The sequence below is a fragment of the Nyctibius grandis genome, chromosome 6, assembly GCF_013368605.1.
Source record: "Nyctibius grandis isolate bNycGra1 chromosome 6, bNycGra1.pri, whole genome shotgun sequence".
NCBI lineage: Eukaryota > Metazoa > Chordata > Aves > Nyctibiiformes > Nyctibiidae > Nyctibius > Nyctibius grandis.
Window position 1 is genome coordinate 86,319,088 of NC_090663.1, and position 223,106 is coordinate 86,542,193.

The window sequence follows — 223,106 nt, forward strand, 5'->3', positions numbered from 1 at the left end:
CCCTGCCAAGCTGGCCTCTCCTGAAATACATCCACTTCAAAACGCCTCAATAGTCTCCCCGGGCTGATGCAAACTCAAGCCCCTTCAGTTGTCTTTACTGCCATAAAGCTTTCCATGCTCACTGCCCTTTCCTGACAATCCCAAAGACCACCCCTGGTCCTGCTTTGCATTAACACTCCATTTTCTTGCATTAGAGGAGGCTTCTTGTCATTCAACAGATCCTGCAGCAGACTTTGAACCCATCTGTTCTCCCTTTTTTTGGCTTACTGTAAAAGCAAGAAGTTGCTTAAGCAGATCACCAAGGATACATAAGACTTATTACTACTGTCTTTTGTTTGGTTCGCTATGGTTACTGTAGGTTCAGAGAATGCTGTCTAACTGAGATCCTTTCTTCATTATTTTACAGAAGTTTTCTTCATTTATTCCTCTTTTCCGTTTCTTTGAGGAGCTTTTGTAACAACAAATTCTCTGTAGCTTTGAAGATGGATTATTCCATCTTTGTGTCCTTTATATTATGAATTGTGCACGTCATTTCTGAACTGTAAACTTACTTGCTGAAGTTTCTCAATAAAAAAAAAAGCAGCCAGCAAGCAAATATGTATGCACACTGTATGCTGTTACACAGTGAGAGCTGTGCCACGCAGCAGGTTAGTGCAACTGCTGAGTGACACCAGGAGATGCTCTGGAAAGAACAGTAAGCCAGCAGAGCTGGGTGTTGACAGAAGCATCAGCAATTGCAATGACAAACTACTGCCCTTTTCATGTCAGATATTATAATGATGGGAAGGGAAGCATCACAAATGAACTGCTGGAGATGGCTGTCCAGAATTCCTGAGCTGCCAAAAAAGATTTTATAGGAACCGACAGGGTGAGAGAGGAAGAAATTTTGCTCCACAAAGGAATTGAGAGGTACCTTCCTCTGCTGCAAGGAGTCTGTGACCCACCCAGGAGGAGCATTACAGAAAAATGTTCTCTGCTTTAGCCTTCTTGTTTTCAAATATTTTACTGGCACCATTTTCATTCTCTCCAGTGGGACGATGCATTTCCAGTGAATCTGGGGTTCATCTCCTCCTTGTCCCTCATGAGGTCATTAGCACTGGTGCAACGTGAGGGAAAGGGCTAAACCAGCTGTGTGTTTGAGAGAAAACACAGGAAAACTGCCTGTATCCGTTCCCAAACTCAACAGTCGAGGTTTTAACCACTTCTCAGTGCCCAGACTGGAACACCAAACAGGTAAGACTGGGGCCTTTCATTTACCTGTCCATTATTAGCTGTAATACAGTTGCATATTGCACCCAGTACAGAGCAGTGCACACAGAGGCCCACTGGGCCAAGTTTGTCTTGCCTGGTAAACTCGTTGAGTAGCTGATGGATTCAGGCTTCACGTTTGAGACCGAGATTTTTAAGCCCCTGTGGAGTTCAGAGATGGTTCTCAAACCTAAAATCAAAGTTGCAGAGCTGCTGAATGACTCCAGAGAATACGCTGCTCCCCTCATTCAGGCTTAATGCCGTGTCGCAACTTGGGGGCAGGGAGCGTTTCCCATGCAGCAGACAGAAATTCTTCCCCATTGTCCCCAACCTCTGTGTCAGCGTGACAGAGCAGTTAAGACAATTCAATCAAAAAATAGTTAAGTCAAAGGTCTCCCCCTGGAGCCGTGTCTCTGCTGGATTTCCCCATCCCTGATGCAGACATGCACCTCGAGAGAATTTAGCTATTGACATTTACTCCAAGCCAAATGAAGTGTTTCCAAATTAGTCATTGTTTTATTCTGCAGGGAAGCAAGGAAGGGATTTTTTCTCATAGTGCTCTGGATTGTTCTACAGTAACATTTCTGCTCCCAAGTACAAAGCATAGTGGTGGAGAGATTGATTTCTTCCAGGTAGTCATACAAGGTTCACATAGAATGAATGCACCTTGAGAGGCTGAACATTATTCAGCAGAACAAGTTGCTGCTTTCCTGTAGTCTCTGAACCTGGATGATCTGGAAACCAGGAGTGCAGGCAACATACTGGAGTGCCCCTGCCCCAGTGCAGACAGAGACTCCATGAAGGACCAAGATCTTTTCCAGCATAACTTACCAAGGGCAGGCACCAAAGCAAAGTGGCTGTGAGCACCAAAGCAGCAATCCAGCTGCAGAAATGCCACCGTGATCCTTGCAGGGTGGATGCAAGTTACTGACAAGTGGCGAGGATTCAAGGTCGTTCCTACGACTACCCTGCAGGCTCCAACACTTCCACACCTTTCCATTTCCTTCGTGATTGTTTCCTGTCCTGGGAGTAAGGTTAATCTCAGCAGTCAGCCCCTCAGCAAAAAGTGGCAAGAAGTGCATGGAAAACAGATTGCTGGCTTCAGCTCCAAGAGATAAGAAGACATGCTTGGATGAGTTTGCATCTGACTCCTCTTGGTGACTCTAAATTCCTAAGCCAGCAGAGGAAAGAAGGCTTAGCTCTTAAGATAATTTTCCACCTTCTTAAGCACAGAACTGTTAGGCTCCCACAGAGATTTTTACATTTAAAAGTGGAAGGGGCAGGGAAAATCAAGTCTTCTTTCAGCTAATGCACAAAGAAAGGTGGACCTATGCTACAGCTTTGGTTCAGACCTTCAAGAAGCCTTCACGTTCTTTTCCGTAACAAGAGGCAAAACTAACAATAAATTGTCTCCACCCCTCTTCATATATACAGGACAAGGAACTAATCTGTGTTTGATCTACGGTAACGCCTAGAGCTGTATCAGGTCCCTCTTTTAGAGGCCCGGTACAAACACGTCATCACGGACAGTTCCTGCCCCAAGCCCTACAGTATGAACGGACAGGTTAGACAGAGGGACAGGAAACAGAGACGTGGAAAAGCTGTGACAACAGCAAGCAGAAAGGCAGCGGCAAAGCCTGCTCTCAGCTACACGGTGGCATTTGCAACATATGGACTGAAGCTAGAGGCAAGGAGAAGCAAGAGCACCTGTAGGACGGGGGGAAAAGCAGCTTGTTTTCAGCCAGCTGTGACGTGCCAGGGACCAACTGCAAAACAACATTCTGACACGCTTTACAGTGGCAGCAAACAGTCCTTCCCCTGCTAGCCCAGAGAGACAGGATAACGGTGACTAAAGGACAGGAGATGGCTTCTTTCCTGGCTCTCCCAGCACTCGGCTGCCTGCTGCTCCGTGTCAGGGTGTCTGGGGAGCCAATATCTCAAATGTCACTAATGCTTCTTCCTACCTTTCCCTCCTGTTGTTCACAGCACACAGCAACCGCTGTGCACCTGAGTCACAGACACAGCACCTACAGAAACGAGACGCCTGTGCAGGTGCAGAGTAATGCTCACCCTTCTGCAGTGTCAAAACTTGAGGGATCGCTTTCTCCTGCTCTTTCTCCAGCTTCTATCCCAGTGGAGTCTTGCCTGCAGAACACACCCTGCCCGAGCACGTGGGAATCAGAGAGCCTTACTTCTTTGTTCGCTGCTTGGTTTTTGCAAACAATCCATTCCTTGCATGCCACAGAGGGTATATTACCAGGTGATACAAACACTGGGGCCTGGAGCACGTTAACTTGATCCTGTTTGGTCTGTAGCGATTATCGGGGCGGTATCAGCTCGAGGGGCTACAAGAACTCATTCCCTGTTACTCTGTTGTATCTGATACAGTTCGCCCCTCTCCAGAGCACACAAAGCCAGCGACTGCACATGTCTCAGAGTTAATATTTGCTTTGCAATGTGAGAGTTAAAAATAGCTGTTTGTCAAAGAGTCTGCTGGAAAGGTCTTCTGCTCTGCCCCAAACACACCCAAGGTTTCCACACTCAGGACTCCTTTTTTCACTCTGCTTTGCCATCCTGCCCTCAATTTCACAGTCCTTTCTCACATTTCTCACAAGGTTTCAATAATTAAAAACCCAGTTCCTATGACATTCAGACAGTGAGCCCATGACAGTCTAGGCAGGGGGCTGTCAAACATGTGGCCATCCAACACATGAGAGAGCACTGCCTCAAAGCTGCTGCACGGCTATCGAGGATCTTCAGTCAATGACATCAGGTGCTCCCTAATCCTAATTTGTTTTGCTTTCCAAACTCTCTTCTCACAGCATGATCTTACGTACCCTCCCTCCTCCTGTCCTTGCCATCTAGGAAAACAAACCAGTTGGAGATGCATCTGCAAAATTATATTTGTTACCCACTCCAAGGACACGTTTTCAAGCCTTGGGAAAGCCCAAGCTAGCATCACAGGAACTGCCACAGTAGGAAATCTAGTTATTTCTTTAATCTCCCTCCTGGCTGTTCTAAAAACAAGAAGCAAATGACAACATTTGGAGCTCGCCTTTCAATCCTTGTTCCCTAGCACTGCCTTGTGCCCTTTTTTACAGGATGCTTTACACGTCTTCCCAGACTTCTGTATTACATTTCTGTACTTGCTGTTATGACCTATATAGCAATCAGGTCATTCCATAAATTAAGTAAACCTAAAACTATGGGATTTTCTGGCTCCTGGAACAGGTAGTACTTATCTCTCCTGGAGACAGATCCTTGGCCCCAGCACGGCCAGTTACTGCTTCTGACGTTTGCAACTTCTCTTCCCCTTATTTCCCTTTCCCAATATTAACACTTCCATTATACCTGTTATAAACAGAAATAATAATAGTAACGACAACAGTAGTAATGATCCTCAAGAACTTTCCTTCCATTAGCTAATTCGACCTTTCAAAACCATGGGAAGACAGCAGGAAGTATTGTTCCTAAATTAGAGAGGAATAAAACCAGAAGCAATGTTTGTGTAACTTTTCCAGGGTCACAGAAAGAATCACACATTAGTGCTGGAGTTGCACTCTCCACCCTGACTGCCAGGTCACGCTGTACTGATGCCAAATGAGACTCCCTACCCTTTAATATCTCTGCCATGTCCCCAGCATTGAGCCATTTTCTCTCACAGCAGTTTTCCCTTTTCTCCAAGCAAGAGGAACTGCTCTTGGATGTCCTTCTGTCCATATTGCTGGTTCCCCACTTGTCTCCATAGTTTTCATTTCTCTGTTTGCTGTGGTTGTGCTCCCTCCCATTGTGCTATCATTTCTTTTGCCCTATATTCCCCTCTTCATCACGCTCCTCCTTCCTCCCTGAGCCTACTAATACAAACTAATAACCACTAAATGGTCTATACCTGAGAGGCAAAAAAAACAGATGATGCAGCAGAGCCATGTGTGATGAACCCACTGGAGCATTCAACAGCTGCCTAAGGGATTTAGGTATCCACTTCTCATTTTAATGAGAATCAGACATCAGCATTTTTAGGGGCTCTTTGAAGATTGAAGCTTAGAGCAGCCAACAGCAATTAAAACACAGCTCAACATCAAGAGACGTGTCCTTAAGGGCAGGAGAGTACTGCTGGCATCCGTAGGTAATGAGAAGGGAATGCTAACGGACTCTCCAGCAGTAGCTGGGCCGGTTCCTCCCAGCACGGCGGCTGGATGCTCTTTGACTCGCTGCCAGGTCACACACACTCCACAATAACGCAGCGAGAACTCCCCTCGGACCAGATAATGCCAACAGCGCGCGGCTCAGAGCGACGGTGCCAGGACAAAAGAGGAATTTTACGGTCCAAGCCATTGTCATCACATCACACTTGGCAAACCCTTTCTTTATTCCCCCAGCCTTCTATAATTATTAAAAAGTCTTCTCAAGTGAATTTAGTGCCCATGAAAGATGCCAGGCTCACGGCCCTGGAGATTCATTTTCCTTGCCTACAGATCAGCTTGTCACCCTTCCTCCCTGCCCCCTTCTCCCCACTGCACCTTCAGTGAAAGACGAGCCTCTTGGAGACAACAGGCAGACTTTTTCTCTGAGATCCTCAGTGCTGCTGCTGCGATGGTCAGCTCCACAGAGCCAAGTGCAGCAGCTGCTTTTTAAACACGGGCATTTGTGCAGCAGAATGCATTGGTCCCCCATGAAGCATGGGAGCACACTGTACAGAGGCATGGCTATCTGCAGGACCAGTGAAGAGCACTTCATGGCACCTTCTATAAGAGTCTTCTTGCCCCAAATTGACCCATGAAAAGAGTTCCCTGGCAGCATTTTCTGTGACACTACAGTAAAGAATCACAACCAAACACTCAGAAATGATCGAAAGCACAGGAGGGAGTGGAGCAATCAGTTTCAATTTCATACAGGAAGAATGAACTAGATCTTAAAGATCAAAGTGTCCATGGACTTTCTGACCACCATCCACCTACTGCTGTGCACACACACACGATCCCGTGACTCTGTGCCAGGACAGGCTGGCTGAGCATTTGAGAACTTACTCACCACGAGCCCACATGAAAGCGTGCAGTCTTAGCTGTGCACGAGCGTTTTCCTAAACAGGGTCCCACCAGGCTAGCCAGAGGGACAAGAGCACGGGAACTGAAAAGCCTGCTCTTGCTCAGGCCTTGTGGATGTCCTTACAGGGAGCAGCACGGAGATGGAGCAATAAACTCTGCGAGGGAGATGCAGAGTTTTAGTCGCTTTATTCAAACCCCTCACCCTGCAGCCACTATCCTTGTCCCTTGCTGCCACCCTGCGGCAGTTGGAAATTCAAGGGACAACTGCTTTTCTCTGCGCTGCTATCTCGTTTGTAGCTGGTGGGACCCAACCGTGAGGGATGCTTTTCTAATGATGGGCTAAAAGAGCAGCTCCTGCAGCGTTAATGAGAAGAGGAATGAAACCCTGTCAGCTCAATCCTGAGTCTGAATTTCACCCTTCAAACCTATGGGTAGCTCTGTTTTCAGTAACGTGAGTTATGCACGAGCGGCAAATTAATCAGAAAGGCCGTTCAATTATTACTGTTGTTGTGAAAACAGAGCAGTTGCTGCACTTAAGCCAGAGTGATATCTCAGAGGTTCAAAGGCAGATGCATGAATAAATTTTATGGTGTGAAAAAACAAGAATAAACTGTTAAACAATGGCATTTATTTCTTAATTTAGATATGGAAAACACAGTCAGACTCACCAGGGAATGCTGCAGTCCTCTGTCTAATTACAAAACGAGAGAAAAGGGGTCCTGACCTCTTCACCTGTCTGGCTGACATCTTTCAATCCTTCCCACTCTGCCAGCCATGATCTCTGTGGTCTCTTTGCTCTGCAGCTCTCTGACATTTTTGCTGATAGTACCCTTAACCTTGTGGTTCAGAGCATGCTCCCTACTAGTTTGTCCTGAAAGCACCTTACGCTACTAAACATGGGACAACATTCAGAATATGCCTCAAAAAATCAAGTTATCAGCTCAGGCAGGCAGGCTCTGCTCTGTTTTGTCCTGTCTCAGCTGTACTATCAGCACTGAAGTTCATCAAGATACTTGCACGGCACCTATCCTTCTCCCTGAGTGAATCCTCTGCAGTAGCCACATCTTGCTCAGAACTGTCTTATCAAGCCCTTCTTTTAGGGAAGGGGATTTATAGCTGCGTTTCCAAGCTTATTCATTCATGAAGCCAAACACTTTTTGGCAAAACTGTTTTTAGCTGCAGCAGGCAGAAATGAATTTAGCTGCAGCTCAGGCTGAGGCGGGTCCAAGTTTTCAGAGCCAGTGCTGCTGTCAGGTGCCACGGAGATGGACGAGGTAAACCTACCTGTAAAAACATCAGTCACACTGTCCACTGTCTTCCTCCTTCCTGCAGGCCAGAGAGCTCTTGCTCTTCAGCCTGTCTTTTGAAACTGTTTTCTGCGTGAAGACAAACCTCAATATTCAGTCCAGATGGCTGGTAACTTCGTGGAAGCTTATATTTACTCCTTGTTCTGCAGCTAAAGTGTAGGGCTTAGACCCACCAGTCTGACATGTAAATTCCTTTCTAGAGTAAGGATTTCAAGTTCTTATTCTGATGTATGTGCCAGGGAAAAGTCCACTGCAAGCATCTCAAATACAAACTGAAAATGTGCATTCCCTTCCTGCCTTCTCCTCCACTTGCTACCATTTCCTGGTTTCTCACAGTTCTCTCAATTTTTTTTGCTGTTCTTCTGTTTCCAAAAATGTCACTGAAAATAAACTGACAGGACAAACAACTACGAGATTCTCACTAACAAGGGCAATGTGGAATGACCTGTTTGGCTATCGGCAGTGAAAGGCCCTTGATCTCAGGAAAGAATTGGATGACAAAGGCATGTTTTCCATGCTAGGCTTACGCCAGTTTTATATCTAACCTAGGGCAGCACACAAAAAGTGACCTAATCCTGCATCATGAGAAGGCCCATTTGACCTGCTGGTCTCCTCTCTTCTTGCACGTAGTGCTGGGTCCCGGAGGTACCAGCATTAAAGACACAAGGTGATGTATGCATGAGTGTGGGCTTAGCTGGACAGGGTACAAGGAGCACTTTGTATCCAAATATTGCACAACCTTTTCCATTTTCTTTGAAAAATCATATTCCTACTTCACGCATGATGGGAGCAGTCAAGAGCATCCACGGGGCCTCATTCCCTGGCAGAAGGGAAGCCAGTCTGATCTGACAGCCAGGATCAGGCCTTCTCAGAGATGGTTCCTCTCTGACACCCATTTGACTGATTTTACAGAGCATGCTTTTGTGACCACGCAGCTACGTGAAGACTCCATCTAGAATGCCACCTGAATGCCACACTGGAAACTTTACTCTCACATCTTGGGGACAGCGAGGAGAAAGAAGGGGAGGGGAGCAGAAATAACTCGAAAAGAAGGGAATGTGTCTGCCAAAGCCAGTCGTTAAACATTGGCTAAAGAGCATTTCTTTAATTGCCGTAGCTCCAGGGGCTAGGGCAGCAGGCACATGTTTTTATAAGCTGAATCATACATTAATGAAAATCCCAGGACATTCCTGTAAGAGCAGAGGCATTAGTGGTAGCTGGGACGCTGGCCAAATTCCAGTGAAGGTAACTACATTCTGTTTCCCTATGGTCTCCCTGCCACTTCAATGAATACGGCCAATTGTTTCAGCTCCAAGTCGCTCCGCAGCGTCCCTGAGATCAGCTGCCATACCCCCAGCATCCTGTGCAGTTGTCTGGGGTATCATTCTCACTTAAGGCATCTTTGCAGAATTTAAAAATAGGGCCTGTGAATGATGGAAACGTCCCTCCTGGCAAACAAATTTGCAACAACAGCTTTGAGACAAACAAGCCACAGAAAACTTTTAAGATTGCGTAAAAGTTCTGAGAGGAAAGAACAAAAAGTACACTCAAAACCTCAAGGCAGAAATATTGTGGCAGACATTGCTCGGGCTGTTTGGAATTAGTTTAACTAATATCCTTCTGGGGACTCGAGCAAGCATTGCTAAATTCAGTATATGTCTTTTCCATTTAATGGGGTTTGGATGAAGCCTGAAGTATTTTTCAGAGAAAAACTCCCCCCCTGTAAGAGGGCTTGGCATGGGCATTTCACTCTGCTGGGACTAAAGATGGCCAGTCACAACCCTTCCTTAAGGCTTCCAAATCCAAAGCAAATCCACACTTTGAACCCTGAACTTTGCAGCCTGCTCTCCACCTCAGAGGTGGTGGAGTCGCCATCTCTGGAGGGGTTTAAGAAAAGTCTGGACATGGCACTTAGTGCCATGGTCTAGTTGCCATGGTGGTGTCAGGGCAATGGTTGGACTCGATGATCCCAGAGGGCTCTTCCAACCTGGTTGATTCTGGGATTCTGTGATTCTGTGATTCTGTAACAGCTAGATCCAGTACCTCAGAAAGCAACCCCTGTCCGTGCCAGGCCTGGCTTAATCCGAGAAGCACTGAGCAGTGATTCACAAGACTAACTCTGTTGCTGCCAGCTGTGCCACTGACCCCATGCATTAAAAACCTCCAGAACCTAAATTATGATCTAAACCTTGGGCAAGTTTTTTCCCAGCCTTCTTCACACCAAGCACCACCCCAGCCCTTCAATGGTTCCTCCACCAGCACGATGCAGAGGGCAAAGTATTGAGCAGAGTGAGAGCAGCAAGGGCTGTGACGTGACCCCGGACCCTCATCCACTAGGTTCATGGCAGAGTATCTCATGGAGGGGATAATTTTTAAAGATACCCTCTCTCTCAGAGGGAGCGTCTTTAACCTGGTCTGTATCGAAGCAGACTGTTGAACGTGTGAAAAGCTTGGATGAGCTTTAAAGACTTCAGATCACGTTCAAAGGGCCTGGCAGGAGAAGAGCAAAACCACAGGGAAATGGGAAAGCAAACCTTAGGGCTGCAAGTCTGACTTCCCAGCTGTCCCAGCAGACACTTTTGTGAACGCTAATACTGAACTGCTGCTGTTCACTCTCACCCTTGCCAACATAATAATTAAAAATGTACAGTGCTGGGCCTTTGAAGAGCTGCACAGAGCAACAGTTACAGTAAAAATCCCAGCATCTGTTCCTCAAGCTGAATTAGGACCAGAGCCAGCTGACCCTCTTTTTGTTGAATCTCCCTTTTGCTGACAGGACAGACCTCCAGATTTGAACAGAGGCTTAGCAGTTTTATTCTCTCCTGCATTTTGGCCCTTCCTGGGGCAAGGATTAATGCCTTAATCACACGGATAACCAAAATACTGAGTTTCTCACTATGTATCAAAACAGTACAGTGATGGTGATGGCCTCTTGACCTGTTGGCACAACTGTGGATCCTAGAGATCCCTACCGAAATTACAGCTGCAACAGTATGCTCGTGGATGTCTGCACAGAGCTAAAAACCATGCAAAGCATAGTCAGGGATGGACACCACAACCCAGACATGGCTTTCAGAGGAGCCCAGGTGATTCTGGCCAGTGTATGATCTCAGCCTGCCTAGCAGAGGAAGAGATGTTTTTCACTCAGCCATCTGCCTGAAATACGTGTTGTCACTCAGTGTCCTGACTGATTAACTAAGTGGGGGCTGAAGGACCAGCATGTAGTACTTAGCTAATTACACTGGCTGAGATCTTTTGTTCTGCTACCGCTGGATCACCTCAATTGATTCTTTCAGTCCCTAAACAGCTTCGTGGGCTGTATGCCTGGGCAGAATAAGGTCTTTTGTCATACTTTAATGAACAAAAATGTTTTAAATCCTCTCCTTCTCCCTCCACTCCAAGTGGCAGCAAGGGTAGCCTTGGTACAAGGAGAGCTGTATGTGACTGATCAGTATCTGTCAACTGCTTTCTTGCAGTTGATTGCAAACCCACTCCTCTCCCCACATGAACACACTCAGGATTGCCTCTTGCTGTGTGCTTTGGTTATGCCTAGAGGAAGATGCTCCTGAGAGCAAATCACGCTCCTTTCTGCTCGCCTGAGAGCAAATGTTCTCTTAGCACTAACCATCATCCCACTAAATACAGTCACTTGACATCACACTGATAGTTCTATAAATTAAATGTGAGTGTGCAATAAGAATTTGTTTAAACGTTTCTGATCTCACCTCTCAAACAGATTAACACTTTGATTCCTGATCTTACCTTCCCTTCTCTGCAAGATACTGAGAGCAGACATTATCAATCCCAAGATGGTAGGAAGCCAGAAAAGAATCATACTCAGTTGCTATGAACAAATACCTTACAACTCTTAGAAAATCTTGCAAGCATAAATCACTTGTGAGCGCAAATCACTTGAAAATTTGTCCACAGAAAGTCTTTGAAGTGTCGCCTTTCTAAGATTTTAAGATCTGTGACCCTCATAAAGTAGTTCTAGGCTTATCTTATTTGCTTTGTGAGCTTGTAACAACTTCTGCAAGGACGTAAATGACTCCTGCAACTTTCCTGCAGTTTGTTAGTCACGTTTGTAAACCCCATAAACTCCATGAGATAAATTTCTAGGTTATGCTGCCAAAAAAAGCAGTTGTGAACATTCAGCATAATAACACAGGTTTGTGAGTAATTAATTCCTGCATAAACCAATCTGAAACTTTTTTTTTGAGGAAAAAAAAAAATCCCACCTTCAGTTAAAAATTTCAAAGGATTAAGAAGCTGCTGTGGTAGATGCCTGGTAAATTGTTCCACTGATAAATGGCCCTTCACAAATAAAAAGCTACTCCTTGTTTCTAATCACATCTCTTAGCCTCAGCATCTGCCCACTGGTGATATATTTTTTGTAGTTAACTGAAAACACTTAATATGCAATTTAAAGCATGAACTATCAGGACTGGCAGTGTCTCACCGAAGTTCTCCACAGAATGTCTCCTAGTCAGTAAATCTAATAAACTTCCACATATAATGAACATTTTCTCAGCATTGTCTGGAGTCATTAAACCTGGCACATCCTCCTAAAGTACAAGTAGTAAAATCTAGATGTCATGACCAAGCTATGAGCTGATCGTGTTCTGCTCTATGTGCCCGTTCTCTCGAACTGATTATTTTTCATCTGGCTGAGTTTCAGATGTGAACTGAAGTGATTAATAATTGAAAAGGCCCTTATCATCCATTCCTGTGCTCACAGTCCCTAAACAATTTTGCCCTGACACTTGCCAATAAAATTGTAATAACTCATAATACATGCTTCATCACTTACTGAGATTCATGATCAAAACCTCTTAATTGGAGTAATAAGGGCAAAACCCATTTCTTTTCGAAAGTAATGGACTTGGGGAAGGAGAAAACACCTTGGGACTAACAAGCAGTTGGTAACCTACCGTGATCAGAAAATAAAGGCATACTGCTCTTTTGTAGCTGCCATTTACACTGAATGGTCTCCACGTCAGATTTGTTCCCTTTGAGTTAGAGAAAGTTGGTTCGAGTGCCAGCTTGGCGTGTCTGAAACGCTAATTGTCTTGTTTCCATTTCACACATCATCATCACAATAACATTTCTGGAACTGGAAGACAAATGCCAGTTGGACTGATAAGGCAGACTGAAATACAGCCAGATAACCTGCAGGTTTATTACACTTCAAATATGGCCTTTCCCTGGCCCAATAAAGCATTAAGACTCTGGCAAAACTGCAACCCTAGTGCTTTGGTTTAAAAACTATTGTTTAAAACAATGGCTTTTGCCCAAATGCTCACAATATGTTTAGGTGTCTACTGCCTTTTGAGATACTCCAGTATCTCGTATTCTCACAGTCTCAGAAATGCTTCTTTCGTTCAGGAAGTACAGAGAAGAAATCAATGCAGCACAGTATAAAGGCCCAGGTCCCCAAATCCACGCAGGTTAAATCTGTTCAGTTAGGCACCAAAATACTACATGTATATATAATTCCTTGCAGATTTTAAAGTACTACAAGAACAAAACATATTTCTAAAATCAGAATTTGACTATCATCTACCTGATCGACAAGGAGGAAATAAATGCATCCAGATCACCTAATGTGATAGGAAAGTGGATTAAAACCAGTTAACACAACATTTTCCTTATCAACATTGACTTTAGTTTAATTACCACATTTCATTATACACACCAGAATCTCAGCCCATTCAATAGCACTGGATCTTACACAATATTCTTGTCTAATACCATTCATTACAGCAGCTTTTCGTATTGTACAGACACGCCATCCACAGCACAGTCTAAGAAACCTTCAGAAGAAATATAACAGGGCACCCTACTCTGGTCTTGCTGGCATCCTTCCTCAAAGAGCAGGGCAAGGCAGGAAAATCCCACTGCAACTATTGCAAGGGAATTTTCCAAAAGACTTAGTCTCAAAGACAGCTGGAAAATTATTTTCTCTCAAAATTTTGCTGAACATTGCACCTGAGCTTTATGCCTAACACTGCCTACCTGAATTCCTGAGTCCTTCCTTTGTGAGGGAGCGATATGCCTCCAGTAATTCGTTTTGTACCTTAAGGACACATTATTCACTCCAGTGAAAGAAAGGGTGAAAGAAAAACACAGGCCAATTTCTCAGCTGAGATCCTGGTGTCATTCCAGTAGGATGAATGTGTTGATTTAGATCAGCTAGAGCACTGGAGATCATTCCTACATGCATTGTATTTGATGAATTTGATCATTCAGGTGGCTTTCGTGGGACTGACGGAGGAGGTGAAATTGATCCTGGATCTAAGAAAAAGGTCACGTGGCTATTCAGCAGCACACACGTTTTTCTTCAGAACTCAAAGGAAAAGGCCATCATATTTTATTTCTGTAGCAGTAATGAGTTCTAGCTCATTCCCACAAGTCCTCTCAGTCCTCTCTCTTTCTTTCATTTTTCCCCAGATAGCATGATCCTCTGAGCATGCCTTTTTACGGCTGTGAACCAGCCCAGCCCAGCTGACAGCAGTACTCCATACGTTTCCCTGTTTCCAGCCCTAATCGTTTTGCTCAAGTTCCTATCTGCCCATTCAGGGCTCAGTCACTGTCTTTACCTGGGGAAAGAGAAGTCTCAGCGTGCTGAAATAAGCTCAAACCAGCTCCTTTTAACTTAAAGAGGGAGCAGGGTCATTTAAATCCCATCCCAGAGTGAGAGAGACCTTTTCCCAAGGTCTGGCCTCTCCATCCCATGAAGGGTCCCAACTTCACAGCTCAGGCACAGCTCCCACGTCTCCTTCTCCCATCAACATCTGATTCAAAGTCCAGTTGTGACCTGGAAATGACAGGGGAGGCATGAAGCAAAGGCGTATCAGACAGGAAAGAGGTTATTTCCCCTGCTGCTGGGAGAGAAGCAGCTCAGATGAAGAATTTTGATGCCATAGCGCAGATTTGGGATATTGGCCAACTCCCAGGGGCTGTCCTTGGATGACTGATGTCTCTCTGTTTCTCCAGGCAGATAATAATGCTCATCCATCACACTTAAACAGCTAGAACCAAATTCTGCTTCGGTTACGTCAGTGTGCAGCAGAAGAAATACTACTGACATTTCCCTGACTCTTTCCAGGTTTAGCACAGGACAATTTCAAGAGCAAATTTCCATCCCGAGGGCTCACTGTGCCCCTCACAGATGCACTCAGCAGTAATTTAAAAGTAACTTTAAAGCCCTCATTGTGCAACACTTCAAAACGTCCTCTGTGTCCATTTTAGTCTCATCACCTACAATGATTACTTTGTCACCTGCTACCACTGAAAGTGTCTGCTCTTGTCATGCATCTCCCATGTGTCAGAGGGTAGAGCTCAAGCATGAATATTTTCCTACTGCATTTCTGTCTTGAACTGGTAATATACCTGTTGCTGATCCAAAGCCTCAGCCTGAAAACTGTGGGCTAACCCACAGAAGGCTGCTCTGGAGGTGGAATGTTTGGGGAGGGTTCAGCAGTGTTTTGCATCACCAAAAATGACTCTCTATAAACCAAGGATTATTGAAAAATCACACCTTACTGCTGCAGGCACTGTACAAAGCCATTGTTAAACACAGAAAGTTTGTCATGGCAGAGCTGAAAATTTTATTTCACCCTCAACAGCCTGCTCAGTCTCTTCTGGCCCCAAAACAAAAGCGAGACAAGAGATGGTGTGAGCGGGGATCAGAGGTGGAATCAGATTGTACGCAGAAGCTCCTTGGTCCTCCCGCAGGGCCCCTTCTCTTGAACCACACTGCTTTCCTCACTGCCCAGGAATTAAACTGCACAAAACCACAGCGGAGGAAGGATCAGGCCTGTAATCTGGTTTCACTTTTATTATTTGTTCCTAATCTCCCTTCATTTCCCACGCAGTTTTTGAAGTATCGATCACCCCATAGAAAAAGTTTAAAGTGAACAATGGATTCACGGTTAATGAGTTTCAGTAACACCGTTCACCTCACTTGAGCCCTTGGGGTGAGAAAGTTAAGTGCTACTGTACAAGCTCAAGTGACTGCTCACCATTTCCTTCATATTTCATCTCTTTGTATTTTGTAGTTTGCCTTCTTCTGAGCTAATGTTTATTTTTCCAGAGAGCGGTTATTGTGGTAAACTGATATCAGAGCAGCAGTGTGGGAAATGAGATTTCAGTGCACTCACCTCCTGTACTTCAACACTTCATTCAGGAAGGCAACGTGGACAAAAAAAGAGTCCATCTAAGAGTTTTTTTCTCTTTAAGAAGGATGACACCTTGTTGCTTGTGCTATGATGAAGTCCCCAGAATCAGGGAACTGCTTAACCCCAGCAGCATTTCTGTTTAAACTAAGGAATGGACAGTACTGAGAGGCAATGTGAGTTGTAAGATGGTCTTAAAGAGTAGGATGAGGTGATGTACTTGAGGGTGAGCCTCCTGACGTCAGTGAAATGATACTGATTCACACCAGCTCAACCTGACACAGCCTGTTCAACCCATGAGTGGCATGGAAGTCTGAGCAGTTTTGCTTTTTGTTTTCTCTTCTTTTTTAGCATCATCCTGATCCCTGTTCTCTCTTCATTCCCAGGCCCCATTTCTTTCTGTTGTCCCTCCTCACTGCTTACTGAGTTTCTCTCACCAGTGATTTTCTACAGCAGGAATGATTTAGATCCCAGCATTTTTTTCTAATGGAGAAAATATCGCATTCCCCTCATTTCAACGGGAGCATCCCTTGGGTGCTCATCAGCATCTTCTGGTGTTGTCTGGGTACTTGGACACCAAGATCTCTAGGAACATGATTCTTTTCTGTTTGCTCATCTTATTCATCTTAAGCACGTTTTACTTTACCCACATAAATAATGTTAGAGAAAATACTGGGATTTCTGAGCTGAGAATGGACTAGGCCCCATTTGTGTGTTTGTAGAACTCTACCATCCAAAACCGTGGAAGAAAAATCTCCTTTTACTTTGCAGTTGTGGAGAGCAGATGGTTCTTTACGGTTAATATAACTCTCTAGGAACGTTTTCTATTCTAATCTTGCTGACTAATCTTTCTTCTTCTAAAGTTTTAATCTTGCTTAAGGAATAAATGTGTGATATTGTGTTAGAAAAGCCAATCAACTGCTCAGGCTCTAGCTGGGAAGCAATGTGAGCTCCCCTTTGTACAAGCTCTTCTCAAATGTGATTGTTTCCCCACTGTCAAATTCCATGGATTTTAGCAGCTGAATGGGTACAAAATCTGACATGGTCAGAAACGTGTGCTTATAAAAACTTCTTATTGTTGAATAGCTGGTGCATTCTTGGTGCACTCATGTGCAAACTACACTTGGAGATAGCTGGCTGGCATCACCTCTGGGCCTCATTAGCGCACACACGCACGGATCCCAGAGGTCTGGCTCACGCTCCCCTCCCTCTCAAATACCGTTCTGACTGTTCCCATGTTTCACGTGGGGAGGAGATGCATGAGGCCAGCGCAGAGCGAGCCGGCATCCTGCATACAGCAGCTGTCCTCAGTTAACCTGAGAGCTGGCCGAGTCAGTTAAACACCATGACTTGTCAGCCAAGGCAGGCCCCGGGGAGTTGCACAGCCCTTGAGGGTGGTAACTCATGTGCCATCTCAATATTTAACTGAGAACAAGGCTGGGCAGAAACACCAAGTCTCATGACCTGCCAGCTGACATTGCTGTGGGCTGCTCAGGGGTTATGCTAAGCACCAGCACCCAGCTAGCTCCCACTCCCACAGCGTGCCCCACCAGGCTGATAAAAACCAGCAACGTGTAGTTAAATGCCAGAGACAGGGCTAAGTGGCTGAGGTGCGGGTCATGCAGAACCGAGCAAAGAATGGTGAAACACGTGACAAAGTGGCTGCTCTACTGACAAGGCCTTACACTACTAAAACCTCTTTCCCTGGGTTAGTGCTACCCCTAGATTTAGAGACAATTCGCAGAAGTTATTTGGAATAGTTGAAACAACAAGATTTTGGCAGCTGGGGCTGTGGGGGGGAGGTTAAGCACTAATGTTGAGCACACAGTGTCTCCTTCTTGGCCCTATCTAGTTCTTCACAACCTTCTGCTTAGAGCTGAGCTTTTTAACTCAGGCAGCAGGAACTTCTGTTCTCTCGTGGAGGTCCCCTCACTAGTCCTGGGGATGATGGTCAGCACAGCACAGTAACTCCATAGTACTCTTTCTCCCTGCCTCTCTCCACTGCAGTATTTGTGGGCAAAGGGCCACAGAATCCCCTCTGGGTGGAAAGACACCATGGGTGAGAGCTTCTGAGTAAGAATAAATAAAAGTAGTAGCCAACAAGGAACTTGAGTAAGAAAGTCAGATTTTTTAAGAATACTCAATCCTACAACTAAGGACCAGGGGAACGTCCCTGGACACTAAGTGTTCCTCCAAATCCAGTTCTCATCTACTTTGCTTTAAAGAATGCTCATCGACTTTTCTAATGCCTACGTGACTTAGGTGATTAAGTCCAACTGGTGACATGTTAGTAGTGGGAACATTTTCCAAACACATACTGATTCTGATAAGATATTCATTAAAAAGAAAACAGCCTGAAGTTCACTATTTTTAAAACAAAAAGTTTCAATTTTTCAGTTTAGATTAAAATTTCATTATTTGATTTGATTTTAGTAGTTGAAGTTATTGCTCGGAACTGCCAAAATGAAAACTGTTATTGAAACAAACCATCTGGATCAAGTGCAAATATTTTTTTAACATCCAGTGACCTGAAAATCCATTTTTCACTCAGCTCCAGTTACCAATAATAATAAAGAAAGAGAAATAACTTTCTCCCCTACCTTCCCTGCAGATTTTTGGCAGTGCTATTTACTGGCAGTGCAATATAGGGACAAGACAGGCATGTGCCATTGCTCAGTATTATTTTCGGAGACCTTTTTCCTGGGTACGCTTGAAGGGAAAATTGCAAGCCACTGGTGCTTAGTAAAAGACAAAAATAAATATATCTCCTGCGTTAAGTGCTGAGACTCTAAACAGAGGTTTGGTGCATGGATCTCTACCAGCAGGTATTCAATTGCAAACTTGTCTAAGGATTAGAGAAGGTGACATTAAACAAGCCATTTCCAGTCCTTGGCTTGCAATGTGTACATCAACCAGACAGGATAATGGTTACCAGTGTAGAATGTTTTTCTAAGCAGCACACAGCATATACAGCCGAATGTAATAATATTAATAAATATTTATCCTGTGAATAGTATTATTTATCAATAACTTCTGTTCACCAGGCCAGTACTCATGTGGAGATGCCTTTTCTTTCAAGTAATGGCCACGCAGAAGAGCTCAGACTGCCTTCTTCTGAATCACTGGTAATTGAAAAATATTAAAAATTAGTTTCTCCTTAACGTGAGTGGTACCTCAGCTTCACAGGTGCAAGAATAACAAAGGATTCATTTGCCTGCATCCCTGACCTGCTGACCAACCCTTGCTTCATTCATATTACTCCATAGGCTGCAGTGGATCAAGGGGCCCATAAAACATTTTTTGTTATCATCCATTGTAAAACTGAGAACTGCTGATCTGAGACACACTCCCTCTAGTTCCTGTCTCAGCAACTACTATTGCTCAAACTATAGAGCACAGGGTGATTCCAATCCATCCTTATTGCTCATATACACAACAGGAAGAAGAGTAGCAGTGCAAATTGGTGGATATCATTGCATACCCTATAAAAGATGTGTTTTGAAGCATCACAATTGCATTAGAAATATGTAATGCACAGGAATAATATCCAGAGATATTACCACATCCATTCCTTCATGAAAATCCTGCCTCACTACCTGAATTTTCCTAGGAGCTTAATGCATCCCTTGGACTAGTAAGAAAAGGTCTTAATGGAGGATTCTGGCAAGTTTCAGCTCTATTTCACCAGAAGAGAAAAGGTCAAAATAAGCCACAAAGATAACAAGGAATGTCATTAATAGGTTGTATAAAGTCTAAATCGCTTCACGTTCAAGCACAGCTTTATTTTGAACGACATGTTTTGACAAGAGCAGGGCGTCATTATTTAGCTGTAGTGTGATTCTGAGTGGCAAGAACAAGGCTGTTTCCACATGCAGTTTAAGTGGTGTGGATCCCTAAAAGGCAGGGAAGAAAGAATAATTTAAAAGAGTTGACACTTCTAACTTTGACATTTTAAGGCAGAATATTTTGGTTTTGCTTTCGGTTATTATTTTCATTTCAAAGTTCACCTGCATTTATTTTACAGGGTCGAACAAAACTTCTCAGTTCAACACAAACCCTTAATTGTTTTCTGTTCTTTTTATCTTGCAGCAATTTTGGTTCAGGGTCTACCAAAACTAGTCTCTTTAAACAGGCCACCAAACCAAGAATATTTCATAGTTCTATGTTCTTTAAGCTTTCCACGTATTAAAAAATAGTTTTCACGCCATGGTCAATGTGCTGCAACTAAATAAAACCTGTAAATCCACGTGAACAACCAAACTCCTGACACCACCTGCTCTAAATGCATGTCTCCTCCTACACTCCCCTCAGCCGAGCAACACACGTATATACAGATATACAAAAAAGATAAAAGGAATTTCAAAGTCCCCCGGCCATCAGAATTCTTCCTCTGGTCTCCTCCTGACCAGGGCCTTTGGGTTTCCAGCGTTTTTCTTCCTGGCTGCTGTTGGTTTTGGCAAGAGCAGTAATACCACTAAGAACTTACAGACCCTCTGTTCTACTCCAAAACTGATTTAGTTAACTTAAACCAGGAAAAAAAAGCCACCTCCTTGTCAGCTGGAATTTCCACTAGTGCCGAAGGGCAGAGGAAATCAGAAAGCATACTACAACCCAGCAGGAAATATTTCTGACCATGATTAATGCTTCCTTTAGCAGTGCACAGAATCTTTGCAGATCTTTGTGGACCCTTGGAAGAGCTCCATTTACTACTCTCCAGGCCATATTTTGCTGTGAAAACCTTATTACATAACAGAAGCATTAACAGATTCAGAGTAAAATAAGAAAAGATGTATTATGCTAAGGATTTGGAGAATGGGGGGAAAAAGTTAAGAAAGGCACACATGGTCTTTCTTTCATTCCATGTGATTATGCTGTGATAATGCCCTCTACAGACCTGTCCATCACTCGTGGGCTCAGGTCAGAGAAGCTCTCTGACCCGACCGGCTGGGTGACACAAGCCAAACAATGACAAATTCAACTTCAGTTGATCTTGCCAGAAGGATCTGAGTTGCCTGTTGAGCAGCCATGAGACAACGACACTTTCCTTTTGTCCATCTTCTTTTTTTTTTTCTTTCCTTGTTTTTGGTTTTGAGTTTGTTTTTTGCAGACATTTGACTGAGTATTCTGCTTGGTCTACAATCGGTCACCAAAAGTACAAGGGCAGACTACAAGCCCCTGCGAATTATAAAGAGGGCTTAAAATTGAGATGACTGGATGCACAGATCAGACCTCTTAACTAGCACCAATTCTGGTACTTTATGGGATTACAAACTACAAGCACCCTCAGCTGACACACACACACACACATACATATACACATATGTGTACATACATATATATATAAAAATACAACCATTTCACTGCAGGCACTGCCAGTTGCTACCAAACCATCTCACAACAGCTACCCACAACCCTTCGCTGCTCTAGAACAAGAAAAAACTAAGATGATGGTGCTGGTGTTCATATGCAATTTATCCCAAACAGAATTTGGCTCATGGGATCACATTTTTTTTTTCTAGTAAAATATGCCACCAACTGACCTTCTGTAATATCTCATCGCCAAAGCCAGAATGTCTCATAGAGCAGCACTATCATACCCTCCCCACCTCAGACGCTGATGGGTCAGTGGTTCAGAGGGAGTAGGGCTACGGACTGAACCATTTTGTGTCACTTCTCATTGCATTTCAAAGTCTCCCATCCAAGAAGTGACACAGTCCAACCTGTTAAGCTAACGAGAGCTGACAAGATCGCAGCCCGAGAACAATAAAACATATAGAACAATAGCTGCTCACCCTGGTTCTCTTCAGCTCCAACCAGCACAGGAACCTTTTGTTTTAGCAGCTGATGAGATACACAAGAAGCCGTAGAGACAGAGTCACTCAAGCGTGCTTACTTTTGTTTCTGTTTTGTCCTTTGTCCTAACCTCCAACTTCTATGATGTGCTAGTGGCTCACTATCAATCTCCACTAAACATTAAAATAAGCCATAGAAAGATCATGTCATTGGTAGGCCAGGAAACCTCTAAAGGCAGTTTGTTATTAACATCTGACGATTGGTTAAATAACAGCCAGTCTTAAGGAAAGCACAGATTAAGGTTCCCCCTAGACTTTTTTTCTGTATACCACCAGTTTCTTAAAAAAAACTTTAAAAAGTTCTCTGGCAAGCAGCATTGGGGAGGTATATTGCTGTGAGTGGGTCCTGCAGAACAGCACAGGGAGGTCCGTGGGCCCCTGGGCCAAACCCAATTGTCACTGACTAAACAGAGGTGGGAAGAGGGCCTTGGGCTAGCAAAAGTGGCTGCTTTGCACTTTTGAGCAAGGATAGGTGGGGATACCTGCCCTGTCTCTGTGTCTGTCTTTCTGGGCTGATAAAAAGGGTAAGTTGCCCCTGCTGAAGCTGTGATGGAAACCTAATCCTCCACAAGAACAGCCCAGTGCTAAGAAACATCCACGGGTCCTGGCATGAGAGAAAGCGAGGACCCCTTCTAAAGGCATTTGTTTCTAAATCAGCCTTTTGCTGTGTCTTTCCCCCTCACCCACCTCCTTCCCTGCTTGGTTATTCCAGCATTAGTTTGCACAGGCTGTTTATGGAGACAGAACAACAGAGGTCTACTTGGAAAGCCAGCAGAAACCTCTTAGGTTGAAATCAGAAATGTGCAGAATCCCAAAAGAACAAAAATGTTTGAACTTGCCTCCCCAAAAGTGTTGTATTCATTGACTTGCAAGCAGGGGGAAGAGTAGTAGTAATTTAAGCTAGGGAAGAGTGCCAACAACTTCTTTAATTGCGGAGTTTGTGCCAACACCACCACAATACAACTATTAATACAAGTCTGCAGTACAAGACTAATTCTACTAACCTTTCGCTGTTGCCTTACAGTCAGGTCAGTGGCTGCATCCCTTCTGTGCTGACACTATGCAACAAACACTGGCAAGTGCCTTTAAGCAAACATGAAATGGAGCAGGGCAGGAGGGAGGGGAGTGGGATCATTGATAAAATGAAGATTCCCCCCACGACCCCACCCCTCTCTGTCCAAATGTTTTGCATTTCTTTCTCCATTTCAAGCCTCTCTCTTGAAACTGGAAATGCATCTTGCCATGTATTTGCTCCTGGAAAACAGCCAGATCTTCCGTCTGAATTCCATCAGCTCATTCCCCAGTTTCTATGAGACTGCATTTGAGAAATGTGGATCTCTCTCAGTCCACTGGCAAGATTGGTTATCAATCAATGTATGAAAACATGAGGTCGGACATTAGGGACCAATCCACTTTTCTAGATGAAGCGTTCATTTAAATAATGAATATTTTTACAAGAAAAAAAATAGTAATAATTGATCCAGCACTACTGCAAGTTTTCAAGGACACGATTATTCCAGTGATTATGTGCCATTGTAAACATCTTAAAACCCAACATTAAATAATGCATAAACTCCAAGCAACACCATTATTATATCAGGTAGTAAATTCACCTGTGCATTTGCAGACTGACCCTTACTTCACTTTTCATCCATTGCCATATTTTTTTTTTTGTATTTACATCTCGTGACTGTATCACAACTATAAATTCTGAATGCCTGGAAGTAGATTTTTTTTATTACACACATAAACGGCAAAAGTTTTTGACTGTCACCTGCTGGCACTACCATGATAGAAAAAATAAATACTGATTACAAGCTGAACAGAAAACCAAGAAAAATACTTCTGCATGACTATAGTTAACACTCTTTGTCAGGAAGTCAGCAGTTCTCTGCAGGTGTAGGGAAATTTTCTGCACCATGTAGTGGACTGTATGCTCTTTCAGTTCTTCTCAAATAAATACCTCTTGCCACAAGATGTATCTTCTTCAGGGATCCCAGAGACCCTTCTGGCCTCCTTCTGCCCCATTAAACTGTTTCCGCTTTTTGCAATGGATCTGTTTGCCATTTCTCTGGCAAATATTTCCATAATACTTTTATCTCCGTTTTAATGTGAATTAACATTTGACATTTATCCATGCCTTTAAAAGGAAAAAAGTCATAAAAACTCTTATAACTAATGGCAAATGTGAATATTTGGCATATTTTCAAAAACTCCCACAGTGCTAATAAAAACTGACCCCACTGACAATACAAACCGATTCCCTGAAGACTTCAGCATCACAAATTGTACCTCTATATGTCAAGTCATGTTCAGAAAATGATCCACTGCTGATAATGGATATTAAAAACTGGTATCTCTTCTATCTCTGTTGGCTGGTCTTTAAAACATTTTAACTGCTGATATGGACAGGACAAAACTGCTTACAGCATCAGTGCAGAATGTGTGACCGAATCCCAGCAGAACACGGAGCTATGACATTTGTCAGCCAAACTCGTTATTCATCCGTGTGTTGGAAAATCCCCATTCTTGAGTGAGAATAGGGGATGGCTTTCAGGCTGGCAGATTATCTGGAGAGGTCTGTGGGAACTGCAAAACATTGCACCTGCCTGAAAAGTGGCACTAACTCAGCACAAGACGTTTCCAGAGGGGAAAGTTAATATATGGGAGGAATGCACATAAATCCTGTTATTTCTTAATGGGATTTGGGAGCTTATTTCTCATCCCGTGCTTTGAAATGTATCCCACAGCCTATTCGTTAATGAATTTAAGCACAGTGATTTTCTTATCAACAGGAATCATTCTTCAATCATTCTTGAATTTTTTTTTGGTGGTATTTTTTAATGCAAGTGTGAAAAATTAATATTATGCTTGAATACCAGTTAGGATGTTAACAAGCTGTGTCCTGGATAAGCTGGTCTTTTCTGTTCCTGTTGTCCTTTTCCTAATTTCAACTGACCAACAAACCTGGAATCATTTATTTGTTTGGGTTTTTTTAAGTTCATGGCAAAGTAACAAGAGTTGTGGAAATAGACTTAGGCAGCATCTGGCTGAAAATGGGAAGACCAGAACTCTATTTCCAGCTCAGCCATGTGAATGAACCTACACAAGCCCTCTCTTAAAACAAACTTACATCATTTAGGAAGATGTTTTTTCACTTGGAGTGCTAGGTGTGACACACAGACACAGACTGTGTTTCCACAGGGGAAAGATGTGGAATTAAAGATGTGGATTAAAAGCTTCCTGGCATTTAATAACTTCTGACCTGGGCCTCTTTAAAGAGCTAAGGGTTCTGGCAAGTCCAGCTGAAGTGTACAGTCCAGATCTCCCCCAAAAACAAGGATCTAGTTAAGTGAGCCAAAGCTGGGGGTTTTTAGTGGACCTACAAAGAAGGCAGGAACCCTCTGCACGAGACACAAACACAGACATGGCAGCCTGCGTGAGATGAGCTCATAAGGAAAAGGAGAAACATATTTAATGCACTTCAAATCTACACTTCCTAAATTATATTCATCTGACACCCAGCAATGACCAATATCCTGGGTTTGCCTCCTGGGCTGATGGATACCAACACGTTTCAAGGTTTTCTGACGCTGGTCTGGGATGCTCTCTGCTGCCAGCAGATGGTGATCCACTCAAGGCTTCAGAAATACACAAGTGACAAAGATTTTGTGGTTTAGCAGTCTATTTTCAAAGGCCTCTGGACATTTTTTCTTTGATTACCAATGTTTGTTGGCACGCAAATTAGAGTTCATCTCATTTTCACTTTCAAAGATCCCTCCCAAAGTCTGAGTAGTTCATGCACAATAGATCCATGCTGGATTCATGCTCCACAGTTTTGAGCTTCATCAAAAGATCATGAAGGCAAACACTGGTGAAATTTGAGATGAGATTAGCTCAGCTCCAGCTCTATTATCGATGATGGTTTTTCTTCCTACGTCTTGGGCTCCCAAGAAGCGTGGGAAAGGCTGAATGTAGCAGAGCCTTTCACAAGCAATCATCTATTCTGCACAAACACTGATTTAAAGAGTGCATTCTCTGGTTCTCATTCTAGGATCAGTGTAAATCTTAACTCTGGTGATACCTGCTACAGCCAAGCAAAAAAGGATACATGGCATTTTTCAGTCTAATCTCTTGCATGTAAGTTAAAGCCAGGGCAGGATTTACGAAGGCTCCATTTATTGACCTTAAGGATTACATGTTGTGTTTAATCGCACAGGATTCCTCCCTGTCCAAGAATCTGAGAAGAAAATATTTCTTCTCTTACACCTTTTTGTGACTTTGAAGGACATGACACTGCATATGGTCCTCTGTAACTCATGTGGCTGCAACACAGTGGTGGAGACCTGGTCTTTCAGACCAGCATGTCTCTGGATTAGGACCAAAACTTCGCAGCCTGGGTTGATCTCTGGTAAGGAGGTAACTCTAAAGCATGACTGGTCAACTGGAGACAGACACCTGCCAGTTGTCATCCCCACCCCATGCCAGCATAGAGGTATGACTTTTTTCAAAGGTAATTTCCTTCCACATGCACGTTCATAAATGTTGCCATCATTGAGTTGTCTGTGCACCTGGGGATTCATCTGTGCTGATCTTTGTTGACAAGGATAACCAAGGATTCCCGATAGATGGGCTCATCACGATGCATCACAGACCTACTGGCACTACCCTTTCCGACAGCCTATCTGCAGTCTGAAAAGCTCCTACTGACTTTGCTGGTGCAGCAGCAATGCCCAGCAAGCCACTGCTCATGTCGGCCAGTCAGTTTGTCTGCAATTGCTAATTCAGTGCTGTGGAAGCGAACAGAAGTCTTTTTGTGCTAGAGAACGATCGGCAGCCTAATGGAGGGGGCTGACAATAGAAGCCTTTTCATCAAGCCACTCCTAGCTTTAAGAAAAGGTAGACGATCCTGTCCCTTGTGCTGGCATCAGCAGCCTTTCGTGAGGCCCTAATCTGAGCCCTGAGAAACAAGGAAGGGTGGTGAAGAACTGCCCCTTTGCTTTCTGAAACAATTACAGCATCAGTTCCCTTCTGTTTCTCTGAAAGCAAAGGTCTGCATCATCCAGATTTCCATGCTGTCTGGGATCAGGCATCTGCCTTGGGTGTTGCCACAGTCTAGCAACAGGAGTCAGGTGTACAGGCAGATGAATTTGCACAGTGAACCTCTTAGATCATCAGCAGACAGAGCACACCCTTCTCCAGTGCCAAACCTACAAGAAGTACTGGGGGGCAGCGAAGAAATAATTTCTGTTGACCAGGCTGATTTGGTCCTTGATCTTTTTACTACAACTCAGACAGGATGCTGGCCATGCATATCTATGGCCCTAAATGCATAACCAGTGCAGGAAATGCTCTGCAAGAAGGCAGGAGCATAACAATGGCTTTGAAATGGAAAACTTCATCAGCCCACTCGCAGTGTGTTGGAAGATAAATAGTGAAAAGGGGTATTTTTTGTAAACATTAACAACACAGAGGCCCCAAGCTATTCTTCAGCAGTGAGGAGAAAAATAAAGTCCATATCTAACCAAGAACAAGTGTGGAAACTTTCAAAGAAAAAATAATTTAAAAAAATGTAATAATCACAGAACAAGTCACCATGCCTCTGGCTCAGCTTCATGCCCTCATGCCCAGGTGAATAAGTCTATCATGACTCTGCCAACTTCAGACAAGCCTCTCTAATGTGAGCGTTGGCCATCTTTTTTGTGCTTGCAGCCCTACAAAACGGGTAACAGTTTCTAAATTGCCATTTGTCACACACGGGGATACAGGGAATGGATGCAAAGAAACTTTGCCTGTCAGTGTGTAAGCTAATTTAATTTTGTTTATGCGGACTCTGGGCATTCGAGTGGGGAAAACAACAGGCTCCTGGTACTGACCTAAGGGGAGCACACTGACTCCAAGTGTTTTGATCAGAGGCAGAGATAGGGATAAGTGTCTGTGGGCCACTTGGGGTCCAGAATGGCTTTTTGGGTTTTGTTTTGTCAAGAGTGGTGGAATGATTCTCATTACCTGTCACTAACTGCTCTATGAGTTCACTCAGGTGAGGTGAACCAGGCATGATAACCAAAAAGAGAAGTAGCCCAGGCACAGGAGCCTCATGGAAGACAACCTGATCCAGCTCCTCTCAGAACCAATTGCCAGAGGGCTATTCATTTCATCAGAAGTTGGATCAGGCTCCTAATAAGTTTTAAACACCTTACAAGAATTCAGGATTATTTCTCGGGCTCTGTCCCAAGCTATTCCTATTATTATTAAACTTTTATTGCTTCCTATATCCCTGCTGAGAGGTAAACCTCTGAGTTTGTGTCATGCTTCTGGCATGAGGTCCCTGTAAATGACCTACCCTTTTGAGTTAAGGGAACCGATGAACTACAGCCCAGCACATGAAAAGTGTTCCCACATAGCTGCTGAGAAAGAACGCTTTAGATGCTTTAATTCCTAGGCAAGGGAAACAACTCTTTTGTTCATATCATCAACATGGAGCTCAAAATAAAAAGGCATTTCAGAGGCCTTCAACAGCTAAAACTATTCCAAAGATTTGTGTGTAGCAATGACCAACAGACTGCAGAAATTGTCTGTCTCCAAACCAGTTGAGACTGAATAATGTTAATTACCTTAAACTACAAATTCTAGCAGGAAATCGAGAGGGAATTAACACGTCTGTTACCAGTTTGCCTTTACTGCCTAGAATAGTCAGGGCTTTCATTTTTGCAATATTGATCTTACGACTCAGGATGAGCCAAAAAAGTAATATCCAAAGGAAAATATGGGTTTGCTTCTGGGTATGATCATGGTTTTGAGGCCAAAGGAAATGAGGTTCCAATTAAACATACAGTATCACCTGCAATCACTTTGGCATTTCTCATGAAATTTCTAGTTTCAGCTGAAGAAACCACTTGTTTAATGAGATTTCCACTGTGAGCAAATCTCCCCAAATCTAGGCCAAAATTACATGGTTCTAAATTACTAAACAGATATAATAAAAAATTGGAAGTTGACCTGTATGAACCAAGATCTGAAAACAGAGAAGCACAGGTCACTACAGGGGATTTGACTTCTACTGTTTCTGAAGTATTAATGACACATTTATGATACTAAGTTACCTTTTAAACACTAATGGATGGAAGAAGAAAACTGTGATGTTTAAAAAAAGGAAAATAAAAACTTGAGAACCTTCTTGCCAAAGGAGTATTTGATAAGCATGGGTGGCACATTTCTGGAGGTGTAGGCTGCATCCTTTGAGGTCTACAAGCTGGGAAAAAAATAGCATAACATGCTCATTCTAGAAAGATGGTTTAATCCTGCCACCAACCTCTTTTTCCTCTTCACCTCCAGAAGACATTTATTTATTTAAAAACATGGGGAGAAACTGTGAACAGTTCTAAGTAAAGAATTTGATTGACAACTATTCTCTAAGCTCATATAAATGAGATATTCTTCCCCAGGAAGAATGTTAAGACTACAGCTCCCTTTCAAACTCTCACCTGCAGTCCTCACTGACAACATTTTATACCACAGAAGCAATACAACAGGGAAAATACATTTTGTTAATTTGCAGCCTATGATTCATCTTTTTGGACACTGTCCCACTGCTAACCAGGGACATTCTGGTGCTAATTTAGGTACTGATTTTTGGATGTTCCCTTGAGGTGCAGCTGGCCAAATTTATTTTCACTGAAAATCAGTATGTTCTTTTAAATTCTACAGCCTTCATGTGATGAGTTGTATACAGACAGTCCAGAAACAAGACAGAAAAAAGTTGCTTAGGGGGAATGTCAAAGCAGCTTCCTTTGTGGAGAGGGGAAAATGTTGATGGTCTGCCCTCACCTCCAGCAAAACACATTACGAAGAGACCTGTGTTGAGGACTTTGAATTAGCTGTCATGAAAATGCTTCAGTATAGGTTTGTCCTTCCACAGGGAAAAAAGAACAGCGTTAGCATGAAAAGGTCGTCTGTCTTAACTACCTAAATTCATGTTAGCTGCACAACCAACACTTCTGACAAGTTGATTTAGACTTGGTTGCATGATGTGCTGAGCATCATGGCTGATTCAGCAAAGCATTTACTACTGTGTTTAACTGTAAGTACGCCTGTCTGTGCACCCAACCACACACACTGAGAAATCTGGGCCTTTTGTAAATTCACTCATCTTGGGTTTTAACTTCTATCACAGCCTTTGGTCTGAAGCTGAGACAGGCCAATACTTGTGGGTCCCAAATGAGCATCAGTTCCTGATGGCTAGAAAGTACTATGGCACCCAAACAGATTTGCTATCTGTCTAGTATTCTATAACAATACATATGTAACTTTGTTTTGAGTCATGTTGGAAGCTTTCATGGGTACCAGCTTAAATATTTGCTGAAATCTACATTTTTATTTACACTCAGGCCATTTAACACCACTCTGTCAAAACTAACAGACAGTTATGTGGACATAATGTATTTGCCAAAACAAGATAGGGAGCCAAAACAGAAACAAAACTCCTACCTTAATTATGAATAACCAGAAATGAAAAACTGACATCCACATTTTCTGATATACATAAGCAATATTATTTGGAACTGTTACTGGATCATTCCTAGCGCATACCTGCATGACTAGTGTGATCTTTATGGTCCCTTCCAACCCAAATCATTCTATGATTCTATAAGTACTCTTGTGCAAGTACAGAATTTAACCTGTAACACAATTCAATTTATCATTTCCCCACAGTTCCTCATTACTTCACAGTATAATCACAAGAAGAATGCTGAATTAGCTAAATGACTAATATGCAATTAATTCTGAAGAGCACATAGTGAATTCAAACACAATAGGAATTTCTCAGCTGAAACTGGAAACCAGGAAACAAGCTATAGGTGCTGCATGAATTCCAGAAAGCACAGCTTCCACACACAAGCCGTTCTCCAGCTCTGTACCACTGACACACGAGCAAAACAACGCAATGCTAACATTGATAGCACAAACCAAGCAGTAGCTACGAGTCAAAAAAAACCCCAAACACCCAACCAAAAAAAACCCACCACATTTTTGCAGTGTTGCTTCACAGAAGGCAGGCACAAGTCATACAGCTCCCAGCGGCGCTCTGCACACTCCAGGCATGTTTGACATTAAGGGGCCTGGTTGTTGTGGAAACCAAATCCCATAGATTAATTAACGTTCAGCAGCCAGAGCCATCTCTCTTCCTCTCTGCCTCCCTGCCCCCAATTAAAAAAAAAAAAAAAAAAGGGGGTGGCGCTTTTTCCATTGCAGAAGAACGTCAAAGCAAAAAGAAACTTTTTCCTCACAAATGCAGAACACTACCAGTACAAGTGAACAACCTGACTGAAGTGTTAGTCCCTCATGTTTGTGAAATGAAAAAATATAACACCATTTCAGTAAGGCTAGTTTTGCTTCATGTGGCTATGCCAAACTATCTCCAAGAAGGTCCTGCAAGAAAGATGATTATGTGAAATTTCTAAAATCCCTTTATGATGAAAGAACTTTTAGGGAAGTCCCTCTTTTTTACTTTCAACATGTAGATGCATTAATTACAAATAATTTATTTCAAGTGAACTGTTCAAGTGACTGACAGTCTTCATGTGAATGTGTTTGCACAGAGAGCTGCAGGATTTGAATAACATTGATTCTGAGTATCAGCTTTTTCTTTTAGCCAACATTGGTTCTGATCCTTTGAATTCCCCACACACATCCCAGTTTACACGAGGGAGTAAGATTACACATAAGCACATACATGCACCTAGCAGCTCATTATATAAATGCATACTATAAACAAGCAGAAATACACCAAGCATGACACAGAAGAGAAATATGGTTAAGAGCCACTACAGGTAAAATTTCAGAATTATCTAAATCCTATTTTCAAATCCATTTTAGGGCCGTAGGTCAAACATATTTTAGATATTCATAGATTAAATTGGATGCTTTTGAAAATCCGTTGTCTTCAGTATCTGCATTTGAGGTACCTGGGTACTTTTAATAGCCTAGTTCTGATGAGAATGAGGCACTCTTTCTCCCATTTTTTCCCCTCAAAATATCCTTGTGAGCTATGCTACTAGTTGCCTGTTGACCATACTCAATCATGAATAATTAAAATAACAAAAACCTTGAAGGTGTACCATATTTAACAGATATTTAGTGAGTAGAGAGTACGTAGGGTGAGAAAACTGCTAACAGAGCACAATATATATACATACCAAAGAGGTACAAGCATTTATTATTCTGTTTCCCCACACACACGTCTAATTAGCCAACATCACGTGACTTAAGCACTTACTTTTCTCTTCAGAAGAGGTCGTGATGGATTACTCAATATGCTCAGATACGCTATGACTTCATGACACAAGATCACCTCATGAGAGTCCCCTACTCACTCCCATTCATAGTAGGGAAATAAACAGAGCCAATTTTTGCAAGCCACGATACTTCCTGTGGGACAAAACCTGCACTTTGATAGTTAAACAATGCCGAGAGCTCTCGTGTTGCTCAAATACGTAGCTCCCGAGCAAACCTACTGACTTGAATAGGTGCTCAACAGTTTTCAAAACCAAGCCAAATACAGTGTCAAATATAACATTTCAGTGCCATTTTACAACTCTTGCCCTTTACATTGGGCACCACTCCTAACCTGTCTGCACTTCATGTAAAACAAGAAAAATACCTTTGAGATGATTAATGGCTCCCCGTGCTCCAGTCCGCCTTTCAGGGTGAATCCCCATGGAGCGCCTCCTTGAAGCAGTGCCTCCAGGTAGATATATCTTCCTTTAGGGGTAATGCTGGTCTCTGAAGATGATATGCTGGTGCTAATATTGTCTAACATCCTCATCTGTCCTACCACATACTCAGACAAATACAAAACTGACTCAGGCAGTCACAGAACAATGAAGTTGCAAATTAAACTCCCCAGAAGCCCACCACAAGTCATCCCTGAACATGTGCAACAAGAACAGTCTGAGATGGAAAATTTTTCTTCAGAGCTCGAGTCCAAGGTGATGGGTTAAAACCATTTCCCACCAACATTTCAGCATGCTGTTTCTCCTTCAGAACTGCGAGGTTTTACTGGTGTTTCAGCACCGTGCTTTCCCCATTCCCAGGTACTCTGGGCATGATAGCTTTGTAAAGATTTCTCTTCCCGTCTTCGGTATATCAAACTTGTGCTTTTAAAGATGTTGGGGGAGAAAAAAAATAGTTTATAGATTTAAAAGCCCCTGGCCAGCAAATTGCCAAAATCCAAAGGAATGCTTCATTTGTGATTGATTATCAGCCTTTTCTTCCTTTCTGCGTGCGATTTACCATTACAATGGCCTTTTTGCCTCAGCCCACTGCACCAAAAGAATGGAAGCGTCTTCTCCCTCTCACGCTCTCAGTAACTCTGTCCGCTTACTTCACAATTTTCTAACTTGTCAAAAAAAAAAAAAAAGGCTGGGGGAGGAGGAGAGAGAAAGTCCACTCCTAAAACTATCCAGAGAGGTTTAAAATGTTCAACAATTCCATACTTATTGGATTAAAAAGTGCAAAAAAGTCTATCAGGAAAACCGAAGAAGCAGGTGAAATTAATCCTTTGGGAAAAATGTTAAGGCGATAGCTGAGCTCTCTTCATTCCCTGTGCTCCCTCCGATGATCTGCCAAAGCTGCAGCAGCTACTGCTGCTACGAGGGAGGGTGAGGAAGCGTGTGAGAGAGAGAGAGAGAGAAAGAGAGAGATGGATTAAGGCAAGCAAGGCAGTGCTGCCCAACTGTGCACATCAAGCGTGCAATTATAAAATGCAGTGTCCAAAAGCTGGGGCTCACCCTTTGATTATGTCCCCGGAAACCACCATCTTTCTATTGTACTTGCCAAGGAATGGTAACAATCCAAACTGCCAGTTGCTGAAAATACAATGGACCTGTTCCAAAGCAGCACAGTGGAACACTGCTAATAATTTTGCTCTCACAAAGTGCTTTTCCTCTGCATGGAGCCTACCAGCTTCCCTGGACAGATTTCTTTCCCCAATTTACATTGTCATAAAAGGTCAATGCTATGCCAACACACAGAATAAGGAATAACACAAAGAACTTAGGATGCTTTTATTAATGTAGGCAGCCACCAATGACTACTGAAGAACTTATATGTTCTTCAGTAAAAATGTCTGTTTTTACCAGCCCTTGAACAGCACAATAGAGGACGTAGCCCACAGACCACTCCCTCTCCTGCTGGCGTAGCTGAGTAGACAAATAGCAGTGCCCACACCTCTAAGGTGCCCACACTTTTGATCTTATAGTGCCTGGGATGTGCATTATTCCTCCTTCAGGCTTTGAAAGTTGTGAAGATCTTGTGTTAACAAACCCATTAACGAACTGTGAGGGAAAAGCTTTGGAGCTGCATCTCTAAAACCAGAAATCTTTGCATTTGTTCATGCCCTTCATGGTGCCCCATTCCTATTCCCTTTAAGATGTTACAGTTTCCCCAGAGCCTTCTCTTTGCCCCATGTGTCCCAGATCTCATTCCCAATAGCCAAGAAGAGGAATGCAGAAAAGAGGCCGCTCCCTTGATTTTTCATCGTAGATGATCCTCAGTCCTTGCTTATATTGAGCTTTGTCCCCTCTGCTTTCCTCCCAAGGGCTGAGTTTTCATTACCTTCACATCCTGGTCAGGCTCACAGATTGCTTTCATCCAGAACTCACCCTTTAGCCTGACTCAAATCAGATTTCTGTAGTTTTACACTCCTAGTGTTTCACTGCAAAAACCCTCATTCCAAGTCACCACAAAGAGCAATTCATTTCTGTCCCCCCACAGGCCTACTAGAGACAGGCTAAGGCTCCAGGAGCTCTCTCTTGGGGTCATACATCCCCCTATCCACAGCCATCAGAACTATTTAAGAATGTATAAAGACATGCCAGTCTGTTAAGAAGCTAAAGGTACTTCCTCAGATAACATCAATTTCCAATACAAAACGTTGGTCACTATACTTAATGTCTGCAGGCACCAGAGTTTCAATAAGAGCTATTCATTTCAGGTGCTGAAGCCAAGATAATTTTTGCCAATAACTCCATCAAATTTGTCACCATTGCAAGCACATCATTTCTTCCCTCTACGACCTCCAGATTTGCTAGTCCTTCATACTGTTAATCCAGCTCTGAAAAGGTCACATACGGGTGCTTGCATATATCAGAGAGCCATGAGCAGCAAAGGAAAAAGGATTGATCAATCACCCAAAAAAGGCTGCCAGATACTGTGCTGCTTTCTCAGCAGGCTCTCAGTCCACACAGGAATTAAGAATCTGTCAGATGCTCATAGAACCTAGTTCCCATCTGTGTTCCTCATACATTTCTCATCGAGAAAACTGTCTGGGCCATCTTCACAATGCCCAAAGACACCAAAGGATGTTTGGAACGCGAGATAGCAGCAACTCCAGCCCACACACATGGGATTTAACTTCCTGCCAGATGCAACGCAAACAAAACCAGTGTAAAATAACCTAATAACCTACAGCAACTAGTGATGAAGAAAGTGAAATTAACAGCATGCAGGTGAGCATTGCTGTGCTTTAGCTCAAAACTAATTCTTCCAAGAAACATATTTCAGTGCTGAATACAATTACAGCAATATTCGCCATTCACCTACATATAAACATTTCAAAGTATCAAATACAAACTTTTTTTTTCTCATTTTGCTCCTGGCAAGAACCTCAAATAGCACAAGTATCTCAGCACTGTTTGGTACAAGAAAGGAACTCTTCTATGAGGATTTCCTCTCAGGACAGAGCTGAGATACTCTCTGTTGGGATGTAACAGAAGGGACTTGGGTTTGGAAAAGCGCTCTCCGCACAGAATAATATATTGGAATTGAAATTTTGCACAGTTTTAGTGTAAGAGAAAATAAATTCAGAATAGGGTTATGTCAGAATGCTTTCCCTCAATTGTCAAGTACTACACTGCTAAAGCAGGAGAAATTACCATTGATTTCACTTTTCAGAGTTCACAATCAAACCCTACCTGTATCATCAATAAAGGCACTGCCTCCTTGCTGGTGGCTGCTCTGACTTTTCCTGAATGCCTTCAAATATTCCAAGTTTCTTTTGCAAACGAAGTTCATCAGAGCAATACTGCCCCCGTCTGCTGGCAGTATCAGTTGTCACAGTTTAAGTTGGCTTGATTGATTTAAATGCAAACATTTCATAGTTTAGTTAACAGGCATTTACTATGCTCTTCCCTTTCAGAAAGCAAGCAGAATCTTTACTAAGTACTCAGAGTGGTGTTACTGATCTTACGTGGGTCCCTGAGCTGTCCCAGCTTCTTCCTCTCCCCCTGAGTCCTGAAACCATTCACCTAAATGTGCAGTAGGACGGAACAAAACACAAGTGTCAAAAGAATTTTCTTTGGTTAACATAAAAAAGCCTCTCCATATAATATCGCCTCTGGCACAAAATAGCTCCGGATCCCTCAGTTACTCAAAGCAAACTGAAAAGCAACAAGTCAAGGTTAGGGATAGATCCGTACCCCTAAGGAGAGCACAAGTGAGGTCACAACTGAAGGAGGTGAACTCAGGATATCTGAATTCAGAATTGCAGATTTCCTGCATCTGAATTTTCACCTATCTGATGTAACGCACAGTGAATCACCCTGCTGAAACGAGAGTTCGAACCAGGAACCAGGAATCAAAAGAGTCACCACAGCACAACACCAAAACCTTACATCATATAGGTTGTTGTTACACAAGCATTGTAACTGTAACAACATCGAGGCCACTTCAGCAACAACAATCCTTGATTTTCTATATATTACTGTAAGCCCTTCCAGAGAAATGGCCATTTTGTACTCTGAATGGAATAACTTATCAAGATGTACAAAAGCAGGGACATCAAAGATAAATCCTCATTCTAACACTAAATTAATAAAAGATTCCATGATTACCCAGGATTATCCCGTATTATTACGCAATAGCTGAAGAGAATTCCCTTGCTGGAACTGTTACACACTTTAAAAAAAGAGAAAAGCCATCACCTCATTTAATTGAACAGTTGTGCAGTATTTATCTCTATCTTAGCAGGCTGTGCACATGACTGGACAGCTTCTAGATATACCCATCTGCTGAGATCAGAGGTTTCTGTGCCGAGCTATTTCTTGCAATTGTTTCTTGCAAGATGGATTACAGCTAAAGTCACCTGAGCCACCATGGCCAGATGCTCTTATTATTTTCTTCCCAGAGATATTCCTAAAATAGGATAAAAGTTATTCAGGAATTACAACCTAAAAAGAATCATGAATGTCCCTCAAGTGTAACTGGTGTTTCTGGAGTGGCAGGGGGAAGCAGCAAAGAGGCTGGGGTGCTCAGGACCTGGGCTCCCACTAACCACCAGACAAAAAAAGCACCTGCTGCCAGGAGAGGTAAAGCTCTGCAGAAAGCCCCCACCACGGCCCTGATGGGGAAAAGCTATCAAGTTTCCCGCTGAAGCCGGACTTTGAATGACACTTTGTGGAGAAATCAAACACTGGATGCGGCTTTTATTGGCTCCCTCTCATGCACATGATCAGTTCCAGAGGAGGAGTTTGTTCCCAAGGCTACCGAGTCAGGCAAAGGGGCTGGGGTAAGGGGCAGGTGGCTCCCAACGGCTCCAGAGGGGTTTGGGAGCTGAATGTGCAGCCCGCAGCACGGCAAAAGCAGGAGAGAATGCGAGATGATCAGTGCCCCCCTCCTCTCCCAGCTCCACAGCAAGGAGCAAAACCTCAGTGCACCATCCAAAATACAGAAGGAACAAACCTCACCAGTGGTGTCTGTCAGAGGTAGGTGCCAGCTGCCTCCCGGATGAGTTTTCATGCTTTGTTAACACCTGAGGCTGTTTGAACATTGAAATCTAGCTTCATGATATTGTATAGTGTATTTCCCTATAAACTCCTTTGCCTCTTTTCTCTGTAGATAGAAGAAAAATATATCTTTGTGGTGCTGCCTCTTTTTCCGTGTGGCGCAATAGAAAGTCCTGCTTTCCTCGAGCTGTTTTCCATCCTCTGCGTGTGTTTTTTGCTGCTGATGCACTGACAAGTCTGGAGCATGGTGCAGCAGAGGGAGTGGAAACCAGAGATATATTTTCAGCTGGTTAATTCTTACTTTTTGTTCCTTAGTCTAAAGTAGTCCACATAAAATCACTTTTCTTCCTTTGTCTTAAGTTTGTCTTTTAGCACTAGGTGATTTGTTTTTTTCTCTTGTAAATTAAAATGGTGTGTTCTCCGTTGAGGAATGGTTATGTTTTTCTTCTTAGTCAGGTATTTAAATATATAAACATATACGTCTGTCTCCTGAGTTTGCTCCGACTCAAGTCCTCCAGCTCCCTGATGATTTAGTTTTGGGCCCAGTTCATACACCTGTTCCTGGAAACTTGTAACATGGGACGTCTGGTACAAGCTGTTAGCTGTTATCTTGAATAACTTGAAAAGAGGGACAGCCTGTTGAGGTCTGCGTGTTCACTCCTGAAATCAAGATCCAAAATGGGACAGTCAGCCACACCATTTTCTTCGCTGAAGTAAAGCGATCGTCTTGACTCTGCACGCACTCCCTCACAGAGGATTGAAAATACCAGCCAGGCAATCACCTCTGAGAATTCAAAAACATATAATCTCTGAAGAAAGTGGTGTAAAAATAAAGATATTTTAATTTTTATTTCTGAACTGGATTTTGGGGAAGATGCTTTTGGCCCTCTGGCCTTTCCTCGAGCGGGAGGAAGGCCTCCTCACCCCAACTTCTGCCTTCAGTCACCTCATGGTCACCCCCCAAATGTGCCACCTTGCTGGCCAGATACCATGAGGCAGATGACTCAGACCCTCCCCTACCCTCCAATGAGAGGATTTTTACCTCGAGCCTCAAGCTCGGCATCATTAATCACCCGCCATCACAGCGCCGTGAGGCCGCCGTAACTCCTCCGGTGCCGCCGCCTGAGGGGGGCACGCGCGAGCCGCCATTTTGGGGCTGGGCGGGAAAAGAGCGGGGCCGGCGCGCGGGCTGCGCGGCACCTGCCCGCCACCCCACAGCGCGAGATGGCGGCTCCCGGGGGATCGGGCCGCAGCCGCGGGAGGGCCCCGTCCCGGGGAGGAGGCCGGAGAAGGGGCGAGGGGATTCACCTCACCGTGAGGGTGCGCGCCCTGGTGAGGTAAAAAGCCCCTTGGTGTGGAGGTTTATAGAAGGAGGTTTGTAGAGGGACGTCGGGACTGACCTGCGCAGGCGGGAGAGCCCGGTCGGGGCGCTCAGGCCTCCCTTGTTTCTTGCCGAGGAAAGGCAGGTGGCCGCCGCCGCTGGGCCGGGCCGGCGCCGCTGTCGCCGTCAGGGAGACCCGCCGCCGGCCTCGCCCTCCGTCGCCGCACGGAAAGGGCGGGCAGGGGAGCGCCAGGGCCCTTCCCGCCTGAGGGGAAATGGCCGCGGCGTCGTGGCTGTGTGGGGGTTGGAGGCAAAGTTTTCACGTTGAGGAAGCGTTTCAGGTGCTCGGGATCCAGGTGTGGGGTAAAGGGCTCCGCTTTTCTCCCTTATGTGCTCTTAGGAAGCACTCGCGGCACTCTTTTTTAGTCAAATAAGATATATTGAAGGTGTCAAATTATCCGTTATACGGAAACTGCAGCTACCTCTTGACTTGGTCCCATGTCTTCCAGAGGACCAGTCACCCAGGAAGATCCAAATAATGTGAATAAAACCACACTGAATACCATGCGGCTCAAAGTTACCCCAGAGTAATAATTTTTTCTTCATTTTTCCTTTTTTTTTTTCCTCCCCTTGAGGAATAGGTTCACAGCCTTGTCACCCAAGGGCAATTAATAGCAATTATGCCCCCAAAACTCATGATGTACAAGCCTAGATTTGCCCACCTTGGGCTTGCCTCAGACTTCAGGGTTTCTTTTCTTTTGGGCGTACCTCCAAAAGCACTTTATTGAGGAAAAAGTCCATTTGGCTTTAATCAAGCAGATGGGGATAGACAACATTTGTAGATGGGATCAGGGCAGATGTTTATAGAAATCTTGTCTTCAGTGTTTCTTGTAGAAAAATTCTGTATCTGGAAGCATCATGGGGAAGTGACAGTGTATATTATATATATGATTTGCCACTTAATTGTCGCAAAATTTAACAGGCAATGCTAATAAGTACTTATAAAAGCCTGCGTCTGTGTTCATTGTGACAAAACAAAGCATAAGACTTTAAAAAGGAAAGAAACTGTCTATCTCAATATCCTTTAATGCCTCCTACAGTATTAAAATTAGATAGGAAAAATTAATTTTTTATTACATAAAGTTGATTCTTATATTAGAAAATACAGACAGATCTTTTTCTTCACAGGTGCTGCTACAATGAGTGAGAATATCCAGGAATTAAGGTAGTTATTAGAGAAACTCCTGTACCTGCTATCTGTCATTACAGTAAACACCACACTCACTGAAAATAGAAGCCAGCAGATTCCTAAGGTGTAGTCTGTTATACTGATGTGACAGAAAAGATGTGAACACAAAATTGAAGGGTATGGGTGCCCAAGGCACTCTACAGGGCAGGATGAATTATACTGATCATTGTAATTTATGTGCCAGGGTAATAGCTTAATTTCTGGCCATGGTGGAATGAGTTCTTCCTGCTGGCAATGGGATTTCTGTACAAACAGCAGGAAATAGTACTGCCCTTTGATAATGAATTTGCAGGGATGCAGGATTCTATCTACTGTTAGATTCAGCATCATTCAGCATTGGAAAAGTGATACTTGTGAAATTCAGTGATTTTACTGGTTTGGGCAATTCCCCTCCCTCGCCCTGAAAGTGGTGCTTGGATTTACTGATCTTTATATACAGCTGTGTATCTAATATTTAAAAGTTTCTCCCAAAGAAGGATCATTAATGAGTTTGAAAATTAATGGCCAACTGAGGAGAATGGGGATGGTGTTTTTCTTTCTAAAGCTTTCATTTACTGATTCACCCAGACTCTGTTGGCTCAAACCGAAGTGTCATCTCACCACTGTGCTTATTGCAACAATGTTGAATTGTGAAAAAAAAAAAGTGCTGCGTGGACAGAAATCAACTGTGCATGTCCTAATTGGGTCATTTGTGAATGTCACCGTCCTGCTGTGCATACACAACAGGACTGACGCTAAATGACAGGGAGCTGCTCTCCTTGCTGATCTCATATTCCTCCCTCACCTGTAGACTTGCCACTTAAAATATTTTTCCATAATTTCAAATTCCTCTTTGTACCTCAACTACTTCTTCTTCATGTTTCCTCTTAGCTTTCATCTATTTACAGCTTGTAAGTTAACTGCAAAATCTTACCTATTACTCTCACTTAGACTGGATTTCCTCGCTTTTCATCAGAAAAATTTGTTTTGTCTTTTTTTTCCCCTTACCCCTCTGTTTTCTTTGCACACACATTTCCCACCCCACCCCTGGAATGCAGGAAATTATCTGTTGCCTGATCAATTCCAGTAAGATAAGATGGTGTGAATCTGCACAGGTTTCCTTTCTTCTGTGCTTGAGGTTTTATATAACCCAACACCTCTCTGAATCTGCATGTTTTCTGAGTTGTTTCTTATTATACCTGGAAATTAACTGTTTGACATATTTCTGTGAGTTTGATTGACCGTACAGTTACAGTTTTGTGTCAGTAAGGTAGCATTTTACTGGCCAGCTAGGAGACAGAAATTGTGGAAATAAAAAGAAATCCCTTTTTTGAAGATAAACCAATTTATTTCTGTTGGTTTGATGAAGTGTTATTTTACTTGTTTGGACTTTAATACATTATGCCTGCTAGTGGCAAAACACTAGCCACTACGGTGGACTAGGGGCTACAGTGGAGCTGCAGCAGTTGAAGATGTGGGACTGTGTTGCCAAATAAAAGTACGAACCAGGAAAATACAGCAGCATTACCAAATAAATTCTTTGGTTTCACTTATCTTTTCAGTTACTATCAGTTACTCATTTCAGGTTGCATTTGTGATGCAAATTGAGGTTGGATACTCTTCTCTATTTGGTCCTGCCTGTTCAGCAAATGTTTCTATGTGCTATTCTGCAGGGAAGCGCTGGAAAGACAAACAAAAGAGGCTCTGAAACACCCCGAAGCAGCCACCAAATTCCCAGTGGAATCCATACATTCTTTAAGTCATGAGGAATCTTCACCAAGTGGCAATATGCCTAGCGTGGGCAAGTATTAAACAGATTTCAGAACAAGATTTGGCAGTAAGTAGCTATAAACATTGCAGACTGCTGTGTGATTTAGAAGGGCGCTCATAAGTTCGTGTTTCAAGTTGAATCCTCTTTAGGCCCTGCGTCTTGAACAGCTCTTGTTGATGCAAGCCCAAGGTAAAGGCAGAGCAGTTTTGAAGTGTTCTCCTGTGAACACTGTGGCATTCCCCACCCAGTGTGCAACCCTGGAATTGTCTGGGTTTGTTGTCCTTAGAAAGACAATTCCTAGGTTTGACTGTCCATAGATAGGCACTGAGAGGCACTAATGCCCAGTTTGTACTGAAGACTTCATTCTCGTGCAACGACTCTTGTTTCAACACTTAAATTTATCTGCCTTTCAGGTGCTACTAGCCGATCTCTCGGCAACCAGAATGTTTTAGCTTCTTCCATTCTCAGCACAGTGATGGAAAACTCAGCTGCTTCTAGAACTGGTAGCAGTCCACCCAATACCATCTTCTGTTCCAAATATGAAATACACACTGATTCTGAGAAAAAAAAGAGCGGTGCTGGCAAAGAACACATGGAAAACATTCTGGACGAATACTCACGGGAAGGTAGAGATGTGCAGAAGAAACTGAATGAAGTGAGTTGAAAATTTGGGGCAGCTGCTTAAGTATAGATGAGCTTTTGTTGTTTTTGTCATTGCTGAGTCTTTGGACAGTTTCACCAGAGCTATTTTGAGCAGCTGCTTGGCCGTTGTGAATTGTGCTTGGCCATCATGATTCCCACATGTCATTTGACAGATAGAAATAGGCAAGGGATAATAATGTTGTTGGCACGATCCCTGTAACAGTGTTCTATGCATAGTCAGTCCACTGCAGCACAGAGTGACTAGTTGATTAACTAAGAAATACTAAAAACAAAACCAAAACAAAAATAACCTCTTAATTCCCATACCCATGCTGCTCTTGGCCTCATTTTTTAGGTTATGTATTCAGTATTTTGGTTGGTTTACCTTGGTGGTTTGTTTTTTTTCCTCCTTTAGACCACTGAACTACATGAGCAACAGAAAATCAATTTAAGACTGATCATTGCTGATTTGCAGACCAAACTGATGGAAGTGCAATTGGAAAGAGATATACTTCATGATACCAGGTATGAAGGCCAAGACCAATCCATTACTGAGAGATTATATAGGCTTTGAGAGGCACTCCACATCTCCTAAAAGTGAGAAGCTTGCCCTCAGGAATGAAGAGAATGACACTGGCACCTTGGTTTAGAAAATGGCTTATTATGTAGTTGTAAAAAAACAGTCAATCAATGTAAGTGTTACACCTGTTAGGATAAAAATGTTGTGAACAGTTTTTTAAGTTATTTCTTTGGTTTCCAAATTCAGACAAAAGGAATCCCAGAGCCAAGAGAATGTAAAAACACAGCTAAAAAATACTATTCAAGAGCTGGAAGCTGCCAACCAGCTGCAGGAAGAGATGCTGAGGGAGGCTGGCAGCCAAACTGAGCATCTGAAAAAGATGGTACACAGCCACGAAGAAGTAATTCTGGAGCTACGTGGCATCCTAATGGGCTGTGAAGAAAGCACAGGCAAGAAACTCTATGAGCGTGCGAATATTACTAGCCTCCACATCTCCAACCTGAGCACAGCATTTGCTGACATCCTGCGAGATTTAGACTCAGAGGTGTCCTACCTCAAAGAAAGGGTTGTCCTGGTATGTGAAGAAAGTGCTACTTTTCCTTCCAACACTCTTAACACTCTGTGTTCTGTTTTTTAGAAAATAATTTTTGAAAACTCCACGAGCTCCCATCTAAACTGGCCTAAGGAAATGGTTATAGCATAGAGGTATAAGTGCTACGTGACAGTTAAGATGTCAGGTGCTGGTATGCCAGCCTTCTGCACTGTCCACAACTTCAGATTGGGTTTATTGCTGGAATTTAACCTGTATTGTGAACATTTTCACAGTTTGAGGTGGAAGCAAAAGGAAGGAAATTAGACTTTGAGAACTACTGTTTAAACTGTCTTGTCTTTAAGGGTTAGCATTGTCATCTGTTTACAACAGGTGGAAGAAGAACTTGAGTCATTGAAAAAAGATTCAGAGACCCAAAAACAACTTCTGCTTCAGCAACATCAAAATAGGTACCTGTTCTCCATTTATTTACTCTTAAAACATAAACAGACGTTTTTTCACATTGCACAGATAATTCTTTTATGATGATGATGACATTGTCGGGGGGGTGAGGAGTGGCTAGGGGGCAACAAGCAGTGTTTTTGAGGACTTAATAATTGTTCCATTGCAGATGTTTATTTGCTCTTGACTTTCTGCTGCTTTTTCCTTCCGTGCTGACAATGTCCTGGTTTATTCACCACCTCAAAAAGTAGTATTTTGGAAGAATCTGTACACCTTCCTTTTGTAAGTGTGATTGGTCACTTAGGTGGACATGTATAATTTGTTGGGAGACTAGTTCTACTGTTAAAAGATTGAAAGTAATCACTTTGGTGATGACATCAGCTTTTTCTTACTGATTTCACTGACAGCTTTGTCCTTCCTTGTTCAAGAAGTCCTAATTTCCCTAGCTATCCACCTGAATTATACAGTAACCTGTTCAAAATAAAAGGGTCAATAACTCAATATTTAATATTTCATTCACAATAGAACATCAAAATCATTACGTTTTTGACTACTGAAAAATATCATTACCTCTTAAGTGGAGAAGTTATTATTCTAAAATTATAACCAGTATTTTCTTTTTGGAACAGGATTGAGCAGCTAATAAGTGAGCATGAACAGGAGGTGGCAGCACTGACTGATAAAGCTAACAGTGCACGCAGCTATGCAAATAGTATCCAAAGCCAGATGGAGATCATGCAGTATGTTTTTTTATTATAGTATAGAAAGTGTTAAGAGTAACCTTAATTTGAGAGAAAGCTTATGCTGGTAGTATACTCTGCTCTCAGCCCTACGCTTTTGGTTTCTTAGTGTCTTTGTTTAAAGAGTCCTTGCATAAGAAATGAAGAAAAAAGGGAAAAAAAACATGAAACCATGCTATACAGAAGAGAGGCAAAATAGCCATGCACTAGGCAAACTCTGGGAGACTCAGGCTGGTTGTCTTCTCAGACTGCTGTGGTTCAGAAGCAGCATAAGGCCAGCAAAGTCAGTGGAAGTTCAGACTGGCTCAAGCTGTCAGCTCTGTTCTTGCCACCAGCTTTTGGAGTGATCTGAGTTGTGAACACTCTGCAGTGGCTAGAGTTAAGGGATGAAAGGGTGTGTCAGCTAAGAGCTGTGGCTGAGTTCAGTTTTAGGTGGCTGCATTGCACCATGGCCTTTGCCTTCTAAATATTCTGTGGAATAGGATACAAAATAAATTTCCAACAGCATTATCAGCTGAATCACAAACAAGAATGGGTAAGCAGTTGGGTTGTTTGCATACATGTGCAAATAGTAATGAACAGTAATTTTAAAGAAAGGGTAATTTTCTTTTGGGATAAATAGATACGTTGGAACCGTTGATTTTGGTAACAATTGAGAGAGAATAAAAAGACACTAATTCCCACCGGCCACTTGATAATTCAGAAATCAGTGCTCAATATATTAGTCAAGAAAATGAGGACATGCCATGCAGCGTTGCAAACTTAAGATGAGATTTAAGTATCAGTATGCATTAATATCTGACTTGCGTAGTTGAGACTGAATAGCTGATAGCAAAATGCTTCTCAGTTCTGCTTGTACAATAGTTGGGGTGCGTTTGAAAGCAGACTTAGCTTTCTTAGAACTTGCTTGAGAATGAATAAGTTATCAGGAATAAAAAGCATCAAGATTTCAATTTATGTAATTTTATGTGAGATATCAGCAAATCTAACCAGTAGGAAGGTGCAATTTTTATGTGATCCCACTGTGAATGATAATCATACTTCAAAGGAGTACGTTTCAGTGGTCATACTGATTGCAAAGAAAACAACCACAACTGTTTCACACTTCCATGGTTCTTAAAGTTTCTAATTTCTCCACCTACAACTTTTCTTAAGAGAACAAGCAAGAAACCAAAATTCAGTGCACACACGTCAAGTCAGCCACCTGGAATCTACGGTTTCTCAGCTGCGTTCTGAATTGCATGAAGCTAAGAGGGTGTATGAAGACAAGGTGTGTATGGACTTGGGTGTTAGCATTAGTGCCAGTGAAACTGGTTATGTGGATATCTGAAATGTTCTGAATACGTAAGGAAAGTCTTTTGATAAGGGATTGCTTCAGAAAAACTGTGTGGACAATGAGATTAACTCTATTTGTTTATATTATTTTCAAGAACAAGTTATCTTTGTCTAACACAAAATGGCTTTGCAAAACTTACTGAACACAAAATAGTTTTGCCGAATGTATTGAGAGCATACCATAAGTGATGCCTTCTAGAAATTGTGGATTCCAGTTTTATAAACAATTTGTATATCTTTAAATTCTTTCTTACTTTTGGTGAAAGATAATTCATGTTTTCCTTAGAAAATGACCTGAAAACAGTTGCTCTCCACTCCCTTCAAAAATCAGTGGAGCTGAGCCATGCAGAAATGCTTGATGGATCCAAATCCAGCTTAGATTACAAGTGGTGAGGGTTTAGGTATCCTTCTCCTACATACTATTGGAAAGGGAAAGTTCAGGGCACAGGAGTGCCGTGAAGTTTGGCAGAGCTGATAGTCTCTGATCCAGAAAGATCTGAGAATGGAATGGCAGGGATGTGCAGGTCAAGCCTGTGGAGCCATGGCGTACGTGTGCTTGTGCTATAAAGCACACAGGGAGGATGTTGTGTTTTATAATTTATGTAGGTTTCCACTTTTATCAATCCCTTTGATTCACATGTATCAAAAAACACTGGTCAGTTCCAGAAGAGACTTTTCACAGCATCGTAACTGAACTATGGAGAATTTGTAGATTAATCTCCATCACTGTATTTCATCCTCAAGGAAGAGTACAATATACAGTATGCTTTTCATGTTAGGTCTATTTACCTGAATTCTTTTGATTTAAATCATGCAGTGCACAGCATAAGGTCATATCACCTATATAGCTGTAACTGTAGTGTATAGTCCTTAGGCATGTTCCCTTTCATAATGTTTGCCTCGTAACAGATGCAAAACTGGAAACTGGGAATCAATTTCAGGCTACTTTTCACAGTCTGCCAACTCCAGGAAATGTTGGGTTTGTGTATCTATAAAAGAATATACTACTTGGTCCAGTAAAAATTGCTTTTGAATAGGAAGTGTAATACACTGAATTGCTAAGGTAGACTTTGGTGAGAGACAAGTTGATAGCTGGAGATCATTTGATCTCAGGCTGTCATTCCTGGAGTCATTCCTGGGAAGGTGTGAGAGAGAATCTAAATAAAGCTTTTACAACTGTCTGTCTCTCTTTTACAACAAGCATGGAATGAATCCATATAAATTGTGTTTTATTTATACTTGAATTTGCAAGGAGCTTGAACTTTTTTTCTAAAGTGGCTCTTTTCCCATTCTATTCAATGTTGATGGTGTAGGTAAGAAGTTTTTGAAGAGGTATGGATCGAGGTGAAATCAAATTCATTCTCAGGAACCTCAGTTAATGCTGTAAGGCAATGGAGCTTAATCACTAAAAGAAGACAACACAATTCTGAATACACCTAAGGAATAACTCTGCTGAGCCAAAAATTGACATTTGGACTTCTTTTGAGTAGAACGTAGAAGAAAACTGCAAGAAATCAAATGTACTGTTTAAAATAGAATACATTAAGATAGTTCTTACTGAATATTTGTCTTTATTCTAGGTCAAAGATCTTGAGAAGCAGTTGCACCTAGCTCATTCTGAGATAGCAGAAGCTCGGGCAGAACAGGATCAACACAGCCAAGAATCTGGAAATCTAAATGACAGGATTCATCAATTGTTGGTAAAAACAAGTGATAGTATTGAAAAACATCTTGCTTTCTAAAAGCCTCTCCTTACTGCTGGTGTTTAAGTTGAGGATTATTTTTTACTAGAAATTTGAGTTAGCTGTGAAGAAAGTTTCACAAAGGCCTTTGCTATTAGTGATGCAGGACATTCAGAATTAAGATTAACTTTGTCATAAATTCAAAATCCTTGAATCCTATGCAAATCATATTAAAGTTGCTGAGCCACCTTCACTTTAACCTCCCATTTTAGTTGCCTCTGTTAAGGAACCTTGGTCCCTTAACACATATTTTGCAAGACATATCAGGGATTTCCCTAACAGCACTAAGCATTCCTTTGTAACCGACTGAGAATATTCACAAATTGAACATACAGTATAAAAAAATGTTGCCATATAGGGGTGGTTTAATCACAACTGGCTTCATGTACTATAATCAGCCTTGCTTTTCATCTTACATCAGATTATTCCTTAATGACTGAGTTTTAGGATATTAGATTATGTGGTTTCATTAGGTTTGTTCGCCCAGTTAGTGTCACAGTGCTTCTGAAGGAGATGTTGAAATTATTTCATTCTGTATGGTGTTTCCATACACAAGAATATGTTAGTGTAAAACTTTTTCTAGATTGTACATAGCTGTAGAGAAGACTGGAGTCAGGATAATCATTGCATAATTGAAGGTTAGGAGTCTAATTTTAGGATTCCTTTTGATTCTGTGTCTTCAGCTCATGTTTTCATTCTGCCATTCTCTGAGCTTCCTACTTAGTTCTCTACTTCAGCTTTAACAATATGCAGGTAGTTAACAATAGCAAAAGTTACGATTAGCAGAAATGCCTATTGATAATTCAGTTTGGGCACATTTTAAATGCATATTTTTGAAATTGGTAGCTCTGAAATGTGTATGTCAGTTTTTTTAATATTATTTACATTTTAAATTATCTTTTATAATTTGAATTATATACTATTAGGATTATGTCTGAGGTGGAAAAGATTTAAGCTCTGGAGAATGCATGACAAATTACTGCATGAAATGAAACGAGCAATGAGCAGTTCTTACTAGTGGTAAAGATGGGTATTTATCAAGAGCAGCCTTCCATGGCATGTAATATGTTTTTCATTTGATGCTGACACAATATGATCTTTTTTTCATTTTGTAGCTTATACAGATTTTGGGATAGATATAAACGACAGGAAGGACTTCAGCGTTGAGGTGTTACATGCTTCAAAATAATTATAGCAGCAATTATTAAAGCTGAAAGTTACTGTTTTGTTGGAAGAAAACGTGTAGGAGATGTCAGACTAGTTTAGCCAATATTCCTGTCTTCTGCTAAGTGTAAATCCATGCAGTAGTCCCTATTCAGATACGTAATTGTGTCATTGAATGTTGCTAACGTTAAGAGAAAGAACAAAAAAGGTTCCTAAATGTGATTCAAGGTGGGAGATGACTTTAATTTCTTGTAGACTGAACTTCATAAAAAAGAGGTAGAACTAAGTGTAGAAAAAGAGCAGAACAAGCGATTTTGGGATCGGAACACGGACAACAGCATCACCATTGACCATCTAAGGAGAGAACTAGACAACAAAAATGTACAATTGGAGCTCATGGAAAGCACAGTGAAGGAAATGAGGACTGAATGTCACAGACACACGGAGTGCCAGGTTGGTGAGCAGCTGCAGCGTGATAGTGGGCTGAGCTTCAGACACAAATACTGTAACTCTGGTTGCCATGGTTGGGAGGCCTCTGGGGCTCATGTGCCAAAATTTTTCTTCCAAAGATGCAGATACATGCCAGACAGAATTTGCATTTTTTTTCTATTAATCTGACCTGTCCAGCCTTCATTTCTCTGTACTGATGAGGAAGTAGAAGCATTATTTTTAACTTTGATTTTTGACTTATAAACCTTAGGAGCAAATGAATGTTCTGCTGATTTTGTGTTTGGTTTTGACTGTAAATATCCAAAACAACATTTTGTAAATTTCCAGAAAGTTTGGTAACTTCTGGTAACAGATGTAACAAACAAACTGTTGAAGGTAATATTTCCTGTAGTGAGCACTTCTGTAAGAATAATTAGTAAATTAAAGGCCTTCATAATGCCTTTATGTAGTGCTTAATGAAAACATACTGAAGTTTGTGGTTATGACCCTAAGCTGAATGCAGTGCTATGTCAGAAGAATTACTTCTGACAAAGTAGATTCCTAGACACTGACTTTGGTAGTACAGTCCCCTTTCTTCAAGACTTCAGCCCCTCAAAACTGAACTGTAATTAAGTGACCCACTTTGCATTATGAATGAAGATCAAGTTAATTCCTTCATTTTCTAGCAACCACAGGCTTGTGCTACCTCACACATGGTTCCTACATTTTCTCAGTCATTACTGTCCCTTTAAAATCTTCCCATCAGGAAGTTCATCTTTTCTTCTGTTTCTATTTTGGACTATTAGCAATTCCTGAGTCACAGTAGTTTGTGCTTTCAGTGGCACACATTGCTGCCTGCAGGAATAAAATCAGTAATAAATTATTCATGTACATACATTTTTTTTCCCAACTTACAGTGCAGTCAGTTGCTTTAACACTTGGAAGTTCTTTAGATCCAACTACTCCAAATTTTATACTAACGTTGCCAGTTTATTGATTTTTTTTTTTACATCAGTTTACCATTTTTCATTTTCTGTAATTAAAAAACGGTGTTCTAAGCAGTACTTCTTTTATTAAAATTGAGAAAGAGGAAAGAAAACCACAAGAATCACATAGTCATTGTAGACCAGACCTCATTTTCCTGTAAAACTTAAGATATTTAAGATGAACTGTAGAAAACCAGAAATGTGACAGGAAATTCTAAAGGTAGAAATAAACATTTCTGTTGGTCAATCCTTGTATTGCTATTATTCAGACGTCTGCAATTAAGGAAAAAAATGAAAGCATTGGAAGAATCTCCTCTTTGACTGCCCAGCTGGAGTCAACCAAGGAAACGCTCCGTAAAGTTAAAGAAGATCTTGCAGCCAAACAGATCGATTTGGAGACCGCTGAGAAAACGGTGTCAGATCTCACGGCCCGTCTGCAAGAGAAAGAGAGAGCCCTTGAGGTTACCAACAAGGAAATCAAGGCTCTACATTCACAACTTGGCAGTAGGATGCAGGAGCTTCAGCATCTAAAGAATGAAGAGGACTGTTTGCACGATGTGCAGTTAGAGTGTGAAACACTGAGACTGCAGCTGTTGGAGAAGGAAAGGATTATTGAGATCTTCCAAAACCAAATGGATAACATGACCCAGATCGTGGGGCAGCACAGTCGAACTGCTGGAGCGATGGAAGTTGAGAAGTGTCAGCTTATAAAAGAAATAAATGACTGGAAACGTAAAGTAGAAGAACTTAAGGTGTGCAAATGATGCTGTATTTGTGTCTCTGTCAGACAGTAAATGTTTTCTGGTTTTAAATGTGCTTTACTGTGGTTTAATGTGCTAATGCTGCTGTTTAAAAGCAGGTCAGACAATGCACCTCGAATCCCAACAGCACTAGTAGAGTTAGTGGGCAGAGAAGAACAATATTATCACATTACCACCAAAAATGACTAATTCACTGGTGCAAAACAGTTGCCAAAAGGTTTGTGAAAGCTGGAATATAACATGCTGTCCTCAGTGATACAGTTGTCCACACCAGTAACAGAATCAGAAATACAAAGTGTTACTGAGAAATAACAAGACAGCGAGCACTCAGAATTCCAAACTGAGGACACTGTTTATAGCTGGTTATTTCTCAGACAGGAATTCCAGGATACGGTGGTCTTAGGCAGGTCAGCATCTTCAGGAAAAAATCACTCCAGAGAGGGAATTTCATCCTCTCTGTGAGAAGACAGTTGAGCATTAGGAGTGAATATGGAGGTGGTGCTACCAGAAGATGGGAATAATTTTCATATACACTTGGTAAGGTTAAACATGCTGTGAAGCCATCATATCAGAGGTGGTGCCCTTTTTGCCTGGATTAGCAATTTTCACAAAAGTAATTTGTCTATTTTACTCTGTTTTTCTTTCTTGCCCCAACTGACAGCTGAGAATTAGAGTAATGATGATGTCTGCACATCTTTGTGGTTATTTTATATTATTATGTATATTACACATAATTACTATTTTTTTTTAATGTAAGTAGATTGCAAAGGATGAGAAAGAAGCCAGAATACATGAAATGGAAGCCAGGCTGAGTGAGCTGGAACTGGAAAAGGTTGAACTGATAAACAAATGCAGTGAGAGGCTCTGTGCACTTAATGATATGAAACTGGAAAAAGACCAGCTAATGAATGAGCTCCAGGCCGGTCGGAGCGAGCTAGCTGGCCTTGCAGGTAGGGAGCCTCGACTTAGCTCAGCTCTGATAGCTGCTAAATTGGGCTGATGTTTAAAATAGAAGAGCAGCTTGCTTGCTGAATCCAATTATGGCTGCTGGTACAGCAGAAGGTTCCCTGCCAGCACAGGATGGTCAGATTGCTTCAGAGAGCTGGGTCATGGTTTGGGATACTGGTGCGGAACGGTGGTAATACAATCTTTATGTCAGTCTCTCACTACTCTGAGCAAAATTACATCGCCTTGACTCTGGAGACCGAAGAAACAGATCTAGTAAATCACAGAATAGGAACTTGCCCACTTTTTCCTCAGTGTATTGAAGAGCACTAGTGGATCCAATTAACCATCTATGGTCAAATTGCAGTGGAACTTTGTTTCTGTTTCGTTGTAGTTTTGCTACAATGTTATTTAAAAGTTTATGTTCTAACTCCAAGAACTGTTTTCACAACTAACGTGTGTGGAAGCTGATCAAGATAATAAAAAAAAATAGGGGCTGGACCCAAGACAACCACCAAAATTCAAGAGATCCTCTGTTAAATCTGTGCTGCAGCCAGACAGATGATTTCCCATGGTTTGCTCTCTACATGGCCCTGTACTCATACCCATTGGTAACAGTTATTTCTTCACAACTCAGCTATACTTTTAAACACGTTAAGTTTTGTAAGAATGAAACAGATGCTGTGATGTTACATGGAAAGTTTCCTGTAGGTTTGTATAGTACTATCAGGGTGAATTAGGTAGAAGAAAGGCTTATCATAGTGAATGATTGGTTCTAGCAGCAGGAACTCAGAAATGTGGATTTATATCACTTTCTTCAGCTGTTGCTTTGGCAAGCAACCAAAGAATACACTTGTTTCTAGTGAAACAGAAGCTTTTGCTGCCGTGTGGGACAATGAACTATTAGTTGTGTGTTTGTTAGCAGTGGATATTATTTGCTTTATGTCTTAGCTATCTGCATATCTAATATTCCTTTAAAGAGAGTAGGCGACAGATCAGTAATCTTAGTTTAGAAGAATGATAAATTTTGTCACTATAATTTGAATCTTTACTTACTCTCACCAGAGGGATTTGAAAATTTGAAGCGGGATTACCAGGATAAAATCAAGGAGATGGAAAATACTGCAAACAGACTGAAAATGCAGTTGAAATCTGCCCAAGCTGAACTGGAACAGACCAGAACTGCTCTAAAGACTATGGAGGCATCTGATGGCCATGGTAATTACGGATGAATTTACCAAAAATCCCACACATTTATCTTTTTAACAAGAGGATTTTGATAAGTATTGATCCCTCAGTAGATGTTGTAATAGTATTCCAGGTATTTTGTGAAATAAATGAACGATACTGCAGATGACAACATATTTTTATTTTACCATTCACTACATATTGTAAAATTTAGACCATGAGTTGAGTTGAGTTTTCTCAGGTGATCTTTATGCAGGGAATTTCCAGGGAATGCTGTCGTCTTGTCTCGTGTGTGTGATGGGTCTGGCACCACTACCTTGGACAAAACTCCAGCTGGTTGTAATGGGTGGTTTGCCCACATAAGTGGCTATAGGATCCTGGTTCAACTTACTTATTCTAACATATTGCTGATAACTGACTTCTAGAGCCTTCTGTCAGAACTCAGAATGCATAATCCATGTTGTTCAATGAGAATTACCCTTGTCTTTCACAGCTATGAAAGTTGCAGTGGGAATGCAGAAGCGGATCACAGCCAAGAGAGGACAGATAGATGCGTTACAGAGCAAGATTAAATTCCTGGAAGAGGCAATGACAATTGCAGCTAAGGTCACAAGAGCTCCATGTAAAAGTATCTAACTGTATCTAGGGAAATTTTTCTCTGAGAAATGCATGGCCAAAAGCACAGTTGGCCCAAGAAGGACCAGAGAGAATTTTACTTCATGTAATGGGCACCTTCCCTGTCCTCCTAGCATATATCAGGGAATATTTCCACCACATAAATTAGCCTTCTGCACAGATACAGGTTTTAATTTATATTTGTTCTCTGTGAAAGAACAGTACTAGGTTCAGTGAGAATCAAGCTCTTGCATATCAATTGTTTTTAAAAATGTCAGCTAACGCATTCTGTAGCCTTCTGAATTTGGCCCACAGTGCTTCCCCTCTTTGTTTCCTGAGCCTGTTCTTTGCAGTTCTGGTTGTAAACTCAAAGTCTGTCTAGTATATTGAGGTCTTTCTAGCATGTTCTGTGGCAAAGAAGTCATTCAGTTACCAATAGCTGAAGTTTACTGAATGATCATTTATATCTGTTCACTGTAACCTGTTCTCCTTCTTTATTGGCTTTGAATCTTATGGATCCTGAAGCTTAAAATTCCAATTTCAAAATGGATCTAAAAACTGAGATGTTAATTCATCAGGACTGGTCCAATTGTACTTTTCTTTATAAGACCTATCTTGTTGGAAAACCTCATCTTTCTGCAAGATGCAGTAGCTAAGCTGCTGAAAGAATTAAATCAGATCTTTCAAAAAGAAAAAAATTTGCAGTAAATAGTATGTATAACGTAGGTAGTTACAAATTCTTGTCTTGAACTTTGTTGTCCGTATCTTAAATTCAGGAGAAGCATTACCTCAGAGAGGAAAATAGTAAACTAAGTCAAAAACTGAGCTATATTACAGCAGAAAATACCAAGATTGCTGGGGAACTGAAGATCCTGAGATCACAAGACAAACGTGTGAAAGAAAAAATATCTAAGATGGAGACAGCCCTTGATAAGGTAATTTTAGGTAGCTTCCAGCTCAGTGAGACTTCTGGGTGCTTTTCCTCTCCAGTCACTTGGGAAGAGAAAATGCCTGACCTCTTACCTAGGTTGTATTTAGTATGTACTATTCACATGTACTGTAAGATACTTACCTGAAGAGATGTCTATAGTTAAGACCATCTTCTGTTTTTTTTAATGGTAAAAAGCTTCTATTTTCATTAAGAGATTTCTAGATTTACTCCTTACTACCTCAGGGTAATATAAACTGCAGGGAATTTAAAGCAGATTGACCTTCCAGGCAGTAGATTGACCTTCCAGACCTTCCACTGGCTCTTGGCACTGGCTCTTTCCCTGGCGAGAGAGACTGTTATTCAATACAACAGGGACTCCACTTGAACCAAGTGAGGCCACACACTGAACACGCTTGTCTGCTGAGCCCTTTCTGGGACATTGTTAGCCAGCTGTGGGTTTTCAGGGTGAGGGAAATGTTTAAGAAGGCTGTGTTGTTTCATTTGCCTTTTTTAGTTGAGGTTTCTGTTGCTGACATAGCTGACTCTTAAGGCCAGGTTCTACACTTTGGTCTGACTAGCACATAAATCCCAAGCGCCCTACAGGTAAGCTGCAGCCACTCCGAATTCTAGCTTTTCAGGATGTAAATTTCCATGTAAGTGTCATTCTCAAATTGCTTTATCACTTTAAAAAAATAATAAAAGTAATTGTGATACCTCCTCCTGTCTTGCTTATTGTTAATGATTCAGAGTTAAATGTTCAAAAAGCTGCTGCCTGTCACCTTGCATGCACAGTGCCTCAGGGAGCCTGCCCATGCCTCAGTGGCACAGAAAGAGAGCCAGGTTTTATTTTAAAACTGAAGAGGGAACTCTGCTAGAGTGATAAAAGCAGTCTGGGTCATAAAGATCTCTCTCTCTCTTTTTGTGCTTTGGCTAGAGCTTCCTCTCTTCCTCTTGCTATCCTGACAAGTACTCAACGAAAAATAGCTGTGTTATTAAATGTTCTCACACCTCTTCAGAGTAAAGTTTTTAAAGAAGAAAGAGTATATAACAACTTAACAAAGACAGGTCAACAAAGTTATCATCAGCCATCCATTTTAAAACCTTGAGTATAGTTTTGCCTCACTAGCACAGTTGAATTTTCTAATCCCAGAGGCATTCAGTAGGTCTAGGACTGTCCCTGACAGGATTAGCTCCCTTCTGTGATATTATGATGTGCATACTATGGCTACTAGGATCATATAACCAGTCAGTTGCTTTTGTAAGCCTATTAAGAAAGGCATCTGGTCATCTTGCAGCATTGCTGTACCGACAGCAGTAGATAAATACAGCATCTGTATGTGTAACTTGTTTCTTTATTGGAAAGAAAACACAAAAGAGTGTAATCCACAGCAAGTTAGCAAAATTAATTTATGCCTCTCCTATCCTCTCTTACAGGCATCCATGCAGTTTGCAGAATGTCAGTGCATAATCCAGTGTCAGGAACAAGAAGCTATGCGCTTCAGACTGCAGCATACTTTAGATGTAAAGGTAAGGACATTACTGAGAAGCACGCAGATAAAGTTAAATGCATTTACTTTGTGTCCTAAGTTTAGATTTCATCTTAAAGCTACACACAGGCTGGCAACAAGGGCTCTGAGTTTAATTCGATTGTGCTAATTTATTAGGCAGAACAAAAAAAACCCCATCAATTTTTAAGAAGCAAAGAGAGATGTTATCAAGGGGAAAGGAAATAAGGTCGTGAGGCATCTGGGACAGAAAAAGGAAGACGTGTAATACATCTGTGGAGCTATATGGCATTAGTGAAAGGGTATAGGGAAAATGATGCAGTAATGTAAAGCCAGTATCTCTGTTGTGGGGCGCAGAATTTTTATTGCCCAATAGATTTAGTCCCATCTCTATCTTTACTAATGAGTTTGTTAGGTAATATTATTTACCTTTGCCTTATTTAACCATAGACTATTAAGGCTGCAGTGAAACTAGTACTGTAAACACATGGTACACTTGGGACAGTAGTTATTGTAAGAAATTATTCTTAAATTTATTGACTAATCCCAGTTGCTAGTTTTGAGTGTGGAAGGAAATGTTATATTCAACATACAAATCTATGTAAGCGATACAAAAAGTACTTCGTGTGAACAATGGCAAAGGTGGGGAATCTCCTATTCCAGTGAAAGAAATTCTCACCCAAGTGGGGAAAAAGAGGTACAAGAACTGTGGGACAGTTTAATTTTGTGGTGGCCTTGAGATGTCCTCCACTTGAACAGTTCCAGAGTATATGTTAAAATTCTGAAATTAAATGAAACTGCCACTCTTGCACCCAGTTCAGTCACTAAAAGGGTTATGTCTGAGCACACCTAATAAATAGTAGGAAGTGTTTTGAGAATTGAGTGCTGCATATTATAAAAGATTTGACTATAAAAGAGATGTGCTGTTATAGAGGGCATGCTGTCTATACTTGTTTATTCTCCTTAGCTATACTTGCTTATTCTGTTTGGCTCATGTTTTTCTGCAGGAGCTGCAGGGCCCAGGCTACTTGTCAGCTTCTGCTTCAGGCAAGCTGCGACACATAGTGCCTCTTTCCCACCTGCACTCTGCTGTCGTGCCACCCTCCCTGATCTTGGCCAGCTGTGTCACTCCTGTGAGTACCTGCCTCAAAGTGGGAAACAGCACGGGAAACGAGGGTGGTTCCAAAGATTAAAAATAACATGGAACTTCTAAATTATTTTCACCCATTTTATCCTAAAAGACACATCATTGCCCTTCCTTCCTTTTGTTTTTGTACATCTACATTTAGATTTAAGTTAGATGCTACTGGTGTTCTAATTTTTCATCACAGAAAACATCAACTCAAATCTCTCGTGCAAAAAAAAAAAATCTCTTTTGGTCTTTTCTGTATAGATTTTGTATAATTCTCCAAAAGGGACCTGATGTATCTCCCACAGAAATTGGGAGAGGTCTTTTCATTAATTTTTACCTGAAAATCTGTAGGAGACTACAAGTTAGTGCAGATATTTTTCGATAATATTTTCTGGTTTACTTTCTGACGTGGTGACAAACATTTACATCAAGGAACAATGGGAAGTTAATTCTGTGAAGTCCCTGCAGCGTCAGGCACTCCCATTCTCTTTTCTTTGAGTTAATCAATTTATACTTCTGAGGGTAGAGAAGGAAAAAGGAGCGATTTTTGATGTAATACCATGGTGAGGACCTAACAGGTTGTAGGAGAACTTGATTCAAGGTTTACTTGAATCTTCTTGGTTCCTGCATGATTAGTTACTGTACCAAATGAAGCAGCTCCAGCATTGAGCCTGAGACCCTACCTGGTCAACAGCCTGGTTTCTTAGCCAGAATGTGGGATAGAAGGATTTGGTCTGACTCAGTATCATGTTGACCCATTATGAAGCTGAATATTTGTTCTCCATGTAAACTCTGCTGGAACTAGTGTGTCCCCATTGGAAATGACTTTTTTTTCAATGAAAACATGTTAGCAAAATGTTTCTAGCCAGTTCCATCCACAGATGAAGCCAGTGGGAGCAGTGCTTTGAACATGTGAAGTGCTGAGTAGTCTGAAAAATCCAGTTCTTCACAGAAAGAATGGTTCTTTGAACCAGGTCTTTGCCTCAAGTCCTGATCAGTAAAATGAGAATAATATTGCGTTTCATCTCAGAGTAAGGCTGTGACAATAAAGCGGTTTATATTAGCAGACAACGCAGCTGTTAGAGAACTGAGTGCCTAGAAATGACCCTGATATACTAGTATTTCTGTCTTCAGAGCTGTGCTTTTGTACTGTACAGTAATACCTGGGATCACAGGTTAAAAAGGAGAAAACAGAGTTGTCACATAAGCAGAGATTATTGGTTCAAAATACTGAAAAAGGTAATGGTTGTATTGGGTGGAGGGGAAGCTTTCATAATTAAAGCTGAGATTCATAAATTTCAAAACGAAAATTTAATGTTTTCAACCTTGAAACAATAGTCGTAACCTTTTTACAACATTTATTCAAAGTGCAGGTGTTAGCTCTGTTCTCCCTCAATCGTATTTAGTTGCTTTACACATTTCTGTCAGATAACTTCACAGATCAGAGTGCAATCATATTCAGAGAGTATTTTGACAGTCTTCAAGTTATCGTGATCTAGCCCTCCACCACTTCTTAACTAAAATTACAAAAAAACCTGTCCTGTTTCTGACTGGTAAGACAAGAGTAGAGGAGAGAAAAACATGTGACTTAGGTAAGAACTGAAAAAGAGAGTGCCTTTATAAATACTTTGTAACTGCATGATTTTATTTCAGATGCCTTCCAAGCCAAGCATTTTGAAGGAGGAACCATTGCAGGATCTAAAGAGGATCCTTCAAGAATTAACAAGCTCAGACAATGACATTCCCTCTGTGGATCTTGGCAAGCAGGACAGCAATGGTGGGAGAAAATCACCTTTAGCAACCATGAGGAATACAGTGTAAGAGTAATACACTGTTACTTCTATCGTGTGCTGTGTACTTGTATTGCCTTTTAAAACTAGGATCTGGCCATTCATGTGCTTCAGGAGCAGTATAGGATGCCTTTTTACAAGAAAGCTGGGTTTACGTGTAATTAATTAATCCTTTTCCATTCTCTCATCAAATACCACTCTTAAGAATTTACAATGCCTAAGGAAAGACATAGGTCCAAACGTGGAAAAGGCAGGAATTTATGTTATGCTATTAGGTGGAATAGGGGCTGAAAAGCACCTAATAACCAGAAGCTGATCTGAAGAAGCTAAATAGAAGCACTGTTGTGTCAGTAACCAGATGGAAGATTGCAGTGGCGTTAGTTGTCTAAAGCAGAAGTTTGTCTCTTTTTTTCATCTTTATGTCTACCTGGTATTCATAACAAATCTAGTCCTTTATTTCCCAAAGATACTCATTACTTCTGTAGTCTAAATTCACTCCAACTCTAATAGACTTCTTTTAGTGAACTCTTATAACAATTTTACAATGCCTTTTCTTCACTATTAGAGTGTGGCTGCCATTGTACTCTGCTAAAAAAGAAGCTTGTCCTGTGAAAATGTGAAATGTAGCAATCCTGCTGGCATGGCTTTTGCTGTGATGTTGACAGTGGTGTTTTTCCATGCAGGGAGACTGCAGCTAGAGACTCTGCTGCTGAAAGCATTGTGGAAAAGGATGCTTTTGGACGGTGAGAAGGCTTCCATTTAGCTGAGTAACCTGCTTCTTCAAGTACTCATTTGAGATTCAGTTTCTAAGGCTTTTTTAATACAGCCTCAGCCCTGAGCTTGTTTGTATTGTTTTATTCATAATGCTAAAAGCTTCCTGGGAATTGGAAAACAAAGCTGCGATGTTACTTTCATCCCTCTAAGAGCAAGCTCTGGAACTTATTTGCATTGTTTGCTTTTACATGTATGAGATCTGGAGATTATGTATGAGAGCTTCACATTTTCACTGTGGAGGCCAACTAGCATCACCAAAACTTAGCATAATACTTCCAGACTGTGAGTTTTGCCTTTGTTTTGCTTGCAGGGATCCTTCCTGCTTACATACTGCAGATCTTCAGTCCAAAGACGTTACCCTGCCCTTTACATCCCGTGGTAAGTTTTCACTGGCCACGTTTGAGGATTAATGTGCCATATTGATGTTAAACTGGAACATTACAGAATATTACAAAAATTGCATTTACTGCAAGATCTGTATCTTGTTGCAAACCAGCTCCATGGAGGCTGATACCAGCACACCTAAAATGGATCTCTTCCATGGTAGTTATTCACTAATAGTGATAGTCTTGTGTAATTAGCATGGATAATATTGTCATATTTTTGATGCCTGTATTTAGGCTCTTGAATTCTGTATTCAGGTACCTAAATAAGGATGTGATTTTGAGAGGAATCGTCATTGCAGATTCTGTTAATTGCCTTCCAAGTACTGGGTGGCCAGTGCCTTTTAAAATGTGGCGACAGGAATTTAGTAACCTAAGCAGAAATACAAGGATATGGCTTTGAGCATCAGGGTTTTAAGATACTACTCTTAGCCGCCTTCTGTTTTCTTGCCCATAGATTATCCATTCTGTGAATTTTCTGTGAAAATTGCCTGCAGATGCTGATACATTTAATTGTTCTCTATTAATATTTAAGCCACTGTGCTTCAGAGGTAGGCTAGAACTCCTTTGTTTGTCCTGAGGAGTAACTACTCTGGGTCCTCTTTTTATATTTCTGAATATTAAAGAAAATCTGGGTAGTTACTGCCAGCCTTCTAGCAAAACTACTGCAGCATCCAGGGGATTTTCCTAGCTTCCAAAATAGCTGCAAGTAGTTTTTTTTACATAGAAGACTCGAGAAGTAGTTGAACAAGGGGTGTCAGAAACACCTCGAATTATTTTCAAGACGTCCCAGGAGGGGTGTTAGGAGTAAGGAAACAGACTATGGGAAGAAAAAGAGAAGAATTGTAGTAAATCTTCCCTTCATTAGTCACATGCAACCTTTTTTTTTTACACACACACCATGCGCCATACATATGAAAATAACTTACATAATCTGTTGATTGCATATTTTCATGCATATCTTGTCTCTTTTCCTTAACCAAGATAATGTCAAAGCTGGTATGGGGGTTTCTCTTCAGGTGTGTGCTCACTGCTCTTTGCTTGGATATTTCCTAGGAGGTGCATCCATCATCTCAGCAGCTCCTTGCTACACATCCTCCCCCAAGAAGGTCTCTCGGGAGGAGAGACACAGAGAAAAGTCTCCAGTACACTTGCTGTTAACTGCTCCACCCAGTGACCTCGCAGCTGGCCCCAGCACCTCACCAGAGCACAGACTGTCCTCAAGGAAGGCTGGCTCTCCAGAGGGTGCAGCCACAGTCCCCCAGAGAAGTAAGTCTGGTCCCATTTACTGATCCAAAGAGCTTGGCTGGATCTCTTCCCAGCCAGTACAGTGAGTGAGTTACAATCTGTAGGTGAAATTCAGCTGTTCAGGAGTTCTGTAGAAACCAGTGGAGTCCCAACATTCACTGATACAGTCTTTTAGAGTTTATGATTGTGGTACCTGCACTTCATACTGCATTTATTTTTCTGTACAACTTTGTAATACATCACTTACAGAATCCATTCGTGTTGCTGAATGTCATCATTAGCAGTTCTCAAATGTACAGGGTTGACACGGGATTCATCTTCCATTTGTGGTTCCAGCAAGTGCAATTACAGTATGCAAATGTACTGAAGCATAATTTACTTGATGATAGTTCATTTTAAAGCATTGTTCTAGTGGTTCTGGCTGTGTCTGTGTAGCTCTTAAGTGATAAAAATAAGCTTTCCTGCATCACAAAATATGTGTGAGGATGATGAACGTTTTTAAGGTAGTCTATTGTTACTTGCCAGTGAGCCAGGCTGTCAGGACTGTGCTACCATCCAGGTAATAGTCTGTCATATGTAAGTTTGTTGTGTGAAATAGTTTATAAAGCATAGGAAGAATTGCAAACTAAAGTTGTGTTTGTAAGGGCTTGGTAAGTACAGTGTAACATGTGGGAGGATATTACAAAGCTTCAGGTGGCTGCACCTGAGGCCTCAATCATTTTAACATATGGTCAGATAATCCATTCTTGCTGCTGTTTTCAGCCGTGTCATCAAGGATCAGCACTCGGGAAATGAAGATGAGGAAAGCAAAGGATAAGGAGAAAAAACTGTCGAAGTGAAGACGCTGTGTACAGTAGTGATTACTTTCACGTATGTATATTGTGTTTACAATACGTCACATTTTTAAAGATCAATAATAAAAGTTCTTACAGTTTTGTAGTTCTTGCCTTGAACCAGGACAGTTTTTACTTTTAAATGAGTGGGAAGTACAGAGGGGTAGAAATACATCTAAATACAGACTCTTTCACTGGCACACATTTTCCATAGCTGTGTGCTGTGAGGAACGCTGGCCACAGGGCACTGCTGACTGCTTCAAGTTCCAGTATTTCTTCCCTGTGTTCTGGATCTTGCACACCATTTCAGGTCCTCTTTGTTAGAAAGTTAGTTTTGAAATAGCTTGTTGGGCTTTTTTGTTTCTTTTTTAATTCTAAACTAAATTGGTTTCCCCTCCTTCCGTGCTTCCTGCTATTAGTTCAGTAAATTCTGATTCACTTGGATGTCCCAGAACCACCAAGTATTTCCCAAAAAAGCAGGAAACCTACCCGTGGCTCCATAAAGTGTTGAACCACATACCTACAGCTGCAAGACTGCACAGATTTCATCCTATACCATTACTCTAAGCAGAAGGGACTCATCAAGTGGTATTTTTAATGTAATTTTTACTGCTTGTTGGGATATTTGGCTCGATTCCTAGCACAAATGGAGAGTCCACAGTTTGCCTTGGGATTAACTTTGTAAGCACAGTACTCATATTTTGACTTAACAGCTGAGGGTGTCTTGGGACTTTTTGTCCTTCAATCTGTGTCCCTCTATAAAAACTAAAATAGGTGAAGTTTAGGCAGAAAAAAAAAGCATTTTGAATCTGTACTGACTTTTTTTTCTTGTAACAGTCTAGTATGACTTAAATACCAGGCTCCTCCACCCATATTAAGAAGTTTGCTAAAATAGCTGGGCATATTAGTTCCAGTTGGTCTCCAAAATGCTCTTCAGTTGAGTCACCAATACAGACAACCTTCCCTTAATATGAGTGCCTAAGAAGAATGTTTTCAAAGGCCATTTAGTAATAAACAGGGAGGCATGGTGAGCACACCTGGCATACATGAATTTATTTTAAAACCTCCTATGTCTTGTGACCTCTGAGGATTTTGCAGCAGTGGGCGAATGACTTGTGGGCGGATTTGTGGCAGCATGGAATGCCATGCTTGAATTCAAGGGGCTTACCTGGTGATTTTGTCCAAACCAAATGATTTGTAGCCACGGCTCAGCAAAAGTAGCTTCGTGAGCACAAGCCATGCAGCTACAAGCTTGGTTTTGTTGGCTTCAAAGCTACACAACTATATTCAGAGGAGATCAAATCTCTGAGCTTTTTTTAGTTTGAGGTCATCTTGTGTGGGAAGAAGAGATTAGTGAGTTGTTCCTAAGCTGTCCTCGGTTATTGTCAACAGTCTTTTCATTTAATTTAGGTAAGTTTCTGTGTTTCCTAATAACTTTTTTCCACTGATTCTGTCACTTCTTGCAACAGTGTTGCAAGCTTAGTCAAAATGGTAATAAAGCCATCTTCCCTTTCCAAGGGATCAGTTACATTGGAAATGAAAAGACCATTTTAAATGGCTTGTGTATCACAGTTTGGACTTGTTACACCTATTTGACAGATCTGCCAGTTTTCCTAAGGAAAGGGTGAGGTGTAGAGAATGAGAGCATGCATTCACCCCATAGCCCAGCAGGCTGGAAAAGGCCAATGAGAAGTGCACTCTCAGTTTTGTTCAAGGTGCCAAGCTAAAAAGAATTTCAAAAGACTGCAGCCCTGTGAGAATGGAAGGGAGCAGGTGGAGAGGTACAAATAGCGAGAGAGAAGGGAGATCTGCCAAGCAAAAAGGCAGCTTAACATCCTTGGGCTGGAATCCAGCGGGTTTGGGCTTCCTGCCTGCCACCAGCAGAATGAATTGGCCTGGGGAGGTGAAAGAGTCATAGACTCGTGGGCCCCAGAGCAGCTATGTACAGCCTAGAGTTGGCAGCACAAATAGCACTTTGTTATTCCATGTCATACAGGTGGATGGCAGGAGGACTGTTAGGCAAATCTTGACCACAGCAGGATACCACAGATGGCAACCAACCCCCTAGAGAGAAAAGCCAATGCCAGTCTAATATTTTTGAACGGACCATTTGGAGAGACTCCAAACAGTAAGTTGAACTCCCAGAGGGAACGTGGGATGGGCAGGGTTTTTGCAAAGGCCCCTGCAAAGTGCATAGGAAGCAAACAAGTTGCAGTGCGAGTTCCTGTATGTGACTTCAAACTGGTTTATGCCCAGTGCCCTTTCCAGCCACAGGCTGTCTGCTCAGCTCACCATCCAGGTGCAGCATTGAGCGTTTGTACACCAAGCTACTTCACAAACAGGAGTAGATTGCATTTCACCTAAAAGTCATCAAACTGTCTAACTGGTGAGAAGTTTGTGGTCAGCAGTATGAGCAGGTGACCTTAAAAGGTAGGTCTTTGCAGTCTTTCTGGTTTGCCAGGCTGTGACTGAGACAGTTTATTATTTGCTTTTTGATATCCTGAGCTGCTGGCTGCTAGGCTGTTACATCCACGTAGGAATGTCAACAAGAACTTGTTTCTCACATGGAGCTTCACTAGTCTCACAGCCAGGACATTGTGTTAGACAGATACCACCCTGTTCTAGCATAACCATTTTTATGCAGCAAAATAACTTTGTTTAAATCTACCTTCATGCTTGAGTGAATAGGTTGTTCAATAATAGGAAATCTATCACCTCTGTAAACTTGGAGAACATATTAATCAGCTATTAATACTGCAATCCAGAGTTCTTTCTTTCACCATACAAATAACATTTAATTTACATAGCCTAGGCCCTGCTGAGCAAGGAGTGATGTGAATGGCATCATAATTTCAAGGTTATAATAAAAGTGCAGTGCAGATCTTTGTAGAAACATTGCTTGATCATTCAGCAAGATGATGCAACCATGAGGACTATATGCATGCTCTGTGGGATCAAAGTGCAGGGTGTTTAATTAAAAAAATTGTTCTCAGTTTGAGAGACTTCTCAGGGTTAGTCTTCATGATTGCATTGGAGAATCTATTCTAGTGTGGGTTAAGTGGCTTTATAGTGAGTATCTTCATCTCATACCACAGTTTATCTTCTCAGACAAACCTCCAACCTATGTATAAATACACTCAGATGGGAGTGGCTGTTAACAAGTGCTTTTTAAGTTGACAATATCTCACTATTTGACAAGCTTGCATTAAGGGGAAAAGGAATTGTCAACAGCTTGAAGTAACATGTTTTGCTTTGACTTCAGTGATTTCTGAAGATCAACTTCTATTTCAGCTGTACCTCTGTATATTAGATATACTGTTCACTTAAATTTATTGTTAGAAAAGTGAAGTGCACAAAATGCAATTAAGGTACTAAGCCATTAGTTCCAGCCCAATTTTACCTGTTCAGTTAAAGCTGTAAGTTACTGACCGAAACCCACAGAAATGTTTGTGTACAGAGTGGTGGTGCACATGGACACAACTTAAAGAGCTCTCTGTTTATACACAGAAAATGCATAGTCCTAATTAAACAGCAGAATTATTTGTTACAGTGAAGCAGTAGCCCCTAAAATGAAATGAGCCTCATGTTCATATATATTTTCCAACCCAGGGCATGCTAACTATGTCCTGTTCCTTTTAAGTTCACGTAGTAACCAACTTAAGTTCTATATGAATTTCCTGTTGAGTTGAGGACTACCGTGTGCACATGCTCATGTGTTTAAGACCACTGAAGCAGCATCAGCCATCTGCTGAATCATCAGCTCCATCCTCTCCCTTTCGAGTCAGTTGCCAGAAATTATACCACGTTCCTTCCAGACCTGCAATACTTCCCACACAGAAGTTGTTATAGGGGCACTTTTCATCCAGGACAAAGAGTTAACAAAAAGCTTACAGTCAGTCTTGAGTTTAGCTCCCACCCACATTTCCTACCTTGTTCTCTTCTATGAAAGGGCTCCTGAAGGAAAGGAAACTTACTCACCTGAATCTTCAGGTTGCTCAAGACAACCAGAAAGCAAAGCTAATATCTGCAGCCTCTGAAGCTGAACTTCCAGTCTATCACCAAAATCCATTCTATTTCACATACTCAGACTGCTCCACCATGCAAAGCAGGGAAGAATTAACAGAGGCAATTAGATGAGCGATGTGCTTTTGAAGTAAGTGTTCCAAACCCAAGTGCTAATTTATGCACCTCCAGAACGCCTACAAAACTATGCTCTTCAGACCAAGTTCACTCTAGGGCAGTGACTTAGGCAAGCCAGAGCTAGGTTCCTCATTATGGGAGGAAGAGCTTGCTCAAGTGGCATCATGTATTAGTAACCAACAATAGGAAAAGCAGGCAAGCAGAGCAGCTTTCTGCTGCTGTCATATAAAAAATATGAACTGGTTGAAGCTGGAAGTATTCTACGATTTTACTTAAAATAAATTTGTGTTGAAAAGCCTAGTCTTGAAAAAAAAATAGCAGTTGAAGTTAAGTAGTTGCTAACAGTACTGTTGTATTGTTCCTAGGTAGGCAGAATAGGACACCTAACTCTGTTTCAGAAAGAATCCTAATCCCATCACAGCAGTCCAGGTTTTTTTAAAGCCTGCTCCCACCCTGACAAAGTAATTCATTAAGCCCAGACAGTCCTGTCTGACCTTTGCTCTCCTCTCAGCAGGATGATCTGACTAAAAGGGACCTACCTGCCAAGTCTTCTTTTGAGCTGGAGTAGAGAATGAAGTACTTTGGGGTTAAACCTTTGTTATTCCACAGTGTGCCAGCCACTTTTCAGGAATTCTTTAGCACTTTCAGCTCTAGTAACTCACTAATATCAAAGTTATTAAAATGAGTCAGTTCACTGGTCAAGTTGTAACCAACTGTCAGTCTGAAAGTGTTTATTGTTTACTTACTACATTACATAAGTTAAAACACTTAAGTTCCTGTTACAGTGGAGGTAACCACACTTGCTATTATGCTCCAAAAGCCCCAAGCAGTCAGTACAAAGATGCATCCCATAACCCCGCTCAAAGCGACACAAACTAAAGTCCAGGGCCCAGATTTACCCAGCCAGGCAGCTGCTTGGAATGCTGCTCCTGCCTTCTCAGCCTACCTTGCACATCTTCAGAACACGTTTGAAGCTGATTTTTCAGGCTGCCAAATGATTTCGTTAAGGGAGTGGCAGAGATCTGCTGCTCACGCAGCCGAACCAGGTTTGATACAGGATTTACAGAGCTCGGCACTTGAGAAGGTCTCCTGAAGAAAGGGTGAAGTTTAGGGGCTCTCTGATGAATGTAAGCGGGTTTGCCATTCGATAAGCAGCTTCCAAAACCCCATCAATGGTATCCCCACCACTGATGAACAATTTGATCTTCATGTTCGGTCACTAGGGTCCTATTACCGCATTCTTCCCAACGCGTGACCTTCCCGTTCTCCACCAAGATAAACTTCCACTCTACTTTGGTGTCTACTGGCAGTATAATGGACTCAGACCAGAAGCCATCCTTGTCGTACTTGAGGGGAACGTAGCTGTGCCACTGGCCAAGAGACTCGTGGTCACCAGTAACACCTATCAGCTGAGCATCAGAGTGTGTGACGTAATGTACGCGGAACGTCACATGGATGTTCTGAAACATGGGGGGCACAGCTGCAACTCGCTTGGCTTTCGGGTCCCCATCAGGGCAGTCTCCTTGTTCCCATTCCTTGCTGTCAGGGTCTTCCACGCTGCCATTCTTGCCAGCATCCCCCCAGGCCAGGTGCTCAGAAACAACTTCCCACTCTTCGTGGTCCCAGTCCCTGCTTTCAGCTGGCTGCTCCTCACTTCTGGCCTTACTAACATCCTCGGAGGCTCCCGCCAGGTTCATCACACACCATCCATCACTCGCCTCTCCCATCTGGGGTCTCACATCTGCCTGGCTGCCGTGCGGATCGGCTGGATGCTCCCTGGAGCCGGTGGTACCCTGCTTCGGGAGCAGCTGCTCCATCTCCAGAGGTTCGCCTGAAACTCCACCGCTTTCAACATGGTTAAGCTCTTCCCTTGGCACAGCCACCACATCCTCTCCTGGCTGCCGAGGGCTGGTCAGGGCAGCAGCCTTGGCCTCCAGCAGCACTCGCTCACCGCTCGCCAGGAGATCCTCTGACAGCGACATGGAATGGAAACAGGAACGGTTTGAGCAACGCAGTGAAGCTCCGCAGCAGCAAACCCCCGTCCCCGCCGGCAGGCCGGGGCAGCCCGACCCGCACCGCTCCCCGCACACCCCGCCCGGTACCTGTGGCCGCCGCCTCGCCCCTGGCCTGCGGGGGCCCCTCGCCTCCCCGCACCGGGGCCGCCGCCTCGCCGCCCTCCTCGCCTCGCCCGTCGCGGCCGCCGTACCACAGCCAGGCGACCAGGGCGGCCAGCAGCCCCACCACCAGCGCCGGCCACAGCCCCGCGCCCAGCCAGCCCCAGCCGCGGGCCTCGGCGGGCAGCGCGGCGGCGGGGGCAGCGGGCTGCCGCAGCACGGGCGGGCCGCGGTCGCGGGCCATGGCCGGGCGCGGACAGCGGGGCCGTCGCCAACCCTCCGGCGCCGCTTTAAGCCGGGCCCCGGCCCCGGGGAGGAGCCGCCGCCGGGGCGGGAGGTGGCTCCGCCGGGCGGGGGCGGCTGCGGGGAGGGAGGAGGCAGGGCAGAATAAAAAAGCCCCAAGTTAGGGGAGAAAAAGTCGAAAGGCTCCATTTCTCTTCCCCCACCTCTTTTTTTTTGTCATCTCTCTCTTTTTTTTCCTTCTCTTTCCTCATTTTGTCTTTACAGCTAAGCACTGTGCGCAAAGTAACCACCCCACAAGGGTTTTGAACCGTAGGTAACACAAAAATGAAGGGAGATGACACACTGAAGCTGAGGACTGAGTGCTTGAGCTTCTGTCCTGTTTTTGTATGAAAGAAATCATTGGAGCTGCAGTAACTGCAGAGGTTTATGAAGTTTAATTCTAGCAGTACCAGGGGGCTTAGGTTTCTATGCTCTAACAGGGGTGACTGATTTGGTTGTGCTTTTAATGCTTGTATTGATGAAAATCCAGGTTTTTTTCTGGTATCTGAGAAGTGAGATGAATTCACTACTAATTTTGTAACTTCTGTTAAACTCTAATGACTACAATTGGATTTCTTAACATTGTCCTGCTCTCCTGTCTTCTGTATTATTCAGCAAGGGTCATTAGCCATTGGAAGGGGCTGCCCAGGGAGGTGGTGGAGTCACCGTCTCTGGAGGGGTTTAAGAAAAGACTGGACATGGCACTTAGTGCCCTGGTCTAGTTGACATGGTGGTGTCAGGGCAATGGTTGGACTCGATGAGCCCAGAGGTCTCTTCCAACCTGATTGATTCTGTGATTCTATGCTCAGGAAGCTTTTTTGGACTACCAGGACTTCAGAATCCATTAGTGCAGAAGATATTTGATATTTATTTTAATTTACCTTCATTTTACTACCCAGTTTTCCTCTTGAAGTGATGATGTCAAATTTTATTTCAAAATTAAAAGATTGTACAGCTAAATCTTACTAGGAACCCAAGAAATTTAGTCAAGGCAACTTACGGCTTTGTATTTTGAATTGGTAATTGTGGAGTGACAAACTGTAAAAATGTTTATCAGTGTAGACTATTAACACCAAAGATTAACACCAGAGGAGGAGTTAGGGTAGGCAGTTCCATTCAGTGTTGACTGCTGTCTTTTTAAATTCATTCTCTTTATCTGAACAAAGGTGGCATCATTACTTGATTTCTAAAGCCCACTGATGAGATTTTATCCGCTGTCTCATTAGAAAAGAGAATGGCTAAGGTCTATTTCCAGTGTGTGAACTTCTTAGTGTCATTTAGAGCAGTGCTACCTCAGCTTCACAGGACAGTAAATGTCATCTGAATTTATAGAAGCACAAGTGTGCAGTCTTGGCGGTGAAGTCCCCTGGCTGATATGGTGTGTGGTGGCCTGTGTGAATACACAGAATTCATGATCTAAATATTTTTCCTTTCTTTGCTTACCGAAGTAGCCAAGACATCTTCTCTGAAGCCCTCCTCCAACAAAGTGCTGAGCTTGTGCTTAAGTACAGATATCTATTTTGGTACTTTGATGTGTGGGATGCGTTCAGGCATGTGCTAAACATGCCCTGCTCAGATCTTCTGCTCAGTAACACAGTGAAAGCAAAGAGCTGAGAAGCCAGGACCTGCCTGGGTGCACTCTTCTACTGCTGTTGATGCTTCAAGGTGCATCTTTGCCTTGCTACTTACAACAGACACTTGACTGTAAGGAGTTAACTACTGAAACTCTTTGCGTAGTAGATGATATTTTCACAGTTTACTTATATTCCTTTTTTCTAGCCTTCAAAACAGAGACAGTCCCATGCTCTGTATTTGTATACCACCTTGCTCAGCTGGCATCATCAGTTAGGGCACCTACATACTACTGTTCTTTAGGTATTTTGTGTGTACTGCAATGTCAAATTCCTAGTCATCTCCCTGAAGCAGAGCAGACAAAAATCATTCATTATTGTATCATTACACTAAAAGAGCATCCTTCTGCCAGCCCTCAGCACAGATGAAGAAATGGTGTTTGGAGCTGCTAACTCCAGTATTTCTTTTCTTAAATATATTTGATAAAACAGCTGAGGAAGGAAGAGACACCAAACCAACACTCAAAAGCTTAGAAGTTACTATGACAGCAATCCTTAAGGAACAGTTTATTTTGAAGACACAGAAATGCACGTGATGAAAAGCAGGGTGCTGCTTTAATGAGCAAGAAAAGAAGGAAGGTCTCTTCTGGTTCTGTTCATCTTCCATGCTTATACATGTCCCTCTGTTGCCAGACTTTTTCATCCAGTATCTACAGAAGAAACTAAAGCAAAGCCCACAGATTGCTTTGAGTGACATCTGTGCGCTTTGCTTTAGTAGCATGAATCCACACTGTTGCAGAAAAGTTGTCTGACCCTTCGGCTCCCCTGTCCTCACTGCCTGTTTTGTGCAGGCCTTTGCTTTCATTTGACTGTTGAAGTCGGTCAGATTAGGAAACTGATCCAGCTGAAAATTAATGCAGAAAATTGAAAAAGTGTTTCTTTTCATCCACACAAATACTTTCTGGTTGCAGAAAACGAGGATGGGTGGATAAAGGAAAGGCAGACCTTTCCCTTTCAGAGGCGATGTGGATTTATGCTGGATATAACTAGTTTTAGGTGGTTCAGTCATAGTTGTAACAATGATACCCTGTCCAGGTAGCAGTGAATTTCTGCTTTGGAACTCCTCTTAGGATGTCTGTAGTTTATTTTCTATTTCCTTTTTTTACAACAGGGTTCTCGGTGAATACTAAGGCTGAAATTCCTGAGTCACTGATGACTTGTCAAGTGTTAGAAGCAGAGATGCTGGACAGAAGAGAAGTGAGAAGGAGCACGGCCCAAGAGCTCACAGGATGCTGAGGACTGAGGTTCGTGTTCTGAAGCAAACACACAGATCATTGCAGACCATAACTGTTTTTTGGTGGCCTTTTGGTGGCCACCTGTTTTTTGGTGGCCTTTCCTCTCTAGGAATTCTTGAAACGCTCACATCCCGTAGCACATGGAGACCTCTGCCTCCTAAGAGAATTTCTAAAGCAGATGAACAGAAATGCTCCAAAATGTATCTTGTATTTTTTTAAAAGCTTTCATTGGAACCAAACAAAGCGACACTACAGTAAAGGGGCAAGGGAACAGTTTCCTCAAGTCTCAGGGACGCTGTTTCTAGTTAATTCAAGATGTTAGTTTGTTCATGCAATCATTTCTGATGTGGCATTCATTTGGAAGTTAGTGTTCTGTGAACACCGAGGCTTCATTGCACCATTGTTTATTCAGTAAATGTGATGATAGCAGTTGCTGGACCATATTTTGAAAAGCTACATGTGACTTTGCAGAATTTACCAGCCAGCTGACTGGCCTGAGGTCAGGAGCCTCAAACCTGCCGCCTTTTCACATTTCAAAACCAAAAGAGTAGGGCGGATATTTACTATTACACCTCTATAAACAACCCCCCCAGCCATAGCTGTGCAAGTCCTGGCCCACATGCACCGTCTCAAATGAACTTTCTGAATTTTCTTTGGTAAACTGTGACATCTAGTGTCGTGACAGGGAATCTCAGCTGTAGCTTAAGAGTGAGAAGTGCCCTGCTGAATCAGACCCGTCGTGCATCTATCCCCTTGCTCTGGCTCTGACAATGGCAGGAGGGGATGCTGTTTAGAGAGCACTTTTAAGGCTGGCTGGTGTCTGAACCTGTGGTATCCACAGATGTTGTATAAAGGATGTTGGAGAGCACTGCTCTTAAGCCTTGTGTGTGTGCAATGCTTCTTCCAGGTTTATAAAGAACAAAACAGACACATTTGTGTGTACAAAAGAAATACAAATTAAGGAGCCCTGTTATTCCCTGTGGCTGTACTATCAGGGCAAGATTCTGCCGCCCTGGAGGTTTTCTTGGCAGTTGCTTGACACTTTCTGCATTGGGTCCCCAGCCAACCAGGTGGAAAAATGGGAAGGGCAAAGTATTCATATACTTTGGGCCCATGTCACACTCTGGGAAGAAACTGTAACCCTGACTGTCTTTCTGTAGTGTTCTTTTCCCTTATTAATTGCGAGTATCTCGGCTATGAACACTGGACACGCTTCTCTCTGCAGCATTTCACAGTAGCCAGCAGGTGGCACGTGAGGACTATGTCTGACAGTAAAAGCTCTTCGTTTCCAGAAAGTGAAGAGATGGTTTCTCTCCGTTGCTATTAGCTTTTGAAGAGCAAGTTCTCCATACCTTCTGTCCTAGATTGCTGACCAAGAAGTTGCTTTCTGCAGTTAAGAATGTAGGGAGAGCAGAGAAGCAGGCAGATTAGAACTGGTGGGAGTGCTGTCATCAGAACTGGCCTTCAGAGTGGTTAGTAATGAGGATACCCCAGATCCAGGTCTGCTTGACATTATCAGTCGTTACAATCTGGAAGGCAGCCAGTGAAGAGCAAGGAAAAGCTGTTTCTTGTAATGAATCAGCATGTCTATACAGCTTATGATCATGGTGAAGGAAAGTCAGGCACCATCAGATTCTTTCCTTGTGCCCAAAGGATCAAAGGCAATAGGCTGAAAGGGACCTCAGGAGTCCAGTTTAGGGCTGGTGTCTGCACGCTGCTGGTGGCCTGGAGGTCATCCATGAATGTATTTATTTTTAACCTCCTCCGCTCCAACACATGCACATGGCTGGCAAATATGTTTCTGCCTGTCAGCGGGCACAGGTTCCCAACTACTGCCAGTTACAAAATCAAATTATCATAATTCTAATAGTAAAATCACAGTATTGTAAGGCAGTAAAGCTCAGCTACAGCTTAAGAGCTCTGTTCTTCATAGCCACCAAAATAATTGTAAAATACAAGAGGGTCTGTGGATTCTCTTCAAAAAAACTTCTCATCTTAACAATCAAGAAGTGCTGGTCCATTTTACCCTTCTGCTGATGATTATGTAAGTTGACCTTGAAAGAGGGATAAACCAGAGCCTTCAGGATGATGTATTTCATTATTTAACTGTCCTTTCTCTTAGGAAAACATTGCTAGTTTTTAACCTAAATCTGTCTGCTCTCCCTGAGCTCACTTACCCTGTCCCAAAGAAACATGGGAAGCAAAGTATCTCCAGTTTCTTTTTATCACCCTTGTACTTAATTAGAGCTTCTTATCCATGTTCTCAGTTATCTCTTACCTGTATTAGTAGCTCAGTGTGCTCCATCTTGGCATGTTGGTCGGAGGTGTGTAATCATTCCTGTAGCTTTCCCCATTTTCTTCTGAATTTTTTTATATCCTTAAAGAACAGGAACCAAACCTGGACACAGACATCACCCCCAGAGGTAACTCCTGCCTGGCCAGTTGTTCCTCATCTGGTACTTGTGCAGCTGAGAAGTTCTGCTTGGGAGAAGTCATTCAGCCCAGTTTCTGCACTCCCTTATTTTCCAGGTTTCGTCCAACATGTCGGGATCATTTTGAATCCATTTGAAGCCCTTCAGTATCTTTGTAGTGTTTTCCAGCTGGGTGTCATCTGCAAATTGAACAGATTCTTTAGAATTACACCGGTTTTCCATGAGTTTTCAAGGAAACAGCTTGTGATTTTCAGTGTGTTCTACTGTTTTTCCATATTATAATGCATTTCATCCTCACTTAGCTACATCTAACAAGTCTAATGCCATTCTTTCCTACTTAGCCATAGTAATCTGACTTCGAATTCCTTCTTGGGTTTGAGGTAGAGCTTATTGCTTGCCCAGGCCAGTCTGTTACTGCATTTCCTGTGCTTTCTCTGAACCAGTAACATCAAGGAATGACAGCTTTCCCTAAATCCCTTTTCCTCACAGATTTGTTTCCTATGAGCCATTATGTGCCATTTTTTTGTCAGTTTATTAGTCACTCTCTTTGAAAGTCATGCTTTCTGTTTTGCTGTTCTCCATTCTCCTTTTCCCTAGCTGGCACAGTTACATATCATATGCCATTTCATGATTGCTGCCTGATGCTCTTTACCTCCTCCTAGGTTAGAACCAAATCCCTTCTAAGGATCTGAAGGAGGAGGGAGATAATATAAGACACTGCAAGGCAGAGAAAAATAAACACGGAACCAGTGCAAATCTCCTCTTGGAGCCCGGTAGAAAGGGATCAAAGTTGCAGATCTATAGATCTTGCTCAATTAAGTATTTCCATGTACACAGTATTTTAATCTCTGTGCTTTTTAGAAACATGAGATATGCCCCAAAAATGCCTTTGTTCTTCAGTGGAAGTTGTGCATGCAGCAGAGTGGCAGGGTCAGTATAACCTACAGGAATAGACTGAAACAATAATAAGACATTCTGTTATATTCTGTTATTTTGCCAGTGATGGAGACCAGCAGATACCCCAAAGCATAACACATAGTATACTATATTTGGCTAAATTCTGTGAAATGTTAAGTGTCTCAAGCTCATCTCAGAGTTCACTGAAGTTGTGGTACCCAATAGCTCTTAGAAAACGAATCATAAATAAAATGGTCCAGCAAATTCATGCTGATAGGCTCTCATGGTTGTCTAACATCCTAGAGACATCGACTTCCGTGTAGATTCGTTACATTGTCAGACCCATCAAAAAATGCAGCATAAAAGACATCCAAATATTTATTTGGATAATCATAATTGAAGGGGGCTTTAGAGCCACGTCACTGGTGTCATCACCATGCTCATAGAAATATGGCTTTTACACCATCTTAAATATTCCCCTGGATTCAGTGCCAGGCATAACAACCTGCCTTTCTGAGTATGGATTTTGCTGAGCTTTGAAGTTAATCTAAATGAATTATCACATGAGCCAAGGACATGTAGAGGAGTAGAGCAGAAATAAGTCATAGAGGGCTCTAGGTGAGCTTGCTTTCTTTTGACAAGCACTTTTCTCACCCCCAGCCTGGCTATATATTCTTTTACACGTCTTCATCTATCACTGAGTGCAAGTGCTTCGTTCTCAGGTTAAGATACTGATAATTTTCAGCAGAGTACTTAGGCCAAACCTTTGTAGAAGTCCTGAATATGGGTGTTCATTCCCCCTTTGTTTAGGTGATGCTTTCCTGAAAGCTGCAAGCAGTTAGATTGTTTTATAAATCACATGATGGAATTTAAAATGAAGCTCTCAGTTCCCTGAATTTGCCTTTTTTTCTGGGTTGCCTGGCTGCTTACCATATGAGGACTCTTTTACAACTCTCTCAGCAAAGGATTCCCCCAAATGGTCTATAAGCTCTGGTGACAGAGTGTTTATCTTCACAACCCAGACAGGCTTGATTCAGGATCTGGTATCAGAGTTGCATGGGGGTATCTTCACTGATGTTACGTATTTCTCCTCCCTGAAATAAGAAGCCAGGGGTATAAATCAGGCAGCAACAGGAATCTTTAATGTGCCTTGAAATACAGTTTTGCTGACATAAATCTGCATGCCCTGTTCTGAAACTGTTCCCACAGGTTCCTCTTTCCTGAGTTAAATGTTTGAAGGAGGATGTCATTGGTCACTTAGTCATGTGCTGCTTTGGTCTGATGACAGGAGAAAGCATAAAGCCCTTTCCACGCAGTCATGTTAGAGGAAGAGGCAAGACATGAGCCAGTAATTTGTGCTTAACAAGCCAGCACTTGATGCAGCGACTCCATCCTGAGACCCAGGTCACATGCTAGAACCAACCAGGGGGGTGATTTCTTTTGCTTCCCCAAAGTATTCCCTGCTTTGCCTCGACTGCTGTGTCAAGCTAACCTGTTCAAAGAACTGCAGACTGCACTGAAGGTCTACTTTAACGTTCTCATCCTAGGGACCAGCGCTGCTTTGGGCCACAAGATATTAAATACTCAAAATTGAGGCCAGCGGGCACAACAACGTGCCATGTTGCACTGGGGCTGGTGCCCAGGGTCTCACAAGGAGTGGGGACAGATGAGCTCGATTCTGCAAGATGCGTGGGCCTAGAAATGGCAAAAGTGTGCTGGGTTGTTTGTCTTCCTGAGGAAGGTGGAGGTGGACAGGCAGGGCAGTAGGTTCTCGGGCAGCGTTCGCCCTCCCCTTCCCCCTCAGTGTTTTTTTCTCAGTGCCACTTTTCTGCTGAAAAAACGGTGCAAAGAATTGAACACAGCGTTGCCTTCAACAGCTGTGAACAGTTGTGCTCCTAGAGGGAGGCTGGCGACCTGCCCACCCAGACAGGTGGTGAACTTTGTTTACTGGACTAGAATAAAATCCTGCTAAGCGCGGGTGCATCGTGGTGCCAAAGCTTTGCCTTCAGCAGGCGGGCTGCGGGCCAGTGATTCTGAGCCACCGACCTCCTGCAGCACGTCTCTGCACCTCCTCAGGTGGGGCTGGGAGAGGACTACATCCACTGAAGGGGACCTTTGTTCTAAGGGAACCACAGGAAGGAGGTGCCATAGGCTTCCTACCAGGATTAGACCCCTAGGAGCTCCCACGTATCTTTTAACTCCCCAGTCTGGGCTCTTTGAGCAGAGTTTCCTCCATCCTTCTCCTGCACTGGTCACTTAAGACCTCCACCATCCGGCACATTTCCAGGGAAGCAAGTGCCTGTCATGCCTTTAGCCAGTGTCACCCTGCCACAGGACAGGAGCTGAGGGCTGTCACACACACAGCCTCACTGTGTAAGCTGGGAGACACAAGCTATTTGTATCAAGGCTGACACATAAAGTGTTTGTTTACTAACAGCTGCCACCGACGAGACGGGAGTAGGGCGAGGGGCTACGAGTGGCTCATTCTGGCCTTATTTCTGGGCCTACCAAGTTCAGTAGTCACTGGGAATCAGGAAGAGACTCCCAGTGTGAGCCATTTCAGTCTGTTTCCTCATCTGTGCAGTAAGTACGGACTGAGACTGCAGGATTTGTGCGTGCTACGACTCCGCTGCGCTGCTTTCGCTCCGCTGATGCTGCCTGCTGAAAGATACATGTCAGAGTTTTAATTAGAGTTAGTTGATTACCTGAGTAAATAATAACGTCATGCAGGCTAGCAAAATGATCTAATTGCAGCCTTCAATGCCTATGTGTATTTTAGGAACGAGGGAAGATGCCAGCCTGTAACATGACAGGCTCAAAACAAAGCAGACACTGATTGCAGGTCTGCAGTCTCGCTCGAATTCACAGGCACAGGCAGCTGCAGTCAGCAGAGACTGTAAAAATCCCTCGCTTACTACACAAACCTCCACTTTTCCTCAATCAAATAGTGTGTAGAGGTAGTGTGCATCTCTGCAGCAGCATACATTTTGAGCTCCAGAATCTGCTCTTGAATTCTTTCAGATCAATAAGAAGTTGAGCACAGGCTAACAACAGAAAAAAATGAGACTGCTAGAGCATTGCAGTGGGGTTTTCAAAAGTACTGAGTCACCTGGTCCCTCAGAGGTATACAGAAAGTTTGACTTCAAAAGAAGAATGATGTGGAGCTGTTACGACCTGGTCACAACTAGTTCATGAATCCCTTGGAGTAAATTAAGGTGAAACAACACCAAATAACTGGTATGTGACTAAGAACAATTTATTAGTACAGGGAAAGCGGCATGGCCATGAGTGTCTTAGGTTTCTTACACAAGATACCGTCCTGCCTCTGCAGCCCTGAGCGTGGATGTAGCAACAAGAAATTCCAAACCTGCTTCCCCAGAGTCTGTCCTGTCATATTCCAGTGGAGCATCCTTCACCTTTGTAACGTGGAGCAGCATTCATGTGGAATATGACCCACAGGTCAGGGAAACGTGTGCCATTGCTTTGCTAATTTGAAATGTGCCCTCTGTAGGACAGTTCACTTAAAGCTGGGTAGGGATTGTTGAAACTGTGCTCAGGCTGCTTCCAAAATGAGGCAAATAAACATCACAGGTCTCTCTCTCTGTCCCCTCCTTCATGCCAGCAAACACCAAAGTTTGCACTTGGCAGCACTGCAGAATAAACTGACTTGTGATTTGCTTTGCACTCTGGCACTCTCCGTGTACAAAGCTCCTGTCAAATCAGAGGGCTTGGGTCAGGGACGAGAGTTTTCATCCACTGCTGTGAGATTTGGGCCCTGAAGTCCCACTGACAGTTGTAGGCTGTAATCCTCACTTTTTTAGGAGGTGTATGTGTCATAATGTAGGAAAAAGTATATGATCACCATTTCTTCTGTTTGAATGAGAGATTATTTATTATTTCTGGCATGTTCAGGGTTATCACGAGACGTTTTCAAGGCTGGAGGGTAAAGCCTCTGCTCTCTAGTGTCTTATATTGATGGGAAAGCATGGGACTGGTTCAGTAACTGTCCTTGTGACTGATCTGACCATGTTAGCAAGGTGTCTCAGAAACTGCCAGCTCCTTATAGCTTTTCCTATAATAAGATCAGAGATATATTTTAAAATGATGATTCAGACTCAATTGGCTTCCTGTTTGTAAGTAATAATGAGGGGCAGGGGGTTTGTAAGGCAAGAGGGAACACAATCCTGGACTGGTTTTGCATTTTATGTGCTGGATGGATGCTCACTTCAAGGAAGAACAGCAACAACTATTTAGTCTTTACCTCTGGAAAGATGCCATCTTTCAAATGAGGGCGAAATAACTGAGTGTGGTGGCTTAGGGAGTGGTCCATCTCCTTCCTGAAATCCTTCCTGGCTTCCTACTTTGACCTGAGCTTGCAGTTGGGTTTAGCAGATGTTTTCCATGCCTTTTGTTGAGCCAGGTGGGATCTACTCTGTAGCAGGATGGGAGAAAGCCCCTTTGGGCTAGGGATGATGACAGTTTAGCTCTGCTGTTTGCCCAGTGTGAAACTGGTGTGTGGCAGGGGAGTTCACTGGTTGGTGTCAAAGCTGAGGAGCAAACATGCAGGACCACTCAGGCTCCAAGGTCTCAGGGTGTCAGAAAGCAGCTGTGCTAGATGCTGATGTTCAGAAGCCAGGCAAAGGACTAGGTTACAAGCCAGGGGCTGAGAAAAGTGACTTGCTTTTTTTGCCTGTTTTCCCACTAACACATTTAAGAGGGAAAAACTCAGGTCCAAACCCTGCTCACTCTGATGGGTGTGGGTCTACTCCAGCTGGAGCTTCAGAAGGGAAGAGTGAACATGCCAGGAGGCAGATGAACACAGAATCACAGAATCAACCAGGTTGGAAGAGACCTCTGGGATCATCGAGTCCAAGCATTGCCCTGACACCACCATGGCAACTAGACCGTGGCACTAAGTGCCATGTCCAGGCTTTTCAACAAAGGAGAGCAAGGTCCTCACCAGACCTCCCTGAGTCCCTTGCTCCCACTCGCCACGGGGCTGCACTCATCGTGACAGCTCCGCTCCACGAGGCCCTGGCTGCCCGGCGCAGAGGGCAGAGCGTGGGACTCCGTGTCACTAGGAGATGGCATCCAGAACCACCTGCAGGGCCAGGAGAGGCTCTTGGTCACATAACTGGTCCGCTGGCTCTCTCTGTTGTCTCTGCCCTGTCCTTGGGACACATGACCCATGCGCTCTTCTTGCCTGTCCCCATGCTCGCCAGGTCTGCCAGGAGCCCTGCCAGGTGACGCATTGCCTTCGCTGCTGTTGCAGATAAGAAAGCTGGCCTGAATTATGGCTACCCTCTTCCTGTGGCAGCACAGCCAGGCTCTCTTCTGCTCTACTGCTGTGAACAGCACGGGCACATCTCACCTGTGCTCTCGGTTCCTCCCTTGTGCTTGTCTCTTGGCGTGCAGAGCATGTTCCCAGTAGTCCAGGGCTGTTTGCAGTGCTCATGATCAGCAGAAACAATCAAATCTGGTTGGTCCTGGAGGCACTTCAGGACTGGATAGAAGACTGAGGGCTTGGAGAAGTTCTGTCAGTCTCCCTGGGCTCTAGCTGTCTGACCCATAATGGCTTCTCCCATGACCTGAGGCGTCCTTGGGGAAGAAAGCGGGTGGAGAGCAGGACTTAATGCACAAGAGTATAAGATCAAGCACTTGGTGGTTGACTGTTGCAATCTGCATTGGAGGAATATGTAGTCTAGCAGCTCTAACTTGATTTGAGGTAGTAAAACTTGGGCAGTAGGATATTTACTGATTAGCTGGGCTTGGCACTGCAAGCCAGGTCCTCAGCAAACTTGTTATGCTGTTTAGGTTATCCAGACAGTGCCACATGCCAGAGTCTCCCATACATCCCAGTGCATGCCCTGCAGCTCCCTCTCCTTCCTTTCCTAGCAAGGTCTCTGTGAAACATCCCCTAGCATGGTTCCTTCTTCTCCCCATCCCCTACCATGGTTCCTTGGCCACATTCAGCTTGAGAGTGCCCTCATTCAGCGGTGAGGGCTCCAGCATTGCTCTGTGGCAGTGATGAAAAGAATATGTACACCTGAGTAAAGAGGACATAGCATGGGTCAGTGGTTGATGCGGTGGGAAGAAGAGGATGGGGTCTGATTAGGTTTAAGGTGAAGTTTAGAAAAGAGCAGAGTTGAGGGAGGAGAGAAATCTGGGTGAAAAGAATAGTAAGGAAAAGGTGGCCTGAAGCAATGCTCTGCCCTCCCAAGCGGGTGGCATAGTTTGCCACCTCTGAGTCATGAGGCTCTGTGGATGAGTCAGGGAAGCAGCAAACCCAACCAGAAGTAGCTGATGGGTGTGAGTCACTGCACTTGCTGATCTCGGTATAGCTCAGATTATGAGGAATATGGCTGTGTATGTGTAATTTTAAAATGTACTACACAATCTATATCACAACTACGACATACTACAGTACTAGAAACATACTTGGTATGTGTAAATTCATTGATGACAAGTATGTGTATTAGCTGTGCATGAAAGGCAGAGGAGCAAAGTCTCTGAAAACATTTTCCTTGTATATTACTGATGCACGTGGGTGTTTCCCAAGAGCTGCTCCTCCAAGACCAGGAGTGTACTGCATGTAAGTACACCTTCATAAAAGCACCATTTGTGATAACTAGAAGATGTCAGTCCCTATAATATTTCCCTCTGAATTTCTTCTGTTGTATATCCCAGAGGAAAATACAGGTAGGATTCAGAAACATGGTGATGGAGACGGAAGTAAACGGAGCACCACAAGTACATAGATGAAAGAAGACTGCAAACATCATGGAGCAGAAGATGAGTGGACAAGTCGACCAAAATTTTAGGTAAGAGAGAAACTGGTACAGTATTTATTAAGTAAAACACTCTTCTAGTTACAATTGCACTCTCACTGTTGAGATGAAACTACACTTGGTTCTGGAAAGGCTGTTTCATGTCTCTGTATGCCTTCGGGTCACAGCTCCTAAAGGAAGCAGTGCAAGATTTGGATCCAGTTAGACCTGGTGTGAACAGGTCTGTCAGCAGTGACAGATGATTGTAGCACCGAAGTGGGAAGTAAGGACAAGCATGATTGCTATCTTGGGTGGCAAAGACCAAAGAGATCCATGAAGTGACATGGATGCACACAAAGAGACAATGAAAAGTATCCTACCCCTCCTATCTGCTGTTTCTACCCCTCTGCTGTCACCAACATACAACATTCACTACAGAAAGGTCTAATAGTTACTAAATCACAGGAGCAGGATTAAGGATTTCTGGAATCTGTTCTGATTTGGCTGATACTGTGCTGTATGATTTCCTAATTCCTTCCTTGACAAGCCTTTTCCTTCCTTACGTAGACCCCAAGGAGCCAAGTAACTGGTGTTACACAAAGTGAAGAAACCACGCTGGCCACCTCAATAAGTAAGGACTTTTAATATTTCTTAAAGATCTTCCTTACTTATCAAGCAATTGTCAGGGAGGCCCCAGCATGGGAGCTGGCACCTGGTATGTTTTATAGAGTAGGGTTTGCCTATTATTTTCACCTTATTTATGGTGTTAGTGCAAGGTGCCCACCGCAGCTGGGATCCCAGTTGTCATGGGTTCTGTACAACAACAGAAAAAAAAACCTGCTCCAAGAGTTTACAATGGAGATAAGACAAGGGTGTAGCACATGAGCAGAGTAACTGTCATGAGCTTCTGTAAATACTGTCATTTTACGTGGCAGAGATTCTTGGGAATCGCAAATTAAATAGTAAAAAGTGCAAGTGGGGAGAGGGAAGATTAATGGAAGGGGGTAAGAAAGGAAAAAGACTGAGGAGATGAAGACTTCTTTGGGTAAGCACGTTTCCCTGCTGTCCTGAATGTGGGCCTTATCTGCCTTTTCTCCATGTAATATCACTGAGATTTTGCAATGGGAAGACACACCTCTGCTTGTTTGGGAGTTGTAATCATGATACAGTGTTGTGCTTTGAGCCAGCAGGGCACCCACTGCATTCCCATGCTGCACTTCAGAGGTGGAGCCACTCTTCACGGGAATGTTCTAAATATGGCATTGCTAGGAAGCACTTTCTTGATCTCTAAAGGTAAAATAATTTGTCAAAAAAGAAAATAATTCACTCTGGGAATCTAGAAAACCTGTATGGAGAAACGATGGGGTTCTGTGCATCCCGTGGGTAGATTTTTTTGAAAAAACAAAACACTGAATGAAGCAAAACCAAAATCATTTCTTGATCTATAAATATTCATGCCAGGGTTCAGCTACAAGAATTTCCATGGTCCCATGGGCTGCAGGAATCCTTTATCCGTTGCTGTAGCAAACCAAATTTAGCCTTTGAAAAAAAAAATCCTATCTCCCATTTAAGATATCTCAGATTGCTGGAATCCCTTAAATATTCCTGCCTTTGTTTTGATTTTCCAGGGTTTCAGTGCTCATATAAAACAGCGTGTTCTTTAACATCATTAATAAAAAATGCCTCATGGCTGTGAGAGGTAGTTATGATAAAAATGGCTTTACATAACTAGAGAATTGCTGTCTATTTGTGGTCTTCTGTATTTATCTCTGATTTAGAGACAAGGGACCTGGTCAGCTTCTTCCTTCCAAGGGAGTGCATGCGTGGGGGTATCCTCACTAAGAGCAGAAGTCACAGAGCAGTTAAATTACTTCAGGTGAGACGAGAAGGAAGTCTCCCTTCCACCGCTTCAGTAGCCGTGGAAAATATGTTTAATGTGCTGCAGGAGGAGGCATCTGCTTATAAAATTTGTCCCCACCAAAGGTCAATATTTTACGGTGTAAGGGAAGGTTTATGGTTTCAGAGAGGGAATTCCCATGGAAGATTTTTTCCAGGGGGAGAATTCTATTGCTGTAGTTAAATTAGCCTTCAAAATGATTCTAATTATTTACTTTGTTGCTTGATTTTTGGAGGGATGATGATGAAACAGAGCTAAGAACACCATTTTGGAGTGGGAATCTAAATGAAAACAAGCTGCCAGAACAATCCTTTTTATTTTGCTGCATGTGTGGAACCACAAAAATTCTAGTTTTCCAAACAAATGTGCCTCATAACCTTTCATAAGGGAAAAAAAAGGCACGTAGTAACATAACACTGTTACTGCAATGACAATTACAGGAAGTAGTAGTTGTAAAGGAAAATGCTTCAGTCCATCTTCGCAGGAAATGCACCTGATGGAAGGGAGATTCGCTTAGGGAAGGCGTTGTTTGGATCAGGCAGATGATGGCAAGCTGCCAGCCTCATGGTTTGGAAGGGCAAGAGGAGAAGGAACTGACTCATGACTTTGGAAGCGCTGGTGCTGCTGGCAGGTTGGTTATGGTTCCGGGACAGGAGCCCTGTGTGGCAGGGGCTTCCCTTCCTTTGTGCAATATGAAGGCCGTGATGGAAAGCAATTAGCACCACATCCAGGGCTGGGAAGGCCCCTCTTGAAGGTGTCATTCCGTCCTGCTAGCAGTGATTATGGTGGAAGGTGGAGCCATAGTGCCTTTTGAAGCAGAAACAGGTACATCAGTTTGTTTCTTAGGAGCGGCTTAACTGTGTTGGACATTAGGAAGAATTTCTTTTCAGAAAGGATTATTAGACACTGGAAGGGGCTGTCCAGGGAGGTGGTGGAGTCACCATCTCTGGAGGGGTTTAAGAAAAGCCTGGACATGGCACTTAGTGCCATGGTCTAGTTGCCATGGTGGTGTCAGGGCAATGGTTGGACTCGGTGATCCCAGAGGGCTCTTCCAACCTGGTTGATTCGGTGATTCTGTGTTAGAGGAAACTGAACTGTATAGAACTATGGTAGAACCCGATCCCTGTGGGGCTTAATTCAGTGCAGGGGCAGTTCGTGTTCCCTGCAAGTGTTTCCCTCATCATCTTGCTGAAGAATAGCTGCTTTCTGCTTGTTTTCCAGAAAAACATCTCTGCATCGAGAGACACACTACGCAGCAGACAGGAAGATTTCGTTCGCACCAGCATCTCCTCTCGCAAGCAGGAGCCAAACCGACTCACTGCGGGAGCCGTTTTCCCTCTCCCGGTAAGCAGGGCACGGCCATTCCGGTGCGTGGGGCCGGGGCCTGCCAGAGCTGGGTCATAAACCCTACCCTGGCAGAGCTGCGCTCCGCCCGGCCGCGGAGAAGCGGCTCCCGGGGCGGGCGGCTCGGCGGCGGCTCCTCCCGGCCCGGCGGCAGGCGGGGCACGGCGGCCGCCCGCCCCCTGCGCCCGGCCCGGAGCCTGGCGGCGGCGGCGGTGGCGGTGGCTGTGTCCCTGCTCGGCAGCAGCCATGAAGTCGCTGTGCCTCGTCACCGTGGGGGTCCTGGCCATGACGCTGCTCATCGCCAGCGTCTCCTTGCTGGTGGCACACGTCTTCCAGACAGTGGTGGACCTGCAGGTGAAGCAGGTGAGAGCACGGCTCGATCCCCACCCCAATCCCTCCTCACTGGTTTATTCCTTCTCAAAATAACCCTGGGAGGAGAGGGAGGGGGCTGGCGGGGGGTATTTTCTGGCTCCCTCCTTGCACCAGCTGTGGTTGGGTGAGGGCAGGAGCATCCCTGGGCAGTGAAGCCCCCCTGCCCTGCACCACCCGGCTAGGCTGGGACTCGGGATGGAGCTCAGGCTGTGCTGGGCCTGGGCTGGATAAACATCGAGTAAATATGAGTAAAAATCAGTTCTCTTGAGGCAGCTTTAGTGGCTGTGGGGCAGCAGCTGTAGTTAGGAGCCCCCTCCAGAGCAGCAACATGTGAGGTGAGCAGGGAGCACCTAAAGCACCCCTCCTGTTTTGTCATCCCTGTCATAGATTTCTTGCAGGTTCCATACAGCAGCGTGTTCTGCTGCTCCATTTACGGCTGCCTCTGGAGCACGGCCAGAGGTGCTGTGGGCTGAAACACATGGTAGTTTCCCAGGCTGGGTGGTGACAGCGAGGCGTTTCACCCTGTTGTTAAAGGCTGCTTCTAGCACCCCTCAGGGACACCCATCCTAGCGTTGTTACGAATGCAGAACCCTTCGCTGTTGGTGCTCTGCCAAAGCTTTTGTTCCTCTCTCATACTGGCTCTTTGCATCTATCCAGTGGGCCACTGAGAAGGGTGAACTGCATTAGCGTTAGTAACTCCCCACACTTAGGCAATGAGCAGTGTTTCTCTTGTTGTTTCCCTTAAAATATCTGTGAAGCATGTAAATGAATAATTATTTATCTACCTAGTCTGAGGAATACCATCTCCTCTGTTATTCTGACAGAGGAACCAAGAGTGCTAACAAATGAAGTGATTTGACCAGTGCTTTGTCTAACTGGTGACCAAAGTCTGCTGATCCCCCGTGATGTTCTAACCCACGTACTGTTCTTTTCTTTGGGGTGTTGACAGGGAGCATTTCCTAACATCCTAACACTGTCTTAACTTCAATCAGTTTGGTTTAGCGAGTGAAATTTTAGGGTGGCAGCTAGCTGAAAGCACGTTGTGAGTCTAAACTTCAGGGGACAGCCAAAATAAAAGGCTACCATAGGGTAAGCTGTCATGCAACCTGCCAGCACGTCAGCTGCTCGTCCAGCTCCTGCTGCAGTGTTTGTTCTCAGGTATGTGCCTCTGCCGTGCTGGAGCAGCATGGGTGATGGATGGTTTATCCTGAAGTCATTTGATCGTCAGCCCGTACCTTTTCTAAGCTGTCTGAAAGCCCGGTGTGAAGTGATATGTTAATGTATGCAAAGTTGTATGCAAACCAAGCCAAATCAGTACAGCGTTGCCTAGGCATGTGCAGTTCCATCTCCCAGATCTCAGGTCTCTTTGGAAAGGAGTCTTGTCATCCTCTGCCTCACAGCAGAAGTTCTGGTTTCAAGTCTGTTTTATGCTCTTATCAAAAGAGCAGTAGGGTAAAAAAAATGGCTTGGTGGGAGAGCGTAGGGCTGTCAGGAATTAGGTGTGATCCTCCTTACACGCATTATCTCTTAGCTACATGCTCCTTCCCGTTAATGGTTGATTATGTAAGTTGGTATTCACTCAGCAGGGCTCTCTCAGGCAGGATAAAGTTCCCAGAGCTCGGTCTTTTCCTGCTTACTGCTCTTCGGCTCGTTCTGGCGTGCATCTGGATTGCACATCCTAAGGCAGCCGGCTCCCTGCGCTAGCCACTGGCTCCCTGCTGGCTCTCTCCAGGAGCCACACACACACAGACTGCAGAAGTAAGCTCTCAGCCCCAAAGCAGCGTGCTCCCACTCACTCTGCTGATTGGTCTGCTTTCCACACGTGCTTTATCCCACGTGAGCTTTTTCTCATTTGTGTGTAGTCTAGAAAGTTGCTGTCTCTTGTGCAACCCTGTATGCAGCTTAGAAAATCTTGTGCAAACAGACAAATCTCGATTTGCCTTTGAAATGTGGCAAGGCTTGAGCTTTTCCAGCTCTCTGCAGTCCAGGGCATTGGACGTGAAATGTTATCTCTGTGCTCTGGCCATTCCTAACCTCCTCAGCCTCTCTGTCACTGGAGGAGTTACAGAAGGAGAAAGAGGTTGCCCTTATGACAGGTAGTTTCATGTTCCTTTGAGGGCTTTCCAGCAGTCCTGAAACTGAGCTGACTGGCTCAACTTTTGTTGCCAGCCATCTCTAGAGCTGGATTATCTGGAGTGTTTAGGACCCAAAAGGTCAGGGAAGACATTTTGTCCCTTGATTTAGTTTATGTATTGATCTTTTGTTGTTGTTGCTGTTGTTTGATGTGAAATACTAGAGCCCTCAGCACAGTTTAGTGTGGAGGCTTAGATGAAGGACCAGTTGAGATGCTCCTTTTGAGCAGACTGTTCCCAAGGTGCAGGGTCAGAGAAGTCTGCTCATGTTGGTCTGAAAGCTTACCCTACCATTTGTCTTAAAAGTTGCAATTAAATTCCATCATAGATGAATGCATAAAACTATGTCTTGGAGTTAGACCATTTTGCAGTTCTAGGGAAAAAAAATGAAATCTTAATTTTCCATGTAGGCTTCAAAAATGTTCAGTACCATTTCCTACCCCCACTATCACTGCCAGTGATGTTACATTTGGGAGGGGAAGCTCGTTGCTCATTGCCTTTGAGTGAAGCGTGTTCAAGACAAGGAAACACCAAAGAATGAGACAGCTGCAAATTCAGGACTGGCATGGTAAAGGCAGTGGGAAGGATGCTTCGGTACACTTGAAATGAGTGTGGACTCCACTTGGAAAGGAGAACCCCTGCTGTGCTTCTGCGTGAAGGCAGGAGATTGTGTTGTCCACTGGTTTTAGGCTGTGATGTTGCAGTAGGTACATCCTTGCATCTCTCCGAGACAGGATCTCCGAGTCTGAGGCCTCTATAGGCTACTGCCTGCAGAACTAGTGTCTGACCTGAGGTTTCTGAATATTTTGTGTCTCTTCTTCTTGCATACAAATGTTACCAAGCGGAAAGGTCTGATTCTCTGGCCTTACACAGTACAGCAGCAATAACTACAGTGGAGCTGTATCTTTTATATCTTTTAGTTTGAAGAGCAGTCCTGTGATCTAATATCTCACAGCCTGCCTAACCTAGTAGTGAACACAAGCTCTGACAAAAAAAACAAGCAACACCAGTCACATAACATCAGATCTGCTCTGGTGTGGAGGACAATCAGCAGAGCTAAACCTGAATGCCATCAGCTGAGAGAATGGACATATGTTTTGCTTAAAAATCCGTGCTCATCTTTTTCTCTCGGGTCCAGGCTGTGTAGTGTCATGTGATAGATCCAAATATCCCTTGAAACATTTGGTGAAAAATAGAAGAGAGCTTACCTTATATTATTATTTGAGAGTTTCATGGGAGCCTGTCTGAATCCAGCTCAGAAGTTTGTGAATCTGTGTATGTACAGAGAGCGTGGTAGAAACCCATGCTACATTTAGCAACGCTACATCGAGTTGGGGAGCTTCTTGTTTTCGGTGTAGCTCAGGAGAGGGGGACGTGGCCTCCCTGCACATCATAAATGTGTTACCTCTGTCATAAAGGATAGACTGGAGCCTAAAACTGGAGTGAATATGACCAGGGTGCACTTGGTTTTTTTAAGCATTGCACATTTAAACTGAGTAGTAATCTCTCATGTTAGTTGCCTCGTGTGAGAGACATTTGAGCAATAGACAGGCCTCCTGAATAGGCTTAGTAGTTGTTGGGGAACAGTTCAGACTCCTGGATGTAAATGGTTAAGGTCAAGACAGGCAACAGTTACTCTGTTTATCAGTGTCAAGCTTATACTCATTGTATTTCATGCACATGAGAGGTGTGAGCTGTATAGAACTTAGCAAGGGAGCTAGTTCATCAGTAGTTCCCTACACTACCACCTCTGAGATAATTTACTTTGTGCCGTGGTTATTTGCATATCAAATGGTACATATGAGGTGCTGGTAGTTCCAAAGAAATGCACAAAGCTCCTGAAGCATGTCTAAAATATATTATTTTTTGTGGTGTGCACAGAATACGTGCTTTGAAATCCTCAGAGGGAAGCAGTCTGCGACTGTGAAGTGCTACCAGCCGCGCTGGCTTTCATTGCTATTCAGCAATACTGCTGCCGTTCCCAGCTCCTGCCAATAAGTTGTTCTTTGAAACAGTTTTCTCTTTATCTAGTCATTCAAAATTAAAATCTACGTTGAGAGAAAACAGCTCCTGAAGTGGGAAGGCCAAGAATGCGTCCTGAGGCGACTGTGGCTGATCAAGACCCCATAAACAATAACCAAGAAATGGCAGCTGTCCAGTCTGCCTTGCTTTTGAGCTTGCACTTACAATATTTGACTTGTTTTCTCAGAATAAAACGAGCAAGTGTTGATGAGACCTATTTAATTGCAAATTATCTCCCCCCTCCCTTCTTCCGCCTCCAGGTGATATGGTTTTCAAAAATACAGTTTTCTTTGTGCATATTCCTGAAAATTCCACTCTGCAAACCAAATTTCTATTTACTACCACAGTAGCAGTGTTATAACTCTATGAAAAGCCCTGATTGTGGTGGTGGTGGAGGTGATGCTTTTATAGTGGGGCTGAATTTTATCTAGAATGGAATGGTAATAAAATGAGGAGTGGAGACCTGTGTTGTATGTTTCTAATGGAGCTACGTACAGGTACGGTTGTGACTTTCCTTATAACGTGTATGTGCTGGTAGGTAATGGAATCACTAATTAATTACTTCAGTGCTTCTGTCATAAAATAATGATTTATAGCTTTTCTTTTGTAGGGCCACGTTTTATTGGTTACAAAATAGACTGACAGTCTATGGGTCCTCATTGCTGTAGGAAAGTAATTAAAGACAGAGGGTGAAGACTCTCTGCCTTATTCAGAGACCTCAGAAAGGCACAAATCCCAGGAAGAAATGTCTGTCACTTGCAGGTTTTCCTCACAGGCCACTGAAAAACAAAGTGTCATTGCTTTGGAGACAGAATCTCACAGCTGTACTGGAATCTGACATTCTTAGGCATAGAAATCATCAACACAAGGAACCTAAGCTGCTTTTTGGCCTTGTTACTCCTGAGAGGTCTCTCGTAGGACCTCTTGGCCTGTCACTGTTGAGTTGCACTTTTATCTCTAATATTGGCATGTTTTGTGGTATCTGACACCGGGGTAGGTTTGTGCTGACACAGGATTGCTGTGTAATAGCTGATAAGTCTTCACTCTGAAAAACATCAGGCCGAAGTGTTTGTGGGAAGAAGTGGAACAACAAACCCGACAGACGTATGCCCCTGGCCTGTGGGCCATTGTAGCATGTGTCTGATCTTGTTGATATTTAGTGAGATGCTTCAAAGTAAAACATACCTATAAACATTTGTAGAATTGGGGTCTCGAATCCTATTGCCTGTGTTTGTTCCGAGGGCGTAGAATTCCTCTCTTTCCTACAACTATCATACAGCATCTGTCATTAACAGCTAATCTCTCTTTCTCTTTTTTCAGGGAACAGTATTGAAAAACGGCACGGAAACCTTTGAAGCCTGGGAGGATCCTCCTCCACCCGTCTACATGCAGTTCTACTTTTTTAATGTGACAAATCCTTTAGAAGTGCTTCAAGGCGATACTCCTCTTGTAGAGGAAATAGGGCCGTACACCTACAGGTAGGACCATTTCGCTGTTTGCTCATCTCACTAAACCTGTTGTGTATGAGGAAGCCAAAAAGTGTGATCCAGAACGCTTGGGATCCCATTCTAGGAGAAAACCTAGCTGTTAATGTGTGAGTAAAAGTTTATTCAAGGGAGTACGGTCATACACCACCCAGACAGCACAACTAGACTGACACTTGGGAACCTGCAATCAGTTGCAGATTAAGTCAGTGACTTCTGTCAGATTTTGGGCAAGATTTTGCTTGTGTGCTGCTGTTCCTCAGTTGCTGAACACAGAGGGAGTTGTTTGCATTCTGGCCTGCTGTCTTATGAGAGAAAAAACAGTGGTTGGGTGATGTTTGAGAGTCTGGGGAGAGGAGTGTTGCATAAAAGCGTGATTCATCTGTTCACTCAGAAGTTGCACAATTCACATCAGTAAAAATGTGGCCAGAAAGACAGTTAGAGAGTGGTACTACAGGGAGCTTCCTCAGCCAACCCTCACTGTAAAACCTATGTAGATTCAGATATATCTACCATTTTTACAGACAGCCAGACTTACTAAGGCCACGTGCAGTGTTGGAGCTTATCCAGCCTCTTGAACTCTCCTTCTCTATGGTATGGTTACACACTGAACAGTCTGAGTCTGCTGCACGTGGAGAGATTTTAAAGTCACCTTACAAATGAGTTTTCCTTTAGAGCTTCATTCTGCTCTGCTACATGCAGCAATATAAATCAAGAGCAGTCCCGTGGCAGGAAGCATTACGGTCTTTGAAGTCATGGAGGTATGAAAACCACAGCAAAAAGGTTGATTTCTCATTGTCAGTCTCACTTCTGGTTACACACACTCATTCAGACCGGGCAGTGGCTCAGTGCCAGGAGTTGTCTTTACCTAAACTGCAAAATTATCAGTATCTGGTTATTAGTGTTTGAAAAAAATACTATAGAATAAAAGGGAGAGCCTTTGTGGTAGCCTTGGTCCCTGCAGTATGTCCTGCCTTTCTGCTTCGTTCCTCCCACACCTCAGCTTTGCTTCACCCTCTGCCATCAGTCTTTTCCCCTGTCTCCTCTGCATTTCACTACTGTCTGTTTAGCCTTGGCAAATCACATGTGGTACTTGGCAAAATACCTTGTATTAGATAAATCAGCAGAGCTGGAGAAAAGATACATAAGCTTTCAAGTTCCCAAGCTTTTCTTCAGGTCTCTGCAGTGTAATGCTGATAATTAGTCAGCAGTGCATTCTCTCTGCCAGGAAGATAAATAGGGCCAGCTCTAGGTGTAGTAGAGCTACACGAAACCACATAGGCCCATGCTTTTCTGCACCATGGTACTCAGTCCCTTTTCCTGGCTTCTTTTTTCCCTTTCCTGGCTTCTTTTTTCCCTTTCCTTGGCTCCGAGTGTCTTCTGGGTGTCACACACAGCCTGGTTTGTGAAGCTGCACCTTCTCCATGGCAGAGTTGGGTGGCATGGATGGGGCTGGTGCTGGGGTTGGCTGGGTTGGTCTGTGCCCGAGGGGAGGCCCAGCCTGAGCTGCTGGTTTGTGGCTTGCTGGGAGAGCCTTCCCCTGGCTGCGGGTTGGGCAATGCAGACGCTCCCCGAGTTGTTTACTGTGGTGCGAGGGAGGGAGGGAGCCTGCGCGTTCAGTTGCTTCTGGCTCGTTGGGTTCGCCTGGTTTTTGACATGTCTGAACAGGATTTGATTGTGCTGTGCTCTGCCTGGTAGAAGAAAGAGGAAAGTTAGGAAGTGGAGTGCTCTTTTCCAGCAGGTTCTGTACTCCTTGCCTAGCTGTCACTGCTGACTGTGTCAGACTGTCAGCAGTGGGTGGGGGAAGAGAGGAGGCGTGTGGGAGGAGAGGGAGAAGGGAGGGAGGTTGCATACTCGAGCCAGAGAATAAATACCAAATTTGTCTCACAGGCTCCAAGTAGCAAAGCATTAAAGACTTGTTTAGGTTTGTGGCAGAACACCTAAAATGCCCTAACATGGAGTGCGTGGCTCAGCGTTTTTATAAAACAGGGTATTGGGGAGAAAGGCTGGAAGTGAACTGGCCCAGACAAGCAGAGGGAAAAAACCTAATGAGTGACAGAGAGGAGGTGGGATGGCTACACAGAATCTCCTGCTGCATGTTTTTCCTGCAATTCGTAGTTTTGACAAACATAAATTGTAAATCCAGCTAGTGCAGAGGCAGACTGTAACAAAAACCTAGTAGTGTTGGTGTTTTTAAATGCTGGAAGTTGAATTTGCAGCATATAAATTAATTAATTATAAAGTACAAGCTGCTTATCTGCCCAAGCCTGCTGAGCCCCAAAGAAAACTTGGAACTTTGTCTGGTCCTGCACACATTTACAGCTTTTTCTTTAACATCTGAGATCCTCCTACTCGTATCCCTCATCAGGGAGTATTATTTTCCTCTCTGGCCCTAGAGTTGGAGAGGCTTCTCAGGTTAACTCTGGCCTATTTTAGGAAGGGCACTTCACAACTGTCTGTTCCATCCCCTCAGCTGAAGCCTTAGGGCATAAGATAGATTGCTGTACAAGAGACTCTCGCCAAATCAAGCTGGAAGTGAATGAATGAATGAAAAACATCATAGCACAGGGTCTTGCAGAGCAGCTCACCTTCACATCTTGGCACTTAAAATTTACACAGGAAGCAAAGCAATCTAAAAGTCAACAAACTCTTGGGGGAACGTAGACTGATGAAATACTGTGCATTTCACTTCATGTGTACGTTGAAAGGATCATGCTGCGAGCAGACAACCTGCCATTTCCCTTTTTGGGTTTGCTGAAGACACATGTATAGCTCATTTTGAGCATGAGCCAGCCAGTTCTGCAGAATTTTGTTTAATCTTTGTAAAATGGTAGTGGCAACTGACTGCATTATTGTTATGACATGTGTTTCAGGGTAATTAAGACCTGACTCCCACATCAGGCCAGCAGGTAGCATTTCATGTTTCTTGCCAATTGCACTTGTTTGTCAGCAGTCCTGAGTTTTATGCTGCTTGTCTGAGTGCTTAGTAAGAGAAGCAACCTCCCAGGCCACGAGTAGTTCGTGGCAAAAATTCAGTTGAATTTCTGTCGTGTCCAGGTTTCCTGTCTGAGTATTAAAGAAGAGCTAAAATGAGGCTTGTTATGTGGTCTTGTCACATATAGGCCCAGAAGACCTAGTGCAAGGTACTTTGAAGCCAGCAGAAAGATTCTGGTAGGTTCTTAGGTCAGGTTAATGAGACTTACATGAAGCCTACATCTTCTTCTGCCTGGGAGTGAATTTTACCTGCAGCAAAGAGGCAAAAGTTTCATTTTCAAATTGTACTTCAAGGGCAGTCCCATATATAGTGCCTCTAAATCCTTCTGTACTGTCTGAAATTGTTCTCTTTCCTTGGAGGTTTTTAAAAACGAGGCAAAAATACAAAGTGCAATTAACATGTGGGGTGGCATTTTTGGAAGCACCCTGTGAGGTCCAATTCAGCTTACACTGACATAAAGGGGAGTTCTGTTTCTGACAGCAGCAGTAGCAAAAATGAATCTACTCCTAATGAACTGAAAAACCCACCCTTTATGTGCTTAAAGTGGTAGAATAGCCGTATGTTAATTGCAATTAATGTTATGTGTACTTGTTTAACTTGATTAGAGATCGAACTCTCTTGTTTTTCAGGGAATACAGGCCAAGAGTAGACGTTCAGTTTTTGGACAACGGTACCAAAGTATCTGCTCTGAATCCAAAGACGTATGTACTTGAACGTCAGAAGTCAGTTGGAGACCCTCAAGTGGACCTGATTAGAACAGTTAATATTCCTGCAGTGGTGAGTTCTCTTTTATTTCTGCTTGGAAATCATCCTAAGACACTTTTTATAACTAGCTTGTTGCTTCATACTGTCTCTCCCTTTGTGGTAGATAATTGTGGTTGAAGAATGAGAGAGGCAGCTTATGTCCACAGCAGATAGTGCATTCAGTTTTGGTTTGGACTGTTGTGGGTTGTTTTATGATGTTCCTCCCTCGCCATACGCCTCTGTAGTGTTAGTGCCTCACTCTGGGGCTGAGAGCTGGCACACGCTTCAGAGATGAGCAGAAATCAGGCTTGTTGGGTTCCTATGAGTAAGTAAAACTGGGGAATTAGTGATGTCAAATGCACAGGAGGAACTCTGACTTTTAAATGAGAAAGTTTGGAGTGCTTTGAAAAAAAAATAATAGCAGAGTTTCAGATATAGCTGAATGAAGAGGTGCTCTCAGAATCAAACTGAAGTTAAAACGTGCACCCCCAGACTGTGTTAGGTGCAAGTGCTCTGCAAAGAAAGTCTCAGTTGGGTGATCAGAGGCAGACCATTATTTTTGGTCTCATACAGGGACAGTGTGAGAACAAGCAGATCTAAAGCTGTCACACCTTCCAAAGGAAATTAGACTGTACTAAAAGACTCGTTGGTTGTGCAACTAAGCCTTTACACCCCATACTAGTTTAATTGACTTCAGTTACAGGGTACATTCATTTCTACTCTTCCCTCAGCGTTTCCAAAAATGTCTTGTCTGATTTTATGAACGAGTACATAAATAGTAGTAGATAGGGCTCAGCTTACTAAAAGTTGCCAACAATACAGTCACTGTATTTACAATTCCTCCCAGGCATTTGAGTGGTGCTAAGTATCGTGTCTTGTTCAGATTTGTGACTGGGATGTACTGTAACTAGAAGAACTACAGGTTCGTTCACCTAAGGAAATAAATTTTTCTATTTTTTGCATTTTGGAAAAATGGTTGTCTTTTAAAAATGGCTTTTAAAAATGTAAACCGTGACTTCCGAGGGGTGAAACTCAAAGCTCGTCTTCAGCTATAATGTACTTGTGACATTCAGGCTGTTCAGAAAGTGGTTTTCCACATTTCACTTAAAATCCATTCTGAAGACTATGGCAGTTAATGTATGGAAGGGAGCTGGTTGTGTGCCAGTGCCAGGCTGAACGGGAATCCGCAAAGGCACATCCCTGTGGGAGGAAAGCTGAAGAACCTGTTAGCCAGCACATTGCTTGCTGTGAGTGGAAACTGAAAATGCAGTTGAAACGTGTAGTGCTGAAATGTGTCTGTGTTTGTGTGCAGCTGGAAGTACTTATTCTGCAATAAATCTGACCATTGCTCCCTTATTCCACTCCCCTGGCAGACTGCGATGGAGTGGACCAGGTCAACCTCTCTTCAGTTTGCCACAGAGGTGCTGCTGCTTCTGTACCAAGAATCCCTGTTTACAGTTCACACCGTTCACGAATTGCTGTGGGGCTACAAAGACAGGCTCCTGTCAACCATTCATCTTCTGCGTCCTGAGATCGATCCAGTGTTTGGTCTCTTTAATAAGGTAACTGGTGTGCAAGACTTTCTGGTGCTTTAGATGGGGAATGATGTCATTGCTACAGAGTTTGGACTGTCATCACCAGCCAGTTGAGAAGGATGTGCTGGGACTGAGACCAGGAGGTAGGCTGCAGGGATAGCAAAAGGATGTTCCCTCTTCAGTTTGGCTCTGGTAGCAGAGCTGTGCGTGTTTTATCTGACTTGCCTGTGCTCACTTGAATGAAGTGGGCTTTGTGGGGCCGGTTGTGCAAACTACTAGAAAAATTTCCTGACCAATTTCCTTAGCAATTGATTAAAATTGCATGTTATTTCTGTGCTGGAGCCATTATTGGCTTCCACGGTGTTTCTGGTTGCACATCATTTTGGGCTGTGGGAACTCCTTGTTTCTTGGAGATCATCTGCAGTGCTCAGGTTATTTTCTGTGGGTTTATTTCTTTGTTAAGGGTTGTTTTTTGAGTCGCAAATTTCAAAGGAGAGAAAAAGACTAATGTTACATTTCCTTCACTTGGGAGGTGTAAGAATCCAGCCCAGTCACTTCCACCTTGAATGAATTGCACTTACTTCAGGGGGAGTCTGTCACGCCTAGGGCAGATTTGAAGTGATGTCAGCTTAAACTCCTGCCACCCCGTTGTAGTTTAGCAGCCACGTGCTACAGAATGAGTGGAGTGATTTAAAAATTCATGTATCTGTTTGCAGATGAATGGAACCGATGATGGAGAATATGTTTTCCTAAGTGGGGAAAGGAACTACCTTAACTTTTCAAGGATTGTGGAATGGAACGGAAAAGAGTAAGTTTTTCATTGTGGTGTGGCCTCTGTCAACATCTGCCCCTTGTCACAGTTTTGGATGAGCATAAGCAGTGTTTACCAACAGAAGAGCCCTTTTATTCTGATGGTGGCAGAAGCTTTTAGCAGCTGTAGCTTCAGACCAGCCCCCCAGGATGTTGGTATGTGTCATGTAACTATGAAAGGCAGACAGCCCCGGCCCTGAGAGAGCAGCCTGCTGTGAAGACTCATCGCCTGACTGCCACTCAAAGATCTTTTACTCTCTTTGCTTCCTTTTCTTCAGGTCATTGACCTGGTGGACAACAGAGACATGCAACATGATCAATGGAACAGATGGGACATCCTTTCACCCACTGATTAGCAAAGACGAGAACGTTTATATCTTTTCTTCTGATTTCTGCAGGTAAGGAGAAGAAAATGTCACTCAGACTTTAAAGCGGAGCATTCACGTCCATTCCTCTTGAGATTTCATGTTAGGCTGGGGTTTTTCCTCCCGTGATTTTATTTAACAGTATAAGTGTTCTGCATTTATTCGTGGTATGAAGGGTGAGAGAATAACCCCAATCTGCATCAAGTTAAGGATGTGCTATTTCAAAATAAAGTGAAAATTTGGAAGATGAGTAGAAATACTGCCTGCTCTCCCCTAGTAATGAGGGGAATGGAAGGATTTATATGAACCTTGCCCAAAGTTTCCTTCCTCCAAAATCTTCCTCTGTGCCCTGCTTTTTAAGAGAACCCTTCAGAGATTCATGACTTGGCATAATGCTGTTTGAAATACAACAAGATGCAGAAAATCTTAGTGTTTCCTTCCTTGTGCTCCACCTTGTCTCCTCCCTTGCCCATTTCCCTGTCTGTGAAGAACAAAACCGATCTGAAATTCTCTATATAAATTGATACAGATGTGTTATGCTAAACTCAGGACTTGCCAAATTGTTCTGTCTTCCACGACTGTGTTCCTTTCCTCGTCCCTCTCGGTAGCATGTACCAGCACTGTCTCACACAACACCCAATAGCAACATGGGGACCAGAGTGACACCCTGACATGCTGAAGGCAGGCATCAGTGTCCCTGCAGCAGCACAGCTGGCACAGGACCATCTATTTCGTGCAGCAGCAGAATGATGAGATGTGTATTTGCTGGTGCAAAGCCTCTTAAATTGAATACAGAAGATCATTGGAATGGGCTTAAACCAAACCTCTAGCTTACTGTAAACTTAAGTTGATACAGGTGTCACTGTGTGCTCCAGACTAACAAATCCGGGTCTGGCTTTTCTTCCTTGCAGATCTCTTTACCTGGTGTACGACAGCTCAGGGACTGTTGCAGGCATCCCAGCCTACCGCTTCGTGCCCTCTGCCATGGTATTTGCCAACACAACGGTTAACCCAGACAATGCTGGGTTCTGTGTGCCGCCAGGAAACTGCCCTGGCACTGGCGTCCTCAACGTCAGCGTCTGCAAGCAAGGTATGTTGCATTCCAGGCAGTGGAAACACTGGAAGGACATCAGTGGGGAACATATTTCTATCAGAAATATAGGAGGACAGTTTGGTGAGGCCTGTAGGGTTATTTCACTGTGCTCAGTGAAATCAGCCACCAACAAGAGATCGTTTGGTTGTAAAATGCAGCAGTAATCTGAGGGGATGTTTGTGTCAGATGCTGTCTGCTCCAGCAATTATTTAAATCAAGGGATCAGAAGGAAGTACCAGGATCTGGACTGAACAGCTTGGGCGTTTATCCTCTGCTCTTATCCAGGTAGCTGTCACATCTGAGTAGCTGAATGAAAACAGTGCAAAAGACCAGCATGCAAGCTTGAGCCATGAAGGTGTGCTGATGCTGCACAAGGGAAGATTTTCTTATTCTGAAGACAGAGAGTCAGTGTGGTTGATTCTGTAGCTCCAGAATGGACTTTTCCTTTCACTGTAAATGGCACAGTGGGAAGAGTGTTCAGGTTGGGGAGGTTCAGGTTGGACATTAGGAAGAATTTCTTCTCAGAAAGGGTTATTAGCCATTGGAATGGGCTGCCCAGGGAGGTGGTGGAGTCACCATCTCTGGAGGTGTTTAAGAAAAGCCTGGACATGGCACTTAGTGCCATGGTCTAGTTGCCATGGTGGTGTCAGGGCAATGATTGGACTCGATGATCCCTGAGGTCTCTTCTAACCTGGTTGATTCTGTGATTCTATTCTGAGTTTCGAGGTCCTCAAAGACTTCCTCAAATCCTGCTTTGCCTTTTTTAGGTGGTGACTTTCTATGTTTTCACATTCCAGGTGCTCCAATATTCCTATCAGCTCCACATTTTTACCAAGCAGATCAAAAGTTTGTAGAGGACATACAGGGCATGCATCCAAAAAAGGAATATCATGAGACATTTCTGGACATCAATCCTGTAAGTGCAGCCTTTTTTAAAGGGTTCTAGAGGTGAATCCAAGCACACGGGTTTAGGTCACCTTCATGGATGGTGTGTATTGACCTCAGGGAAGCTGTACTACTTGATCTATTTGTATTTGCTTGTATAGAGCAAACTTTGCTGGATAGCAAGAATTAAAATACTTTTCCCATTGTGCCTGTGCCATTGGAGATGACCTCAGACTGGTAATGATGAGATGAAGTGGTTGAAATATTTCTTAGAAGCAGATGAGGCTACTTTTCCTGTTCACCCTGCCATCCCAGCCATTTGGGTATTATCTTGGCTGTGTTTTCCCCCAGTTGAAGAAGCTAGGTATGTGGAACAAGAAAGCAAATCAATATTTGAAGTGGCATTACACTTGTGGCTTAACCCCGGTGGGCAGCTAAGCACCACACAGCTGCTCACTCACTGCGCCCCGAGCAGGATGGAGGAGATCATCAGAAGGGTAAAAGTGATAAAACTCAGGTTGAGAGAAAGATGTTTTAATAAGTAAAAAAAGAAAAAGAAAGAGAAACAAAACCAAGAAAAACAAGTAATGCAAAAAAAATCCCAGTTGGTGATGGCTGTGTAAGCACTGTTCAGCCATAACTAAAACATCCATGTGTTATCAACGCTTTTTTCATCACAATTCCAAAACACAGCCTGATACCAGCTACTGTGAAGAAAATTAATTCCATCCCAGCTAAAACCAGTACAACACTTATCTCTACATCCACACGTACGAATGTAGGTCAAGGGAAGGAGCAAAATCATGACCTGCCTAGTTTACAGGAACAGAGTATTCTGACTCCTCAAGCTGTTATGTGTAGCTAAAGCAGGAGGAAATGGCATGGCTCCTCTCCAGAGGTCTAGTGTAGATGCTGCTTGGTATCTGGTTTGGTGCCAGGTTCTTCCTGTTACCCTGCTCCTACTTATCATAAAATGAGCTCTGCACCTCCCCACTCCCACCCACTCTCCACACTAAATTTTGCTGCTTGAGTGAGGAAAATATTGCTGTGCATCCAACTGCAGCTCTGTAGGGGTGGCATTACTGTGAGAAATGTTTCACCCTCATTATCTCTGTGGCCATACACTCCCACTGACTGGTCAGTATCTGGTTTTCCCCCTTTAGAAGGAAAGGTTTGTCTTGTGGCTGAGATTGCAGAGTCCCTGCAACAGTACTCAGAAACCAGCAGACACAGCTGTAGGTGGTGGCTTTTTCCAAAACTACAGCTGGATCTGGAAGAAAAGGGGATCTCTCTCTGTAGCCCAAGTGTAAGTTTACAGAGCACAGCACAATGGCACCCTTATCTCTGTTGCAGCCTCTTCACATCTCCTTAATTAAGAGGCAGACTGGAATGTAGGTGTATGAGTTCCAAGAGTATCTTGGTGAAGGAAAACAAATAATAACACTAAGCGGGTCTTGTCTTGCCTTGTGAAGTGCACACCAGTGTAAATGTTAGGTTGTATTCTCCCAGTTACTATTATTTCACATTTACTCCTTTTTTTTTTTTTTGACACTGATTTCTTTTATTCTCTAGCTGACAGGGCTTCTCCTGCGAGCAGCCAAGCGGATGCAAGTCAATGTTCATGTCAGAAAAATACCTGAATTTTTGTAAGTGTTCTCTGCTGCTGGGTGAATATCTCAGATCTGATTTGATATTCAAAATTAAATTCTTCCTACTCAGCTTCTGAGCTGATATTTATTGGCACAGCTTTGCTATATAAATATATATATATAAAAAACTAAAAAAGAAGTATTTTATCTGCCTGATCCTCTTGGGAAAGTCGGTGGTGTTTCTTTAGAACAGCAGCACCTTGTTTTCTGGTGCCCAAGACATGTTACATGAACACAACTCTTGAGTAAGCTGTTATTTAATGTGTGCCAAATGTTGGGAGTTTGCTGCTGCTCTGCACATGTTGCTTGGACAATAGTTTCTGTGTCTTACAAATATGAGTAACTTTCAACATCAGCTCAGCTTAGCATTCCTGCTGACTGCCACGAAGCTGTCATTCAGTCAGTTATTAATGAGTCTCTTAAGGATCCCTCTCTTTCTCTGCCCACCAAGTCCCAAAATATGCCATCGCTCCCAAACCAGAATTTATTATTCATCTTGGAGACTGTTCTATTCTGGTAGGGAGGTGAAAATTGACAATAAAAAGGAACAGCCCAGAGGTTTTTAGGGACAGTTTCCTCCTTCATTGTTCCATTATAATCTGTCTTCAAAACCCTCAGGTTGAAAGTTGCAAAACCATAATTTTTAATTGTGTTTTTTTTTTTTACACAGTGAAACAGGCAACATCCGAACACTAATTTTCCCAGTGATGTATATAAACGAGGTAAAGATTTTTGTTATTTCTTTGTAGCACTGTGGTATGTTTATGCCAGCAAAAATACTGTATTTAAGCTAATCAGAGAAGAAAATGCTGTTTTTCTTGTTGTTCTAGAACAGTGATAGGTAGGAAGCTGTTGCTGTTTCTTAACTAACATCCTCCTGCTACTTGTTGACCATAGCACTAAGTTCAGCCCTGCAAAACACTCTCAGTCAGACAGTCCTTTTAATTTCAAAGGTATTGGCCATGAGGAAAAGGGCTGCTCAGATGAGGAGGCGAAGAGTTCACAAGATCATATTTTTTTTCAGTAGTCTTTTGTGAATATTCCTGGGCTGTAGTTGGATCACTGAATTCGCTGGATTCAGGGAGGACTCCAGGGGACTAGTTTTGATGATGTCCACTATTATTCCAGGCCTATATTATTCCATTCCTAAACTGAGAGTTAAAAATCACTACTTTCTTTGGAAATGCAGAGTAGATGATCCCTCTGGCCACACAAGGAGAGCAAAGAATTCTCAGAGGGAAAGTATATCAAGAAGCAATGAAGCAGAGGTGGAGAGTTGTGGGAGGGTTGTTTCCCTACCCTTCACAAAAGTAAAGCAGTCTAATAGAAAGGAAGAACAGAAATCAATCTTCTTTTTCCTCTTCATGTCTCTCTGCTCCAGAGTGTTCTGATTGATGAAGCATCTGCCAGCAAACTCAAGCACGTCCTGCTGGAAGCCAGGGTTGTAACTGGAATCCCCTTTGTAATCATGGCTCTAGGGATTGTTTTTGGGATTGTTTTTGTTGTGCTTGTGTGCAGGTCCCGGGGAATCAGTCAAGAGGTAAGTAGCATTTGAATTGGGCCTTGCTTACTGTACATCTGCCTGCATTTGATTTTCTTTTCTTTGATTTTACCTGTTCAGTGTCTTTCTGCACACAAACATTTTTATATGTTGTTTTTTGTTTAAAATGACCTTTCTAGGGAAGGGAAGTTTTAATAGACTCAGAATAAATGCACCAAAACAAAGGAATGGAGCTAATATAAGAAACGTGGTAAGGCAGGTCATGTCTTCTGTGCCTAATTCCCTTGCCAACAGTAGTAAAATAAAAAAAATCAGCCTGTCTAGAGGACCCTGAAGGGTGAGATGCAAAAGTCCAGCATATTTGATGGACAGATTGAGTCAGCAACAATCTATCAGTGTTCTCAGTAGAAACAATTGTGTTGTGCCAGCTAATTATTTGTCAGAATCATAATGCAAATTTATGACCAAAGAACAGGTGAATTTTACAGACAACGCCACGCAGAAGTTTTATCCAGCCAGTACTAGTTTCTACATCTATTTATGAAAAGTTCTGTCGCAAAATGACATGCTGGCATTAAGGTTGCTAGTCACATTGGAAGCTGATGCCAAAATTTCACCCTAATAGGCAAAGCAGGTGGGTTCAGACGAGACAAACTCTGGATCCTTTGGTTACAGAAATAGACTGGGTACTCTAGTAGGCTGTTTTCTCCTTGTAGTTGCTGTGGTCTTAGTGTAGTCTGGCTTGTATGATGTCCCTAAGTACTTTCTAACAGTGTGAGAAAGCATGCTCACGTCTACCTCCAGGGCACCCAGCCACACCGTGGGTATGGTTTGTCTTAGTGGGTCCCACGACCATCACTTCTCCAGTGGGACTAGAGATGTGATGGTAGTGGCAGCAGTGGCGGCGCTTTGGTGGTGAGGTCTGCAGCCTCCTTTCCTCGAGCAGTGGCTTGGAGCAGCTGATCTTTGGCTCTCTTGGCTTCATTCTTTTCTCTCTGAGTAGAAGCAGCGTTTCATGAGCAGGTGCTCTCAGGACTGTACTTCAGGTTCCTTTACAAGGGCGACTGGTACTTCTTCCTTTGAGCTTTTGAGCTTGCCTGCGTTACTGGCAGGCTCAGCTAGAGAGAACTGTCGCATTGCCTGAGGCCCCTGTCCCAGGCCTTCCTGCCCCACCCTACATGTATAGCTCCATACCAGCTCTCCTAGATGTTCTTGAACACCACCCAGGGATTAAAATGCGAAGGGACACCTAAATTCCATGTTTTCTCTACATTGCTTGTGTTGCTTTCCCTGCAAACATAAGTCAGCTAGTTATAGCTGTGCTTGTGACCCTCCTCCCAGCAGGGTGGGTATGGCCTTCCCTTACCTGTGAGGTACAACAGCGAGCCCAAGGTCCCTGCCCAAGCTGCCATCCACCCTCTGGCTCTTTTTTAGTGCAGTGCTGGTTCTCTTACAGGAAACTGTACTTAGAAGTAGGAGCCAAGAGCTTTGTCCTTTCCTGCTGGGAGTCTCTGCAGTCCAGCTTCCCCACCGCGACAGCTCTCTGAAGTGCCACATTTAACTTTGCTGTGTTGTGACTTTTGTTTGTTTTCTTTCAGAGTACTGAAGATGAAAGGTCCCCACTCATCAGGACGTCTTAGTAGATTTTCTTTAACATATGAGCTTGGAGAATAAACTATTAGAGCTGACCTAATACCCACTACCACTACCCAGCATTGTCCACTGTGGAGAAACGATAGTGTCAAGTGTAACTTTTTGTGGTATAGAGATGGAAGAGAATCTGCACTGTTACCAAGGGAGGAGACTTTTCTTACCAGCTAAGTTACGACTTCAAAACAACATCTTAAAACTGCTTGAGATCCTGCTTTTTTCAGCCCTGCACTCTGTACCTGCACTGACAGCCATAGACGATCGTAACCACTGTATCAGCGAAGATAAAATGGCCTGATTCACTACAAGAACAACACGGGTAAAATTTGAAGATGGCCTTAGGAGTGTGGGCTGCGAAGAACCCTTCTAGAAACACAGCAGGCTCCTGTATCGCCCAGGAACAACGGACAATTGTGCTGCAGGCCTAGTATTGTCTTTTCTGTAAAGTGTTGCGCGCTGCTTATTACCAGTATGCACTGACTGTTTGTTATTAATGCCGTTGGTCCTTTCACAAACTGATTTGTACAACTAATGCAAAACACTGAGTGAAACTTGGGTTAAGCATCTGTGGTTACCAGGTAAAAAGAAGGCAATGATTTGAACTGCTTTTCCGTCCAGGCCTCTAACTGTCCTAACTCTGCACAGGATCCCATTGCATGCTAGCGATGCACTTAGCCTTAAAAGGTGTTTGGGTTTTTTCTTCAACTTAAAACATAACACATGTTCTTGATGGTGGAGGGCACAAAAATGGTGTTCTTTTTTCTCTGGTATTTGTGGCACAGTTACCAGCTGTGTGGTTTAATGTGAATGCAGACTTGGCAGATACTTTTACTGTTTAGGATAAAAGCACACCTCCGTATTAAGGTATGTTTAGGGCCTTGAGAAGTCATAACACTTTTTTTTTAATCACGAAAGTATTTTTTCTCCCATTAAAAGAATATTCTCATTGAGCAGTATTGCCATTAGATAGTGAAACGTATTTTAAAAATGTATTACTGTCTTCTAAATAGAAGCATTGGTTTTTGCATTGTTTTGGTTTGGGTTTTTTTTTCCTAGCTGGCCATTTGTTCAACAGTTCTGTTCAGCTGGAGCCAGTTCCACCCAGGAAGTTTCATGGTGACTGCAATGATTTATTTTACCCAGATTTTACTCTTTTTGCCACGGTCTGGATGCCAGATGTGAGGTACAGCCACCTCACCGCTTTTGTGCTATGTGTGTCTTTCCCCGGCTGATTGCTGGAAAGAACCTGTAGCGCAGGGAAAGCCTGGTGGATTTTATTTCCCAGCTGCGTGCCAAGCCCTACAGGGGCAAAGCCTGACCCCGAATTACTGGTGTCAGGAAGGGGAGAGGGGAAAACTGCTGGGGCTGACGAGGCTCAGCCAGGGCCGGAGCTCCCGGAGCTGCAGGCCTCTCCCGGCAGCGCTGGCCGCGGTGCCACCCGCCCACCGCGCCCTTGCCGTGGGGGTGCTCTGCCCCCTTACCCCTGCCGGGGGCTCTGCCCTTCACAGCTGTTGGTTTGCGGAAGCTTTTCCGCTCTCTCAGTCAGCTCTTGCTGTTTATATTTCTCTTAACGTGATGCTGCGCTTTTATTTTCCTTCCTAAATCGCTGCAATGCGCTCGCCCCCCCCCCCGCCCACCATAGTGGTACAGCCCGCGGCGCTCGCCGTTTGCGACACTGCTGGGCGCCTCCCTGGCGGCCGCGTCACCCGGAAGCGCTTGGCGGCAGCGGCCGGAAGCGGCAGCGGTTTGTTTCTGGCCGGACCCGCCGGGGCTGCACGCGCCTCGCCGCGGCCCCGCCAACCAGCAACTCATGGCCTTTAACTTCGGGGCGACGGCGGGCGCCGGTGCCGCCAACCCGACCGGTGAGCGCGGAGGGTCCCGGGCAGCGGCCGGAGCCGGGCGGGAGGGGGGAGGAGGAGGAGCCCTAACGGTCCTGTGCGCGCAGCCCTCAGCGCTCGCGGGGCGCGCGTGCCCCCCCTCAGCGCGATCCGCGGCCCCTCAGCAGTGGCGGGACGCGCGTGGCCCCCTCAGTGCCGTGCGCAGCCCCTCAGCGGTGGCGGGGCGCGCGCTCCCCCCTCAGCGCCGTGCGCAGCCCCTCAGCGGTGGCGGGGCGCGCGTGCCCCCCTCAGCGCCGTGCGCAACCCCTCAGCGGCGGCGGGACGCGCGTGCCCCCCTCAGCGCCGTGCGCAGCCCCTCAGCGGCGGCGGGACGCGCGTCCCCCCCTCAGCGCCGTGCGCAGCCCCTCAGCGGCGGCGGGACGCGCGTGCCCCCCTCAGCGCCATTGGCGGCCCCTCAGCGGCGGCGGGACGCGCGTGCCCCCCTCAGTGCCCTCCGCGGCCCCTCAGCGGTGGCGGCCAGGTCCCCGCCGGTCCCCGTTGAGTCCGGAGCGCGGTGGACACGGCCGTGCGGAGCTGTCCTCGGCGGGGCTTTGACAGGGCCGGGTGTGGCCGTCTCCTGTCGCCTCTTCTCGGCGGAGCCGGTGAGATGCGAGCGAGCTCCCCCGCGTCTTTCTCCCGCCCGCTCTCTGTCAAACGCTGTCCCCACCGTACCGGCCGCGTTTTGTTCGGGTTTTTTCTTCCTCCTGCGCAGTGGTGGCGGGTCCGTGTCGGGAGGCGTCCAGGGCCTGATCCTGGCGAAGGAAGAGTCGGTCGCTCTTAGGGCGCTTGTGATGTGGTGGTGCGCGGTGGTACCTGGTTAATGCTGTCAGGTCGGTCGGATCAGCGCTTTTGATTTCAGTAGTGTTCCTTTGTGGATGAGATGCTCTTAAAAGTTAATTTTTGAGCAGTGTAAAAGACAGTCTTACTTGTAAAGGAAGAAAGACTTTTTCCCTCTTGTTGTTGTGCTGCTGTCAATTGACTGTCAGTCTTGGTGAAATGTAAGCCAGAGCCTTCCTCACTTTTACTTAGTAAAATAATTCTTTGTTGGCTCTTAGAGTAGACACTGAATAAGTCCTTTGGGCAGGGCTCATCTTCACTGCAGTTAGCCTGGGCTATACTGTGTGGGCTTTCACTCTGACGCTGGCTGTTTTAGACACAGACTTTCTGGCCCCATCTTAAAGTAAAAGATAATCTTGTAGTGCTTGTGCACTGTTACAAGGTTTATTGTCCTCGCAGACCAGTATTAGAGGGAATTCTGGGATCGTACCCCAGGACTTCCCGTTGTCTGCCTGTCTGTCTAGCATGAACCCATTCCCAGCTACTCCTGGGGAGGGAATTGGGGAGCCGCTGTATTAGCCCGCTTTTCTTAGCGCTGAAAAGCCTGGATGCATCAGGTAAGGCACCAGTCAAGCACTGGAGTGGACAGATTTTGTGAATATGACTTGAATAAGTCCTCCTGGGAGTATTTGAGGCACACATGGTGCCTCAGCTGCTGGAGTTGTCTTTTGTGGGTATGATATTAGCATGAAGATGGTTTGTTCTTGCCTTCCGGATAGCTTATGAAATAATTATGCTACTGTCAGTTATGCTAGTACAGATGCAGCTCTATCGAGCAGTCTTAGGCAGTTAAAAAATATTCTTAACGGGAATGTGTAATCACATGGATATTTTCATGTATAGCTTTGAAGTAAGATGGGGAAAATGTTAGCTGCTTTATATGCTGTGTACTTGAAAAATAACATGCTTACAGCAGTGATGTAGGGAGAGTGTGTTAAACAGAAAGCTTTTAACTATCCTCCTTGTGTTCAATAAATGTTTAATGCCAGTTAGTGTCTTACTCTTGTTTTTAACTATGCCTGTCTTGTCCGTGGTGATGGAAAAACATTTTAGCTTTTCTTTCCTGAACCTACCTTTTACTTAGAACTAATGTTACCTTGCTCTTTTTCTGCTTCCCGCTTGTCAGGATTTGGTGGGCTTGAAACTACAAACTCCACTGCCAGTGGGTTTAATTTTGGGGGTTTCGGATTAACTGCTAATCCTGCAGTGAATTTTAATATTGGGAATTTCGGTGTTTCCACTACCTCAACTCCACCATTCAATTTTGGTAACAGTCTGGCAAGTGCAGGTAGATAATGCATAAATACTTGTTCTCTAATAAATGTTAATAGCAGGGGTCCAAGAATTAAATTCCTAACTGAGAATGTGTATTTAGTCCTAATGTTCCTACCCAGTGAAGACTGGAGATAAAAGCTCTGATCCAGGCGATCATGAATAATTGTAGAGCGGGTCCCTAACGCCACGTTTCCCAACATGAGATTCTTGGACTGCTGCAGTCATGTTTTTCATCTTCCCCTGTGTCTCCTCATCGGCCTTCCGTTAGCTGTCATGAACGCACTACACCTCAGTAGTTTCTGTGGAGAAACAAATTTTATACGACCAGCACAAAATGAACAGCCCTCGCTGTGATCTGTTTCCGAAACGCCGTTCTGCACCCCGAAATAGCACACATCCCAGCTCTCGTTAGGAGATTCTCTGCACTTGTGGGAGGATCTTCTCCATGATGTGTGCGCTGGGTATCGATTAATAAAACCATTCACAGCCCCGTGTAGATCCATCGGTTCTGAGCGATTAGCTGATATAATTTCAAGTTAAATCTTTTCCATTTCACATAAAAACGCTTAACTCTGTGGATTTCTAATGCTTTTACTCATGTAGAATTAGCCCACGGGGTCTCGTTGCCGCTGCTCGTATAGGAATTACATTCATTCCACGGTGTCATTGCTCCCTGTATTAGCATACTCTTACCTGTTTTGTGCACTCGAGGGATCTGATGTTTTTATTTGGTATGAACGCTATTGGGCTGTATTTCTTTAGCTGAATTCAAACCACTCGGAGGGGAACTGGGATACTTAATTTTGTTTAGCAGTTTGCACTCTTAGACCCTTTTTCAAGACAGGACGACTAAATTGCTGTGAGTACAAATCTGCCTAAAAATCGTGTCATCTGCTGGTACTCCCGCTTGCTGGTAGGACTGAAACTTGAGTGTTACAGGGAACAACTTCTTGTATCCACTCGCATTAAGATGTTTGTTGAATGAAAATAAAACGTGATTGCATGTCAGCTCTGGTTTAAGCTTTTTATTTTGTATGTATACTAGAGGACAGTAAGCGTAGTAGATCTAAAGAGACTTTTTTTTTTGCTGTTGGCATGTGAGTTAGCAGTGGCAGCATCTTTTTGACAAGTCCTTTGTAGCAGACTGTCTTTCTTCATTTGAATGCACGTAAAACCAGTTTGAAACAGAGACTCTTGGTTCTCCAGGGCTAGTCAGGTGTCCGCAGGCTGCACCTTGGGCCAGTGGTGCACTGGGACCACCGTAGCAAAGAGATGGTGCGGTGATGCCCAGCCCCTGGGCAGCCTCACGCGCTGGGAGGCTCTCTGGGCCGGTAGCACTTGGCTTGGCTCAGCCATCCTGTATCGGGGCACCTCTTCTAAGGGGGCACATGGGTTTCTTGGGGCTTTCTCTGGCACGGTGGAGCTCAGGCCATTGCTTAGGTCTTTGCTTGCTAGCCAGTGACTGGTTTTCCTGAAAATCTGTGGAATGCTGATTGCTTTTGCATCCTTCTTCCTCTGACAGTGGTTGAACCTCAAAATGAGATTTAATGGGGAGAACGATAGGGAAACTAGGCTTAAAGAAAAATACCTTGTAGAATTTTACCTGTCTGTGGAAAGAAATCATTGTTATGAAAGCATTCCCATGTAGGCACAGCAGTTGTGTGCACCCAGGCCTCAGGCTTTGCTTGATTTGTTTCTATTTTTGCTCTTAAGAGGTTAGGACTGTTGAAAAAGCTCACAAGACATCAGATCGTTTATTAAACGCTTAGCAACAACATTGGCTAGAAGTATTCCTGAGAGTGAATCTAAGAAATACTGTTATTAGTTGTGTCTGTCGCTAGGGAAAGCACATCCTGCTGGTAAAGGAACAGGATATTAGTTAGCTGCTGCTTTTTTATTTGCTTTCTTGACACACCATAGATGTATTGGCTTCCTGGTTCATGTTTTCTCTCTCATTTCCTCGGACAATGAACTCAAGACCCATGATCAGTGTGAACTACATGCTTGTAACATAATACATCCATCTGTCAACATCTCATAACACCCGTTGAAGCGTGCAGTTTATTGTCATGTTATGCACAGCTGCCACTCACTCACAATGTGCCCTCTGCCTGACTTGCAAACTTTGTTCATTAGGTGCATTTGGAGGATTTGGGACAACTACCACCACTGCGGCACCAGCATTTAGTTTTTCTGCTCCCACCAATACAGGCACCAGCGGTAAGAGAGCACAAGTCTGAAAGTATTTGCTTTAGAATGAACAGTGGGGCTTCAGCCCTTCGCAGTCATGTTTTGCATTTCACAGGTACTATTCTCTTTTTCTCAGTAATTCTTTGCCTGTTTCCCCAGGACTCTTTGGTGCTACCCAGAACAAAGGCTTTGGATTTGGTACTAGTTTTGGCACAGGAACTGGAACTGGCTTGGGTAGTGGACTGGGAACCGGGCTAGGCTTTGGAGGCTTTGGTACCCAGCAGCAACAGACCAGTAAGTATGGCATTCTCCTGATTTACCCCTTCCTTAGCAACAAAAGCATAAGGCTGCAACAGACGCACAGGTAGTGGGGCAGAATTGTATTATAAAAGGAGGCTGTTAGAGTTAATCTCTTGATTGATGGAGACTTCTCAGAAATTTGGCTTTTGAAATGCCCTTTTGCAGCCCTTGCCTTTTTCTTAAACCAGAGCTCAAGCAAGTTTCTGAGCTTCACCCTTGAGTTTCTGAGCTTCACCCTTGAGTTTCTGACAACAATATTCACCCCTTTGGTTTGGCAGTGGTAGAAATAGCAGTTACAGCAATGATGTTGGCGGTCATAGCATTACTAGAAAGGGGAGGAAAAGAGTGTTGAGTTTAGTTTAAATGTGAGTTGCATAACGACCAGCTGCAGGCTCTGAGTCCGCTGAATTTATAATAACAAATCTGCCCTTCAGATTTAGGTATTGAAGGTGCCGGGTGATGACATGGGTCAATAGAGATGTCTCATTTAAAGAAAAAAGTAAAAATCTTTTCTTCTAACTTAGCATTCAGGAACTTCTGTTGCTGATGAAGATTGGGTGTAAAAAGACACATCTAAAAAACATTATCTGATATTGATTTATTCTGTGCATTTATTTTGCTTCTCAAAATGTGAAAAGACATGATATAATGATATGCGGATGGTACGTGTTAGCAAGCAAGTCTGTCTTGGTTGCTAAAGGAGTTCCTTTGTTTTTCTTCATCCAACCCAGCATTGGGAGGCGGCTTGTTCAGCCAGCCTGCTCAGACCCCTGCCCAGTCGAACCAGCTCATCAATACAGCCAGTGCCCTCTCGGCTCCGACACTCTTAGGAGATGAGAGAGATGCTATTTTGGCGAAATGGAACCAGCTTCAGGCCTTCTGGGGAACAGGCAAAGGTTACTTCAACAATAACATCGCTCCGGTGGAGTTCACGCAGGAAAACCCCTTTTGCAGGTTTAAGGTATGGAATTGTTCAGCTGCCCACAAACAGTTCTGCAGCAGTTACTCTGCTTGCTGAGTGTCTGAGTGTCTTGTGAGTGTTAAATCAGATTTTGTGGCTGTTAAGAGTGTTCTGAAACAGTATTTTTCCAGGTAGTGTACACAGTTCTGATGCCTGTTAACATCTGGAATAGGAACTTCAGGGTCTTTCTTCATCACTTTGCCTACGTTAGAAAAACCCTCTATGAACCTGGCCCGTGCATAGCATTTTAATTACACCAGCCTTCAGCTTTCTTCTGCCTTTATCCTTGCAGTGCTAAAGCTGACACCATTCCTTGTATGATACCATCAGCAGTTCCAGGTCTTGCTTCTCATGTCGACAAAGAACATGTAGCTCTTCATCCTCCACAAATCTTGAGCATGCTGACTTTCTTGCTAAGCTTCAGACTTGAAAGTGGATTTGGGTCAGGCACGGTGATACGCTCCTTTCCCAAGCTGATTCTTTGAAGTGCAAACTTTCTAACCTGAATGTAGGTTAATACCTAATTAAGACTCGTTCTGATTATGCACATCATGACATTTTTAAAAAATCTTGGCAGCAACTGAGTGCCTGCATAACAAATGTTGGGCTTCAGCTGCGTTACCTTTTTAGGTGTTGCCTTGAATATTTTGTTGATAATGCACCTGAAAGCTTACTTTCTTGTAAGTTGTTGCCTGAAATGGCTTTAGAGTTTTCTGGGCTGTGAAAAATTGCAAAGTATAAGATGGGTGATGCAAAATTAGTTATTTTAGAGTTTCATTTACCAAGAGGATAAGTTTTCCTTTCAAGTTAGCCAATGCCACGTACTGGGTTTACTTTTGTCCCTGTGACTTGATTATTAGTAATGCTATTATGAATTAACATACTCTAAGTGAATTACTGAGAAGTTTGATGTATGCTAGCAGTGGTGGGTGCCTAAGAAAACTAGTGGAGAAGTTGGTAGCACAGGTATCGGAGCAAAGCATCATTATTGCCTCTGTAAGCATCAGACATCTGATAAGAATGAAGCGTTACCCCGAGGGTTTCACAGGTGTTCAAGGAATGCCCTTGTACACACTTCCAGCTCTAGAACAAATGGGAAGCACGCAGAACCAAGAAAAGTGTGCTTCTAAGGTATGTGAAGTAAACAAAGTACAAAATCTATGTTTGAAAATACTTCATTTCATTAAAAAATTGTGAAATATTATTTATTTTTTTAAAACACAATTGCCAGAGGAGTCATGTATATGTGGTCTTAGTACTTCTTTGCACATAATGACATTTAGTCTTCCATGGACTGGCAAGTCTTTCCCCGCAGTGTGGGCCTCTTTCACAACTATGAGGGTGAAAGGGATGCGCTTAAAAAGCAGTAGGTGATTGTTTGGAGGTTCGTTTGGGGTTTTTTGATGTGTGTTTTCCCTTTGAGGCCTCAGAAGGAACAGAGTAGCTTAAGTCAAAGACAGGTGTAATACCAGTAACTTAGAAGTCTCGTTCCTTAAAAAGATGAGGTTTCCCTCAGACTCTGTCCTTACAGAGCCGAATTCTTCCCTAGCTGTCACTGTTGTGCTCCATGACAGCATGGCCCAGCCGAAGAAGGCTGATTCTGCGGGGCTCACCATCGCGGGGATTTACCCTCTGCTGACAAAGACCAGGCTCTTGGGCACATCCCCAACTCGTTTCTCTCTTCAGCTGAACTTGCACAAGGAGAAAGGTGCAAGTCACCCACATGCAGTGTCAGGGCCTCAAAAAGCACCTGATTTTTAAGTCCAGCATGTCACTAGTGGTATGTTGGTGCGACAGTTCATCGACAAGATGAGGCAAAAACTGCCGCTCTGCTTTTGCTTACAGTGAGTTAACAGTTTAGGTCTTTCTTACCGGTCATGTGGAGTTTACACTGGATCTACAGTAGGAAACGCTTAGAAATCCGTAAGGATTTATGGTTGGCTTATCTTTCAATTGGGTTGTGTCAGTAACTGGTTTTCATTCAGACATTTGGAAATGTAGTGTTGTAAAACTCTTCTGGAACTCTAGTAATTTTTCTGTATTAAAGTCTAGTCCTCTGGTTCCTTTTGCAACTTAGAAAAAGTGTCGATTTGTAAAATGTTCCTGATGGTTATCAGCTCTGAAGTAGCATAAATACCCTGCTGAGCTGGCATCTCGCAATCCATAGCTTTTTATTTTTCAGGTGGGGAACAGATACTTAAAAACTTTTTGTAAAAATCTGAACTGTTTCAAAAGCTACTCTACTGGTTGCCTTGTGAGAGAACATTTTAAAGGGGGATTGATTTTGTGTTTCTGCGTCTCTGAGTATGTTGTAACTTGAATTTTGAACCAATTGCTCTAAAAATTGAGGGGTTTAGCCCCTCCCCTTCATGCCCCATAGAAAGGCTTTACTAAGTAATATATCCTCAGTTTTTGTTTGCTCGTTTGCAGGCTGTGGGTTACAGTTTAATGCCCAACAACAAAGATGAAGATGGCCTCGTGGTCTTGGTCTTTAACAGAAAAGAAATAGATATTCGAAGCCAGCAGCAGCAGCTCGTGGAATCACTACACAAAATTCTGGGAGGAAACCAGACCCTCACTGTCAACGTAGAAGGTGTTAAAACGATGCCGGATGACCAGTATGTGAACTTTATGCAGTTTTTATCCAGTATTGCATGTTGTAAAGGGTTGGTGCTTAGTCTACTCTGTCTCCCTTTCTCCTTCATTTTAGATCTGTTCGTCCTGAGTTTGATTTTGTGTCTCTCATTCCTTTGTGTTGCTTTTTCTTAAGGCATTAAAAGTCCAGTATCTTTCCTGTGTATGTTACTTGCTTTTGCTGGAGTGCAGAGCTGAGGACCTCAGCTCAGGTCAGGAAATAGGCTTCTCCACAAACTGGAGATGAGGATGCTAAGCATGACAGTGGGATAAATACTTAGTATTTTAGGAGCTATGAGGTATTCTCCACTTGGTCACACATAAGGTGGAAGGGCATTGGGGTGTATAGTAATAGGGTCTTTGCAGTGTTTCATATCACAAATGTTTGTTTCAATGGGCAAGCTGTTCCAAGGCTGGTTGAGCTGGCTCGTTCTACGTATGTTATGTCAGAGTGCTGTCTGCTCTGACTTGTTTGAGGGCCTCAGGCTAGTCTGCCTGAAGTACTTCAGCACGCTGACGTTTCTGCTTCTCACTTCCCCACAGTTTGTTCATTCTGTTTTAAAGATGAAAGGTTTTAGGTTATTCTTAGTGTAATAGTAGTATGACCATATAATACAGTTGTTAAAAGCAGGGAGGGAGAAGGTAATTTGGTAGGGTATTTACAGCTTTCCTCTTTCTGCCTTGCTGTGTTAAACCCTAGATTTACTGGTACTTTATATCTCAGTTAGCCAAAGGAAGTTAATAGTCAGCTGGGAGAAGTGGTTACTGTGATTTAGGGTTGTTCTTCACTGTGTTTGTTTCTATAGGCTTCTGAGCTTTTTCTGACAGTGCACGTTTTGTCTTGCTCAGGACAGAAGTGATCATTTACGTTGTGGAGCGCTCGCCCAACGGCACATCGAGGAGAGTTCCCGCAACGACCCTCTATGCCCACTTTGAACAAGCCAACATAAAGTCGTCCCTGCAGCAGCTGGGGGTCAGCCTCTCCATGGCCAGAACAGAGCTTTCCCCAGCACAAGTCAAACAGCTCCTGCAGAACCCTCCGGCCGGTAGGTAGTGTGGGGCTGCCCAGGCTTAGCCTGTATATGTGGCCGCAGATAGTATGTATACAGCCTTGTTTTAGAGTAGTTAAATGCTGTTCATGCCATTTCATAGGATAATTGTAGCTTACTCTCTGTGTCTGTGCAGTATCCCCTGTAGTACTTGCAGTGAACTCCCTGCAGTGGGTCAGGGAAAGCAGCCTGTGGTTTCCAGCAGACAATATGTAGCATGTTCAATGAGACCATAGTGTTTGAAAACACAGCAAAGGTGATATCTGGATTGCAAAAAGAACTTGGCGTGCTCTGGCAGAAAAATCAGAGACAAGCAGCAGTATCTTCCAGCTGCTGCAGCATCAGGGAGTAGTTGCTCTGTGCACAAGCAAGTTGGCTTTCTTTAATGTTGGAGGTGTATCATAAGGCCTGTGTAACAGTGGTTGGGTGCAGCTCGTTAGTCCATGACTGAGAAGGAAGCTGAGTTTGTAGGCTGGCTGGTCAAGCAGTAAGATGTGCCAGAAGCCGTGTTAATGCTGAGATCTAGAGAAGCAGTCACACCTCGAGAGATGAGTTTTGATATAAAAGTAATATGTTTTATGAGGAATGACCTGGAGTGTTGTGCAGTGAAGAGTGTTACGGTAGCTGACTGTTGTGCTCTCCCATTTAAGCTGGTCTGAAATCATTAAATTACCAGCACTTTTTTCTTTTCTTTTTTTGCTTGTCTGCCTCTGGTCAGAAAGTCAGTTGCTTCCCTATCAATCAGTGTTGTCTTGCTTTTTTCCAAGCATACCTCGGTATGTGCATTTTATACACTGATCTGATTTGCAGTGAGGTTTGGAGAATGCAATAACTTGAATCACGATATTGATGTACATGTGCAGTTTGGCTGCTTTTATTTTACATATTTACCCGGTGAAGCCTTTCATGGCAAAACAAGCAACTCTTCTGTTAACTGATAAAATCCTTAGACAAATCCTGGTAGGAACTGTGATCATTCCTACTGGGATTATTTTGCCAACTGGTTTGGTACTTTGATCACTTAATTAGTGATTTTTTTTTTTTAAATACAATAAGCAACTTGAAGAGGAAAGATGAGCCAAGTGTAGCATACAGCAGAAACAACAGGAATTTTCCCCCTTGAAGTATGGATTGTCCTACTTGATCACCTGTGGGTTTCTCCTTTTCCATGCTTTCAAACCAGTCCAAGTGCTTCACAGCCTTTTGCTACAGTCCAGGACCCAGACTGTTAGGAACTATCCTTATTTAATTAACCTTAAGTTGTGTAACAGTCATTCAGGTTAGCATAATTCATAGGGTTTGTGTATTTCCTAGTATTTTTCCTGCTTAACAGCTGTAAGATGTGATATCATCTGTTCAGATCTATCCATACTACAAACTTGTTTGTTTTTTTTTAAGGTGTTGATCCTATTATATGGGAACAAGCCAAAGTTGATAATCCTGATCCTGACAAGTAAGTCTAATAGTCTGTCCAACTATTACAAAAAGACTTGGAAAGGGGAGAAATACATAATATTGTGTATTACCCTTCAGGTAACTTGTAAGAAACTCATTAGAGAACAACTTTGTCAAGTGCTGATCTCATTTGAAGCAGTGAGGATTACTAGAAATGCCTGTCTAATCCCTTTACCCCTTTGGGCACTTAAGGGTTGTCAGGATAAAGAGCCCTACTTGCATTACTTCGAGTTGTGGTGTCCTTCATTATATGGACTAGTTACTGTGGCTTTTTTTTTGCAACCATTATGGTTTTTTCTCTTTATTCCTGCAGCTGAAAGTGACGTACCCTTGTACCCTCCAGTAGTTACAGATAACTTAGGCTGATTTCTTCATGAAAAAGGATCAGGTTGTAGGAATAGTGAGGACTATAGAACTTAGCAAAACAAGATATGTTTATATATTATCTTAATTTATAATAGGCCAAGATAATCTGTAACTTTAGATTATATTCATAATTATTAATCCATACCATGTGTCTAATATAAAAATGTGTTGTAAGAGATCTTTGTATTCTTGTAGGCTTATTCCTGTGCCAATGGTGGGTTTCAAGGAACTGCTGAGAAGATTGAAGGTCCAAGATCAGATGACCAAACAGCATCAAACTCGATTAGATGTAAGGTTTCTCACCTTTATCATGACTGCTTGCTGTTGTCGAAGGATGTGCTATTAAATAAGCCTCCACCCGTGCCTCTTGTGTGTTGAAAACTGAAGCTGGAACCGTGTGCATGGGCCTTGGACTCTTTATCACTACTTCTTAATACATTCCTTAATTATATCTCTTGGCCAAAAACCAAGCAGTGTGTTTTGGCTTTAGTTTTTTTCAGGTTCAAGCTTGCTGTGTTGTTATAGGCTAATTTAAACCAGCTAAATTAAGTTGCACTGGCACGGACTCTAATTTGGGCGCCCAGTTTTATGATGGCTTCTGAAAATCCCAGTTCCAGATGATAATAAATAGCAACCAGAACAGTAGAGGTCTAGCGAAAAGCTTTCTGAAAGCATCTTTGGTGAGGACTCTAAGGTGCTGGACCGAGTACTCTTTTGAAACTCCTGGTTTCAAATCAGGACTGATGTGTTCTGTTATCAGAAACTCATGACTTCCAACTGACTCCATCTCCTCTGCAGATAATATCAGAAGATATCAGCGAGCTGCAGAAAAACCAAACAACAACTATGGCAAAAATTGCACAGTACAAAAGGAAACTGATGGCGCTTTCTCACAGAACATTACAGGTAACATGGGTAGTCTAAATAACTGATTCTGACACACAGTCTAGTGCCAGAAGGCAAACTGAGAGGGGGCAGGATGACCTGTGCAGGCTTGTGCGTGGCCAGTGTGGAAAATGAAGTTCTGACTTCATCTAAATGGTATTGCTTTATGTAACAGGCAGAGCTGTCAGGGAAAGCTTCAGGAACCTTCTCTTTCACTTACTCAGAAGCTCTGGGACTGGCCTGAGGTCTCAGCAGCAGACTAAACAACAGAACAAATCTGATGAGAGATGTGCTGGAGGAAGGGTGGAAAGACATGTAGATGGGCTAGTGGGGAAAGAGGTGGGCAAAGTCTTCTCTAATAAACCTCAAAGGCTTCTTTTGTAGGTGTTAATAAAGCAGGAGATCCAAAGGAAGAGTGGTTACGCCATTCAAGCAGAGGAAGAGCAGCTTCGTGTGCAGTTAGATACAATTCAGTGTGAACTGAACGCGCCTACGCAGTTCAAGGTGAGCAGTTGGTAGAACTTTGCCAACAACTCTGGTTTTGCCTCACAAAAGACTGTAAGTTTTCCAAACCATGCAGATAGATACATACTTGTTGTGGAAAGCTTTCAGAAGAGAAGTCCAGCAGCGTTACTGGGTTGTAGCATCAAGCTCTTTGCTGCATGACTGATAGATATTTAAGTATTTTTGAGTTCTTAGAAGTGTTAGAGTTGCTTGCCCTTTGCATGTCTTCCAAAAAAAAAAGAAAAATGGAATGAGCAGCAATGCTTCCTGCCCTGGTGACTGGAGGAGTGGTGCATGCTGGAGCTCTGACAGAAGTCAATGAGTTGCATGTGATTTAAGCCTATTTCTCTTTCTAGGGCAGACTAAATGAGCTCATGTCCCAAATCAGGATGCAAAACCACTTTGGAGCAGTGCGGGCTGAAGAGCGCTATTACATAGATGCAGACCTCTTAAGGGAAATCAAGCAAGTAAGTATTTCTGGGTGGAATCCTGGGATACTCTTTGAACTTCGTAATTTAAGTCAGCTATGCACTAACTTGGGAGATGTAGCTAGAATGTCATGTTTTTGTAACTGTGTGATGATGAAGTCCTTTTTATTGTTCTCAGGGACAGTGCATCGAGGTGGTGTACAAACCCACTCTATGCAGCTAGGCTATTAGTGCAGAAAATGCTGGTTTTCCTTCTTCCAAATAAATTATGCCAGGCTTTTCTATGTGCCAAGGCCAGTGGACATGGCACCTTTGAGAATTATTTCTTAAAATCTGTGAAGTTGAACTATGCTTATGCTGTTTTTTTAAACTATCTGCAGCATCTGAAGCAGCAGCAAGAAGGCCTGAGTCACCTAATTAGCATTATAAAGGATGACTTGGAGGACATCAAACTTATAGAACATGGGTTGAACGAGAGCATTCCCATCAGAGGAGGAGTCTTCAGCTGACGTGGTGGATGCTGCTGGGCTCACACGAACATGTTACTCGAGTTCATGTTCACCTTCCAAGGCTAAAACTGTTAAGGTAAAATAAAACACATATCTTGTAGCAGCAATGGTATTTTGGCTGTTATCTTTAGAATTAGCAAAGCCTCCTCTAAGCTTTTGAACTTGACCTTTGGAAGGTTTATATTTTATGAAGCTGTATATGCTTTAATAAAAGAAGGAGAACTGAATCTGTTCAGATACCGGTTTACTATAAAACTATATGTACTATTGTACATTTTTTCTTTTTTTTTTTCCCTTTTTTTACAACAGCGTTGTCCTAGAAATGCAGTGCCGAGGGAATTGTTCCACTTGTGACTTGGTTTGTGGAAAGCTTAGCCAGCTTCCTTGTTTTTGTCAAAACAATCAAGTAACATCATTATGTAAACAGCTAATTTAAATCATTACAGATATGTGTGTGGCTGTAACTATGTCGGTCTCTGCAATACCAGTAGTTTACTGGGGCAGGCTGCAGGAAGTTGATGTTTCCAGTTTCTGTCCTTCCTTTGGACTGCAAAGATCTGAAGGTTAAGTTTTTATTACTTTACCTATGTGAATTATACAAAGCTTTGCTGCCCCTCAAATAACAAGAGAATGTCTAGACGTTGTCTTCTGCCTTTTTTTAATTGCTGGAGGGTAATAAATTCCGTCTGACTTTGTAATAACCTGTACAGGGTGTTGGCTTTTTCTCAGCTACATCAGCAAAGCAGTGAAACTGCTAACAACTCCGGGTTAATGCACTTTGCTCTCCTCCAGGCACTGCAGGTAACAGGCTGTCAACCCTGGTGCCACAGAGCTGCTTAGCAGCCTTAGTCCCCAACCTAAAATAAAAGGTCACTTCCCTTAGATCCTGCCTGGTGCCAAGTACTGCAGAGCAGGTGGCTACTACATGCATTGGAGAAATAGCAGAAACAACTCAAACAGGGTAGAGACAATCGTTTTGTTCATTAGCCACAAAAAAAAAATAAAGATTTCCATAAAATTTCAAAGATGTACATATTCAGTAGCTTCAAACTTAGCAAAGGAACAACAGAGGCAAGGTAGCTATTATCACTGCAACAGCACTGCTGCTAACAGAGTTGACAAACTAGAGAAGGCATGAACCAGCAATCTAGAAAAAACTGTTTATTAAAAGGAAAGCTGTGCTCTAGCAGCTGCTACCAGGTTAAAACACTGCCTGCAAGAAATACCTTTACTTCCATTTTACTACACTGGAATAGACCCGTAACATTTCATCACACGCGTTGACAAGATCAACTAAGTTGTATCTTCCCTTTGAGCAGGAATTTCTACATAAAACACAGCTCCTTTTTAAACATGGTCAGAACTGAAGTGCAGCTTATCTATTTTACCCGTTACCTTCCCCAAGTGGATCACAGCTGTCTGCTACGGCGGTCACTGTTCTCAACCAATAAGTGCTACAGGTCCGAGCCTTCCCTTTCCCTGCTTCACATCTGCAGGCACGCTCTGCGCTTAGGTAGGAAGCAGATCCCCTGGCTTGGCAGACAGTCAAGGCATTGGACATGGCAACCCTCACCAGGTTCTCACTACTGGGTCTGTTTGACAAGGCGGAAGGCTTCTAGGAACTCGTTGAAGTCGATGTTTCCATCCTTATTGAAATCGATGCTGCGAACTAGGTCGTTGATGCCGTCATCCGTGAGTTCGATGTTCATGTGGGCGCTGAACAGCTTCCAGGTTTGGTGGAATTCCTCAAATGAGATGAGACCTGTGCAGAAGGAAGACACAGCCACCTCAGCGCAAGGTCACCACACGCACTGCTGCTCAGCGTGCAAGGAGAGACCCCTGCTCAGGTTTGATCTCTCATCCCACCCCTGCTGCCTGCGTACCCTAAAGGAAGGAGAGAAATCACTCATAATCTCGTGCTGCAACTAAATTTCCTAGTGTGCAGAACACTGGCTAAAATACAACTTAAAGCAGTAAAGAGACTTAATACAATTTGGGAGAACAAAAGAAGGCAAAGACTGTTGTATTTTCTCTTTCCTGAAGTGATTTGGCAGAGATGACTGCTTGAAAGCAGGAAACTCAAGATCACGAGTACGCTGCATTACTGACGTTGCTGTTTTTGTTCTGCTGAACTCCTCCAGAACAAATAATTATTAGTTCTCTACCTGGACTGCCCACAGTCCTTCAAAACATGTCATGTTTGTGGAAATGTGCAATGACATTTCAGAAGCTCTTGAGACAATTGAGGGAGGAGAAAGACCCAAGCCTTAAACTATGAAATAAAAATGCCTGTGTACATACTAAAGGGAGCCCAAAAGCAGAATGGAATACAATGCAGTGAGCAGCACCCCCTGCACCCCTGCTTACCTGAATGATCTCTGTCTATGATCCTGAATATGGTCTCCAAGTTGGATCTGTTTCGATAAATGACTTCCAGCAAGCTCGACTGGATGTGCTGAAAGACAACATGGTCACACTCCTTCTACCCTTCTGACAGCTCGCTGCTTTCTCTGAGCAGTTACTACAGACCTTCCCGTAAATACAAATGTTTACTGCTCTCAAGGGTTTGCCAGCAATGCACTTTGCATCGTGTGGGACTTACGAAACAGGTTTGTGATGACTGCACCCTCTGTGCAACTCCACATTAGAGCACATCAACAACCTATTGCTTCCAAACAGCTGTTCCGGGCTGACAGAGAAAACTGTGACTTGGACTATGTTTTTTAACCATTGCAGAGTTAGTTTTGCTGGGTGTAATTAAGGAACTATGACTCAGAGAATGGAATATAGTTTTCCTACTTAAAAGCCTGCATCCACAACTACCTCTAGGTTTTGATTGCACATGTATCATCTGTTTCTACAACGGACCAAACGCCTCTGGACTACTTGAATTCCTGCAAGCTTTTCCATGGACTTTGGTGTGGTTGTGGATTTTACAGGAACCAGAACCATCCACTGTCCTTTTGTACCATACTTGGCTCCACATGCTGGGCATCTTGTGAGCTGCTTTGCATCAAACCTTGATGGAAGGGGGTGAGTCCTTACCTCTTGGCTCCGCTGCTCTACGGCCAAGTCATCGAGCCAGGACTTGTACTCCAGCATGCCGTCCACCATGCTGCGCACGAGCTGCGGTCTCAGCGTTCGCCAGGGCAGTCCCAGGTGCAAGACTGACTCCACTGCCGTCGCCCAGTTGCTCAGCGTGATCCTTCCTGTAAGGAAAAGGGAGAGCCACGGAGACCTCTGAGAGACGGGCAGCTGAAAGCACACGAAGGCAAAATAGAAAGCCTAGAGCAGTACACACACCAGTCTACCCTGCTGCTGACAGCAACAGCATCATTTCTCCATGGCACACTTGAGCACTTCGGTACAGGAAAAAACCCCATGTAGCCGTACAGACATCAGCCACTGCAGGCACAAGTGCACTTGCTGCTCCCTCCTCACCCTCAGCAAGCTTTTGGTCATTGCATCAAATCGGGCCACGGGGCTGCAAACATCTGAACAACCTACACAACTGCGCTAGCACTTCCTCGGTGACCCAGGAACATGGAAAAGCCCCTGGTGTAGCAGCTGCTGTAACAGCTGAACTGGACTTTTGTGAACAATGTTGCTGCCAGAGAAGAAAGCAAGAAAGCAGCTCTACCCACAAGAAAGCAGTTCTGCCAGCCGCTGTGTCCCTTTTCTCCCCTGGTGCACAAATGGACAGAGCTCAGCAACTCGTCTCGGTCGCTGCGCCATCAGAGCACTCCTGGCAGCCAGAGAATTATGAACTCTCAGCTCCTTCCTTAAGGCTCTGACAGAGGCAGCTGCCAGGAGGACATTCCTCGCTTTCCTCTTCCCAGTGATTTTAGACTCCAGGGTCAAAGGGGCTCTAGAGACCACCCAGCCCTTCCCAAGTGACACATGACAGACATGCTCCAGGTCATCTTTTCCAATGCTTCATCAATACTCCTGTTCCAAAGGGATCTCCTAGCACCAAGCCTAAGTTGCTACACATCAGGCTGATCACCTCTTCCTTCTCTGGCACCCCTCATTAGAATGCCACCCTGAGGTATTAACAGGTTCCCAACAGAGACACTGAATAACAGCAAATGGGACCAATGCTCTGGCAAGGTCTGACACAGCCTCCCGCTGTGACAGTCGCTGACAACTACCAGTGCGGAGCGTCCCAACCAGCCACATACTCAACTCAGCTGCTTCAACCCCGTTCTACCAAGGAATTAACGTGGGTTTCCCTCGGCTTAGATTTACCTGTATTGTCCTTATCATAGGCCTTGAATGCGCTGATGAGGGCTGAGGTGTGAGCAAAGAGCTTTTCCCGCAAGGCTCGGAAGGCTGACTCCTCTACTCTGCTGATTCTGGAGGATGCACAAAAGAAAGAAGCACATTAAGGACTTTCCACAAAGCGGAAGAGAAGCTGCACCTTCCCAGTCCTCTCGCCTGTCCGTGGATTGCCCAGACCCTTGCACAACTGCTCTGCACAGCTACAGCTGCATCTCGGTGCTCAGGACAAGGCACTGCATGCCTGGAGCACGGTTCCCCGCAGCTGATGCAGTGAATCCCCGCATCAGTTTGTGATCCAGAGTCAAACTTTCTCAAAGCTCCCAAATTTTTCCCTTTTGGAATTGACTTGGTGAATACAGAGCAACCAGAAAGCCTTGCCTTTGGGTCATGGTGAGAGTAAGGGCCGTCTTGTTCGCTTGGTACTGAACAAAATGGGGGACGAGGTCCGGTCCCAGCTTCACGTAGGCTCCCCTGTTGCTGCCAATTTCATAGTAGTTTGAGGCTGAAAATATGGTCAGCACCTAACGCCCAAAAAAGAGAGGCATTTACAGTCAGTACAGACATTCTCTGTTATATACACATGTATCGGTGAGAACAACCCAACCGATCCCATCTGGAGTCAACAGACTATGAAAGCACCATGTTTTATGTGGAAAAGGAAGAGCAAGGTGGCAGCTGGCCTGGAAGCCTTACGGGCGTGAGTTCCTCGAGGCGGGCACTGGTCTCATGTGGATCTGGCCACACTCTGGGCTTCTGCAATGTCACCGTACTCTCCTGACAGATTTCCACGCTCCACTGCAGCGAGCAGTGTCAAAAGTGCCCCTGTTGAAGTCACTGAAGTGACACTGCATCTCCTGAGAGCAAAACTTCACTGCAGCAGCTTGGTAACACCCTTTTGTACATCATTTTTAGAAACAGCTGCATTAAGTGGGGGCAGTGGCACAAAGGGGTTCAGACCTTTTCTCAGCTACCACGTACAAGGACATGCTTTGCCTGCACAACAGATGCCCCCAACAGAGTAGGTGGCTCCACACTGTCCTGACCTAAGACCTCAGCTGGGAACATACTTTAGTAACTCCCAGTAAGGCTGTTCAAAGATTTTGTATGTACTTAACAAAGCCCCATTGGAAGAAATGCAGAGCAGAGACAAGCCACCACAGAAACTCCACCCTAGCAGGATGGAAACCCAAGTATCCTTCATGCCATCCCCATCACCAACCTTCCGGTTGTGACAGAACTCGTAGCCCTCTGGCTTGCACTCATGGGAGCGGATGAGGAATTGCAGGTTGTACTTCTCAAGGATCGTCGCCGTCACATCAGGCCCAAAGTAGCAGCCACCACCTCGCACCGTATTTTCTGTGCAGCCCTCCTGAGGCATGGGGTCACTCCAGAGAATGTCTAAAATCTGAAAGGATTGGAAAAGTTCACTGAATAAAGCGTACCCAGCAGATACCACCCATCAAAGTTTACTAAGCAAATACAGCTCTATCTCTGAATCCATTCCTGGACTGCTGCTGTTACTATAGGGCAGGGAAACAGAGATGTTTCCTGCATCGGAGCTGAACCACCATACTGCTCCTGGGCTGTCACAGACCTGGTCCACCACAGAGGTGACAATGTTGTTGGCCTGGAGCTACAGGCACACCCAAAGTGCCTGGGGTAAGAGGGGTGTCCATAAATCAGGCCTGATACAAGCTTTCCCTTTGCTGCCGCTAAGATTTCAAAGAGCCTTGCCTGTCCTCCTCCATCCCAAAACACAGGTCCCAGGGCAAGAACACCCAGGAGATCCTGAGGCCATGAGCAGGCTTAGTATTAAACTCCTTTGCTCTGTATACAGAACATTCCGCAGCCTCCAGTAATGTAAGAGCATGCTGACTGAGTAACCACTATTTGGATTAAAGTTTAATCTCTTTAACCCTGACCTCAATATACAGCTTCGTGCTGATAAGGTGTGCGTGCAATGCCGGGGTGTCATATGTAACGTGAAGTAAGTAACTCTGGTTTCAGAGCACACAGAAGGGGCTTACAAACAGACTGGTCTAACACAAACAGGAAACCAAGTTCCCAGGCTCTGACCTGCCCAGCAATCCATTTGCAGCGTAGCAAAAATCTCTCTGCAGAGAGGTCTGTGCACTGACCCACATACTTTGTGCTGAGATTCCTCAGAACAAACCTGCAGGAGACACCCACAGCCCACCCTGCTTAGACTACCCACCTGCTTCCGCTCCTCCTGGCTAGTCCAGCACAGCCCATCCAAATCCGTGAAGGAGATCATGCTGTAATAGGTGGGCTCCTCCTCCTCCGACTCACTGATGTCCACCAGCCGACGGCACCACTCAATCTGCTCCTGCACCGTCTGCCGGACCCACTTGGAGAACTCCAGCTTGTTGGCCATGCTGGGAGCCTGGGATGGCCGGGGCTGTGGAGGTAGACTGGGGGTGTCCTCGTTCTCTGCTGGGTCAGCCTCTACGTCACTCTCACTGTCTATTTCCTGTATTTCCGCTTTTCTTTTCGACCGCTTTCTTTTCTTCCTTCTTAATACAGAAATAAACTGAAAGAGGTAAGAGAGAAAAGAGAGGTGGTCAGAGAGAAAAGAGGTGGTCACACCGCTTGGAAACCTACATCTCCAGCTCTAACAGCTTCCATTGGCAGACTGTCAAGTGACCCAAACCTCCAAGCCTTGATCTCCTTTGCTGCCATCAAATGCTGATTAATTGCGGGAGATTACTAATGCCATCATCTCAGATGTGCCATTCTTGGCTTACAGCTGAGGCCCCACATCCATCCTGACTACAGATCTATCTCCTCTTCATTGACTTTATGCTGCTCAGACATTTCACAGAAGGTAGAGTACATGGATTTAATCTGCAATGGGAACTAGGTGGCAGAATGCAGGAAGGACTAAAGGCTAATGCAAGTGCCTGTCATTACATTTGGAGAAGCGAAGTAGTATTTCTCAGCTAGAAAGTGAGGCAGAGACAAGTTAAATGACTTATCAAACTCCTCCTGGAAATCTAGGGGAAAAAACAAGCTAAGAAACTGTGGGGCAAAGTTTCGTCTTTACAGTCAGCACCAGCACATCTATTTACCCATGCCATTACCCACCACTTCCCTGGCTATGATCCTTACATGTTCCAGAAGCCAAGAATACTTCTTCCCTTCACACCACCTGCACACACACTTAAACCAAAGCAATCCACTCCAAGCCTGTACCTAAACACAGTTTGTCTAGGAGACCATCCTTTGGATTTGTCTCGTCAACAGCCAAGTTGACATGTAGAAATAAGCTCCTCACCGCAAATCAGCAACACTTGTCTCGCAATATCTAGGAAATAAAACCTACTTTGTTCCTTTGAATTTTCTCAAGCACCTCCAGGTCAGTGGTGTCAGAGATGCCCCCGTGTACAATGAGGACTTTCTGATCAATCAGGGTGGCCAGGGGCAGCCAGCAGAAGACATTCTGAATCATCTTCAAGATTTTCTTTCCGTGCCCCTAGGAGGACAGGTCAGAAGGGAAAAGATGAAGCATCAAGCCTTCAAAGTCCACATCTCACACGGTAAAGCAGACACAAACATATACCTACCTTGTATTTCTGCATTACTTCCTTGGTGAAACCGTAGCTAAAGGAACAGAAGAAAGGAAGTTCAGTGGGATTTCACAGCGACACCCTTGACATCACGATCAGCCCTGCACAGAAACCCATACCGTAAGTTGACCATGTGGTCCTCGTGGTTCCCGCGGTTGAGATGAACCTCCTTTGGATAGATCAAGAGGAAGGTAAAGAGGATGAGGAGGATTTCAAGGGACTGTTTGCCTCTGTCTACAAAGTCCCCATTGAACACGTAGGACTTGGAAGGGGAAGGAAGGCCATTCTGTAAAAGCAAGGAACAGGCGGATGTTACAAGAGAGCCCTTCCCATGATCTACATATACCTCACCCCCCAGCTCCACATTCTCTTACTCCTGTCCCAGGTTACCTTATACAACAGATCCTGACTCTTATTTTTATCCGGTAGGCTCCCAGTGGCAAATGCACTGAGAAGTGAAAGCTGGCAGTCAGGAAGGGCTGCCACTGGTATTCAGCACTTACAAAAATGTCCATTGGCAATTCCCAAACGTATATCAGATTTCCAAGTCAGCAAGGAAATAAGCTGCTGCTTTGTGAAGCCATTTAAAACCGATCAAATTGACTTGGAGGATTACATGTGAGGGGCCCAATTTTGCAAGCGCTTCTCAGCATGACCCATGTGATACCTCTCACAACACCTGGCCAGCCCCCTCTCCAAATACAGTGCCTACCTTATAAAATATGAAGAACAAGTCATCCAGCTGCCCGTGCAAGTCTCCTAACAGGCACAAAAAGACATGTCACTGTATGTTTAACTTTAAAAAAACAGCAATAAATAACTTGCTATGAAGTGTCTCCTCTATAAATTAATGACCACTGAAATATTTTGGGAAGTTCAAGGTACAGGTTTCCTTACACTGAGGCAATGTGCCTGAAGGAAAAGGACATGATGTAAAGGCTTGAGCTGAAGCCTGAGAAGGACAGCAAAAAAACTACACCAGCTTCTGAAGACTCTGATTCAGAAGCTTTGTTCATTTAGCTCTTACAACGACACAACATGGCAGAAGAAACTGTTTGACTTTGATCACTACATGGCAGAAAGCTTTGCATACAAACTAATAACCAAACTAAATTCTCGTTTAACATGATATTGGAGAGAGAGGTTTGTTTTCCAGAAGGTGACTGCACCCAAAACTCTGTGCTAAGTACATATTTTTAGAAATATCTCAAAGTTTAAATATTACTCCAAGGGTGGGAAAATAATGGTGAAAAGCTTTGTCTCTTTCAAGTTTACTTGATGGGAGCAAAGATGTGTTAATATTCTGGATCTGAATGTGTACTCTGCTGCTAATGAAGACTCAGCCAAAACAGGTACAGGACTTTGTTGTTTAAATAATCCCAGGCCACAGAACAGGACAGAAAGTGACTCAGTTTCGAGGCCAGTCCTCGACTGGGTGCGGTTTCTGTGGTTTAGTAAAAGCATTCCAAGTTTGGGGTGACAAATCAAAACCAAATTTTAATCCAGATGAAAAATTCTTTAAATCTTTGCCGTAATGTATAACAATTATAAGAGCTACAGGCCATCATTATCAGCCTTCATCTTCCCTTAGACAAATGTATATCTTGATCTTTTCCATTCATACCTCCTTTCCTTGCATTTTTACAATCGCTGTGACAGCACCACTGCTACAGCAGGCTATGCCAAGCTGAATGCCACCATCTAGGGGCAGGGTTTGTTAATGATGTATCCCAAAATCTCTCATGGAAGCCAAAAGCAGACTACAAATAGACAAACCGCCTTCCCTCGACACCCCCATCCTGTTCCAGACCAAGCAGAAATAGGGCCATGATGCAGACTTGCTCCCTCCCAGACGTACCGCACACGGTGACCTCCTCGCTATAGCAGGTGGAGACGTGACTGATGTTTGGCAGCTGCTTGAGGTGCTTCCTGGTCTCATGCAGAAGGTTTAAGACATAGCGAGCGTGAAGCTGCTACTAGGAGAAAGTGAAGGGATTAAAGCAGGAAATCAGTGACTTCTGAGCAGCAATGCAGCTCGTGTCTGCAAAGGCCCCAAGGACCCACCACAATAGCCTGGATAGCAGAAACTCACTGGGACAACACTCAGTGCTGACCTACGGGCTTAGAAACAAGACCAGGCAAATACTGGACAACAGCAGGACGGAAGAGACTCGCCCAGAGCAGCCCAGCCTCAGTGCTGCCAGGGCTGGCAAGAGAACTCCAAAGCCCTAGCACCCTGTGGTCAAGGCTGTATCCGCTAGGCAACAGCACCTCCTAGAGCAGCAGAAACTCCAGCCCAGTATCACAGGTAAGAAGCTGTTCCTCTAGATCTTTCTTAACCTTCTCCACATTAAGCCAGGCCCTGAGCTGCAGTGCATCCTGCAGAAATATGTTTGCTCAAAGCCAGAGTGTAGGCATTTAATACTAGTCAAGACACTAGAGACCTTTGTTTTAGAAGTCTTTTCTAAAAAAGTTTTTAGAAAAGTTTTTAGAAGTTTTTAGAAGTCTTTTTCAGAAGTTTTGTTTGGAGAAGGGATGTTTTGGCCTATTTTGCAGTTCCGCACCTTGACTGAGAGATGGCAGCAGAACACTGCAATTGCGTGAGGACTTGTCAGTGCTGCTGAATTGGCACTGGACTTCCTCATCAAAAAAAAACATTCTACATATTAAATACGAGCCAAAGTTTTATGGCACAAAACATAATTTTAATCAGCTGTTTCCATCTGGGCCATCCTGTACTTTTTTACAAATTGAGGAATTGCAACAAAAAATGACAGAATGTTTCAACATGGACTGTTGTAGGGTTTTTTCTTCTTAAAATGAAATTCAGGCTAATAGTGGCACACAGCTATGAAACGTTTTCAGTTCGGTCAGAACTGCATTTTCAGAAAGGAAAAAAGTTCCTGTGGCAGGGGGAAATACCATATCATTTCCATCCCCCTTTGCTTAACAGCCTGCCAGCTCGTTATACTCCAGTCAGCTTAGCCTGTTAGGAAGGCTAAAAACAAATTATCTATCCTACACCCCTGCGTAGAGAAGGGGAAAGCGTGGTTCCTTTTGGGATCCTTACTTGTTTCTGTTTGAAAGCTTCCAGCAAGGCAGTCGCATGGTCAGGAAGGAGCGGGAAAGAGAGACGTGGTCCGGTGTAGGAGTCCGGCACCTCCATGGATTCATAGTCACAGTATTTTTCCAGCTCTGCGTCTTTGACGCTTTCCCCACTTACGAGCATGCGGCTGATGAAATCCCCTGGATGGCAGATCAGTCAGTTTGATTGGTTTTTTTTTTAAAAAAGAGAAAGAGACAAGAAAAAGTTATGTTGGCTCAATACACCATTCTAGTACTTTGCTAAAGAAAAGCTGTTTGGTCATGCTGGAGGTCGTGAGCAATGGCAGCAGCAGAGCCTAGCTCCTAGTTTGACACCGCTACAGAATTTGCGGTGGGGAAAAGGCTGCGGGGACAAGTTTCAGTGTGCCATGCGTCAGGCAGTGCTGGCAGCTGTGCTAGTTTCTGCCCAACTCTCGTAGAGCCAGATGGACGTTGGTTGCCACGGCTAACTGAAATCTTATTTTCAATGACACGCAAAAGCAAACCATATAATAAGGAACTCTCTCCTGCGTCCCACCATTTTTTCTAAGCTTGCACCTACATTCTCAGTGTTGCACAAAATTTGTATAAATACACATTTTTTTATTGCTGTAACATCTCAGAGCCCAACTCAAGGAAGAGGACACTATTGTCCTGTTTTATAGAGACACTGAAAAAAAAAACCTTCCTCAATAGAGCTTTGCTGTAAAATATGTGGGGTAGTTGTGAGAAAAAGGGTGGTGGTTTGAAAGGAAGGAGCGAGGACTTCAGCAGGTTGTGGTCAGCAAAGTAAATAGTTAATTCTGACTATTACCATCAGATTTCAGAGCTAAGCTCATTAGCAATTTCCCAGCACTAAGAAATAACATCTAATGCTCTCTGCAGATTCAGGAGGATACTGTATTGGTTCTCACAGTGCTCCCCCCACCAATTATGAGTGAAAGGCTAAATATAAATAAGGTAGATACCCTAGAGCATAGTTCCCTACAGATGGATTCTCTCACTTCAGAAATGGACTCTGCAAAGCCCTGGTTACTAGGGATCACTGAAAAAAGGCAGGTTTCTAATACTGCTTTTAGAAAACATACTGAGCTTTTATTCCCCCTCCCAGTTCCTAAGGAGCAGGAGTCACCCCACATCCCTTGCACAGCTCTGACAGTCTCCAGACAATTCACTCCCTATCCAAATTCCTGATGCCATCACTCTTTAGACTCTCTTGGCCCCCTCTGCTATCCTGAAGGGCCAGCACTGAGCAGCGAACCAATACAGGGTGCAGCCTTCTGAGCTGCCGGTACCACATCTACAAACGGCACATAGAAACTTACTCTCTTTACTGCTGCTTGGCGTGAAGTGGTCCATGAGGTAACTGAAGAAGTTGTGAAGCTGCAAGAAGAGAGCGAGCCCATCATCATTCACCCTGGAATGAAATTCTGCAGAGTGGCAACATAACATGATCTTCCTTCTGGAAGTATTATCTATGCCCTTCTCGTGTTGTCTGGTATGTACAACACAACATACTCTAGCAATTCTAGTTTTTAATGTGTTGTAATGAAGTCAAACAAGTAGCTTTACTTTCAGCCATACAGACAGAAGTCCACCTATAAGCCCTCCCTCTCCCTGCCTGACAGCAAGGCAACCATATAAGAGAATATTAATCAAAGTTAAAGTATAACAAACCAACTAAGCTTGCCTATTGTGTTCAGACTCAGGAAAAACAATGTTAAATGGTCTTTATGGCTTTCTTTCAAGGCTCATTACTTAGGGTTTCATGAGACATAAGCAGGCAGGAAATCAGGCTAAAAAGGGGCAGGAAACCCAGTCCTTGGCCCACTGAAGCACTTACCGGGTTACCACCCAGTGTCTGTGGCACAGAAACCACCGTTCTATGTATTTTCCTACATACTCTTTTCCTTGGCACCTTACCTTGATCTGATCCTGCTCACAAGCATATTCAATGGATTGAAAGATTCTCCAGGTGCAACGTCGGCGCATTTCCAGCCGAGCGACGTAGCGCCGATACCACCGTTGGATCAAGACGGCTGCCTTGAAAGCTAGAGGACAAAACCAGAACCAACCCGCTGAGCTCCAGTGGCTGCTGCTGAGGTACCCTGCTACCGCTCTTTTCCTGACCCTGAAAATTGAAGAGGGACCTTTCTTTTTCAGGAGAGGTGTTCTGCTGTCTAAGTATTAATGATAACAAAACACCCACTTCTTTTCACCATATTGCAAGAGGTTGATCTGACCCTGCCTGACCAGAGACATCTGAAGCAATTCTAACCGTTGCTGCTGGCTCCTCAGCACCAGTGTTAACAACTTTTGAGGGCCTAAAGATCCAAACACGTTCTTCAGTATTAATAGACAATTTCCTCCCTTTCTGTCTACCTTGATCATTTTTATGTCTGTCTTACGGTCTAGGTACTGGGGCTTCAGGAAACCAGAGATTTGACTGAGGCCATGCAAGGAGTTAGGGGAAAACAAGATACCAAGTCCCCTTCCAGAGCCTTAAAAATATGGGGTTCATCTAACTTCCTTTAAGCCAAATAAATACCTGGGCTTTTGCATGAATGAAATGCCAGGGATTTCCAGGTACCTGGTGATGGTTCAATCCACAGCCAGCACTGGCACCAGGCTCTTCCCTCCAAATGCTGGCTATTTGCCCTGATCTTCAAAACACAACCATTCCTCTGCATTGCCCCAGTTCCAGTGTTTTTCATTAAAAGATTATTTCAGGTGGGGTGTGTGCATGTTTAAAGTGAAGCACATTGGTGCAGTTCCCCATTTCCTTTTTCAAGTTCTGCCACAGGACTTTATGTACCTCTAGCAACTCTTCCATCCTCCTTAGCTGGTCTTGACCCCGTTTGGACTGCCTGGTTACTTTACAGCACCTTGCTAACCAGCTCTGCTGCTTGGCATCTCTCTTGATTATGCTGTGTCCCTTCCTGTTCAGTTCTGGAGCCCTACGCTAGAGCCCTACATTTAAAACATTTTCTAACAATGCTTCTGTGTGTCATCTTTAGCTGAGGGGGGGATGACTGCTCTATCTACAGGCTGGCCCCAGAATCAAATGGAGAAGACAGAGTTACGGAGTTAGCCCTACTGCAGAAGCTTGTGTTCCCTGGGCATCTAGTTTGTGAGAGACCACCGCCGTGTTCACCAAAACAGGGAAAGCAATGGGGGGTGTGGGGTGGAAAAACGTTATTAAAAAGAAGGAAATCCCCTACCCCAAAGGCTCCTAACTGCTGGCAAGAGACAAAGAGATCACGTTAATTCAATTAGCTTGCATTAATTACATAACATAAACCATCCTCCATGTACTTCAGCAGGAAACACTGACCTTTACCTAAAGAAGATATCCTGATGGCTTATGTATTGAAAATAATAATCCTTCTACATTATGTTATCGTTACAGCACTAGGAGCTGCAGAGCACAAAAAGGGAAGAGCTATTGCTGTCGTGCAGCTGGGGAACTGAGCCACGGCGAAGTCACGGGCAACAAGATAAGACTTGGCTAGCCTTAATTCAAGAATAGCTTATATATTCTTTGCCTGAGCCTTATATCTTGTTGAAAAAATGCTTACTGATCTGCTGGGCTGTGAAAAAGTAAAAAAAGGTGACTTTTTTCTGCAGTTTGGTGCTCCTGATGCTACCTCTTCAAGCCTCCTTTATAACAGACCCAACACTAGCTGCCTTACTCCCTGTACACTTATGTGGCTGGCACGTAACCAGAATCGCTCTCTAAAATAAACCACTTATAAATATCTTGCATTTCCCTAACAGTGGATAAGTGCCCAACTACTGCAGTAGGAGTCAGATGTATTTCAGCTGAATCCCGAGCAGAAATTCATAGTCATGGCTCCACATATACTAATGAAAACTAGATCCTGTGAAACATTAAAAATTATTAAAGACTCATTATCAAGTGCACAGTGAGCATATATACCACCATCCACAGCATTTGAAGCTCCAGATGGGCAAGGCATTGGTTTTATTTATGCTACTTTTACAGAGACTGACTCTGCAACTGAAAAAGCCAGGTATTCTAAATTTACCAGCTTACCTGGGTGAGTTTCATCTGGCAGTGTTTGTACTAGTTCAGAAAAAAATAACAAAAAAGGAAGAGAAAGTGATTTATCCACATTTTATGAGGATCCAAGCAGTAAACTCACTCACACATCACCGTATAAGCTACTGAAAGCGTGCCAAAGTGGCAGCACTCAAACCAAAATATGTCTGTTCATGCTAGCAGTATAGTTCACAAATCAGCTTACAGGGGGAGTCTGCACTCTCTCTGGGGTTCCCCATCCCCTTCTTTACTGAAGGGCAGAGCCGGTTTAACAGAGCTCTGCTGGCTACACTTCCCGTAGGGAACAGCCTCTGGGCCTTGTACGAGGGGGGCAGGACACCGCCTGGTGTGTTACACTCGGGTGGAAAGTCCTAAGCAGCTCCACGTCTGCAGAGCAGCAGATCTGAAGGATTTTGAGAACCAGATGCAAGAAATTCAGAGAGATTTTACTCTCATGGGAAACTGTGGATGGGGTATCAGATCTAATGCAGACTTTCAAGTAAGTATCTAGTTTTACGTTACACTTTCTTTGTTATAGACGAGCCATTATAAAATAGCCCAGAACTTTTTGGGAGGGTCCGTGGTTCTCTGGTGCTACAGGCAATAGCTAAGTCTAACTTACTTAAAAAAAAGGTGGAGTTTTTCAACAAAGAACAATTACAAAAAAAAAAAGGCCGAGTCACATCACTGAAATCCCTGCTTTCTTCATTTCTAAGCACAATCACTCTTTCTCCTTTCAAAGCACTTGCAGTTTGCACCATACTGCTGTGTTGCCAATGCTGATGACCGAATGATTCAAACAACAAAGTAATCTGTTTACTTTTTTGCACTTCCTTATGGGAAGCGTAAAGTCTCACTCATAAACTCCCTTTATTCCATAGCAGACCTAAGCACACACCCAGAAAACTGTCACTATCATACAGATGGTTTCATAAAAATAAATCGTTACAGCTTCAAGAGCTGTAGAAACATCTACGTAATTAGCAGAGATTAAGAGCGTTGCGCTGATGTAATGAGAAACAAAGCACACTTCTTGCTTTTCAGCTTTCCTTAGCCACACCATCTTACCTTCTTCAGAACCAGATTTATTTGGGCTTCGCTAATGCTTCTGCTTTACCAGTCCCGTGCTGCTAATGCAGCCTTTAAAAACAGAGTCCACCAGAAGCAGCAGGGTGATAGCACCTATCTCGCCGTCAGCATGTGACAACACATGCGTTAGCCAGCAATGGATTAATCCATCGGGTGTTAGTTCTAATAGAGTTGCTTTTTGCTGCTTCATTTCTGGGTGATTTTAATCTAATCCTGGTCTAAATACCTGTTATTTTCTCAAGCCTGTTGGTCTTCTGCCTGACAGCTGGGACTTCTTGTCACGGGAAAGACATAACCTCACCTCAATACTATCAAGAAAACCAGGTAACTCAGAAAAGAAACACATCCACTGCAACGTCCCAACGGCATGTGCAGGAGCAGACAGGAAATGATTACTTTTCAAAGAATCACTCACCATTTTCAGACTTCGTCAGGGAGTACTTGTAGTTGGTAGTTACAGAACTACCAGATCCCATGTTCTCCGACCAATGCTCCTAGAATGTTGCAGACTGGCCCAGTATCACCAAAACCACGAAGGAGATGCAGGAAAGACCATCCGGTCAGAATCAAAACAGCTGCAACATGTCCCACAGTACCGAGAATCTATAATTAAATATATTAACACTTAAGATCAACAAGCAGATGGCCTGTCTTGTGCCCAAGTACATCTTCCACTACCAGGTTTTTCCAGTTTATTTGTTGTCTTCTAGACAACGCAAGATGAGGATTTCTGTCTCACTCTTTCAAATTTCAAGACAGCTATATAAATAGGAATCATTTCAGCATCTTTCACAATTGTATAAAAATAGCAGAGATTGCATATCTAGGTATGTAAATGTACAGTAGATGTATAAATCAGGCATTCATGTACTCTCACAATGTTTCACCTGCCTCATTTTAGGCTTCTGTCTCTTGGCAATATGGCAGGCTTTGACCTGAGCCTTCATTTCAGACGCTACAATAAAACAATCTTGATAGAGCTCTGAGAGCAGACTCCATCTCTGAATCCTCATGCTACCTCCCCCCTTCCTCACGCACAGCTGAAACACTGCTAAAATACTACACACGACTGCATGTGGGAGGCAGTTATACACTGTGTAGGAAAAAAAAGGTTTTCAATACTAATCAGGAACTATAAAAATCATTAAGTTCTTTCATTAACAATCAGTATACGCAAACATTCGTGCATGCAGCCATCTGTGAAGGATAACTCTCATTACAAGGGATGAACACACGTATGGTATTTAGATCTATTTGCAGTACCACAGCTAGAGGCGAGATAAGTCTAAAATAACAATTAGCTATCATAAGAAAATAATCAGCTTTGTTAAACACTGCTTTCCTTCACCTCGTGGATCTGCTTGAGTGTGGGAACATATTATACCATCGATTGCTCAGATCCTGCCCAGTATAAAAGGACAGGACAGCCAGACTTTTGTAACCTCACTTATGCGGAAAGCTCTGGTCAGAGCAAACGGATCCTATTGCAAGATTAGGTCAAAATTTGAAATCTCTCACTTTGAGGACAAGCAGAGTGTTGTTCGCAGTCAGACATGTTTCCTCTGGAAAAAAAACCCAATCATGTAGGAAAAATAAAACTCCAAAAGTGCCAAAGTGGTCCCAGGCTGTATCGCATAAGAATTACACCGATCTTTATTCTAAACCAGAACTGGGGGAGGAGAAAGCTGAGAAAGGGATGGAAGGAAATAAACACCTGTAAAAATGTTAAGTCTGGTGCTGGCAGGAGCCCACAGCTCAAAGGATTTTGAAGGGTCAGGACAGCATGACTACAGAGGCACTTCTCCCCAGCAGAGGGAAAGGTCCTTCTCTTTTTCTCACTTTCCACAATCCTTTTTCCTCCTTCAATCTCTTTCCACCTAACCAACATCTTTCCTCTCAAAATAGCTACAGATCTGCACAAACACTAATGGAAGGAAGGCGCACGGTGTTGTGTAAGGTGCATGCCTGCAGTGTTTGCTCAGGAATATCCGTGCTAAGCAACATTTCAGCATGGAAACTTTCTAAGGCAGGTGAAATGCTGAAATTCTCTCCCTTGCCCAGGATGCCAAATTGCACAACAGCATCTTCACAGTAACTGGGTGACACAACAGGAGGATACGTAGCAATGCTCTCAACAAAATACCAGTCACTCTAGCTTTATTCTAACAACATTATTTCATATCAGTGTCAAAAATGGCCTGAAATCACTGCTGAATTATGCCAGATTACATCCGGTGCTTTATGGCCTTTGTGCTTAAATAATGCAGGTACTCTGACAACTTTTCAGGTTATTAACTACTCAAACAGACAATTGCACACAAAAATCAGACTCCGTAGCATTTAAAGCTGTTATTTGTAACCTCCTGTACAAGGCAAATCCCATTTCAGGAAAAACAATTTTTCCAGCTCAGAATTTCTCAGGAACAACTGTTCCTCCACACTATTAATGTCATATTGATTAATGTCGCTATTAACTGTTCCTCCACACTATTATATTATATAGTATACCATATAATACCACATAAAACTCATTAAAGGAAAACTTGCCCAAATCCATTTGTGTCAACCACCCCAAAACAAGAACAAGAAAAGCCTAGGTAAATTTCCTGGCTTACTATAAATATTATTTTAACTCCTTCAAAACCAAAACAAGCGACAGCATTTTGAATCAAATCCTACACACTGTCACATCACTGAGCTTGTCCACATTAGAGGTCCATGCAGAATTTGGTGCTCCACCCATGTGAACCGAAGGCTTCCTGCAAGGAACACTGAAGCTAATACAAAGCTAACTCCAAAACAACAGTGCTCCTAAGAAAGATGACACACGACATATATCGCATGCACAAATGAATCCCCACTAACGTGACAATTTTATAGACGTTTGGACAACGGAGGAAAGAGATGAGCAGAATCTGGAAGGCAGTAAGAGGATACAACAGACTTACTGAAAGTTTACTGGGAAAAAAAATGAAAAACAGGGAAACAAATTTTAAGTTCTGCTAAAAGAAAAACAGCAACAGTTTGTTTAAGAGCTACAGATAAATATCAAATACTTCTCCCAAGAATAAAAATGCTAGCTAGCATTAAGGAAAGCGATGATCCTGCCTTGCCCTCCTAGAGTAAATACCTATGTATGTCCCACATGTACATCAGACTCTGCACATCTTGTAGCTTGTTTTATTTTACACAGGCACTGACCTCTGTACCTGCAGTTACTGCAGCGCCAAAAAGGAGAATTACAGATAGAAAACTCCCAACTGCAGTTTTATACAGCTTTTCACCTCAAACTATGGCTGCCAGGTAACAACTTCTGAACACAAAACATTGTAACAGAAAATTAAAAAGAAAAATGCAACTTACCTTACCAGCAATTTCTAACTTATGGATTTATTAAGATAAACGCAATGGAAGCTCTCCACTTTTTAGATTGTTTCTATGCAGTACCCAAAGTGATCAAGAATCTCTGAAGTGATTTGCTTGATCACAGATTCAGAAACTCCTCCTCAGAATCTAAATAATCAAGTGAGCTGTTCCCTTGGGCACGCAGCAGAAAGCGCCATGTCTTCCAGCACCTGCAGCGCAGAACACGCGTGCTGTTCTGCAACAAGTGCAGACCCTGCGATTTATTTACTGCACAGTTGTTTTGAGCAGCCTTAAGAATCCCCTCCCATGTGATGCTTAAGAAAGGCTACAGATCTGAAATGGATTAGGATTACTGAAGAGGATTATGAGTGAGCAATACAATATGTTTGCCTCTCTTATCTTAACGGTCAGCTCTTACACACTTTCAAATTGCCTTTTGCTAAATGCAAACTTCTGGAGGAAAAAATAAAGGTTTCACCCATTCCCTATGTTGGGCTGAAAAATCTTTTGGGCTTTGCAGGTAGGGAATCTGTACTGCAGAAACGAAAGCATGGAAGAAGCAAGGATAAAGTATTTAACTTAGTTCTATTTAATTACTTAACAATTCTAAGTCATCAATCTGACTGGGCTTGAGAAAGCAGAAAAGCTATTTTGCTTCCCAGTCTCTAAAAAGTGGACACACAAAGCAGGTGAAATCTCAAACAGGAGGATGATCAGCAAGCAATTCAAACAACTACAACTGACCCTGCTTTTGTAAAAAACAAACAAGATCCCACAAAACACCCTCCAAAACCAATCAGCGCTACGTTTTAATGTTTCCAGCATTGTTACAATGGTTTTATTTAAAGTATTAACAATCCTGTCTCTCTGTATTTTTATCAAATTTCAATTCTTATCAAAAGCAGCTCAATACTTTTCACAGGTTAAATCATCTAGTTTGTAAGATGGGTCCTTTATCACTTTCTCAGTGTTTATATTTTTAGCATGTCATTAAACTACAACCAGAAAGTTATATAACCTTCCAGTTAGCAAAAAAACCCCCCACCCCTATTCAAGTTAGCATATAGGCTTTATTTTGTTGGCAACCAGTATGTCTGAACATTGATAAACAGATGAAATGCAAAGCTTTTTAAAGAAAATAATTTAAAAGAACAAAAGCAAAATAAAATAAAATTAGACTTCTTCAAATCCGGTTTCCTTTCTTGTTTAGAACTCAAAAAATCCCCCCAGCTCTGCAATCTGCTCTGTGGCTGGGCCTGAGGAAGTTCTGAACAGCTCATGAGTCATAAATAGGAGCAGACAATTGTTTCCTGAATATTCATAGATACCAAATGTTTATACACTCCAGATGTGTTTGTACATATTGAAACAAATACATTTGATTACATTTATATACCACTGCGAACCTGGGCACACGACTGCCAGCAGATAATGAGCCTGACACTGCTGAGGTCAAGAAGACTGTGCAAAATTACACCTGGAAGGATCCTTTTGTCTTTACTTGTGGGTGGCTGTTACATAAAGAAAACCTGCTGGGATCAGGAGTCAGCACCTCCTCTGTGAATTAAACATCATTCTGAAATCTCAGAGATACCATGACCCCTGGTATTTACATCTTCCTCCAGGAACTCTCTCAAATTTATCACTCTGGCATACAACTGCTAACATCATTGGACAAACTGGGTCAAGGCAAAGCTTGCAGCGCATTGATCCAGGCAAAAGTAGAGGATGCAGGTAAGTAGGTTACAACACTTAGCCAGACTCAGCACAAGGAGATAAAGGGCCCGCATCTCCCAAAAGCTCTCTCAGGAACAGTTTGCATAACCAGTACACAAGTACTGCAGGCAACATTGCTTGTATCTGGAAATGGTGCTCTGACCTAACACTCTGATTGCATCTTCTTTTCCCACATAAAATTCTCATTAGCATGAGCAGGAATTTTGTCCAGTGAGGAATGGGACCTCTAAGCTTCATGTGAAGGTATCCACTGGTCTCGATTCTTTAAATCCTTTTGTAGTTCTAGGGTGCTCCCAAGAAGAGCCTGAATTCAATATGGGGTCACAGCACAACCCATCAAACAAAAAACAACCCCCCTGCACTATAAAAATTAGTTATAAACTTTCTATTGAAGGCAACTTTCAAACATATAAAAGGAAAGCCATCCCTTTTCTAAACTCACTGCTCCCATCACAAGCAAAAAACCTGTATTATAACACCTCCTAAACCAGCTGTGATTTCTGATGAATAAAGCACCATAGTCTACAGCTATGCATGCAGTGGCCAAACCCTGGAACAGGCTTCCCAAAGGGGTGATCAATGCCCCAAGCCTGGCTGCGTTGAAGAGGCATTTACACAATGCCCTTAACAACATGCTGTAACTTCTGGTCAGCCCTGAAGTGGTCAGGCAGTTGGACTATGTGAGCATTCCAGGTCTTTTCCAACTGAAATATTCTATTCTGTACTTTCAGTCACCTTTCATAAGTCTACACAAACCAGCTGAAGAGCCTGTGCACCAGAGAACCACAGCCTGAAGGAGAGGGAGACTGCCTGCAGTGGCATTTCACACTAGGGAAAGTCACATTCCTTTGCACTGACAAAGTCATTTTTGTGTTGAGGAAGGTTGCACAGAGCATGTCAGGACAGGAGGGCCAAAGGGATGCAGTTCAACAAAGGCTTAAACAGTACCAGGTCGTGTGGTGACCCTGTTCTGCAATTATAACAGGGTTCTGTTGGTCAGCCCACTCCCCCCAGTCCAGTTCTCTCTGGGCATAGCATCTGACGCTGTTAGGCTTATGATCACAGGCCCCTCACACATCAGGGAAAAGCATGATGACATTAAGCAAAATACCACAGCTCTTCTAAATCAAGCTATCAGCTGCATATTTTAATTATATTCAGACCCACAGGCCACACAAAATACGTGAATTTTTTTTATTAGTCAGCACATAAGTACATTCAAGTTGCACAACTCTTTACAAAAACAGTAAAAGCCATTTTTAGCCATCAACATCTGCTAGAACATCACTGTAATTACAATAAAATCAAACTTCCATTACAGTTAATTAACAGTACCATCTGCAACACTTGAAATAATTAACAAGTCATTTCCTGAATGATTCACATAATTAATAAGCCAAAAAAACTGTACTGCTTGTGAGAGTGATTTTAAAAGCATATGCCAGTCTTGGAAAGCTCCAGCTTTTCACTCATTTTGTCTGTTGAAATAAAAAGATAGATAAATAGATAAATAACAGAGCAGTGGTTCATATAGAGCTAAGAAAGAAACAAACTCTTCAGAATCTCTAAAAGAAAAGGAATTACTCTTGCTAAAATCAAATGCCCAATGTAACTGCTACAAATATACTAATAAGAGATTAAAAACCTATTGGAATAGAAATAAATGTAATTTAATAGCTTTAATGTGTTCAGAGAAAGATATCATGTGAGGCACCTTGTGAGTTCAAGCACTTGGACTTTTTCTGCAAGTTCACAAGATAAAGCCCTCAGAAAGATGCTATTGTTCAGTCACCTGTGAACTGCTGTCACAAATTAAGCTTGATCTTTCTTAGTGCCAAGTGTACCAGCCCCTGCTGGGATTCAGTTCGCTCTGGCAGGGCTTTCTGTCATAGTCAACCACCTGGAGACATGTGACATGTATCACAGTAGTGGGACTGGCAAAAATAATAGCTAAAACATTCACAGAGGGCACCTCTACCTTTAGGTCACAGTAACACCCATCCCTTCCTCTCTGATTAACACTTGTCCTAAGATAACTTCCAAGGGTTTTGCAAAGAAAGTCAATACTTAACTCTATCTCTAAAACAAAGAGGGAAGGTATTTACCCAAGGTTGTTAAGCAAGCCAAGGGCAGAATCAGGAATTCAGACTAGGTCACTTGAGTGCAACTGCAATGCTTTGTCCCTCAGTGACTCTTCAGCTGGAATTTTTATTTAAGTACAAATAGCTAGGAATAGCAGCATGCTACTTACACCTCTTTACTTCACAGTTCTGATCCATGTCTGGTACTTCTCTGGAAGTGCAGCGCTCATTACCGTGGTATACACTGTGTTACTGGCAAGGAAAGAGGAAAAGAGTGAGTGACATTGCCAAGGCAAGAAGATTAATTTATAAAACTAGCAAAGCAGCAGAACATATTTTAGTGGAAACAAACATTCTGCTTAGGTACAGAAGGGTTAGGAAAAAGCAGGAAAGAGACTGATAAAAATGAAGGCTGCTGGCACAAATTTTTAGTATTTTTTTCCACCACTTAGTACAGCTAAGGAACTGCACTTGGACATCCATTTGATCACTGTATGAAAAAATTAGTATTGCTTATCTTAGCAGTCACACAGGTACAATCTTATCCTTTCCAAATTTCTTCACATATATATAAGACAGAGGAGAGGACATCCTGGTATTAAACTTTGAAGATGCCATTGCCAAGCTCTAATGCAAATGACTGATCTGGAGAATATACTGAGCTCCATATAAAACAAAACAAGATAACCTGCAAAGGTGCAATTTGCAGAACAATGCATAGCAACAATGGTATACTGAAATAAATCTCAAAAAAAATTCCAGTAAATGGTACCTAAAGGCTATGTCCCCATTTACTCTTTTTTTCCTTTTTACACATCAAGCAGAGCTACAAACTCCAGAGAAAGCCATTTGTGGTGTTAACACAAATGCAAAGGTTCCATAAGTGAAAGGCACAAATGCCTTGGCAGAAAGTCTAGCTGCTCCTCTTAGCAGTCATTTGTTTCCCTACTAAAAAGGAAATTCCCATTACCAGACTGAGTCTAACAAAGTGTGGTTTCTTGGCTAGAGAGGCAGACCAAAGAGGAAGGGTGCTGTGGAAGTGAAAACAGAGTGCCACGTGCACAAGCAGAAATCTAAGCTGAGAAACCACAAGATTTTCAGACAGACACATAGAAAGATCCTAAGGGAGTCTGTGATTTTCAAGTGGCCTGAGGCATGGCAGGAGGCACTGATTAACATCTCCATCTAATACTTACTTGTTTAAGACTGGCTTCACTGACAACACCTGTACAGAAAGTTTGAAGAGTTGTCATTTTGGTGAATGAAGAGGGAATTAAAAGGTCATTTAGAAAGACCATATATATATAGATAGATAAGGTTATGAAAAGGAATAATGCAAAGTCAAGGATTTCTCTTGCTTTTTTTTTTTTTTTTATAAACATCAGACCAATTTACAAAAATATTTTTCAAAAGCCCTCTGAAATACACAACATTTAAGTTCTCAAAACTAACTGGTAAATGTCACTCATGTCTACCACTTTATCTGCCTGCTGTGATCTTTATAATTGTGCTTGAAACAAGAAACTGCACAAAGATGACGGGGATGGGATTCACCTCTTGGATTGGCAGATTATTACAAAATGCTGGTGGCAAGGGAGTTAGAAACATCTTAAACTCAGTCTTAAACTCTCCAGACATGGTTGCACAGTACACCTTTCTCACCACACCTTCCTTGCACAGCTTTTAAATCCCTGACAAAAATGCAACTGCACTTTTGCTTTGAAAAAGAATTTTTAAGTCAAAGTCACAATGCATAATTTCAAAGGAATACCTTAAAGAGCGTATCAAAATTGATGTTGTGCTGTCCGGTAGCATTGAGAGCTTTGATGGCTGGAGTTCTGCAGGAAAACAATGCAGTGTCATTGAACACCCTGAATCTAAACCCTTTAACTTTTATGAATCTAAATCCTTTAATCTGTACAAAACTTTGCTTTACACAGAAATTTTTGGAACGTGCCTTATCCTTGTGATTTCTCATCTTTGATGCCATTCAATGCCACAGGGACTTTCCTCTGGCCTATGTGAGCATCGCTCCTTACCTTATCTGTTCCTTTTTGAGTGGCATTACAGAAACTGAACAAGCTGCCTGCTCAAGGAGCTAACACCTGCTCAGAGAAAACACCCAAGGCTCTAAAGATTTTTCAAAGTAAGTGTTATCTCACCACAGATCTCCAACTAAATTTACCTCCGATCATCAAAAGGAGGAGGGGTAGTCCAATGGTCATAGTTTGTCTCCACACGAAACCACCTATCAACACAAAACACAAACATAAAAGCAAACAAAAGGCAAATCAGTAGATAATTAATAAAGGCCAAGAATCAGTATCTTTATCACCAAAAGCAAAAACACACCTCCCTCAAAAGCCTCTCTCCTGTGTCTCTTGCAAGCCCAAGGGATCTTATGTTGATATATATGGCAGCCTTTACCATAAACTACTGACCACAAATGAAAAAGGAACCACCTCTGAACTCCTGCCAGCATCCGTGACAAAACTACTACTGAAAACAGTAACAGCAAGATCAGACTTGTAAAGAGATGGCCAGAGAAAAGCTGATGGGTATGCATATGATGCAGCCTGCAGGATTCAGTCTGCAGTACACGGAGCCAAAAGGCCATCCGGCTGTCACCAAGCCAGTGTTCACTGGCTGACTGTAGTCATTAAGTGCCATTTGTCACCACAGGGCAACTATTTAGGCTCTCCCCTTCATATATGAAGCTGCTGATTTCACAAAATTGATAGGAACAGTTATTTTTGAGCCTTCAACCCTTCTGCCACATTGGGTCAAAACTAATTTGGAAGTGCTGAATTTACTGGTGCGATACTTGGCAGACAGACAAGAAAAGCCCTCAAGTGTGGCTAAAAAATATAAACACATCTAGATGCTTTTTCCACCCTAGACTCTAGACTGCCCCAACCTGACAAGGTGGTGCGATTCCACCTCAAAAGGAAAGGACTGGGGTTCCTTTCAGAAGCTTTCAAGCTTTCCCTGTTCAGCCATAAGCATTAGTAAGAGATGAGCCTGGGTCTCTCAAGGAAGTTCTGAGTGATAGGCAGGGTTAGTGACAGAAGGGAACATGAAAAAAACAAAACAACCCATTTTTTTCTACTTACGCTCCACCTAAAGGATCAAGAGGCCAGAGATCTGCTGGCCCTCTTCTGTTCCTTGTTATAACCATGCCTTCTTTGGGCGATACACCTCCTACAATATAGTAAACTTCAGCAATGATGGGAATGCCCGCTAGTCTGAGAACAGCTGACTGAAAGTCCTCTGCTCTGCTCAGGGTCTAATGCAAAAAGGAGATCACAGTGAAATACAGATCACAGAGCACTGTCAAGCATAAAACCCAGCACTGGAACATCTTAAAAAGCAGCAAAGGTCCAGCTTTTTTGTAAATGGCAATTGACTGTGAAGTGCTACTTGAAAATATTTCTCTAAAATAGTTTTCTAAACTGACTAGCATATGAACATGAAATACATATGACTAGTAAATGAACTCATTAATCCCAGCTTTGAAAATATTCAAAGAAAACAGTAAATATACATACACATATACACACACATAGATGTACACATAAGTATATGGTGAAAAGTGAAAAAAGCTGAGAAATCTGCCATTCAAAAGACAGAGGCAAGTCCATACTCTGCAAATTCAACCCTCAGCAAAGTCTTTCACTATGAACAACAGAATAGATGTGTGTGCAAAGGGGGAAAATCCCACTCCACGTCTTTGTCTTGCCAGGGGTTTAAGAGGACTTAGGTAACAACGGTAACAGGGCCACAAGCTACTGAAGTACATCTTCAAAAATTAATGCTGTGCAGGAAACTAAAAACAAATTCGGAGAATGTGCATCAAACAATTGTTCAGAAAGACAAGGAAGGCCCTAGAGAACAATTACTTATTTCTGATGGCAACACTGCAGCTGGTAGTTTTGAGTCACAGCCTCAAGCCACACCTCAAACTCAAAAAATATGAACAATAAAGTCTCCAGTAGACCTTCCAGTTCTGCAGGGAGTTTACCTACAAAGCATGTATTTCATGTTTACTCTAATTCATAAATCTGAGAAGCAGCAGACCTGTTTTATCTCAGTAGTACCCTAACACAATACTGATAAAATGTGCTATACAAAATACCAGTCTAACTCCTGCCACTCACCAGTGAGCTCTGCATTTTTAATATGGTAACATATCAAACGTAGTCTGAAATAACCACTGGGTCAGATACTGACCATCTAAGAGTGCAGCTGCCTCAGTGTGTTGAATTACAAATCACAGCTACCTAAAATACTCCCTAGGAAGGAAGTCTTTGCATAGCTTCTCAAAGACTTCTGGCATTAATTAGAGATTGCCCCCCTGAAGCACTGGAATTGCCTCTGTCATACACATTGCTGATGATTTAGAAATAATACCTATCCCCTCTCATGAAATGCATTTACTTATCAAATTATTGAATCTTCTGTGAACTAGAAGTTGGAACATCAAGTTTACCAGGAGTTTTTAAGTACAAGTGACATGACTGCAAAATAAGAGAAAATAACTCTGTACGCTTACATCTCGAACAAGCCAGCTGACGGGGTAATTCCGATTCAGAAAAGCAGCTATTGCATTTTCCCACCATCTACCACCCGCTGGGGAAAAAAAAAAAAGAGAAAAGTTACTATACACACATGTTACGTACACTCTGAAATCTATCCTCCGGGCTCCCTTTCTTCTCCATGTCCCATCTCTAGCTCTGCAACCTTTCCCTCTACTGCATTACGAAAGAGTAGTGCACTAAGTTCTTTAATTCTCTACCTGTAGCACTATCAAAACCATCAAATTTAGGCAGCTTATACTGAACTGACAAAGCATACACCACCTGAAAGCAACCAGAACCTCTGTGCCATCTTGAACTTACCAACACTGATTAGAACACTGAATGCTGATAGTGCTCCTTTTCTTCTGCATTACTTTATTGATACCTGTACATAAAATAGGCAGGATGTGCTGCTTAACCAGGATAGCCCTCATTTCACAAAGTTTGTCTTTCAGATGCTCAGTTTTCTATATCATTGGATTTGGATATTGAAGTACCACAGAGGGCTAAATCCTCAGTGCAACAGGGCAACTAGGTATCAGCATAAAATATCAACATTTCAGGAGAGGGGCTAACAAAGCATAACATCCAGGTGAAACATAAATAGGCAACATAATCCCAACTGAAGTTGAACCAGGGCAGCTGGATAAACAGCGCTGCTTTCCAGAAAGCATCTCAGACCTGTGTCAGGAATGATCATTATCTTGGCTTTTTAGTGTCTTCTGAAAGGGACACTATTCCTGTGACCAGTGCCATAAGAAGGTGCCATAAAATAGCAGGTGGTCTGAGGTACAGTGGACAATAAAGCAGACAGTGTTCAGCATTGTACAGAGAACACAGTATCTCTCAGAACTTGCCCATGCTAGCAATTTCAATCAAAAGCTATCACATACCTTGCTAGCTGCTCAGTTTTTAAACTGTTTTTATTTGTAGCTGAATGATAAGTAATGAAGAGTTAAAGGTGAACTGTAACAGGGACTAGCACTTTGTAACACATTTCTAAAAGGATCACAGGTCTATTCATGTGATGTAAAAGGCTACATCTGTCAGCTCAAATATTAGCATTAATCACCTCGTTATTCATCTTACTGAAATATTACACAGAAATAATGAAATAACTAAAAAAGAGGTAGTGGTGGTGTTTCTGTGTTACTGCAGAAAATGAGAACTAAGGAAGGAGAAAGGAAGGTCAAGTTTATAATTACTCATATGCCAAACCCAGAAAAAGCCAGCAGAAACAATATGCTTGTCACCTGATAGACCTTGACCCTAATTTAGTCATCCCCTTTTCCAGCTATGATTCATATGCTCCTTTCCCTAAATTTTTAGTTCAGTTGTACAGTGACAGATGAAGCAGCAAGCAGTCAGCAACAACTGTACAGGAGCACAGCATGTGTTGAGTGAACTACTATTGTCTGTAGTTAAAATATGAGTGTAAACTATGCAAACAATCTAGCAAATGCAACAAGGCAGCATTAACAAAGGAAACAAGAATCAAAAGGTACATGTGCTCCATAGCAGAATCCCTACTCATAGAGATAATGAATAGCTGTATAATCCAAATAGTGCTTGCATAACATCTAAACAAATATTCAAAAACAAAAGATTGTCTAATTAAAAGAAAATATTAAAGAAAAGAAAAATTGCTTACCACAATCACAAGTAAAAAATAAACATTTATTTCAGATGTTGGTTCTAACTTGGACTACATTGTTTCCAGTTCTAACAGCAAATGAAGAACAGCAAAAAGCACCTGCTGCTTAAAAAGAAAAGCAAAAAGAGAGGGCAAGGGATGGAAGAGGCAAAGCCAAGTTCTGGACGTACCTATCAATGTGTGTGTGTCAAGTTTTAGTTCTCAGTAGTGACATCTCACCTTTCCTCTAGTACTACATCTCTCCTCACCTGCCTTTCCATGATCTCAGTGCATTCTCTCAAGCCCTGCTGCCTTTCCCCCAGATCTGTCTTACACTCCTCTTCCCATCCTCTCTTTCAAGCTGCCTTATGGGGACAGAGAAACATGGAATACAGAGGAAGGGACAGGGAACTGGGAAAGCTGCCATTTACTTGCTGTACACAACTGCATCTTTTTCTCTCAACCCCTACTCTGCCATCTCCAAATGCATCTCTTGAACAGACCACATTAATTTGTCTCTTAAGGCTTTCCCCAGGGTTCTCGGTCTCCTTTGACTCTTTTCAAGCTCAAATGACACTGTGCTGACAAACAAATACCTTTCTCCCATGCAGCAGCCAAAAAACGGCAGCATGTGCACTTTCACCTCGAGGACCAGAGAAGTCTCTCAATTTCAGCTCCTTCCTGGCAACCTTATGTGTATTTTTCCCTCTGGGAGAATGTGAGAGCAGGGCAAGAACAGGCAACAATCAACTGAAATAGCATACATAAGGTCAAGTGGGGAAGACAGATTTATTTTACCTCGTTCATCACCAGAGATTGTGAACTTGTGTGGACTTTGTCCAGTCCATAAACCTACGTAACCAAAAAACGTGGTGCCTTGATATGCTACCTGAAACCAAAAAACACGCAGTATTTTAGCATTCTGGAACAGAACACTGCTTTTGCAATATCTTGACATTTTCTCTGTTCAACAATCTCCTTCCAAATAAGGATCTTGAGATATGAGATTATCCTGTTCTATTTCTTCCAGTTTATCACCACAAACTGGATGCCCAGAAAGCAAAGCAAACCACTGCATTCATCCCATACTCCTAGAGACCATGACTGTGGTGCTGATATGCCAGTGAACTTGGCATAGAACCACATTCCTATGCTAAATCCCACTGCCTACGCAGCTGTACAACCATTCCTCTTTCCTTCACAGAACACCCCCAGCCATGTCAACCACAAATCATACCTGCCCACTTTTTATAAACTGCACATCAATTGTGATCTTGCTTAATATATCGACATAATCGTAATCCAGGTTCCGACCGTGGTAAACGTTTCCTTTGTCATCCTGAGCGATAATACTAGTACAGAACCTTCAAAAACAAAAAGGAGAAAGAATGATTAAAGAAAAAGCTATGACAGCGCTTTCAGTGTTATAGTTGTACTAGGTCAACATTCAGGAGGAGTAACTGAGCTTCTTCTGCAAAGTAATTGTAAATATTCTTACGTTTTACTAATGTAAGCATACAAATACAAGTCTGCGTTATATCATTAACACTTATGCTTCCCAGCCTGAGAGAATAGTCACATCCTGTACTTCTTGATAAAATTTCTTACTAGTTTTAATTTCAAATTGGGGAAAAAAAAAAAAAAGGAGAGAATGGTTTGGCTGAAACTTTGCATAACTACACAACACTACAATGTCCTATGTGACTTATGCACGACATCCATAAGGTAAAGTCCTTTTCCACAACACACAACACTGTACAATATTGAACTTATCAGGTCCCACCTGGCTCAGAAAGTCAAAAGCCACACTACTGTCCACATCAGGACAGATATTACAGACCAGGTAGGAAGCAGCATTTCCACTTGGGAACAACCTCATTGTTTCATTTTACTTCTTTTCTAAATCAAGATGAAAAGTTGACATCTAGAAATGTCCACAGAGTATCACTCTGAAACTTTCTGGATTTTGACAATTCTAGATTATTTCATTTCAATTTGGACCCAATTTATATTTTTTAATCACAACTAGATAAAAAGTTCAAAGTCCTTTCAAACTGAAAACATCACTTGTTACTAAAGTGTCAGACATTTCAATAATAGTCTAACCTCTTCTCTGCAACAGGAAGTATGCCCAAATTCCTCTTTTAATTAGTTTCAGGTTTTTTAAACAGGCTTTTTTTATGAAGTATACTGAATTAGCAGGGAATTCAAAATTTGTTTTGTCTGGACTTGTAAGTTTATCATTCCAGTGATGCACAGCACTGTCTTTCAGAACTGTAAAGGTAAAAAATTTTGGAGACAAGTAGTTTGTTGGCAGTTGATGTTTAGTTTTCTTAGAGCTGAGAAAGTTAAAATGTCATGGGCCTTACCAGGGTTAAGAATAAGTGTCCTCTGTGAAATATTAAGCAAGCAGCATTTAAATGACTTATCTTAATCCTTAGAAGGGATCACTTTAACTGGATATCACATGTTAATAAAAATAATCATCAAAATGCATACAAGTGGCTGTATGCATCTGTTTATTAAAACCTATAAGAAGAAATATTTTTAGGATCCTCACAGGCAACACAAGTGTTTATTATTCTCCTGCATGTGCTTCTAGGGAAAAAAAAGAGTAATGAAACTGAGTATTTTTTCCACTGAGGTTTTGTTTGCTGTCATAAAGATACTACAGCCACTTTCCATTGTGCAAATCAAAAAATTACATTATACAGTCATTATGCACATTCATCTAGAAAATAGTTTGGAAGCAACTTCATCTCAGATGAATGGTTAAAATAATTCGATTGCAACTAATTCTTCTAGTTTCCTTTTGGTGAAATACAACAATTTAAATGGCAAAAGAACACATAACACTTGTCCTAGAAGATGAATGTACCCAAATACTTTGAACGAATAACCCTGCCTTATTAGAAAAAATTATTTTCATACTGTTATACATTTATATAGATACACATACACAAAAACATTACAGCTACACCACAGCTTTATTAACAAATAAGAACACTGCTCTGTTTCTCATTCAATTCAGGATACAAACTGCCTAATAGGAATGAAACTTTCCAGACGAACATATAAAACAGCACGAGAACACAGAGTGTGAGTCTTCTGCCACATCTTCACCTGCCTTGAACTGAAATGAATCTCTACATCCACTTCTACCGGATTCTGTAAGTACCAGACACTTACGCTGTAGATTCATAGGCGAAGTTAAGCAGGAGTCCATCTCCCAGACTTACTCCCAATGCTTTGCACAGCCCCAGAATTTCCCCCGCGAAGGGTTGCGGCATGAAGAACTCCAGTTCTGCTGCTATGGGCTGAATAACCTTGTGGACCCATTTTGGTACCCTTTCACTGCAAAAAACACTCAAGGCATTAGCTGAGAAAGAGACAAAAAGGTTTGCAACTCACACCTGGCAGTCAGATACTCAGGGAGTCTGCCACTTCTCTGACCAGCCTGTCCCCTTGATGCCCACCATCCCACTGATGCCCACCATCCCTGAGCAGCCTCTCCCGCGCTGTACCAGCCATCCCTGCATCCCATCCCTCGCCAAATCTCAGCAGCTTCTGCACGTCCCCAACCCAAGCAAAACCTTCAGCACAGCCTTCCTGCTTGCAAGAATTTTTATTCCTACAGGGATCTGCCCAGTCCGTCCTCCGGCAGGTCCCCAAGTATACGCACAACGCAGCGGCACCGGGTTAACACCCAAAACCCCCCAGACCCCCTCCCACTCACTCGATGATCCGCGCGACCGCGGCGCGCAGGAACGCGGGGTCGAAGTGCCGCAGCACCGGCAGCCACCGCTCCTCGGCGGGGCTGTCCAAGCTCACGGTACACCGCAGCGGCGGGGCCGCCGCCGCCGCCCCGCACAGCAGCGCCAGCAGCCCCCAGAGCCGGCACCCCCGCGCCGCTGCCCGCCCCATGGCTGCGGACGCGGTGCCCGGGGCGGCCCAAGGGGAAGTGCCGGGACATGGCGGCGGGTGCGGGCGGGCTCCGCCCTCCTCGCGCGCCCGCCCCGGGGCCTGCCGTCACCCCGGAGAACGGGACCGGGCCTCGCTCCGCACATCGCCTCAGAGAACGGGAGGGGGCCCCGCTGCGGGCGTACGGCCGCCCCCCCCCTCCCGCGGGCACCACCGCCGAGCCTGCCCACAGCACTGCCAACAGCAGCTGCCCCTTCAGTCGTCACTAGAGGTAGGACACGACCGTCAGAGTAAGCAAAAAGACAAGAAACATGGGTTAACACACATTTCATTTCCCCCGTTTTGGCAAATAGTTCAAAAAAGTCAGGCCAATACTCTCATTTTTTAAAGTACAGTAGTGGAGACAGCCACACACTTGATATCAACCAGGCATAGCTATAAACAAGGGGGAGAAGGGAAGAGAGGAGACTAGGCCCTAGTCCTAAACTCCAAGACCATAAAATTGCTTCTCCCTTTCACCCTCAGAAATCCTTAGTTTTTGGACACATGCACATAACTGGACAAGGTAGAAATGGTGAGAGGGGCTTTTATACAAGTGCATATTGTACTCCCCATCTCCTCCCCTTACTGGGGTCTCTTCAGCCCCTGCTCCACACTCCATCCCCATACCACTACAGCTCCTCTGCATCCATTCACTGCCCCAGCTCCATCTCCTCCACCCAGCCAGCTCAGTGCTATCATTCCCAAGTAGCCATCCCCACCTTGCCCTCAGCAGGAGCATTGAATTTGAATGTAACATTCAAAGTAGCAGAAAGTTTCTACTTTGTTCTTCTCTTCTATCTCCCTGAAGCCTGTAGCAGCTTTTTTTTTTTGCTTTAGAAAGATGTCACAACAAAACAAACCAACACACAAATAACAGAAATTAACATTAATACAAATGTGTATTCAACATAAACATAACTAAATTGAGTTAATTCCTATGTGGGATATAGGCAACCAGGTTAATGTTTAAGAAGGTAAAAAACAACCCACCAAATGCTTTTCCATCATACTGTGCATTGGGCATGTCTCTGCCCCACAAGGAAATCCATTTCAAACAGAAATTGACAAGAGGTGGTGTAAATAACTCCCTCAACTTTCCATTAAAACAGGTGGCTTGTTAAGGTAAAAGAATCCATTAATGGTCCCAGCAGAGGTCAAGGCTGAAGCAAGTGTTCAGCCTTTTACATAAAGAATCAACAGATCCATGTTATACTCATGGATACTTCAAAAATCAGACACCAGCAAGTCCCACCACAAGATGCACTGATATAGGAAAAAAAGATTCCTTAGCTCTCCTGCATGTGATGCTACCTTTCTATTTAAATGGCAACATGAAAACAGTCTCCTATATACTAATTTTATTTTCTTTATAAATCATAACAAAACTGTTCTTTCCCCTAACTGTTCACTTCAACTTACTTGTATTAACACTAATTTGGTTTTATTATTAAATGGGTAAAAAACCAGCCACTTAGAAACTGGCTTACTCAGTCTGTAAAATCACATCCCTAAGACAGGCACAGTCATTATATATACACACTTTATAGACTAAGCCAGAATATTCTTTTTCTTTCCAATTACATATTCATTAATTGCTTCAAGGAAAATATTTTTACAGTAAGGTTGTATGTTTTAATACTTACACATACAAAACCAGCTGTAAGTTATATTCAATAAAAGGTAATTGCCTTCTTCCCTAGAATCCTTTCAACAAGTCAAAGTCCTGCAAGGATTAAGGCCTCTTCTGTCTGTCATATATATATATATATGCAATATCCAACAGCTTGGAAATGTGCAATTTGTAATTCTGAACAGAACAGATCAATCCATAAGGCATTTCAGTTCCTTTTTTCCTTTTGGGGGGGGGTGGGTGGAAACAAGCATTTCTAGGGCTATTTCTTCAAGGGTGAGTAAGTACTCCTCTCCATTACCATTTTATTTCAGCAGCCGCCTTCTCTTTTTCAGCAGTGCATCTCGAAGAGCCAGCTACACATTAAAGAAGAGCAGAATATTCAGGTAAGAAGAATATTAAGTAAGGATACAACAACACTACATCAACAACCCTCTTCAATTTCTTCAACTGCAGAAAAACACTAATAGCTCATCAGCTAAAGCTGGGAGCAGGAACTGGCAAATGCTAACAACTCCCATGGCAGAAATGCTGTGGTTATTTAGCTAAACTTGACAGTACAATTTAAGAAAGAGTTGGGCTTCAAAAAATGTTCAAATACATCATTAGCAGATCCTATTTAATTAAAAAGATTAGAGTAACAAACTGTTCTTCTACTGACTCTCATTCAACTAGAAGAGATCAAGAAAAAACTTCAGTCCAGCTGAGAGGTAAGCAGGATTAAATGGCATTTTTTGAAAGAGTATTACAAAGGTTCTTTTCAATGAGGGAGGGAAGGATGCCAGAATTCTTACAAGTGTCATATCACTCTAAAGAGACTTTGTTGTGTATTTCAGACATGTTTTAGTTGGTAAGGGGATTTAGCTCTGGACTGTAGATAACAGCCTGTTTTATTCTACCCCGAAGAGGACAGCAAGACACAGTATTCTACTACTACAGTACTTCAACCCACTTTTAAAAAGTATTTCCAAACCATGGTCAACAGAACTACTGTGGCCTAACTTCAGTGTCAAAAGTATCAAAATATACTTCTTTCACTGTTTAGCTGTTACATGTAAACTCAAAACGTTAATCAGGAATAAGGACTGAAACCATTTGGATGGCTTTTTAGAGCAAGTGAGCCAAGTGTAAGAATCACTGTTAACAGTAGTTTCCTGGAAGTGCCTGAATTGTTTGTTTGCGACGTTTTTGTGTGTGTTTTGAGGTCTGGGTTAATGCCATCAGCCTTACTTGGGGTGAGGTGGAATGATGGCAAATAAAGAGACTACAGAGGGCATTAGTCCAAGTCTTCCTGTTTAACAAAAACACCTGAAACATCTTTTCTCTATTGAGTCTATTACCAGTTTCAGTCTTGCTGCTCTGAAGGCAACAAAATGCAGTCAAATAAATACACATTATCCTAACAGGATGATCCTGGAAACAGCTCACTAAGGAGGGTTTGTAAAAGCAGCAGCTAAATGCACTCTAGCACAAGACAGAACCTAGCAAGAAAACTAAAAAAAACCATCACCACATACAAACAAGACCCCTGCATAACTGAATTACTCTAGAAGTTTTTCTTGGAACATATTCAAAGGAGTTCAATTTTATAACACCTGGTAAAACCAGAGACTGGCCATCTGCCAGGTTAGATAAAAGGATTTTAAGGCAGCTTTTTGTTGTTAGCACAGACTCAGCCTGCCAAGGTGAAACCCAGCAGGGCAAGGCAACATGCCTACACCAATTCTCTGGCAACAGCTGCCACAGTTGCAGCATTATCCCCCACTGAGGTGCATCACAGGAGCAGGGGGGCTCCCTGGCCACACTCCATTCTTGCCAGCTCACCTAACCACAGTCACCTGGGGGAGCTATGTGGGCTCCCTGCCCAATGCCTTCAGGAACATTTCAAGTTTCTGCCTTGCCTTTTGGATTTCCCTTCAGCTACCCTTGGCACAGCTGCCTGCAGGAACACACAGTAACTGGACGGCCAAATACGTGTTTGTAGCTTGTGTATCTTTTCACAAGGGCTGTCTCAAAGCCTGTATCAGCCCTGTGGCCAGGCTTATAGCTGAGGAAGCACCTGAGGGCAGGGGCTTCACTGAGAGCAGCATATTGTGATGCTACTGTGGCAGGCTAACCTGAAGAGATGTATTTTTTCTAAGCAGTTTCAAATAGGTAATAAATAGCGTTTATGTTTGTGCTTTAAGTACTTTCGTGACAAGCTGTTAGATGACCTCAAGGCCAGGACAGACAAGTCCATAACATGACAGTAACAGGAGAAAGGTCAAAGAAAGAATATGGAGAGTTAAGAAACACTAAAAGCTTGCCCTAAAAGACAACTCCTCCATATCAAGGAAACATTTCTTCTATCACAGGATTATAGTCAGGGTTTAATATGATCTGTAATTTATATAAAGGAAAACAACATCATCATTGCCTTCCTAACTACACATGACTTGGCAACAGGGCTTGGTCCTCAATGCCTATTAAAGAGGCAAGACTGACAAAAGCATTCTTCACCACTGCAATCTCCAATATACCTCCTCCGGGGTAGGATTCAAGGGAGGCCACCTAGCCCACAGACCTTGTGAGCTATTAAACCATCACAGTACACAGCAATGGCTTAGAGCCCAGGACAGACAGCACTTCACCTGCATCATTAGTTCACTGCTCAGACCACCCCATCTATTTTCAACATTAAGCATTACCTGTTTTTCCCTGAAAGAACGCTTATTTTTTGTCCGGACACTATGGCTATATCTCATCATCATGAAGTTCTTGTGCTTCTGCTTTTCTTTGTTGGAAGAGCTGGCAAATGGGTTAATTCTTGTTTTCTTTTTCACAAATTCTTTTCTGTCTGTTTTTCCAGCCTAGAATAGACAACATAATAACAAGGGGTCATTTTCCTTTCCGTGCAGTTAACATCAGCTGGTAAGTGACAGGTTCTATGGCAGTAACAATAAATCCAGGTTCAGTAGGGCTTCCTGTGTACATTATATGCATTCTTCCCTGCTGGCTCTATTAAGTCACAGTGAAAATTGAGTTTGTCTGTATTTTCTTTGTCACCTGTGACCAGCAAGAGGCTGTTTATCTGTTACAGCCCAGATGCAACAGCAAAAATCTACACAAACCATTTCTCAAAACGCAGAAGGCAGCTGCGCACCCATCTTACAGATGCAACCCCACCACCTCCTCCTTCTGCAGGAGACCAACACACAAACCCCAAATCTAGAAAGACAGCAGATACGAAATAGCCAAGTTCCTCACCATTGCAGTCGCCAACCTGGTCTCTTTGTCTGATTTAGGCTTCTTGTGCAGATGTTCAATATCTCTGAGTGAAAGCAACTCCCCCCTACACACACAAAAATCCAACAAGAGGCCATCACACAACTTCATCTGGCAAGAAAAACAAAATGCCCTCCAGACCCTTTGTCTCTCACCCATCTCTTATGCCATTGTCTTCCTATAAACTTTCACACAAGCACTTCTTGTTCTTCCTCTTGGGCTCATGTTCATGCTTGGGACAGCCCTTACAAAAGTCTCTCATTACTGTTTTTTAAGTCTCCCTTTATCCACAAAGCTTAAGAAACTCTGGAGATATAACCATGTAGTTACTGCTACAAAAACAACCCAGATGCCTAATGGTCCAAAACAGTCCCATAGTTCCTATCAGCCCCTCATGACTTTTCCTCCAGGTGAAAACAAATCCCTTGGGGCCAGAAGCCCTTCAAAGCTGTATGGCTGTTTGCCACCTTTGACCAGGGGATAACTGGCCAACAAGAGAGCTCTGTGCCCTGCTGCAAGTAAGAGCTCTATCACCAGATTATAGGTAAGAGAAAGCACTCACTGATAGTCCATATCCTACCTGCCCTCCTCCTCTTCATCATCTATTTCAATATTTTTCCTCTTGGCAGCTTTGCCAGGTGCAGCATTAATTTCTTTGGAAAGCTGAGCAAGACGTATTTTGTGGAAGTCTTCTTGAGTAAGCAGCCTGCTTGTACTGACTGCTGCAGCTTTGGCTTTTCGTTCCTCTAGGGGCATGCTTTTCACCTTCTCTGCCTTTTGGAAAAAGTACAAAACAAGAATCACCCAGAGCTTTGCAAACCATTTCTGTGCCACAGTCCATGACCCTTGGCTCCCAAATACCTGTGCAGGGGCAATATTGTTGAGATATGCTACAAACAGTTAAGATTCTTCATAGTCTTATATCCAAGATGTACTATTAGAAAAAAAGTACATCCAACTCTACATTTCAGAGTGAATAAAAGCACTGCTGTAACTATTATAGCTTTGAAGGAATTTAGCACTGGGACAGAATTCCCCCATCTCTCCCCCTCACCCTAAACACATGTATTTCAGCACAGGTGCTAAACAGTACTTCAACATCACTGATTCTGGTCAAGTTACTCCACAGCCCTGTATAGTTATTTATGAGCATCCACCTGAAGGTAGAGCAACAAAATCTGGTCTGCTATTAACAAGACTCATTTGTATTTGGGGTAGAAGATGCTTAGAACTCACTACTTCTTGCTGCTCCTCATCTGAGGAGTGATGCACATCAATCCATTCGCCATCTTCGTTATCTTCTTCCTCACTCAGACTAGCACTTTCCCATCCATCTGCTCAGGGAAAGAAGTGCACAGGGATGTTAATATATATTCAGCTTCACTGCCTGAGTTAGAAATAGTTTAAGATTGGATTACAATTGCTGCCTTTCATTACCTATCTGCTAACTGCATTTATGCCCAGGGACATGCTTACCAAACAGGCAAGCTGCAGGGTCTCAGCATCCTAGCCTTAGAATTACACAGACATTACAAAGACATAAGATACCTCACACATCTGATGGCTATTTGTTAGTGATTTTTAGGAAACATCCACAGTTGAACAGACCAACAGCTCACATGCTTTCCCACTTAGCATCTATCATAAAGAGCAACACACAGTAACAAACTTCACTGGATAAATCACACTTACTCGAGGATAGTATCAGTGCTTCTTAACAAATACAGAAATGTGCAAGCCATGCAGCATGTGACAGCAGCAAATGAAACCCATGAACACCAAGCTTTGTGTCTAAAAATCTGAGTGACAACAATAATCAAAACAGCAGTACTGAAAAAAAAAAAGGCCAACCTTCCTCTTGGGTTCCTCCCTTTTCCTTTTGACTCTCAACATCCAGTACTTCTGCTCCTGGAATATAATCTTTGGCATCCAGTTCTCCATATTCATGAATCCTCGCTTCCAACGAGGCCTCAGTAGGTTTACCCTGTACGTTAACAAAATACACATTAAGCAGGCTGCTATTTTAATGCCCACAAATCCATTAAAAAACTTGGAAGAGAGAAGGGTGCAGGTGGAAAAGATAAATGCTGCCTGAGGAAATAATGAGATCTTGAATTACTAACAAGTTGAATCAACTCTAGGAAGATAATCAGCTGCTGTAGCACAATCCTTCTGTCAATGAGTCTGATAAATCTGAACTATGGAAATCTTGAAATAAAAGCATGCCAATGTCAAAATGCAGCAAGGGAGCAGGCAGGGGAAGAACACAGGTGTGATTCCACCTCATTTCAGACTAGATGATCTTTCCAGGTCCCTTCCAATCCCTAACATTCTGTGATTCTCAAAAGGCCATGAGGCCAGTTCTCATTAGCATTTTTTGAGCACATGAGCCGATGTTTATGGTGAATACAATGCACATAAAACACCACTTACCCTGAATTTCTTCTGCAGCATCTCTGGATTCAGAGATCGGAAAAGGTGTATCAGAGTTCTTGCAGACATCATGACATCTACCCAGAAATAAAGATTGAGAATAAGTATAGAAAAGCAGAATTCTGAGCAAACTGAAAGCCCACTCACATATTTACAGCCTGCTCATGCCTTTTCTGAAGTTATAGCTCCCTCTGATTTCTCCAGTGCAGGACTCAGCTCTTCCTTAGGGCTCAATCTTTATTAGCAAGCACTTTCCCTTCTTCACTTTTGTCAGTTAGCTCCCCTGCCATAACCACTCTGGGCAGTTTTTTCTCCTGTGTATATACACTCAAAATACAGCAAAATGCAACAGACATACTCAAAACAATACCTCTCAGCCCACATAAAACCAACTGAGACATCACTATTATGAAGGCTATAACAATGGAGGACCAGATGATACAGGAGAAAAAGAGATATAAAAGTCATATCCATGTAATATACTTACTTTTATTTTTATGAGTCCTGTACTGAACAAGGTCTTGGAGCAGATCTTCGGTCATGGCTAACGGACATCTTGCAGTGATTTCTTTTATCGCGTTGATTCTACAAAATAGCAAGTGAATTATTTTCTGAAAGCCACAGCTGGGAGGGACTCCCACTGACCCACTAAGACTGAATTATCTGGAACCTGAAGAACCTTATATAGCATTTATACAGCACTTAGTGCAACAGAGGAGAACATCACAAGGAGCTCTGTGCCATGGTTCTCCAAAACCCTCCCTCTTTGGCCCATACTCTACTCTCCAGCTATTATTTTGTCTGATCCTAGGCCTCAGGATTCTGCAAGTGAAGTCTGGGTCCAGGCACACAGGAAAAGCAGTCAAACAATCACCAGGCCAAGTCAAAAATAAAAAAAAAAAAATCAAGAAACAGTTCTGAAGTCAACCACGAGCAGGCTAAGGACAGTATAACAGAAGTCCATGGGCTCACACAAGCTCCCTTTTAAACCATCTTCATGCACACACTTAGTACACTAAATACCTGGATTAAAACCATGCCAAGAAAAGCAATAGCTCACAAAATATTCACAGCATGTCTACATGCAATAGTCTGTCCCTACTGAGCACTTCGTCTTCAAGGACAGTTCAGCTCTCTTACATTTACTGATCATTCTCTACTCCACTTACACCAGAGCTTTCACCAATACCTCGAGTAGTCAAATAAAATACATGTAATTTTCACTTACTGTAAATTTCACTTACAGCAACATTTAAATTTGTTGTCAGTAGCAAAATTTCATCCACAAAACATTGAAATTGAGTCCTGAACTACCATGCTAGCCACTCACTGAGTATATACAAATATATTGATTCACAGACAAGGTCTGCCCTCAAAGTAGAAATAATATCCAGGAAGGAAGAAAAATACAAGACCAAACTACAAAGCCAAAAAAAAAAGCACCATCATAAAACCTAGAAAGGTTAAGTCACAGCACTAAGCACAGAAATGCATCATTCTATAGAATTTAAAACACTGCTGACAAAAATAAGGCAAGTTTATGCTGAGGTACTGTCCTAACTTGTTTTTATTCAAGCAGGTTCTTGAAAGCATAGTATAAGTAACAGGAATAAGTTGCAGGTGCTCTAAAAAAGAAAAGTCCTTTTCCCCATTCAGAGAGAGTTTTACAGTTTTTGTAAGGTTCTGTACCCACCCTACGGTCATGACCTCCCCAGAATTCTTGTCAGTGACAAAGTTGTTGGCAATGGTCATTAACACTGACTGAATAATCTGAAAATAAGAAAAAAGGTTAAATAAAAACTTAACACATTTAATAAAATAGCAAAAATTATTACATTATTAACAGACAACAGAGCCCTTTTCACAGAAAAATACAGCTTAGGGCTTGTCACTATAGCCTGCAAATATTTTCTAGACACATTCTCTTGCAGAAATCAAGAGATCAGAGATGGGTGGCTTTTTTCCCTTTATACAAAAAAAAAAAACCCTTTCACTTGCAGAAGTAGCCGAAATTACCATAAGCTTTTCAAGACCAAGGGTCTGACCAGATTCCCTTTTCTCCCTCCCCACAAATGCCCTCAGTCATATTTCCCTACTGGCCTGCTGTCCATTTTTAACCTCAAAGACAGGAGAAGTACTGACCTCAGGTGGTACTAGCTGATGTGAAGCTTGTGCAGCAAACAGAAGAATCTTTGTCACTTCTGGAAGAAAAGTGAGAAGACAAAGTACATTGCTGCAGCTTAGTCTGGCCAATAAATGCATCCACCAGAAGAGCTAACTCAACAAGCTGCTCAGTCTAAGTCTCAAAGCCATTTCAGTCTAAAATTATTTGGAACAACCATTTCTCCTCTCCCACCAAGCATTAGGAACACCTCTGGCCTCCACCCCAGCACTAGTGCAGGCCCTTAAGAGCCAGCCAAGACAAAAAGAAATGCTCTGTAAGTAGAGTGAAACACCAGTAAAACAAAGCAGCAAAAGGCAGTCAGGCTATGCTCAACTAGTCAGGACTTGCAAGGAACTAGGGACTCAGATTCATTTTATTCCATTGCTGGAGTTTCTCAGATGCTCAGGTAAGGAGCATTGAGTGCCCACAGCTTCCACAGAAGTCCAAAGCACCTGGCACTTCTGGCAGTCAGGGCCTTTCAGTTCCATCATCCACACTCTCTGGACTACTCCTACTTCCTACTAAGCTGCTGCTACCTATTCATTTACAGCACCACTTCTAAGAACTGGCTGTACATGTGACAAGACAGACCAGCAGTGTCACCTACTAGTAGCTACTTACCTCTCTGATGGGGCTGTAGGAATCTCTGAACAAAGGGGTAGAAATTAAAAAGAAAAAGCTGCAAGAAGTAAATTTTAACAGATTAGCCTCTTGTCTTTTAACTTGAGATCACCTTCACAGGCTGATATGCTGTAAAACGATCACTGATTCTACACAGTGTGCTCTCCAAATGCCTTGGATTTTAGTGCATGACACATTCTCCTATCTTGAACTTGATATATGTGGAGATGAGGAAGTGACTTGCACAAAGGAAATACAAGGCTCAATCCCAAACTCTGAAATCCAGAGTGGTGGTTCTTAGCCTGCACAGAATTCAAATTAGGGCACTCTGCTTGCACAATCCTACAAGATGCCACTTGCCTTGGTCTCAGGGACACAATCTTCTCTCCCAAAACAGAAGTACTCCAGTAATTTTGATCACATTTTGGCTGTACCTCAGAGAGTGCTGTTCACGAGCAATTGCTGGACTCCTTTGAAAAGCCTTTCTCCTTTTAAGAGCCTCCCAGGAGCACTTAGGTCTTGAAAAAGACATGTTCTCTATTTGTCAGAGAGAGCTCAGCTATTCCAGACCAAGAGCTTTCTGTAGCAGAGCTCACTTAGTACCACACAAGTCTGTGCTACTGTCCCACTGGCAACTACTTGACCATACATCTGCACTTTTCAACATACAACAAAATGAAACCTCATTTTCCTTCCAGAGGCACAAGGCCAGAGCATGCCACCACCCAAACCAGGCTGGCTACCATCAGACCATTATAAAATTACCAGTGTGTACCTCGTGTATTCCAACTAGCCTAGATATTAGGTCCATGAGCATCATCTTCACTTCAAATCGTTCCTTACAATTCTCCAGCTGCTTCAGCAGTTTCTCTGCAAAGTCTAGAAGAAGCAATAATAGATTTGTGGTAGACTTAAAGAGCACAATGCAGAACTCAGCTGGGATTAGGTTAAAATAGGCAGTCAGTTTGGTTTGGGGTTTTTTAAGCCCCAGTGCCACTGCACAGAGGAAATTAAAGGTGGACATAGCACTCCTCCCAGGGGGTTATTTTTCTTCTTACATGCCTAGAACATCTAGAGCTGTGCACAGGTTCAGAGAGAAGAACTAGCAGACATTCCACAAGATAATAAGCAGAGTCAGTATTTAAAGCTAGATTTTTTTTAGATACATTTTGGTTCATCTGAAAAACAAATCCCCAGAGGTTCACTAGATCAGACTAAGACCAAGTCAAGTGATATTGGACAAACAGGCTAGTAATAAGAACACATTTTTGAAGGGGGTAAGCCAAAGAAGCTATAGTAGATAAACTACTCCCCTTTCACCAAATTATGGCCTTTAGTCATACAAGAGGCAGAGAGCCATGTCCTGATCTGTAGCAACCTGAAGTGGATGATGTAATATTGCTCCTTCCTAACTATCTACAAGTGTCCAATACAAGCAGCACACAGGATTGATCTCACTTTTTGAAGTGCTATGAAACTCTAGGATAAAGCACACAAAGTATCACATTGTCTCATTTGTATCTACTTGTCCCTTTAATGCTCCTTGCAGAGTTGTGTCTAAGCTTCAGTGTCTGGGATTAACACAACTTGAAAAACCACACGCTTACCTTGGGGATCATGAATCAAGTGAATAGCAGAGAAGTTGAACACCTCTGGCTTGCTCTTCTTCTTCTGTTTCTGCATTGCAAAAAGTAAAAGACTTTTTTATGAAAAAACTGTAAGTGCTTCAGTTTCAGGCTGCCATTAAAAGCTGCTATTTACCATTCTTTTCAGAAAGAGGCACTTTGATTCATTAAGTAAACTATCACTCTCTTCAGCTACATAGTTTTCTACTACCTGACCTAAGAGGCAACAGGAACTGCATAAAGAAGTTACTTATCAAGATACCACATACTTTAAAGTAGGGGACCACACAAAGGGTACCCAGAACAGAACTAATCCACAGCTTAGACTCTAAGTCCATTTCAAAACAGCTCTCTTACAGGCAAACATGGCATGCACCTGGCCAATGGATGCCAGACCACTTGAGGACCTTGAAGAAGACATGACAAAAGGTAGCTAAGTCAACAGGGGCACCAAGATTATTTCTGCACTTGAAGGATTAAGCCAAAATGCTGGCAAGTGAGATGCCACTCTCCTCACCTTGAGAACCTTCATTGCTTTTTCCAGTTTTTTCTTGCGCTTGGTGGTTTTCTTGTTGGTTGCATAGCGCATCATCAGGTCTCTGGCTGTGGGAACATCATCCTTGAGGAAGAATGCCAGGAAAACAAGACTCAGGTGACATCAGAAAAAAAGGATCAGTATTTTCCAGGAAAACTCTCCCTCTTCCTAAATTTCATCATACAGAAATACTAGCATTTAAAATCCTGGTTCCATAAAACCAGCCACCTACCTACAAGCAACATCTGATTAACACTTAACAGCACATCAGCACAGTAGTTTTTACAGCTGGTTAATTAGAGAGTATTGTTCAGTCACAGACAAATAATGATATCCTGTATTAGGAGGTTCTAGACTGAAATTCTGTTAGGGTATCAGCCTTCTCAAGGTAAACAAATTATGTTTGTTTGTACATAAAAAGGAAGCAGAGCACAAAGGGGAAAACTGAAGACAAAATGGGATAGGTAAAAAATCCAAGCAGCTTCCAATACCCCAGGTGAAAACCTCTTCCCACAACCCCACATTACACATCAGCAATTGATGTCTTCATGAACCAGGCTGACCAGCCCCTGCTTAGGGCTTCAGAGTGAATTGCTTCCTTCACAAGACGACAAAGGAACTCTTAGTTATTAGTCTTTAGACAGACAGCAAAGGCATCCTGCTATCAGTTGGGGCCAGCTGTCAAAGACACTGAACTTATTTGTGAAACATCGAAATATCTGGAGGAAACAACATGGAAAACTAATGAAGACAGAATCAGACAGATTGGCTGACCCAGGATCACAGACCTGTTAGAGTATGAAGAATGAAGAGGAGAAGAATTAATGACAACACTCACCTCAGATTCTGAGTCACTGTCTTGCTTCTCATCTTCATCTCTTCCAAGAAAGAACTTCAAACTAGCAACTAATATCTGAAAAGCAAAGTAAGTTTATGTAGGACAGGACAAACTGACAAGAGTACTTACAACAGCCCTACCTCCACATCTTAGGTTATGTGAAGACTCAATTTTTTTATAGGCATGGATACAAACAGAGAACAAAACAAATCACAGACTGAAAGCAGGTGTTTTACAGGCACACAATTTTTGCTGCCCATCCTCAGCAGTCAGAGGTACACAAAGAGTCAGAAAGCAGCAGGATAGCAGCTCTCTCCACATTTAACAGCCTTACAGTGCTGATTATAAGGAGGCAATATTCTGACAGTCTCTTCTGAGCAGCAGTGGAAAGTACACGTGCCCTCCCCACACCAGCCTGCACTTATTACAAGTCAAGCTTCCAATTCTGCTTCTCTGTACCTAAGAATCAAATGCCACCTCCTCCCACAATACAAGCAGCATTTTGAAAATAAAACAAGCAGAAGACGAATCGTCAGTGAAGCCTGTTAGAAATTACAGTACCAAAATTGAAAGTTGCATCAACAGCAGAAAAATAGCTTAGGTAACACCCAGCTTCATCAAGTGATTTCTGTTCTCACCTTTGTCACTTTGGAGAAGCAGGCAGTTGTGATGACATTTACTGTTTTGGCATCATTCCTGGAATAAAGCAAAACATCAGTTTGGCAGTTTCAAGTCATTCTCAGAAAATTAAGTCTCATGAAATGTGACCCCTAACAATCAGGAAACTTCATTAGAACAAAGTCTCTCAGTGCTCCAAGTAGATTTGCAAACAAAGAAGTTAAGCTTCTGTCACTTTCTTTTATTCTTCTCACATAGCAGTAGCTTCATCTAAGTAAACAGACACACTTGTGTTCCATCTAGTTCACTCTGACTGAAGGAACAAAAAGAACAATCACCAGTAAAATAACTGAAGACACATTACTTTTTCCACTGATAAAAAGGAAATAAACCCCCTGCCAGGTAAAAAAAAAAAAAAATCACTGCAGAATTCTAACTTTTGTTAGAAAAATCAACTGGATAGTTGAGATAAACTATGCTCTAAAAAACAAAAATTTAGAAGAAATAAAGCTGCAGGATTAATTTGATTTTATACCAAGTCTCACATACTAATGAGCCTGCCAGACCTACCAAATATTCCTTCTGTAAAGCTCAATCATCACATCCAGAGATATCTTCGCAGCAGTGGGATTGCTGTCTCTCAACATAGTATACATGAAGTTCTGCAGGGTCTGAGGGAAAAGTTTGGAAACATTTATTCCGAGTCTTTCACCATACCAAGAGGTTCAATGGAAGTATATCCCAAAGCTAAAACACTTACTGTGTTCACTTTATTGTTTTTGTGTTTAGCATTGACATTCTTGATGTCCGTCACGATGTGAGTATACAAAGTCTGTAAGTGGAGAGAGCACAGGAGTAACCTACGCAAGTCATACGGAGAACAATGCAGATCCATTACTACTCCCCCAAATCCTCCAAGTACTAAAATGAGAGACCAAACTGATCATTGCTAAGAATATTATTTTCCCTTTTAAGTTACAGTTGGAAAACCAACAAGAATCTATCCTGTAAAGTCTCCTTTATGCTTAATTTTTATGGATATGAAAAGCATACTTAATTTACAGTACAGTGAGGCAGGAAAATGAACAGCATCAAGTATGGCTTAAAAAAAATCCCACCCTCTTTCATTCAGGCACATTCTGAAGGCCAGTTTAGTAATTCTGGTGGCAGAAAGCAAATATTCTCACTTTCATGGCAGAAAACAGGGAATATGGCTTTAGCTAGCAGCTGGTTTGGTTTGGGTTGTTTTACTCAGAGGTTTTCACAAAGAATTCAGTGAGGCCTGCTCCAACAGCCACTTGTTCACAGGTTTCATCTGCAGACACGTCCAAGCTGCTCCATTCCAAAAGCAGGACAGGCCTACAGCCTGCACTAGCCTTGGGAAGGTGTTCACAGCAGCAGGCTTCGTTACTCATCAAACACACAGACCAAGTCTGGCCTCTGCCACTGTCCACTGCTGAAAAAGCAGAGCTATTTTAGACTTTGTTACCAAGGAAAGGAGAACAACTGCCTGCCAGCACTGCACTACTTCTGGCAAGGTAAAAGTCAAAACCCACTGGAAATCAAGACCAGTCTTTCTAAGCATGGCTTACTTGTCGTAGAAGCTTATCATGACACCGCAGCAGTTGAAAGAAGAGCTCCAGCAAACTCGTTGGATTTATTAGGTTCTTGTTTCTTAGCAAGATCAAAGCCTTACAGAAGGTCTGTAAGAGAATCAGAAGCAAAATTTCATCATGCTCCCCACTTTCCATCTTTATTTAAAAATTAAAAAGCAAACTGTAAGCTCTCATCTCACAGGTAGAGGGTGTATTTTAACACCTCTTGGAGTGGCTCTTACCATGCGCAGGTCTGCGTCCAGGACCGTGTGGTGGTAGGAGAGCAGCTCCTTCAGCTGCTGCGGGAAGGTGGCCATGTGTTCTGGGTAACAGTGGGCAACCTGGGTAGAGACAGACCCAGCTGAAACCCCTACTGAAAACCTTGGGTCACCTCGTAACCCTGGGAAGGTGGGAGATTTGTAAGCAACCAATAAGCTGTAATTGTTCATGTAACAACAATTTAATTGACATAATAATAAGTAAGGTATTATCAATGCCCAGGTGTAAGAGGTATGGTGCAATTAAAAAATCCTTTTAAAAAATTGTACCAAATGCTCAAAAGGAAAACTTATCCCTGGAAATGGACAATACTGCCACAAAAATCTTGGTCAACGCCCAGTTTTATGGCAACTCCATCAGGGCTACTGCAGCCAAACCAGATGGAACCCAACCTGCCACCGCCCCTGCGCTCAAAGCCACCGCGGCTGGCGAAGGGCTCACGGCCGGCACCCAGGTCACCCCCCATGAGGGCAGCGGCTCACCTGCGCCATGAACATCACCAGCTCCGCCAGCTCCTTACTGGGCTTGTCCGGCTGGAAGGTGAAGATCTCCACGTGGGACTGGTAGTGGTGGTACTGCTGGAGGAACTGAGCACACGCGGGGCGGCTGCTGAGCGGCACCGGCAACCCCGGCCCGCAGCCCACCGCCGCCTCCCCGAGCGCCCCCCGCTCCCTACCTCCTCGGTGTAGGAGGTGGGGTCCCGCTTGATGAGGTTCTGCAGCTGGGGCAGGTTGCTGGGCAGCTTGTTTCCCTGGCGGCCCGACATGGCTGCCCCGAGCCGGACCCGGCACCGCCGCCTCCGCTGACCCGCGACACGTGAGCTACCGGCCGGGCGCCGCCATCTTGGCCCGCCCACCCCGACGGGCGCCGCCGAGGGCCAAACCTGTGCGGGCGGCGCGTCCTTCCCCTGTCCCGAGGGAAACAGCTTCGTGCCGGCAGCGCTCCCTCCATCCCTGCCGAGGGGAAACACAACGCGAGTCCAACTGTGAGCAGAGCTGCCTCCTCTACAGTTAGCAGATTCATTCTCCCCCTCCCTCGCACCGTGTCACTCCCGCGCAGTGACCGTGGATCACCCATCCTCCTCTGGCAGGGCCAAGTCAGCTTTGAAACAGTAAGTGCTGCCAGCAGCACAGCAACACAGCTGAGGAATTGCTCTGACACTGTTAAAGAAAATTGGCAGAGTCCTGGTCTCTAGGTTTGCTGGTTTTATTAAACAACTCAGAGTTGGACCACCACCACAATGAATGGTACCTGACTCAAATTCACTATCAGTTCATATAGAAACTAATAATAAATTACATCATAAACTTGTCACAAGCTTCTGTTAATAATCCACTAACTATTTCAAGTCCTCTTTCTTCCTTCATCAAGAGCCCACAAAAGTCCATTCTTTTCCATCAGTACACTGATCTTTATGTTCTGGTTCCACTCCAGCTCCAGTCAACACCCCATCCTTTATGTTCTTGCTGTGATCAGCATCCCATCTTGATTCAGGTTGACCAGAGTCTGGTTTCCACTGCCAGCATCTCTTAAGTATTAACATAAAATAGCTAAAGTCTATTTAGAACTTTATTTCTATTAATGTTTATTTCTAAGTATCCTATATTTCTTTTAAGCTAAAGAAAAGGTTAACCATACATCCCCTTTACTAAAATCATCAGAAATTAATACTTCTAGGCCTACTCCTGCTTAGCTCAATCAACTCATTAAGCTTTGATTGATGATTGGTTCAGCCATAGGTCAGAATTACACAAGGAGCTTTGAGAACAATATCCATGGATTGTGAAAGCCCACCTGTGTTTATTCACATAGACTTATATTAATTATTCTATTCTTCATTCTATTTCACCCCTATTGATCCTTGTCTCCCTAACTCATAAGAACTTTTACATTAATTATGTGAAGATTTCTATTAACAATCACCACTAGCTCACACTTGCACTCCTCCTCCCTCCCCAGCTGTTCACCAGCTAATTGCCAACTGCAGGTGATATTCCTCAGGCCTTTATGTTGCAGGTAAGGAAGGACAGGTTGTTCCTTGAGTAGTACAGGAGAACAGCATCTAAATCTGCTTAGAAGGGATACTCCCTCCCCACCTCTTGTTTTCAGGGAAATTATTTCAGAACACATCTCAAATGAGTGCATAGAAATGGTCAGCATTAAATGTAAAGCCTCAACAAGGACAAAAATGTTCTGGTATAGTGTCTTTTATTAGTTTACCTTTAAAACAAAGCAACAGAAATCTTACCTCTTAAGTTGTACAGCTTATATTTCCTTTAGGTAACTGCTTATTTACACTGCAGAACAAGGACATACATCATTTTATATAATATACATTATTACTAAATAGCTTCTATACAATAATTAGTCTTCTATACAGCCAGATATTGAGTATCAAAGTAAAATTAAGGATTAAACATGGCATTGTTAAGGGTCCAAAATTATTCTCATTTAAAGTGAGCCAAGACTTCCCTCACTAAACAGCTTTTCATTTTAATGATAAGAATATCACAGCCAGCTGTAACCACCTAAGCACAGATTTGCTAACAGGTTACCACTGGCCTACTGGTTCAGGTTAGTTCTGGCTTTCCTCAAACCCTTAAAATAGTTGGGTTTCTGTGTAGGAAACACATCCATGCACAGTGCCTGCCAAGACATACTCTGGCAGTTAGGCACCACTGGTGTTGCAGGTACCAGGAGATTCTTACTACTGAAAATGAAGTACAGCCTCATTATTTGGTCAGAAAGCTGTGCAGAGCTGATGGGGAAATATGTGCTCACTTGCTGCTGTAGACCTGTAATGGTAGTCTAACATCTCTTCTGGTCACTCACTCATGAAGTCCTAATACAAAAAAATACAGAAGAGAAATTTAATCCTCTTTTTAGCCTTCATTTACAGGACAACTGACACATTTTCACTTACATCAAGTACAGACACTTGCTAAAGCACAGCCAAAGCCTGAAGGGCTGGTGGCTGCCACTGGTAGCAGTCAACAGGAGTTTAGCTATCAAGCTGCCATCCAGCCCTCCATGAATGCCTTCTTTGCATAACTGCCTCCAGCTGCTGCATGCAGGGGTCCTCATCTGGCAACACCCAGAACCTGAGGATTAAGGACCTTAACCCTGTGGAGGATAAGTAAAAACAATCTGTTTTCTGTCACCTGCTCTTCTTTTCAGAAACTTTGTTGAAGCTGTTTCAAAAGGGACAGTTTAAGCCAGGACACTGGGTTATGCTGTACCTCATTATACCAATTAGAGCATAAAGAGCTCATCATCCCTTACCTGCTTGCAGCTGCCCAGAAATTGTTTTTTTGCCTCAGTTTGCATTTCAAATAGCTACAAAGATAAGAGCAGAACCTGTATGGGGGTAGTTATGAACTAAAAGAAAAGCAAGCTTTCTACTATCCAAAAAGATAATTTAATACTTCATATACTCATCTTACCATTTATTAATTCACTTCTTCATTAGCATCTTGGCATGCTTATCTTCTGCTTTTAGGCATCTTTGCTCTATGGACGACTTCAACATAGCACTGAAATAAACAGACTAAATAACTCACTTAATATTGCAATTTCACTAGTACATCCTTGTTTTTGCAGCCTTAACTCCTATCTCATCATGGAGCAAGTTCCTGAAAAAACTATCTAGAACTACACAGGTGTTTTATAAACTAATATTCAGAAAAACAGGTAAACTTAAGACTAAGCTACTGTAACACAGGAATAAGTCACTAGTTTACTAAAGTAGAACACTTACTGTAAAGTTGAGGGGGAAACTGTGTTATTAGAAGGAACCACACAAGAAACTCTTTACTCACATTATCTTTAAACATTCACAGGATAAACTATTAAGTTTTTCTAGTATTTCTCTAGAAAGAGCATTATAACTTTTATTTATATAAATGCAATGGCTCTGGTATAGGGCTTAAAACCTAATCATTTTTTAGTTGGAAACTGATACTTAGACTTAACATAAATATAAAGCAATTTACTTCAAAAGTTACTTACCCTTAAATTTTTTTTCATATTAAAACATTTCTTCTCAGGCAGGTAACAGAGAAAAGTTCTTATACTATCTTCAATGAAAAATAGCTCTATATCCTTTCTACAAAAAGAAAAAATCAATTAAATTGAAAAAGTAAATAGCTATAAAATTTTTAAATTCTTTTTCAGTTATTTCACAATAAAATAAAATATCTCAAATCCATTCTATATATTTACCTCATCTTTCAGTCAGAATAAGATAAAACATACATTTAAGCAACCTATTCATACTAAAGTAAACCTAGTTTCTGTCCTGTTCTCTTAATTACTTTAAAAGAAAACAACTATATCACCCTGGCCCCCATGTGAGCATTTATAACCGAAGCCCTTTCCCTCCTGCACTCTCATTGGTTGATTTCCATGAGCTAATCAAGCCAGGAATGCTTAAATTCATGGGGAAAACACCTGCTCCCTTTTGTTTGTTGGAGAAGGGGTTTCTCAGTGAAGCTGGTTGTTTGTTATAAGGAAAGGAGTGCAGTTTTATTTTTTTATGGTCTTTGGAGAGCAACCTGTGGAGTGTATCTCATATTTGCTGTGAGTAGCATTGTTTAATTAACATAATAAGGAATTTTGCTAAAAGAACCACTTAGTAGTATTAAAAAATAAAAAAATAAATTATTTTTTTTAGTTTGGGTTATATTCTGAGCTGTGTGTGTATTTATTAACCTTTAGCTTTTCTTCCTGAGGATTATGAGCTAAAGTTTTTTATGGTTTATATTTAATACAAGGTAGAAAAATCTTTTTTTTAAGAAATACTATATTTTCATATAAAGCTCCTGAACATGGATGTAGCTGTTATTGGGATTATAGAGAACAAGCTTGGGTTTTCTTTCCTTCTTGTTTTTTAACTTTTTTTAAGTATGGAAAAAATATCTGAAAAGCTTATTGTAAAAACTTTTTCTATGATCGTTTTGGAACAGTTTTCCTTTTTGTGCATAGTTGATGCATGGGTTAAGTATGCCCTAAAAAAAACCCACAACATGCTTCAACTTCAAACAGTATTTTCTGCTTTTATGGTAAATCAGGAAATTAGATTCACTAGAAACTGAAGCAAAGAAGGAAAGATGTTACCTAAGTCACTGTTACAGCACTAAGATGTTTCTCTGTGGATAACTTACTAATTTATGTAATGAATTAAGCAGTGTTTAGGGTTGCAGTGTTCATGGATGGAGTAAAATTTCATGTGATTTTAGGCTGGGAATTTGTAGGTGGGCAGCTATTGGTGCTGTTTTGCTTAGCCCTAGATTTCTCTCTTACCTGGTTGCCTAGGTCAGTGGTTATCTATGTAATGAATGCTTGTTCTGGCGCAAATCAGTTTTTAAAGGTCAAAACCTCCATGTCCTGAATAGTAAACAAATAGCAAAGACTTGTTTGAAATGACAAACTGTTTTTCTAAAGGCTGCTTAAATACCCCAAATGTCTTGTCTTTGAATTAATACCTTTTAATGTCTTATGAGGATTACAGAGTAGAAGTGGAAAACAACTCTAACTCTTCCTTCTCAGACTATACTTCATAGCTGAGTTTTAAGTCTTAGATTTACAAAAACATTGACAAAAACTAGCCAGTGGCAGTGTAAATAGTGCTGAGGTTACAGGCTTCCAAGTTGTGGTCAAGCAATTGTAAATCCTGTCTGTTTTCAGTGGTTTTCCACACCTCTCAAGCCCTTATTGTGTGATATAAACATGACAGGTGTAAAGAAAGTACATTCAGCCTTGCAGCAAGGGTTGGAAAAGCTGAGTGCTATGCCTGGTAATGAGCAGTTCTAATCAATCTTGAATCCATGATGTTAATTTAGATTCATTAATTGCATTTTTTACTCAAAAAAAAGATAACCTCTTAGGTTTTTGTTCCATTGCAGCCCCAGGATATCAAAGCTTGCCCCAAAATGTGGGAAAACATTTTTCCATACATGTTTTCTGGAGAATAGAACTGCTCACCAAATATAAAAGCCGTTTTACACAGGACCAATGCTAACTAACACCCTTGAACATAGACTCACTCTGTGGAAAAGGCTGAGAATTCAGCTCAAGAAACACTAGTGGGGTGGTGAGAGCACAGGGTAAACCCTCTCAATTAATTTACAGAACTTTCAAGTGTTTGCTTGCATTGTGTATGGTAGAAGCCACAGACTGTGAGTGGCAAGGTAGCTGTGCAGACACTCTTGAGATGCATTTGTGATTTAATTTTATCTTGTTTTTAAAAAAGCTATTAGTGACCAGGAGTGACAGCTGTCTTAAATGTGTGCTGTATATTATTCCTGAGCTCTGCTATCAGCTTGATGGACAAGAAAATCCCCAGGTGTCTTGTGCCTAATGGAAACCACTTCAGTGTGTCTTTTCATTGACTGAGTCTATATACTTGATTACAAACCCACCTTGTGATTTGGCTCCTTCTGACAAGAGTGATAATACTTCAGTAGTAAATAATCCAATGTCTAGTTCCACCTAACCTAAAAATACAATGCCTTTGAGTTAGCATGGTTTGTTAGAATGAGGGGTAGTAAGAGCACATGTATTCCAGATTCAGGATGAGAAACCAGCTCATACTCACCACTGGATTTAGGTTTCAGGTTCTGAGATGGGTTTGATATTCAGCAATTTAAAAGATTTTAACTCTGTATATTCAGGACCTACATGTGCTTAATTAAAATGAGATCTTATGGAATAGAACTGTCTTGTTTCTAGGTTTCAGTTGTCAGTCAGGGTTGGGAGGTCTATGATGTTCCAAGGTTTTAACATACTGATGAATGGGTGTCTTAGCAATTAAAAGGATCTGAGGAGCAAAGCAATCCTCTCTGATTTTGACCTTACAATCCTTTGAAGTTAAATTGCACGCTTGCCTTCAATTTCTGGCTGTAAAAGCATGAAAGGAATTCTTGTTACCTACCTCTATAAAACTTAGCCCTCCTTTAGCTTTGTGGCTCAGGCATGTTTCCCAGGATTTTTCAGTCAGTGTTCATGCTGTCAGAAGAAAAAGGAAATAAACATCCTGGCCCTGTTAGGAGCATGACATTACCTGTTGCTCAGTGCTGTGCTCTGTAAATTGCTTTTACTATTTAGTTGCACCAGTTCAATCTGATCACAGTTGGTTCCTGGTCCCTATATTTCAAGCTTCTCAATATGTTTTAGGGTGTCTTTGTTTTGTTTCACTGTAATACTGGTCTTGACAAAGGTGCTGGTTTCAGCTGTGGTACAAGGTGTTACTAGAAGGAGTTTGAAGAGCAGGCAGGTAACTTCTCCACTGCTGAGTTTATTTAAAAGTAGGTTTATTTTCCTTGTGGTAAAAAGAAAAAAATCTACTCCATCTTCACACGTAATACACAGACAAAAGGGAAGATATCGTTCATGCTCTAGAGGGCAGTCCCCCCAAAGGTTACACCCAGGAGTCGTGTGTCACAGGCAAAGGGCACAGCACATGAAACAACAGGATCATAGGTTATAATTTGCTAAAAGCAAGTTAATATTCACAAAGCAACTTCACTTCTTTTAAAAGAAAGAGATCTGAACTAGTTAGAGCTGGTAGCAGTTAAAATGTTTATTTGTTGATAAGTTTTCATGAGAGCTGGGCAGATATACACTGCGTGGTTTCTTTAGGCATGTGGAACCTGGGCATAAAAATGAGATGTGAATGTTTTGTTTTAATCTGCTGTGGAAATTGATTCAGGAGATGGAAATTGCAGCTCCACAGCACACAGGCCTTTAAGGAATTCCTGCAAAGAAAGGGCTACAGAAAGTCTTGGGTGAGTCGTGAGAATCTGCTGAGGGTGTTGTCTGTGTCCTGTGCTGATGCGCTTGAGGCTATTGCTGTGTTGTCCCAAGGTCCTGGTTGTAAAACCACCTAGAACAGGGACCTCCAGCTTTTCTCTCTTCTGTGTTGGAGCTTTTGGAGGGGAGGAACCGGTGTAATTGCAAATGGGGCTTCAGAAAGCAGCTGGGGCTCAGTTCAGCAGGGGGTCTTGGAAGCGGTGCTGGGATTGCCCTGTTCAGGCTCAGTGTGAAGGATGGGTACTAAGTGCCACCCTGGGAGCAAGTGATCAGGTATTTTAATGTACACTTGGGACTCGCATAGTGGATTATGTGGCTGCCATTATTATGTGCCACCAGCATGTGCATAAACCAGTGCTACGTGTAAACTGTGGGTGCAAAATAGATTTCAACCTCTGAAGGTTGAGAGCTCCTTACTTCACTGTGAAGGAGGAAAGAATATGATTATGGACTTGGCTTTTTCTTACGAGTTCTTACTGAATTGGAATATGACACAGAGACTGCTGCAGAAAAAAAGTTTATTTAATGTTTCACTAACAAAGCTACAATGATGGGAATAAGGTTTTTGCTGGTTTATTATTCCAATTATGTGTGAAGCCAGATAAGGACTTTTCAGCACAGCCTAAGGCTTTACAATCAACTTCTGACAACAGTGAGAAACATACCAGCCATCCCAAACGTAATGCTTCTGCACTCACACACGTGATGTCTCTATAGGCAATACCGAGTGTAAGGCATAGAAATGTAAGGTGCAATACAGAATCAGCTCCTTTATTTGCTGCGGGTGTCTTGGACGAAGAAAAAAGACTACTGGTGTGAAAGAAGGAATGAATCCCGAACTAGGGTCCTGCTCTAGCAATTGAGTCACTTTTGTAGAATTTCTTGAAGGTTTAAATGCAAAATGAGGAACACAAAAAGAAATTTGATTTAACTTGGGCTTTTTTTATCAATTGAACTGGGAGCAGGGGTGGAAGAAGGCAGCAATATCAGTCAATAAGCATGGAAAGTGAAATACCTAACATGTCCTAGCAGAGTTTACTATTCCTGGTACAGCTGATGTCCTGGCAACTTTGCAAAACACTTCAGGGCAGCGGCATCTTTCCATCTTCTCTAAATGTACATGAAAACTAGATGCTTGTGATTGCCCAAGTGCTAGAAAGGTCTAGAATGCCCAATTGTAAAGTAACTTTGAAATCTGAATTCTCGGTCTCATCCCTCTTCTTTTCTCTCAAATATGATTGTACAACACCCTTCTAAAAATGGCACAAACTGTGCTAATGTAATCAAAGGGTCTTGTATAAAGGTTGTGCGGAGGTTTGCTTTAGATTGCTCAGGGAGGGAAGTACGTGGACGTTCCTGCTGATGCCTGTGGCAGCCTTGCTCAGGTCAAGACCCATGGAAGACTCTCAAGAAGACAGGTGCCCCAGTGTTGTAAATCGGTGTAGTTCCCCTGAGGGATCTGGTCTATATCATGATAATGTCTGAGACATACAATAATGGCATTGCAGACGTGCTGGGGGTATGAGAACAGAGCCTCTGACAACCAGTAGCTGCTCTTGGGAGATGGCACTAGTCTGATGTTTAAAACAACATGAAAAGGCAAGTTGGCATTACTCTGGGAGCTGATATTTTGCACACTGTTGTGCAGGTACTATGGTGCTATACGTGTATTTTTGATAGGAACACTGGTGTGACAAGGCATTAGTACAGCAGTGGACTGAGCTAATCAGCGTAGCAGGATGCCGGCGTCAGAACTGCTTTAACATTCTTTGTCTCCCCGTGGTAGTGGAATGGGAAGGTGGTGGTGTAGCACTTGTCCCTGTTGTAGGTATAGCAGGTTTCAGGTTCGTTGCAGGAGGTGCTCTGCTGGGCCTGGTATATCTCACCACCCAGCTCAATTTCGACGGGATCGCATTTTTTGCAGCTGGAAAAGATGGAGAACAGAACAAGCGTTAAGGGTTGTGATGAAAAGATGCCCCTGGTGAAACCCAGATCTTCCTTGCTGATGTGCAGATGTGGCTAGGAGAGTACTGTGGCCTTTCTAGGTTTTACATAGGAACTCCCAGCCAGATGCTTCTAGTGGTGTCAAACTGCTATTTGGCAAGACTGATCCCAAAAAGGGAGGGTCAAACATGCAACGTGTAATTTGCTGGTATTTAAGATATTAGAGATGAACAGGGATCAGAATGAAGCATTCTCTGTAAATGTGAGACCTTTTTATGGGAGTTAATAATGGAGATGACAATTTCTTGGCTTGCAACAATATGAAATCCAGGCTCTGTGGGGAAAACTTTCCGCTGTTACCCTGCCTCACCTCTCTACTGGCCTTCAAGCATGTTCTTGAGCTGCTGTGGGCAATGCTGCAGGGGAGGTTAACTCTTAGGAAATGAACTTAGGAAATAAGATTACTTACAGTTCAGTCATGCGGTAGACAAATTTGGTCCTGAGTGGGGACAAGGGGTCAGAGATGTTCTCTCGAGCCTTCAGGGGGACTCTGCAAAGGAGAGAAGAGAATCGCTCTCATGAAAACTGCTTATTAAACAGATCAGTAAATGAGTCCAGTGTCATGGGCCCAATTTGGTTTCAGGTTATATCAACTGTAGACATGTTACACTCTACTTCTCCAGCCTATTTTGTAAAGTTACTACTAGACAGCTTAAAACATGGAGATGCTTTTTGTATCTAAAGGACAAACACCAGATAGCTTCATGTGAGCTAGAAAAACACGAAGCAAAAGGAAATATTCCAGGATACCATAGAAAGCAGCCCACAGGAAAAACAGTTCACTTCATCAATGCCAGGACATGGGAAATAATGCACAGCAAAGGGAACTCCAGTAACACTTCATCTCCTGCTCACCCTCTCCATGTCATACTTGTCTGCCACTTACAGGATGCGTATGTTTCTCTGCAGGATTTCTTCACCGGGATTTTCTTTGGAGGGGACGAACTTTGAGGTCACTGTTACACACTGACACTTGTTGTTGACCAGCACGTACTCCTGGTCTTCAGAGTCCTGTGGATAACCTGTAAGCACAAGATATGCAATCCCAGAGACCAAAAGAAAAACCTTGAAACCTGCTCTAGCAGAAAGCCAAGCGATGAGAACGCAAGAAATGCACCATTATGGCATCTGGATTGATTGAAGTCCAGGTTGCAACAGCTACAAATGAGCCTCTGGGCAAAGGTGAGTTCAGCTGTCTTCCCTGCTTGGTCTACAGTATGCTTCTGTATGGGGAGGTGATGGGACTGGGAAGGGGAAAACAATGAACGCAGACACTGTGTGACTGGTGAGAGGCAAGCATGCAGGGGTTTCTCATGAAATGGGATGAAAGTCCCCTTGCAAGCCTTGAGCTATGCCTGGCAGCTGAAGTGCTGCTTTTACCCTAACGGGGAGGTTACCCAATTCCTCTGTCGTGCACCAGGACTATTCTAGCAGTCCAAATCCTAGTTTGGATCTGGCCTCTGAATAAATGTCTCTGACCTTGCTAATGTGGCAGATGTATCAGGTTTTCTTGAGTGGTATGTTGTCCTTCAGGACCCTGAGGGAGCAGATGCCAAGAAGTACTACAGGACCCTGCAAGAAGGCAGCCTGCTGACCTGGCAGTGGAAGGCAAGTGGCCCTTATGATGCTTGTGGTTTGCAGGGAAAACTCCAGTCCTGCTTCTCTTACTCAAACAGAAAAGAACCAGCTTGGGTAAGTCTCCTGTACTTTCAGCACGCTACTCAATATGAAACCGAGTCAAAACAGGGTGAAACATCCCATCTGTCACCCAGACGCTTTTTGAATGTTCCTAGTGGCATGCAATGCCTTCTTACTGCACAAGTAGATGGATTTGCAATAGCTTGTTCTTTGCTAGTTGGTTTTCCCCAATCCAGAGCCTTTGGTCTCTCTACCCATAACAAGCCAGCCTTGCTTTTACATGCACACATAGTCATACCCTTCTTAAGTGGTTGTTTTTACATCCCTTTGCACTTCTAAATGCAGCTAAAATCAAGTTCACAGCCATCACTTTGCAGGGTCACTCTTCCTGCAGCACCTCCAGCCTGCTGAGAAGTACCAAAACCAGTGATTTTTGTAAGATAGAGATAGTTAATACTGGGCTCAGATGGAAGTCAGTTCTGGGAACTCGCCCACTCTGCTTGTCCCTTGGTTTAACCATGGAGAGAAAGAAAAAACAGACTGAAAATGTCTGTGCATCATATCTATGGAGGATTTCAGAGTCACTTTGACTTAAAAGGCTTTGGTCCTCATAGCTGGATTTCTTTGAGTTATGAAAGCCTGGCTCAGTAAGGAAGCAGACACACACACTGCATAAGCTCATGTCTCTTTTTTTCCTTAATCTGCATTTCCAAAGTTGCTGGGTTTTATGGACAGCAGACCCATTTGCTATAGGGTGAAAGGAATAGTGCTCCAAGTCTGTGGGACCAACAGCAAGCCTGGGGCTGCAGGAGCAGCACGTGGACTCTGAGTTGGACTGTAAGTTTTCTGATTGTTAGCCACTATTGGCAGCAGCTTAACTGTCACAGGAAGCTGTCTGCACGACCAAACAAGGACAGGTCCTCTGCTGTATTGATTGGCACAGACCCCAGGGATCCAGTCCCTATGATGTAATACAAAGAGCATTCCAGGTTTTCTACCTAAGGCTGCTTAGAGCTTTCTTCCTGCCCCTACAATGTGCAGGTCTCATCTGCTTCCATTCCACTGGGTTATTTTCTGAGATCCTTACAGGCCCCATAACTGTGAAAAAGGCACCAAAACTGTGTAAAATGATGCTTCAGAGTGACCCTACAATTTACCTGCTGGTTACAAATGCTCTTTGTGACAACTGGCAGCAGAATCCCTTCTGAAGATTCACTGTGGGGTTTCTGGATCAGGAAGGAAATTACTGTGCTCCCTTGCTTTGGGCAGTGGAGCAAGGCACTACAGGCATGTAGGAGCTGATCTTCTAAAATTATATTAACATACTCTTTTATGAATATGCAGGGGTCTTTTGACTGTACTCTAAAAATATCGTCCTGATTTAATTCCTCTATGTAATACTCTAGGCTTCAGTAACCATAAAAGACACAAGTACTCCATATATTTGTTATAAAGTAAGATTACAAAGCTGCAAAAAAGACAGTTTTATCATCAACACTTCCACGTATCACCCAGTAAAGTCCCTTTGGGGAAAAGACAGTTAAATACAAAACAGCTTAATGCCCTTCGAAATGTCTGCAGGGTGGATTTTCTGGTGTATGATGATTTACTGCAATATGGTGTTCCCTCCCTCCTCAACACTCACAGAGATTATTTTGACAAAATTGCTCATCTGTCCCGTAATACACTGGGAAACCCAAGAGAATCCAGCTGCAGCATAGTGAAGGAGCAAATGCATTCCAAAAATATCTGTTCAAACTCTGCTGTAGGTGCAAGTGGCTACTTTAATAAAGCAGGAACAGGCTCAATTAGCCCCAAAATACGTTAATTTCAACATAAGTAGTAAAAACAGTACTCTTGTAGGTGCGTGTAACTCAGATTTGACTTCCCCTCTACGCTACTTATGTGTGTGTATTTATATATCTCTCAAGCCATGCATATGAATGGGGAAAACCAGACTGGGCTCTGATGAACGGACACAGCATTTCTCAAACGTTTTCTGCCTTTTCAGCGAATGGATTACACAGATGGTCACTTTTCATAGCAAGCAATACTTTCCAAGGACCTGCCTGCATAGGCAATACGACGCCCCTACCCAAAAGCTGGAGGAGATGCAGGGATGCTGTTGTCCGTGCTGTCGGGATGGTTATCCTTGAGCACTGACTTAATCCTGTGGACCAGATCCACCATGTGAATGAGGATGACTTTAGACTGTCCTATGGAGATCTGGCACTAGTATAGTCCATTCTACTACCTGTGAACCACACTGAGGAGTGTGCTGGGATGGCAGTCTGATCTCGGTCTAAATCAAGAGTCTCTGAGAAATTCAGCGGAGTTACATGATAAACTACAGTTTAATCAGAAATAAGTTTGCCATAACCATATGACAGGATTACCAGGAAGACTTTAGAAGCCTTTAAATCTAGCAGATAAGAGTCTTGCAAGCTTCCTAGCACTGCAGAAAAGCAAGCATGCACGTTTGGTTTGTTGCTTCAGAAACCTGATCAAAAATGGCTAATCATAAAGTCTTAAAATTTGCAGCTAGTCATCACTTTTTTAGCCCCAAGGCCACAATTAAAAGCACACAGCTCTGTGGTGCAGAAAGACACTGAGGTGTCCAAGCACCACTGAAGCATAACTTCTTGAGCAGGCTTTGAGGTTCGATTATTGACTGTTAGAATTATTAATGGCTAATTACACAAAACCTGTCACTGATATCTTAAGCAGAGTTATCCATGCTCTTAATTTCCCACCTACCTGCCACAAGGATGAACCCCAAGGAGACAGCCAAGGCCACGCACAGCAACAAAGAGCTCTTCATCTTGCCTTCCCTTCTTTTGAAGAAAGCAGGTGGAAAGCCTGTGCCTGCCTATAAGGGTGTGTGCAAATGATACAGCTATTCATTTCCTAAAATAAACAGCCCAGCTGGCTAGCACTGACACTGTGGAAAATGTGGCTGGGGACTGAAACCTGGCACGGTTAATGCACAGAGACCTCTGGCTTTCAAAGATGAAGGGGACAGGAGGTTGCACTATTACTGTGTGATTTTATTCTGTTCATCCCCAACAGGCAATGAAGCTGCTGAGTGCAAGGCAGTGCAAAACCACCCTGGATCTTAGGGGACATCTTGCCATCAAAGCCAGTGTCACCCTCCCACCTGAAGATGAGGAGCATAAGGTCAAAAAGTGCCCAGATAGCCAAGGGGCCACAGCTCTGGCTCCTAGTTTTGAGAAATCAGACTTAAAGATCAGTTGACTCGTATTATAAAAACACTTCAGGCTGGTTTTATACCTGTTTGTACCAGATTCTGTGCAAACCTATATTAAGGGCTCGACCTGCCCCCAAAGAGCTTGCAATCAAAGCAGACAAGATGAGAGAGGAGAGGGGTAAAAGAAGTAAAGTGACAGCAGGTCTGTGGCAAAGCTGAACTCTTCCTCCAGCGCTGCCCACTGCATCAAGGAGTTCCTTTCCTTATGAATGGAAAAGGGATTCCATAGGATTTGGGGTTTATGAAAGGTTCTGAGTTGGGTCCCAGGCAAACTCTCTGAGGCATTGGGCAACTTCTCCTGAAGGAGGGGAGTACTGGAGAGCAAAGTACGATGCTGGCAGGCCCATTCTTAGCCAGGGTTATTGCATCAGTGTTGTCTCAGTTTCTGCTACCTGCAGTGTATGTTTCTCTCAGTTAACATTAGCAGCATGTGGTAAATCTCCTTGTGTTCTCCAGCTTTTCCTTCTGCGGCAGAGCAACAGCCCTGTGACCAGATACAGGCTTTTCACACAGCCTGTACCACCCTTGGCCTCCCTTGGGGTTGGCTGCTCTTGACAGGCTCTCAAGAGGCTAAAGCCATTAGGCAACACTGCCAGACATCCCAGCTCCTGAAAGGGCAGCCTGTCACCTTTACAGGCTGTCTTCCCTTTCTTCACACCTTGCTGGCTGTCTCCCTAACCTGGAAGGTGTTCAAAGACCTCGGAATCTGTCCCCTGAGCTCTTTCTCCTAGCACAACATCTCATCTGGCAGTTGCATGATGCAATGAGCTTTTGTGTTGCATCAGGTGGTGGGGGATGATGGGTGCAAGCCCAGCTCCGAGCAGGGCATCAGGTTATGCCATAATTCTTTACAAACTTTGTTTCCTCACTAGGGCTCCATCTTTAGGAGGGCAAAATTTCATTTTGCTTCTGGTTCTGGTCTGTTTTGCCAAACTGCAGCGACAAAAGTATGGCACTGGTAAAATCCAAGCAGAGGCATCCACGAGTGTTTTCAAACCCAAAGGGAGAGACTGAGCAGAACTATTTTCTGTGTGATTCTGTTGATTTCGGTGGTTTTCCCTGACTGCTGGTGCTCAGCATATCTGAATTTCGGTTGCTAAATCTTCATGTCTGCATACTGTCCCTTTGGTCTGTAGGTGGTGGTGTGAGAGCTATTTTTAGTCCCACTCAGCCACCTGCACGTCTCTGAGGATTTCCATCTAGATTGCAAGCCCTTTGGGGGAAGATTTGTTTTATGGACTGTTACTTTTATGGACTATCCCCTTTTTACTGTGTGACATTTTGAATCACCAGAAAATTATCTGGGGAAGCAGGCATTAAAGAACTGTGGTGGTGTGGCACAGGGCTGGTAAGCCATCACCCCAGGCTTAAATCCTGGGCTGAGTGGGGACATGTCAATTCCATTTAAATCCATGAGAGTCTGAGTAGAAGTTGCTCTGTTGTTAAGGCTCTGAATTTTGAAAGGGCAAAAAAAGAGGGCACTGCATTGTGAGGGCAGTGAGATGGAAACCATCAGGGTCAGGGACACTCTGAAGGCCTGGGTTTCTGTAAGTCGCACTTGCAAAAGTTATCTGGAATTTTAACCACGCAGAAATTGGCTACAGACTTCTCTGGATGGACCTCACCCAAAAAATGGTGGGATTCAGCAGCAAGCTTAAAAAGCCTGGCTGACAGAGGTGGCTGTATTGTAGTGGCCAACTAGTATAAAGTGAGAATCCCCACTGAGGTGTGGCTAACAAACGAAATGAATGCTGTGTCTCACCTACAAAAACCAAGTTATTCTTCTTGCTGTCTCATACAGGCCTGTATCCAGGGGAGGTGATAACTGAAAACTGGCACGGACAGATTTGGAGAAGGTGTCTTAGTCTGAGGCAAAACCTATGTTTGGTGCAAGAGCATCTACAGGAAACTTTGAACCAGAGGGGACTGTGGAGAAGCTGAGGGTGTTAGAAAAAAGGCTCGTGAGACTTGTCTGCCATCAGATCTACAAGAATCCAAGCGAATCACCAAAAAGTGAGTAAAGTTGTGCAGCCTTATCTGTTTCAGTTAACTTTAATATTTGCTTGACATGTCTTTTTTTCACAAAAAAAGTAGACAGGAGTATTTATAAATAAAACTGCACCTGTTCTGTGGTGAGAAAAAAAAACACCTGCACTTGTTCTATGCAGAACCCCTCTTGCTGGGATGCGTGGCTGCTTAATTTATCAGGCTCTGGGCTTCTGAGCTGGACTAAACTCAGATCCAAGGAGCACAGAGGACTGGGGACACAGTAGCAGCCCAGCTTTGCAGCCTGCCTTTGCCCTACAGCCTGAAGGCTGCTCCGCAGGCTCTAGGGACAGGCTGGTTCCTGCCAGGAGGTGCCTGTATCCCTATAAAGATGAAGTTTGGTGAAGGGAAGGAGTCAGAGGAGAGTTAAAAATGTACCCCAGGTCTGTCCAGGGAGGTTTTCAAACACTTCTTTTTCTCTCTGAAACTTTGGTTGTAGGGAACTGAGTAATGAGCAGTTTCAGTTAACACGGGGACAGATGTCAGGTGTGCTTTCTATCTTGCTTTTTTTTCTCTTATTGAAGTGGTGGAGCCACCATCCCTGGAGGGATTTAAAAGACGAGTAGCTGTGGTGCTGAGGGACATGGGTTAGCGGTGGGCTTGGCAGTGCTGGGTTAATGATTAGACTCGATGATCTTAAAGGTCCTTTCCAACCAAAGCGATCCTGTGATTACTGTACAGACAGCAGTTGTATGTATCAGTGAAGAAAAACCCCTGAGGAGGAAAAAAGGCACTCTGGGTTTTTTTTACGTGGCATTACTCATTGCTGACACCTGCCATCATGCAAAAAAATCCTTGCTTAGGGGCAGTTCCTCAGGCGTCCGTGCTCCTGTTAGCAATCCAACAGCAGCAGCAAACTCACGCTCCAGAGCGGGAGCGATTTCATCCATCAGATGTTTAACCGCAAGGGACCATCTCGGGACCGCACCTACACCCAGGAGCCGCCGGTGCGGGACATCCACAACGCCCGCAACCCTCTGCCGGCCGCTGGCGGTGCGGACACGGAAGCGCGGCGGGGCGGAAGGGACGCGGCGGCGGAAGCGGAAGCGCGGAGAGGAGGAAGAGCCGCAGCGGAGCCATGAGGACCCGGCGCGGCACCGTCCTGCGGCCGCCGCCCGGCCCCGCCGAGGCGGAGGATGGCGGGGAGGAGGTGCCCGGTGGCCCGGCGGGCCCCGAGGGCCTGGCGGAGGAGGAGGAGGACTTGCAGGAGGCGCAGTTCCAGGCGGTGATGGCGGCCCTGGAGAGCGGGGAGGAGGCCGGGGAGAGCGAGGAGGAGGAGGAGGAAGTGCTGGGGCTGCAGCTGCCCGAGGAGGACAGTGAGGAGGATGGACACGGTGAGGAAGAAGAGGAGGAGGAGGAGGTACAGGGGCTGGATCTTTTCGTGGACCACAGTGCAGAAGAGGAGGGAGGTGAGGGGAATGAGGATGGAGAAGGTGAGGAGGAGGATGGAGAAGGTGAGGAGGAGGAAGAAGATGAGGTTGAAGATGAAGATGGGGACCTGTCCATGGAAAGCGACTTGGAGGAGCACCGTCAGGACACCAAGCTCCCCCACGAGCTCTCTTGGGGCCAGCGCAAGCAGCTCTACTATGACACGGACTATGGGAGCGATGCCCAGGCCAAGGGCAAGCGCAGGCAGCAAGAAGTCGATGCTGAGGAGGAGGAAGAGGAGCAGGAGGCTCAAGTCATCCAGAGGAGGTTGGTGCAGGACTTGGGGGAAGATGATTATGGGCTGGATGTGATCCAGGGCTATCTGGCTGAGCAGCAGAAAACCCATGATAGCAAGGGGCAGAAGATTGACAAGGATTTGCAGGCTCTTTCCAAGAAGGAGCAGCTGAAGCTACTGAAGCAGGAGTCCCCTGAGCTCCTGCAGCTGATTGAGGACTTTGAAGTCAAGCTAATGGAGCTCAAGGACGAACTGCACCCGCTGCTGCAAATGGTGAAAAACGGCACTATCCCGCAAGGGAAAGGCAGTCGCTATTTGCAGACCAAGTATCATCTCTACTTGAATTACTGTGCCAATATCAGTTTCTATTTGGTTTTGAAGTCCAAGAGGGTGCCGGTTCATAGTCACCCCATCATTGAACGGCTGGTTGCTTACAGAAATACCATCAATGACCTAGCTGTTATAGATCAAAGGTTATCCTCGCAAGTTCGTATGCTTTTGAAAAACTACTATGATAAGAAGGAAGATAAATTACGGAAGGAGAAGAAATTTGCTGTGTTTCTCCCACTGGATGTTAAGAAAAACAAACCAAAACGTGCTCCTGCACTTGCCAATGGCCAGGCTACTGCTGACGAACCGTCAGACGAGTCAGACCTGGACGAAGAGGCTGCCCTAAAATACTATAAGATGATGGAGGAGAAGTTGAAACTCAAGAGGAAGAGAACTGAAGACCAAGACATGTCTGCAGAAGAAGCGGTGTTGGAAGGAGAGTATCCAAACAAGAAGAGAGGTGTGACCTATCAGATGATCAAGAACAAAGGCCTCACGCCTAGAAGGAAGAAGATCGACCGCAACCCCAGGGTCAAGCATCGGGAGAAGTTCCGACGAGCCAAGATCCGCCGCAAGGGCCAGGTCCGCGAGGTCCGGAGGGAGTTGCACAGATACTCCGGGGAGCAGTCTGGCATTCGCGCCGGAGTTAAGAAAAGCAGGAAGCTTCAATGATATTTTTCTCCGAGAACTGCGAGTAGCACTGCTGATCCAATAAAAATTTTATACAAGATAATGTGTTTTTTATCCTTAAGAAAACTGGGGGTGGGGTGGTATTTTTTTTTTTTCCAGAAGGTGCCACCTCTGACAGTAGCAGAGGGCCTTGTCTTCACCTGGCCTGTGTCCTAAGGTGTTTTCAGTCTTTCCGTACTGTGAAAACAGGCTTGGAGAGGCTACAAGGGATGTGTCAAGGGCAGGGAATGAAATGGGCCATGTGGGACCGATGGGGAGATGGGATGGGATGGATGGAGGGACCTCGTGGCGGGGGGTGAGGGTGGGATTCCTGCAGCTGTCACTGCCTTCTTGTCTTCTTTACTCTCTTGTTCTGGCCCATCCTCCTTCTGTGTTGAGCTGCAGAATGAGATATGTGGGGTTGTGGTATTTTCTCTAATTCTTGTTCTGATTAACTCCTTGTGCTGATACATGTAAGAACCAACTACTTTTAGGATTGCTTAAATCTTTTAAATTCTGTAACTGAGCAGAAAGTTATTAGTTAAATCCCCTGTGGCCTGAGATACTGTTTCCCCTTCCTCTGAATTCAGTGAGAAGCGAAGCAAGGACTTTTCTGGACTTCATAGCTATTTATCTGTGATAAATACATTGACTTCGTCTATGATAAATGTTAACTGATGTCTGCTGGTTTAGGTCTAACGTAGCATTGCTACAGGACAAACAGGTAAGATTAATGGTGTCTTCAGTTGGAAGGTAAACTTTCCAAGTGTTTCTGTTACTTCCATGCCTCCTGGTGGGAAAACACATTTAACCCCACACTGAAGTGCTTGTGGGGAGCTGACGGTGAGTGGGCAGTTCCAGTTCAGGCTGTAAAGGAGGAATGATGGATTAAATTTCTTAAAGTTGAACAAACACTGCCTCAGGTAAGACCTGCACTCGTGTCTGGGACAGGTTTTGGGGAGCCCATGCCTTGATTTCACAGAATCACAGAATGTTAGGGAGTGGAAGGGACCTCGAAAGATCATCTAGTCCAATCCCCCTGCCGGGGCAGGATTGCCTAGACCATATCACACAGGAACGCGTCCAGGCGGGTTTTGAATGTCTCCAGAGAAGGAGACTCCACAACCTCTCTGGGCAGCCTGTTCCAGTGTTCAGTCACCCTTACAGTAAAGAAGTTTTTCCTCAAATTTAAGTGGAACCTCCTGTGCTCCAGCTTGCACCCATTGCCCCTTGTCCTGTCAAGGGATGTCACTGAGAAGAGCCTGGCTCCATCCTCATGACACTTGCCCTTTACATATTTATAAACATTAATGAGGTCACCCCTCAGTCTCCTCTTCTCTAAGCTAAAGAGACCCAGCTCCCTCAGCCTCTCCTCATAAGGGAGATGTTCCACCCCCTTAATCATCTTCGTGGCTCTGCGCTGGACTCTCTCTAGCAGTTCCCTGTCCTTCTTGAACTGAGGGGCCCAGAACTGGACACAATATTCCAGATGCGGCCTCACCAGGGCAGAGGAGAGGGGGAGGAGAACCTCTCTTGACCTGCTGACCACACCCCTTCTAATACACCCCAGGATGCCATTGGCCTTCTTGGCCACAAGGGCACACTGCTGGCTCATGGTCATCCTGTTGTCCACTAGGACCCCCAGGTCCCTTTCCCCTACGCTGCTCTCCAACAGCTCTGTCCCCAACTTGTACTGGTACATGGGGTTGTTCTTGCCCAGATGCAGGACTCTACACTTGCCCTTGTTATATTTCATTAAATTTCTCCCCGCCCAACTCTCCAGCCTGTCCAGGTCTCTCTGAATGGCTGCGCAGCCTTCCGGCATCTCAGCCATTCCATTTGTGTACCAGTAGCATCTGAAAGGTACTGCTGTCTGTTTCCCATGTGAAATCACTTAAGGGGAATAATTGTCTTGTCAATAAATGTGATTTCATGTTATGGAAGCACTAGTGTATCTAGGTGGTTTGTTTTGGGGGGTTTTTTTGTGTCATAGTCTTGGGGGAAGCCAAAGTGTGAGTGTTTGTTCTTGAGCCTGTGACAGGCTAGATGCTATAATGGAACATGCAGGTGCTCTGCTCATCTTCTGCGAGCGAAATGTGCTTACTCTGATGTCAGCCTTTATACCCTAGGCCTGTTTCTGCCAGCAACACACTGTTAATTGCTGACTGCAGCATATTTTGTTAATTTTCAAAGCTGATTGTTAGAGTGAGAGGTAGAAAAACAATAAACTTAAACTGGACAGATGGGAACAGAAGAGAGGAGACTTTTTGTAGTCCTTATATGTCCTGGATCCATGGGCTGTGGAGCTATGTATGGTGGTGTCAGAGGGGATTCTGGTCTGGTGGATAGATGTATAGGACAAAATCCTGAAATGACAAGCTCTGCTGCCTTTAATGGCCCTGCATTTGTTTGCTGCCTGCTGCTTACAGGCCAAACAGCAGTTAAACACTGCATCATAATAAGAATAAAAAATTTCCCCACAGAAACAGGCTACAAAGCATTGGGAACTGATCCCCTCTGTAAAATTGCTTGGGGGATCTTTGCCTGCCTGCAGAGCTGTGGCATTTTGCATGGCAAGGGGTAATGGAAACTACTGTAAGGGCTGGAGGAATGTTGATGGCAGCAGAGGGGAAAAAAAAAAACCAAACTGGTGTTTCAGGCCAGTGCTGGGACTTGCTGCCTGTGCTGGTAGCGTGTGGCTGTATGGGAAGTGGAAAGGTGCTTTTTCTGCGGAGGGGTGGTGTTGAATAACAGGCATCACACGTGGGGTGATCTTAGATCAGCAGGCAAGCTGTAAGTATCCAAGGCAGCTTTGTGTTCCCTTTAAAAGCTTTAGGCAGCTGGCAAGCAAAATTCTGGCAACTTTGATCCAAGCAATAAATAAGGGTAATAATAAATTAGTGTGCTGTTACAGACACGCTCCCCAGAAACGTGGGGGTGAAGGCTGAAGGCAAGAGGGAAGGCAGGATGGCAGCAGGCCCAGCGCAGGCAGCCAGCAGATGGCACAGCACCTCTCCCTGGACCGCTGTGCCGAGCCTTTTTAGTGAAGATTCAACACAGCATTATCTTCCATTGGTTAGTTCAGAGATTGGACAAAGCCATAAATAGTTCTTTCCCATGTGGTTTTAAGTGTGAGTGTGGGAAGGCTGTGATTATTGATGCTGTGGGAGGGGGGGGACACTGTAAGGTTGCTCTAAGAAACTTCTTAGAGGGTTGTCTCATGCTGGAGGGAAATATCCTGATGGTAAATAGGTTTTTAAGATCTCTGTGAAAATGGACATACGTGAAATAGGGAAAGGACCACAGATGATGGTCAGGAAAATAGGTGAGAGGTGGAGCAAGGTCACAGTGTTAAAGAAAATGGGCAGAGTCCGGGTCTCTGGGTTTGCTGATTCTTTATTGAAGCAACTCGGAGTTGGACCCACCACCGCAGTGAATGGGACCTGACTCAAATTCACTATCCATTTATATGGAAACTAATAAGTAATTAAATTACAAACTTCTCATGAGCTTCTATTAAAAATCCACTAACTATTTCAATTCCTCTTTCTTCCTTCGTCAAGAGTCCACAAAAATCCATTGCCAGGAGTCCACAAAGGTCCATTCTTTTCCATTGCTCAGCTGATCTTTATGTTCTGGTTCCACTCCGGCTCCAGTCGACACCCCATCCTTAATGATCTTGCTGTGATCAGTGTCCCGTCTTGATCCGGGTCGACCAGAGTCTGGTTTCCACTGCCAGCGTCTCCTAAGTATTAACCTAAAATAGCTAAAGTCTTTGTTAATAGAAATAAAGAACTTTATTTCTATTAATGCTTATTTCTAAGTGTCCTACATTTCTTTTAAGCTAAAGAAAAGGTTAACCATACATCCTTTTTACTAAAGGCATCAGAAATTAATACTTCTAGGCCTGCTCCTGCTTAGCTGCTCATTAAGCTTTGACTGATGATTGGTTCAGCCATAGGTCAGGATTACACAAGGAGCTTTGAGAACAATAGTCATGGATTGTAAAAGCCCACCTGTGTTTGTCAGATTGACTTGTATTAATTATTCTATTCTTAATTCTATTTCACCTCTATTGATTCTTATCTGCTTAATTCATGAGAACTTCTATAGCAAATGTGTAAATTTCTACAACAACAGTTAATGCTTTCTGCTGCTACACTACTGCTTGAGGGTGAGGGTTACTCAGTTTTTATCAGAACTAACAGCAATTGGGCTTCCAGGCCCTCCAGGCAGCGCTGAAGTAACTTTCTCACAGTACCTCCCTCCCTGCGGGTAGCTGACTGCCCTGGGGTGTTACTCATGCTCTGGGGGGTTGGACTAGTGCGTCCTCAGGCCCGCTGCCCCATAAAGGGGGCTTTGTCCGGCCAGCTTGCTCTGTTAGGAGAAAAGTGGGAGCTGGGGTTGGCACCAGGCGGTTTAGTAAAAGTAAGCCTCAAAGTAGGTCCTAAAAGGCCCGCTCTGTGTGACCTTTAGACAGAATCAGATTTTCTTTCAGCAATTTTCCTTTCAGCTATAATAAAGGTACATTCTGAAGCTCACGGCATGTTTTGAAGACAGGGTCTGCTTCTGGGACTGGTAAATTATAGTCATCCCTGATTCTTGCTTGCGCTTAGTCTTAGAGAATCCAAGGTCTGTTAAATTCCTTGCTAATTATAAAGAAGGGCCAGAGATAAGCAAGACTGTGAACAACATGTTTGTAGTGTCTTAACTGACTTGATTCACAGCTCTGGTGCCAGGAGTAGAGATAAATCCTGTAAGAACCAGAACAGGATCTTCTCTGCGGAGCCACCTGCATGTGTCAACAAGGCCTCGACCACGCTTGCGCAGAAGAGGGGTCACACAGCATCACTATCGGGGGGTTACAACCTCCAGAGTCCACCCAAGACCCCTTCCCCAATTGTCACGGTTTAAAGCTGGGCTGGCTATTAAACCTGTGGCAGACGCTCTCTGTTAACCCTCCCCTCCCAGAAGGGAAAGGGAAAAGGGAGAGAGACTTATGGGTTGGAAAGTTAAAACAGTTTTAATAAACTATAATAATGAAAAAGAGTATAATAATAATAATAAATATATACAAATATATATAAATATATACAAATATATATACAAAACCAAAATCGAGCTCCCCTGATGTCAGCCAAGTCACCACCAGCACTGCAGGGCAGGCTCCGGGAAGGCCCAGGCTGGGCCCAGCGATGGTCAAGAACTGGATTTAGGGATGCACAGATTGGGATCGGGGGTATCAGGAAAACGGACAGAGTCCTCTTTGGACACGGGCCATAGCAGAAAGAGAGCGAGACCCTCATGATCCCACCGCTTTATACAGAGAATGACGTGTATGGGATGGAATACCTCGTTGGTCAATTTGGGGTCACCTGCCTGGTCACCTCCCCCCTGCAGGTGTGACCCCCCTGCGGCTCTTCACTCATAAGCAGTGAGGAATTGAGCAGTGACCTTGGTTTCTCTAAGAATAAGGACAGCAAGAGCCTTTCTGCATAACATCCCTACCGGTGCCTCAGTGATAACTACAAACTTTGAGCGTTATCAGTCCTGGAAGCAGACACTGTCTGCAAAACATGCAGTTAGTTTCAGAAAGTGCAGTTACTTAGAGGAGACTGAGCTGAAAGTAAAAATCACTGAAAGGAAATTGGCCTGGTTTAGGCCAAACCAGGACATTCCACCCCTTATTCCATACCATTCACATCATACTCAGATCACCACTACCTTTTCATTTTCAAATATATACAGATATCACTAGTTTATGGTTCATCTCCATACAAAAAGGTTCATTTAGTTCAGGATTGTGGGTTTCCATCTGGCTAGCAGTCTCTCAGGGCAGGAGAGATGGTATGAGCTTTGTCACGGTTCGTGCCCATGGGTTGCAGGTTAAAGATGTCAGTCTCGAGGAGATTACTGGATGCCACTTGCAGCTAGCTCCGGCCTCATCACCACTGCCTCAACCTGAAAGACACTTATGAACACTGTTAGTATTATGCAGCAATTAACATCATACAGTTCAGAATTAAGTATTCTCACCCAGAATTAGATCACCTTCAGGGACACATCGGACTCCACCATCCTGCAGCATCACCCACCAAGTACATCCAGGTCCTTGAGCAAAAACAATCCCACGAATGGGTTCGCCTTTGGCCATAGCAGGAAGAACTCAGACAGTTTTTCCCAACAGATTCCTTTCATGCACCACAGGGTCTTTATCCCTTTCTACTGTATGTAGAAGGTCTGACTGAGCAGGGCCAGCTCGGTTGATAGATCCCCTGGTGTTAACTAACCAGGTGGCTTGTGCCAAATGCTTATCCCAGTTTCTAAAGGTTCCACCCCCCATTGCTTTTAGGGTAGTTTTTAACAGCTCATTGTATTGTTCAACTTTCCCAGATGCTGGTGCATGATAGGGGATGTGATATACCCATTCGATGCCATGCTCTTTGGCCCAGTTATCTATGAGACTGTTTTTGAAATGAGTCCCATTGTCCGACTCAGTTCTCTCTGGCATGCTGTGTCGCCACAAGATTTGCTTTTCGAGGCCCAGAATAGTGTTCCGGGCAGTGGCATGGGGCACAGAGTATGTTTCCAGCCATCCGGTGGTCACCTCCACCATGGTAAGTACATAACGTTTACCCTGGCGGGCTTGAGGGAGTGTGATGTAGTCAATTTGCCAGGCCTCCCCATATTTATATTTCAACCACAGCCCCCCATACCACGAAGGTTTTAACCGTTTGGCTTGCTTAATTGCGGTTTCACAATCATGGATAACCTGTGCAATAGAGTCCATGGTTAAGCCCACCCATCCGTCACGAGCCCATCTGTATGTTGCCTTTGGTGCCAAGGGAACAGAGAAAAACACATTAGCCATGTCTATGGTGGCGTACCACTAGGCTGCCTTTGACTCCAGCTCGTACTGAAGTTCTAGCATGTCTGGCACGGCAGCACTCAGCGGTGGCGTAACTTCATTTAGGCCACAATAGTCCACAGTTAATCTCCATTCTCCATTAGACTTTCACACTGGCCATACGGGACTATTAAAGGGTGAGCGAGTCTTGCTAATCACTCCTTGATTTTCCAGTTGTCTAATCAGTTTATGAAGGGGGATCAGGGAGTCTCGATTGGTGCGATATTGCTGTCAGTGCACCCTGGTAGTAGCAATTGGCACCTGTTGCTCTTCAACTATCAGCAACCCCACAGCAGAAGGATGCTCTGAGAGGCCAGGCAAGGTAGACAGCTGTTTGATGTCCTCAGTCTCTACAGCTGCTATACCAAAGGCCCACCTATACCCTTTTGGGTCCTTAAAATACCCTCTCTTAAGGTAGTCTACGCCAAGGATGCACGGAGCATCTGGGCCAGTCACAATGGGGTGCTTTTTCCATTCATTACCAGTTGGGCTCACTTCGGCCTCCAATACAGATAACTCTTCAGATCCCCCTGTTACTCCTGAAATACTGATAGATTCTGTCTCTTTATGATCCGATGGCATTAGGGTGCACTGTGCACCAGTGTCTACCAGGGCTCGATACCTTTGTGGTTTTAATGTGCCAGGCCATCGAATCCACACAGTCCAATAAACTCGGTTGTCCCTCTCCTCCACCTGGCTGGAGGCAGGGCCCCCCTAATTAAAGAATGGACTCGTGCTGCTCACGGGGATTGGACCTTCATTTCCCCTATTCACATTTGGGAAATAGGGATTTGAGGCCCATCTACCCCGACTGGAGTCCTGCTCACTGGTAACTGGAGCAGCCATCCTCCTAGGAAAATTCTCTGTGGTATTTCTTTTAGCTTGCAACTCACGTACTCGTGCCTGTAGGGTACTGGTAGGTTGTCCATGCCACCTGCTCATGTCCTCTCCATAACCACGCAGGGCAAACCACAGGATACCTCGTGATGTGTTCCGTTTCCGGAACATGGATCGGTTGCATTCCACTTCATCAGGATTTACAGGACCTACACTTTCCCGTGGGTGTCTATAAATGATCTCTTGCACAGCCAGTTCTCTAAGGTAGTTAATACCTTTTTTTATAGTGGTCCATGTGCTTAGGTGGCTCAGAACATCATCTTTATAGGGATACCTGCTCTTTACAGCTGACAAGAGTCGCCTCCAGAGACTGATAGTGTTTGACCTTCTTGCAAGCACCTTATCAATACCACCATCTCTGGACAGGGATCCCAACTGTCTGGCTTCTCTACCATCCAAGTCCACGCTATCCGCCCCATTATCCCAGCATCGGAGCAACCAGGTAATAATTGTCTCACCGTCATAACGGCTGAAGTCTTTCCTTATATTTCACAGGTCCTTCAGGGATAAGGAGTGGTAGGTTATCTCTACATCCGAGACCTCCTCCTGTGATTGTTCTGCTTTAGAAAGACCTTTCTTGTGTGATGGGTCTGCTTTAAAAAGACGATCAAGGAAACCCCCATCTGTGTTGGGCCCTGACTCTGACTGAGAAGGGCCCTCACCTGGGTCCTGTGCTGGCTCTGCCTTAGAAGGCTCTGGGTCATCATCCTTCTCTTCATGAGCTGATTTCTTTAGGTGTCTCTTCCTGGTTACAGGGGCAGTTGGTACCAATCGGGTAGATGCTGGGGTTTGAGGAGATTTAGTGGCTGTAGTGACAGCATAACACCTACACCTGTCCCTGCACTGACGTTTAATCCTATACCACACCAGAAACACATTCAGGACACCCGAAAATAAAAACATGCCCCACCCGAATTTCGCAGAATCTAGTGGAATCATGACAGATTTATTGGCGCCCAACGTGGGGCTTGAGAGAAGCTCTGACAGGTTGCTCTGATAAGCAGATTTAAATCTCAAAGGAAGAAATCTGATACTCTCCTGGCTGAGCTCTCTGGGTCTCCTCCCGCTGGAGCTGGGATTCAACTTAGAGCAACCTGTCAGAGCTCTTCTCGAGCCCCATGTTGGGCGCCAATAAATCTGTCACGGTTTAAAGCTGGGCTGGCTATTAAACCTGTGGCAGATGCTCTCTGTTAACCCTTCCCCCCCCACCCGAAGGGAAAGGGAAAAGAGAGAGAGACTTATGGGTAGGAAAGTTAAAACAGTTTTAATAAACTATAATAATGAAAAAGATTATAATAATAATAATGGAAATAATCAAATATATACAAATATATACAAATATATATACAAAACTAAAATCGAGCTCCCCCGATGTCGGTCACGTCCCCACCAGCACTGCAGGGCAGGCTCCAGGAAGGCCCAGGCTGGGCCTAGTGATGGTCAAGAGCTGGATTCAGGGATGCACGGATCGGGATCGGGGGCAGCAGGAAAACGGACAGAGTCCTCTTTGGACACCGGCCATAGCAGAAAGAGAGCGAGACCCTCGTGATCCCTGTTGTAGAAATTTTCACATAAATTGTTATAGAAGTTCTCATGAATTAAGAATAGAATAATAAATATAAGTCAATCTGACAAACACAGGTGGGCTTTCACAATCCATGGATATTGTTCTCAAAGCTCCTTGTGTAATCCTGACCTATGGCTGAACCAATCATCAGTCAAAGCTTAATGAGCAGCTAAGCAGGAGTAGGCCTAGAAGTATTAATTTCTGATGATTCTAGTAAAAAGGATGTCTGGTTAACCTTTTCTTTACCTTAAAAGAAATATAGGACACTTAGAAATAAGCATTGATAGAAATAAGGTTCTAAACAGACTTTAGCTATTTTAGGTTAATACTTAGGAGACGCTGGCAGTGGAAACCAGACTCTGGTCAACCCGGATCAAGACAGGACACTGATCACAGCAAGAACATCAAGGACGGGGTGTCGACTGGAGTTGGAGTGGAAGCAGAACATAAAGATCAGCTGACCAGTGGAAAAGAATGGACCTTTGTGGACTCCCGGCAATGGATTTTTGTGGACTCTTGACGAAGGGAGAAAGAGGAATTGAAATAGTTTGTGGATTTTTAATAGAAGAAGTTTGTGATGTAGCTACTTATTAGTTTCTATATAAACTGATAGTGAATTTGACTCAGGTACCATTCAGTGCGGTGGTGGGTCCAACTCTGAGTTGTTTAATAAAACATTTTCTTTAACAGAATTTGGCACCCCAGATGGGACTCTAGGACACTGCTCCAATTCCCTGAGCGTTCCCGTCTCCAACGCCTAATTGCCGGCAACAAGGGTGAGTTCACCTGGTGGTCTTGGGAGCGGGTTTACTCAGACATTAGGAGCCTGTGTGTTTAAAATTGCTGAGGAATTTTTGAAACAAGGGTACCCCGGGAAATTAAGGAAAAGATAAAATGGGAATTGGACCCAGCATTAAAAGGGGGACGCCCCTTGCTGAGGTTTTGGAGAATTGGAATAGAATCCCATTGACCGGGACATGTGGGAAAAAGAGATTTATTTTGCTGTGTCAAGAAGAATGGCCATTTTTAACTAGGGTCCGAGGTGGAGGACTTAGAGACATCTGGCCCTCTAAAGGGACCTTTGATGCACATAAGTTGAAATTTTTAAGCATAATCCTCGAGGATGAAGGGAGTCAAGATATTGATTTTTGGTATATTTGGTATTATTGGGTGAATACAAAGAAGGGCAAAAGAGAGCCTAAACAAGTGAAACCTTCCATTCCTTCAGTGACCGTGCTGGAGGAATCGAATTTTTTCACTGACAAGGGAAAAAATTACTAATTGGACAAAGGTAATGGAATGTAGGCAAAAACCTGATGAACATCCCAGTGATTACTGGAGTCGGTTAAAAGCTACCCTCCTGAAATATGGAGGAACGACAAGGGACAATGTTCAGGAACCCCTTGCAATCAGTGTATTTGTGGATCAATCTGCACCTGATATTAATAAATATTTCAAGAAACATATGCCAGGGTGGCAAGGCGAAAGCCTCACAAAGATTCTTAGCGTTGCCACCTTTGGATATGATGGGAGAAGTGAAGAGCAAAAGAAACAAGATCAAAGAAAAGAGAGAAAGGAGCGAGAGAGAGAGAGATCAACCTTTCGGCACCGCAGTTACTCAGAATTACCAACGTGGGAGAGACGGAGTGGAAAGACCAGGGCGTCCACATTCTCGCTGAGAAATTTATGGATGGGGACTCTGGGATTGAGGTAGATAACGAAGGACTTATCACAGCTAAGGTAAATCATTCCTGTTAAGTTCTTAATAGATACTGGTGCAACTTTATCATTGTTAAATTTTCATGTGTCACCGCTATCTGATGAATTTGTAAAGGTTACTGGAATTTTGGGTGAAGAGAAGTTACTGCTTTCTCTTCCCCTTCCTGTTGTTTTTGATGATTGTTTGATATGGGGTTGATTTGTTATTTCGCCAACTTCTCCTATTTCACTATTTGGGAGAGATTTATTGCAGGAATTGGAAACATGCATAGCTCTAACTCCCAAAGGAATTCGATTGATCATAATGGGAATGCAAACTGTAGGAATTCAAGAAGGTGAGCTTAAAATCCCAAAAGAGTTAAAGAATGTACCTAAAAAATTATGGAGTCTCTCCGGAGATGATATTGGACTGTTAAAATCTGCAGAACCTGTAGTGATTAAAACAAAAGGAGGGACTCCCCCTTCTATTAGGCAATACCCAATTGTGGCAGAAGCCATCCCAAGTACTGGAAAACAAATAAAATCATTTTTGGAAAAGGGGATTTTAAAAGAATGTCAAAGTTCTTTTAATACACCCATACTCCCGGTTAGTAAACACCGACTTGCCAAAGATGGGGATCCAGAATATAGATTTGTACAAGATTTAAGAGCAGTAAATGAATTTGTAATTGTTCCCCATCCCGTTGTACCTGATCCAAATTTGATTGTTACTCAAATACCTATTTGGGGAAAATTTTACACTGTATTGGATTTGATGGGAGCTTTCCTTAGCACACCTGTGGCTGAGGAAAGCCAGCACAGATTTGCCTTCACTTGGCAAGGGAAACAATTAACCTGGACTCGGTTACCCCAGGGATTTACAAGCTCACCAACTATATTCTCCCAAATTTTGAGAGGGGATTTGGCTGATCTGTTTTTTCCGTGTAAGTCTGAATTGATACAATCTGTAGATGATTTATTGTTAGTATGTCGTTCAAGGGAGGATTGTGGGTCTGGAGAGACAAAAAGCTTTTACAACTCTGAAAGGTGCCTTAATGCAAGCACTGGCTTCAGGTTTACCAGATTATAGTAAACCTTTCAAATTATATTGTGATGAGCGAAAGGGAAATGCTAGAGGCGTTTTAGTCCAAACTTTAGGGCCGCATGAAAGACCAGTGGCATATTTTTCTGCTCAATTAGATCCGGTTACACAAGAAACACCATTTTGTATAAAATCAGTAGCTGCGGCAGCAGAAATGGTAGGAAAATGTAGATCACTAGTGCTGGGACATCCCCTAACTGTGTGCGTGCCCCATGAAGTTGAAATATTATTGAAACAATATGCAGAAAAATCACTTTCACTGCAACAGGCACATAGATATGAGCTGGTTTTACTTTTGGCTGACAATATCACACTCCAAAGGTGCAATACTTTGAATCCAGCCGCTTCAATACCTTTGCCAACTGAAGGGGAAAACGATCAACATGACTGTACCCAGGTGTTAGCAGTATCCCGTAAGCCACGCAATGATCTTCAAGACCAACCCCTGAGTGACCCAGACATCAGCCTTTTGACGGATGGCTCATCCTTTTATGAAGAAGGAAAAAGGTACACTGGCTTTGCAGTAACAACAGAAAAAACTGTGTTAAAAGCTAATCCTCTCCCTAGTGCTGTGGGGGCATGAGGTGAGGAAATCATAGTGCTCACTGAGGCTGCAAAGTGGGCAAAAGGTCAAAGAGCTGATATTTACACGGGCTCAAAATACGCTTTTGGAGTTTGTCATGTTACAGGTACCCTGTGGAAAGAAAGAGGATTTTTGACTTCAGCTGGAAAAACCATCACACACAGGAAGGAGGTAGGTGGACTTTTAGAAGCTGTACAGTTACCTGCACAAGTAGCAGTAATTCATACAAAAGCTCACACGAACCGCCGAGGTGCAGTGTCGCGAGGAAATCACTTGGCTGATCGAGCTGCGGAAGCTGCAGCCAAACAAATTCACCTTCTTAAGGCAGCTTTGTGTGCAGCAGAGAAACTTGACAGGCTTCCAAGTGCACAGGAGATGTCTGAGGCTCTTCCAGAGGAAGGAATGAAATTCTGGAGATGACTTGGAGCGGAACAACGGGATGGACAATGGACATTGGGCAACAAGCCCCTACTCCCAAAAAGGTATTTCCTACCTCTTGCTCGGTGGTTCCATGAAAAATACCATGGGGGACCTGAGGGACTTGCACTGAGAATTCAACAGCTGTGGGCTGCACCCGGAGCCTACTCCGCGGTGAAAAGGATTACTGAAAGCTGTAAACTTTGCTGACAACGTGCTACAGCTAAGATTGGGCCACCTCAAGGTAAAAGACCGCCCGCGGTGTTTCCTTTTCAAAGATTACAAATTGATTATGCTGAAATGCCCAAAGCAATGGGGTGTTCATACTTGTTAGTGATTGTAGATCAATTATCAGGGTGGGTAGAAGCCTTCCCAGCCAGAAGGAATGACTGAAAAACTGTAGTGAAAGCTTTGCTAAAAGAATTAACACCCCGATATGGAGTTCCTGAAGTAATTGATTCGGATAGAGGAGCTCATTTTTCGGCGGCGATTCTGTTACGAGTTTATAATGCTTTAGGAGTCACGGGGAAGTTACACACACCCTATCACCCCGAGTCCTCTGGACAGGTAGAGAGAATGAATGGGACCATAAAGGAAAAGATTGTTCAAGTGTGTAAAACAACTGGGTTGAAATGACCAGAGGCTTTGAATTTGGTTCTGTGGGACATTGGGAACACACCCAGACAACCTGTTGGGTTATCGCCAGCAGAAATCTTGTTTGGTCGAGTTTTGGCTGTTCCAGGCACTTATTTGCCAGCAAAACCAAGTGAATTGGATGGAGATGAACGAGTGACACAATATAAACTGCATTTGCAGAATTTGTTCCTTGAAATGCGAAAGCCTGCCTGTTGGTATCAGGGTGGATCTCCTGAGACACAAGTACATAGTATTCATCCAGGAGACAAAGTATTGGTGAAAAACTTGAAAAGGAAAAATAGATTTGAACCAAAATGGGAAGGACCCTGTGTTACACTTTTAACTTCTTTTTATGCTGTCAAAGTTGCAGGGAAAGAGACCTGGATCCATCATTCTCATGTCCACAAGGAACCCGAGGAAGGATGAAATATTTTAGTTTGTTCCTTTTTCTTCCATCTCTAAATGTTGCTGTTTCCCCGTGTGTAAGATTTGCTGTTCGTTACCAAGATTCCAACACCAACGCCTCTCGTGTGCTTCGTACTAATTGTTCTTGGCGATCTGCAGGCTGCTTTGCAGCAATTCAGACAAAGCCTGGGGAACTCATTTTTGCATCTAGCTATCCACAGATTGAGCCCAGAGGAATTATTTGTCAATTTGGAAAAAACACTAATAAATATATCTGGGGAGATGATAGAAAAATTAGCCAATGCCTCAATGCGTGGATTTCTGACACGGCAAAAAGAAATTACAAAACTCTCTAAAATTACGATTCAAAACAGAAGGGCTCTAGATCTGCTCTTAGCCTCCCAAGGAGGAGTGTGCACAGCTTTCAGTATCAGTTGCTGTACGTACACAGACCGATGCGGAGAACTGCTCAGAGATGGGCACAAAATTTGGGAAGTGGGTTCTGTGATGCACAAGGCAGAAAAAGATGACACCTCGTGAGGATCTACTGAAACCCTCTCCTGGCTCACATCTTGGTTCCCAGACTTAGCTTTATGGATAAAGAAGCTGATTGTAATTGTCTTGTTTTTAATTATTATCCTTGTGATTATACTAGTGTTAGGACAATGCTGTATGACATATTTTTCTTCTCTTGCTTCAAGAATAAAATCATCGTGGTGACACAAATGATTGCAGGGATGCAATGAAAACAAAAGGAGGGAATTGTTGTAGAAATTTTCACATAAATTATTATAGAAGTTCTCATGAATAATAAATAGAATAATAGAATAATAAATATAAGTCAATCTGACAAACACAGGTGGGCTTTCACAATCCATGAATATTGTTCTCAAAGCTCCTTGTGTAATCCTGACCTATGGCTGAACCAATCATCAGTCAAACCTTAATGAGCAGCTAAGCAGGAGCAGGCCTAGAAGTATTAATTTCTGATGATTCTAGTAAAAAGGATGTATGGTTAAGCTTTTCTTTACCTTAAAAGAAATACAGGACACTTAGAAATAAACTGAATAGAAATAAAGTTCTAAACAGCCTTTAGCTATTTTAGGTTAATACTTAGGAGACGCTGGCAGTGGAAACCAGACTCTGGTCAACCCGGATCAAGGCAGGACGCTGATCACAGCAAGAACATTAAGGACGGGCTGTCGACTGGAGTTGGAGTGGAAGCAGAACATAAAGATCAGCTGAGCAATGGAGAAGAATGGACCTTTGTGGAGTCCTGATAATGCATTTTTGTGGACTCTTGACGAAGGAAGAAAGAGGAATTGAAATAGTTAGTGGATTTATAACAGAAGCTCGTGAGAAGTTTATGATGTAATTGATTATTAGTTTCTATATAAACTGATAGTGAATTTCAGTCAGGTACCATTCAGTGCGGTGGTGGGTCCAGCTCTGAGTTGTTTAATAAAACCAGCAAACCCAGAGACCAGGACGCTGCCAATCTTCTTTAACAATCCCCCCGCTTTATACCGAGAATGACGTGTATGGGATGGAATACCTTCGTTGGTCAGTTTGGGGTCACCTGCGCTGTCCACTCCTCCCTGCAAGTACGACCCCGCTTCAGCTCTTCACTCGTAAGCAGGGAGGAATTCAGCAGTGACCTTGGTTTCTCTCAGACTTAAGTACAGCAAGAGCCTTTCTGCACAACATCCCTACCGGTGCCTCAGTGATAAATACAAACTTCGAGCGTTATCAGTCCTGGAATGAGACACTGCAAAACATGCAGTGAGTGTCAGAAAGTGCAGTTACTTAGAAGGGACTTGGCTGAAAGTAAAAATCACTGAAAGGAAAATTGGCCTGGGTTAGGCCAAACAGGGCACCAATTTAGTACGCATGCACAAAGACAATTACATAATTTATTAGCATATAAGGTTTCTTGGAATAGGTGGGCTTTACTCAGAATTGTATGAATATTCATTTTTCTATAATGCATGTAACGAGTGTGCTTTTGTCCCTGGGTGTGCATGCGAGGAGGAGAGATCCCCCATGCACCCAGCGCTGCAATAAACCACTGTCGGCTTTCTAAACTATCATTTGGGTTAGAGAGTTTTCTCGGGTACTATTTTCTGGTGACAGGGTCTCCTCTGCTCTCCTCTCCCGAGTGTGTCACCGTGTCACATTTTGTCTTCCCCCTCCACCCCGCCGCTGTGTGCCAGCCCTTCCGCGAGTGGGGTGTGTGGACAATGGGTACCCAGACGCTGTGAGGTCTCTTGGCCACAGCCCCAGGGTCCCCCCGGCAGGGGGTGGGTACCTAAAGGCTGGCAGGTTTGGAACACGGATCCCCGCCCCGGTTTTGTGTTGGCTGACGAGGAGCGAGGCTCCGGTACCCCAGGGGTTTGCACGGGCCGGGCCGGTGCTGCGGGGCGCTGGGTCACAGGAGCGAGGGGCCTGGCGATGGGGTGGGCAGGGGGCTGCTCTCCGCCTTCCCGCGGCCACCGCAGCGGTCGGAGGCCATATTTACCAAAATAATGTTTGGTAAAACAATGAAGGAGGATTTTTGTAGCCTCGTGACTTCAGTCTTCACTTACTCAAGTTACTTTGGAGTGGAGACTACAGGAAGGAAGGACAGCGAGTATCTGGATCTCATCCCGGTGTGATTTCAGGATGTGTTTGTCTTTCATTACCACACTGGGCAAACTGTGGTCATTTCAGGGTTGTTACGTAAACTACTCAGGTGGATTTTTCCTGAATCTGATTCATGGTGGTTCATGTTGTAATTCTATTTTGTGAAAGATGCTGTTAAAGTTATTAGATGTCTTTCATCTCTTTTTGATGTTATACTGAAGATCCTGAATATTTTAATTCCATATAAATTTGCTTTCCAAACAGATAGAAATTGTTATTTTACTTTCAGAGGCTGGTATGTACAAAGAACAACTAAGTGTGTTTATATTCTGCAAGTACAATGAGGTAATAAATATTTCATGGAGGGAAAAAAGCCAGCTTGACCAAACAATTTTTTGTTTTATTATAATTTAATGGATGTAAATGTGGAGAACGCTTTTAAGGAAAGTGTTTTGTAAGGTTGTGCTTTTATGGCACAAGTTTATAGCTTCACTCTTTTCTACCAGTTTTGCGTCTGGATACTACAACAGAGTCACAGTGATGCTTTCTGGTAACAAAAATGGAGAATTAGGCCATCAAAATGTATTTATTTTTTACTGTAAATATTTTAAAGGCCCAACCACATGTTTAAGGGCTTAAACTACATGTTAAAGAGCGGGGCCGGGGCGGCGCCTGCAGTGCTGCGTTCCGTCCGCCAGGCGGCGACACTGCAGGGGGGTCACTCCCGCCCCGCCTCGCCATTGGCTGTTCCCCGGAGGCGTCGGCGCCGCTGATTGGTCGGCGCGGAGTGGGTGCCGCCCCCGCTGCAGGTGCGCGCCGAGCCCCGAGGCTTTAACGAGCCCCCGGACGCAGTTCCGCTCGCCACCGCCAGGGGGCGCCTCCGCCGCGGCAGCAGCGCGCGGGACGGGGCGGCGGGAGCAGGAACCGGCTGCGGGGGCTCCGCGGCGGCTCCGCGGCTGCAGGGGCGGCTCCTGCCGGGCCCGGGGCCTCTCTGCGGGCGGCCGGGGGGCCCCGCCGTGCCCCTGGCGAGCGCCGGGCCCAGCCGCGGTGAGGAGGGACCGGGCCCAGGGAGGGCCGGGGGTGGCTGGGCCGGGCCGCGGCTCGGGGAGGGGGTGTCCGGGCCCGGGAGGTGTTGGGCCTCCCCGGGTCGGGGCGGGGGGGGCGGCTCTGTCCCGGAGCAGCCCCGCGGGGCTCAGCCGGGGTGTGGGGGGGCTGTGGGTGACCGTCCCCGTGAGCACGGGGTTTCTGCCGTGTCTGGGGGCTCCTGTGGGCGAGTTAACGTGTGTTTGTTGCAGGTTTTGTGGTCCCCGTGTGATGCCGGTGCTGCCGGGGTGGCCAAGAGCCCCGAAGGAGACGTTTCACCCGGAGGGCGCTGGGCTGCACCCCCTGCCAGCCCCGGACAGGCCAGTGGGGTTTGGGCTGCGCGTTCCCTGGACACCAGGGGACAGTTTTGGCCCCCAAAGCCCCGGACTGGGGGGCTGATGGACTCTCGGCATTGCCTGGGGCTGTGCAAGGAGACGCTCGTTACAGCCCTCATCATGGTGAGTAACGGGAGGCAGGAGGGGAGCTGCCGAGAGCCGGGGGCACCTTAACTGCCCCCACCTGTCTCCTGGGGCTGGGCTGTGTCCACAGTTCCTCTGGTTCTCAGCCTCAGCTGCCCGCAGTTACTTTGGGCAAAGGCTTCTGGTTCTTCCCTCAGAAGCCCGGGAGCTGCAGCTGGTTCCCAGCAGGGCTGGGGCTGGGGGGGTTCAGGGCTCCTGTGCTGCTGGGGGCAGCCAGGCTGGGACCAGAGCTGCTGGGGGGGTTCTGCGGGTCCCCCCGACAAGAGCAGCCTTTCTGCGGGAGTTCTGGTGAGACCAAGGGTGCGATTAAATGTACTTTTGTTTCCTTTTAGTTCATGCAGTTTATGAGCTGGTGTGTTCAAGCGGCTGTTTACCAGTGTGATCCCCGGGCACCCCACCGGAGGGCGCCGGGGGTGGCTCTGGGCTCTGTCTGAAGCCATTGTTTTAATTAAAACCTTCTTTTTCAGCTCAAAACGTGCTGCGGTGGAAGCAGAGGCCGCTCCGGGGACCCGCACCGGCTCCTACAGCCCCGTGGGTGAGACGGTGAAGCCGGGCCCGGGGAGCGACGGCCGTGCCGGTGCCTCGGGAGGTGTTGGTGGCCCCGGCGGTAGGAGGCCGTGCCCGGTGAGGTGAGTGCCCCGAGGCGGTGGTTTCTGCCGTCCCGGCCCCGTCTCTCCCTCCCCTCCTGCCTCGGCTGCGCGGTGCCGGGTCGGTGCTGCCGAGGGGCCGGGCAGAGCTGCCCGTGCCCGGGGGGCAGCAGGGTTTGCCGGGCAGCAGCTCGGGGCTCTCTGGGCCGGGCCGCTGCCGGGGGCTGATTGTGCCACGTCTCTCCCTGCGCAGGGACACACGGACGGACGGAGGAGCCCCAGCCAGGCCGGGAGCCGCCCGCGGGGGGTGCGGAGCCCCAGGGAGAAGCCGGGCTGCCTGCGCCGAGGCCGACGCTGCCGCCTGCCCCGCTCCTGCCTGGGGACAGCCCGGCCTGTGCCCACCCAGAGACACTGGAGGGACTGCGCTGCTCCAGCCCAGCTGCGGCTCCAGGTGGGTGTGTTGGGCCCCGTTTGTTTGGGGTTCAGCTCGGTTTGGGCCCCCCTTGGTTTTTGTTTGTTTGTTTGTTTGGTTTGGACCCCCATTTGTTTCAGGTCCAGCTCAGTTTGGGCCCCCCTTTGGATTTGCTGGGGTTTTGTTTGTTTATTAGGGGATTTGTTTGTTTATTGAGGGGTTTGTTTGTGAGGGTTTTTTATTGGTTTGGGCTCTCCTTTGGTTTTGTTTGTTTGGTTTGTTTGCTGCTTTGGGCCCCCTTTGTTTTGGGTCCAACTCAATTTGTGGGGCCCATTTGTTTGGGTCCAGCTTGGTTTGTGCTCATGTGTGTTTGTTTCTGCCCCTGTTTGTTTCAGGTCCAGCTCCTGGACGGCTCCAGTTCAGTTTTGGCTCCAGCTCCTGTTTGTTGTTGCTCTGGTTTCAAGTCCAGCTTACGGACGGCTCCGGCTCGTTTCAGCTCCAGTTTGTGGACGGCTCCAGCTCGTTTGCAGCTTCAGGTTGGTTGTTTTTGCCTGTTTTGTTTCTGTTCCAGCTCCTGGATGGCTCCAGTTTGTTCACAGCTCCAGGTCATTGTCTCTGCACGCGTTCAGTTCGGGTCCAGCTCCTGGACAGCTCCAGCTCATTTGCGGCTCCTGTTTGTTCTCAGCTCCACTTGGTTTCAACTCCAGTTTGTGGACGGCTCCAGCTCATTGTTTTTGCACCCCTGTTTTTCAGGTCCAGCTCATGGATGGCCCCACTTCAGTTTTGGCTGCAGCTCGTTTCCAGCTCCAGTGCAGCTTCATCTCCAGCTGATGCTCAGTTCCAGTTTGGCCGCAGCTCCAGCCTCAGCTCCTCCTCAAGTTCATCTCCAGCTCCAGCTGATGCTCAGTTCCAGTTTGGCCGCAGCTCCAGTTCATGGATGGTTCCAGCCTCAGCTCCTCCTCGAGTTCATCTCCAGCTCCAGCTGATGCTCAGTTCCAGTCTGGCTGCATCTCCAGCTCATGGATGGTTCCAGCCTCAGCTCCTCCTAAATTCATCTCCAGCTCAATAAAGCTTATTCTAGTTCCAATGAGCCCGGCTTTCAGCCAGGTCGTAAATCAATCACTGTCACGACTTACATATCAATATGACCTGTCATAATTGTACACTAGTCCGGTGCTTGGGCGCACCTGGAATGAACAGTTGGACACGAAAAGGGGGGAAAAAGTGCTTTTTCGCCCTGAGTCTATCTCCTGCGTTGAATTTTGCCTGGTGCATGCCGGCGTCCCTGAGTTTCGGGGCCAACGCGACCGGACCCCCACCTCCGGTGAGGGTCCACGCACCATCCCACCCCCCTCCCTCCCACCCACACTCAAACACCCTCCCACCTCCCCCCAGCCCTGCAGCTCTGGCCAAACTGGCCCCTGGCTTTGACCCCAGAAACAGCCGACCAGGTCTCCGTTTCTGAGCCCAAAGGCGCAGGATTTGCTGCTCCGGCCCCGGGAGCCCCTTTCCCAGCCCCACAAACGCAGCCCCGCGGCTCCGTTCTCGGGGTTGGGAAATGTCCAGCTCTGTCTGTGCTGCTCAGCCCCAGCACCGGCCCCGGGAGCCGCCTCTCGAGTCCCACAAGCACCCGGCTGAGCCCCGAACCCCCACAGCCCCGCGTGTGATGTAGGGACGAGCCCGGGAGCCCCAGCGGTGTCGGGCGGTGCTTGAGAACTGACCGGGGGGACCCGCGGAGCGGGCCCGGCCCCGTGTGGCCGCGGGCGGCCCGAGCGGGGACGGGGGGCGCCGGGCTCCGGCCCTCGGGCTTTATTCCCCGGCGCCCCGAGCCCCGCGGCTGCACCGGCGGCTCCGTACAGCCCCCGGCAGCGCGGCCGCCCGGGCACCGGCACTTCCCACCCGCCCCGGCCCCAACCCCGACACCCCCCGGGGCCGCGGCACCGCTCGGCCGCGGCCCCTGCCCTGCGCCCGGACTCGACACCCCCCGGGCCGCGGCACCGCTCGGCCGCGGCCCCTGCCCCGCTCCCGGCCCGAGCCCCCCGCGTCTCACCTGGGCCCCGCCGGAGGAGCCCGGCCCGGCCGCTGCCGCCCCAGGACCGCGCGCGGCGCCACCGGAACAGCCCAGAGGGGGCGGACGGCGGCCGCCGGGGCTCAAATCTCCTCGGCCCCGCCCCGCGCAGCCGCCCTGGGGCCCTGCCCCGCCCCGCGCACCTGGGCCAGGCCCCGCCCCGCGCACGCGCCCTGCGGCACCGCCCCCGCGCACCTGGGCCAGGCCCCGCCCCGCGCATGCGCCCCCCGGGCCCCGCCCCTTCCGGCCCGCCCCGCGCACGCGCGGCCTCTTCCGCCGCCAGAGCGGGGCTGGCTCCGACCGCGGCGGACGCTGGTTCTGGACCGGGGACGCGGGGCTGCAGCACCGGCCTAGTCCGGCGGCTTTTGTGGGGGCTACGCGGAACCCGGGGCGGTGAGACGAGGCCGGGATTCGGGCTGGGGCTGGTGCCGGTGCTGCTGCCGGGCCTCGCGGGCGCGGGGAGCCGGTGCTGGCGGGTCAGTCCCGGCCCGTGTCCGTCTCTCCGCGGGCGGGCGCGGAGCGGGTCCTGGGGCCAGAGCACCGCGGTAGGGTCGGGGCTGGGCCCGGTTTCTCCGGAGCCCCGAACCCGGCCTCGCCGCCTCCGTCCCGGCGCCGCGGGCAGGAGGAGCCGCGCTCCGGGGCCGGGCCTCGGCCGGGCAGCGGGCACCGGGGCCGGGCTCCGGCACCCAAGTCCGGCGCTGCCTGCGGCTGCTGCCCGCGCGGTGCCCGGCCCGGGCTCGGGACTCCGCCGGTGCCGGGTTGTGGAATAAAGGCGGTGGTTTCGTGCAGGCGCTGAATAAAGGCTGGGAACCGGCGCGGGGGCTCCGACCGGTTCCAGTTGCCCTCTCCTGTCTGGCCGGGGCAGCCCGGCCCCCCGGGGCCCAGAGAGGGGCTGCGGGTGCTGCCCCCCGGCCCGCGGAGAGCCCGGACCAGCCGCGGGGCTCCCAGTGTGTGACCAGATACATGGGGTTCGTGCTGCGGGTGAGCCCTGACACTGGCCACACAAGCCCGGCCTCAAGCCCCAAAACACGGCGCTGGGCTCTGCTTCAAGCCCCCACACACAGCACTTGGGCTCCATGGGAGAGCCCTGACACAGGCCATATGAGCCCAGTCTCAAACCCCAAAACACAGGACTTAGTCTCTGGCTTTGAGCCCCCACACACAGCACTGGGTCTCTCTCAGCTCTAACACTGCCCACATGAGCCTGGTTTCAAGCCCCAGTAACACAGCACTTAGTCTGAGCCCCAACACTGGCCACATGAGCCCAGCTTCCAGCCCCCAAACACAGGACTTAGTCTCTGTTCCCAACACTGGCCAAATGAGCCCGGTTTCAAGGCTCCGTAACACAGGACTTAGTCTCTAAGCACACACACACACACAAAGGACTCGGTCTCTGAGGGCCACCTGAGCCTGGTTCCATGGCTGCAGAACGCAGGACTTAGTCTCTCATCTCCAGCCCCCCAATGCAGGACTTAGTCTCTGTTTCTGAGCTCTAACACTGGCCCAATGAGCCCACTTTCAAGACCCCCAAACGCAGGACTTAGTCTCTGTTTCTCAACTCTCACACTGGCCCAATGAGCCTGGTTTCATGCCCCCCACTGCAGGACTGGGTCTGTGTTAACGAGTCTGGTTTCACGCTCCCCAAACACATGACTTGGTCTTTCTGTGGGAGCCCTAAAACTGCCCACTTGGGCTCTGCTTTGTGCCCTGACATGTAGCACTTGGTCTGTGTTTCTGAGACATAAACTGACCCACTGAGCTGGGTTCAGGACTTGGGCTGTTTCTGGCCCACAACACCCAGCACTTGGTCCCTCGTTTCGAGCCCCCAAATGCAGCACTTGGGGTGTGGTAACGAGCCCGGTTCAAGCCCCCCGGTGCCGGGCCTGAGCTCTCAGGCCAGCCCGGTTCCGAGCCCCCCGGCAGGCCCGGGGCTCTGGCCGGGAGCCCCCCGCAGCCGCTGTCCCGGGCCGGGCTCTCTGCTCCGGGGCCCGGCGCCGGCTCTGCCGAGCCCCGGGCCGGGCTCCGCGCCCCCAGCCCCCGCGGGAGCCCCGGCCCGGAGCCCCGGCCCCGGTTCCCGAGCCCCGCGGGGTGGGGCCGGGCCCGGCAGCACCGGCCGTAGCAGAGGAGGGGCCGCCGCGCTCCGGCCCCCCGGGCTTTATCCGCCCCGCCGGGCCCCCCGCGCCCCCGCACTCACCGCGCCCGCGCCGCCGCCACGCCCCGCGCGCGCCGCCCGCCCCGCGCCTCTTATGGGCACGGCCCCGCCCCCGGCGGTGGGGCGGTGGGGTTAGGGCCTCATTAGCGCTAATTAATGACCCGCCAGCGCCGCTGCTGGCCCTGCGCTCGCCCTTAACGCCGAACAGGTGGAACGGGGAGAGCCCGGAGCCCCCTGAGCGGCCCCCGCTGCAATTAACGAGTGCCGGGGCAATTAGTGAGTGACGGGCAATTAGTGAGTGACGGGGCAATTAGCGCCGAGGGGCCGGTGTGTGCTGCGGGTCTGTGCCCCCCCCGGCCGGGGAGAGCCCCGGGATCCCAAAGGAGAGCTGAGCCCCCCGGGGCGGCGGGGCCGGTACAGCGTGAGCGGGGCTGAGCGCGGGGGGATCTCATGAACCCTTGTAATAGACTCTAATTAACTCTAATAAACTCTAATAAACTCTAATAAACTCTAATAAACTCTAATAAACTCTAATAAACTCTAATAAACTCTAATAAACTCTGATAAACTCTGATAAACCCTTCAACAGACTCTCACACACTCTCCTCGCTGCCAAGGTCCCCGGGGCTCTGCAGGGACCCCCGGCTCTGCCCACAGGCCCCTCGGCGGGTGGGATCCCGGCGGGGCGAGCGTCCCCGGGGCCGGGGCGATGGTGCCCAGGGCCGGGCTCTCCGCCCCAGCAGCCCCCGCCGCCGCTCCCCGACACACCGAGGGCCTCTCGCACCCCCCGGCCCGCACGACACGGTGCTTCCCACGGCAAACGTTAACGGCGAGGCCCGGGCTCACCCCAGGCTGCTCCCCCAGCCCCAGCGCCCAGCCCAGGGGCTCTGCGGGGCCCGGGGCAGCCCCCGCAGCCCCGCACAAGCCCCCCGGCTCCGGGGACGCTCCCGGAGACACTGGGGCGCATGGACCCACGTCGGGGCACACGGACCCCACCAGACACAGCCCCGGGGCCCAGGGCTGGGCTCCCAGCACGGCCGGGTCCGCACAGCCCCTCTCCAGGGCCGGCAGCGGGGCACGGGGGGCTCCCAAAGCCCTCGCTGGGGCCCTGACGCCCCGGGGATGGGCGCAGGCTCTGGGCACCCCCGCGGCAGGAGCTGCCGGGGCTCCGGGCAGCCCCGGGCCAGGGAGGGCAGCAGCAAAGCCCCAGGGGGGGCGCAGCGGCCCCCGCCATGGCCCAAAGTCCCCCCGCTCCGCCCCCAGCCCGGCCCCCCCCAGCTGTGGGTCAGTTCTCATCAGGTGTGGGGCTGCCCCAGGTGCTGCTGCTGCACTGGAGAGAGGGGGGGGAACAGGGAAATAGGAGGGGAGGGGGAAAGAAAAGAAAAAAAAAAGAAAAAAAAACACACAAAAAAAAGGAAAAAAAAAACCAAAACAACACAAAACCCCAAAAGCCCACAAACAAACTGTGCCAAATAAAGAAAGAAAGCATCAGCCAACCACACTGAGCTGCTGGAAAGCAGAACAAGTAAAAAGCACCCCAAAAACTGGCCCCAAGACCCCAGAACCGGGCAGGGCAGCCGGGCCGGGGTCCCCCTGCACCGCCCCGGTCGGGGTCCCCTCCATGTCACCCCAGAGCAAAGGGAGCTGCTTGGGGCGACCCCCCGGCTGCGGGGCGGGGGGTGCCCCGGTGTCAGCCCACGGCGGGGACCCCCCGGGTTGTGCCGCTGAGCCCCGGGGTGGGAAACAGGCCCCGGGCAGCACATTTGGGGTCTGGGGGGGGGTTTCCTCCCTCTCCATCCTCTGGACCAAGGATATGTTTAAAGGGCTCTTCACCAGCCCCTCGGGTGCGGCAGCGTCCCCAGACCCCTCAGCGCAGCCCAGGCCCCTCGCCCCCGGCTCTGGCCCAGCCCCTCGCCCCCAGCCCCTGCCTAAGGACCAGGGCAGACGGGGTGTCAGGGGTTTGTGAGCAGGGTGGGCTGCTGGGGAGGGAAGCGAGAGCAAAGCTGGGGGTCAAGTGGGAACAGGCTGTTCCCCAAGTGATCAGTGATCAAGGAAACAGTGATTCCAGCATGCCCAGTTACAACAGTGCTCCCAGTAACACCACTGCACACAGTAAACCCTGTGCTCCCAGGGGACCCAGTACCCCAGGGTGCCCAGTGTCCCCAGTGCTCCCTGTAACCCTAGTTCTCTCAGTCTGCTCAGTAACCCTGGAATGCCCAGTAACACCAGTACATCCAGTAACCCCAGTGTTCCCAGTAACCACAGTGCTCGCAGTAACACCAGTGCGACAAGTAACCCCAGTGCTCCCAAGGCTCTCAGTAACCCCAGTTCTCCCAGTCTGCTCAGTAATGCCAGGACGCCAAGTAAACCCAGTGCACCCAATAAACCCAGTGTTCCCAGTAACCCCAGTGCTCCCAGTAACACCAACGCTCACAGTAAACCCTGTGCTCCCAGGGCTCCCAGTACCCCAGGGCACCCCGTGTCCCCAGGGCGCCCAGTGCCCCCAGTGCTCCCTGTAACCCCAGTTCTCTCAGTCTGCTCAATAACCCTGGAACGCCGAGTAACACCAGTACATCCAGTAACCCCAGTGTTCCCAGTAACCACAGTGCTCGCAGTAACACCAGGGCGACCAGTAACCCCACTGCACCCAGTAATACCAGTGTTCCCAGTAACCACAGTGCTCCAAGGGTGCCCAGTAACCCCAGTGCGCCCAGTGCTCCCAAGGCTCTCATTAACCCCAGTTCTCCCAGTCTGCTCAGTAACGCTAGGACGCCCAGTAAACCCAGTGCACCCAATAAACCCAGTGTTCCCAGTAACCCCAGCGCTCCCAGTAACACCAGGGCGCCCAGGACACCCAGTAACACCCCTGCACCCAGTAACAGGAGGACTCCCAGTACCCCAGGGCTCCCAGTAACACAAGGGCACCCAATAACACCAGTGCTCCTAGTACTCCCCTTAAAAGCAGTGCTGACAGTAACCCCAGGCTTTCAGTCTGCTCTTGAACCCCAGTGCTCCCAGTAACACCACTGCACCCAGTAACACCAGGGCGCCCAGCAACACCAGTGATCCCAGCGCGCCCAGTTACAACAGTGCTCCCAGTAACACCAATGCTCCCAGTAAACCCTGTGCTCCCAGGGCTCCCAGTACCCCAGGGCGCCCAGTGTCCCCAGTGCTCCCTGTAACCCTAGTTCTCTCAGTCTGCTCAGTAACCCTGGAACGCCCAGTAACACCAGTGCACCCAGTAACCCCAGCGTTCCCAGTAACCACAGCGCTCGCAGTAACACCAGGGCGACCAGTAACCTCAGTGCTCCCATTGCCTCCAGTGCTCCCAGCAACCCCAGTGCTCCAAGGGCTCCCAGTAACCCCAGTGCGCCCAGTGCTCCCAAGGCTCTCAGTAACCCCAGTTCTCCCCACGCCCCGTTTTCCCCGCCCCAGGTACCTGTTCGAGGTGGCGCGGCGGCACCCCAGCGTCCCCGACGCCCTCCTCGGCAAGCTGTACGATGCCTCCGAACGAGCCAGGGGCGAGTGCTGCCCTGCCCAGGACCCCTCCGCCTGCCTGGGCGACAAGGTGAGCGGGGGGGACCCTCGGCTCACCCCGCTCTGGCCCCCAAAGCCCCGCAGAGGCTTTTCCCAGCCGGGTCACGGCCACCCTCTGTCACCCAGCGCCGGCGCATGGCAGAGGAGCTGCCCCCCGTCCTGCAAAGGGCCAGCCAGCTCTGCGGGCAGTACAACGAGCTGAGCTTCCTCGACTTCAAGAAGAGGTGAGCCTTTGCCCCAAACCCTCCCCACAACTGCACCAGGGGATGAACCAAAATCTTGAGGACACATGAACGGAAACGGTGGTTTTGAGCCTAAAGAGCGGCAAAATACGGGGAAGCACCTAACGCATCCCTTGGAGGGCACCCAGCACCCTTTCTTCTCAGCAAGGGTCATTAGACATTGGAAGGGGCTGCCCAGGGAGGTGGTGGAGTCACCATCTCTGGAGGGGTTTAAGAAAAGCCTGGACATGGCACTTAGTGCCCTGGTCTAGTTGCCATGGTGGTGTCAGGGCAACGGTTGGACTCGATGAGCCCAGAGGGCTCTTCCAACCTGAAGTCTGTTTAGAACCTTATTTCTATTAATGCTTATTTCTAAAAGTGTCCTATATTTTATTTAAGGTAAATAAAAGGTTAACCATACATCCTTTTTACTAAAATCATCAGAAATTAATACTTCTAGGCCTACTCCTGCTTAGCTGCTCATTAAGCTTTGCCTGACGATTGGTTCAGCCACAGGTCAGGATTACACAAGGAGCTTTGAGAACAATAGTCCTGGATTGTGAAAGCCCACCTGTGTTTGTCAGATAGACATATTTATTATTCTATTCTTAATTCTTTTTCACCTCTATTGATTTTTATCTGCTTAATTCATGAGAACTTCTATAACAATGGCACTTGTCCTCGCCAGGCTCCTGCTTAGCAAGCACTGCTCTGCTCAGAAAGGTTTTTCTGTTTATACAGGGTAAGGACAATATATTAAATAACTCACGTGGAAATATATCTGCTGCTGCCTTCAATTTTGTCAAGGCTTTCCTAGTTATCTTCCATAATCTATCTGCAACAGTCTGGATGTCATTTTACTCTCGCTAGCACTGGCAAATAAAATTTCCAAGGTGAAAGTTTGGATTTCTAAAACGGATTAAAGTACTAATTTACTAATTAAATTAGTAGCAACGTGTTGCATGACTTAGGGCAGCACTGGAAAAAGCAGTCTCCAGAAATCAGTTGCCTTCACAGCTTTGCTTTTGCCATTTTTTACGTGGGATTTAAAAAGAAAGAAGCAACATGTTTCACCTTAACCTACGTGCACTGAATGCAGGATATTCTTTAAAAATTGGCAATTTCTTTAAATTCTTTAAAAACTGGCAATCTCCCTGCCAGTTCACAACATTACAGTCCATGCTAATTGCCCTGCCTTAATGAGAAGTCTTTGTTACAGTCTTCAGAAAGAATCTCCCAAGTGAAATTCCCATTGGTATGGCCTATTTGGTAGTTTTAATAGTAAGGAATATATTTGTACCTTGTATTGTCACCTCTTGTCCAAGGCTCTGATAACCCTCCTGTCCATGAGATCTCGCCCTCGGGGAAGCCAGGGAGAGGAAGGAGATGGTGCAATGGCTTCACTTCATGGGTAGGTTAAAGCATGTGGGAGTCTGACTTCCTCGTTGCTGTACGAAGGTGGTTTCTTGAGATAAAAATGTGTTTCCCCGTGCAGGCTCTGGTCCCAGGAGGCAACTCCACACGTGCAGGGCTGCTGCCTCCTTCCTTCTGGCTTGGTGTAGCAATAGACCATGAAATACCTGTGATGGGACAGTGCCTCTGCACTGCTTCCCCATGGCCAGCAGCCTGGGTGGTGGTGGTAGCAGGGCTGGGGAGCTTATGCTAGATGACTACAGAATCCCAGAATCAACCAGGTTGGAAGAGCCCTCTGGGCTCATCGAGTCCAACCATTGCCCTGACACCACCACGTCAACTAGACCATGGCACTAAGTGCCATGTACAGTCTTTTCTTAAACACCTCCAGAGATGGTGACTCTGATACCAGACAATTCGGTTCAGCAACGGTTTAGCAAGAGTAGGCCTCAGGTTTAGCAATGGTTTAGCAAGAGTAGGCCTCAGAGGCCTCAGAGCAGGCCTCAGACTAGGCCTCAGAGCAGGCCTCAGACTAGGCCTCAGGGCAGGCCTCAGACTAGGCCTCAGAGGAGGTCTCAGACTAGGCCTCAGGGCAGGGTCTAAAAGGCCTGCGCTGTGTTACCTTTACACAGAACTAGCTTTCCTGTCAGTAATTTTCCTTTTAGCTAGAATAATAGAGAATAACAACAGGTTCTGAAACAAACTACATATTTTGTAGATAGAGTCTGCTTAGGGGATTGATAACAATGTTCTAGTAGACAATGATTCATGCTGTTTACGCTTAGTCTTAGAAAAACAAAGGTCTCTGCTAATTATAAAAGGGCCAAAAGGCAAAACAAAACTGTGGAGAACAACTTTGTGATGTCTAAGTTAACTTGATTCATAAACTCTTGTGTCAGAGGAGAGATAAGTCCAAAACGGTATCTTCTTCTTGAGAACACATGTACTTGTAAACAAGAAGGCCTCGACCACGCTTGCGCAGAAGCACAATTAAGGGGGACTGTGACCACCAGAGACCCCCAGAAACCACCCAAGACCCCTTCCCCAATTTAGTACGCATGCATAAAGATATTACGTAATGCATTACATCATGTATTAGCATATGCATAAGTTTCTTGGAATAGGTGGGCTTTTCTTGGAATTATATGAATATTCATATTTGTGATGTATATAATGAGCAAGCTTTTGTCTCTGGGTGTGCATGCGAGGAGGAGAGATCCCCCATGCACCCAGCGCTGCAATAAACCACTGTTGGCTTTCTAAACTATCAGTTGGGTTAGAGAGTTTTCTTGGGTACTATTTTCCGGTAACATAATTTGGTGACCTAGATGGGACAAGCTCTCCAGAGTCTCCACAGACCAGAGGAATCCTGAGGACTCCAGCGCACACTGGAGTATTTTCGGGGAAGCCTCCGATTCCCTGGTCGGGTGAGTTTCCGAGACAGCTATCAGCTATCTGGGATATTAACAACATTGGCTGTGAGTATTGGTACTCTGTGTTCTCCATTCCTTCCCCTTCGGGGGGGGAAAGGAGGAAAAGGGGGGGATACGAGTGGCATTTGCCGTTTGCTGTCTGCCACCAGTCTAACAGCCAGTTCGGCTTTGAACTGTGACAGATTTAGTTGTAATTGTGGTAATTGTGGTACTTGTATAACTTTGTTCGGGTATTCGTGTTAATTTTGAAACCTTGTGAAATGGGAAACAGTCTGTCTACCGAAGCAGGGATTCTTAAGGGCTCTCCCTGGGGATGTATATTAAGACACTGGAAAAAGTTTGGGGGTGATCCCCTGTCCTGGTTTGGCCTAAACCAGGCCGATTTTCCTTTCAGTGATTTTTACTTTCAGCTCAGTCTCCTCTAAGTAACTGCACTTTCTGAAACTAACTGCATGTTTGCAGACAGTGTCTGCTTCCAGGACTGATAACGCTCAAAGTTTGTAGTTATCACTGAGGCACCGGTAGGGATGTTGTACAGAAAGGCTCTTGCTGTACTTGTTCTTAGAGAAACCAAGGTCACTGCTGAATTCCTCCCTGCTTATGAGTGAAGAGCTGAAGGGGGGTCGCAGCTGCAGCGGGGAGCAGACAGGGCAGGTGACCCCAAATTGACCAACGAGGGTATTCCATCCCATACACGTCATTCTCTGTATAAAGCGGGGGGATCACGAGGGTCTCGCTCTCTTTCTGCTATGGCCGGTGTCCAAGGAGGACTCCGTCTGTTTTCCTGCTGCCCCCGATCCCGATCCGTGCATCCCTGAATCCAGCTCTCGACCGTCGCTAGGCCCAGCCTGGGCCTTCCCGGAGCCTGCCCTGCAGTGCCGGTGGTGACGTGGCTGACTTCAGGGGAGCTCAATCTTGGTTTTGTATATATATTTGCATATATTTGATTATTTCTATTATTATTATTATACTCTTTTTCATTATTATAGTTTATTAAAACTGTTTTAACTTTCCAACCCGGAAGTCTCTCTCCCTTTTCCCTTTCCCTTTCCCTTTGGGGGGAGGGGGGGGGGGATAACAGAGGGCATCTGCCACAGGTTTAATAGCTGGCCCAGCTTTAAACTGTGACATCCCCTTACTCATAAAAAGTTAGTAGAATATTGTAATCACTGGTGGCCTTTGTATATCCTAGATGATCAGGAGACATGGCCTAAAAACGGGAGTATAAGCTACAACACAATACTGCAATTAACGTTCTTCTGTAGACGAGAGGGAAAGTGGGATGAGATGCCGTATGTGAATTTGTTCTTCCAATTACAGGATGATTATGATGTGCGTAAGGAATGTGGTTTGATTGTAAGCGAAGGTGAGGTATTGGCGTTAGAGGCAGGGAAAAAGAAAGTACCTGAGCGTTGTTGTTCAGCGTACAGCATCGGCAAGCGGTGCAACAAGTATAAGGAGGAAAGAGAGGAGTGCATGGTCAAGCTGCACAAGCAGGATGGATAGATGAACATTTTCCTCCCAATAATCCTGATTGGGACCCTAACGTTCCTGCTCAGAGGTTGTTATTGACCGAATACCAACGATTGATTTTGCATGGTGTTCAGAATGCTATTCCAAAGTCAAAGAATTGGTCTAAATTGTATCAGGTCGTTCAGGGAAAGAATGAGGATCCCTCCTCTTTCCTTGAAAGACTAACAGAGGCTGCAAGAAAATACACCGATTTGAATCCAGAAAATGATGTACATGCTGTCTCGTTAATACACATTTTTATGGGACAGTCTAGTGCAGACATAAAGCAAAAATTGCAGAAAATAGAGGGGGCAGATGCCCGCTTGCTAGACAAAATGTTAGAGAACGCCTGGAAAGTGTATAACAATAGAGAAAAGGTAGAAGAAGAAAGAAGAAAAAAAAAGGTGTTTAAAAACAACCAGCAACTGGCAGCAGCTATAGCCCAGGAAACTGGTAGGGTCAGAGAACGGAACTATCGGGGGGGCCAAAGGGAAGAAAAATCTTCCGATGAAGTACGAGGGGCTGGAAAGCAATCAGAAAAAAATCAGTGTGCTTTCTGCAAGCAGAAAGGGCACTGGAAAAAGGAGTGTCCACAATTAGGTCGCCAAGGCCTTGGGGAAATGCCAAGGAAAGCTGCTAACATGATGACTTTAGATTCAGACTGAGGAGGACCGGGGGAAGAATTGAAACCCTCCCCAGCAGAACCCCTGGTTATAGTAAGGTTGGAAAATGAGAAAGGAAAATTTTTAGTAGACATGGGAAATATCTATTCAGTATTAAACACATGCAAGGGTAATTTGAGTGATCAAAGCATGCCAATTATTGGTGCCACAGGGCAGAAAGAAGATCGGTCATTTTTCCAGCCTTTAAAATTTGGAATTGGGAAAAGGGTGTTAACCCATCAATTTCTCTACACACCAGATTGCCCCATGCCGCTGTTAGGATGAGATATGCTGAGTAAATTGAATGCACAAATTGCTTTTACAAAAGGAAAAATCCCAAACCATATCCCTGAAAATAAAGCTTTGGATGACCAAGTTTTTATATTTCAGAAGGAAGCCGAGCTACAGGAGATACCAGAAGAAGCTGTGACACCTCTCGTAAGGGTTTCAGGAACACCGGGATGATCCCGAGCGGCAGGACCAGTAACCATCCAGTCAAAACCAGATGCTGGACCGGTAAGATGAAAGCAATTGAAACAAGAGCTTAGAGCATTTCTCGGTATGGCCGGATGATATTGCCTGTGGATAATGAATTTTGGACTTTCTAACTACAGATCCTGGTAGGAAAAATTAACACATGACTGTTTGCAGGCGATGGAACAAACATACTCCAGCAGAGACCTTTATCAGGAGCAACAAAGAGAAGAAACAATCCAGAAGACTATTGGCAAATAAAATTTTCTGAATTACTGTGGCAAAATGGGCATCAGTATCTTTTAGTAATGATAGATACTTTCACAGGCTGGCTAGAAGCTTTCCCTTGTCGCACCAACAAGGCAAGAGAAGTAACAAAAATATTACTTAAGCAAATAATACTGAGATTTGGGACACCTATGGGACTGTCTTCAGACAGGGGCCCACACTTTGTATCCGAAGCTGTTCAAAGTTTGGCTGAAGTGTTAGGGGTAAAATGGGACCTCCATACCCCATGGAGACCTCAATCAAGTGCAACAGTAGAAAAAAAAAAATTAATCAAAGCTTAAATAAACAGATGAGTAAAAATTTGCCAAGAGGCTCAGATAAAATGGCCAGGTGCTTTACCCTTAGCTTTGCTACAAATCCTAAAACTAAAGAAAAGGTTAGTCCTTTTGAAATCATTTATGGTAAACCCTATCAGGTGACAGAAACAGGAGTTGATCCTGAGATCATGGGGAAACATCATCTGAAAGAATATGTTATCTCTCTAGGAAAGGTTTTGTCCTCTCTCCACAGGTACATCACTGTGAGCGCACCACTATCCCTGGACGTGCCTGTGCATCAATACCAACCTGGAGACTGGGTGTACCTGATGACATGGTCAGATGAACAGCTAAAAGAGAAGTGGAAAGGACCTTTCCAGATTTTGCTCACCACCTACACAGCTGTCAAGCTCAAAGGAGTCACTCCGTGGATACATCACAGCAGGATCAAACCAGCTTCATCACCAAAATCAGAATGGACTGTAAAACAAGAAGGACCTTTACATTTAAGATTAACCCAGGGATCACAAGGTTCTGGGTTATCTCCTTTGCAGTGATGTTCTGAAATGCAGAAATTGATAGAGATGGAGAGGCCAATACAGACATAAATGAGAACTTAATTCTAACTCTGATACAAGGGTTTGGTAGAATGTGCAGTCTTACTAGTGTAACAGCACACATCCCAATTCCTCATTCAGCCAGTCAGCCTGTCCCCTGGGGTCACAACTTGAATGGGGATTTCAAAGTTTCCTTTTACCAGGACTGATGGCTTTAGAAAATCGGATGCTAATAGAAAATCTAACGTGGCAAGTAGAATCTTTATCAAGAGCCACTCAAAAGGGATTCCAAATTGTTAACAAACAGATCCAAGCCAATACTAAAATGACTCTGCAGAATAGACTGGCCTTAGATTTGTTATTAGTCAAAGAACAAGGAGTGTGTGGATATCTTAAGTTAGACAAAGAGCACTGCTGCATCCACATCCCAAACATCACTGATAACCTGCAAGAGCAATTGGATAAAATGAAGAGAGTAGCAGAAGACAGCAGGGCAATCAGGGATGCAGCAGAAAATAGTTGGCTCAACAAAATCCTGCAAGAATTAGGTGGATTGTCTCTAAAAGGATGGTTAGCTGCATTATAAGAGGGAATAGTTTATGTAGTTGTTATTATAGTTATCATAGGGATCTGCGTGGGTTGTGTTAAGAGAATCATTGAGAAAAGTATATGGAAGTAGTGGGATAATAAATCTAACTGCTTCCAAAGGGGCGAATTGATACCAGACAGTTCGGTTCAGCAACGGTTTAGCAAGAGTAGGCCTCAGGTTTAGCAACGGTTCAGCAAGAGTAGGCCTCAGAGGAGGCCTCAGAGCAGGCCTCAGACTAGGCCTCAGGGTAGGCTCTAAAAGGCCTGCTCTGTGTTACCTTTACACAGAACTAGCTTTCCTGTCAGTAATTTTCCTTTTAGCTAGAATAATAGAGAATAACAGCATGTTCTGAAGCAAACTACATGTTTCGTAGATAGAGTCTGCTTAGGGGATTGATAACAATGTTCTAGTAGACAATGATTCATGC

At 44.4% G+C, this 223,106-nt stretch overlaps 10 protein-coding genes across 13 annotated transcripts; 5 read left to right on the forward strand and 5 right to left on the reverse strand.

Annotated features, from left to right (window-relative positions):
* Positions 1 to 37,284: 37,284 nt before the first annotated feature.
* Positions 37,285 to 62,491, forward strand: CCDC158 (coiled-coil domain containing 158). The gene is made up of 21 exons (XM_068404199.1): positions 37,285 to 37,390; positions 42,145 to 42,386; positions 42,789 to 42,898; positions 43,140 to 43,467; positions 43,816 to 43,892; positions 44,514 to 44,624; positions 45,780 to 45,894; positions 47,540 to 47,659; positions 49,121 to 49,318; positions 50,550 to 51,032; positions 51,802 to 51,991; positions 53,052 to 53,204; positions 53,668 to 53,780; positions 54,566 to 54,724; positions 56,155 to 56,247; positions 57,233 to 57,358; positions 59,011 to 59,174; positions 59,831 to 59,890; positions 60,232 to 60,299; positions 61,361 to 61,573; positions 62,315 to 62,491. The coding sequence occupies exons 1-21, from the start codon at positions 37,285 to 37,287 to the stop codon at positions 62,389 to 62,391; spliced, it is 3,306 nt and encodes a 1,101-aa protein (XP_068260300.1). The 3' UTR covers positions 62,392 to 62,491.
* Positions 62,492 to 67,223: 4,732 nt separating this feature from the next.
* Positions 67,224 to 68,898, reverse strand: STBD1 (starch binding domain 1). The gene is made up of 2 exons (XM_068402895.1): positions 68,628 to 68,898; positions 67,224 to 68,494 (listed from the first exon to the last, which is right to left on the reverse strand). Exons 1-2 carry the CDS (start codon positions 68,881 to 68,883, stop codon positions 67,695 to 67,697), a joined length of 1,056 nt encoding a protein of 351 aa, XP_068258996.1. The 5' UTR covers positions 68,884 to 68,898; the 3' UTR covers positions 67,224 to 67,694.
* Positions 68,899 to 83,685: 14,787 nt separating this feature from the next.
* SCARB2 (scavenger receptor class B member 2) lies at positions 83,686 to 105,388 on the forward strand. 4 transcript variants are annotated; one of them, XM_068403106.1, is made up of 14 exons: positions 83,686 to 83,759; positions 85,002 to 85,124; positions 90,971 to 91,128; positions 94,759 to 94,906; positions 96,247 to 96,435; positions 97,125 to 97,216; positions 97,497 to 97,616; positions 98,495 to 98,673; positions 99,474 to 99,592; positions 101,134 to 101,207; positions 101,881 to 101,932; positions 102,592 to 102,750; positions 102,891 to 102,961; positions 104,310 to 105,388. In XM_068403106.1, the coding sequence occupies exons 1-13, from the start codon at positions 83,703 to 83,705 to the stop codon at positions 102,918 to 102,920; spliced, it is 1,500 nt and encodes a 499-aa protein (XP_068259207.1). In that variant the 5' UTR covers positions 83,686 to 83,702; the 3' UTR covers positions 102,921 to 102,961; positions 104,310 to 105,388. The 4 variants fall into 4 exon arrangements, with proteins under 4 accessions (XP_068259207.1, XP_068259208.1, XP_068259206.1 ...); XM_068403107.1 differs by having other exon boundaries at positions 102,891 to 102,958; XM_068403105.1 differs by lacking the exon at positions 102,891 to 102,961.
* A 702-nt stretch (positions 105,389 to 106,090) lies between these two features.
* NUP54 (nucleoporin 54) lies at positions 106,091 to 120,332 on the forward strand. The gene is made up of 12 exons (XM_068403375.1): positions 106,091 to 106,223; positions 110,487 to 110,570; positions 110,700 to 110,834; positions 111,572 to 111,801; positions 114,232 to 114,419; positions 115,285 to 115,481; positions 116,883 to 116,937; positions 117,501 to 117,594; positions 118,104 to 118,211; positions 118,575 to 118,694; positions 119,051 to 119,161; positions 119,503 to 120,332. Exons 1-12 carry the CDS (start codon positions 106,172 to 106,174, stop codon positions 119,629 to 119,631), a joined length of 1,503 nt encoding a protein of 500 aa, XP_068259476.1. The 5' UTR covers positions 106,091 to 106,171; the 3' UTR covers positions 119,632 to 120,332.
* Positions 120,333 to 120,862: 530 nt separating this feature from the next.
* On the reverse strand, positions 120,863 to 136,215 carry PPEF2 (protein phosphatase with EF-hand domain 2). The gene is made up of 16 exons (XM_068403291.1): positions 136,151 to 136,215; positions 132,507 to 132,634; positions 131,909 to 131,966; positions 130,570 to 130,745; positions 129,358 to 129,472; positions 128,212 to 128,258; positions 127,619 to 127,785; positions 127,497 to 127,533; positions 127,256 to 127,405; positions 126,128 to 126,463; positions 125,132 to 125,317; positions 124,291 to 124,433; positions 123,880 to 123,986; positions 122,677 to 122,840; positions 121,999 to 122,086; positions 120,863 to 121,393 (listed from the first exon to the last, which is right to left on the reverse strand). Exons 1-16 carry the CDS (start codon positions 136,209 to 136,211, stop codon positions 121,215 to 121,217), a joined length of 2,142 nt encoding a protein of 713 aa, XP_068259392.1. The 5' UTR covers positions 136,212 to 136,215; the 3' UTR covers positions 120,863 to 121,214.
* Positions 136,216 to 142,018: 5,803 nt separating this feature from the next.
* On the reverse strand, positions 142,019 to 153,070 carry NAAA (N-acylethanolamine acid amidase). The gene is made up of 11 exons (XM_068403046.1): positions 152,866 to 153,070; positions 152,319 to 152,483; positions 150,367 to 150,493; positions 149,928 to 150,018; positions 147,472 to 147,548; positions 146,033 to 146,205; positions 145,105 to 145,167; positions 144,691 to 144,757; positions 144,116 to 144,144; positions 143,090 to 143,171; positions 142,019 to 142,316 (listed from the first exon to the last, which is right to left on the reverse strand). Exons 1-10 carry the CDS (start codon positions 153,051 to 153,053, stop codon positions 143,096 to 143,098), a joined length of 1,056 nt encoding a protein of 351 aa, XP_068259147.1. The 5' UTR covers positions 153,054 to 153,070; the 3' UTR covers positions 142,019 to 142,316; positions 143,090 to 143,095.
* A 902-nt stretch (positions 153,071 to 153,972) lies between these two features.
* SDAD1 (SDA1 domain containing 1) lies at positions 153,973 to 169,533 on the reverse strand. Its single transcript, XM_068403044.1, has 22 exons — positions 169,371 to 169,533; positions 169,177 to 169,281; positions 168,658 to 168,756; positions 168,413 to 168,523; positions 167,581 to 167,652; positions 167,391 to 167,491; positions 166,841 to 166,898; positions 166,203 to 166,277; positions 165,347 to 165,448; positions 164,812 to 164,881; positions 163,980 to 164,083; positions 163,205 to 163,262; positions 162,562 to 162,620; positions 162,113 to 162,189; positions 160,907 to 161,004; positions 160,420 to 160,496; positions 159,838 to 159,970; positions 159,223 to 159,320; positions 158,567 to 158,760; positions 157,969 to 158,053; positions 157,410 to 157,571; positions 153,973 to 155,078 (listed from the first exon to the last, which is right to left on the reverse strand). The coding sequence occupies exons 1-22, from the start codon at positions 169,458 to 169,460 to the stop codon at positions 155,028 to 155,030; spliced, it is 2,079 nt and encodes a 692-aa protein (XP_068259145.1). The 5' UTR covers positions 169,461 to 169,533; the 3' UTR covers positions 153,973 to 155,027.
* Positions 169,534 to 177,163: 7,630 nt separating this feature from the next.
* JCHAIN (joining chain of multimeric IgA and IgM) lies at positions 177,164 to 182,966 on the reverse strand. Its single transcript, XM_068403996.1, has 4 exons — positions 182,903 to 182,966; positions 179,394 to 179,529; positions 178,917 to 178,997; positions 177,164 to 178,427 (listed from the first exon to the last, which is right to left on the reverse strand). Exons 1-4 carry the CDS (start codon positions 182,964 to 182,966, stop codon positions 178,226 to 178,228), a joined length of 483 nt encoding a protein of 160 aa, XP_068260097.1. The 3' UTR covers positions 177,164 to 178,225.
* A 3,534-nt stretch (positions 182,967 to 186,500) lies between these two features.
* On the forward strand, positions 186,501 to 188,185 carry UTP3 (UTP3 small subunit processome component). Its single transcript, XM_068403762.1, has one exon. It carries the CDS (start codon positions 186,538 to 186,540, stop codon positions 188,122 to 188,124), a length of 1,587 nt encoding a protein of 528 aa, XP_068259863.1. The 5' UTR covers positions 186,501 to 186,537; the 3' UTR covers positions 188,125 to 188,185.
* A 15,680-nt stretch (positions 188,186 to 203,865) lies between these two features.
* Positions 203,866 to 208,613, forward strand: LOC137665325 (uncharacterized). The gene is made up of 7 exons (XM_068404200.1): positions 203,866 to 203,964; positions 205,765 to 206,002; positions 206,251 to 206,266; positions 206,985 to 207,146; positions 207,358 to 207,555; positions 207,912 to 208,052; positions 208,270 to 208,613. Exons 1-7 carry the CDS (start codon positions 203,866 to 203,868, stop codon positions 208,583 to 208,585), a joined length of 1,170 nt encoding a protein of 389 aa, XP_068260301.1. The 3' UTR covers positions 208,586 to 208,613.
* The last annotated feature ends 14,493 nt before the right edge of the window (positions 208,614 to 223,106 follow it).

What these genes read in the sequence shown, in the direction of transcription:
- NAAA (XM_068403046.1), bottom strand. Translation starts at nt 153,053, where the DNA reads ATGGGGCGGGCAGCGGCGCGGGGGTGCCGGCTCTGGGGGCTGCTGGCG. An exon ending in TTCGCCTATGAATCTACAGC is followed by an intron (nt 150,494 to 152,318) that starts GTAAGTGTCTGG and finishes TTGTTTTTGAAG; the next exon opens with GTTCTGTACTAGTATTATCG. An exon ending in GTGAAGCCAGTCTTAAACAA is followed by an intron (nt 143,172 to 144,115) that starts GTAAGTATTAGA and finishes TTTCCTTGCCAG; the next exon opens with TAACACAGTGTATACCACGG.
- PPEF2 (XM_068403291.1), bottom strand. Translation starts at nt 136,211, where the DNA reads ATGGGATCTGGTAGTTCTGTAACTACCAACTACAAGTACTCCCTGACG. An exon ending in GCCAAGCAGCAGTAAAGAGA is followed by an intron (nt 130,746 to 131,908) that starts GTAAGTTTCTAT and finishes TCTGCCATCCAG; the next exon opens with GGGATTTCATCAGCCGCATG. An exon ending in TAGAGCAGCGGAGCCAAGAG is followed by an intron (nt 122,087 to 122,676) that starts GTAAGGACTCAC and finishes GTTGTCTTTCAG; the next exon opens with CACATCCAGTCGAGCTTGCT.
- CCDC158 (XM_068404199.1), top strand. Translation starts at nt 37,285, where the DNA reads ATGATCAGTGCCCCCCTCCTCTCCCAGCTCCACAGCAAGGAGCAAAAC. An exon ending in GATATACTTCATGATACCAG is followed by an intron (nt 42,899 to 43,139) that starts GTATGAAGGCCA and finishes TTCCAAATTCAG; the next exon opens with ACAAAAGGAATCCCAGAGCC. An exon ending in CCTGCCCTTTACATCCCGTG is followed by an intron (nt 60,300 to 61,360) that starts GTAAGTTTTCAC and finishes GATATTTCCTAG; the next exon opens with GAGGTGCATCCATCATCTCA.
- UTP3 (XM_068403762.1), top strand. Translation starts at nt 186,538, where the DNA reads ATGAGGACCCGGCGCGGCACCGTCCTGCGGCCGCCGCCCGGCCCCGCC.
- JCHAIN (XM_068403996.1), bottom strand. Translation starts at nt 182,966, where the DNA reads ATGAAGAGCTCTTTGTTGCTGTGCGTGGCCTTGGCTGTCTCCTTGGGG. An exon ending in GGGGTTCATCCTTGTGGCAG is followed by an intron (nt 179,530 to 182,902) that starts GTAGGTGGGAAA and finishes TTGTGCTTACAG; the next exon opens with GTTATCCACAGGACTCTGAA. An exon ending in GTCTACCGCATGACTGAACT is followed by an intron (nt 178,428 to 178,916) that starts GTAAGTAATCTT and finishes CATCTTTTCCAG; the next exon opens with CTGCAAAAAATGCGATCCCG.
- LOC137665325 (XM_068404200.1), top strand. Translation starts at nt 203,866, where the DNA reads ATGACGTGTATGGGATGGAATACCTTCGTTGGTCAGTTTGGGGTCACC. An exon ending in CCCGCTTCAGCTCTTCACTC is followed by an intron (nt 203,965 to 205,764) that starts GTAAGCAGGGAG and finishes CCCCCGCTGCAG; the next exon opens with GTGCGCGCCGAGCCCCGAGG. An exon ending in AGGAGGCCGTGCCCGGTGAG is followed by an intron (nt 207,147 to 207,357) that starts GTGAGTGCCCCG and finishes CTCCCTGCGCAG; the next exon opens with GGACACACGGACGGACGGAG.
- NUP54 (XM_068403375.1), top strand. Translation starts at nt 106,172, where the DNA reads ATGGCCTTTAACTTCGGGGCGACGGCGGGCGCCGGTGCCGCCAACCCG. An exon ending in CGGTGCCGCCAACCCGACCG is followed by an intron (nt 106,224 to 110,486) that starts GTGAGCGCGGAG and finishes TTTGTTCATTAG; the next exon opens with GTGCATTTGGAGGATTTGGG. An exon ending in GATAATCCTGATCCTGACAA is followed by an intron (nt 116,938 to 117,500) that starts GTAAGTCTAATA and finishes GTATTCTTGTAG; the next exon opens with GCTTATTCCTGTGCCAATGG.
- SDAD1 (XM_068403044.1), bottom strand. Translation starts at nt 169,460, where the DNA reads ATGTCGGGCCGCCAGGGAAACAAGCTGCCCAGCAACCTGCCCCAGCTG. An exon ending in TGGACGCAGACCTGCGCATG is followed by an intron (nt 168,524 to 168,657) that starts GTAAGAGCCACT and finishes ATTCTCTTACAG; the next exon opens with ACCTTCTGTAAGGCTTTGAT. An exon ending in GGGGAGGTCATGACCGTAGG is followed by an intron (nt 161,005 to 162,112) that starts GTGGGTACAGAA and finishes GCTATTTTGTAG; the next exon opens with AATCAACGCGATAAAAGAAA.
- SCARB2 (XM_068403105.1), top strand. Translation starts at nt 83,703, where the DNA reads ATGCGTGGGGGTATCCTCACTAAGAGCAGAAGTCACAGAGCAGTTAAA. An exon ending in GAGCAGTTAAATTACTTCAG is followed by an intron (nt 83,760 to 85,001) that starts GTGAGACGAGAA and finishes CTTGTTTTCCAG; the next exon opens with AAAAACATCTCTGCATCGAG. An exon ending in AGAAAAATACCTGAATTTTT is followed by an intron (nt 101,208 to 101,880) that starts GTAAGTGTTCTC and finishes TTTTTTACACAG; the next exon opens with TGAAACAGGCAACATCCGAA.
- STBD1 (XM_068402895.1), bottom strand. Translation starts at nt 68,883, where the DNA reads ATGGCCCGCGACCGCGGCCCGCCCGTGCTGCGGCAGCCCGCTGCCCCC. An exon ending in GGGCGAGGCGGCGGCCACAG is followed by an intron (nt 68,495 to 68,627) that starts GTACCGGGCGGG and finishes TGTCGCTGTCAG; the next exon opens with AGGATCTCCTGGCGAGCGGT.